The sequence below is a fragment of the Peromyscus maniculatus genome, chromosome 5 (assembly GCF_049852395.1).
Source record: "Peromyscus maniculatus bairdii isolate BWxNUB_F1_BW_parent chromosome 5, HU_Pman_BW_mat_3.1, whole genome shotgun sequence".
In the NCBI taxonomy this organism is placed as follows: domain Eukaryota; kingdom Metazoa; phylum Chordata; class Mammalia; order Rodentia; family Cricetidae; genus Peromyscus; species Peromyscus maniculatus.
The window spans coordinates 20,382,821-20,671,178 of NC_134856.1; the positions used below are offsets into that span (position 1 = coordinate 20,382,821).

Sequence of the window (288,358 nt, forward strand, 5' to 3'; positions counted from 1 at the left end):
AGCATTTGGCCTGGTTAAGTATTTGGCTGGTTAAGCATTCAGGCTTTTGAACAGCAGTTCAGCTGGGACCCATTCTGGATGAGGACTCAGAGGCCTCCAGTCTGAGGAAACAAGACCAGCTGAGGATCTGGCGAGGTGAGGTAGCTGTGGCTTGTTCTGGTTCTCTGATTTTCCACTGTTCACCCCAATACCTGGCTCAGGTTTGATTTTATTAACAAGAACTTTTGAGATTCATGATACAATGTTTTAATCTACCTTCTTTAGGGTTAAAAGTAAACTCTGACCCTGGTAGCCCAGAGAAACAATAAGTGGCCAATATTCACTTGTTACATAAGGCTTAAGTTTCTCAACCTGTGACCAGAGAGATTCATTTTAAGATCCATGATCTTTGATCTCACAACTCTCTAAAGCCCAAACCTGGCATTCATATACCTGCATGTATTCACACGTATTAGAGATAGTAACAATTAATGGGTTATCTGATGGATTCTGGCCCTCCCTTCCAGGAAAATATTATCAACTTTCAGAAGCTGGATTTGTGAGCTCTGACTTACAGTGCAGGGATGCAGCAAACAAAAATGACAAAACTTATCCTTTCACGTGTCTTTCAATCTCTAAGTCCCCGGCCCCTGTCTATGCGACTGCATATGGAGTCGAATTGTGCCTGCTCAGTTCCACGGCACATAAGTCTTTCTTACGATGGCCCACTGGCTATCTTGCGCCATTCATCAGTCCTCGCTGACTCTCGGACACTGGAAGTCAGATTCGTCTCGTTTCACTTGCTGGTACCATGTGTCTTTTGGGCTCAGAGCCCTTTGGCCCCATCCCTATGCCACGGCATATGGAGACGGCCTGTGCCCTCTAATTCCATGGCTCATATCCTTGTGACAAAGGTCCCTTGGCTATCTTCTGCTGTTTTCCTTGGCCCTCGCTGACCCTCTGGAATGCTGTAGGTCAGTCTGCTGGGCCTTATACTTCATTGTGAAAAAATGTGCCTATGGCTCCCCACCCCCACCACTGCCACTGACCAATGGCTGGGTTGGTTCCTCTGCTGCTGCTCCCATGATGCCACAGCCCAGGGAGGTTCCTCTCTCCCACCTGGCTCCACTGCTACTTCTCTCTCTTTCTTTCACAAAGTCTATTTCCTCTGTGTGACTGGAAATGTATGATTGATATGGCCATCTATATTTCTTTTCAACTGACTTTTTAAACATTTTTTTTGAGACAGGGTTTCTCTGTGTAGCTTTGAGCCTTTCCTGGAACTCACCTGGTAGCCCAGGCTGGCCTCGAACTCAGAGAGATCTGCCTGGCTCTGCTTCCAGAGTACTGGAATTAAAGGTGTACCCCACCACCGCCCGTCTCAACTGACTTTTAAATGCTTCAATTTATCTGATTTTTAGCTATTTTGTTTATTTTAGGAAAAAAAAACACACATCAACATGTTGTTAGGTGCCATATTTGGTGGGGGCAACCTTGTGATCAGGCAGTGCCATCTTAAATAAGGGCAACCCTGTGATCAAGCCACCATCTTAAATAAAAGCAACCATGTGGTCTAGGTGCCATCTTGGCTAAGGTCAAACAGGCAGGTCATATGACCTTACGACCATCATTATTAAGGGGAGTGTGGGCATGCCACCTGGTACTCAGGCAGTCTGTATGGAGGATGCTTAGGGAATAGCCTCCCACCATGCTGCTTCACCATTGTTTTACGGGCCAAGTAAAAGTCCTCTGGCCTTGGCCTGGTTTTTTGCAGCCACCTCTCTCTGGCTCAACCTGTCTGGGAGGTCCAGTTGTGGCCTGCCGTTTGTTCTTCTACAGTCAGCCACTCAGACATATCTGCTCCCCTTTGGGGCATCAGTGGAATCACATGCAGGCAGTCATTATATTAAGATTTTAAATTTCAGATTTCAACATTAATTACAATTCTGATACACTTTGGGTAACAAGTTCAGGAGTTTAAATTTTCCTTGGCTACTAATTACTTGCTTTTCCATGATTTTGATTTCAGTACTGATGGATAATACTAATTTATCTTAAACTTTCATTATTTCCTCACTTGTCTATTTTTAAGGATGGTATTATTTTTCTCTTCTGGTCTTGGGATACATGCTCTTCCCAATTACTAAGACCATGGACCAAAAGGCTCCAAATGAATTTGTACACTTTAACTCTTGTTTCTAGTCCTTATTTCAGCAGGCTGGCAGAAATATTGAAGCAGCATTTGTGGACCACAGCCTGCAGCTCTTCCCCTGCTATGGATTCCATCAGAGAATCCATATGATGTGCACCAGTCCAGCCAAACATAATTGTTCCCTGCCTCTATAGCCAGGTCAGATAACCACATGCTTCTGACAAATTCCCCATTGCCCAACCTTTGACTCACCTTTCAGCCATTTTGGGGGGCCCTGACACAATGCACTAAAGAGAATATGTTGTACCATAGTCCCTGTCCAGAATAAGCTGAAATGTTGGATCAAAAGGAAACCCCCGGCATAGAGGACTGATTGGCTATCTAATGCCCATTGATGTATGTTAATTAAAATGGTTCTGCAATAAGATAAGACACTTAACCTTCTTTATGCAGAACCAGGGATGTATTATACAAACTTAAGAAATTATTATTTTGCCAGACAGTGGTGGTGCACACCTTTAATCCCAACACTTGGGAGGCAGAGCCAGGTAGATCTCTGTGAGTTCGAGGTCAGCCTGGGATACAGAGTGAGTTCCAGGAAAGGTGCAAAGCTACACAGAGAAACCTGTCTAGAAAAAAAACCAAAAAAATATTTCTATAAATATCAATCAGGATGGAGCTTCTGGTACACCAAGAGGGTCCTTTTCTTCTTCTCAGAAGGTCTTTTTCTCAGAGTTGGGCTTCACCCGGACTCACAAGCCCCTTTTCTCCTGTTCTAACTTGGCCTTGGGATCTTTCTCCTGTCACTCTTCTTTGCCTTCTCAGGAGACAGCTTAAGAAATAATTATTTCTATATAAGTCATTCAGGATTATAATCTGGCTGTACTCAGAACTACAGCTACAGGGCCTTAAAAATGGTAGTAGATTCAGATATCCCACTGTCAATGACTTTAAAAAATGTCTCTCCTTAATCAAGGTCTATTCAGGCTTAAGAATGTGAATCTCCCTGTCCTCACTAAATTCATTAAGCTGTAACTAACTGGGAAACCTGTATATTCATATTTAAGTCATACATATGCTCTCAAAGTTATAAATACATCTAACAGATTTTGCTCCCACAGTCCTCAAACACGTGTAGAGATCTGAGAATAAGGCATTTAATATAAAAGCTTTTTTATGAGAAAGAGACATGTCAGCTCCTGGCAGCATCCTGTATCTCCTCCAAGAAGATATATAGCCACAGAAGAATTTCCACCTGGAAGACTGGCAAGGCTGGCCATGCAGCAAAAAGTTGAGATCCTGTCCAGACTGAATAAGTGAAACAATGGAGGACTGATTGCCTTATACTGCAAACTCAAGGTGGATCAGTCTCCCCAAATCTCTACTCCACTGGAAAAATCTGTCAGATATGGGCCTATCAGCTGAACAAGTGCTGCCTTTTGGGGCTTCTGCACTACTCCAACAACAATGGAGAGACGAGATTGCTGCCTAGGTATTTGGAAAGCTATCTAACTTCTTAAGTTTATCCTTCTCAGATCTGATGATGTTTGATGACTAGGGTATCAGTTTAACAGTCCCAATCCCAAGACACACACACACACACACACACACACACACACACACACACACTTCAAGTACAGACAGGTATGCCTTGTTCACAGACTTCATGGTACAGGATGGACCCATTTCAGATATAACTCCAGAGTTCAAAGTTTTAATACTGATAAATGCAGCTTTGATAAACTGATAGAACATTGACAACAAAGAGTTCTTAAGAGTCCTTAAATGGGTTTTTAACCCCTTTGCCATCATGTAAATCCATTCCAGCTGTCTTACAGGTAACTACAGGCTCCTGGGAAAAGTTTTGATACTGTATCAAGAAATCTGGACTGATGAAAACTAACAATCTCCAGAGCCCATTTCTAAGCCCACCTATATTTCGAGCACATTTTGCAGATTCATTGCTCTCACCTGACCTCCAGAGAAAGAGCAGAAGCCATGGTTTCTATACTCCTGATTTTCCATTGCCCACCTAGCTCCTGGAACACCACTGCTGCAGCCTGCCTCCTCTGCTCCCTCAAGGACTATTCCTGAGATCTTCCACCATGTGTGACCCCCAGTTCTCCCCCCTTCACCCCATGTCAGCTTGAAGTAGCCTCCAGAATTCAGTGCCCTTATTCCCCCACTTGCTCCCATAACTCACCTCTTTTTATAATAATCAAAATGGAGGAATGTTAATATTCTAATATAGCCATTGAAATCCTACCCTTTGGTGCTGCCCTGCATCCTGACATAAAAGCCTCATTATAAGGAAATCTCCATCCCTTCCCACCTCTCTCTCTCTCTTCTGCTTTTCCTCCCAAATGTGTGAACCCTTGACTTCCCCCTCTCTCTTTATGTCTTTCCTATCTCTCTCTCCATCTCTCTATTATAATAAACTCTCCACATAAATGCAGCCTCTGGGTTGTGAATTACTGGCCACCACCATGCCCGCATGGCCTGATTCACCACAGCCTACCTCTACATCTGCCCAGCATGTATCTTCATGCATGGGATACACTTGGGGGCCCCCAACCTATAAAATAATTCATAAAACAAGGGGCTATAGAGATGGCTCCATGATTTAAAGCATTGCCTGCTCTTCTAGATGACTTGGATTTAATTCACAGCACCTGCATGGCGACTCACAATTGTCTGTAACTCCAGTCCCTGGGAATCCTACTTCCTCTTATTGTGGGTCTGACTCAAGTTTTGATTTTAGAAAATTAGAGGCTTTTTATTAAAAAAGACTGACCAGGACAGACGCAAAGCAAGTTCTCAAAAATCAAAGACAAATGAACAAAAATAACCCCAGCTATGCTTGCTTAAATAGTCACAGCTGTGATTACAAAATATCAATATTTGTGTTGTTTTGAATAAGAATGGCCCTCAAGGGTTCATATGATTGAATATGTGGTCTCTAGTTAGTTGAATTGTTTGGGAAAGATTAGGAGGTGTGGCCTTGTTGGAGAAGGTGTGTCCTTGGGGGTGGGTTTTAAAGTTTAAAAGCTTGCACAATTCCCAGTTAGTTCTCTCTCTATCTCTCTCTCTCTCTCTCTCTCTCTCTCTCTCTCTCTCTCTCTCTCTCTGCCTCTTCTTTGCGGACAAAAATATGTGCTCTCAGCTACTGGCTTCAGCACCATGCCTGCCTGCTTGCTGCCATGATTTCCATCATGATGGTCACGAATTCACCCTCTGAACTGTAAGTTCCAATAAAATCTTTTTTAATGTAAATTGCTTGAGTGATAGTATCTTATCTCAGCCAAAAATAACTAAGACAGAAATTGGGTACCAGGAGTGGGGTATTGCTGTGACAGATCTGATCATGCTGTTGTTTGGAGGAATTTGTTGAAGGCTTTGTGACTTTGGACTAGGAAACAGGCTGAACACTGTAAGTGGGTGTTAACTGGCAATCCTAGTTGGAGCTTAGTCCTGAAATAATTAATAAGACATAGTCCTGAGAGGATTGTGGACTACAAAGACCAAGTTCAAAAAGTTTCAGAGGGGAACAATTAGCAACTGGTCTGGAGCCCATTCTTGCGATATTTCACAAAGAATGTGTCTGCTATTTGCCCTTGTCCTAAGAATCTGCCTGAGGCTAAATTTAAAAGTTTTGGACTAATTTCATTGGCAAAGAAGATTTCAAAACAGCCTAATAGTGACTGTGTCACATGATTATTAGTTACCAGGTTCATAGAGATCTACAATGAAAAATAGCAAGCAGGGAAGAAAGAAAGAAATACAAAATATACTTTGAGGAGAAAAAGAGCACCAGGAAATTTAAGGTTGGAGTCATGGCTTCTGCTGGAAGAGAAAAGGAGAGGTTAAGATGTGAAATGGAATTCAGGGAGTGGTGCTCACAGGGTGTGAACCCTCCCACTCAGGAAATTCTGGAAAAGAGAAGGCATAAGGAATTATCTGTTATTAAAGAGCAACAGGGAATCAAAGCTCATGAAAACATAATTTCAGAAGGAGGCTAGGTTTCATCCCCAGTGGGCAGCTGAACTTAGCACCAGCCATGTGGTCCTCCCTTTAGAGTCATGAAGGACACGTGGGATCGGTAAGATGCTCCGATCTCTATGACTTGCACCCCTGTATTTGACTCTGTGTTTCCTATTTAATAAGACTGTTAAGAAATTTGTCTACAATTGGTACCCACGTGGCAAGAATTCTTTAAAAAACCATTGGTGGCCTTATGGGCTAGAGCTTACAAGCCCCCAGGCCCAGACAGAGCCACAAGTGATCCAGGCTACACGCAGCCAGAGCTGCACTTGACTTTGGCTACAGGTAGTCTGGTTACACGCAACTGGAGCTACTTTCGGCCAAACCTTCAACTCACATGGCCAGAGTTTAAAGGGGCCCAGCCTAAAGGGGCCAGAGCTGCAAGCAGCTAGACTGTTTGTGGATTTACAGACCCCTGGCTCAGGTCCAAAATGGCTCAGGCCAGAGCACTTGGCTGGACTTTAGCTTTTAGCTTTTTTTCTTCTCCTGGTAGGAGGTAGGTGCTCTCTCTCTCTCTCTCTCTCTCTCTCCATCTTGGATTACAACCACGCTAGGTAGCTGATTTGAAATTCCCTCAGACTTCTACTGTTCTACGCAGACTAGGTAAGTCAATTAAGATATCAGATACCTTAAAGGGAAAAACTACTTAAAAGAGAAAAATTTTCCCACATTAAAAAATATCTTTACAATGGAAGGAAATTGATCTTTGTTTGATAACACATTAGGCATTCTGAAAATGGAACAATTACTTGAAAGGATAATTAATGTTGATGGGATGTATGTAACATCAATTATACATATTTGTTTAATTATCCTTATTTTACTATTAAAAAGTTTATTAATTTAAGTGCTAAGATAAAAGCTTTAGAAAAATCTGCTAAAATGAATTATAGATACTTTGAGACCCAGACAGAAGAATTTAAAGGTGAAATTATTTCAGGATTGAATTATAAGGTTACAGAGAGACAGCCTGTTTTCAAACAATCAAACTTAATTTATCCTGTAGCCATACAGGAACTACTTGCTCAAGGGGGTGTATAAGCTAATAGGACTCCAGTTGAAATGTTAGATTTGAGGAGATTTAAGGAGGCATTCTCCATTTGTAAAGCAAATGTTAATCTCGTTATCAACTTGTAATAGGATTATTCCTCAGGACTGGAAAGAATTAGTAACCACTGTCCTGGAACCTGGGGCACAATTGCAATGATGTACTTGGTTTAGAGATGAGGCTAAGACAATAGAAAATCAATGTAGAGCTAGAGGTGTGGAAATTTCTCAGGATCAGCTTCTTGGCAAAGGCCAATATGCTGAAATACAAAGACAATGTTTATATGATAATCAAACCTTAATTCTATGCTGCATGGCAGCCATGAATGCATGGGACAGAATTGAGGAAGCATGAAAGAAAATAGAATCATTCACAAAAGTTATATAGGGCCCAAAAGAATCCTTCACAGATTTCTTAAAATGCTGCCTTCAACAGTAATAGAATAGAATAATAGAATGATACCAGATTCAGAAACTAGACAGATAATAATTGAATCTTTAGCTTTTGAGAATGCAAATTCAGCATGTAAAAGAATAATCAGGCAATTAAAGGCAAGATCTGCACCCTTAGAGGATTGGATCAGGGACACAATTAATGTTGAGTCTCCTGATGATGATGATAGGTGGATAGGAGAATCAATTTCAAAAGGTTTGAGCAATGTCAGATGTTTTGAATGTGGAAAACAAAGTCATTTGAAAAAGGAGTGTAAAGAGGGTGTCCTAGAAGGAATGTTTATTCAAGGAACAATGGCAACAGAATGCCCCTCCCTTCTGGAGTATGCAGAAGGTGTGGTAAGGGTAAACATTAGACCAATGAATGTAGATCAACAAGGGACAGACAAGGAAATCCTTTGCCTCTGTTTTCAGGAAACTCCCAGAGAGGCCTCAGGCAGGCCACCACAGCAAATTCAGTTCAGACCTTTCCTTTCATCATAGAATTAACCCCTACTCAGAGCAATTACATAACCAAATGCCTATTGGAATAAACCAGGCTGTTCATGGTGATAGAACAGCTGAGGTAGAGAGAACAGAAATTTCAGGAGAAACAATAAAGTGAATTTTTTTTTGAAAAACTTACATAAATGAACAAAGACCAAAATTAAAAGTATGAATAAATGACAATTTCTTGAACGGTTTAGCAGACACAGGTGCAGATGTGACAAAAATTGCACCAGAATTTTGCCATTCAAATCGGTCTCTTCAGGAGGTAAATGTTCAGCTCTTAGGGATTGGAACATTATCTCAAGTGAAACAGAGTGCAAGATGGCTCAAATGTATAGGTCCAGACTCACAGAGAGGAAAATTGAAGCCATGTGTGGCTAATATAGCTATGAACCTGTGGGGTCAAGACCTGTTACAACAATGGAATACTCAGATTAACATTTCTCCAATGTCAGAAACAAATCATAACCTAACACATGTTTCTGAGAGAAATATTAGAAGGTATTATTCTAATGAGTGGTCACCAGCCATGCAGATTGTACAAGAACAGGGCACAACAACTGCTGATCTTCCAAAAACACCAACAGCTCTACCTTTAAAATGGTTAACACACAAGCCTGTATGGGTTCAGAAATGGCCTTTAACAACAGAGAAACTCCAGGCTTTAGAAGAGCTGGTAGAAGAGCAGTTAAATGCTCAGCATATTGAAGAATCAACCAGCCCTTGGAATTCTCCTGTATTTGTTATTAAAAAGAAATATGGTAAATGGAGAATGGTAACAGACCTTAGAGCAATTAACAAAGTAATTCAGCCAATGGGCTCTCTACAATCTGGAATTCCTTTGCCTACTCTGTTACCAAAATGATGGCCTCTCATACTTACTGATTTAAAAGACTGTTTCTTTTCAATATCCTTACAAGAAAAAAGACAGAGAAAGATTTGATTTCTCGGTGCCTATATATAATAATTCTCAACCAGTTAAGAGATATCAATGGAGGGTCCTCCCATTGGGAATGTTGAATAGCCCAACCCTGTGCCAATATTTTGTACAACAGCCACTGGAAGTGATACATACAAAATTTCCTAAATCTATAATTTATCATTACATGGATGATATTTTACTAAATGACTCAATGCAGATACATTAGAAAGAATGTTTGAAGAAGTAAAGAAAATTTTGCCTTGTTGGGGATTACAAATTGCTCCTGAAAAGATACAAAGAGGGGACTCTATTAATTATTTAGGATATAAAATAGGTCTACATAAAAAAAATCAGACCCCAAAATGAGCAAATTAGGAGAGATCAATTATGGACTCTTAATGACTTTCAAAGGTTATTTGGAGATTTCTCATCTATGAACTATTGTTGGGATAAAAAATGATGAAGTGAATAATTTGTTCAAAACCTTAGAAGGTGACAATGACTTAAATAGTCCAAGATGATTATCACCTGAAGCTGAGAAAGAATTGGCCTTGGTAGAAAAGAAAGTATAGGAAGGACATGTGGACTGTGCGAATCCAAAGCTCGATTACATTTTGGTTATTTTACCCTCTAGGCATTCTCCTAGAGGAATTTTAATGCAGAGGAAAGATATTATATTGGAATGGATATTTCTACCAAATACACCGAATAAAAAATTAAAAACTTATGTGGAAAAAATCCCTGTCTTGATTTTGAAAGGAAAATTGAGACTTTATCAATTAGCAGGAATAGACCCAGCAGAAATTGTCATACCTTTAACTAAGGAGAACATTGAAAAATTATGGGCAGAAAGTGAAATTGGAAAAGAGCTTGCAGTAATTTTTTGGAAGAAATTAACTTCAAATATCCCCAAAGCAATAGAATTGAACATATAAAGAGAGCTGATTGGATTTTGCTTCACATTGTATGGAAAACACTCATATCTGGAGCTCATACATTTTATACAGATGCAAACAAATATGGAAAGGCAGGTTACAAATCAGAATATTTAAGTAAAGTGTTTCAAAGTCCTTATAATTTAGTTCAAAAATCAGAATTGTATACTATTCTGTTGGTATTAATGGATTTTTCAGAACTTCTCAACATAGTTACTGACTCTCAGTATGCCTAAAGAGTGGTATCACATATTGGGACTGGAGAATTTATCCCTTGTGAGTCAGAATTAGCTTCACTATTTATTTAGTTACAAGATATAATTAGGAATAAGACGCATCCCATATATATAACTCATATCCGATCCCATACGGGTCTCCCAGGCCCTCTGGCACAAGGTAATGATAAGATTGATAAATTATTGATAGGAAATTGTTGGAGGCCTCAGAATTTTATATAAACATCATGAATAGTAAAGGTTTAAAAAAGGATTTTTCCATAACCTGGCAATAAGCCAAGGAAATTGTAAGGAAATGTCCTACTTGTTCCTTTTACAATCAGACTCCATTACCAGCAGTATGTAACCCAAAGGGTACATAGAGGAGTGAAATCTTGCACATGGATGTATTTCACTTTGCAGAATTTGGAAAATTGAAATACATACACCATGCCATTGATACTTATTCAGGATTTCGATGGGCAACTGCTTTGAGTTCTGAAAAAGCTGATTCTGTCATCGCTCATTTGCTTGAAGTTATGGCCATCATGGGTATACCTGCACAAATTAAAACTGACAATGAAACAGTTTTTTTTGTTTTTTGTTTTGCTTTTTACAATATAAAGCATATTACAGCTATACCATATAATCCTACAGGCCAAGCAGTTATAGAAAGATCAAACAGAACTCTAAAGGATATGCTAAATGAACAGAAAGGGGTAACAAAACCCCCCCAGAAATAGACTTCATAATGCTCTATTAACTTTGAATTTTATCAATGCTAATGAGAAAGGACCAACAGAAGCAGAGAGACATTGGATAATAGAAAAAAACTACAGAATTAAATCAGCCTATATACCTTAAGGATGTGCTGACCTCAGAATGGAAACCAGGATATGTGTTACATTGAGGATGAGGTTTTGCTTTTGTTTCTACAGGAGAAGATAAGCTGTGGATACCATCAAAATTGATAAAGGTTTGATTTGAACAAGAGAGACCTCTTAATTAGAAGATGTGACATTTCATCAACCAGCATGACCGTCCAATTTAAACTAACTTATACCACTAACAAATGCCTTTTCATTTAATCAGATATAACTTGCCAAAAGGAAACCTTCCAGAGTTAGTCTTGGGGAAAGGTTTTTGTTTTTGTCTTTCAGGAGAATGAATGCTAAGGAATCTGATGAACCCTGAACAAAGAGACATCTGAAGAAAAGGACAAATCATCTAGCAAAAATGTCCCAAGAAAAAGAGTACATTGGCCTATTGGTATATCACTTATAAAATTTCATGAGTCTTCCTAAAAGTTTGTTTCTGCTATTCTCTACAGACATTTAATACAGATAATCTTTTTGTAGTCCCAGTTCAATTCAAAATGAAAGCTAGCTTTGGAGTTGGACAATGGCTCTCTCCTTCTTTAAATCCAAGCATGTTGTTAAAAGGAAAATGCAAAATCTCTGTATCATCAGAAGAAAGGGCCAACTTCTGATATGGGAGGGAAGAAAATGAAAAAAACCAAGGGACTATTCTATTGCTTCTAATTTCAATTCTTTGGTTCTATTTTGATTCTTTAAACTTTTCTTAAAGTATTAATTTTATATCAAAATTTATAAGATTATTATATATTAAACTTTTGTTATGATATTAATGGTCATAGAGAATAATAATTAATTCTAGAAAAAAATACCTCAATTAGCTGCCTATACATGTTTTTGTGTTTGAGTCTCTATCAGTTTTCTGCAAGGAATCATGACCAGGCCTAATACTGAATTTGATGTCTCCTGTAGCAAGAATCTTAAAAGTTCTTATTAGATACAGGCCCGGTGGCGGCCCACAGAGGTAGACGGGGCCGGTGGCAACGGCCAACAGGGACATACAGACCAGGCGGCAGCCAGCAGAGACATACAGGCTCGGCTGCAGCCTGCAGGGGTAGACGGGCCCGGCAGCAGTGACAAGCAGAGGTAGGTAGGCCCGCCGCCGCAGCCGGCAGAGACATACAGGCCCAGCATTGGCCTGCAGAGGCAGACAGGCCCGGTGGCATCCAACAGGGACACACAGACAAGGTGGCGGCCCACAGAGGTAGACAGGCCCGGTGATGGAGACAAGCAGACACAGGTAGGTCCGCGGCAGCGGCCGGCAGAGGTAGACTGGCCCAAAGTGGAGGCAGGCAGGCACAGCAGGCAGTCGGCGGAAACACAGTTGTAATAAAGACCAGAAACAGAGCTATTACCCACTGAAGAGTAAGTGAAAACAAACTCTTTACCAAAAAGCTTGGAACAGGGACGCGTCTAACCCCAACACCCGGGGAAGAAGGTATCTCCGTGGGACAGAACCAGAACGAATCTGAACACTCCATCTGAGGACAACCCAGGGCCCAGCTGCTGATCCTGCAAAACCCACCAACTTGGAGGTGTTGGTGAGACAACCCCACTCAGCTGAAATCCATCTGGGAGAGGATTCAGATGCCTACAGTTTGAAGTCTGAAGAAACAAGATCAGCTGAGGAGTTGACGAATGAACAAAACGAGACCTGGGAACACAGAAGAAGGCGCTGCCCAGCCACCAAACCAGATCACCAGAATCATAAGTATATACTTCACCGACTGAGATCAGCTGCCCCTGAAGAAACAGACCAATAGCACCTATTTAACCAAGAACTCCTACTAAACAAAGACTAAAAATTAGAACAAGAGAGGATGGACATTACATATTTATCACAGAAAAAAATCTACCAAGATGAAGTCTCGATTCTAAACATTTATGCTCCAATACAAAAGCACCCACATTCATAAAAGAAACACTACTAAAATTTAAAATGCACATCAAACCCCACACATTAGTAGTGGGAGATTTCACCACATCATTCTCACCAAAAGACAGATCTACCAGACAGAAACTCAACAAAGAAATAAAGGACCTAACGGATGTTATGACTCAAATGGACTTAATAGATATCTACAGAACATTCCATTATAACACAAAAGAATATACCTTCTTCTCAGCATCCCATGGAACCTTCTCAAAAACTGACCACATGCTTGGTCATGAAACAAATCTCAACAGATACAAAAAAAAAAAAAACTGGAATAACCTCCTGTATCTTATCGGACCACCATGCCTTAAAGTTAGACCTCAACAACAACAAAAATTATAGAAAACCCACAAACTCATGAAAACTGAATAATGCCAACCTGAAACATCAATGGGTCAAGGAAGAAATAAAGAAAGAAATTAAAGATTTCCTAGAATTCAATGAAAATGAAAGTACAACATACCCAAACTTATGGGACACTATGAAAGCAGTGCTAAGAGGAAAATTCATAGCTCTAATGCACACATAAAGAAGATGGAGCAATCCCATACCAATGAATTAACAGCATAACTGAAAGCTCTAGAACAAAAAGAAACAAACTCACCCAGGAGAAATAGACACCAGGAAATAATCAAATTGAGGGCTGAAATCAAGAAAATAGAAACCAAGAGAACAATACAAAAAATCAATGAAACAATGAGTTGGTTCTTTGAATCATCAAATCATACTTCAAAAATCTCTACTCCACAAAAATGGAAAATCTGGAAGAAATGGACAATTTTCTGGATAAATACCACATACCAAAATTAAATCAAGACCAGATAAACCATTTAAATAGACCAATAACCCCTAAAGAAATAGAAACAGTCATCAAAAGTCTCCCAACCAAAAAAAAAAACCCAGGACCAGATGGTTTCAGTGCAGAATTCTACCAGACTTTCAAAGAAGAACTAATACCAATCCTCTTCAAAGTGTTCCACACAATAGAAACAGAAGGAACACTACCAAACTCGTTTTATGAGGCTACAATTACCCTGATACCCAAACCACACAAAAATGCAACAAAAAGAGAATTACAGACCAATCTCCCTCATGAACATTGATGCAAAAATACTCAACAAAATATTGGCAAACTGAATTCAAGAATACATCAAAACAATTATCCATGACCACCAAGTAGGATTCATCCCAGGAATGCAAAGATGGTTCAACATACGAAAATCAGTCAATGCAATACACCATATAAACAAACTGAAAGAAAAAAACCACATGATCATCTCCTTAGATGCTGAAAAAGCCTTTGACAAAATCCAAAACCCCTTCATGACAAAGGTCTTAGAAATATCAGGAATACAAGGAACATTTCTAAACATAATAAAAGCAATTTATAGCAAGCCAATAGCAAACATCAAATTAAATGGAGAGAAACTCAAAGCGATACCACTAAATTCAGGAACAGGACAAGCTGCCCACTCTCCCAATATTTATTCAATATAGTACTAGAAGTTCTAGCTAGAGCAATAAGACAACAAAAGGAGATCAAAGGGATACAAATTGGATACAAATTGGCAAGGAAGAAGTCAAACTTTCACTATTTGAAGATGATATGATAGTATACATAAGTGACCCCAAAAACTCTACCAGGGAACTCCTACAGCTGATAAACTCCTTCAGTAAAGTGGCAGGATACAAGGTCAACTCAAAAAAAAAATCAGTAGCCCTCCTATACACAAATGATAAAAGGGCTGAGAAAGAAGTCAGAGAAACATCACCCTTTACAATAGCCACAAATAATATAAAATACCTTGTGATAACACTAACTAAACAAGTGAAGGACCTTTTTGATAAGAACTTTAAATCTCTAAAGAAAGAAATTGAAGAAGATATCAGAAAATGGAAGGATCTCCCATGCTCATGGATAGGTAGGATTAACATAGTAAAAATGGCAATTTTACCAAAAGCATTCTACAGATTCAAAACAATCCCCATCAATATCCCAACTCAATTCTTCACAGACTTGGAAAGAAAAATACTCAACTTCATATGGAAAAACAAAAGACCCAGGATACCTAAAATAATCCAATACGATAAAGAAACCTTTGGAGGTATCACGATCCCTGACCTCAAACTCTACAAAGATTACAAATAGATCCATATCTGTCACCATGCACAAAACTCAAGTCCAAGTGGATCAAAGACCTGAACATAAATCCAGTTACACTAAACTTAATAGAAAAGAAAGTAGGAAGCTCTCTTGAACGCATTGGTACCAGAGACCATTTCCTAAATAAAACACCAACAGCACAGACCAGGAGCACAACAATTAATAAATGGGACCTCTCAAAATTGAGAAGCTTTTGCAGGGCAAAAGACACAGTCAATAAGACAAAAAGACAGCCAACAGAATGGGAAAAGATCTTCACCAACCCCACATCTGACAGATGATTGATCTCTACAGTATATAAAGAACTCAAGAAACTAGACATCAAAATACTGAACAGCCCAGTTAAAAAATGGGCTAAAGAGCTAAACAGAGAATTCACAAAACAAGAATCACAAATGGCTGAAAGACATTTAAAGAAATGCCCAACATCCTTAATCATCAGAGAAATGCAAATCAAAACGACTCTGAGATACCACCTTACACCTGTCAGAATGGCTATGATCAAAAACACTAATGACAGTCAATGTTGGAGAGGATGCAGAGCAAAGGGAACATTCCTCCACTGTTGGTGGGAATGCAAACTTGTACAACCACTGTAGAAATCAGTTATGGTGGTTTCTCAGAAAATTAGGAATCGGACTACCTCAAGAGCCAGCCATACCACTCTTGGGCATATACCCAAGGAATGCTGATTCATACCATAAAGATACATGCTCAGCTATGTTCATAGCAGCACTATTTGTAATAGCCAGAACCTGGAAACAACCTAGATGCCCTTTACCTGAAGAATGGATAAAGAAAATGTGGCACATATACACAATGGAGTACTACTCAGCAGAGAAAAACAATGACATCCTGAAATTTGCAGGCAAATGGATGGAACTAGAAAAAATCATTCTGAGTGAGGTAACCCAAACCTAGAAAGACAGTCATGTTATGTACTCACTCATAAGTGGATTCTAGATATAAAATAAAGAATAATCAGACCACAACCCATAGAACCATGAAGGCTATATATATGGCATGGAGGTCCCTAGGACGACTGTGGCTTATAATAAATTTTGGTTTTACTCAATTATTGAAAAAAAATAGCCAAATGAATGGAAACACATGAACTATGAACCGAAGGCTGAGGGGCCCCCAGCTGGATCAGGACCTCTGAATAGGTGAGACAGTTGATTGGCTTGATCAGTTTGGGAGGTAACTAGGCAGTGGGACCAAGTCCTGTGCTCATTGCATGAGTTGGCTGTTTGAAACCTGAAGCTTATGCAGGGACACTTGGCTCAGTCTGGGAGGAAGGGACTGGACCTGCCTGGACTGAGTCTACCATGTTGATCACAGTCCTGGGGGAGGATTTGCCCTGGAGGAGGTGGGATTGGGGGAGGGGCTGGGGGTAAGGGGAGCGGGTAGGAGGGGGGAGAATAGGGGAACCCGTGGCTTATATGTAGAACTGAATGGAATTGTAAAATAAAATTAAAAAAAAAAAAACCAAAAAACAGATATCAAGGCCCAGCTGCTGATCCCGTGAAACCAAACAACTTGGAGGTGTTGGTGACACTACCCTGCTCAGCTGAAATCCATCTGGGAGAGCATTCAGAATCCTACAGTTTGAAGTCTGAGGAAACAAAATCAGCTGAGGAGTTGATGAATGAGCAAAACGTGACCTGAGAACACAAAAGAAGGTGCTGCCCAGCCACCGAATCAGATCACTAGAATCACCCTACCCATCGGAGTCCCAGCGACCAGACAGCTAACTTTCCCTGCTCCCTCACCAACCCCCCCCCCAACAAAAAAAAACCTATAAGCACACCCTATACCAACTGGGAACAACTGCTCCCACAGACAGAACCCACTAACACTGATTTGACTAAGCTGCTCCTGAAGACACAGAGCCCAACAGCACCAGTTTAACCAAGAACTCCTAATGAACCAAGACTGACAATTAGAACAAGAGAGGAACTTTCAGACACAGACACTGCCTGCACCAAGCAGAGGAAGAGATGAGTAGACGCCAGTGCAAAAATACAGGCAACAACATAAAGACCTATATGACAATATCAGAACCTAGTGATTCTACACCCACAAGACCTGAACATACCAAGGCAGAAGAAACAGAAGAAATCAATCCTAAAAATGACTTTAAGACAATGATAGAGGCTCTTAAAGAAGAAATTAAAAAAAAAATTTCCTTAAAGAGGAAATAAAAAATTCCTTTAAAGGGGAAATGAAAAACTCCATTAAAGCGGAAATGAAAAACTCCCTTCAGGAGGAAATAAAGAAATTCCCTTAAAGAAATGGAAGAAAAAACAAACAAAAAATTGGAAGAAATCAAAGAAAGCCAAGAAAAAGCAATTAAACAGATGAAAGAATCATTCCAAGATCTGAAATATGAAATTGAGACAATAAAGAAAACACAAGCTGAGGGAATGCTGGAAATACTCACTAAACAAACAGAAACTATAGAAACAAGCATAACCAACCGATTGCAAGAGATGATACAATAGAGAAAATAGATGTGTTAGTCAAAGAAAACACTAAAGACAAAAAAGTTGTAACACAAAACATCCAAGAAATTTGGGACACTATGAAAATACCAAACCTAAGAATAATAGGGATAGAGGAAGGAGAAGAATACCAACTCAAAGGCACAGAAAATATACTCAACAAAATCATAGAAGAAAACTTTCCTAACCTAAAGAAATAAATACCTATGAAGATACAAGAAGCTTACAGAACACCAAATAGGCTGGATCAAAAAAAAAAAAGTCCCCTCACCACATAATAATCAAAACACTAAACATACAGAACAAAGAAATAATATTAAGAGCCGCAAAGGAAAAAGACCAAGTAACATATAAAGGCAAACCCATCAGAATAACACCAGACTTCTCAATAGAGACTATGAAAGCTAGAAGGTCATGGACAAATCTTATGCAGACACTAAGAGACCACGGATGCCAACCCAGACTATTATACCCAGCAAAACTCTCAATCACCACAGGCGGAGTAAACAAAATATTCCAAAATAAAACCAGATTTAATCAATACCTGTCCACAAACCCAGCCCTACAGAAAGCACTAGAAGGAAAAATCCAACCCAAAGAAGCTAAACACACCCATGAAAACTCAGGCAATAGATAATCCCACACCAACAAACACCAAAGAAGGACAAAACACGACCACAAAAAATAACAGGAATTAACAATCACTGGTCATTAATATCCATCACTATCAATGGTCTCAATTCACCTATAAAAAGACACAGACTAACAGAATAGATAAGAAAACAGGATCCATCCATCTGCTGCGTACAATAAACACACCTTAACTTCAAAGACAGGCACTACCTCCTAGTAAAGGGCTGGGAAAAGGCTTTCCAAGCAAATGGACCTAAGAAACAAGTTGGTGTAGCTATCCTAATATCTAATAAAATAGACTTCAAACTAAAATCAATCAAAAGAGATCAGGATGGACATTACATATTAATCACAGGAAAAATCCACCAAGGTGAAGCTTCAATTCTGAACATTCATGCCCCAAATACAAAGGCACCCACATTCATAAAAAAAACATTACTAAAGCTTAAAATGCACATCAAACCTCACACATTAGTAGTGGGAGATTTCACCACACCACTCTCACCAAAAGATAGATCTACCAGATTAAAACTTAACAAAGAAATAAGGGACCTAACAGATGTTATGATTCAACTGGACTTAACAGATATCTATAGAACATTCCATTCTAACATGAATATACCTTCTTCTCAGCACCCCATGGAACATTCTCAAAAATTGACCACATGATTGGTCACAAAACAAATTTTAACAGATACAAAAAAATTTAGAATAACCTCATAACCTCCTGTATCTTATCGGACCACCATGCCTTAAAGTTAGACCTCAACAACAACAAAAATTATAGAAAGCCTACAATCTCATGGAAATTGAATAATGCCCACTTGAAACATCAATGGGTCAAGGAAGAAATAAAGAAAGAAATTAAAGATTTCCTAGAATTCAATGAAAATGAAAGTACAACATACCCAAACTTATGGGACACTATGAGAGCAGTGGCTTTCATATGGCTCTAAATGTACACATAAAGAAGATGGAGAAATCCCATACCAATGAATTAACAGTACAACTGAGAGCTCTAGAACAAAAAGAAACAAATTCACCCAGGAGAAATAGATGCCAGGAAATAATCAAATTGAGGGCTGAAATCAAGAAAATAGAAACCAAGAGAACAATACAAAAAAATCAATGAAACAACGAGTTGGTTCTTTGAAAAAATCAACATGATAGACAAACCCTTAGCCAAATTAACCAAAAGGCAAAGAGAGAGCACCCAAATTAACAAAATCAGAAATGAAAAGGGAGACATAACAACAGACAACGAGGAAATCCAGAGAATCATCAGGTCATACTTCAAAAACCTCTACTCCACAAAAATGGAAAATCTGGAAGAAATGGACAATTTTCTGGATAAATACCACATACCAATATTAAATTCAGACCAGATAAACCATTTAAATAGACCAATAACCCCTAAAGAAATAGAAACAGTCATCAAAAGTCTCCCAACCAAAAAAAGCCCAGGACCAGATGGTTTCAGTGCAGAATTCTACCAGACTTTCAAAGAAGAACTAATACCAATACTCTTCAAATTGTTCCATACAATAGAAACAGAAGGAACACTACCAAATTCTTTTTATGAGGCTACAATTACCCTGATACCCAAACCACACAAAGATGCAACAAAGAAAGAGAATTAAAGACCAGTCTCCTTCATGAACATTGATGAAAATACTCAACAAGGCTACAATTACACTGATACCCAAACCACACAAAGATGCAACAAAGAAAGAGAATTACAGACCAGTCTCCTTCATGAACATTGATGAAAAATACTCAACAAGGCTACAATTACACTGATACCCAAACCACACAAAAATGCAACAAAGAAAGAGAATTACAGACCAATCTCCCTCATGAACATTGATGCAAAAATACTCAACAAAATATTGGCAAACAGAATCCAAGAATACATAAAAAAATTATCCATCACGACCAAGTAGGTTTCATCCCAGGAATGCAAAGATGGTTCAACATATGAAAATCTGTCAATGTAATACACCATATAAACAAACTGAAAGAAAAAAAACCACATGATCATCTCCTTAGATGCTGAAAAAGCCTTTGACAAAATCCAACACCCCTTCATGATAAAGGTCTTAGAGAGACCAGGAATACAAGTAACATTCCTAAACATAATAAAGGAAATTACAGCAAGCCAACAGCCAACATAGGATTAAATGGAGAGAAACTCAAAGCAATACCACTAAAATCAGGAACAAGATAAGGCTGTCCACTCTCCCCATATTTATTCAATATAGTACTAGAAGTTCTAGCTAGAGCAATAAGACAACAAAAGGAGATCAAAGGGATACAAATTGGAAAAGGAAGAAGTCAAACTTTCACTATTTGAAGATGATATGATAGTATACATAAGTGACCCCAAAACCTCTACCAGGGAACTCCTACAGCTGATAAACTCCTTCAGTAGAGTGGCAGGATATAAGATCAACTAAAAAAAATCAGTAGCCCTCCTATACACAAATGATAAAAGGGCTGAGAAAGAAGTCAGAGAAACATCACTGTGGTGGTATTGTGTTCCCCAAAATATTGTGTACTCTAATAAATTTATCTGGGGTCAGAGAACAGACAGCCACTAGATACAAAGGCTAGAAAATGGTGGCACTCACACCTTTAATCCTAGCATTCCAGAGATAGAAATCCCTCTGGATATCTGTGAGTTCAAGGCCACATTGGAAATAGCCAAGCATGGTGACACACACCTTTAATCCCAGAAAGCCAGCCTTTAATCCCAGGGAGTGGTGGTAGAAAGCAAAAAGATATATAAGGCGTGAGGACCAGAAACTAGAAGATTTTGGCTGGTTAAGCATTCAGGCTTTTGAGCAGTAATTCAGCTGAGACCCATTCCGGATGAGGACTCAGAGGCCTCTAGTCTGAGGAGACAAGACCAGCTGAGGATCTGGCGAGGTGAGATAGCTGTGGCTTGTTCTGTCTCTCTGATCTACCAGCATGGACCCCAATAACTCGCCTCAGGTTTGATTTTATTAATAAGAACTTTTAAGATTCATGCTACACATCACCCTTTACAATAGCCACAAATAATATAAAATACCTTGGGATAACACTAACTAAACAAGTGAAGGACCTTTTTGATAAGAACTTTAAATCTCTAAAGAAAGAAATTGAAGAAGATATCAGAAAATGAAAGGATCTCCCATGCTCATGGATAGGTAGGATTAACATAGTAAAAATGGCAATCTTACCAAAAGCAATCTACAGATTCAATGCAATCCCTATCAAAATACCAACACAATTCTTCACAGACCTGGAAAGACTAATACTCAACTTCATATGGAAAACCAAAAAACCCAGGATAGCCAAAAGAATCCTGTACAATAAAACAACCTCTGGAGGCATCACGATCCCTGACCTCAAACTCTACTATAGAGCTATAGTAATAAAAACAGCTTGGTACTGGTATAAAAACCGACATGTGAACCAATGGAATCAAATTGAAGACCCTGACATTAATCCATGCACATATGAACACCTGATTTTTGACAAAGGAGCCCAAACCATACAATGGAAAAAAGAAAGTATCTTCAACAAATGGTGTTGGCATAACTGGATGTCAATATGTAAAAGATTATAAATAGATCCATATCTGTCACCATGCACAAAACTCAAGTCCAATTGGATCAAAGACCTGAACATAAATCCAGTTACACAAAACTTAATAGAACAGAAAGTACTCTTGAACTCATTGGCACCCGAGACCAATTCCTAAATATAACACCAACAGCACAGACACTGAGCACAATAATTAATAAATGGGACCTCTTGAAACTGAGAAGCTTTTGTAGGGCAAAAGACACTGTCAATAAGACAAAAAGACAGCCTACACAATGGGAAAAGATTTTCACCAACTCCACATCTGACAAAGGATTGATCTCCAAAGTATATAAAGAACTCAAGAAACTAGACATCAAAATACTGAACAGCCCAGTTAAAAAATGGGCTAAAGAGCTAAACAGAGAATTCACAAAACAAGAATCACAAATGGCTGAAAGACATTTAAAGAAATGCTCAACATCCTTAATCATCAGAGAAATGCAAATCAAAATGACTCTGAGATACCACCTTACACCTGTCAGAATGGCTATGATCAAAAACACTAATGACAGTCAATGTTGGAGAGGATGCGGAGCAAAGGGAACATTCCTCCACTGTTGGTGGGAATGCAAACTTGTACAACCACTGTAGAAATCAGTTATGGTGGTTTCTCAGAAAATTAGGAATCGGACTACCTCAAGAGCCAGCCATACCACTCTTGGGCATATACCCAAGGAATGCTGATTCATACCATAAAGATACATGCTCAGCTATGTTCATAGCAGCACTATTTGTAATAGCCAGAACCTGGAAACAACCTAGATGCCCTTTACCTGAAGAATGGATAAAGAAAATGTGGCACATATACACAATGGAGTACTACTCAGCAGAGAAAAACAATGACATCATGAAATTTGCAGGCAAATGGATGGAAGAAAAGATCATCCTGAGTAAGGTAACCCAAACCCAGAAGGACAAACATCTTATGTACTCACTCATAAGTGGATTCTAGATATAAAGCAAAGAAAAACCAGACTGCAACCCACAGAACCATGGAGGCTATTTATATAGCATGGGGGACCCTAGGATGACTGTGGCTTATAATAAGTTTTGGTTTTACTCAATTACTGAACAAGCCTCAATGAAACATTTCACTATTAAGATAAGAATTTATACTGTATCAAGCTGATAATAGAAAAGTTAATTAATTCATTAATTAAAAAAATAAAAAATAAAAATAAAAAAATTTGAACTATTAAAAAAACATATTTTGTTAAAGTAAAAAGGGGGAATTAGGGACTCATCATTCCTCTCCACATTCTATTCTTTCCCTTGTTTCATATATTTTAAATTTTTTATCAGTGGATTCTGTTGGAGTATCCGCTGCAGATAAGCACTGGAGGTCTCCTGTTGCAAATCACCCTCTGGAGCGATGGAAGGATCTTTCTACTGGCACTTGGAGGAGACCCGATCTGGTGTTGGTGTGGGCCCGGGGTTCTGTTTATGTCTTTCCTCAGGACAATGAGGTTCCTCTTTGGATTCCTGAGCACTGTGTGCACCCTGTGGATACTGCTGAAACCCAATATGGCAGAGACCTATTGGGCCTTTGTGAAAAACTCTCCCCTTCTGATGCCAATGGGGATTGAGAGCCCAATATGGCCAGCTTTGGCAAGCATTAACGTAAGCCAAGGAACTGTAGCCATGTGGTTGGATTCTCCAGAAGGTAATGTATGGTAACTGCTTTTTCAAGTATGTTTGAGAATGTGTCACCCAGATACCTTGGAGATTAAGGATAACCCTGAAGGTCACTGACCTCCATTTGTTAACAGTAGCATGCCAGCTAAGCCTTTTCATTTTCACAATCCTCTTCAAGCTAGTGTAGTACCTACTTTTCAGGAGTGGCTCTGTGCAACATTTAATGGCCTCCTGAAATTCATTTAGCCCCCTTTGAAGATACCTTAAAATTTATGAGCCTGAATGTAGCCATTATGAGACCATTAGTTCTGCTCCTTGTGAGCTGTCTGTTTTTTTCTTTATGGTTCCTAGTTGTTCTTTTGCAGAGCTGCCAGCTTAAGTCATGCTGGGATCAAGAAAAATGGGCCTTGGCAGTTGGTGTTCCTGGAGTTGTATCCACCAGTGGATGCCCACATGCTCCTGAAGAGAATTTGACATTACTGCTGCCATTGTTGCTGTTATAGCAGTGGCAGCCACCGCTGCTACTGTTTCTGGGATTACCATTTCATACTTGGTTACTACAGCTAGCACAGTGGAGACCCTGGCAGCAAAAGTAGCTACCACAGTTAGTCTTTCATTCTATTGGGCATGATAAATTTAATTCAATAGTTATATACATTTCGATTGGCTTTGAAAATTATAAATTCATAAACTCAAGTTCCATTTGCTTTTGGGATACCATCTTATAAGGACTCCAATTTGCAGCAAGGCTCATTAAGGAAGGGGAATGGCTCAGTTGCCTTTAGCCTATGGGTAGGTTAGGATTTCTGTTGGTCTGCTCTGTGTTGAACACACAGATTGCAAGCCCAGTGCCACTTTGAGATCTTTGGCAGCAGTTAACTCTGCAGCTCACACATGATTGAGCCTATATGATAATGAGTATTCAGAGATGGGTAATGCCTGGGGGGCACTCACCAACCTAAGACAGAGTTCCTGTGTGGCCTGGGCAGGTGTCTCCATGACGGGTAAGGTGACCTGCTGATGTCCCATGCAACCTGAGTCAGAAGCTCATTTTTTTAGTAAAAGCGGGACCTGTAGGGCCCTGCCCCTTCCCCCTCCCCCCCCCCCTGCCCCGTTTTGGGTAACTGTTGCCTGCTTGCTGACCTTGACCTTGATATCTTCCCTATGCTACTTCCCTGCCGGGTTCCACCCTCCTGAAGGCTTAAGGGAAGTTCCTTGTCTGTGTATCCTGCATATTGGGTGTTAACAGCTTAGATGCAAGATTGTAAAACATCAGTAGCAAACTTCTGCCCTCCGGGGTTCTCCCATTGTGCTGTAAGCCTGTATTTAAGACCTCCTCCCTCCTTCAATAAACAGCATTCAGCATTTAAGAGAGAGAGAGAGAGAGAGAGAGAGAGAGAGAGAGAGAGAGAGAGAGAGAGAGAGAAAACAGATCTGACAAACTAAAATCAAAGAAAAAACATTCAGGCCTTGTGTCCTTGTTTGGCTATATTGCTGCAAGACAAAATATACTGTGAAGGTAGACATCCGTATAAATATCATTTGCTCTCATAGAAAGATGTTTCATACACAGTAATCTTAGTATAGGAAGTAACAATTAGCCTGCAAATATTAAAAGGGATGGAAACTTTCATGAGGTGAGGTGAATGATACATGTTTTGAATTTATCTTACCATGACAAATTAAAAAAAAAGTTTTGTTGCTTTTTGGTATGGTTATTATGGTTCTTTAAACCACATGTAATTAAAATTATAATCAAACTTATCAGGCTTGGAGGCAAGTGTCCTTGTAACAGGCCTCCAATCCTTAGTTCAGCTGATGCCCTTATGGAAGGACCATTCAGACCTTGAAAGCCAGAGCATAAGCAGCAACACCTGCCAAAATGATAACAGAGACCCCATCTGTCAAATCCATAGTTCTAGGAAAGTCCCTAGATGCACCAACCTTGTGCTTTTAGAGTTCTGCTTCTGGCTAAATGTTCTTGCTAACTGATGTGTCAACCCAGGGTATGGTGTGTGTGTGTGTGTGTGTGTGTGTGTGTGTGTGTGTGTGTGTGTGTGTGTGTGTGTCTGTCTGTCTGTCTGTCTGTCTGTCTGTCTGTCTGAAAACCTAGCCAGAGAAAGACTCAAGGCCGCACTGGTGTCACGAACACCCAGTCAACCGCCAATAAAGACTTCCTATTGGCTTGAACTAGTGTCTGAGTAGTCCTCGAAGCTGTGTACTTCACAACGCCCCTTCTCACTGTGTCGACTTGCCTGCCCCTGTGTACACTTGGAATATGAACGCTAAGGGCTTGTCTTAAGGAAGAAATGCAACCAACCAGAGAGATGTAGAAGGGACAGGCAGGGGGCAGAAAGAAGAGAGACTGAATGAGGACAAAGAAGGACAAGCACATGGGAGTGTCAAATGAAGCACGTCATTTTGTATACTGCTCTAAAATTTAATTTGAAAACTTTATTATAACTTGGTGCTTTAGGAAACTGTTTCTCATTTCAAAGCTCAAGGTGTCCCCTCAAAAGAGTAGAATTTGGCAATTTTACAGAAATTTTATTAAATTTTTCCGCCTATTGTTGGATAAGATTATTTCTATCTGTTATCTATCTATCATCTATCTATCTATCTATCTATCTATCTATCTATCTATCTATCTATCTATCTATCTATCATCTATCTATCTATCTATCAACATATATCATAAGCTAATAGATCTAGCCTTGTATACAAAGTTAAATATAACTGTTAAGTGGGGCTAGATTCTGCGCTAGAATCCCGGTCACAAAAATCCAAGTGAACCTGTTGTTGTTCATTTAATAACCGGTTGGGTCCATCCGCTGTCACTCAAGCTCTGGACATGAGGCTCTGTCCAATCAGAGGAATTAGTGTGAGGATTGTCCAATCAGTAGCAAAGACACCTTCTGCTGGGCACATTATTGTCTCAGACCAGCCATCTTGGGACCTGTCGCCCGGTACCATCCCCTCTTCCTGGATACTTTGTGCTGGTCTCTGTGGCCTGGTGCATCTGTGGTGTGGTAAGAGCCATAGTGAGGACTCGTGATGCCCAGGAAGCTGGAGATGGTGAGTGAGGTGCATGCAGAGCGGGAGGGCAGCTGTGCACTCCGTCGCCTGCTGTTGTGGGGTTGGGGCTGGAGGCTGGACAGCGGGCAGCCTATCAGGTTCCTGCTCCCGGACTTGAGCCCTGCTGCAGCCTTCTCTGCGAGCTCTGCCTGGAGTGTGTGGCGGCTGAGCCGGGAGGGCAGCTGTAACTGGTCGGAAAGCGCCACTGTCCTGGCTAGGACCGCGGTGGGACGGCGGGCCAGTGGAGCCGCCACGCGGGAGTCTGGGGCCACTGTCCCACAGGACTCAGAGCGCTCTCGAGCTGCAAGCGCGGACTGCTGTGTCTGCACTGGATACCCAGGTCAGAGCCCCTAGTCCCTAATCAACCTTCGCAGCATCAGGCGGCGGATTCCTCCCCCTGCAGCTCTCTGAACCTAAGGGACTGTTGTCATCTGTAGCAGTGACAGCCACCCGGCTCTCCACCTCCTAGAACTCCACTCATATTCAGGTAGTTTCCCGGACTCTCACTACCGCCGGGTCCCACCCGCAGCTGTAGCTCGGGCTCTGCCTGGGTTTGTGTCTCCCTGATTGTTCCTCTGAATCTCCGAGATCTCTCATCTTTGAGCTGCTGTGACTGCCGCTCTGACAGATTTGAATCTAGTCCTGTATATCACATACCTCTTTGGCTTGTTCTTTGTCTGGCCCATCTTTCTCTGGGTCTCTCAACACCTCTTCTGCAGGATGTGTTTTCTTTAAAAAACTGTGTCACTAGTACAAGAGTTCAAATCCAGGTGACAATGTTCTTACTGCTTGATGCTGATCACCCCCTCTATCAGCTACCGTGTTTGTGTGTGTGTGTGTGTGTGTGTGTGTGTGTGTGTGTGTGTGTGTGTGTTACTGAGGCTCAACCAAGGGATTGCTAGGAAAGTGTTTTGCCAAGAGTCACTTTCCCAGTGTCGTTTGTTTTATTTGTTGTTGTTGTCTGTTTTGTTTGGTGTTTTTTTTTTTTTGTTGTTGTTGTCTTTTTTTTTTTTTTTTGAGAGAGAATCTTACAGGGAGCCCAGAGTGGCCTTGAGCTTGGACCCCCTGCATTGTTCTTCAGAGGAGTTGAGATCAAAGGTTGGAGCCCTCAGGACTCTGTCATTTTTTGTGCAGGTAAACAGTGGAGCCCAGGTCAGGAACTGTCATTTTTCAGGCCTCCAGGTACTAACTGCCCTTCCCTCCACAGCCCCCAATTGCACACGGGCCTCCTGCACATATGTCCAGGGGCAGACCTGAGGCCAGTTGGAGACAGACAAAAGTCATGAATGGGTCTGCCCTTCAGGATCCCTAGAGCTTGCCAAGAGCCCTCTGCATACAAGGTGATGCCTAAGGAATCCCAGATGCAGTAGCAAAAGATATGTGTAGACAAGTGTGGAGATGGCAATCCCCCCAAAAATGCAAAGAACACTGATAGATCAGTTGGCTACTATTAGAGCCCCAGAACCGAGCACTGGGGGGTGAGGGTGGGATTCTTCAGTTCTACTTCTCACACGTGGGAGGTCACGACCGCAGTGAGCAGGCACTGTTGGTGGGGAATATGACTCAGAAGCACAGGAACTGTGGCGTCTAGAACAGGCACATTCCTCCAGTCTGAAAATGGCCACTGCTGAGGTCCTGGCGTGCCAGTCAAAGGAGGTGGAGGGGAGAGATAAAAGAGGCTAGCTAAGAAAAACAGAGGAACTGCACTCAAAACCCAGCCAGGGGACACACGGCCTCTCCGTCTCGGTCTCCTGTATGTCTGCAAATGCGTTCCCACAGCCCTTTCCCCCTACCCTTTTGACTGTACTCTTCAAACAGGCTCTCACTCTGTAGACAAGCAGGGTCTGGAACTCTCTGTAGCTCAGGCTGGCCTCAAGCTAGAAGCAATGCTCTTCCATCTTCCAAGCACAGGGATTCATACACATGTACCAGCAGCCCATGGGTCCCTGTTCCTCTCCGTCTCTCCATCTCTGTGTGTGTCTGTCTCCTTGGGTAACTTATCTCTGAGTGAGTGAGGAGCCCTTGTCAGGGACTGCACATGGACCAAGTGGTTACCCACAGTGGATGCAGGATGTCAGGAGCTCTGTGCAGAGCCCTGATCCTCCTTCTTTGTCTAGCTGTGCCCACTCAGTACAGTCTTGATGAAACAAAGGAGGGACCTATATGTGGGTTTCAAACCTGCTTCCAAGCCAGGAGCGGTTGTGCAGGTTGCAATTCTTGATACCTGGGAGGGTGAAGCAGGCGGAACTAGCAGAAGTTCCAGACCATTGTGGGCTACAGTTCGAGTTGGAGGTGAACCTGGACAACTTAGGCATTATGTCAAAAAGCAAAAGTATATGGGAGTACAGTTCAGTGGTAGAGTACTCGCCTGGCATGTGCAGGACTCCGCCTTCTCTTCCCAATTACCTTGATTCTGTAGAACCTCAGAGAAGCCAGTTTCCTTCTGGAGAATCAGAGTGTTCCTCTGGACAGTGGGGCACTGTCACCCCTGGGTGGCACTGTGCTGGGACCGCAGCCAGGGAAGAATGAAACTGCCTCTGAGTGGTGAGCAGTGCATCACATCTCACCAGACCTCTAATGTGGGCCCTGGAAGCAGGAGGTGGTGTGGGGTTGGGAGAACTGTCCACTGCACAATGGAAAGCCAAAGCTGGGATCAGGGCCAGATGTGGGTCTCCCCTCCACTGTCTGCCACACTGGCCTGGGGAAGGTGTCTCTGCTGTAGGCTCAAGGAAGCTTCAGGTGGCTGTGATGGTTCTGATGGACCTGTCAATGAAGATAGGCGAGGAACAAAAGGGTCCGAGAGGGGAGTAGTTGTGGGATGAAGACTAGTGAGAAGTGCAGGGAAGACTGGCCCATCATGTGCTGTAGGACCTCAGGATTATCGTGTATGAGAAGGACAGTGTCAAAGTGTGGGCATGTGTGGTGGTCTGAATGAGAACGGCTCCCATAGTCTCATAATATTTGAATGCTTGGCTCCCGCTTGAGGGACTGTTTAGCAAGGATGAGTAGGTGTGGCCTTGTTGGAGGAGGTGTGGCCCTGGAGAAGATGTGTCCTTCTGTGTGGCCTTTGGGGTTTCAAAAGCCCACACCAGGCCCCATCTGGATCTCTCTGCCTCCACCTGTGGGTCAGATGTGAGCTCTCACCTACTGCTTCAGAGAGACATGGCTGCCTGCCTGCCACCATGATGGCTGTGGACTCACCCTCTGAAACTGTATGTAAGCCCTCAACCGAAGGTCTTCTTTTGTAAGTTGCCTTAGTCATGGTGTCTCTTCACAGCAATAGAACAGTGATTAAGACAGCATGGCAGTGCACCCCTGAAATCCCAGCACTTGGGAGGCAGGAGGATTGTGGGTATTTAGGGCCAGCCTGAGCTACAGAGTAAGACCACATCTCCAAAGAAGTACACAATTGTTTGGACCTGAACTCCAGTGTAACACTTGCCAGCTGTGCAGTCCAGGTCAGTGGTTTATTCCCTTGGAACTGGTTTTCCTCTCCCATAAAATGGAGCCGAATCCATGTTTCACGGGGTGCTGTAAGGGTCAGGGTTAGTCCCACCCTGTCAGCATGGGCCTGGCAGAGCACAATCTCTCAGAATAAAATGGGCCTCTGTGGCACACTCCTGTAATCCTGCCCCCTTGAGAGGCACAGGCAGGAGGAACAGATGTTTGAAACTTGTTAAAAGTACATAGGAAACCTTGTCTGAGAGACAGAGGGAGAGAGATGGAGGGGAGGGGAAGGTTGTTGTTCAGAGGCAGAATCCTTGCTTAGCATCTGCAAGACCATCATGGACTCTACTCCAATCACACAAACAAATAACCGTTCTCAAAAATCCCAAACACCCTGACCCTGTCCGATAAAAAAAGAAAAGAAGGATTTTCAGGCTGTGGAAGGTATTCTTTTAAATGAGTAATCCTTACAATAGAGTTCAGGTATACCTACCACAGAGGGGACTGCTCCCATTCTCCTTCAAGGAAGGGTTTGTGGTCCAGTTGCCAGGGGTGTAGATCAATGACAATGCCCAATAGTTGCTCTTTCGAAGTCCCTTGGACTGGAAGCTGAGGAGCTGTCAGGCTATGGCTGTCAGGGGAGTCTGTCTGTCTGTCTGTGCCACGCTCAACGGACTCCTTGAGAGGAGGCTTCTGTCATAGCTGACTGTCCTTCCGTCTGTTTCTGCCTCCTGTCTTTCCTTAGACGGTGCACTCACCAGCCTTTTGTCCCCTCGGGCCACATTCATGTTGGATTTGAGAGAAGCCAAACTGCCACCCGGGCTGCAGAGGCTTGGCTGTCTTGCACCTGATTTTTCAGGGCCTTGGGTCCCCTGTGATTATCTGCATAGTGACCGTATTAAAATAGGACAGCTGGGAATTTAGATTGGCAGGTCAGCCTCTGTCACAGCCACCTGGGAGAGTATTAGCCTCCACGCAGCTCTTCATCCTCCTGGGTAAAGAACCAGGGCTCAGGTACCTGCTCTGTTCACTCTGGCAAGGGAGCCTGTACAGTGCCCCAGCCTGCCTTAGAGCTTTCCTGGAAGGTGGGTTTGCTTCCTGAGAAGGTCATGGCAAGGTCCCGCAGAACAAGTCCTGGAGGGGCCTGCCAGTCTTCCTCACTGAGACAGTGAAAAGCCAGCTGGTGTCACGGCACCATTGCAGTGATAAGTGAGCAGCATCTGTGTGACCAGCACATAGGCCCGAGGGAGGCTGACCAAAGGAAGGTGCTTGGGCTGAGAGACATATTGCATTCCCTTAGAAGGTCATTGCTTTTAGGATTTATCGTATGTGTGAGGAAGGGTAGCCCACAGACCTTGCTATTCCAGTCAGCCACAGAGAAAAGAGAAAGCACAAAAAAAGAGGGTCCTAGTCCCCATCCAACCATCCTCATGTCCCCATGCACTTGTCATCCTAGCACTGAGGAGGTGGATTCTGGAGTACTGTTTTGAGTTGGAGGGCAACATGGGCTACCTAGAAAGACCCTGTCTTCTACCCTCACACACAGAAATACAGATATGGATAGGGCACACTTTTTTTCCTTTTTCTTTTTCTTCCTTCCTTCCTTCCTTCCTTCCTTCCTTCCTTCCTTCCTTCCTTTCTTTCTTTCTTTCTTTCTTTCTTTTTTTTTGGTTTTTCGAGACAAAGTTTCTCTGTGTAGTTTTGGAGCCTGTCCTGGAACTCACTCTGTAGCCCAGGCTGGCCTCGAGCTCACAGAGATCCACCTGGCTCCGCCTCCCGAGTGCTGGGATTAAAAGCATGCACCACTACTGCCCAGCTTGGCACATTTTTAATTCTACCTCTTGGGAGCTGAGGCAGGTTGATTATGACTTTGATGCCAGCCTGGGCTCCACTTGAAACTTTGTGGATGGAGGGAGGCCAGAGAAACAGGTAGGCAGGTAGACACAGGATGATACATGCCCATTGTCCCAGCACTTGAGAGATGGCAGCAGGAAGAACGGCCGCTGTGAGCTCTCTAGTCCTGTGAGGAAAGGCATGCTCGCTGCAGCATTCGGTCGGTTCCTACTGGGAGAAATCAGCAAAGGGAAAGGTCAGAAGAGGTGCCTTGCTTGGCTTGAGCGCTGAAAGACAGACTGCGTTCTCAGTGGACACCACATCTGAATGTCGCTTGCTTTCTCAGAAAGACAATTCCAGCACAGTAATTTAATTCTGTACATGTAGGGCATCAAAAACAATGCATACCAAAGGGAATGGTGTGAGGTTCTCTGCAAGCGCTACAGCCAACAGAGGAACCATCTGTGAGTGCCAGGAAGGAAATCTGGTTCCGCACAACTTTATTAGCCAGACTGCTTCAAGCTTCTCGAGTCTGACCCAAGCTGTTTTGACAATAACAAGCACAGTACAGTTTTGGAAAACAGGTATACATTCCCTTCCATTGAGGAGAAAAGCCTGCATTTCTAACTGTCCAGTTTCTCTAATGCTATCTGTGCTCTTCTACATCTCCCTCTTTCTGTTTTCAAAGAAAAATAGTGGCTGTTATAGATCCCATGTGGAAGCATTGTGTCTATGACTAGTCTAATTAATATAGGCAAGCATAAGAGAATTATAAGAATAGGTAGCAGAGGACCAAGAGAAAACCACCTTAACCATGATGGCCATTCAAAGGTCACTTGAGAGATTTTGTCTATCTCTTTATGCAAATCATTAATTTGACCATCTATAAGAAAAATCATTTATAAGAAAAATAAAAATCATTTATAAGAAAAATCTAAAACATTAAAGCAACATATGCCAGGGAATTGTTGACAAATAAGATTTTGCCTGAGCAACAAATAATCTATAGTAGCTCTATTTTGTAAAACTATGGTCCTCAATTCACCATCTCTTGATTAATTTCTGCTAATATGTTTGCTGTGATATTATTAGTTTTACTAATCACGCATACCATCTTTGAGACCTCTCTTTGTATTCTAGTAACTATTCCTAGGATAGGCAATAACAAAGCCATTGAGGCTGCAACCATTACAACAGGTTCCAATACGTGCAAAGAATCATCACAATTCTCAGGGTGAGTTCCCTCTCTCTCTGGTTTTTCTAGACAAGGTTTCTCTGTGTAGCCTTAACTGTCCTTAATTCTATTGATTACAAAGATTTACTGAGCAAAATGGGTATAACATGGCCTAGCCTACATAAACCTTTATAACTTTCAGGAAGGGCAGTGTAAGTAGCATTTTCAGCGCCCCCTCTCCCCGTTGGGGTCCACAGAGGTTTCCTAGTGATATCTAAGTTTACTTTACACAGCAGGACTGCATAAGGGGATGGATTGACCACATGCATTGTTACCAGGTGTTTGGAAGGGTCTGCACTTGGCTGTGCAAGGGGGAGGACTTTTGCTCACCCCTTGGCATATCTATAAAAAGCCCTTTAGCAGAGACAGAAGGGGCTGGTGGGTTTTTACCCAGGCCCTCCCAAGGCTATCCTATATTCCTATCTGTCTCTCCTCTATATTTCTATCTAAATATTTCTCACTTCTCAAGAGTACCCTGGGGGAAAAGTAAGAGCAGGTCTCCCACTTTCCCCATGCAAAAACGTCCATCCCAAATGCAGTTGTTTACCAGAGAGTATGGTATGATTAGAGGTAAAATTGCAATAAAAAGAGATGTAAGTACATTTAAAGCATAAACAAAGTGATAGAAAATACCATAGATAGGAATGTCAGAGGAAGCCTTGTGTATATGGGTGTGAATGGATTCTATTTTGTCCCCCATGATTTGTGTATAGTGCATATAGTGACTCCTATGCCATATAAACTTATTTTTAAGAGCCAAGGAATAGATGGGTCTCCTCTGACACAAAAGGATTGTGTCTGTTGACTGCCATGTGCCAAATGAAGCCAGAGGTTATTGTCTAAACCATTGGCAATAGATAGAACTATTCTAGGTACAATAATACCAACTTTGGTAAGAAATACACCAGATATTCCTTTTTTCATCTTCATACAACTATAGTTTCCACCATCACGGCTTTCTTAGGAGTACTTAATTATGCTAAAATCCATATTATTGCATTTGGACTGATCCCACTAGATTAGTCCAACCAAAATGTCCCCCATTCATGGGACTAAATATTTTTATACCATCTTTTATCCAGGCAATTGGTCCTAAAAGATAAAAATAATCCTTAGCATGGCAAAACAATCATACTGTCTTCTATTACATTTTATATATACATTTTATTCCCCCCTGAAAAAAGACATTTGGATTCTGCATTGACGAGCTGAGAATTAGCATGTAATACACTCTGTTAATATAACAGTAATATTTTTGGGTCAGTAGTATTGCATCCCTGCTGTTTCCCTAAAGTCTCAGCTTGATGAGTCTTGATGTCTCCCCAAGTTATCAACTCCCTCATCCTCTTGGAGTGTCTCCTCTTGATGAGTTTACCATGTATCCTCAGATGCTTCTTTTGTCTGGAGGTCTCCAGAATGCTGTCCTGGTTGGATTCATCAAAGCACGAACCATCTGGGACTTCATTCATTTTCTGGAAAAACATAAGGATACCCATTTCCTGATGTTAGAAGAACATCAGTTGCTTTTCATTGATTAGTCTCTAGATCTCCCCATTTAACACATACTCTAGGCTGTGCTTCCTTTAGGGCATCAGAAGAAGCATTATCCTTTACAGTGAAGAATTTTAAATTTAACATAGCTAAATGTAGCAGAGTATATGGGGATTTAGGTGGGTGTATATACCCTTTTCTTTTAAAAATTTGACATTTAAGTATTTGATGGTACCATTCTACTATAGATTGTAAGGGACTCTAGTAACATGATTAATATTCCATAAACTGCAAAATTCTCAAAAATGTGGTCACCCCTGAAAACTTATACAAACAAGAGATATTACATAGACTGAGCAGGTTGTGTTTATATATTTAGGAACACATATTTATATACACACACACATATATATACAACAATTAAAGAAAAAGAGGCCATGAAAGAGAGCAAAGAGGGGTACATGGGAGAATTTGAATGGAGGAAAGGAAAGGGAGAAATGATGTAATTATAGTATAATCTCAAAAAAATGTTTAAGAAAAGAAAAAGCAAAATGATTGACATTTATTTTTTATCTTTTTTTTACTTTTTTATTAAGAAAATATTTTCATTCATTTTACACACTAAAGATACCCCTCTTCCCTCCTCCTGCCCCCCAACCTCCCCCTCCCAACCCACCCTCTACTCCCCCATAAGAAGGAAAGGCCTCCCATGGGGAGGCACATCCAGTAGAGGCAAATCCAAGCCCTTCCCCCTGCCTCAAGGCTGCACCAGGTGTCCCATCATAGGTAGTGGGCTCCAAAAAGCCCACTCCTGTACCAGGGATGAATTCCGATCCTATCACCAGGGGACCCCCAAGCAAATCAAGCTACACAGTTGTCTCGCCATACAGAGGGTCTAGTCCAGTCCCATGGAGACTCCACTGCAATGGATCCAACATTCATGAGTTCCCACTAGTTTGGTTTGGTCATCTCTGCAGGTTTCCCCACCATGGTCTTGATGCATTTACTCATAGAATCCCCCTTCTCTCTTTCTGACTGGACTCCTGGATCTCTGCCTGGTGTTTGGCTGTGGATCTCTGCATCTGCTTCCATCAGTCACTGGAGAAAAGCTCTGTGATGACAGTTAGGGTATTCACTGATCTGATCACTGGGGTAAGCCAGTTTAGTTCAGGCACCCTCTCCACTATTTCTAGTAGTCCAAGCTGGGGTGATACTTGGGGATTCCTGGGAACTTCCCTAGCACTGGGTTTCTCTCTATCCCCATGATGTCCCCCTCTATCATGGTATCTCTTTCATAGTTTTCCCACTCCATCCCTGTTCCAGCTCAAATTCCCATTCCCTTATGTTCTCATCCCCTATCTCCTACCCTCCATTACCCATCCAGCCTACAAAATGGGAAAAGATCTTCACCAACCCCACATCTGACAGAGGGATGATCTCCAAAATATATAAAGAACTCAAGAAACTAGACATCAAAATAATGAACAATCCAATTAAAAAATGGGCTATAGAGCTTAACAGAATTCTCAAAGGAAGAATTTAAAATGGCCAAAAGACATTTTAGTCATCAGGGAAATACAAATCAAAATGACTCTGAGACACCTTCTTACATCTGTCAGAATGGCTAAGATCAAAAGCACTGCAGACAGCTTATGTTAGAGAGGATGTGGAGCAAGGGGAACTCTCCTCCACTGCTGGTGGGAATGCAAACTTGTACACTTTGGAAATCAGTGTGGCGGTTTCTCAGAAAATTGGGAATCAATCTTCCTCAAGACCCAGCTATGCCACTCTTGGGTATATGCCCAAGGAATGCTCAATCATACCACAGGGACACATGCTCAACTATGTTCATAGCAGCACTATTTGTAATATCCAGAACATGGAAACAACCTAGACGCCCCTTACCTGAAGAATGGATAAAGAAAATGTGGCACATATACACAATGGAGTACTACTCAGCAGAGAAAAACAATGACATCAGGAAATTTGCAGGCAAATGAATGGAACTAGAAAATATCATTCTGAGTGAGGTAACCCAGACTCAGAAGGACAAACATGGTATGTACCCACTCATAAGTGGATACTAGATGTAAAACAAAGGATAACCAGACAACAACCCACAACTCCAAAGAAGCTTGCTAACAAGGAAGACCCAAAGAGGGACGCATGGATCGTCCAGGAAAAAGAAAATAGATGATATCTCCATGAGTAAACTGGGGATGATTGACATTTATTATTAAATTACATGTAGGTGTGTCTCTGAGTTAGCATGTGCACATGAGTGCAGTACCAGTGGAGGCCAGAAGAGGCACCGGCTCTCCTGGAGCTGGCATCACAGGCTGCTGTGGTCTGCCCTATGTGGGTATTGGGAATTGGACTCAGGTCCTATGCAAGAGCAGGAAGCACTCCTAACCACTGGGCATATCTCCAGTCCTGTGTTTTTCAGTAATAAAAGTCACATTTCAGGGTTGGAGAGATGGCTCAGTGGCTAAGTGCACTGGCTGCTCTTCCAGAGGACCTGAGTTCAATTCCCAACACCCACATGGTGGCTCACAACTGTCTGTGACTCCAGTTCCAGGGGATTCAACACACTCACACAGATGTACATGCAGGTCAAGCCAATACACATAAAAGAAAAATAAATCATTAAAAAAGTCACATTTCTACTCAAAACCCACATGTGAATAAATAAGTAAATAAATAAATAAATAAGAAGAAAATAATTCTTTTTAAGGCCAGAGAGGTGGCTCATCAGATAAAGGTGCTTTCTGCCAGGCCTGATGACCTGAGTTCAATCCCTGGTATCCACATGTAAAGAAAGAACCAACTCAACTCTCAAGTTGTTCTCTGATCTACACACACACACACACACACACACACACACACACACACACACACACACTGTGGCATGTGCACACAGCCCCTATCCCTGCCACATATAATTAAACATCATTTATGTATTTCTTAAAAAGAACTTTTAAAACACACCCATGTGTCTAGTAGCTGCTTATAGGACTACACAGGTAAGGTGCATTATTTTGGAACATTCTCTTGGACAGCAAGCTCCCCCCTGGAGCAAGCCTTTTTACTGCATAGGAAATGCAGCAAAGCCCCAGATGGCAAGGGCTCCTTCAGACTGCCTCTATGTGTAAATGCCATAGAGAGGCCCCTGCCGACTCTGAAGGACGTGTTGGGATGTGTTGGGTAAGTGAGAAGACAGCTTCCATAGCGTCAAACCCACAGAAACTTCAAGGCTGTCACACAGGCTTCATGTGCAGTGTGTCCACTGAAAACCTCAGACCTTCCTACAGCATCTGCTGTGATTTGGACAGCAGAGTCCAAGTTTGGTCTCTGAGATCAGTATGTAGGGGGTGATGGGAAAGCAAAGCTTAGCTGGGGTTCTTTGGGGGTCACTGTCCTTGAAAAGAACTAAGGTAGAGCTCGTGGGACCCTGGTGAGGTCTTACCAGTATAGACTGTAAAAGAATAAGCCTGATGGATGGAGAGATGGCTCAGTGCTTAAAAGCACTGGCTGCTTTTGGAGAAAACCTGAATTCAGTTCCCAGCACCCACTCTGGGTGGCTCATAACCACATAAAAACTCTAGCTCCAGGGAATCTGATGCCTTCTGGTTTCCACCAGCACTGAGCCCATATGGACCTAGAATGTTGAACCTAGAAGTCTGGCTTAGTCCCCAGGGGGCACTATTGGGAAGTATGGGAGCCTCCAGAGGTGAGGCCAGGAGGAAATTGGATGTTGGGATGGTCCTCCTCCAGGGTTCAAAGCACTGGAGATGCTTGATTGCTGCATGGACCTTCCAAAGCCCGAGACACAGGAAACTTTGGCTTATCTCATGTATTATATCAACCTGGGCTGGCAAACATACCTGCCTCAGGAGTTTTGTTATGTGTGGAAAACTAAGTCCACATCTATATATAAATAGCTGCCTTTACCTTGGCTCCTGTACATTTCCAATTTTCAACATCTCTGGGTTTTTGTTTAGGGAACCAAGGATTAAATTTTACAGTTGCTTGTACAAAATTACAGAGTCTTGAGCACTCTGAATATTTTGCTCCATAAGATTTTAACAAATATTTGAATAATTGTGTAAAATGCTTTGTCTCAGAGAACTGGGAAGAATCCATATTAATTCCACTCTCTCACTTATTGCTGTGAACCCTTACTAAGAGGACCAAATTCCTGCCCCTAATTTCTATTTAAAGAAAAATTTTCTTACTTAGTCACTGTTCTATTGCTGTGAAGAGACGCCGTGACCATGGCACTTCTTATAAAGGAAAGCATTTAATTGGGGTCTTTCTTACAGTTCAGAGGTTTAGTTCATTACGGTCATGGCAGAGAGCATGGCAGCACACAGGCAGACATGGTGCTGGATTGGAGAATTAGCTAAGAGTTCTACATCTGGATCCACAGGCAGCAGGAAGAGAAACTCTGGGCTTGGAATGGCTTTTGAAACCCAAAGCCCACCCCCAGTGACACTTCCTCCAACAAGGCCACACCTTCTAACCCTTTCAAGTGGTCCACTCCCTGCTGACCAAGCAGTCAAAGCTATGGGCCTATGGGGGCCATTCTCACTCAAGCTACCACACTTACCTTCTCCAAGGGTTGAGCCCCTCACATTGGACACTAGTTGTGGGGGCTCCTGCAGATGCTTCAGCCACACCAGTAGAGGAACTATCTGCAAGAGCTAAGAAGAAAATCTGGTTCATATGAATTAGTTAGGTAGCCAGACTGGTTCAAACTTCTGACCCCAAGCAGTTTATTTGTAACATATTTAAACATAGTACAATTTCAGAAAAGTTTCCTCACAACATTTATCACAACAAAGTTTAAGGCATGACTACATCCAAACTTCTTTGCAAAGTACATGGGACCTTTCATGAGAATGGGCTCTATTGACTGAGAAACATTTCTCAGGAGTCTGGGGAATTTGGGTGAAACCTGGTTCTACATAGTAGCAAAGATCACCAGGCTATAAACAACATCCACTCCCAACCTTCTCGGTGGGAAAAGGGTGTAAATACCTTCGGTTGAAGAGAAAAGCCTGCATGTACAACATTCCTGGTTTCTCTAGTGCTATGTGGGCACCAGGACCTTGTGCCTTTCTACAAAATGGAATTAATTTGTATGCAGCTCTTAAGGCCTCTAGATGACCCCAGGACTTAAAAGCACATACTGCTAACCTGTGGTGGCAGGGTATGCCTTTAATCCTAGCACTTGGGAGGCAGAGACAGGTGGATCTCTGTGAGTTCCAGGCCAATCTGAAACTATACAAAGAAACATGGTCTCAAACAGAGAAAGCATGTACTGCTTTTACAGAGGGCTTGAGCTCCATTCCCGGCATCCATGTTGGGAGGCTCACAACTGCCTGTACCTTGCAGCTCCAAGAGATTCAAACCCTCTCCTGACAGCTCTTCTGGCAGCAATGGGCTACTGCACTCACATACACAAGCACAAAATTAAAAATAAAATAAATCTTTAAAACACATACACAAAATCACAGCTGTTACTTCAGCAAGGACAAGAATTTATTTTGAAAGAAACATGAGTGATCATGATTTTGGAACACTGTTTTACTAATTACCCCAAATTCCATGTTTCAATATGGTAACAATTTCATGAAGCTTTTGTACTAAAAAAATTAAAGCAGTGGGTGGAAGCACTTGAAATACATTGCTGGAAACATCAGGTAGGCAGTCCTCAAGCAAGAGGGGAAGACCTCAAGTATGGGTCTCAGGCATCATCTGATAAATTCTTAGCCTTTGGTTACTAGAAGCTCATGCTGTGGTACATTAATGTATTACCAAGGTGTCATTTGGTAGTCATAAGGCTCTCAGGTCAGACGCAGAGACTGGCAATGACTGGATATTAGGGGAAGGAATAATACCCAAGGTTATTTGTAATTGGACTGTGGAACTGCACCATTCCAACCTTTCCACAATCCAAATTAAAGTTCTAATTAGCCAATCAGTTTTCATAGAGGGCAAGGTGTAGCCTGGGAGTGGTGGCTAATGTCTTTAATCCCAGCACTTAGGAGGCAGAGGCAAGTCAATCATATGTACACACTGTTAGTATTTAGGTGTCTTTACTGGCCTGCCCTTAGGGTCCTAACAGGACATATCCTCAGCTGCAGCCACTAGGAGCACACCCTGTGCACATTCCCTATGTTTCCTTATAAAAGGCCAGCTCTGTACACCTGCCCTCTCTCTTTCTCTTCCTTCACTCTTATCCCAAAGGACTGGTGCCTGCCCCCTTCTCTCCCCTCCTCTCAATAAACCTCCTACATGGGCCCTGTTGTATGGTGTAACTCCTTCCTGCCTTTTAAAAATACAACACATGCACCACATTCATGTCATGCCTGGTGCCTGGGGAGGTCAGAATAGGGTGTTGGATCACCTGGACCAGATGCTACAGGTGGCTGTGGGCCACTGTGTGATTGCTGAAACCAAACCAGGGTCTTCTGAAAGCCAAAGAAGTGCCCTTAACTGCTGAGCCTTCTCTTCAGCCCCAAGGATCCATATTTCAAGAGCATTATCTAGTCTGCAATAGATGCTAGGAACAGATCTCACAGCAGTGCAACTCTGGGCATAGATTCTATTATAATGCTGTGCCACCAGCCTGAGTATTTGTATTTTCATCAAGGTTTATGCTTTCACAGATTTGATATTATTTTTATATGGCTGGGCTTATGAATGTCTTCCCCTTGAACTTAATAACACAAACCTTACACACATGAATATTATTCCTTGGATTTTGTTTCCATTTGAACTGCATGGAAAGGTCTACAGTCCTATTTTCTTGAATCACTGCATAAACACAGAATATATTTGTATTGATTTTTTTCTTTCCCAAAAATACAGACTGTGTTTTCTATTTGTGTGTGTGTGTGTGCAACTTGACACAAGCTATAGTCATCAAGGAGAGGGAACCTCAATTAGGAAAATGCCTCCATCAGGTTGTCCTGTGACAAGTCTGTGGGGCCTTTTTCTTGACTGAGGATTGGTGTGGGAAGGTCCAGCCCATTGTGGGTGGAGCCACTCCAGGGCAGGTGGTCTTGGGTTGCATAAAAAAAGCACACCGACCATACCATAGAGAGGCCAATAACCAGAGCTCTCTGCTTCAGTTCCGGCCATGGTTCCAGCCTTGGCTTCCCTTGATGGTGGACTGTCACCTCTAAGGCAAACAAACCCTTTCCTCCCCAGGTTGTTTTGGCCAGTTTGTTGTTTGGTTTTGTTTTCCTACAGTACTAGAGAAGCTAACGAAGCCAGAATACAAACTGAGCTGCACCTTCTGTAAGATGCTGTTTAAGTGCACGTCACAGTGAAGGCTGAGGTGCCACTTTCTGTTCCCAAGACTTCATGGTGCTTGGGTTGAAGAGACATCTGTCATTACAGGGATCAGTGTCCTTTGAGGATGTAGCTGTGGACTTCACCCGGCAGGAGTGGCAGGACCTGGATGCTGCTCAGAGGACCCTCTACAGGGATGTGATGCTGGAGAACTACAGCAGCCTGGTGTTCGTGGGTGAGTCTGACCCCTCTGTAAATCTACTAGCAACTCCTTTCTGCTTGGTTGAGAACGAAGAGAATATGGCTAACTGTTGGTAGTAGCTCAATAGACACTTTAGGAGAGGAAACCCCCATGCGTTTTTATGTAGGACAGTGTGTCTTTGCAATACACTTACTGAGGTGCAATGATTATCTGATAGTAGTTGGTGAGGCTGTGAGCTCAGGTATTCTTTGTATGTGGATCATTTCAAACTTCTCTGACAGCTATTAGGAAATACTCAGGTAATTTACCAACTATAAGTTCACTGCTGTGCTACTGAACATTACAGGTTTTTCATTCCTTCCAAAGGCACCCAGTGGCTCTACATATCTTTTTCTGTGACTTTGTCCTTTATCTTTTCCACACTCTAGCAACCAGTACTTTACAGCTTTGAGTTAAATTATAGCTTGTAAGCGTGATGGGAACATGCCAGGTTTTGTTTCTGTGCCTGTCACGTTTTACTTATGTCTTCGGACATTGCTGGGGAGAGAGAATAAAGGTTCCATGCATTTTCATCTGTCCTGATGAATGAATGAGTTTCCTACAATAGAGAGCAAAGATGAATCTCAAGCAGCTCTCACTGAAAATTGCACCCTAAGGCAGTGTTTACATCTTTATGCCACAGGAGGATAAGCAGACACATTTCCTCATTGGAATCTGTTGAGTGATTGTGTGAGTCCTGTGAGGGAATGTTGCCAGCCCCTTCACCTTCCTGGGAGACCTAGATAGCTGCTCTCTAGTTCTCTTTACCTCATTACCATGACTGCTGGCTAAGACCTCCCACAGCTCAGCATCACAGCTGCAGCTCATCTCAAACTATTCTATGGTTTAAAAAATCCCTCCAGCTCTATCCATGCCACTGTTCATGCAGTTGTGTGTACATGCCACATTCTCTTTACCATTTCTTCTGTTGATTATCACCCACTTGATTTTATATCCTGGGTTTTATGGACAGTCCTACAGCAATGACGGCAGTGCAAATTTCTCTGCAAATGTTTCTATAATCTAAATGTATATACTTATACACACACATACTCAAAAGTGGGAGACTATTGCTCTGTAGTATTTCTATATTTTGTTTTGTTTGTTTGAGTTAGGTCTCATATATGCCACACTGAGTTTGGATTTCGTATGTAGGAGAGTTTGAAATTCTTGTCTCACAACCCAGTATCTGAGACCACTGCTGGCTTATTTGGTTCTTGAGATTGAAACCAGGGCTACTTGAATACTAGGCAAGTGCCCCACCAATGAGCTACATCTCTAGTCCCTGGATCTACTTTTTAAAGAAACATAAACTACATTTCTTCTTTCTCTTTTGGGTAGGTATTGGCGATGTTCAAGACAGGTTTGTTTTTTTTTTCTGTGTAGTCTTGGCTGTCTTGGAACTTGCTTTGTAGACCATTCTGGCCTTGAGCTCACAGAGATCCACCTGCCTCTGCCTCCCATGCATTTCTTTTTTTGTTTTTTTTGTTTTTCGAGACAGGGTTTCTCTGTGTAGCTTTGTGCTTTTCCTGGTCTCACTCTGCAGACAAGGCTGACCTCGAACTCACAAAGATCTGCCTGGCTCTGCCTCCCGAGTGCTGGGATTAAAGGCATGCACCACCACTGCCCAGCCTCCCATGCATTTCTTATTATCAATACTAATTTATATTTATGCCATCAGTTTTCTAAATTTCCAATTGATTTTTTTGTTTTGTTGGGAACTTGTGAACCTTTGCTCACTGGGGACTCTGCAGCTCAGCATTATCATTGTCTGGGTCAACTTTTGCAGTCATTCTAGTAGCCATGTGCAAGGTCATAGTTGAGAACTCCAGGGAAATTTATGGCTGGTTCTTTTTAAGGCCACTTTCCTTGTCTAGGATGTCCTAAGTAGCATTTAGTTGGGTTTTTTGTTTGTTTGTTTTTACTCTTTTGTTAACCACTCACCCAGCTCCCAAATAATCACATGAGACTTATTCTTACTTATGAATGCCCAGCCTTAGCTTGACTTACTTCTACCTAGCTTTTCTTAACTTAAATTATCCTTACTACCTTTTGCCTTTATTTATTCTATATTCCTTTCTTTCCTTCTTACTCCTTGGCTGGTTGTGTGGCTGGGTAGTGGTCCCTGGCATCCTCCTCTTCTTCTCCTGCTCTCACTCTTCTCTCTTCTGTCTTTCTCAGCCTACATTTTTTCCTCCTATTTATTCCCTCTGCATACCAGCCCCACCTATACTTTTTACTGCCTAGCTATTGACTGTTCAGCTCTTTATTAGATCAATCAGATGTTTTAGGTAAGCAAAGTAACACAGCTTCACAGAGTTAAACAAATGCAACATAAAAGAATGCAACACATCTTTGCATCATTAAACAAATATTCTACTGCATAAACAAATATAACATATGTTAAATAATGTTCAACAACAACGTTGTCTTTCCAATTTCTTCTCTTTGTCTCTTCCTGTCATCTGCTTATTGAAATTTTAAAAATTACGCTGTGTAATTTATTGTGCCACTTGAGTGTAATATTCCAAAAGGTGAAGAATATTCCAAAGAGTGTAATTAACAAATTTGAATGCACCCACCATAGCCCAAATGAACAATGGGATTGTCTTTCTTCAGTGGACTTGACATCACTTAATGATGAAACGTAATCATTTCTCTATGATTCCCCATTTACAGGGCACTGCACAACCAAACCTGAGTTGATCTTCAAGTTGGAGCATGGATTTGGGCTTTGGAGTAAAGCAGAAGCCTCAGTCTGGAACTTTCCAGGTCTGTGAATGTATACTGAGCAAAGGAGATGAACCAGAAGAGAGGTCACTGGGTGTTGGTCATAGTGTGCTATTTGCACCAGTCCTGAAGACAGCTGGTAATATGAACCAGATACACAGCATTTGTGGTCCTTAGAGAGTTCAACCCACTTTGCTGATTCTGTTTTTGTTTTTATTTTTGTTTGATGGTTTGGTTTGTTGGTTGGTTTTTCAGGAAAGGATTTCATTGTGTAACAACTCTATCTGTCCTGGATCTCATTCTGTAGACCAGGCTGACCTTGAACTCACAGAGATCTGCATGCCTCTGCCTCCTGAGTGCTAGGTTTAAAGGCATGCACCACCAATGCCAAGTGAAATATATGTATATACATATATTTTTTTACTTGACAAAAATCCCATCCCTGAATATATCTTAGGCAATTTTGTTACTTTAAGCAATTCTCCCTTCTTAATAATATAAATCTCAAATGGAGGTACAGATCTTAACTCTTTGCAGCTCTGAATCAGGTTATCATTAAGAGCCTTCAAATAGCTAGAATAATTATAACAATACCCTTGCTCCTTATGGCTACTATGCCTCCTAGTAAAGGAATAGAGGATAATAAAGATGGAATGGCGTTTTTGAAATGGTATAAGATGTCTATAGCAGTCTTAGCTACAGCAAGCCCTTTTTTAAAAATCAATAAACTCTGGATGCAGCCTCATCAAATAAATCTATAAACTCCTGATGCAACTGCAGCAAAACTAAAGACTCCTTAGCATCACCAAACCATCATTCATCAATATCAACATCTTAACAAAATTCTGGCATAAACATTCCTATACACAATTATAAGTCTCACAAACGTACATCCAAAAGCAAACTCTAAATAGAGCTATTTTCACTTTACAAACTTTACCAAACATCCAAAAGCAATTTTTATAGAACTATACAAAACATAGGGTACATTAGCATAAGTTAACATTAATCTACTCAAGTGTCAAGAAAATACATTTTTTTCAAAATTAAAGAGACTGAGGAATATTAACTCCCCATTTTCTCTATAATTTTTTAAACTGCATCTTGAGCCTGGTTAGAAAAAACCCAAACTTCTCAATTTCTGCACAAAACCAGTTCCATTTTTTACACAAACAGTTCCATTTCTACACAGTCAGTTCATGAATCATCATAGTTAATAAAGCATGTATGAATAAACAAAATAGTTTATAAGCCATAAGTTGATTGAATCTATATGCATATGTAAAGTCAAAATTGATCCATTGCAATTGAATCACTCCTGTCCACCTCATTTCTTAAGTCTAAAAAGTTCAAAAAGACACTTCTGGTACCAGTCTTAAAGTTCCACTGAAAGCTCTCTGATACCAGTCTTAAAGTTCCAAGCATGAAGAAACCCACAACCAAAATGTTTTGCAGTTCCCCTGAATGCAGCAATTCAGTTCAAACCAGCATCTCTGTAACTTTCACTCTCAGCTACATCTGTACTTTGCAGTCCATAGCCTTCCCTTAGGAAATTTTGATCCAAGGCTGTACCTGTTTGCTCCACAATAGCTGGCTGGTGCAGAGTGCTCTCAGAAGAGACCTTCTTATAGCCAGCAAACAGAAACTGCACAGCTTTGGCTGCTGGCTCAAATAGCAGCAAAGCCTTTGTCCCAATCTGCTTTTTATTTTATTTTATTTTTTACTCACAGTCCTGGTCCTAGGGCTGAGGGCTCTCAACTGCCTCTTGCCCCTGAGGCTCAAGGTTCCTCCAGATGCTATGAGTTACCACTCTCATTCAGCAACCCAGTCCAGGAGGAAACCCAGCCATGGCTAGTCACAGCCGATGCACCCAGCTGTGTTACCTGCCTTGCCAGGGGTCTTGCTCTGTGCAATGCTTACACACTGCTGCTAGGGTCTCAATCCCTGTACATTTCATTGTGGGGAGGATTTCAATACCTCTGCTGCTTTCTCCATGCCAGGGCTCATTCCACCCTGGCATTCTGTCAGCCAGCCTCTTCCCTTGGGTCCCGCACCAGCTTCTGCCACAGTTCTACCCTTAGGGATGCTGCCTAGCCTCTGCAGGGACCCTGCTGTCCCTGGAACACTCTCAAACTTGAAGGTGACTGCTCCCTGGCCCTCCTGGTACATGCCTTGCATCTTTCTCTCGAGGCTTTGTCTCTCACACAGCTGCCACAGCACCCTGTGCTCTCATTCTCTAGCTACCCATGTGGCTCTGCTCTAGTCCCTGGGGCTAGAAGTCTCTGCTTCACTCTACAAGCCACAGCCACTGCCTGCCATTGGCCTCTCCCACCAAGTCTCTGCTGGACTTGTCAAGGTCGCACATAACATTAGGCCATGTCTCTCCGGCTGGCTCATGGTGCTCTCCTCCATGGCTCTTTTTTGGTGGAAAGTGTGCAGAACCCTGCTGCTTGCATTGACTTACTTATAATTTCTGCCACCCATGAAGCTACAAACCCCGTGGGCCTCAGTTGCCAATGTCTACCTTGGGCAGCTGCAGTTCCCAGGGCTGCTGCTTGCAGCTTGCAATGGGGGCTTCTGAAGCCACCCAGACTGCTAAGTCCACTGTGGCTGCTAGTTCTTGGATGCTGCTTTCTGCACCCCAGGTCTTGTCCATACTCAGGGAGGGGGAACTACTCCCTTAATATAAGTTACTTTATATTAAACCTTCACCATATTTCTAGACCTAACGCCTATATTACCCTAATATACCTAAGCCTACATTTCTCAAACTAAACTTGTGAGTTACTTTATTAGAGAGAAAGACACGGAAACAGAGACAGAGAGAGATACTTATTGCAGCCTAACTTTAAATACTTGCTTCAGCTTAATTTGAACTACTCTGCTCTATATTTAGAATTTTACTCCTGTGGAATAGAATACCACCGACTCAAATTAATTCATTAATTCATTACCAGGCATGCCCCCACCCCCGCTCTCGCAGTTCCCTCTTCTCTCTTATCTTTTGTACCTAAGTCCATGTTGAGCCACCACCTGTGGGGATCCTTGGGAGTTCAGCTCCCACTTCCCCCACCTATTCTAGGGTTCTTAGGAGGAGGAGGAAAGGATAAAAAAATTTTAGGTAGAAAGAGAGACCTAGCCGACGAGAAGAAAGACAGGAACACAGGATAGCTTGGGGAGGGCCTGGATCAATACCCAATAGCCTCAAAGGTTTATTCATAAGGCTGTTTATAACATGCCAAGGGGGCAGCAAAAGACCTCCCCCTTGCAAGATCAAAGCACACCATACAGCCAAGTGTAGACCCTTCCAAACACCTGTTAAACATGCTTGTAGTCAAATCATCTCTTAATGCAGCCCTGCTGGGTAATGCAAGCTCACATTCTCTGACCCTTAGTAATTTGGGCCTCCACAAATACTTGGTTTCAATTTTAGAAGACACAAAGTGAACTTACCAAGTGCTCATTCATTTATTTTAATTGAACTTTGAAGTGACCATTTTCAAATCATACATAGGTAGTTATAATAAAGTCCTGGTAATGACCATGATTGGAATTAAGACACAAATCAGAAAATTCCTAGGCTCAGGTGTATTTAGTATATTTATTATTATTTTCCAAATTTAATATCTAATATATATGTGGATATAAATTAAAAATGAGCTGCCAAAATGGTTCAGCTGCTCTCCAAGAAGCCCAGTGACTTGAATTTGATCCATAGGACCCATAAGGTGGAAGGAAAGAACTGATTACCACAGTTGTCCTCTGGCACCCACCCATGTTCTATGATGAGGGAAACCAGCTCCCTCTTATTTCTCCAAGGTACTCTTGAGCAGGGAGAAATGTGGAATTTGTAGATAGAAGTATATATAGAGAGACAGACAGAAAACACAGGATAGCCTCAGGAGGGCCTGGGTCTGAACCCACCAACCCCTTCTGTCTCTACTAAAGAGCTCTTTAAAGGAATGCCAAGGAGTGGAGCAAAAGACCTCCTCCCAATACAGCCAAGTGCAGACCATTCCAGACACCTGGTGACCATGCACATGGTCCAGCCATCTCCTAATGCAGCCCTGCTTTGTAAAGCAAGCTCAGATGTCACTAGGGTCCTTTGTGGGCTCCCACGGGTCCCTCCTCTTAATTTTTTAAAAGAGTCCCTTGGACCCCTCAGTTAAGCTGAGGTCTGTCTTAGGTTGTCCTTTTCAGACAGACAACCCTTACCCGTATTGGAGGTACACTTTCCATTAAGTGCCGTCTGGCTTAGGTCGGGAAGCTGGCAAGAGAAATTTAGTGCTGTGGGACAGTCTGTATGTCAAATTGCTCTGATTGGTCAATAAATAAAACACTGATTGGCCAGTGGCCAGGCAGGAAGTAGGTGGGACAAGGAGAGAGGAGAATTCTGGGAAGCGGAAGGCTGAGGCGGAGAGACACTGCAGCCGCCGCCATGACCAGCAGCATGTGAAGACACCGGTAAGCCACCAGACACGTGGCAAGGTATAGATTTATAAAAATGGGTTAATTTAAGATAAAAGAACAGTTAGCAAGAAGCCTGCCACGGCCATACAGTTTGTAAGCAATATAAGTCTCTGTGTTTACTTGGTTGGGTCTGAGCAGCTGTGGGACTGGCGGGTGACAAAGATTTGTCCTGACTGTGGGCAAAGCAGGAAAACTCTAGCTACAAATGGCGCCCAACGTGGGGCGCCAGATGTAGCAGGAATCTTAAACGTTTTTATTAATAAAATCAAACCTGAGGCCAGTTATTGGGGTCAATGCTGGTAGATCAGAGAGACAGAACAAGCTACAGCTATCTCACCTTGCCAATTCCTCAGCTGGTCCTGTTTCCTCAGACTGGAAGCTTCTGTGTCCTCATCCCAATGGCTCTCAGCTTGCCCATCCTTGACTCTCAGCCTCGGGTAGGAGAGGGTACTGAGCTCAACTTAGCTCTGGCCCAGGTTCCTATTGAGCTTACAACCACCACAGTGTTCTCCATAGCTGCCTCACTTCCCAAGTATAGGAGTAGAGGATGATAGAGATAGCATATCTTTTTTGGAGTGGGTCTTAAGATGTCTATAACAGCCTTAGCTGTACCAAGCCCTTTCTTAAATCAAAAACTCTTGATGCAATCCACATCAGATAAACTACATCAAACTTAAAGATTCCCTTAGCTTTTTACCAAACTCTGGCTCATTAATACTAGTATAAACATTATATATTTATAACTAGCATGACTATTTACCACATGTATTTATACTTCTTACAAACTTACATCACTATTCATATTTAAACTTAAATTTTATAGGACAACTTTATAAACCTTAGCAAGTAGCTAGAAGTGTATTCCTAGCATCAACTATCACTATACATGTTTACCCTTTTTACAAGCTTAATTCAAAGGGAAACTATAGGACCGCCTATAACAAACTTTATCACTCATCTAGAAATGATTTTTGACAGACCTATTTACATTATCTTTCAACAAGCCAGAGTTCATGAATCAAGAATCACCACAGTTAAAATTGCAGGATAACTCAAAACTGCTTCATTTTTGAAGTTCACAGTCAGTCTTGAGATAACCTCCTTAAAATTCCCCTGATAATTGGAAACCAGAGCCCAATTCGCTAGTGGCTCTTTCAGTCTTAGGATTTAATGAGTATCATTGCTATGGAATTGTAACATTTGTTGCTAGGGGGCTGTAATACTCGGGACAGTGCCACTCCCCCAAAGTCACCTTTATTGCCAGGCTCTCTCAACCATTCCGGAACCAACAGAGATGCACTAGGTGGCAGACAGTTTTTAACTAGGGGTTGTTCATTTACCCAACTTATTGCAGCTTTCCTAAGCTACAATTCAGACAAACATTTCTGTTACAGTATAACTTTTGGTTTGCACTATGGAAAAGCCTCCCTTCAGGATGAGGGTGAAATTACTGTATTGAGCTGCCTTAAAGCTCTTAGCAAAATCTTCTTGTGCAGCTATTAGATAGTATCTCAAAAGAGCCTGCACTGATTCCAGGCTAGTCAGCCAAAAGCAGAATGGCTCCGAGTTCCTTCCTTCCTTCCTTCCTTCCTTCCTTCCTTCCTTCCTTCCTTCCTTCCTTCCTTCCTTCCTTCCTCCCTCCCTCCCTCCCTCCCTCTCTTCTTTCTTTCTTTCTTTCTTTCTTTCTTTCTTTCTTTCTTTCTTTCTTTCTTTCTTTCTTTCTTTCTTTCTTTCTTTCTTTCTTTCTTTCTTAACTAGTAACAAAACCTCTGTCCCAACCTTCTCAGCAATCCTTCTCAGCAAAACTGCAGGAAGGAACCTCAATATCAGGAAAATTGGTTTAGCTGCTTTTTACTCCAGTTCTTCTAGAGGAATGTCATTGGAGCTGACATTCCTCTGCTCCACACTCCTCACCAAACACTTAGGTAGCCATTGAACTTCATTTTCATCTTGTGAAAAGACATAAACATGTCCTTGACCCCATATTAAAACTGGGTTGGGACCCTTCCATATTCCTAAGCCGGGATCTTTCCATTTCACCTGAGCAAAAGTTGCTTGGGTGCCATCATGCCAAAATCTATCTGTGGCAGATTGCTCACAGGTATCCATATTCAAAAAAATCAGAACGAAAAGAGCATGATTCAATGCTCTATGTGGTTATTGAGGGTAAATTTCCCTCTTCTTTATATTTTGAAGTTGTGTCTTAAGACTACCATGAGCTCCCTGTATGATTCCTTGTCCTTCAAGATTATAAGGAATGCCTGTTTTCTGCTCAGTTTGCCATTGGACACAAAATTGCTGAAATTTTTTAAATTCTGATATATCTACTATATCCAGAACCATCATCAGTTTTAATAATTTTTGGTATTCCCATACAGGAAAAACATTTTAAATAATACATGATTACATGTTTGGTAGCTTCCCCAGATTGTGCACTAGCCATTAAAAATCCAGAATAAGTGTAATGGTAACGTGTATATATTTTAACTTGCCAAATTCTGAAATGTGAGTGACATCCATTTGCCATAGATGATTAGGAAGAAGACCTTGAGGGTTTACCCCTAAGTGAGGGACAGGAAAATATTTTGGACATACTCTGCATTGTTTGACTGTTTGTCCAGCACCTTCTCTGGTAAGATTGAATTGTTTTCTTAGACTTTTGCTGTTTTGATGGTATAAAGCATGTGACTGTTGAGCCAATTCTACTTGGGATAAGGTGACCATCCGAGTTAATTTGTCAGCTGTTGCCTTACCCTCAGCTAAAGGACCAGGTAGATTAGAATGAGCTCTAATATGACCCACAAAGCATCGTAACTTTCTTTGGTGAATAGCGTCTTGAATTTGTTGAAACAGCATTTTTTTAACTTTACTGTTGCTAGTCCCAATACATAGAACAGTTTCTATAACTTGAAGAGCTCTATAAATATATTGACTATCAGCATATAAATTGAATGAACTGTCTGTAAGAAACTGAAAAAACCATGTTTGCTACCCATAATTCCACTATCTGTGCAGGAGCTGGGGTTGTTTGCTCTATGTAACTTTTTCCATTGATAACATAAGCAGCTCTTCCATTAGAAGAACCATTAGTAAAAATTATCACAACTTTTATGGGATCTTTCATAACAATCTTAGGAAGTACAAATAAATGCAACTGATTGAATTGTAACAATTTATCAGCTGGAAACTGATTATCAGTGTGACCTAAAAACTGAGAAAAGGCAATTGCCCAAGAATCACTATTTTGAAGAAGCCAATCAACTTGCTGTTTTGTGAAAGGAACATTGATTACATTTGGTTCTTTACCAACATAATGTCTAGATTTGACTCTGCTTTTCTGTACCAAACAAGCTACAGATTCATAGTAAGAATTTAATGCCTTGGCTGGTGAAACAGAAAGATGTAACCATAAAAGAGGATTGTTTTATCATAATATTGCTATAGGAGTATGTCTAGTGGGTAAAATATATGCATGCCAAGGTAGGGTCTAGTTAATATAACGTACTTGCTGATTATGAATAGCCTTTTCAACTTGCAAAAGAATTTGTCTACCTTTTTCAATTGACTGTCTGGACAAATTAGGATCACTATCTCCTTTTAAAATATCACTTAAAGGTTCCAAATCACCAGTAAAAAATTTTAAATAAGGTCGAAACTATTGAATGTTCCCTAATAATTTTTGAATTATTTAAAGTTTTTAACCTATCCTTTTGTATTTTCTTTTTTGAGGCTTTATTTCCTTAGAGTATAATACATGCCCTAGATACTGAATAGGTGTCTGTCTTTGAACTTTCTCTGAAGCGATAACCCTGCGTAAGTAAGATAGTGCTGAAGCCGTCCAAAGGCATCAAGCAAAACTTCCTCATCTTTATGTGCAAACAAAATATCATCCATATGATGAATAATATAAACCTGCTGAAATTGCTCTCTAACTTTTTGGATAGCTTGAACCACAAATTTCTGACACAATGTCGGGCTATTGACTATTCCCTGGGGCAAAATCTTCCAATGGAATTTTTCATGGGCTCTTTAAAGTTAACTGAGGGAACACTAAATGCAAATCCTTGACAGTCTTGAGGGGCTAAAGGAATGGTATAAAAACAATCCTTCAAATCCAAAATAATTTTATAAGTACTTTTTGGTATAGCAGCAGGGATAGGCAATTCAGGCTGCAAAGCTCCCATTGGTTGTATGGTTTTATTAATACTCTTTAAATTCTGTAATAATCCCCATTTTCCTGACTCATTTTTAATCAGGAAAATAGAATTCCAAGGATAATTAGAAGTTTCGATATGACCACCATCTAACTGCTCCTGTCTAACTGCTGGACAGCTTGTATTTTTTCTTGTGTTAGGGGCCATCGATCTATCCACACAGGCCGATCGGGATTTCCAAGTTATAGGATCTGCATGGAGTACAGGCTGCTCAATGACCCTTCCTTCAAATGTTCTGACACATCCCTATTAGCCTTTTCTTCAGGGGGTCAGGATGACCTTTCTATTAACTCTTGATCAGGAACTTCTTGTTTAGAGACAGCTGCACTGGGACTATATAAGCATACTCCCATACAGCTCTTAACATCTCAGCCCCACAAATTTACAGGCAAGTGAGGGAAAATGTATGGCCGAAAAGTTCCTTCATGACCTTCCTCGTCTCTCCAAGAGAGTTCATTGCTGCTCTGCTCAGGACACTGAGTTTGACCAATCCCTTGCAGCTGTGTGATAGCTTCCATTTTTTCCACACAGAAGCCCCTGACTAGAGGTTATAACAGATGAATCTGCACCTGTATCTATAGGGCCCAAGAAAAATTTTCCATTTTAATTGAACTGAGTTCTGGATGTTGTAGACCTATGGCTTGTAGCCAATAGGCATCTGCGGAACTGAATCCAGCTTCTCCTCTCTTATCTCTTTTGACTGATTTTTTGTTTGTATCTGAGGAAGTAAAATTAACTATGCAAGTCTCTGACCTGTCTTTATTACTGAAATTCCCTTAGATGAGTCACTGTTATTTCTCTCACATAATCAGCATCAATTACTCCAGGAGCAACAAAGATTCTCTGAATGGTACTACTTCTTCTTCCCAGTATCAACCCTACAGAGCCCTGTGGCAAAGGTCCATAAATACCTGTAGGGAGTGCCTGCATCCCCATTTCAGGGTCAAAACTGCATAAATGGAAGAGCTGAGATCTAATTCAGCACTATCTGGGGTTGATTTAGAGGTCATGAATGTATTCTTTGCTGGAATATTGACAGCAGTTACCCCAAAGGTCTATTTTGTCAGGGCCTGGGGAGAGCCCCTTCACACATTTCCCTGAAATGAATTCTCCTGGGTATCCATCCTTGGTAGACCTTTATTTCTTCCTTTACATCTCAGGCATATCCCAGATTCTCTATCCACTCTTACACTGTTTCTCTTGCCAGAACATCTCCTAACATGGTGTCCCATCTGACCACACCCAAAACAACTTCCTGGGGACCCAGCAACTCTCTTTTGCCTGGAATCAGAATGTCTTTGCTGGTACAGAACATCCTTGATTGCTTTTCCTTGTAATGCTGCAGTCAGGACTATCCCTTGATTGTACGATGGCCCTCTGTCTGAACAAAGTTGGATATAGTCAGAAATAGTTCCCTCCTTTCTAAAAGGGTGCAGCTGTTGCAGTTCCACCTTCACCCTCTATTTTCTAATCTTTCCTCAAGTGACTCTTTGAAGACTTGCTTACCATTTTTATGCCCATTTTAACACTAAGGAAATCCTATTCTTATTCAAAATTTTTCTCACACTGTATTTCTAGATTCTACCTTCCTTAATTTTTAGAGATAGAAGTTAAGAGAGAGAAAGAAAGTAACCTTAATAGAGAAGTATTTCTATGCTGCAGCCTTACCCGGGCACCTTTCAGCCTCTAGTTTTTCCTCCCAAGAATAAAATCCCCCACCTTCACTTTTACTACAAAACCAGACAGGTCCAACTGGTTCCCGTGGGGCTTTCTCCCCAAGCTTTCACCAAGTCCCTGTTCCCTGATTCTGGCACATTTGAGGGAGATCAGCTCCCTCTTGCTCCCCCAGGGTATTCCTGAGCAGGGAGAAATGAGGAATTTATAGATAGAAGTATAGAGAGAGACAGAAAACACTAGATAGTTTCATGAGGGCCTGGGTCTGAACCCATCAGCCCCTTCTGTGTCTACTAAGGGGCTTTTTAAAAGAATGTCAATGAGTGGAGCAAAAGACCTCCCCCAGCACAGCCAAGTGCAGACCATCCCAAACATCTGGTGACCATGCACATGGTCTAGCCATCCCCTAATGCAGCCCTGCTGTGTAAAGCAAGCTCAGGTCTCACTAGGAAACCTTTATGGGCTCCCACACTAGGACATGCATGTGCCCACACTCTCCTAAGATAAATAAAGTTATTTAAAAAACTAAAAGTAAGTTATAAACACTTGATAGTAATTGTGATGAGACTTGTGGTACTATTTGGAAATTGTCAGTTAAAAAGACTTGATCATAGTTATAAGAAAATGAAGAGAGAGAGGAACAGAGTCTCAAGAATAAGATGAAAAATCTGAAGATTAGCCATGCTATGAGTCAATGATAAGAGTCAGAGTAAAGGAGAAGAGATGTATTCACAGGAAAGGAGGAGCACAAGGGATCATAAAACAGGTGACAGGACAGGGAAATGGGATGCAGAAATGGCTGGTGGTTCAGAGCATGTACTCCTCTTCTAGGGAGCCTGAATTCGATTCCCAGCACCCACATCAGGTGGCTCATAACCACCTGTAATGCCATGTTTGGGGTCAGATGTCTTCTGACCTCTTTTGACTCCTCCATGCGACAGAGAGAGAGAGAGAGAGAGAGAGAGAGAGAGAGAGAGAGAGAGAGACAGAGACAGAGACAGAGACAGAGAGAGAGAGAGAGAGAGAGAGAGAGAGAGAGAGAGGGAAACTAAAAATAAGATTGAACAACAACAATAATAACAACAACAAAATCAAAAAAGAAAACCTGGAAAGGCTAGTTTCATTGGTGAGCTCTCCTTTTGAAGGTAGGAGAACCAAAGTTACTATAGATAGACCTAAAATTTGCAGAGACTAGCATTTCTCAGCACAGGCGATAACAGTGGTTCTGACCACTGAATCAAGCAGCATGCTTTTCTCTATAATAGCAGACTGGCCTTGGAGAAGAAATTGGTTGCATATAACCACATCTCTTAAATTCTAAAAGCAGATATCTCCTACTCTAGGAACCTAAAAATGAATCATCACACGTTAGGAGGCCATGGACACTGACAGTTCCTATGCAGAGGGTTGTTGTTCGTTTTTCTTTTTCACGTGAACAGGTATGGAAACAGAAAGTGCAGAAGCACTGAGGAAAATACTTGAGGCACTGGAGGTGTGTAGGGTTCGACAAGTCTCGCTGTGGAGGCCTGAGTTTGATACCCAGAATATCCTTAATTGCTCTTCCAATTTATCCATGAAAGACTCTTGCCAGCTCCGCTTGGGTTCTCTTGTCTCTGCTTTCTGAGCCAAGAGTTGCCAACATGTAATCCAGCCCACCTGGATTATGGAATCTGAACTCCAGCTCTCATGCATACATGACCAGCACTTTATTAAGCCACTGAGCCATCTCCCCAGCCAGTTACACTAATTAATTTAAGAATAAATTGTCAGCCAGGTGGTGGTGGCGCACACCTTTAAGCCCAGCACTTGAGATGCAGAGGCAGTCAGATCTCTGTGAGTTCCAGGAGTTCCACGACAGTCAGGGCTACACAGAAAGACCCTGTCTCAAAACAGATAAATGGAAGAATAAATTGTCCTAGCCAATGTTGCCATAAAATTTACTTGAGGAAACTAAGGCTCTGTATGTTTACATTAATAAACAATATGGTTATTTGTGGATGATATTTTTCATGTTATTTTAGATGTTCAAAAAGTGTGTGTCCCAGTTGAGACCATCCAAGAAAACAAAGAGAGACAGTGGTGTGAAATGAAAACCACAAGCAGCAATATATCAAATAAAAAGATGGCTGAGGTAAGTACAATTTTTTTTTTGAGACAGGGTTTCTCTGTGTAGCTTTGCACCTTTCCTGGAACTCACTTGGTAGCCCAGGTTGGCCTCGAACTTAGAGAGATCTGCCTGGCTCTGCCTCCCAAGTGCTGGGATTAAAGGCGTACACCACCACAGCCCGGCTGTAAGTACAATTTTTTTTTTTTTTGGTTTTTTGAGACAGGGTTTCTCTGTGTAGCTTTGCGCCTCTCCTGGGACTCACTTGGTAGTCCAGGCTGGCCTCGAACTCACAGAGATCCTCCTGGCTCTGCCTCCCGAGTGCTGGGATTAAAGGCGTGCGCCACCACCGCCCGGCTGTAAGTACAATTTTTAATGTGGACTCAGACAGCTTTTCATCTGAACAAGAAGAGTGGAACTGTTTGGGAGGTTTCCTTTTAGTTTCTCTCAGGTCAGAATGCACTGCTTCTCTATACTGAGCCCTATACCATTCAGGCTGGAGAAGAACCCGATGATGTAACTGAGAAACTCCTCCCATATTCGATATATCTTAGTCTCTATAACAAGAGTAAAAGAGCATCCTGCTGTGTTCAGAATCTTCCACTAGGAATATCTTTCTGTACAAAGGTAATATTCAATAAAGGAATGTCATATTAAAGAGACCTCTAGTTATCTCAGGGAAAATTTCATATCCTTTGTTAAATAGCACTTATTGCCCAAGACACAGTTCATTTAGGATGAAACACATCAGATGAAAAGTCAGCAAATAAAAATCTTTAACTATACTGTTCATGAGCTTTCATGTGAAAAAAATCACACATCCCAAAACACTAGGAAGCCATGTTAGGACAATGTGTACAATGAATAAAAAAATTTATTCTTTCTTAAGGCACAACTAAAGGTTCAACGGAAAACACAGCAAGGGGAAAAAACAGATTCATGTGTCAAAACACACTGCCACAGGCCACAGCACAAGAGGAATCACGCACGTGGGAAACACTATGAATGTGGGGACTGTTGTGATGTTTCCCACGATAAGTCAGTGCTCACAGAACAGCGGAGAACTCAAACTCAAGAGAAGCCCTATGAGTGCAAAGAATGCAGGAAGGGTTTCTACCACAAGTCACACCTCTTTCGACACCAGAAAACCCACACGGGAGAGAAGCCCTACGGATGTGAAGAGTGCCCGAAAGCATTCCACCACAAGTGCCATCTCATCCAACACCAGAGAATCCACACAGGAGAGAAGCCCTATGGATGTGAAGAATGTAAGAAAGCCTTCCGCCGCAAGTGGCTTCTAACTTTACACCAGAGAACTCATACAGGAGAGAAGCCCTATGGATGTAAAGAATGCAGGAAAGCCTTCTTCTACAAGTCCCACCTCACTCGACATCAGAGAACCCATTCAGGTGAGAAGCCCTATGAATGTGGCGAATGCAAGAAAGCTTTTTGGCAGAAATCAAACCTTACTGCACACCAGAGAATTCATACCGGTGAGAAGCCCTATGAATGTAAAGTGTGCAAGAATGCTTTCTACAACAAGTCAAATCTCACTTTACATCAGCGAACTCACACGGGTGAGAAGCCTTATGAATGTAAAGAGTGCTGGAAAGCCTTCTACAGCAAGTCAAAACTCAGTCGACATCAGGCAACTCATACAGGTAAGGATCCTTATTAATGTAAACAATGTAGAAAAGTTTCTCCATGGGAGTCACTTCTCTCTCAAAATCAGATTTCATTCAAGTGAGAACCCCTAAGAGTATAAGTATCATAGGGAAAGTTTGTAGTTTAAATCAGTCCCCTGAGCACCACACTGAACTCAGGTAGACAAACTCTGGGAACATAAAGAATGTATGAAACATTTGTTTTCTCTCTCTCTGACCTCTCTCTACATGAGTGACTCATATGGGAAACTCCAGGTAATGCATGAAACCTGCTATATATTGCTAGTCTTCACTTGAAATTAGAGAATATGCTGGTGAGACTGATGGACGTCAAGAATGTTTGAAAATGTTCTTCCACAAGTCAGGTCTTAACTCTAGGGACCACATACCAGTGCAACATACCAGGGCTGTACAAATATAGGAAGGATTTATACCCAAGTAGCTCCTTTCTGCATAAGCAACTCATACATGTGAAATGTCATATGAATTTAAGGTTGTAAGAAAGGTTGTATAATTAGTGAAGCCTCAGTTCACTTCAAGATATACAAAGAGGCTAGTAATCCTATGAATTTAATGACTGTGAGGAGGTTTTCTATCATGAAACATTGTCACAGTCATTAAAAACTCATACAGATGGGGGATTCACTAAATAAAAACCAGAAAACACCCAGAAGAAGAATTCAGACCTCAAACTATGAGATTATACACAGAGTATATACAGATGTGAGAGTAAATGTACCACATAAAATTTACCCTGTTCATACAGAGCTGCATGCTTTCTATCTTACCCTGTTTGAGTGCTGGTGCACAAATTCAATGCAGTGTAGGGCTCTAAAGTTAGTCTGAGCATCAGAGCAGAGGACTGTGACTCAGAATTCTATGCTAAGTGGTTATGAGGAGCCTCTGATTATCAGGTGGTAGTGGTGGTGATGGTAGGGGTCTTGCATTCCAGGACATGGATGTGTGAATTTAGAACTTGGTGAGATGAGAGGCCCTTTTAGTAAATGTTTATGCACCATACTGGTTGTATCACTGATAGTTTCCATAGCTTGGAGACCATAGCCTGGGTCCTGTATGTAGAATCAGCTATGAGAATGGAGAAAAATACAGCTGTATATGGGAATGACCGATGCAGTGTCTGGTCTGGGTTCTAACAAATGTGTCTAATCTGTTACTTGTCTGTCAGCACAAAACAACAAAAGTGATAGAGTGCAGGTTTATGATGTAGAAAAATATGCTTCATATGTACATGAATGTATCAGGATTCATATTTGTTATTCTATAAATATAAAGATTTTAGAATAGGCATTTAGCTATACTTATATATTGGCAAACATCAAATCACTTAAAGAAACAGGGCCATTGAGTTAACTCATCAGGTAAGGTGCTTGCTGTGAAGATTGACCACATAAGTTAATTCCCTGGATCCATGTGACAGAAGATAAGCAAATCACAAAAGCTGCGTTTTAATCTATACATGCATACATGCATGCTGTCACACCTGTGGACACATTACATAAATCAAAATGAAAAATAAAGAAAATGCATGTGAAGTGATAGCATTTATGTAGCTGGGCATGTACTCAGTTAAAGTTTACTTACAAAGTTTGTGTTGCTTGTCTCTAGGCCAGTGATGCCCAATGGGGTTAAGGCATTTGCTACCAAGGCAGACCACCTGAGTTCAATCCTCAGGACCCATGTGGTATAAGGAGAGAACTACCCCTCCACATGTACATCATAGTATGGGCATGATATAACACACACTGGCAAACACACACACTACATATATTTTTTAAGTTTCCTACATGACATTTTTTTGTTTTCATTGAACATTTATGCATGGTATTCAATTATTTGTAGATATAAGCAGCCATGCAAGAAATTGCACCAAATTTAGAATGTGTCATTGGGCAATTTCAGCCCCCTACCCAAAAAATAATTCCACCAGTGGTGGTGATGCATGCCTTTAATTCCAGCACTCAGGAGGCAGAAACAGGTGGATTGCTGAGTTCCAGGCCAGCCTGGTCAACAAATGAGTACCAGGACACACAGGGATATATAGAGAAACCCTGTCTCAGAAAAAAAAAAAATTCTTAGTGGTTATTTTTAATGAAGGTATCTATCTAAAGCCCCACTGTTTTGATATTTATATTGTAGTCGAAGCTATTCTAATATTCATGTTCCTCCTCTGTTGAGACCTGCAAGTGCCCAGTGCCCATGCAATTCAAGATTAAACAGAACCAGGAAAGTCAAAGTTTCCTGGTTCTGCTCAACAGTCCCTTTGCTGACATTCTGTGATGCTTTTATTCTAGATAGCTCGGAGTTCAAAGCAGGGACAGAGAAGCAAGGAAAAACACAGATAGTATTTCCCATCACTGTTACCAGATGTGCTCAGTCTCTTGGCCAAATGAGGGCTGTTTGCTTAATGCCCTTGAATGCTCTAAGCTGCATTGCTAATGGGGGTGAGGGAATCCTGCCTAAGGCAGGCAGGCACCTTCATCCCAGGGGAGCAAACAAGCAGAAAAGTCTTATTATATTCAGTCTACATGTTACCCTTTTCCTGTGAACTCATTAAGAACAATATAAAGTTTATATTGATGAGTGAGATAATATGTGGAGTTCATGAAGCATTGAAAACACAGGTTAGATTAAACCAAAGCTATAATAGCTGCTCGTGATCCCTGAGGCCAGCTCCACCAAGAGAAGGTCATTATTTTATTGATCTCTCAAAAGTTGATCCAACTGTTGTGGGACCAAGTGAGAATCACCTGCAATATTGAAGAACACATGCCAGGAGACTGTATCTTTTAGCAGTAAATATTTAATGGCAGCTCAGGTTTTGTAAAAGCTGTTCAAAGTTCCTTCATTTTTGCATTGAATTCTCCAAAGACAGTAGCCATGGCACTGGCAGTTTTGCTGAAGATACAAACTAGTTGGGAGATGTCGCGCTGAAGGCCGTGTCAGTCCCGGTGCTGGAAGCAGAACAGAGGCTGTGCCTGAGGTTTGCCTCATCCTTAGTAACTGCATTTGTTATGGCCCATCAATCGCAAACTTCCAGCAGCTCTGGGTGTGTTATCCAGAAATGGCAAGGGTGCAGGAATTCTGCTTGTAGAACAATATCCCAAGACTGGCTAACAGTGCCCGAAAGTCTGGTCGATAAAATAAACAGGCCCATCCAGAAGGCAAAGCTTTATCTGAAAGTAAAGATATATTTCTTTCTGCAGTTTAGTTAGGGGTACGTAGTTAGTACATACAGTACATAAGCAATGAGGAGCCCACACCAAAACCAAATGGGTAAGGCTGGGTTAAATATCATAACTAAATCACCCTGTGTAGTGACATTGTCATATATGCCTGGAAATGAAAGAGCTGTCACACTGAAAACCATATTCCTCATGATGTTAGCTGTCACTCATGTTCACACTGTACAAGGGAGTTGTCAACCATCTGTCTCTATTATGGGTTCAGCTGTCATTTACCTGGTGACATTAACATAGTCATCATAGTTTGCTGACAATCCAACCAGGTGTTTTAAAGTAGGTGATGGACAGATTGTCCCTCCTGAACACAAAAGGTTTTGTTCATGCTATCTATAGCCAGTTTAACCCAAAAATGTTGTTGATTGGGAATAAGTGGGTCCAAGTATGTCTGCTTTTAAAGTCACATTAGCATAAGAAGTATTCAGATTGCTCTCCTTAAGCTTTGCGCAAGTATAATTCCCTGTATATAAGATAGATATGATAAATTGTTGAGCCAGAAAAAATATCAAAGAGTTAGGGCTGTTTTCACTTTGCCTAATAATAGCCGTTTCTAAAAGTGGTAACAAAACTGTAACATGTTAGGAATCAGTCACAGGATTAAGTGGGGTGAATCATACTTTAGCAATATCTGTAGAGCATACAGCTCACTTTGTTGTGTTGACAAAAAGGCACTTGTGAAATCTCTATGGATGGTCCAGCCCTGGCGGCCCTTCTGTGAGTGGTACCCATGAACGAAGTAGGTAAAAGCTCACACCCTCAAGGGACGAAGTGTGAAAGACTTTGGGAACTATCCACATAGTGGATTTAAAAAGGACAAGAGTTTATTTTAAGCATAACTGTGAAAACATATACAGGAGACTATATAGAGGGAGATAGAAATTGGTCTCTTCCTCCAATCTTGTCTCTGTAATTGAATTACATTTGTATTTAACACAACTATAAACAATTCTGGGCCCATTAAAGACATTTGATGATTTATGAAATGATCATTAACTTTTATATTTTAATTATCTTTGTTTTACAATGAATTAGTAACTCTTGTAAGACTAGGATTTTATAAATTAAGGTAGTTTATCCTTGTTAAGATGTTGAGCCTTAAAAATTATTGTAGTCGAACTTTTTCATCAGATGGTCGGTTCCCCAATAATAACTTGGAGACTTACTATTAATTATAAAAACTTGGCCAATAGCTTAGGCTTGTTTCTAACTGGCTCTTGTAACTTAAATTGACCAATTTCTATTAATTTGCATGCTGCCATGTAGCTCATGGCTTGTTACATCATCTCCTACATGTCATGCTTCCTTCACTGGCAACTCCCCCTTCTTTTTCCCTTGAAAATCCTGCCTAGCTATTGGCCATTTAGTTTTTATTAAACACAGTCACAATGACACATCTTCACACAGTGTAAATGAGTATTCCATAACAAATTACCATTTTTGAGTTGAAGCTCTTTTAGTAACAAATAAACATTAAACCATAAATACAGTTCATAGTAACTGGGAACAACCTCTCTTAATCTTTCTATACTGTATTTTTTCACAAGATCTAAGTTAATTTAATCAATGTTTTATATTAGGTAGCTTATTTTATCACAAAACATATACTTACAAGTGAGACCTGCAAGATTAGTTTTCATGAGGAGACATTTATAATAATAAAAAGGTGTGCAACTAATCTTTACCATAACTTTTGTTATGACTTGGGTTTTTTTTTTATGGGTAAAGCTTAACAAAGTTAGCAAAGACATAGTGATTAGCTTGATTTGACATACATTTTAAAATCGGTTTTTGTTACTGTGGCTGGATCATCATAACATTAAGAAACTACAGGTCTTAATCCTCAAATGTATATCATCTGTGAGATCCATCTGCTGTAACCTTTGGGAACTTACTCAGTCCTGCTGTTTGGCTTTAAGCTTCTTGGGTTTTGTTTTCCTCTGTTAGCATTCTTTTTTAGGACAAAATTGTTTTACCACACCAAATCCATCTCTATCCCAAATTCTCTTTTTTTCAAAAACTTACCTCAAGCCAGTGAGGTGGCACTTGCCTTTACTCCCAGCATTTGGGAGGCAGAGGCAGGTGGATCTGGGAGTTTGAGGTCAGCCTGGTCTACAACATGAGTTGCAAGATAGGCACAGTGACAGAATAAAGAGAGCTTTTCTCAAAAAAAAAAAAAAAAAAAAAGCTAAGTATGGTGGTACATACCTTTAATCCTAGCACCTGGGAGTCAGAGGCAGATGGATCTCTGTGAGTCTATATAGGTATGAGAGAATTTTATATATATATATATATATATATATATATATATATATATATATATATATATATATATATATATATGTATATATATAATTATATATGTATATATATAATTATATATATGTATGTATGTATATATACACAAATTTATTATTTATTTTTGTTAATTTTGCTAAATAACATTTTTGTTGAGGTTTTAAACAAACTTTCTCTGCTTGGAATCTTACAGCTTTTTAACCTCCTCTCCTTCTCAGGGTCTTACAGATCCTGAGAGGGGAGAATGCTCACATTTCAGCAAGAGCTTAAGAGATAATGATGACCTTCAATGGGATAACATTTTTGTAAACAAAAACCAAAAGTAGGGGAATACTCAGAGAGCTAAACATCTGTAATTATATCTAGCCATCTTGACCTTTAGATACAAATTTCTCTTTATTAAAAATAATGCATCCATGTGGTTGTTGCATACCTTTAATCCAGCACTTGGGAGGCAGAGGCAGGTAGATCTCTGTGAGTTCAAGGCTAAAGCACTTGGTCTGATCTACAGAGTGAGTTCCAGGACAACCAGAGCTACACAGAGAAACCTTGTCTTCAAAACAAACAACAACTACAAAAAAAGTAAATATCATATCATGAGATATAACAGCAATAAGAACATTAACAAATCTACCATTTATTGTGAAATATTTGTTGTAAAACAATAAGGAGGTGTTAAACACTATCTTTTTGGGTGGGGGAGGTTTTACCCAGTATATATAGCAGCTTCTTTATAACACACACACACCCCTTCCTGTTCTAAGGTAAAAACCTTGTATCCCCTAGTTTCTCTAGAATATCTTGAGGTCACATGAATTAGAGCCTAATTGCATGTAAGTAGCTGGGAAGAGTGACTGGACACTCAGGTGAAGTTCCAATGGCCTTCTCTATCTCCCCTTTTATTGAAGGAGTATTAACGTGATTGCATTTCTATTACTGTAAAGAGACTTTTAGAAGTAGCTTATTGAGACTTACAGTTCCAGAGGGTGAGTTCATGACCATCATGGCAGGGAACATGGCAGCAGCCAGGCAGGCATGGTGCTGGCACAGTAGCTTAGAGCTCATCTTGAAACAACCACAGACAAAGAGTTAACTGAGAATGCTGTGGGCTTTTGAAACTACAAAACCAGTTGCCAGTGACACATCTCCTCCAGCAAGGCTACACCTCATAATCCTTCCCAAACAGTTCCACCAACTTCTCAAGTATTCAGATATATGAGCCCATGGGGACCATTCTGATTCAAACCACCACATTCCACTCCCCACCCCCTATAGGCATGTGGATGTCATAATGCAAGATGTATTTAGTCCAACTTCAAAAATCCCCATGGTCTTTCAGCCACCAAAGTGTCTTCTGAGACTCCAGGCAATCTCTTTAGTAATCCCCTATAAAATCACAAAGCAAATCATACTTCCAACATAAAATGGCACAGAATACACATTGCCATTCCAAAAGAGAGGAAAGCAGGACCAAAACCCAGCAGGGAAAACTCCAAATACTGTAACTGATGGCAAAGGGGTCCAACGACTCCACCCTTCCAGCTTTGTTAACTGCAGGACACTCCTCTCTCTTGGGTTGGTTCCACTCCCTGTATGCAGCGCTCCTTGGCAGGTATCCATGTTTGGGCACAACATCTTAGGGTCTCACACACATTCCAGGCTTCACTTTCACAGCTTCACTCTATGTCCTCTCTAGACCTTCTTGCAGGGACTCCCCTGCCACATGCCTGGCCTCAAGCATGGCCTTGTTTTTCTTTTTTTTTTTTTTCCCATCACAGGCAATTTATTTTGTTCTATTCATTCACAGTTAATACAGAAAATAATTGGAAACATTTCCATATAATGTTTGACACAGAAATCATCAAATAGAAGTATACAATGTTGACAGGAGGCAGTACATTTATAATTTATAACCCCAAATGTATTTATAAATTAGAAATGGAAAGATCTACAAATGAAATTATGAAGGTTCACCAAAGTCATTTAATCTGTTAGTTTCTCGTTCATTTTTATGTCTTAATAATATTCTATTGTATGAATAAGCCACATTTTATTTCTCTCCAGTATTTGATAGCTATTTGAGTTGTTTTAACTTTTTTACTATTAGCAACACACTGCTGTAAACCTTCATGTACATGTTTCATAGGTGCACATTTTCAGTAGTTTGAGGTTATATTCCTAAGGGTAGAATTGTTGAGTAACAGAGTAACAATGTTTTGCATTTTGACCAACCACCAGACTGTTTTGCCAAAGTGGCACACCATTTTACAATCTCACCAAATCCTTGTTTTTAAGGTTCTGATTTTTGTACCAAAGCATTCAATCATTCTGTCAGACCAAACCAGGAAAAGTAAGCTATAGTTCAGAGCTGTTCTATTCAATTTACTATGCAAAGCCAATCTTGGCGTTTGCAACTCTCAGCCCTTTTGAGTATTCTTGCAGTGTTCACCTTTTCCTCCACCACTTTTTTTTCTTCTTTTTTTCTGGTTTATTTCTATCTATTACAAATGTATAAGAAATCCTCCATCAACGCTGCTGATAGCAGCAGAACCTTGAGAAATATACCTTTGGTTTGCCTCAGAAAAGGAACACATATTGTACTGTAAAGTTTATAAAATTGGTGCAAAACATTGTAATAATGTTACAATAACAGTTTTAAGAGTTCAGTGACTAATGGGGAGCCGATGGGATACATGCAGAACTGTGAAAGCGATCTCACTTAGCCAGCTGTACACGTAGACTGTAAATATACATTCAGATCATTTCTGAACTAAGACTATCATCTCAGTTTATCTGTTGAGGTCAACCAGGAAACCCTAGAATATACCTTGATTTTTGCAAAAAAACAAAATAGGGGGAGGGGTTTCTTCAGCATTTCAGTCCATGAGTAACAGTATCCTAACAGGCAAAGTGTTCTCTCACTGTCAACATAGAATGAACTGCTGCTGGAAGTCAACTTGGGCTTTAATTTGCATTAGCACTTACATGCATAGTAGTCCAAGTTGTTGACCTCATGACTTTAAAAAGTTACTCTAAAAAAGTAAAATGGCCCTTCTTGGAAGACTAAAGAAAGACATCCAGCCACAGTTGTAAAAAGTCTCATCAAAACAATATACCTTTTTATGAATTACCCTTTATGAAATACCCTTTTATGAATTACGCCTCAATTAAAAAAAAAAAGTAGCCCCAAATAAGAAGCAGCTCTGAAAAAGAAAATATAACTTAAGATATTTGAAAAAAAAAAAAAAAAAAACAAGGTGAATACAGGTTCAAAAGTAATTAAGATATATTTTCTTAAGGCTATCTAGAATTAGGCTTTAAAGAATTCTACCATTTCAAGTTTACCACTAGTTACTAGATACCTATTTACAAACAAGATGTTCACCTTTTTTGATTCTTTATCAAGAGAAAAATCTACCTTCAGACTATGAGGGTGGTGATGGGGAGGGACTAGAAAACAAGATTCAAACAATCCCATGCAAATATCACATTTTTCAAATGGAAGAACTCCAAACTGCACTAGAAGATCCAATCACTAAGACACTTTCCATTGAAATGATTTAAGTACAACTACATGGCATCAAGGTTTAGGCCTAATATAGGCCTGACAACCAAGTCCTTGTTTTCTGGAAGAAAGGCCTCAAAAGTCCCACTCAATTCCATATAACAATACTTCAAAGATCAATTAGGTTTTCCTTTCCTTAATATTTTTGTTTTTGACTTCTAATCCTAAAGACTAGATTAAAACTTAACTCATTTCCCAGAAGGCATTGCTTCCCTTTGCTCTATGAAAGAGTCCACCAAGACCTCTTCCTCAAAACCATCTAGCCCCCAGCCTCCAGCCTTTGCTTGTGATGCATCTTTCTCAACATCCTGAAAAAATAATGTAGGTAAAATATGCTCATAAACATTAAAACTAGTTGTTAGAAAGACGTAACTAGCTTTATAATTTAAGTTTTAAAGCATAAATACTTGCAGCTTAATCTGCACTGACAATGATTGTCGAAGCCTAGAATTCAACATTTACAAATTCTCATTCACACACACACAACACACTATTATCACACAACTTGTGTCTTGAGAGAATCTTCTGCTTTTTAAATCTTTGGCCTCACAGTCAATCCCAAGTTCAACCAACTTTTCCGAGTTCTGGTAGTTACCTGGACCACTGAGGCATTGCCACAAGACTTCTTCTCTTTTGAAACATCCTTTTTCTCTAGATATTAGGATAGCTACACCAGCTTGTTTCTTCTGTGGTGTATGTTGGTGTGGGATTATCTATTGCTTGATTTTTCATGGATGTGTTTAGCTTCTTTGGGTTGAATTTTCCCTTCTAGTGCTTTCTGTAGGGCTGGGTTTGTAGACAGGTATTGATTAAATCTGGTTTTATCCTGGAATATTTTGTTTACTCCGCCTATGGTGATTAAGAGTTTTGCTGGGTATAATAGTCTGGGTTGGCATCCGTGGTCTCTTAGTGTCTGCATGAGATTTGTCCATGATCTTCTAGCTTTCATAGTCTCTATTGAGTAGTCTGGTGTTATTCTGATGGGTTTACCTTTATATGTTACTTGGTCTTTTGCCTTTGTGGCTCTTAATATTTTTTCTTTGTTCTGTGTGTTTAGTGTTTTGATTATTATGTGGCGAGGGGACTTTTTTTTTGGATCCAGCCTATTCGGTGTTCTGTAAGCTTCTTGTATCTTCATATGTATTTCTTTCTTTAGGTTAGGAAAGTTTTCTTCTATGATTTTGTTGAATATATTTTCTGTGCCTTTGAGTTGGTATTCTTCTCCTTCTTCTATCCCTATTATTCTTAGGTTTGGTCTTTTCATGGTGTCCCAAATTTCCTGGACGTTTTGTGTTATGACTTTTTTGTCTTTAGTGTTTTCTTTGACTGACGAATCTATTTTCTCTATCATGTCTTCAGTGTCAGAGATTCTCTGTTCCATCTCTTGCAATCGGTTCGTTATGCTCGTTTCTGTAGTTCCTGTTCGTTTTGTCAGGATTTCTATTTCCAGCATTCCCTCAGCATATGTTTTCTTTATTGTCTCAAATTCATTTTTCAGATCTTGGAATGTTTCTTTCATCTGTTTAATTGCTTTTTCTTGGGTTGATTTGATTTCTTCCCATTTTTTGTTCGTTTTTTCTTCCATTTCTTTAAGGGAGTTTTTAATTTCCTCTCTAATGGAGTTTTTCATTTCCTCTTTAAGGGAAGTTTTTATTTCCTCTTTAAGAGTGTTTTTCATTTCCTCTTTAAGGAAAAGTTTTTATTTCCTCTTTAAGGTAGTTTTTCATTTCCTCTTTAAGGAAAGTTTTTATTTCCTCATTGAGGGAATGTTTTATTTCTTCTTTAAGGGCCTCTATCATCTTCTTAAAGTCATTTTTAGGGTTGATCTCTTCTGTTTCTTCTATCATGGTATGTTTAGGTCTTGCAGGTGTAGAATCACTAGGTTCTGATGTTGCCATATAGGTCTTTATGTCGTTGCCTGTAATTTTGCACTGGCGTCTACTCATCTTTTCCTCTGTGCGGTGCAGGTGGTGTCTGTGTCTGAGAGTGCCTCTCTTGTTCTAATTTTTAGTCTTGGTTTAGTAGGGGTTCTTGGTTAAATTGGTGCTATTGGGCTGTTTCTTCAGGGACAGCTGATTTCAGTCGGTGAATTATATACTTATGATTCTCGTGATCTGGTTTGGTGACTGGGTAGCGCCTTCTTCTGTGTTCCCAGGTCACGTTTTGTTCATTTGTCAACTCCTCAGCTGATCTTGTTTCTTCAGACTTCAAACTGTAGGCATCTGAATCCTCTCCCAGATGGGTTTCAGCTGAGCAGGGTAGTCTCACCAACACCTCCAAGTTGTTGGGTTTCACAGGATCAGCAGTTGGGCCCTGGGTTGTCCCCAGACGGAGTGTCCAGACTCGCCCTGGTTCCGACCCACGGAGATAGCCTCTTCCCCAGGTGTTGGGGCTAGGGGCATCCCCGTTCCAAGCTGTGTCCGCCCCTCTCTGTCCCCGGGCCTGTCCACCCCTGTGGCCCGCCGCCACAGGCCCACCTGCGTCCACTTGTCTCCACTGCTGGGCCTATATGTCCCTGTCAGCTGCCGCTGGGTCTGTCTGCCTCTGCGGGCGGCCAATGGGCCTGTATGTCTCTGCCGGCTGCCGCCGCGGGCCTACCTACCTCTGCTCATCACTGCTGCCGGGCCCATCCACCTCTGTGAACTGCCACGGGGCCTGTATGTCTCTGCCGGTTGCCGCTGGGCCTGTACGTCCCTGTCGGCCACTGCCACCGGCCCTTCCACCTCCGCAAGTCGCCGACCTGCGTCCGCCTGTCTCTGCCGCGTGGCCTGTCCACCTCTGTGGACCACCGCCAGGCCTGAATGTCTCTGTCTGCCACTGCTGCCGGTCCTGTCCACCTCCGTCTGCTTATCTCTGCTGCAGGGCCTGTCCACCTCTGTGGGCCGCCACTGGGCCTGAATGGCCTTGTTTTTCTTAAAGCAGCTTTCTTTAACCACCAAGGAAGATCCCATGATACCTTTATCTTACCGATAACATATGTCCTCCATGACTCTAAAGAGAGGACCACATGGCTGATGTTGCTAAGTTCAGCTGACAGTAATTTTTCATATTGAATCCAGACAGCTAGCGAACGTAGGAAGTAGTACCATCTGTGTCTTTATAAATGAAAGAAGGAACAAGAGCAAATGTATCCAGGCTTGATAGGGCAGAAACAGAGTGTGGCAAGCTTTCTCATTGACTTTCTTTAGACCACCAGCCCCCCAAAAATGACACAAAGACTTATTATTAATATGAATGGCCTTAGCTTAGGCTTGTTCAGAACTAGTTCTTTTAACCTAAATTAACCTCTTTCTATTGATCTACTTTTTGCCATGTGGCTCTTTACCTCTCCTCCATTCCATATGTTCTACTCCCTCCCTGTCTCACTGATGAAAATCACATGCTGAGATTCATCCCCTCATTTTCTCTCTCTGCCTGGAAGTCCCACCTAACCTCTCCTGCCTAGCTATTGGCTATTCAGATTTTTTATTAAACCAATCACAATGACATGGCATGTCTTCCAACAGTGTACAAATATCCTGCAGCACAAGGGCAGACCACAGGCATAACGCAATGAGTCCCAAGAATGCAAACATCCTCTCTCAGTTAGTGGAAGCAGCTTAGAGACCCAGAGTCACTGCAGGCTCCATGTTATCTTCCCAGGTGCCTTTTGCTGTTTAAACTGAGTGTAGAGCCTGTTGACATTCTCTGCAAGCATTGTCAAAGGACAGCATTTCTATTAACATCTCTCCGAGGTCAGATGGAGACACAGTCTCTTCATGCCACCAAGTCCTATTGCTGTGAGGAGATACTATAATTATGACAACTCTTATAAAGGAAAACATTTAATTGAGGTGGAGGCTTACAATTTAGAGGTCCAGCCCATTATCATCATGGCTTGGAACATGCAACTTGCAGGCAGACATGGTGCTAGCTACATATCTATCAGAAGACAACAGGAAGTGGACTGAGACACTAGGTGGTATCCTGAGCATAAGAAACCTCAAAGACCATCCCCACAGTGACACACTCCCTCCAACAAGGCCATACCCACTCCAACAAAGCCACACCTCGTAATAGTGCCACTCCCTATGAGATTATGGAACTCATTACAATCAAACTGCTGCACCTGGCCAGCTTGCCACAGTCCTGGGGATCAGTTCCTCTGTTTCAACTATCCCTCTCAACAATCCCATCATACATGGATACATAAGTCTGTAAGACAAGATGGCTTGTTTAAAATCCCTAAGTATCTTGTAGGGAATAGGCTCGTATTCTACATGTATTCTTCCTGATGAAAATTATCAACTCTTGGTCTAACGTGTTAGAAATCACCAAGGCTACAGGAAATGAGGTTAGATTGCCTCCAAAACCCCTTTACTTTTAAGCTGTACAAATCCCTGGGCTAATGCAGAAACTTAGGAATGCAGGGGAGCACCTAGCAGAGAACTTTTCATCTTCGAATCATCAAAAGAATCAGAAGACTGGAAAGGAGGAAGGGCCAAGAGCTTAAGGCAGGGGTCATGTACATCTTCTCTCTTCATATCCAAAAGAGTTAGCTGTCCTGTGGTGTCTCCTTACACAGGAGTCATTTGCAATGGCTGAATACTGAGGTCCAAAGATTACAAGGAGACCAGACATTTACTGGCTTACTTCTCCCTGCTGATGAGCCTGCTCAAAACAGCACAAATACCTTTTTAATGCTTTCAGGATGCTGTTCCCTGTGCTGGCAGCCAACAACAGTATTTTCTATACGGTGAAGGTCACAGAATTCTTCTTATTTTTGTACTTTTGATGAAAAAGAAACTTTCCTGGCAGTCATGGCACAGACTTTAATCCCAGCACTCAGGAGGCTGATGCAGGCAGATCTCTGAGTTCTGAGTTCTTCAAGGCTGGCCTGGTTTACAGTGAGTTCTAGGAAAAATAGGGCGACACAGAGAGAAACCCTGTCTTAAAACACTAGAAAGAAAGAAAGAAAGAAAGAAAGAAAGAAAGAAAGAAAGAAAGAAAGAAAGAAAGAAAGAAAGGAAGAAAGAAAGAAAGAAAAAGGAAGGAAGGAAGGAAGGAAGGAAGGAAGGAAGGAAGGAAGGAAGGAAGGAAGGAAGGAAGAAACTCAAAGTAATTAAACTTATGGTAGAAAGAACATACTAACAGACATGCTTAGGAGACAATAAGTCATACAAGCAGAATTTAGCTAAGGGAAAACTGCCCGGCACAATACACCAAAGATTAGTGTGCTAAATAGACCTGTTAGGAGTAAGGGAAATTTAGGATGCTAGGACATGAATGTCCATGTAGCAGAGTTGACAGCCGTTAGACCCTGATGATCATTCCCAAAGACATACATCTAAAGAGCAGCACTGGGGGGCAAAATGGGGTCACAACAGTCATTAAGTCTCCTATCCTCTTATCAGAACACCATAATTCTTCCAGGTAGACAAGATGACACTTGGTAACAACTATTCCAAAAAAGAAAAGTTTTTTTGAAGAACAACACTGGTATGCTTAAAATAATTCTAGCAATATATAAGATCCATGCTGTGTACATCTCCTGTCTGCCTAGGTGGCCAGACTTGCAGTCTCCTATCTCTGTTTAGATTGAAGTATGATCTAGGACCAGGAACCAAAACAGATTTAAGGAAGACAGTGCTTGTAGAAGATATAATCCTAAAGTATATGTACGCTAGGAAATTCTTTTGTTCATGTCCAACTCTTCTTGGGCTTTAGCCCAGCCAGACAAACACTATTAAAGAGCTTTTCCTTAGTTAATCTCTAATGTAAAGTGGTTCCTCCTCACTACAGAGGCGTATCATTTCTGTAACACGTTAATCCCTGATGCTTTTATCATCTTGTGCAATAAGTGCATAAGCTCTCCTCTTTTGCTTTGGGTTTGACACATGAGTACTCAGGCATACTGGAGTAGGCTCCTTGTAAAATTAAAAAACCTCATTCCTCTCTGGTGTTCCTCAATAGATTGCATATGCTTCAGAAATAGCTCTGTTACAAGCACCACATATTAATATCCATCAGTGACCAGTGCCAGACAACTGTTGTATTTGAGATTCAACTGAACCAAGGGGCCTCAAGGTTATGTTGCTCAAGAGTGCCTTAACTGTGGCACTCTTGTGATGTTTTTACTCTGGATAGCTCAGAATCAAAGCAGGGACAGGTAAACAATGATGAACATATACACAGTATTTCTCATCACTATTACCAGATGTGCCCAGGAGCCAGAAGGTCTCATGACCAGATGGAGGCTGTTTGCATATTGCCCTCAAAAGCAGTGAGCACTGCATTGCTCAGGAGGGGAGGAAACACCTTGCCCACAGCAACCATCAAGTACTTAGGAAATGTATAGATTATTCTCCCAGCTTGAAGTCCTTCAACAACCTGTACAGCCAAATAGTGCCTGGGGAATCATACTGACTTAATGAGTTAAATGAAGTAATTGCTGGCATCCATGCTGCTATACCCATCGTGGCTCTTCTGATGGAACAACTGATGAAATCAATGAGGTCTTTTCATTACTGTTGACTGTGAAAGACTTTTAGAGTATCACCTTGATTGCCTGAGCTCAAATGCATTTGTTTGGAATGGATGATGGTAAGTCTTTAGGGATCCAGTCTACACTGTTAAAAGATTTCTTTATATAGTGCTCACCATTGAAATTCTTAACAAATATTTAAAAGAACCCAGAAGTACAACTAACATAAAAATTAAGGCATTCAAATTAAAAGGCACACCTTTTAAGAGTTAACATGCTGGATAAATGTGCAGCACCTGAGCTATGGTCAGGGAGGTCCCAGAGGCCCCCAAACAATAGAGACTGTTGTCACTGCTGTGATGTCCACACCAGAACTAGATGGCAAAACCCAACTTGTAGATGTAACCAACAGTCTTATTAAATAAGAAACATAGAACCAATGTAAAAGAGAAAGCCGAGAGGTCAGAGCTCAGAGCTAAAATCTCACCCTTCCTCCTGCCATGTCCCAGCTTCGCGAAAGAGAGCTACTTCCTGTCTGTACGCCTTTTTTATAGTATTATTGTTCTGCCTTCTCATTGGTTGTAAACCCAAACACGTGACTGCCTCGTCACTGTCTGAATGTACAGCCCCCTAGGTCTTAAAGGCATATGTCTCCAATGCTGGCTGTATCCCTGAACACACAGAGATCTATGGGATTAAAGGCGTGTGCCACCACCGCCACACTCTGTCTATGGCTCTAATAGCTCTGACCCCCGGGCAACTTTATTTATTAACATACAATCAAAATCACATTTCAGTACAATTAGAATACCACCACACCCAACTGCTGAAGATGACACATGCTTTGCTTGCAGGACACAAAGAAGTAAAACTGTGATGAGGCTGAATAGTGCCCAGAGACTCCATGCTGGCTGCTTGGCTCTGGGCCAGGCAAGATACCGGCTAGTGCCATGGTGGCATGACACTGTGACTACAACCAACAACTTTATGATTGGATTTTAGGCCTACTTCACAGGAAGGAATTTGTGTCTGCTGCTGTAAGCCAGGGGAAAGCCTGTGGGTGAGGAGTCCCAGGCCTCAGTGGGCAAACACTGCTATTGTTTTGTTGAGTGGCTGTGACCTTATCAAACTGTCTCCTGCATGTTTGTGCTTATGCCCATAGGTCACTGCTTCTGTCAACTACAATCCGCCATGGGAGGAAACTTCCTCTTTACAGTGGTGGACCACAAAGCCTCATAACCACCTGAACTCCTGAGACTAAGTGACCATTGTGACATTCTGATCCAATACTCAATCACAGATGGAGGAAATAATCAGACATCTATGTCATCCATCTAAACCTCAGGGAATGTTCTGGAAGAGGTGGCTTGAAAGAATGTAAGAGCTGTAGGAAGGTTGGAGTATTTCATATCAATATCCTCTGAACTGAAACATTTCTATCCTGGAGGGAGGCTCATTAGTACTCAGGAAGTAAACTCACAAGTGTCAGAGAGTCCCTGAAACTTACAAGATTTACCAGGTCCCTTTCTCTCTGAGGTAATATAGGCAGTATCAAACACTAAGGAGAAGAGTCTGAGTAGTTGAGATGTCTGGAAGACACTGATCTGATGAACTGGTTGCAGGTTATTCAAAGAAATCTGGGGCTGTAGCTTTTGTGAGGCTTCCCCCATGCTGGTGTGGGCTTGCCAGTGGCACATCTGCCTTTCAGTTGTCCATGCTCATGTAAGTCTCTCATTACTCAGGCATCTTTAAGTAATCCTAGTAATCTCATTTGTTCATCAAGTTGGACTTTAGTCCATTGTTGATGCCCTGCCTAACATGAATGGATGTTTATTTTGTGTTTTCCCAGGGAAAGTCAGAAACAGCATGTGAAGATGAGCCTGCTTACCCTGAACCTGAAATGCATCAGAATCTGTCCAGAGTCTGGAGATGGTGTGAACCCCTACTGATCACATCCATTGATAGAGATGTGTGGGCATTTGTCTTAGTTAGGGTTTCTACTGCTGTGAATAGACATGACCATGATAACTCTTATAAAGGGAAACATTTAATGGAGTGCCTTGCAGTTTCAGAGGTTTAGTCCATCATCATCATAGGGAGACATGGTACTGGAGCTGAGAGTCCTACATCTTGATTGGCAGGTGACAGGAAGTGAACTGAGACACTGGATGTGGCTTGAACATATATGAGACCTCAAAGCCCACCCACACAGTGACACACTTCCACCAACAATGCCATAAGAATTCCAGCAAAACCAAACCTCCTAATAGTGCCACTCCCAGTGAGCTCATGGGAGCCAATTCCTACCACAGTGTATAACCTCTATTCTCCCCAAATCAGTTTAATAAACAGTCCATGTCCATAGGATGTTTAGCAGTGAATAATTAATTAGTGGCAGCTCATGTTTTGCTTGGGTTCTTTCATTTTTGTTTGTAATTCTCCTAACACAGTAGCCATGTTTTAATGTATGAGCTCTTCTCATTAGCAGTTTTTATATTTGCCTGTCATTTTGTCTCACTTCCTGTCACAGGGTGAGACAGTCAGCCAGAGTAGTGGAGCTTTGAAAGAAACTTTGAGACAAACATGTGTGGGTCTGAAGTAAGCAGGTCCAGGGCCAGTGCAGAAACACCAACTGTAGGGTGCAGAGGAATGAGTGGTTAGCAGAGGACTTTTCATCTTCTGAATCATCAATGGAGTCAGAAGACTGCGATCAAGGGAGCCAAAGGTGGAAGGCACAGCTCCAGTACATCATCTCATTTCCTTCTGAAAGAGCTGTCTGTCCTGTGCTGTCTCCTTGTACCAATAGGGCATGAGTCATTTGCAATGGCCAAATACTAAGGTGAAAAAACTACAGAGACCAGACGTTTATGTCATCACCTCCACCTGCTGAGGAGCCTGTCTGAAAGAACATAAACATCTTCCCATTGCTTCCTGGGCAATGCTCCAGTGCTGGCAGCCAGTGACAGTGTTTGTCTATATATACTGACAGCCTAGAGAAATCTTGTTTTTGTACTTTCTCCCAGGATGCTTTTGGCATTGTTTACAATCTGCACATGTGGCCTGTCCTTTGCCCTGGCATCCAGGAGTGGGTCCCTTGCATGATTTATAATTTTGTTTATACTTCCTTCTTGCATTATGAAAAAAGTTCTTTAAAGAAAAAAAATTCTCAATTCTTAGTTTTGTCCCTTTAAACAAAAATTCAAACTTTTTAAACTACTGCCGTTTGACGGATTGCTTTACCATGATTTCCTATTTTAAAACTATTAAGACTTTGAGTAAAAAATCAGATCTAAACCTATAAGAATAACACAATATACTTATGGGAGGCTACAGTTTCAAAACTTAAGTTCATATTATTTGCAAATGAGTTAAAATTCTGGAGCTTGGGTATGTCCTGAACAATGCCCATAAGTCAAAATAATTGTTTCTCATAAAACATCACTGGATGCTTATTTTATATTTGAAATCATGGTGTGTATTAAAGAATTGAGAGCTGTAATAGAGCCTAGGGAGTTCCTCAGTTCACAGAGACTGACCTAACATGTAAGAGGTCTTGGGTGTCATCCCCATGGCTACACACACACACACCCAGCAGGGGTGAGGTTGGGGCAAACCTTTAACCAGTAGTTCAGAGGTTGAAGCAGGAGGACACAGTGATGTTTTAATTCTCTCCTCAGCCTTTCTGGAAGCTACAGCTCCAAACACAAAAATAAAGTTACATGTTTGCTCTTCTAGCATATTTATTTGTTTCTTTGCTTGTTTTGCTTTGCTTTGTTTGAGATATGATCTCCCTCTATAGCTCCTGGAATTCACTCTGTGGACCAGGCTGTCCTCAAAAGCACAGAGAGCAGCCTGCCTTTGCCTCCACAGGGCTGGGGATAAAGGTGTGACCACCATGCCAGGCACTTCTCGCTTTTTCTTTGTCCTTCAATTTCTCTTTTTAATTTTATTTTTCATTTTTTATGAGTATGATTTTTTTTTGTCTGCACGTACATCTATACACTATGTGCCTGCCTGGGTCCCTTCAAGGGCAAGCAAAGTGTGATGATGAACGTTATGTTTAGAGGATAATTTACTGTGCTAGACTTCTAAAAACAAAATTGCTTTTAGCTTGTATAAGCCATGAGGAAATTGCTTCTACACTGACTACACCCTGTCAGGTAGCCTAAGATGGACAACTTCCTGGTATAGTTGGGCTATTCTTAAAAACTTCTGATTGTTGGAAAATATTTCATTGCCTCAGCTATTCTTACAAGGCTCAGTTCACAAAATTAAACAGTCTAAATGCTAATTTCCACTTTTGTATGAAACGCTTGCCTGCTTGATGGGCTGAGGCAGGTGCTGGATGTCTGTTACAAAACCCAGCCTTTGTCTCTGACTCTTTTCTTGCCACTGGGTTGCCTTGTCCAGTCCTAACATGAGATGTGCTTAGTCTTATTAGAACTTGGTGTGCCATGTTCGGTTGATATCCCTGGGATGCCTTCCCCGTTCTGAAGGGAAACAGAGGAGGAGTGGATCTCGTCGGGAGGGGAAGTGAGAGGGACTGGGAGGAGAGAAGGGAGAGGAAACTGCTGTCAAGATATAATGTATGAGAGAAGAATAAATTAAAATTAAAGCTTTTTAAAAATAAGATAAAAAAACAAAATCAAGCCTTGCCCACACCCAGACTGAAAGAGTTAATTTGGGACCCCAAAATTACAGCTTTGTAGGTTTTGCCTTTAAAATCCGAGGCTTTGCCTCGAGAACTTGCTCTGGTTCTGTCCTGGTCAGTCTTTTGTAATAAAAGCTTCTAATTTTCTAAAATCAAAACTTGAGTCAGACCCACAATAAGAGGAAGTACAATTCCCTGGGAAGTAGTAATTCCCTGGAGTTACAGACAATTGTGAGTTGCCATGCAGGTACTGAGAATTAAATCCAAGTCATCTAGAAGAGCAGGCAATGCTCTAAACCACTGAGCCATCTCTATAGCCCATTGTGTTATGAATTATTGTGTAGGTGGGGGGACCCCAAGGTGTGGTGGTATTGTGTATTCTAATAAATTTATCTGGGGTCAGAGAACAGACAGCCACTAGATACAAAGGCTAGAAAATGGTGGCACTCACACCTTTAATCCTAGCATTCCAGAGATAGAAATCCCTCTGGATCTCTGTGAGTTCAAGGCCACATTGGAAACAGCCAAGCATGGTGACACGCCTTTAATCCCAGAAAGCCAGCTTTTAATCCCAGGGAGTGGTGGTAGAAAGTAGAAAGATATATAAGGCGTGAGGACCAGAAACTGGAGGCATTTGGCTGGTTAAGCATTTGGCTGGTTAAGCATTTGGCCTGGTTAAGCTTTCAGGCTATGGAGCAACACAGTACAGCTGAGATTCATTCTGGATGAGGACACAGAAGCTTCCAGTCTGAGGAAACAGGACCAGCTGAGGAAGTGGCGAGGTGAGATAGCTGTGGCTTGCTCTGTCTCTCTGATCTACCAGCATGGACCCCAATTACTGGCCTCAGGTTTGATTTTATTAATAAAAACTTTTAAGATTCCTGCTACATCTGGCGCCCAACGTTCGTGTTACGAATTCATGAAAAAGCTGTTTGCCTGTGGCCTTGTGAGCCCCAGCTCAGGCCCAAGCTACACTCAGCCGGTTGTGGTGGCGCACGCCGATAGGATTTGCTGAAGGAGACAGAGGCAGGAAGATCCCGAGTTTGAGGCCGGCCTAGGAGGCTTGGGAGAAGCTTCGGCCCGGACTGAGCCACAAACAGTGGTGGGACCATGGAAGCAGTGGCTACTGCTCCACGTTGCCAGCTCCTTCTCATCATGTTGGTGACTGCGGTGATGCTGCTACCAGGGACGAAGGGTTTACTGCTGCTGGTTCAGAGAAGAATTGCCAGGACCATCGTGTTACAAGAAAGCATCGGCAAAGGTCAGTTTGGAAAAGCTTGGCAAGACAAATGGTGGGGAGAAATTGTTGTGAAGATTTTCTGTTCTAGGGAAGAATGTTCATGGTTCCGAGAGACAGACATTTATCAGACTGTGATTGCTCCAAACCACAGAGGAGGCACAAAAAAAAAAAAAAAAAAAAAAAAAGTCTGCAGGAAACCATGACCATGCCTAACAGTGACTTTGAAATCTTCAAAAAGATGACAGGATCCTACAATGATGATTCCACATGGACTATGATAAAGCCATTAAGCCGATTAACACCATGGAAAAATCGACTTTGGACTACAAACTGGTCAGAACAATTTCGAGAGGACTAGCTGAAATGATCCAGCCTGACAGACTACTTGAACAAGGACTTGAAACAAGCCCTGAACTTTCCTATTATGCAGAGACTGGACAAATGATACAGGACTTGATTAACCCAAAAATTTTCTTTTCAAGATTCCCTAAAGATGTCTTCACCCCTAGAAAGCAAAAAGAAAAAGAGAATATAGATATGAGATAGATCATCGAATCTACTCTGAGAAAAAAGATAAAGAAATAATAGGATAAATAGGTAGATCACTGAATCTACACTGAAGAAAAGGGGAAGATATAAAAAATGACAAAAGGTAGACTAATGAATCTATTATGAAAAGAAAAAAGAGAAAGTATGGATATGATAAGATAAAAAGGGAGATTATGGAATCTACTTTTAAAAAGGAACTACTTGTTTTAAATAAGTAATGAAAATTTTTTGGTCTGAGTTTATCAGATGTTACTGGACTGGACATTGTTAATATATATAATGGAGTTTTCATCTGAATCTGTCAAATGTTAATGGACTAGACATCATTAATGTAATTTTTGTCTGTATATATTGTATATACTTATTAGATAGTTTTTCTTGTATTAGTTATAAGCTTTCTTTAATTTTAGACAAAAAGAGAGGAAATGTGGTGGTATTGTGTATTCTAATAAATTTATCTGGGGTCAGAGAACAGACAGCCACTAGATACAAAGGCTAGAAAATGGTGGCACTCACACCTTTAATCCTAGCATTCCAGAGATAGAAATCCCTCTGGATCTCTGTGAGTTCAAGGCCACATTGGAAACAGCCAAGCATGGTGACACGCCTTTAATCCCAGAAAGCCAGCTTTTAATCCCAGGGAGTGGTGGTAGAAAGTAGAAAGATATATAAGGCGTGAGGACCAGAAACTGGAGGCATTTGGCTGGTTAAGCATTTGGCCTGGTTAAGCTTTCAGGCTATGGAGCAACACAGTACAGCTGAGATTCATTCTGGATGAGGACACAGAAGCTTCCAGTCTGAGGAAACAGGACCAGCTGAGGAAGTGGCGAGGTGAGATAGCTGTGGCTTGCTCTGTCTCTCTGATCTACCAGCATGGACCCCAATTACTGGCCTCAGGTTTGATTTTATTAATAAGAACTTTTAAGATTCCTGCTACACCAAGGGTATCCCATATGTGGTGCAGGGAAACATGCTGGGCAGATGCAGTGGTGGGCTGTGGTGAATCAGGCCATGTGGGCATGGTGGAGGCCAGTAATTCACAACTGAGAGGCTGCATTCAGGTTGAGAGTATATTATAACAGAGAGATGAAGAGAAAGATAGAAAAGAGAAAGACAGAAAGGGAGAGAAGTTGTAGGTGCACACCTCATGGGAGGAAAAGCAGAAGAGAAAGAGAAGGGAAGGGAAAGAGATTTCCTTAGAATGATACTTTTATGTCAGGACACAGGGCGGCACCAAGGGGTGGGATTTCAAGGGCCAGATTAGAATATTAAAATTCCTCCATTTTGATTATTATAAGAGGTGATTTATGGGAGCAAGTGGGGGAACAAGGGTGCTGTATTCTCGATGCTTCTTCAAGCTGACAAGGGGTGAAGTGGGAAGGGGGAACCGGGAGTCACACATGGTGGAAGAAATCAAGAACATTCCTCAAGGGAGCTGAGGAGGCAGGTTGCAGCAGTGGTGTTCCAGGAGCTTGGTGGAAAATGGCATGCCAAATCAGGAGTATAAAAGCATGTCATCTGCTGTTTCTCTGAAGGTCAGGTGGGAACAACACATCTGCAAAATATGCTCAGAAAATAGCTGGGGTCTTGAGATTGTTAGTTTCATCAGACCAGATTTCTTGATGCAGTATCAAAACTTTTCCCAGGATCCTGTAGTTATCTGTAAGACAGCTGGAATGGATTTACGTCATGGCAAAGGAGTTAAAAATCTATTTAAGGACTCTTAAGAACTCTTTGTAGTCAATGTTCTATCAGTTTATCAAAGCTGCATTTATCAGTATTAAAACTTTGAACCTCTGAAGTTATATCTGAAATGGGTCTGTCCTGTATCATGAAGTCTGTGAATGAGGCATATATATCTGTAATTTGAGAGCATATATATATTCTTGGGATTGGGGCTGTTAAACTGATACCCTAGTCATCAAACACCGTCCGATCTGAAATGGATAAGTTTAAGAAGAAGTGAGGAAGCTTTCCAGCTACCGAGGCAGCGATCCCAAGTCTTCCCAAGGTCACTGGGAGGACAAAAGCCCCAAAGCCAGCACTTGTTCAGCTGATCTAGAAGATCTGGTAGGTTTTTTTCAATCTAGTAAAGATTTGGGGAGACTGACCCACCTTGACTTTGCAGTATGGGGCAATCGGTCCTCAGTATTCCACTTATTCACAGTCTGGACAGGATCTCAGCATTTCACTTCATGGCCAGCCTTTCCATAAGCTTCCAGGTGGAAGTTCTTTCATGGCCATCTATCTTATTGGAGAAGGTACAGGATGCTGCCAGGAGCTGACATGTCTATTGATCATAAAAAGACTTTTATATTAAATGCCTTATTCTCAGATCTCTACAGGTGTTTGAGGACTGTGGGAACAAAATCTGTTAGATGTATTTATAACTTTGAGAGCATATGTATGACTTAAATATGAATATACAGGTTTCCCAGTTAGTTACAGCTCAGTGAAGTTAGCAAAGACAAGGAGGTTCACATTCTTAAGCCTGAATAGACCTTGAGTAAAGAGAGACATTCTTTAAGCTGTTGGCCGTGATATCTGAATCTCTTACCTTTTGGGGGGGTTCGAGACAGGGTTCCGCTGTGTAGCTTTGTGCCTTTCCTGGAACTCACTTGGTAGCCCAGGCTGGCCTCGAACTCACAGATATCCACCTGCCTCTGCCTCCTGAGTGCTGGGATTAAAGGCGTAAGCCACCACCGTCCAGCCCTCTATTACCACTTTTAAGGCCCTGTAACTGTAGTTCTGATCTTGGAGTACAGCTAGATTATAATCCTGAAAAATTTATATAGAAATAATTATTTCTTAAGCTGTCTCCTGAGAAGGTAAAGAAGAGTAACAAGGGAGAGATACCAAGGCCGAATGAGAACAGGAGAATGGGGGCTTATGAGTCAGGGTGCAGCCCAACTCTGAGAAAAGGACCTTCTGAGAAGAGGAAAAAGACCCTCTTGGTGGACCAGAAGCTCCATCCTGATTGATTTTTATAGAAATAACAATTTCTTAAGATTATAGAATACCTCCCTAGTTCTGCATAAAGAAGGTCAAGTATCTTATCTTATTGCAGAACCATTTTAATTAACAAACATCAATGAATATTAGATAGTCAATCAGTCCTCGATGCCAGGGGGGTTCCGTTTGGCCCAGCATTTCAGCCTATTCTGGACAAGGTAGATTAAGACATCATTCCACTTTGCATTTGGGCAGATAAGTAGCTTCAACAGTGTTCTGGTTGGCTTTATGTCAAGTTGACACAAGCTAGAGTCATAAGAGAGAAAGGAGCCTCAGCTGAGGAAATGCCTCAGTGAGATCCAGTGTTAAGGCATTATCTCAATTAGTGATCAGTGGGGGAGGGCCCAGCACATGGTAGGTGGTTCCATCCCTAGGCTGGTTGACCTGGGTTGTATAAGAAAGCAGTCTGAGCAAGCCAGGGTAAGCCAGCCAGTAAGAAGCTCCCATCTAAAGCCTCTGCAGAGAGTCAGCTCCTGCCTCCAGGATCCTGCCCTGTTTGAATTTCTGTCCCAACTTCCTTCACTGATGAACTGCAATGTGGAAGTGTAGGCTGAATAAACCCTTTCCTTGCCAACTTGCTTTCTGGCCATGGTCTTTCCTCACAGAAATAGAAAAATCTAACTAATGACACCAGTCTGTGTTGGAAATAATAGTATGTCCATTAATACTCAAAGGAATGAAAGAATTTGCATATATGAGGTGTGAATTGTGTTTTCAGTGTTTTCTACCTTGAGTAATGAGAACATGTCAAGTGTTCTGAATACGGTTCCTACAATCCATTGCACCTGTTCTGATATTTTATATCTATTATAAAAGTTTAATTTGGACTTGGGGTAGCTGCCACATGAAAGTTAGGAGTAGAACATTACCAGGAGGAAGGACCCAGCAAGAATGAACCAGAGGGCACAGGTGAAGGGCAGTGGTGGTGGGGGGTGAAGTAGGTCAAAGTGTAATAACACGTTGTGCTGGCAAAATGGCTCAGTAGTAAAGGTGTTTTCTGTCCAAGGATGCAAGCCTGACAGCTTGAGTTCAATCGCCAGAACCCAAATAAAGGTAAAAGAAAAAAAATCAGTTCCACAGAGTTTCCACAGAGTTACCTTCAACCTCCATACAGACCATGACATGAATACCTACACACACATCATTTACAGTAATAATAGATATGAAAGTGTGAGAGATCTAGTGGTCACACAAAGTTAGAACATTAGTAATCACCTCCAATTACTAAAATGCATTCTATGAAGATGAGAGTTAATGTGTCCCTTTTTATTTAATTTATTTATCCATTATTTAGCTGCTCATTTCAGAGAAGTTTCTTCTTGCAGTAGATGGTAATGAACACAGAGGCCCACAAATGGACCACATGCAGAGAGTGAGTGACTTGGAGCACTCAGCCCTATTAGGATGTCTTTATCAAAGCCCTTCCTGCAAGGCCCAGGTTCTGTGTGAAAGGAGTGAGAAAGTTGTAAGATCTGAAGTAATGGATGACCAAGGACACAGAATCTTCCAGACACCACAGGGCTGATGCACGTATCAACTGACAGAGACCATGACAGCATGCACAAGACCTGCACAGTTTCAAACCAGACAAGATCCCAGCACAGAGAAGACGGAGTGGGCACAAACCCCACACCTAACCAAAAGCTCTCTGCAACTGATAGCTACTTAATCCCCCCCACACACACACAATCCCTCCTTCCCTTCCTCCCTCTGTCCTCTGCACCTTCAGTTCCAGACCCCAAGCCCTTGTGTTCCTTTCTACATGCAAACTAACTACAAGCTTTTGCACTACCTTGCCAAAAGCATGGAGCACACATACAGCCCATTGTATATTTCTCCAAACAGCTAGACGCAGTCATCAGAGGCTGGCCATCCTGCCTCCAGACCCTAGCTGTGGTGGTACTGCTTGTCCAGGAGACAAAAATCTTGCTTCACAGCCCCCTACACATCCTCACTACACACACTCACTCAAGGACCTTATCAGCCACCTCGTTTTTTCTAATACTCCCCCATCCAGGGCACGGCTTCTCTATGCTTGCTTGTTAGATCTCAACCTCGTATTTGAGCCATGTCCACTCCTCAGCCACACAACTCTACTTCCCAATAACCCTTTAGCTTTCTTGTTTCAGAAATATGTATTTGACATCCTCAAACATGGAGAGCTGAAATGAGGAAAAGGTGACAGGAAAACTTTTGGGTTCTCTCTCTCTCTCTCTCTCTCTCTCTCTCTCTCTCTCTCTCTCTCTCTCTTTCTCTGCATGTGCATTCATTCTGTGTGGATCCCAGCATGGTCAACATATCTAGTAAGTACCACTATCCTTATTCTCACCTAGAGCTTTCTATTTTTGTTTTAATGATCCACAAAGTCCCTTATGTCTATGATACCAGTCACTTTCCCTTTCCATTTGATATACTTAGTAAATAGCAAGTAAATTATTATTTTTCTTCAGTATTTCTATAACCTACACTTTCATATTGTTATAGAGGTGATAAGATTTCCTACTGATTAGCAGTGCATTTAAATACCCCCATCCTAATTATTCTTCCTATCTTGGAAGTAAATTTGAAGCCAAACCAGTTTGCCTGTATTAGTCAGGGTTCTCTAGAGCAACAGAACTTGTAGAATGAATCTCTATATACAGAGAGAGAGAAAGGGATTTTCTTAGAATGGCTTACATGTTGTCGTCCAGCTAATTGAATAGTGCTACCTGTGTATGGAAGGTCCAGGAACCCAGTGTTGTTCATCCATGAGGGTACATGTCTCAGCTGATCTTCAGTAGTTGCCAGAATCCTGAGGAAGCAGGCAGAGAGAACAAGTGTCCTTCCATGTCCTTTATATAAGCTTCCAGCAAAAGATGTAGTCTAGATCAGAGGTGGCTCTTCCAACCTCAGAGATCTAGAAGTAGGTTTGCCCACTTCAAATGATTTTTATTAAGAAAAAAAATCCCTCACAGGTGTGCTAAGCCATTTTGGTTTTAGTTGATTACAGGTATACTCAAGTTGACAACCAAAAATAGCAAGCACATTGCCCATGCCTATAATCCTAGCAATCGGGAGGCTGAAGCAGGACAATTGCCATAAGGTCAGTGCAAGCCAGAACTACATAGGTGTTCCAAGCCAAGCCAACCTGAGCTACAGTGTGAGATTCTGTCTGAAATATATGAGAGAGAAAAAAGCCTTAACCTTCGAGGCATAAAGTCTTGGCATAATTCAAGTAGCTCACATTAAAAGTGGGCTCTCTCAGTTTTTGAAGATCATGTGCATTCTCTCATAGTGTCAAAACTTTCTCTATTGTTTCAGACAGAGAAAAAACCTCCACCCAGCCTGGGGTTGTCGATTTAAAATGTCAGGCCACAGTAGGGGATGACTTTTCCAAACTTGGATCTTTGAGGATAGGGGAACCATGAGGCAAACCCTGATCATATATAACAGGGACACTTTCTGGTTTGTTTGCTGGTATGATGTGGCTTCACAGTAGGTAAGCACTGAACTACACTCATGTTCACTTTGTGTAGAGAGTCTCATGCAGCCCAGGCTGGCCTTGAACTAATTTCAAGGGCTTGACCTCCTGATTCTCCTGCTTCAGCCTCCCAAGTTCTAGGATGACAGAGTCCACCACTGTGCCCAGCTTCAGGGTTACTTTTAAGAGTGTCCACAATCAGTGAAGATTAGGAATAACCTCCTAGCATTAAACCAAACCATCCCTGGAGGACGTGAGGTCCTCTTGAAAACACTATGAAGTATTCTGGATGACACTAGATGTTGCACCATCTGGAAGGTGGGCATATTTGTTTCCCTTAGTTAGAAGCTGCTGTGGGAAGACACCAAGCAGAGCATCTCCAGGTCACCTTAATAGCAGAAGTCCCCACATATCCCCTCTGCCTCCTAGTCAATGAAGAAAGGCAAATCTTCCAAGGTGTCTGGCAGGGAAGCAGGAGTGGCCACATTGTGCACATGCGAGTGACATCATACAGGAGCTTATGCATGAGCCACTGGGACTGGATCCCTTTCCCTGAGGGAGAGAGGCAAAGCCTTGATGCCCCAACACCTGCACTGGAGAGTGCAGCTGCCTCCAGGAGAGGGGGGAGGGGAGGCCTGCTGGTCTTTTCAGCTCAGGGACCAGCCCAGCAGGAGTGCTCATTAGGCAGCATGGCTCTGGGCTGTGCAGGTCCCTGACAGGATTTGCACACCTGAAGAGCTAAGCATGTGTGGCCTGCACCTCAGCTCTCCTCAGGGACACTGGTGCCCTGCAGTCCTCTGAGGGTGCTGAAAACAACCCCAAGTTAGAGACCTTGGCCTCTAATCTAGCTCTTTCTAGGGCTAGAAGTAAATCTCTAAATTTCCACAAATATTTCACCATCTTCAATTACCTGTATGATCTTGTCAAAGACAGTCCACTGCCCCTGTTCTGTTAGACTGGTGGCACACTCTGACTCCATTTTCACCTGGAAGCCTGATCTGGCCCAGGCAGGATGGGGATCTCTCAGCAGACTTCCTGCACAACCTGCCCCCCCCCCATTCCATCTCACACTACATACACCTTACTGAATCTCAACTTCCAAGCTATGATGTGGACTCTCTGATGTCTGGACATTTGCCTCTAGAGAACTAAGACTTGTGTGATCTTTTCCCATGAAAAATGTCATGGTGACTGAAGGGTGGGTTCCCTTCATCCCTCGGAAGCTCTCATGAGCAGGTCAGTGACCCCTCTGAGTCCTGCACACCCTGATTGCCTTCACTGGGGAGATGAGCACCTTAGCTGCCCCAGGTCACATATGTGGGACAACAGTAGGTGGCAGTCAGCAATGGAATTGTCGTGAGGAGAGAGACAGAAGCATGGTGAGTGGCACTTGGATTGTTTCCAGGCCATATTCATAAACACAGGAGGAAATGTAAATAAGACCTTGACATTGTTACTCATAGACTGTCCCAACATTGAAGAAAAGCCAAGGATTACTTCAAGAAAATCTGCATGGTTTAAACATTGTCCATAGCATCCAACACCCCTGAAATCTATGGCCACTCCTCTCTTCACATTGTCTTTAATATGGGAAATAGTGTGTGCCTAGCCTTGTGCACATGGGAAGCAGGGACCTGGTGACATTGCAATTTGTCCTCATCAGACCCTGAAATAGTGCTGCCACCCAGCTACAGGAGCCTGAAACTAAAGCAGAAACCCTTTGAAGGACACCTGGTCAGCCTGACCTCTAAGCACATGACCTAGCTCTTAGGACCCCAGCAAACGGCAGCCAGCCACAACTATCTGTAGTTCTAGCACCTCTCTCAGGCATTCACCTGGTCTCTGTCAAGGCAGTGGCTTTGCCTCCCTTTCTCCAGGACAGTCTGTCTCTATGTAGCCCCTCATGGAACCAGTGTGGTCTGCTTAGGGAAACTGCTAGGCCCTGTACAAGCATGAGGAGGGGACATCACAACCACAACTTAGACAATGAAAAACAAACGAACAATTTATTAAAAACCAATGCTTAAACTAATACAATATCGAAAATAACTAGAACAATAAAAACAGTTACTCGGGATGGGGAGGCTGGCTGTGGGGCTGAGAAGGCTGGGGGTTCAAATCCGGGAGGGATTCTGTGGGGAACACAGAACTGGTGCTGTCTGCAGAGCAGGTGCTGATGGTTCAGCAGAAGGGAAACGGGTGGCAGGGCCGTTCCCTGGGGAGGTAGGCACTGCAGCAAAGTCAGATGTGCAAAAGCTGCAGCATCTGCTGACATGCTGACACTCAGTATCCACAGCTGCTAGCCGGCGTGGTGACCCAACTGCTGCTGCCACATCTCACAGGAGTCACAGAAACTTCTGATGGGTGTTGTGGTCTCCAGCTCTGGTGTAGCTGTCTTCGTTGTTGGTTAACAGACCTCAAGCTCCAGATCTGTGCATGTTCGGCTCCCCAGATCTAAGGATGTGCTGCTGATGAAGGCATCTATAGAAGGGAAAGAGGCAGTGGAGTGGAGGAGGAGACATAATGCCCAGGATGAGACCTCCTTCTCAGCCTTTCCAAATACAGAAGAGACCATGTTGGCCTGGAATCCCAGACCGTATTCTATAAAAGGACATGTGCCCAGGCTAGAGTCCAGTAACAGCTCCTGCAAGAGGAGCCTCTCAAGGATCCCCCCAGCTCTCCAGGTACTGAACTTCCTGACAGGGTGTCAAGCACCTACCTGAGGCTTCCTCAGTGCTGGCCTCTGAGTCACTGGCCACTTCTGTCTGCAGCTGGGTCAGGAGTTCATTGACATGCATGAGAACATCTGAATGGGGAATGTTGACAATCAAGTAGTTCTTCACTTGTTTCAGAATGGACAGGACTGATGCCTGGCAAAAATCCTCAGGGAACATCTCAATCCGTATATCCAGGAAGGTGGAGATGGTGCTGGGTTAGGAGACAGACAGCACAGTCAGTGGCCTGGACTCTCCTTTGCCGCCCCTCTCAAGGCTCCCATGCATGTGAGACTGCAAGGAAGAAGATCTCCAGCCCTTATGCAAATGAGCACAGTGAGCAGGGCTGTGAGGTCCTTGTGAGCAGGAAGCTCCACACATCCCTTTCTTAGGCTGTAACTGAGCACAGCTGACCAGGCCTGGATGACATGGGTTGAGATCAGGGTAGAGTCTCACTGGGGCACCAGAGGCCACAGGTTCCTCCATATTCCCACTAGCAAGGACCCTGCCCCTGCAATTCTTCTCACTCTCCAGGAAATACTCTGACATCAATATGGTAGAAAGCAGGAGTGTGAGACCCAAGCATCAGTCATCCCTGACCCTTAGAACCCAAATGACCTGACTCTGGAAGCCAAGGCCTTTCTCTTGCTGCAAAGCCCACTTACTCCATAACTTCTTCATCCTCTTCACAATCAGGGTAGAAGTATGCATACCTAGAGGAGACCAGGAAGGATGTCACCTGTAGAGTCCCAGGTCCCCATCCAAAAGACCTCTAGGGAGACACTGATACCTGGAGAGGAATTCAAGTCCAGAAGTCCTGTCTGCTCTCAGAATTATGAATTCACCCTCATACAGTAAGTAGGTGCTTCAAATATGTTTGTACAGTGAGTGATCACAAACATCTCTATCCAGACATCTCAGTGCACACCAGGTCCCTTGGACAATCCTCCATGGGTCTCCACTCTGGACACATGTCTATTCCGTACTCCAATAGGAATTCTAGAACCTCCTTTACAATAGGAGAAGTGCTTTGATCAAGGCTCAGAAAAATTGGGCCAAGGATAGAGAGCTTCTTGAAGGTGCAGGGAACATCCACACTCATTAGAGTCTCAGCTCTGGACACACCAGTCCCTAAGGCCGAGCCTTAAGGAAGCACTTTCTGGCTTCATGCTGTTGGGTCCTGACAATACTCTAGAAAATAAGGAGGCTCAGAGGAAGGCAGAGAGCTTCCCCTAACCAGGAGAGGATCTGAGGCCTCTGAGCTTGGAGGTGGGCACTCACTGCTTGAACAGCAGGCCCGACACCTGCTGCATGGTGACAAACCTTTGATGTATGCAAATGAACGTGAGAACAACCGAGGGGTCCCCAATCTGCAGGGAAATCACCAGATGAATCACCACTTCTTCCAAAGTACTGAAGCGGGCCTTTCTACAGGACTCCTTCAGGTCCTTTGGGGCAGACTCCTTTGCAACCTGAGGAGAGATCAAGGTGGATGGTTCCAACAAGCACAGGACTACAACGTTCTGATTGGCTATTATCATTCCAAGTTTTCCTGAATCTTTACACTGCCAAACTCCCAAAGTGAAATTTGGGGAAACTCTGGGATTTCAGAGTGATTACCTGGTTTGTGTGATCCTGGCCCTGGCTGCCCTGGGTCGAGTTTCTTTCTCTCCGGCCAAATGGCCAGAGGCGTTGGAACCAGGAGTGAACCCGGGATCTCCAGGTACCACCATGGCCTCCACCATGGCCTCCTCTTTTCTCTTTCTTAGGTTCTGAGCCTCGAGTCATTCCAAGACAACAAGAAAACATCCTGCTCTGACTAGAGTATCAGGACAAATGAGCCTGCTAGGCTGTCTCTAAGCAGTTGGCTGCCTGGTTGCAGGGTTCTGCATTGTTGGGTCATTGTTAAGGAAGTGAGGTCACGCCTGGGGACCCCTGCCTGAGTCCCCTCCTCACAGAGGGCCATTCCAAAAGTCTCCTAGGTCCCCTCCCACCTCCTGGGTGCCTACCTGACACAGTTAAACAGGCACTTCCCACCCCACTGCTCCCAGGGATGTCTGGGTACAGAAAGCACCTCAGCTCTGCCATCTGAGTCCCCACTGTTGACCTGCACCTGATATGCTAATCCTAAACAACCCTAATTGCCCTGGACCACCACAAGCCCTAGACATGTCTCTCTTCTAGACTACTTTGTGTGAAATATGAGCACAAATCATCTGGGTGTGTCAGGACTCCACAAGGAACTAGAGAGTGGGGCTTTTTTTCCCCATTTTTTCATACTTTTGTTTTTTGTTTGTTTGTTTGTTTGTTTCTTTGAGACAGGGTTTCTCTGTACAGCTCTAGCCGTCCTGGATCTCACTCTCTAGACTAGGCTGACCTTGAACTCACAGATATTCACCTGCTTCTGCCTCCGGAGTATTGGGATTAAAGGCATGTACCACCAGTGGGGCCCAGAGTGGAACTTTTTCATAGTAATTAAAATAATGTACTTTGCTGAAAAAAAGTGCAACTGTGTTAATTCTTCCATTACTCCTCTTTGCTGATTTCTTGTTTTGTTTTTTTTTTTTCTTACAAACTCCTTCAGCTCTATGCACCTAGGCATCGCTGATGTCACCTCCTTTATTCTGAAAGTTTGCCAGCAAGAGAAGCAGTGCAGGGAAAGACATTGGAGACCCAGACCCTAGGCTGGATCTCTAGCAGCTCCTCCCACTTCCCATCTTGCCCACTGGCTGCTGAGCCTCACCACTGCCCCCATGTGGAGGAAAAGGACACAGCAGATGAGAATCCCAGTAGAAAAATCACCTTGGGTGCAGTGTCATTATTTACTATAAACTTTCCTTTTAGGGCTGCCTTGGCTGTGTCTCAGACATCAGATAGGTTCTGTTTTTATTATTGTTTCTGGAAATCTTAAAATGTCCTGTCTGATTTCTTGAATGATCCCCAACTGTTCATTCAACAATAAATCTTCAGCCTCCAAGTATTTTTTGTGGTTTGGGTCATTTCTCTCATTGTTGATTTCTAGTTTTATTTCATTGTGGTCTGATAAGATGTAAGGAATTATCTTAGTTTTATTGTTTGTTCTCTGCTTTGTTGAGGCTTGATTACTTTGGGAGAAGATTATGTGTGCTGCTGAGAAAAATGTGTATTTCTTATCTGTTGGGGGAATATTCTGTATGTCTAAGTTCAGCTCATTAATTTTGCTACAAAGTTTACTTTTCCTTATAGAAAGATAGCAACATCTGCTTCTTTATATTTTTCATTTGCTTGGTATATTAGGGTTCTCTAAAGGAACAGACTGATAGAATGAATGAGTGTGTGAGTGTGTGAGTGTGTGTGTGTGTGTGTGTGTGTGTGTGTGTGTGTGTGTGTATGTATGTAAATTATTAGAGTGGCTTCAATGCTGTGGTTCAAGTAGTTCCAAAACAATCAATCCACAGACTGGATGTCTCGTCAATTCCAGTTGCAGATGGAATCCCCAGGAAGCCCTAGAGAGCTGCTAGTCTTCAGTCTGTGTTGGAATTCTGAAGAAGTAATACTAGCAAAGGAAAGCCTCAACAACAGGATAGATGAGCTTGCCAGCAAGAGTGAGGGCAAGCAGGCAAAAAGTAAGAACTTCCAACTTCCACTTCCTATTCTATGGGCTGCCACCAGAAGATGTGGCCCAGATTTAGGGTAGTCCTTCAGACCTCAAAAGATCCAGATTTAGGACAGGTGTTCCCACCTCAAATGATCTATTCAGAGAAACGCCTTGCGTGTATGCCCAGCTTCTTGGGTTTTAGTTGATTCCAGTTGTAGTTAAGTTGACAACCAAGATTCACCATCACACTTGGTAGTTTGTTTTCTGTCCTTTGACATTGTGGATTTGGTTTCTTTGGGGGTAAGTGAGTTTCTTGGAGATAATGTATAGTTGGTTCTTGCTTTTTAATCCAGTCCATCAGTCTGTATCTTTTTAGTGGTAAACTAGCTGAGGAATAATCCTCTACACTGTGAAAATGTGCTGCTCTCATTGTTAATAAAAAGCTCATTGGCTGATAGCTAGGCATAAAGAGATTGGGTGAGACAGCCTGAGACAGGGAGAATGCTGGGGGTGGGAGTGGGAAGAAGGGCAGAGTCAGAGTCACTGGTGACACAGAGAAGCAAGACAGACATGCTGGACTGAGAAAAGGTACCCGGCCATGTGGCAAGGCATAATTAAGAAAGACAGGTTAATTTAAGTGTAAGAGTTAGCTAGTAACAAGCCTGAGATATCAGCTGAGCATTTATAATTCATACCCAATATCTAAGTCTGCTATTTAGAAGCTGACAGGCAGGAAAGAAATGACCACATACAATTTACATTTAAGATTATTATAGGAAGGGGCTTGCTATTTCCTCTACTGTTTTGCTGCATTATTGGTATTTCTTTTTCTTCTCCTATATTAGTTTTGAGGGTTTGCTGAGTTGCTGTGTTGAAGGGGGTTGTTTCTTTCTCAAGTCTAGCTTATCTATTGTTTTCATAAAGTGTATGCTCATGCTTCACATGAAGACAACTGTCTTCCATTCTCCCTGTGAGATATTCCACTATAAACCTTCTGCAGTGTCTGGCTTGGTTGTTGTGAATGGCCTTAATTTGTGTTTGTCTTGAAATACGTTTATTTCTCCATCAATGTTGAAAGAGATCTTTGCAGAATACAGAATTCTTGGGTCGCAGTTTGCTTTCAAAACTTGAAGTAACTCATTTCATGTACTTCTGACCTTTGTGAAGGCAGATGAAAAATCTGGGACGATTCTGATCTTTTTGTCTTTGCCTGTGAGTTGTCATCTTTTTCAAGCTGCTTTTACAATTATTTTTTCACTTGTATTTTTGACATCCTGACTGCTGTATGTTGTGGAGAGTTTCTTCTCTGTTTGTCTATATGGAGTTCTATACACCAATTTCTTTCTCTAATTTGAGGCCTCTCTCTCTCTCTCTCTCTCTCTCTCTCTCTCTCTCTCTCTCTCTTCTGTAATTTCCTTAGGTTTTTTTTTGGCACAAATCTTTTTTATTTAACTTCTTTGTTGACTCTTCGGCACTTTCACATCATGCACCCCAATTCTGCTCACCTCCCAGTCCCCCCATATCCTCCCCTCATCCCTGCCACATCCCACCACAAAAGAAAACAGAACACAGTAATCAAGAACACAAAATAAACATAAAATTCTCTTTGCTTCTCCTTCTTTCCTCCCTCTCCATCACCTCTTCACTCGTCCTGGTGGCATTGGAGGCCTTGGTGTGCCATAGAGTATGCCACTTTGTCCCATCAGCTTGACTGGCAAATGCTTACTGCAGTGAGTCACTAGTCTGGTTTAAGGCCTCTGGTTTCTGGTACACCATCCTCACCAGATCCTTAACAGAACTCCTTAACAGCACAGACCCCAGCCTCAGTAGGACCATGGACCCAACATGGTTCTCAACAACAGCTGAGTTTGAATCTCACCACTGCCCTAGCAGCAGTATGGCTCTGAGACACCAACATGGCCCTGGATCTCAAGTGTCTTCATGGCCTTCTATGGTAACAGGAACATCGGACATCAGCACAGACCCTTGCTGCAGTAGGGCCACAGACCCTGACATGACCCTCAGCTACATCTCTGGCCTGGATGTCACCATGATGTTGAATAGCTGCTCAAGCCACTCATATCTGGATGCATCCTGGCCTTTGGACACCATCCTAAACTCAGATGGCTAATCTGACCCTGGGCATCCTCATGGTACTTGGTGGCAACAGGAACCACATATATCAACCTGAACCCTGGTCACTATAGGGCCACCAACCCAGGCATGGTCCTCAGCAGCAGCCTGGACCCAGATAACATCATGGCCCTGGGTGGCAGCACAGGCCACCCTCATCTGTGTGACCCAAGCTGTAGTGTGGCCCCCAGACTCCAACCAAGCCACAGCCTAAGGCCCAGATCTTAGGCCTCTGTATGGGCCCTAGTGGCAACCTGGGCCACAGACTTCAACACAGACCCCAGCTGCTGCTGGGCCCCAGGCAGCAGGTTGGCCTGGTCGACATCCAAGCTCCAAGTGGTAGCCCCAGCCAATCAGATCAGGATGGCTCTGGCAACAGCATGGCCCCTGGACACCAATAAGGCCCCAGGCTTCAGTTCAGACCCCAGGCTTCGTGTGGCCTTTGGTGGAAACATGGGACATGGGCATCAGCATAGACATCGGCAGCCACAGTAGGTTCATGGACCCAGACATAGTCTTTGGGAGCAGCCTAGGCCTGGCTGTCTCCAAGGCCCCAGTTGGCAACAAAGCCTGCCCAGATCCCTATGGCTCCAGCAGCAGTGTGACTCATGGAGCCAAAGATGGCCCCAGGCAGCGGCCCAACTCACTGGAATCAACATGGCACTCATTGGCAACAGGAGCGGTGGACATCAACCAGACCCTGGCTACTGTAGGACCAGGGGCCCAGAGATGGCTCTTGGAAGCTGCCCAGCTGGGACATCAACATGGCTCCTCAGTCTACTCCTCACTGCCTTAACCATGGCCTGAGGAACGGGGCAGGCAGGCCTCCAACATCTGCCCATTCCTCACATCTTCATTTCTTCCTTACTGAGTCTTCCCACAGCTCGTGGTCCATTCTGCTTCTCTCTCTCCCATTCTCCACCACATATTTCCTTATCATAGTAAGGTCCACATGCCCATGGCTCTCTTCACCAACTGGGGCCTTGAGGACCCCGGCTGACTAGCCCCCATCTGAGCAGAACTGTATGGGGAGGTAGCTTTCTTCCCACCCTCATTAGTTTTCTATGCCATTCAATTTTATGTCTGTTCCCCCTTCTACACCATTACTTTCAACTTTATCTTCTTGAATATTCCAGACCATTTGAAAATATCATTTAAGTGCCTTAGGCCCCCCCCATTATATAATGAGTCAGCTTCAGTGAGACAGCTCACTTATTTCAGGGTGAGGTGAATATGTAGGATGGGGACAGCAGCTGGGGAACCTTCCTGGTAGGGGTGGAGGGAATCCTGCCTGATGGCCAGAACCTGGGGTCAAGTTGGGCAGTTCTTCCCCAGAATGGCTGGTGCCCAGGGATGGGATCTAGGGGCAGGCCTCTCTGGGTCTGAACCCAGGCACACACCTCTTGTCCAGATGGGACATGTACACAATTCATGGAGATGCATGGTAAATGGGGAGAATCATCACTGTTATTACACAAGAAGTTTGCAAGAAGAGACAGCCAATTCAATCAAAAGGCCTTGTGTGATGGTTTACTCTAACAGAACCCTTGGTTGTGATAGGTTGACCTTCTGAACACTAGTAGTCACCAGCCCCCAGCTCCCTTCCTGCCCCGGACCTCCCATCTGGACAATAGAGAGAGGCTTCCTGAATCTGTCAGCTCTGTCTGTACCAAGAGCACTGATAAGACCAAGAATGAATCCACAAGGACAAGGGCAGATGTTAAGGCAGAAGTACATACAACAAAATGAAGAGCAATACAGCATCACCAGAACCTAGCCCCCCTCCAACAGCTATTTTGAACATTTTGAACATCACAGAATGGAAGAAGCAGAAGAAAGCAACCTTAAGAATATCATCAGGAAGAGGGTAGAGGCTTATATAGAAGAAATCACAATGAAATTGAGGAAAAGAAAAACAAAAAATGGGAAGAACACTATAAAAAACTAGAGGAAAGGACAAATAAAGCAGAACAATAAATCCCTGAAAGAAAATCATGAAAAAGCAATGAAACAGATGAAGGAAACAGTCCAAGACCTGAAAAGGGAAATAGAAAAAATGAAAAAGATACAAACAGAGGGAATGCTGGAAATAGAAAATCTGAGGAAAAGAACGGGAACTTCAGATGCAAGTATAACCAACAGAATGCAAGAGATGGAAGAGAGGATCTCTGGCATTGAAGATACAGTAGAAGAAATAGATTCATCAGTCAAAGAAAACACCAAAGCCAACAAAGTCATGACCCAAAATGTCCAGGAAATTTGGGACACCATGAAAAGACCAAACCTACGAATAATAGGGATACAGGAAGGAGAAGAATACCAACTCAAAGGCACAGAAAATATATTCAACAAGATCATAGAAGAGAACTTTCCCAACTTAAAGAAGGAAATGCCTATGAAGATACAAGAAGCATATAGAACACTAAACAGACTAGACCCCCCCAAAAAAGTCCCCTTGCCACATAATAATTAAACAACTAAACATACAGAATAAAGAAAAAATATTAAACGCAGCAAAGGAAAAAGGCCAAGTTACTTATAAAGGCAAACCCATTAGAATAACACCTGATTTCTCAATGGAGACTTTGAAAGACAGAAGGACCTGGACAGATGTAATGCAGACACTATGAGACCATGGATGCCAGCCTAGACTAATATACCCAGCAAAACTTTCAATCATCATAGATGGAGTGAACAAGACATTCCAAGACTAAGCCAGATTTAAACAATACTTATCCACAAACCCAGCCCTACAGAAAGCACTAGAAGGAAAATTCCAACCTAAGGAAGTTAGATACACTCTCAAAAACACATGCAACAGATAACGCCACAGCAGTAAACCCCAAAGAAGAGAATTACACACACACTACCACCAAAAAATAACAGGAATGAACAATCACTGGTCATTAATATCCCTTAATATCAATGGACTTAATTCACCTATAAAAAGACACAGGCTAACAGAATGGATACAAAAGCAGGACCCATCTTTCTGCTGCATACAAGAAATACACCTCAAATTCAAGGATAGACACTACCTAAAAATAAAAGACAGGGAAAAGACTTTCCAATCAAATGATCTTAAGAAGCAAGCAGGTGTAGCCATCCTAATATCCAGCAAAATAGACTTCAAACTATAATCAATCAAAAGAGATCAAGAAGGGTATTACATACTCATCACAGGAAAGATCCACCAAGATGAAGTTTCAATTCTGAACATTTATGCCCCAAACACAAGGGCACCCACATATGTAAAAGAAACATTACTAAAGCTTAAACCACATATAAAACCCCACACATTAATAGTGGGAGACTTCAACACCCCACTTTCACCACTGGAAAGATCAGCCAAATTGAAACTTAAAAGAGAAATAAAGGACTTAACTGATGTTATGACTCAAATGGACTTAATTGATATCTACAGAACATTCCATCCTAACAAAAAAGAATATACCTTTTTCTCAGCACCCCATGGAACCTACCCTAAAATCAACCACATACTTAGCCACAAAGCAAATCTCAACAGATATAAAACAATTGGAATAACCTCCTGCGTTCTATCAGACCACCATGGCTTAAAGTTAGATTTCAACAACAACAAAAACTACAGAAAGCCTACAATCTCATGGAAACTGAATAATGCTCAACTGAATCACCAATGGGTTAAGGAAGAAATAAAGAAAGAAATTAAAGACTTCCTAGAGATCAACGAAAATGAAGACACCACATACCTAAACTTATGGGACACTTTGAAAGCAGTGCTAAGAGGGAAATTCATAGCACTAAATGACCACATAAAGAAGTTGGGGAAATCTCACACTAGTGACTTAGCACACCTGAACAAGCTCTAGAACAAGGAGAAACAAAGTCTCCCAGGAAGAATAGACACCAGGAAATTATCAAACTGAAAGCTGAAATCAATAAAATAGAAACAAAGAGAACAATACAAAAAATTAATGAAACAAAGAGTTGATTCTTTGAGAAAATCAACAAGATAGACAAGTCCTTATCCAAACTAACCAAAAGACAGAGAGAGAGAGAGAGCATCCAAATTAACAAAATCGGAAATGAAAAGGGAGACATAACAAGAGACAATGAGGAAATCCAGAGAATCATCAGGTCATACTTCAAAAACCTCTACTCCACAAAACTGGAAAATCTAAAAAAAAAAAAAAAAATGGATAATTTTCTGGACAGGTACCACATACCTAAGTTAAATCAAGACCAGATAAACTATTTAAATAGTCCAATAGCCCCTAAAGAAATAGAATCAGTCATTAAAAGTCTCCCAACCAAAGGAGCACAGGACCAGATGGTTTAGGCACAGAATTCTACCAGATCTTCAAAGAAGAGTTAATACCAATACTCTTTAAATTGTTCCACACAATAGAAACAGAAGGAACATTACCAAACTCCTTCTATGAGGCTACAATTACCCTGATTCCTAAACTAAACAAGGATAAAACAAAGAAAAAGAACTACAGACCGATCTCCCTCATGAACATTGATGCAAAAATACTCAATAAAATACTGGCAAACAGGCTCCAAGAACACATCAAAACAATTATCCACCATGATCAAGTAGGCTTCATCCCAGGGATGCAAGGGAGGTTCAACATATGAAAGTCCATCAATGTAATACACCATATAAACAAACTCAAAGAGAAAAACCACATGATCATCTCACTAGATGCAGAAAAGGCATTTGACAAAATCCAACATCCCTTCATGATAAAGGTGTAGGAGTGGTCAGGAATACAGGGAACATACCTAAATATAATAAAGGCAATTTACAGCAAGCCAACAGCCAACATCAAATTAAATGGAGAGAAACTCAAAGCAATTCCACTAAAATCAGGAAAGAGGCAAAGCTGTCTGCTCTCCCCATACTTATTCAATATAGTACTTCAAGTTCTAGCCAGAGCAATAAGACAACATAAGGAGATTAAGGGGATACAAATTGGAAAGGAAGAAGTCAAGCTTTCCCTATTTGCAGATGACATGATAGTATACTGAGTGACCCCAAAGATTCAACCAAGGAACTGATACACCTTATAAACACCTTCCACAACATAGCAGGATACAAGATCAACTCAAAAAAAAAAATCAGTAGCCCTCCTATGTACAATTGACAAACAGGCTGAGAAGGAAATCAGAGATACATCACCCTTTACAATAGCCACAAATGATATAAAATACCTTGGGGTAACTTTAACTAAGCAAGTGAAGGACCTGTATGACAAGAATTTTAAGTCCCTGAAAAAAGAAATTGAAGAAGATGACAGAAAATGGAAAGATCTCCCATGCTCATGGATAGGCAGGATTAACATAGTAAAAATGGCAATCTTACCAAAAGCAATTTACAGATTCAATGCAATCCCCATCAAAATACCAACACAATTCTTCACAGACCTGGAAAGAATAATACTCAACTTCATATGGAAAAACAAAAAATCCAGGATAGCCAAAAGAATCCTGTACAATAAAACAACCTCTTGAGGCATCATAATCCCTGACCTCAAGCTCTACTATAGAGCTACAGTAATAAAAACAGCTTGGTACTGGCATCAAAACCAACATGTGGACCAATGGAATCAAATTGAAGAAGCTGACATTAATCTGCACCCCTATGAACATATAATTTTTGACAAAGAAGCCAAAACTATACAATGGAAAAAAGAAAGCATCTTCAACAAATGGTGCTGGCATAACTGGACATCAACATGTAGAAAATAAAACTCAAGTCCAAGTGGGTCAAACACCTCAACATAAATCCAGCTACTCTGAACCTGATAGAAGAGAAAGTAGGAAGTAGTCTTGAACGCATTGGCATAGGATATCACTTCCTAACAATAACACCAGTAGCACAGACACTGAGAGAAACAATCAATCAATGGGACCTCTTAAAACTGAGAAGCTTTTGTAGAGCAAAGGATACAGTCAAAAAGGCAAAGCGACAGCCTACAGAATGGGAAAAGGTCATTACCAACCCCACATCTGACAGAGGACTGATATCCAGAATATATAAGGAACTCAAGAAATTAGACATCAAAATGCCCAACAGTCCAATTAAGAAATGAGCTATAGAACTAAACAGAATTCTCAACAGAGGAAACTCAAATGGCTGAAAGACATTTAAGGAATTGCTCAACATCCCTAATCATCAGGGAAATGCAAATCAAAACAGCTCTGAGATACCACCTTATACCTGTCAGAATGGCTAAGATCAAAAACACTGAAGACAGCTTATGCTGGAGAGGATGTGGAGCAAGGGGAACTCTCCTCCACTTTTGGTGGGAATGCAAGCTTGTACAACCACTTTGGAAATCAATATGGTGCTTTCTTAGAAAATTGGGAATCATTCTCCCCCAAGATCCAGCTATACAACTCTTGGGCATATACCCAAGGAATGCTCAATCATACCACAAGGGCACTTGCTCAGCTATGTTCATATTAGCATTATTTGTAATAGCCAGAACCTGGAAACAAACTAGATGCCCTTCAACAGAAGAATGGATAAATAAAATGTGGTACATATACACAATGGAATACTACTCAGCAAAGAAAAACAATGACATCATGAGGTTTGCAGGCAAATGCATGGATCTAGAAAAAAATCATCCTGAGTGAGGTAACCCAGACTCAGAAAGACAAACATGGTATGTACTCTCTCATAGGATACTAGATGTAAAACAAAGATGACTAGACTGCTACTCACAACTAAAGGGAGGCTATCTAGAAAACAGGACCCCAAGAAAGAAACAGAGATTGCCCAATGACAGAGAAATGGATGAGATCTACATGAACAACCTGGATGTGGTGGTAATGAAGGGCAAGGGCAGGGGAAAGAGAGCTTAGGGGAGCAGGAGATCCCAGCTGGATCAAGAACAGAGAGGTCAAACAAGGAATAAGAGACCATGATAAATGAAGACCACATGAGAATAGGAAGAAGCAAAGTGCTACACAGAAATCCACAAAGATACCTCCACAATAGACGACTGGCAATGGTCAAGAGAAAGCCCAAACTGACCTACTCTGGTAATAGGATGTCCAAACACCCTAATTGTTGTGCTAGAAACCTCATCCAATGACTGAAGGAACCGGATGCAGAGATCCACAGCCAGGCCCCAGGTAGAGCTCTGGGAGTCCAATTGGCGAGAAAGAGGAGGGTTTGTATGAGCGAGAATTGTTAAGACCAAGGTTGGAAAAAGCACAGGGACAAATAGCCAAGCGAATGGAAACACATGAACTATGAACCAATGGCTGAGGGGCCCCCAACTGGATCAGGCCCTCTGGATAAGTGAGACAGTTGATTAGCTTGATCTGTTTGGGAGGCATCCAGGCAGTGGGACCGGGACCTGTCCTCAGTGCATGTGCTGGCTGTTTGGAACCTAGGGCTTATACAGGGATGCTTCACTCAGCCTGGGAGGAGGGGACTGGACCTGCCTGGACGGAATCTACCAGGTTGAACTCAATCCTCAGGGGAGTCTTTGCCCTGGAGGAGATGGGAATGGGGGGAAGGTGTGGAGGGGGGAGAACAAGGGAATCTGTGGTTGATATGTAAAATTAAATTAAGTTATAAAATTCAAAAAAAAAGAAATAACAATAAAATAATTTTATAGTTGGGATCACAACATGAGGAACTGCATTAAAGTGCTGCAACATTAAAAAAGTTGAGAACCACTGCTTTTTTCTGCTGATTTTGTTTTTCAAGACAAGGTTTTCCCTCATGCTGGAATTACAGGTGAGCCACAACACCAAGTTGTTATTTTTATTTATATATTTGTTTGCTTGAGAAAGAAAGGGTCTCACTAACCGTGACCTAGAACTAGAAGCTCCTGCTTCAGTCTCCTAGGTACGGATCACACACCAGCTACAATATCTCTGTGCTAGTCCTCTGCATATATGTTATGGTGTTAGCTTGGTGTTTTGTGGGGCCCCTAACAGTGGGAGTGGGGTGTCTCTCACTCTTTCACCTGCCCTTGGGACCCTTTTCTCCTACTGGGTTGCCTCACCCAGCCTTGATATGAAGGTTTGTGACTAGTCTTCTTGTAACTTGTCATGCCATGTGGATCTGCCTGGGAGGCCTGCTCTTTTCTGAAGGAAAATGGAGGAATGGATCTGGAGGAGAAGGGATGGGGATGGCATTAATAGCAGGAGTAGAAGGAGGGGAAACTGTGGTTGGGATATATGGAAAATTTTTAATTAAAAAAGAAAATTCCTTTAAAAATTTTCTTCCCATTTCATGAGTGGGTGTGTGCACATGAGTAGGAGTGGAGATGACCATGGACAGCGAAGGCCAGAGGCACTGGGTCCCTCTACAGCTGGTGTTACGGTTGGTGAGCCACCTGATGTGGGTGCTGGAAGCTGACCTCAAATCCTCTGGAAGAACAGTCTGTGCTTTTAATCAGGGCCATTTCTCCAGCCCCAACATCTACTTAACAGACAGCAGAACACACTAAAATCCCAGAGAGCAAGACTCTCATGGGGGAGGAGTGATGGCTGCCCTACCAGTGAGGAGCCTAAGACTGGCACCTGCTTCTGTCCCACCTCCTCCTCCAGAACCTTCCAGATCCCTGCCTAGATGTGACCCAAAGGCCAGATTAGAAGGACCCAGGGTACAGCTGGTTTTCTGATGCTGTGTCCTGCACACGTCTATCCTCAGTGCTTGTTGAGACAGCTATGTGGGGGCCTGTGTGGACAAAGGATCGAGTGGGAGGAGAGGGAAAAAATGATGAGTGAGATGGGGAGAGAACATGCTGGTGTGGCGATTCCAATGGGGAGGGCCTGGGGTCAGGGCTGAGCGGGAGTCAGCTGACCTTCCTAGATCTGACACTCTATATCCCTCCTCAAAAATAATGCACAGTCACTGGGTGACCTGAGTCTTAGTAGAAGCCTTTTAATGGTGTTTGTGAGTGGTCACAGCAAGAGAAGAGGAGAGATCTGCCCCTCTTCCTGGCAGGCTTAGTGAGTTTTGGACCCTGGCCATTGAACCCTGGCCACGAAGGTACGTATTTCCATAGGCTGCAGTGTGACTGAGGTAGGATCCAACTTGGAGGGAACAGGGTAGGAGGTGGGACCTGTGATCAGCAGAAGAGAACTCAGGCCTGGACACAGCCATACACACCCACCTCTCACCTCTGCCCCAGGGCCTCACATCCAGACCTTTAAACCACTTCCCTATGCCTGAACCTCAAGATTCCCCAAATCCTCCAACTCCATAGTGTTCATATCCCAAAGGTGACAGACACCATCCTAGAATTAGACACTGATGGAGCTCAACACATCCTGGGGTTAAAATTCCATGCTCCAAACTCCAGGCATATTGCTGGTTTACTGAACTGCTCACTCTTAAGGCCCTGTCCTCAAGCTCTACATTGGTTCCTAGCCAACAACCCTCACACTCCACCCTCAGCTGCCAGCCCCAGGCAGGAATCCTGCCAGGTCTTCACCAGTATTTGTTATCCACTTCAGCCTGGAAGCCCTGGACAGGGGCTGGTTGGCTGCCAATGTGGTCTCCATCAGGTGGGTGATAATGAAGGCCTGGAACAGGTTCTGCAGGGAATAGATGGGCCCAGATGAGCCCCAAAACCCAGTTTTTGCCACGTCTCTCTCTCATACCATCTCCTCAGTTCAACCCTCCTCACCTGCAAGTTCAAGGTTACAGGGGAGCTCAGGTTGCCCCGTGAATCTTCTGTCACAGCGAACTGGTGCTCCAAGCGCAGCAGCACCATCTTTGGCCCCCAGCGGGCCAGTGTAAGCAGATGTACCTGGGGAGGTAGGTCCTGGCGAAGTCCAGAGAACTGCAGAAAGAAGGGCTAAGGCTGAGGGCATTGGTCGGAGCCTGGCTGGCAATCAGCACTGATGTGCAGGAAACGAAGCTGAATGGGAAGGGGCATTGATGAGGCCGAACTCAATACTGAAGCACATTGCTCACAACAGGGAGGAGCTCACTCCTAAGGGGACAGACTTAAACTGAGGGTGAACTCAGTCCTGAAAAGAGGGGCTTAGAAGGCGTCATTCAGGATCTGCCTTTCTGCTCTTCTCGCTGTCCCTCACCTGCATCCTTGGCGCTGCCTGGGAGTAATAGGGAATGCCATCACCCTGAGCCAGCACCACCTGAGGGGCCAGGACCTCTTTCTCCACCAGCAGTCGGTGCCTTTCAGCTGCATCACTAACAGAACTCAAAAGCACAAGGTGGCGCCCTCTCACAATTTTCCCGGTCTCTGAGTTCATGAGGGGCTCTGCAAGTCCGCGCTCATCATCTGCCAAAAGCCTTCTATGCACCTGTGAGGAGTGGCCAGGAAAGAGTGAGGAAAGAGCAAGTGATCCCAATCAGAAACTGGGTACAGGCTTGCAGGAGTTCTAACAGAAACGAAAGACCAAGATCGGAGTCTGCTGGTAGGGGACCCCAGAAGAAGTGAGGCCCAACTAACAAGAGTCCAGGACAAAGAATGTAAGTGCTTAACAAGAGGATCATCACAGGACAAGTCAAGGCCTGAGCAGGAACTGGGTAAGAGGAGGGAAAGTGGAACTTAGAAATACAATTCCAAAGTCAGGCATGGTGATGCAGGCCTGTAATCCCAGCACAAGAAAGGGAGGAGAGGGAAGAGGATGGAACCAAGGCCACAGGCAGGACATGGGTACCAACAACAGCCTCCAAGCTTGGCTGGGTCTGGGTGGGCCTTATGGAGGAAACCCAGCTTGGATGGGGCTCCCCTCTCACCATGAGCTCCAGTGAGCCATCCTTCAGACTGCTGCCCCCCTGGGAGCGGTCGGTCACCACGGTCAGCTGCATGTGCCCATCCTAGGTGTAAGGGTGACTGAACGTGTGGGTCGCTGGTGGGAGCCCACCCTGCCCCAGGTATCTGGGAGGTGCTTCCTAGTCTGAGGCAGTGGCAGGAAAGGTACCGAGATGTAGATTCGAGTGTTGACAGGATAGTAATTTCCAGCCACCGGTTCAGTTCGACTTAATCTCCAAGTGGGTCGATGATTACGCCTAGGAAAGGTGTGATATGGTCAGATTTGGAGTCCTGCTTCCTCTTCATCATCCCACCCTCATATCATCACCAAATCCCCATGGCCCTGAAATCCAGCACACCACAGACTACCCCACCTCCCCCTTCCCCACCTCCTCTTCAGGATTTCCCTGCCATTGCTGTCCGTGTAGAACTGTCCATTCGTTTTCATCGGGGTGTTAAAGCGGCTGATGACCTCCTTCCCCGAGTTATCTCTGTGCTCAATGGAAAAGGACCCTTGTGAGTCTCCTACACACCACTGTGTCTGCTCCCCACTCCAGAAAATATGCCACTTACCTCACTGGGATTGGTCCCACCGTCCACTCCAGCTCCAAGTGGCGTTGTCCTGGGTACAGGCGAAGCACTTGAGAACACCAGGCTGAAAAATTCTGGTGTACCTCCTGCACCAAGGCTGTCTACAGGCACATTGGAGGGCTGGTGTGAGCCACGTTCAAATCACTAAGAATCCCCAAAAGGGATATCCCACTAACATCCATCTCACAGACTAGCTCAGTATGATGTTCTCACTGCTTCTTTGGTTTTATTGTGTGGAAGATACATGAGGAGATCAAAGCATAACTTAAAGGAACTGGTTCTCCCTTTCCACCATGTGGGTTTCAGGGATTGAACACAGGTAGGCTTGGTGGAAAGCACCTTTACCCTCTGAACCTTCTCACCAGCTCCACCCTCCCACCCCCACTCCCCCACCTCTACCCCTTGCTGATGGAATCCAGAGCCTGACCATGGCCACCTCACCTCTTTTTTTTTTTCATTCTGACATAGTCTCAAGTACTTCAGGCTAACCTCAAACTCTGCAGGAGTCAAAACTGAAAACTGGCCCTGAACCCGATCCTGCTGCCTCTATCTCCCCAGTGCTGGAATTACAGATGTGTTACCATGCCCAACAGGCCACACGGCCCTTGACTGAATCCACATATACTTGCTATCCACTATTGCCCTATCTTCCCTCCTTAGAACAGGATTCCAGCTTTGCATGTCTAGTCGTCTTTGTGCTATCAGGACCTGTGTGGCCACAATCTGCCCCATGGAAAATGTTGATCAAGGTAGTACGAACAGTGAATGACCCTTTCCCTCTCTCTGGCTCAAATACAGACGTGTTGGCAGGAGCCTGAGTGTCTGTTTGGACCATGAGGGGAAGTTGAACATTAAAGAGGGACAAGAACCAGACAGAAGAAATGTTGGCAAATGTGAGACCTCCACCTCCCTGGATGTCCAGCCAGACATTCTGTTAGAAGAATGTTTCTATCGTTGTTGTTGTTGTTTTGAGATAGGGCCTCACTATGCATACCAGGCTGACCTCAAACTCACAGAGATCCACCTACCTCTGCCTCTCAGTGCTGGGATCAAACGCATGTACCACCATGCATGGCCCAGAAGGAAAGAATCTTTTTTGTTTGTTTGTTTTTGAGACAGGGTTTCTCTGTGTATCCCTTGATATCCTTGGGCTCACTCTAGGGACCAGGCTGTCCTCAGATTTGGAGACCTGCCCGCCTCTGCCTCCCGAGCGCTGGAATTAAAGGTATGCGCCACCACCACCTGGCCTCTAAACCATATTTTAATATAGGTATGTAGACATTTGCTTAAAGGGGAATCACATCAAATATGAGCCTAAGAAGCCTGCATCTACTCCTTTCCCACGCCAGGAGGAAACATCAGAAAATCATTAGGGGCCACTTGAGACTCTCAAGAAAAATTAAGGGTGAATTATCAAATATATACCTACATACAAATGCTTTTGTTGCAAGCATGTTTTTGTTGCAAGTGTGTGTGTGTGTGTGTGTGTGTGTGTGTGTCTGTGTGTGTGTGTGTGTGTGTGTGTAGAGAGAGAGAAAGTCCCATTACATAGCCTAGCCTGGCCTTGAACCTGAGACCCTCCTGACTCAGCCACACTTGTGCTCTTATCACAGCCCCTCCCTGTCATGGTGGTATGGAGCTAGAACTCAGGCCTTTACTCATATGCACGTAATCTAAACTAAATTCCAAGACATAAACTCACTTTATAGACCTTGGTGAACTCTAAGCAATTATATGTTGCCACCCCCTTCACCTCCAATTTCCAAAGTGAGGGATGGACGTGAACATGTTGACAGAGATCTTTATAGATGCAGGTTTTCTCCATCAGCAGTGAAGCCTGGGCCACTACTCCATATGTAAAGAAGTAAAGCCAGGCATCGTGACACACTTCTGCAATCCTAGCATGCCAGAGGCTGAGGCAAGATCAAGAGCTTTGAGGCCAGGCTGGGCTACACAGGAAAACCTTCCTTGGGGAGCAGAGAGATGGTTCAGCAGGTACAGATGCTTGCTTCCAAGCCAATGAACCACATTCTATTCTAGGGACCCATGTAGTAAACTCCCAGAAATTGTCCTCTAACCTCCAAACATGTGCACACAGAAACACACACACACACACACACACACACACACACACACACACACACACACAAATATTTAAAAAAAAATAAGATGAAATAGTTCCCACAACACCCTACATGTGGCACATCCTGTTCCCAGATTCCACATTCCCACCCCTACCCCCAAACCCACTCATAGTTTCTGGCTACAGACCTTCACCTGATGGATCCGAGCCCAGCGGCTTACAGGCAGTGGCTCAAGATGGCTGGGTCTGAAGATGTAGGCACCAGAGGCCTGAGCGCTCTTCTCATCACCAGTGCTGGCTTTGTACCTGGGACCAGAGAAAATGAGCATCAAGGAGGGGCCTCAGCTCTCACCCGCCCCAGCTCTGTGCACCAACCAGCCCTGACATAGCAGCCCTTCCTCACCAAAAGAAGCCTTGGCTCACAGGGAGTGAGATATTCTGTTCAATGTTTTCAATCTTCATCAACAACCCCGTTTCAGAGTCAAATGTAGCCCGGATGTACTGGGTGGGGAAATGGAGCACACATGTGAACAAGGTTCTCCTCGGCAGTGAAAGCTCCAGCCCTCCCTGGAATCACTTCCTTCATCTTGCCCACTGTTGTGCCTGATCCAATAAGCAAACACTATTGTAGCCACTGCTCCCATCAACTTTAACCTCTGGCCACTTCTCTACACACCATGGTCCTCTAGGACTAACTCAGCCCTTTGCAGAGACCCTCAATTCTATACTGATCCAGTCTGTACATCCCACAGCAGCAGAGCCAACTATTGTATTCGAAATTGACCCCAGTCCTCACCTCCAGAGCTTGACCAGTATATCATCTGACCCATGAGCCCAATGCCAGAACCCATAAGGCTTTCTTTCAGTGGCTCACAGAAATATTTTTATATTGTAATAGTGATCATAGCTCAGTTGGCAGAGTGCTTGCCCTGGGCACCATATAAATGACAGTGCTACATGCCTATAATCCAGCACTCAGGAAGTGGAGGCGGAAGATTAGGAGTACAATGTTATTTTCAGCTATGTATCAAGTTCAAGGCCCGTCTGGGCTCTATGAAACCCTGTCCCCAAAAATTGAAGAATGTTTCCATTTCCTTTAAAATCTAAAGAAAAGTTGATAGTAACAATGAACATGTCATGAGACTTGCATGGACATTACTTATCTTCACAGAAGCATCATCATGACTTTTTGTGTGCTATGTCTGCCTGTGTACATGTTTGTGTGTATACATTCATGTGATGCATATGATGCATTCATATGAAGGCAAGGGGCTGAAGCTGGCTGGGTGTCAATGGTTCTCTACCATAATTTTTATTTTTTTAATCTTTTTCAATGATCTATTTATTTTTATTTTATATGCACTGTTGTGGGGGTGTCAGATCCCCTGGAACTGGAATTACAGACAGTTGTGAGCTGTCAGGTGGGTGCTGAGAACTGAACCCAGGACCTCTGGAAGAGCAGCTGGTGCTCTCAACCACTGAGCCATCTCTCCAGCCCCTTTTATTTTTGTTTGAACGAGGTTTTTCACTATGTGCCTCTGGCTAGCCTCAACTCACTACGTAGACTAGGCTGTTCACTTTGTTTTTTGAGACAGAGCTTCTCACTAAATCTGGAGTTCACAAACTCAACAACACTGGCTGGCCAGCAAGCCCCACCAATCCTAACTGTGCCCACAAAGTATCAGGACTACAGACACACAGAACCACATCAAGGTCCACACCATCCTGATACAACTTTTAGTATATTTTATGAAAGAAGGAGCCCACAAAGCAAATATGCCAGGTCTAGGGACAATCTGCTTTTCTTTATTCCACTTACCTGTGTTTTAGGTTTTTGGGGTTTGGGGGGGTTGGGTTGGGTTTTTTCTTTTGTTTGTTTGGTTGGTTTTGGTTTGGGGACAGGGTCTCACTATGTGGCTCTGGCTGTCCTGTAACTCACTCTGTAGACCAGATTGACCTTGAACTCACAGAGATCCACTGTGGATCCTGAGGATCCTGCCTCTGCCTCTCAAGTGCTAAGATTAAAGGCATTAACCACTACACCTGCCCAGGACATTTTTTTAAAGATTAATTATTATTATTTTAATTATGTATATAGGTGGATATATGGACACGATTGCAGGTGCCTGCAAGGCCAGAGGAATTGTGTCCCCCTAGACCTGGGGTTACAGTAATTATTGTTATGATTATTATTTTCAATTATGTGTATAGGTGGGTATATGAACATGATTGCAGGTGCCTGCAAGGCCAGAGGCATTGTGTCCCCCTAGACCTGAAGTTACAGTAATTATGATTATTTTTTTAATTATGTGTATAGATGGGTGTGTGGACATGGTTGCAGGTGCCTACAAGGCCAGAGGCACTGTGTCCCCCTAGACCTGAAGTTACAGTAATTATGATTATTTTATTTAATTATGTGTATAGGTGGGTGTGTGGACATGGTTGCAGGTGCCTACAAGGCCAGAGGCACTGTGTCCCCCTAGACCTGAAGTTACAGTAATTATGATTATTTTTTTAATTATGTGTATAGATGGGTGTGTGGACATGACAGCAGGTGCCTACAAGGCCAGAGGCACTGTGTCCCCCTAGACCTGGACTTCCAGGCAGTTGGTTATGAGCTGCTAGACTTGGGTGCTGGGGACAACTTGGGTTCTCCGCAAGAACAGTGCACGCTCTTACCCTGGTGAGCCATTGCTCCAGCTGTGCTGGGCAGTTTTATGTCACCCTGACACCAAGCTTGGGTCATCTGAGAAGGGGGAACCTCAACTGAGAAAATAACTCTATAAGATATAACAGCAAGCCTGTAGAACATTTTCTAAATTAGTGAATGATGGGACTAGGCCCAGCCCATTGGAGGTGGAGACACTTCTGGGCTTGCGGTCCTGGATGCTATAATAAAGCAAGCTGAGCAAGCCATGAGGAGCAAGCCAGTAAGCAGCACTCCTCCATGGTGTCTGCATCAGCTCCTGCCTCCAGGGTTCCTGTCCTGACTTCCTTCACTGATGGACTGTTACCTGGAAGTGTAAGCAAAATAAACCCTTTCCTCCCAACTGGTTTTGGGCATGGTATTTCATCTCAGCAGTAAAGACTCTAAGATACTAGCTCTTCATTTATAACTGTTTCTGAGGTGCTGGGGATGGAGCCAGGGCTTCACAGATGCTAGGCAAGTGTCTGTCACTGAGGTACAGTCTGAGCCTTCAGCTGTCTCCTTATCAAAGAAGCCTTCCTGAAGCACGATCCTAATTAGTCTTATAATAAAAACCTGGAGTCACATATTGAGGGTGAAAGCTGAAATATCAGAGAAGCAGAGCAGCAGCCATTCCCACAAACTTCTTACCTCTGCAAATCCTCAGACTGAATGGGGGCAAGATCCTGTCTCCACCCACCTTATATTCCTGTCTCCACCCCTCTAGTGCTGGGATTAAAAACTTGCACCACCGCTGCCTGGCTCTGTTTCTCTTTAGACTGATTCAACCTTGTGTAGCCCAGGGTGCCCTTGAACTCCTGATCTTCCTGCTTCCTCCTCCAGAGTGCTGGGATAAGTGTGTGCCATCACTGCCTGGCCCCTATGGTTAACTAGTGGCTAGCTCTGCCCTCTGATCTCCAGGCAAGCTTTATTTGTCAGAACACAAACAAAATATCACACATCACCTTCCATGTCCCCTGAACACCTACCTGCCATGGGCCCTGACATAGCTCTATTAATCTCATGGTTACACTAGGTTTGCACAACTGCTCCAGAAAGGAAAGTGAGGCCCAAAGGTCACTTTCCTCACTAAAGAACACACAATCAGGAGAGACTAGTGTAAACCAAGACTGACCCAGAACCCAAGGACCCAGAATCCAAGCAGTTTTTATAACTCTTGAAATTTGTCACAGAGGCAAGGAAGGAGATTCAAATAGAGTCTCACCTCATTTTCAATGGCCAAGACATAGGACCTGGGTTTCCTGGGGCTGGCCTGAAAGCTCTGGGCCTGGGGGTTATGGACAGTCACCTTGACCACAGAGTAGATGCTGAAGCCCAGGGCAGGCACTGAGGCTGAGAACACCAGCTCCCATCGGTACTTCTTAATGTAGGAGCTGGGAAGCATCACCACCTTGAGTGAGAGAGGATGCTAGTCAAGAGTCAAGAAGACACTTCTAAAGCCAGTCATGGGTGCAAGCATCAACCTCAGAGGGTAAGGAATAGACAGAAGAAGAAGCCTAGGCGTGACAGGGAGAGGAAGAAGAGCATTTGCCTAGCACATTCTATACCTAGTTCACTGCAGAAGAATAGGAAGGAAAGGGAGAAGAGGAAGGAGGGAAGAGAGAAGGGGAGGAGGGTGGAGGTATATACAAAGAGAGACTAGGAGTCTGGGAGGAAATAGGAAGCAGAGAGAGACAGGAAGGGGCTGAGAGGTTCAGGAAAGGAGACCTCCTGGAGTGAAGAGGCTGTCCATAAACAGAAAATCTGCTGGGCAAACAGTGAGGTGACTCAAACCCTCAATCCTAACATCTAAGAGGTTAAGGCAGGAAGATCACAAGTTGGAGGCTAGCCTGGGCTATACAGTGAAAGCCTGTTGGAAGGAAGAAAGAGGAGGGGGTCAGAAAGGGAGGGCAAATTCCAAGGGGGATTTTTAGAAGGGCTGTCACTTGTGGGAGGGAGATGTTCCTCATATATTAAGACAGAGGTGAGAGACACAGAAGAGGAAGAAACTCACGGAGATATTACAAGATCTGGGGGAAATGCATTAGGAAGAGGGAGCGGGTTCATTGTGCAAGCTCACATTACTGGGCACAGTCTTTCCATTAGGGTCCTTCACAAAGAACATGCCTTCACTGACTGGCAGTCGGACCATCTGATGCACCTTCCGGCCCAGGGGGTTGTAAACAGTTACCTGGAACTATGGCAGGAAGGGCAGAGTCACAACAGGCCTCCGAACCCATCTAGCGGAGTATCTTCCCACACAGTCCTGGCCTTCCAGGACAAGCCATGCCCCTTGTGATGAACTATCCTGTCCCAGTTTCCCTGTCTCCAAAATGGCCGTCCAAACATAACTTATGCAACCGCTCCATCCCCTTCACTGCAGGCTTCACCTTCTGGAGCTCCCTGTGTCCCACCTGCCTCCCAGCCCTACTCACTTGCTCCGAGTTCTGGCTGACTGGGCAGATGCTGATGTTGAGCTCGCGGCAGAATGAGAAGTTCTGTTTGTAGTAGCTGAGCCGCGCCAGAGCATTGCTCACCAAAACCTGGTGAGGATCACCAAAAGACCTGCACCCAAGGTCTGCACCCCAGGAAGCCTGGTCGTGCCCTTACCAAGACCCAGTCTTTCCTGCCTAGCCCCAGCCCCATTTCCTGTAAGCTCCACCCCTTCTCCCCCAAGCACAGCCCCCTCCTCCTCCCAAAACCCCGCCTCTAAGAGTACTCTGGGGCCAGCCCATCACCCAGGTTCCTTCAAGGTCCTGCCCCTCACACCTCGCAGGGTCTCCAGCCTGCTGCCAGCTGCCGTGCATAGTCATTTACAACGTTCTGCCGTGCAGTACCAGTGACCGCATCGTGGTGCTGGAGCACAGCCATCGCCTCCTCTGCCAACAGAACATCAGTCACATGCCATCTCCCACAGAAGTCAGCCCCACCACCAAGTACGCACACACAAAAGGTCGGGTGCAGGTGTACAGGGTTCTTAGGAGATTTAAGAATGGTCTGGAAGGCTGGAGCCATCGATGGCCCGCTGGCTAAGAGCACTGGCTGACCTTTCAAAGGACCGGGGTTTGACTCCCAATATCATATGTGTCTATATGTCTATAGAAGCTGTCTATGACTTCAGCTCTAGGGAATGTGACACTCCTTCTGGCCTCCAAGTCACCAGATATGCATGTGGTACACTAATACACATGCAGGAGAAACACATAAAAATAAATTTAAAAGAAAGAATCTCAAAGTCTAGAGATGTAGCTCAGCGCTCGGTGAAACAGTGCTGTCTGGCGTTCAAGAGGTCCAGGGTTCGATCCCCAGCACCACCAAATGTAAAGTGCCCTAGGGATGGTTTTGGTTTCTAGCTTCAACCCTTCTCTCTCACCCCATTCAATTCCATGGTCCACAGATGACACTCACTAAGGGGTGCACTGTCTCCTGTGCCATAGGGTCCCACGTTGGCTGCGGGACCGGCCAGTGCCTCCAGCTGGTTGCACACCTGAGGAGAAAGGGCTATATTAGGCAGCAGCTTCTCTGGGCCTCCTGGATCCCCACATGCTCACTCACCTGCAGGAAGTTGTAGCTGAGGCGCTCATAGCGTTTGAGGGCCGGTCTGCTAGAAAAATAGCCCGTCCAGAACATGTGGGGGCCGTCAGCATAAGGAAAGAAGTCATCCTCCTTCACAGACCTGCACAAGGGCATTGAGAGCAGTCACAGCCCATGGAGCATGCCAACCCCACCCCAAGCTCCCCAGTCCCCTGCCCCAAATACCAGGTTAGATTGGCCTTGTTCAGCTCCCAGAGGTAACACGTAGGGGTGGAGTAGAGAACATGGACCTTGCTTCCCTCTGCCTGCTGCTGGGGAAAGGCGTGTGTGAGCCTCAGGATCTGTACCTTCCCGGGGGCCCACAGGCATCTAATAGGTTGAGTTCTCTACATTTTTTGTTGTTGTTGTTTGCGGGGCCTTTACCCACCAACCCCATAGCTCCCCAGAGTCTTCTTGAGTGAGAGCAGCGGGAAATATTAGATAGAAGGATTTAGATTGTGGAGATAAACAGGTAGAAAATAAAGGATAGACTTGAGAGGGCCTGGAACCTATTCCAATGGGCCCTGACTGTCTCTGCCCCAGGGTATTTATAGAGACACCAAGGGGTGGAGCAAAAGACACCCGCCCCCAGCACAGCCAAGTGCAGACCATCTCAGACACCTGCACTCAGGCCCGTGGTCCTAAACATCCTCTATGCAGTCCTGCTGGGTAAAGCCACCAGGAACCTGAAAATGAGCTCCCACAGTTGTTGTTCTTTTTATTTCTTTATTTAATGTTTATATGTTGTGACTGCATGTGTGTTCAGATGACACCTGCATGCCTGGTGCCCTTGAAAGTCTGAAGTTCCTGTGACTGGAATTGCAGATGGCTGTGAGCCACCATATGGGTCCTCTGGAAGGGCAGCCAATGCTCTTAGCCTCTGAGCCATCTCTCCAGCCCCTAAACACCTTTCTGAGTACAAAACAGTAGTCAAATGTGGGCTTATGTCTTGGCCAAGACCAAACACTGTCCATCACTCTTAAAAGATTTCAGGGATAATCCTATAATTTTACACAATTTTTCTCTTTTTCATTTGTTTTGTTTGAGGCAATCTCCCCATGTTATCCAGCTGCCCTGGCTGACCTTGAATTTTTTAGTTCAAGTGACCCTCCTGCCTCAGCCTCCCTGATAGCTGGGACAACAACCATGGACAGCTGCACCTAGCTGGTTTACAAAACTTTTTAAATAATTCCAACAGGAAGAGGCTGGGCATGTGTAGCTCAGTTGGTACGGTGCTTGTCTAGCTCCTACAAAGGCAAGTTTAACACCCAGGACACCTGTAACCCTAACCCTCCAGAGGGACAGGCCTAGCAAAAGTTCAAAGTCATTCTCAGCTACACAGCAAGGAGGCCAGCCTGGGCTGCAGGAGATCCTGTCTCAAAAACAATTAATTAATTAACTAATTAATTATGGAAAAATTAAGTATGCCACTATATAGTAAAAATTATTTTTTTAGCATTGTCAGACTACCAAAAGACAGATCCACTTGTCTCTGCTCCCAAGTGCTAAGAAGAAAAGCATATGCCACCATGCCTGACTATAAAATGATATATATATTTTTTAATTTTAAGGAAATTGGAATTTCTGTCATCTGAGCTTAAACTAGAGATTACCTGGGACACCCAGAATAATCACAAGGGTCTTTAAAACTGGAAGAGGGAGATGGAGTGTGAAGCCCTTGCCAAGCATATATGAAACTCATACATGAATCCAACAGAACAAGAGGAGGACGAATAGGATGAAGAGGACGAAGAGGAAGAGGAGGAAGAGGAGGAGGAGGAGGAGGAGGAGGTGGAGGAGGAGGAGGTGGTGGTGGTGGTGGGACTTTAACTCCAGCACTCAAGGGTACAGGCAGGTGGATCTCTGTGACTTCAAGACCAACCAGGGATATACAGTGAGACTTTTTTTCTGTCTCTTGACAGAGAAGAAGAAGTGGCTCAGTGGTTAAGGCCACCAGCTGCTGTTCCAGAGAACCCAAATCCAATTCCCAACAGCACACGGCAGCTTACAATTATCTGGAACTCCAGTTCAGGGAATCCAATGGCCTCTTCTGGCCTCTGTACCAGACATGTACAAGGGACACAGATACATATGCACACAACATACCATACACATAAAATAACTAAACTTTCTTAAAAGAAGAAACAGGAGGAACGGGAAAAGGACCATGTAGAAGAGAAGTGGGCTGGGGTGGACAGGAAGAGGAGAAAAGAAAAACTAGGAACAGAGAAGCAGAAATAACGAGACTGATCATGGTGGCGTGCACCTTTAATCCCAGCACTTGGCAGGTAGAGGCAGGAAGATTAGTTCAAGGTTATCCTCAGCTATACAATTAGTTTGAGGCCCAACCAAATCTACAGGAAAGTTTGTCTCAAAAAACCTAAAGTGGCTGGGAAATGACTCCGCAGGTAAGAACGCCTGCATATAAGTGTGATGGCCCGAGTTCAATCTGCAGACCTCACAGACAAAACTAGGAAGAGCCACCTATGAGCCTGTACTCCAGCACTAGAGGGGCCAGATACAAGTACAGTGCAGGTTGGCTGACTGCCAGCCTGGCTCCAGGTTCAATTCCCAGGGGATGAGACAGAGACCAATAAAGCAGGACACTAAACATCTTCCCCTGGCTTCCAAGAACAAACATGGTCATGTGCACCTGCACACAATTTTAGAAAACTAAAACTAGGGAGCTGGAGAGATTGCCCAGTGGTTAAGAGCACTTCCAGAGGACTTGGGTTCAATTCCCAGCACCCACATGGCAGCTCACAACTATCTGTAACTCAAGTTCCAGTGGATCAGACTCCCTCACAAAGACATGCAGGTCAAAAATCAATGCATGTACATTTTTTAAAAATTTTAAAAAAAGAAGAAAACTAAAACTATGTTGGGCGTGGTAGTGCACGCCTTTAGTCCCAGCACTCAAGAGCCAGATGCAGGCAGATAACTATGAGTTTGAGGCCGGCCTGGTCTACAGAGTGAGTTCCAGTACAGCCAGGGCTACGCTGAAAAACTTGTCTCAAAGAAAAAGAAAAAGGAAAACTAAAACTAAAATAACTTTTTCTATTTTAGTTTTGTGTATGATTTTGTTTCTGAAACAGGGTCTCGTGTGTGTGTGTGTGTGTGTGTGTGTGTGTGTGTGTGTGTGTGTATGTGTGTGTGTGTGTGTATATGTGTGTGTGTATGTGTGTGTATGTGTGTGTGTGTATGTATGTGTGTGTGTGTGTATGTGTGTGTGTGTGTGTGTGTGTATGTATGTGTGTGTGTGTGTGTGTATGTATGTGTGTGTGTGTATGTGTGTGTGTGTATGTATGTGTGTGTGTGTGTGTGTGTGTGTGTGTGTGTGTGTCCCAGGCTGGCCTCCAACTCAAAGCAATCCTCAGCGGTTCTAGTACTGGAGTGTACCCCTATGCCTGGCTCTTTTTCCTTTATCACTTGACTATTTCAGGCATTTGATTGCAGTGAAAGAAAGCTGGTTAACACACACACACAGAGGCAAACTGACCTGCTCATTGACCAGGCGGATAAGCTTGTCCATGTTCTTGAACCACATGTTGGCATCCTCATAATGGAAGTCTGAACCCATGGTCATCACAGTGTGGTTGGTTCGGTAATACTGTTGCTATAGATGAGAAAGCAATCCTCAGGCCTGAGTGTCCTGGACTGTCCCTATACCTAAGTGTGCAAAAGAAAACCTGGGGGTCCCAGGGGTGTAGTTCAGTTTGAAAGTACTAGAACAGCATGCTCAAGACCCCAGGTTGGATCCCCAGTACCAAAACAAAACAAAACCCACACTCCAGAATACATGGGGACTGTGGCATGTAGAAGCAGAGGGAAACACAAAAATAACCAGTGAGGGGCTGGGGATGTGGCTCAGTCTGTAGAGTGTTTGACTAGAGTGTTTAATCTCCAGCACTGCAGAAATCAGACATGGTGGTGCACATCTATGTTCTCAGCACTCAGGAAATGTGGCAGGAGGATCAGAAGCTCAAAGCCATCCTCACCTACACAGCAAGTTCAAGACCAGCTTGGGCTACAGGAGACTGTATCTGAAAATAACAACAAAAACAGCCAGTAGTTGCTGAGGGACTCTAGGGTCCACTACTCAGATGAGGCTACAGGGCACTGAGCCATACTCTCTCATGCATCCTCCTCCTTCTCCTTCTTCTTCATATATTGAGAGCTGCTGGTAGCAAAAGACCATGGGAGTATACAGCAGGTGACAAGTAGTGTTCAGAAGGTCAACCTATCACAACCAAGGGTTCTGTTGGAGGAAATCATCACACACTGTGTTATGGAATTACTGCCTTTTGAATGAATTGGCTGTTTCTTGTTGTAAACTTCTTGTACAATAACATCTATGATATCTCCCATTTACCATGCATCTCCATGTAATGTGTACATGTAATCTCATGATTGCATCTCAATCTTATGAGCACACATAATTGTGGATAGTCTAGAAAATGGTTTCTTATTTAACTGTACAATTTTTATGATTAGGGACATACTAAATATGCTTCATAACTAGGTCTATTGTTCCATGTGGACTGTAGACACTTAAAGGTCTTGTTCTCCATGCTTAGCCATTGACAATGCAAAGTTGGCCAGACAAAGTGTCCTCGTAGAACTTTCACAGGGTGGAATTGCAAGTGCCTGACCTTGTTAGATCAAAACCCTTCAGAAGAATTGTAGTCAACCAGAAGTGATAGTGCAGGTGTCTGGCCTTGGTATATCTTAGTCCTTCAAGAGATCAATAGCACCTGTGTTACCCTAAGCTTCCTCCACCGGCACCTCCCCACTCTGATTCAAAAAACAATTAACACTTTGTATTTATTTCTACACCAGTTTTTAATGCAAGATTTTAGGTTCAGTGAACTAATTATGTATAGGTCCTGAGATTCAGGTGACTAACAAAAAAAGGCTGTTAACGTACTAGTCATGTCCAGATATTATTAATCACATATTCTTTGCCTTTTCCTTAAATCTATTGTTGGTTTAATTTCTTCCCTGGTAACCCTTGTGGCTCTCCCTTTAAGAGATAGCCAGAACTTTACAACCCACAGCTGCTGTCAGTCACCAATTAAGCTGACCAAGTCTTTGCCAAGTGTGACTCTTATCAGAATACTTGTCCCTGAGAGTTTGCATTGTAGTTTTTACTAACAAGTTGTTAATAAATGGGTATGTATGTATGTATGTATGCATGCATGCATGCTTGGGGAAGAACAAAGGAAGAAGAACTAAGATAGAACAATGAGAGAACAGCAGAAGAAGGGACAGAGAGGAGCTAAGTATGAGAACAGCAAAGAGACAGAATTGATTTACAGTAATAAAGTAAATGGACTAAAGTAAATAGACTAAAGAGCTCCGTGTGCTTAGATTCATTTGAGATCCCACAGATTAGCATCCTAGCTGCTTGTAGCGTCTGTTATGGACCCTGGTAGAAATCTCCTCAAGAAAAGCACCTGCAGAGAATTCGTTATTTATGTTTATTAAGGAGGGAGGGGACACATGCAATGGTGTGCATGTTACAGCACCAGCTTGGAGACTGAAGGACAATGGACAGGAGTCACTTCCACCAAGTGGATTCTGGAAATGAACTCAGGGTGTCAAGCTTGGCAGCAAGCACCTTTATCCACTGAGCCATCTCACTGGTCCACTTCTTTGGTTCATTTACTTGTTTTGTTTGGAGACAGGGTCTCCCCGTGTAGTCCTAGGCTTCGAGCTCACAGAGATCTGACTGCCTCTGCCTACCCCCAGTACTGGGATTAAGGTGTGCACCATCACAGCTGGCCCACAGCTGGTTTTCTTTTTTAAATAAGGTGTGTGTGTGTGTGTGTGTGTGTGTTTACACATGTTTGTGAGGGATGCATTTGCCTCCACCCACCTGCACAAATCAGAAGAGAGTGTCAGATGTCCCCCTACCATTCTCCACCTACTCCTTTGAGGCAGAGTCTCTCCCTGAACCTGGAACTTGCATTTTCTTTGCTAGGCTGAAATTCAGAAGCCCCAGTGATCCTTCTGTCTCTACACCCCTTGGAGCTGGGGCTCCAAACAACTCCCATACAGGAATTTGCAGTCAGGATGACTGGCTTATAATGTGGGTGCTGGGATCTGAACTCTGGTCCTCATAATTGAGCAGCAAGTGCTCTTAAGTACTGAGCTATCTCGCCAGCTCCTTGTGTATCCTTCTAATGAAGAATAAATCCCAAAGGGAACTCCCTTGAAGGCATTCTCCTGACTTTGGGAAAGGTTAGGTGCCTGTGCCTGCATGCTATGACCCATGGTCTAGATATCTGTGTTACCTGTAAAGAGGCCAGCTGCAGGAAGTAACTGACCCACGTATCTGCATTGTACTGAGGACTTCGGGGATCCTCCATTATGGGAGAGTTGCCACATAGCATATCCCAGCACAGGTTCTCCGGAGGATCGTAAGTATTGGGGAGCACACCTGTAAACCAAATTGGACTCAGCACCCAGACCTGCCCTGGGGTCAGAGCCTGCCATGTCCCACCCAGAATAGAGTTCTGAATTAGAAATGGCTAGTACAAAAAGAACACACAGAGCCCAGCTCAAAAAAAAATCAATAAAAATTCTAGGGTAATCACAGCTTATCACAAAATCACACCTGGACCCTTCTAGCTTGAGGTCTTGTGTGACTCCCCTACCCTCCCACCTCCTCACCAGTAAAGAGGTCAGCAATTGGGGGCTTCAAGCTGGCACTGGCCCTCCACACCTCCTCCATCTTCAGTTCCTTCTTCCGAAGAAGTTTATCTTGATAGTCAATGCGCCCAAGGAAGAAGCCATCGAAACCCATCTGGAGTGCAGAAGAAGGGATGGAGTGAATGAGTGCAGTCCTTCTTGCCCTGTTGGGAAAGAGCACAGAGGAAGTGTTCAACTAAAACTAGGTTTTGCCAGGGCTGGAAAGATGACTCAGTGGTTAAGAGTTCTATCTGCTCTTCCAGAAGACCAGGGTTCAATACCCAGCATCTATATGGCAGCTCACAACCATCCATTACTCCAGTTCCAGGAGATCCTACAACCCTACAACCCTCCTCTGTAGACACTGCACATGCATGGTGCACAGACATACATGCAGGCAAAACACTCGTGTGTGTGTGTGTGTGTGTGTGTGTGTGTGTGTATGTGTGTGTGTGTATAAAATTATACATGGCATGTCAAAACACCCATATATATTAAATAATAAAACTAATTATTTAAATTAATAAAGCTAGATTTTCTTTGAGACAGGGTCTCAGTCTGAGGCCATGCTGACCTCAAGCTCACTGTCCTCCTGTACCAGCCCCCAAGTGCTGATATTACGGGCATGGGTCCCACAAAGCTTGGATGTGTACTTCTAAGCTTGAGAAGGGTCAGCAAAGAAGAGGCAGCTTTAAAGACAACCCCCCTCCCACCTCCCTGGTTATGTCAAAGCAAAAAGGAGGCTTTTCCATTCTGCAGTCTGAGGTGGGGATAGGTCAGCACAGACATGAAGCTGGTTTTAAAGCAGGGTAGCGACACTGGCCATGTTCAGTGGTAGCCTCAACCCTAGCAGGCTGGTGGAGTCCAAATTCTAATACAGCCGGGTCAAGGGAAGGGACCAAACCAGCTGGAGAGAGAGAGGCAAAGCAGTTTAAACCTGTGGTGCCCTAGGACACAGACCAGGGCTTGAACTCAACTCACAGGAGTCAAATTCACCCAAGAGGTGGGGTCTCTGCAAGCCAGGTGGGGTCTAGTTCCCAAAATTGCTAGAGAAGGGCAGGGTTTGAGCAGCTAAACGAACAGTTGGAGTTAAGCTAAGGGGCAGGTCCAAAAGAAAATAGGGTGTCTGGCACCTGGGCAAACAGAGAGGCCTGTTCTCGAGAGTGGCCGAAAGGGTCAATATGCCAGGCTACACGTGGACGGCCATTGCTACCGAACGTGTCTTGCAGGAAGCGTAGCCCAAGTGTCATCTGGTCCACAATAGCACCATAGTGGGTGGCTCCCTCATCATTCATCACCCAGCCACCGTTGACAAACTCCAGACGCCCTGTGCAAGGAATGCAAGGGGAAAGAGTATCTGTTAGGAACAGGGCCATCATGGGCAAGGCTAGGAAAACAGACCAAACTGTTACTGAAGCTGGAGAGGAGGGGAGTTTCCAAGCCAGTATGCTTAGATCTGCATGACTGGCTTCCTGGGAAGCCACTGTAGATGGGGCCTTGTGAGACACAGGTCTCCACATGAAGAGAGATTCTAAGCAGGTAGATCTATAGGTACAGTGTGAACACACTGTGATATGACAAAAATCCCAGAGATGCCTGGTTGCCCAGGCCTTTCATTCCAGCATTAGGGAGGCAGGAGAATTTCTACAAGTTCAAGGCCAGCCTCATGGTCACATCAAGTTGCAGGCCAGGAAGGGCTATGTAATAAGACACTGTCCCAATAAATAATAGTAATATATAAATAAATGAATAATCTCAGGGATCAAGCTGGACTGAGCATCCTCCTTTCACTTCTTGGGGTATGCTCACCCTGGCGCACCAGATTCTGTACGATATCCCGTTTTGCATTTGTCTGCTGCTTCCACCAACGGGAAAAGAAAGCCATCTCCATGTAGATGAAGCGTCGGGTGGGATCCTCCCGTAGAGAGGAGATTACCGAGTCTAGAATGTTCTGAACAGACGCATGCTGAATATCATTTAGGACTGTGGACATGAAGGTCAGGCAGTGAGGGACCACTAGGAGACATACCTTGATACAAGAGTCCAGATGACTCATTATTCTCATGCCAATGTCCAGGTCCCTGCAAAACTTAGAAGGGCCCCCCACTCTCTACTCACTGCCATAATAGTACTGGTCCACTGTCTTCAGCCAGCCCACATCATCATGTGTATGAGGCAACAGGTGCACGTTGAGCATGCCTGGCTTCACCGTGGGACATGTCTGCACAGAAACCCCAGAACATACACATTCCCTGTCAGTACCGAGAGTTGAGAAGCCAGCAGGTTGGGGGCTCTGGGGTAGACTCGTTGCCTAGCATGTTCAAGACCGTAGGCTTGTCGGCCACCGTTACAAAGCAGGCAGGGAGGTGGTACAAGCACGAGTCTTGAGTCTGGAGTGACAGAGAGGTCAAAGAATATAATCTGTCCCAGGCTGCCTCGGGGAGGACACACAGAGTATTGTGCTCATAGACACAGTTCTCACTTTGCACAAACCCCATAGAGCAGACTTCATAAAGTAACAACTTTAGTAGTAGCTGGGGAGAGTAAGCATTCCAGACATCAGGCAACCAGCCTGAGATGTGGGGCAATATTAGCTCCAGTTGACAGACTGGGACACCACACCGAGGCATGGTGCAGAGAGGTGACTTGAACCCAGAGCCAGGAAGCTGAGAGGCCAAACTGGGACCCCAGGCAACCTGAAGGGAGATGAAGCTGGGGATGAGCGGCCCAGCTCACATAACTCAGAATTTGCAAGGCAGGCTTTCCAGCAGAGCTGCCCCAAGCAGGGCTTTGGGGAATGCACTGTCGCCAAAAAGCGAGTCCATGCAAGTGGAACCATAGCAAGCACAACCTGTGCAAAGCTTAGAGCCCTGTCTCAAGTGACTGCTCATCCGTCACCGATTAACCACATTTAAGTGCATGCAAAGTCCTAGCACGCCAGCTGGAGTCACAGGAAGTGGATACAATCACACACAGCCCTGTTCTCAGACGCACGCCAGGCCTTTCCCGAGACCCAATGCACGCACTTAGACCACACCATCAGATCAGCAGCAATCACCTATAGATCAGTGCCACCCACACCTCTGCTTCAACTCTAGCCCAAGTACATTTCCGCTCTCAGGCCCCAGCTCACCTCGTAGCCTGCGGCCCAAGCGCCAGGTGTGACCAATAACAACCAAAAGAGAAAGGAAATAGGCAGGACAGGCGAACTGAGGGTGCAGGAGCCCATCCAGAGCCACCCAGCACTCCCACCACCAGCATAGACACCAGAGGCAAATAGTAGGATGCCCATAGTTCAGGTAACTGCTTCTGCAGAGGTTTCCCCAGCCTAAGTACCCTCAAACGCCCCGCCCCCAGAACATGAGCCAGCCAATCAGTGCGGAAGGGGGCGGGGCCTCGGCCATCTACAAACTGAGGCTGTGGAGTTTTGTACTGAGGAATTGGAGCCCAGGGAAGGCCTGGGTCTGTCCCACCCCTATTCCACTCAGGGCTCTTTTGGCTGAGGACTTTAGCTGTAAGGCTTCGCTAATGAGTGTGAGCAAAGGATTCAACTTTTCCAGTAGACAGCAGTGATTCCTAAGGAGTGGAAAGCGTAGATGGGATTCTAGGATATCACACACTCTTTAGGGCTGGGTCCTGTAAGGGCCTAGCTTGGCTGGAAGCTGGAGTGGAAAACAGTTCTGGTCGGCCTTGTGGGGATTGGGACTTGAACAAACTGCCAGAGATGAGGCACCCAGCCTGGTCTGGACAGAAGCTGATCATCTTTTGAGTTGAAAAGGTGTTGTAGGGGAGGAAGAACCCTGAGTCTTCCATACCCTTACCAACCCCAACCAGTCTATTCACTAATTTGTTGCTCTAATAAGAAAACCCAGGGCCAGAGTTTGGTGGGTGGGTGTATAGGTGTAATCTCAGCATGCTGAAGGCTGGGGCACGAATATTGCCATCCTAGGATATATGATTAATTACCAGGCCTGCCAGAGCTTTATAGGAATACACAAATAAATAAAACCTAGAAATATAGCTGTACAGTATTGCACCTGTGTAAAACATATAAAGCCCTGAATTTCATACCCAGCACCTCAAAATAAACAAGTAGATTAATAAATAAATAAACAAACATACAAACAAAAAAGAAAACCAAAGCCAAGATTAGTTAGGTTGGCAGGGACATCAGTCACCCTAATGTGGAAAAAACTCTCTTGCCCCTGATGCCCAACACAAGACATGAGCCTTAAGAAATATGAACATTAACTCATTAAAAAAAGCTCAAGTGGGGAGGGGCACACAGGCCGGTCGTCACTGGGCAGAGCACCCCATGAGCAAAAGAGAAGTAAGTAATCCATGACATCCAGAGTGGAAAATTTTTTATCAACTGGTTTCAACAAGAAAACAAGCGAATACTTAGAAACATGAACAGTGTTTCTCATAACAGTAGCCAGGGGAGGGAGATAAAAGGGAAGTCTGCAGGTTTACCCTGTAGGGAGCCACCATTCAAAGATGGCACTGGCTTCCTGGTAGCCTAGCTGTAAACAACTCCATATTTGGCTATGCTCTCGGGACTACGTGTCCTGTGACCTGCCCATGCACGGGTATGGTAATAGACCTTATGTCCTCAGCCTATCCTGTGGCTCCCCGTGCTTGCATTCTGGCGGGACCCAATCACAGTACGGCATGTTTGGCTGATTCCCTATATAAGCAGCTGCATTTCAGTCCTCGGGGCCCCTCACCTTCAGCTCTCCCTTAATCAAGAGGTGCTCCAATAAAGTGTGATCTGAGAAGAATCCTCGAGTGGTGGTCGTTCTTCCTCGCTGGCCGAGGAGCGCGCCGCATTACCCCATAAGCAGGACCCCAAGGAAAGGGCCATCTTCCCTCATTCAGCTGGGAGACCAGAGACAACACTCAGGCGAGTTTACAGACAGCAGTTAAGGGCAGGTTGGAGGCAGTCAAAGGCTAAGCCAGAGAGAAGGTGGACAGGAGTCCAGGATCCAACCTTCTAGTAGACATCACCACAGGGGCATCATGGGCTGAGGATTCTGCAGATAGGACATCACCATGGCAGAGATTGAGAGCCTGAGACAGAAAAGAGGTGTCAGTCCTAGATAGCAGGCACGGGACCCCATCCCCTTGCTCAGGATCCTCACATGAAGCTACTCATCATCTGCCTCGTGTCCTCCTGCCAGAGAGGGCATATGTGTCCCGAGGGCAGACTTTATGGCATATGTGTGTCATGTTCTCACCCATCCAACTGTCACTGGTTCTTGTAATCCTCCTCCTCTATTTGCTCTTTATGATTTTCTTTCTGTCTCCTGCGGTGGTTTCCATGAAATTAGAAATGATTCTGAGACTGTGACAATGGCAGGAGTTAGAGCTGTTCTGCAGGTCATGGGGAAAACCAGAAGGCCGGTGACAGAAAACTGTAGATGGAGTGACACATAGATGGGACAGAAGACAAGGGTGCCCAGAACTAGTTAGAAGACAACTTGGTGAATTACAGAGAGATGAAGAAGGACTTAAGCTGAGAGGAAGCTGGCAGTCTGGCACCTTAAACCATTGCTTGTATCTCTGTGCTTTCTGAGAAACGGCAGTAGATGGCCTCTGGGGTGCTAACCTCAGATGTTCTGATAATTATTAACCTGTGAAAGGATAAGCTTGCATGCTTTGGCTTTCTACCTAGGAACTTCTATGTGCAATCAAGGGGTGCAGGGTACACTTTGTTGATTTCCAAAAAGAACTTTTGAAACTATTGTGAAGAATCCAACCACCTGTTGAATTTTCTCATCCCCTATTTCCTTGTATTATTACAATAAAAGCCTGGGGTTGAGTCAGATCGGGAGAAGACGCACATCGCCCCATCTGACAAGACTCATCAGCTTGCACCAACTCATGTGTCCGAGTCTTTTCTTGTGCCTGACAGACATTCCAGCCCTTTGAGACCCTCGAAACTGCTGAGGCACCGGGCGGTGGTGACGCACGCCTTTAAACCCAGCACCTGAGAGGCAGAGGCAGGCGGATCTCTGTGAGTTCAAGACCAGCCTGGGCTACCAAGTGAGTTCCAGGAAAGGCACAAAGCTACCTGGAGAAATCCTGTCTTGAAGGAAAAAAAAGGAAGGAAGGAAGGAAGGAAGGAAGGAAGGAAGGAAGGAAGGAAGGAAGGAAAGAGGGAAGGAAGGAAGGAAGGAAGGAAAGAAAGGAAGAAAGGAAGAAAGGAAAACTGCTGAGGCTGGTCCCTGGCATCCTCCGAGCTCCGGGAATTGGCAAGGCTGATAAAGGAACAGTAGACAGCAACCCAAGCACACCACTTCAGCTGAAGAAAGGTGGGTGGGAAGACTGGATCAGTGAGAAGTATGTATGCCAGGAAGCCCCACAACCCAGATCCTCAGATGTCAGGTTCGACCTGCAGCTTGGACCTTGGCCCAGGAAGTACCAACCCTTCAGGACCAAGCCTACTCCAAGCTTCTGATCCCGATGTGTGTGTACCCTGTATCTCTGACCCCACCACTTTCCCACATACTAAGGACCCTGCCCTTTTCCAAGAGTCATCTGTAAATTGCTTCAAAGTCAGGCCCCACCCTCAGACATGCTCAGTTATGTGCTCATCAACTGTAATCCCAACTTCCCCTATGTTGGAAACCTCACCATGGCTCCGCTCCCCACTGACCTCAACCCCCTCGCCCACCTCCAGCACTGCCTGAGGACTCACCTCTTTCTGAACCCGCCCCCAGGCCTCATTCTCAGGAGGAGCCACAGACACCCAGGAAAATTTAACCCTGCCCACCTTAAGCATGAGGCCACACATGCTGAAGATCATGCTGAGATCCACCTGCCTTTGCCTCCTGAGTGCTGAGATTAAAGGCCTGTGCCATCGTCACCCTGCTGACCATGGCAAATCTTATAAAGGAAAATATTTAATTGCAGCTGGCTTACAGTTTCAGAGGTTTAGTCCATTATTATCACAGTGGGATGCAGAAAGACATGGTACTGGAGAAGGAGCTGAGAATTCTACATCTTGATCTGCAGGCTGCAGAAGCAGCTGTGTACTAGGACTAGCTTGAGCACATATGAGACCAGAAAGCTCACCTCCACAGTGACTCACTTTCTCCAACAAGGTTACACTTCCTAGAAGTGTCACTCCCTATAAGACAAGCATTCAAACGCAGGAGTCTATGGCAGCCATACCTATTCCACAGCACAGGGAGGGAAGGATTTCTTTCACCTTACAATTCCTGATAGTCCAGAACTGAGGGAAGTCAAAGCAGGAACTGAGGCAGGGACTGGAGGAGAAGCCATGGAGAATGTTGCTTAGAGGCTTGCTCTCCATGACTGTTCAGCCTGCTTTATTATACATCCGAGAACCACCACTCACAGTGGACGGGCCCTCCTACATCAATTTTGTCTACAGGCTAATCAGATGGAGGCATTTTCTCAATTGAGGTTTCTCTTTATCAAGACTCACTAGTGACTAGAGCCAAGGAAGTGAAGAAGAATTTGAGGTTTGACAGAATCAGGTGATTACTGCTCCACAGCCCCTTACTGGGATTCTCTGACGCTTTTATTCCAAGATAGCTCAAGGTTCAAAGCAGGGAGAGAGAAGCACTGATAAACATACAGAGTAGTTCCCATCACTATCCCCAGATGTGCTCACAAGTGCACCGCCGACATGTGGAGGCCCTGAGCCATGGAAAAGTGCAGTTTAAATTAAGAATCATTTTTCTTAACAGTTAGTTACCCATAGTCCCAGAAAATGAAGAAGCCAAGGATACCTATGAAGCCAGCTCCATCAACAGATGATCATTATTTTATTGCTCTCTTCATAATTGATCCAACTGATTTGGGACAAGAGGAGAGTTTCCTGTAATATTGAAGAACACATACTAGAAAGCTATTCACAACCCAAACAATGTTTTAGCATTAAATAATTAATTAGTGGCAGCTCAGGATTTGTTTGAGGTTCCTTCATTTTTGTTTTCAATTCTCCTAACACAGTAGCCATGTTTTAAAGTAGGAATTCTTTTCATTAATGGTTTTTATGCTGGCATCTCTCTCTCCCTCTGTCTCTTTCTGTCTCTGTGTGTGTCTCTGTCTCTGTCTCTCTCTCTCTGTCTCTGTCTCTCTCTCTTTCTCCCTCCCTCCCCTCTTCCCTGCCTGTCACAGAGTCAGAGGGATAGCCTTAGTCTCAGAGTTTGAAAGAAACTTTGAGACAAACATGCTTGGGTCTGAAGTAGGAGGGTCAAATCCCATCTCAAAGCCAGCTTTTCAGTGAGCTGAAACATCACATGACAACTTATGTTTTAATATTATCCATACCCAAAGCACTTTTGAACCAGACATCTAAGGAACTCAGAAAGCAGTGGGATCTGTGTCTTTACAACCTAAAAGTAGATACAAAAGCAAGAGTATCCAGGCTTGGTAAGGCAGAAACAAAAGCAGACCAGAGGCATAAGGCAAGGAGTCCCAAGAGCACGGAGACTCTCCTGTGTAGGAGGAAGCAGCTTGGAGACCCAGAGTCACTGCAGGCTCCATGTTATCTTCCCAGGTGTCTTTTGCTGTTTGAACTGAGTGTAGAGCCCGTTGACATTCTCTGTGAGGGTTGTCAAAGGACAGCATTTCTAATAACATCTCTCCGAGGTCAGATGGAGACACAGTCTCTTCATGCCACCACGTCCTGACATGAAGGGATTCATCAGCAGGTTCTAACAAGTCCTGGAACGGTCCTGGGGGATCAGATGCTGTCTCAGCTGTCCCTCTCAGCAATCCCATCATACATGGAGATGTAGGTCTGTAAGAGGAGATGGCTTGTCTAAAATCCCTAAGTAGCTTGTAGGGAATAGCATCATATTCTGCTCGAAGAAAAATTATCATCAACTCTGGGTCTAAGGGTTAGAAATATATTGATACTTCAAAGAGGCAGAGATAGGTAATGCCTCAAGATCCTCTTACTTTTGAGCTAATAGAATCTGCAGGAGCAGTGCAGAAACACCAACTGTAGGGTGCAGAGGAATGAGTGGTTAGCAGAGGACTTTTCATCTTCTGAATCATCAATGGAGTCAGAAGACTGTGATCAAGGGAGCCAAAGGTGGAAGGCAAAGCTCCAGTACATCATCTTATTTCCTTCTGAAAGAGCTGTCTGTCCTGTGCTGTCTCCTTGTACCAATAGGGTAGTACAAAGAGACCAGATATTTATGGGATCACCTCCACCTGCTGAGGAGCCTGTCTGAAAGAACATAAACATCTTCCCATTGCTTCTGGGCAATACTCTCAGCCAGTAACAGTGTTTGTCTATATATACTGACAGCTCAGAGAAATCCCGCTTTTGTACTTTCTCCCAGGATGCTTTTGGCATTGTTTACAATCTGCACATGTGGCCTGCCCTTTGCCCTGGCATCCAGGAGTGGGTCCCTTGCATGATTTATAATTTTGTTTTTACTTCCTTGTTGCATTATTTAAAAAGTTCTTTAAAAAGTTCCTATTTTATAGTTTCATCCCTTTAAACAAAAAACTCAAACTCTTATACTATTACATCTACTATTTGCTAGTTGTTTTACTATAAATTTTCCATTATAAAATTATTAAGAATTTGAGTAAAAAATCAGATCTAAACCTATAAGAATAAGACAATATACTTACGGGAAGCTACAGTTTCAAAACTTAAATTCAAATTATATGCAAATGAGTTAAAATTCTGGAGCTTGGATATGTCATAAACAATGCCCATGAGTCAATATAATTGTTTCTCATAAAACATCACTGGATGCTTATCTCATATTTGAAGTCATTGTGTGTATTAAAGAATTTAGAGCTGAGAGATTTGCTGAGTTCACAGAGACTGACCTAGCATGCAAGAAGTCTTGAGTCTCATCCCTGTGGCTACACATACCCAGCAGGGATGAGGTTGGGGCAAACCTTTAACCAGTAGTTCAGAGGCTGAAGCAGGAGGACACAGAGATGTTGTTTTAACCCTCCCCTCAGCCTTCCTGGAAACTACAGCTCCAAACACAAAAGTAAAGTTTCATGTTTGCTCTTCTTGTGTGTTTGCTTGTTTGGCTTTTGTTTTGTTTGAGGTATTGTCTCTCTGCCTGGCTCCTGGGATTCACTCTGTGGACCAGGCTGGCCTCAAACTCACAGAGATCAACCTGCCTCTGCCTCCTCAGGGCTGGGAATAACGATGTGGGCCACTATGCCTGGCACTTAGAGTTTTGCGAGTGTGACCTTCAATTTCTTTTTAAATTTTACTTTTTATTTTTTTATGTGTCTGAGTTTTTGTCTGCATGCGCTTCTGTGCACTGTGTGCCTGCCTGGTGCCTTCAACGGCACAAAGAGTGTGATGATGAATGTTATGTTTAGAGAAAAATTTACTGTGCTAGGCTTGTAAAAGCAAAATTGCTTTTAGCTTCAATAGCCATAAGGAAGTTGTGCCTACCTTAAATATACCCTTCCTGCTAGCCTGAGATGGACAACTTCATGATGTAGTTGGACTGTTCTTAACAACTGCTGATTGTTGCGAAATATTTCATTGCCACAGCTATTCTTTTTGTTTGTTTGTTTGTTTGTTTTTCGAGACAGGGTTTCTCTGTGTAGCTTTGCGCCTTTCCTGGGACTCACTTGGTAGTCCAGGCTGGCCTCGAACTCACAGAGATCCACCTGGCTCTGCCTCCCGAGTGCTGGGTTTAAAGGCGTGCACCACGACCGCCCGGCTCACAGCTATTCTTATAAGGGTCGATTCACAAGAATAAACAGTCTAAATCCTAAGTTCCATTTTTGTATTAAATGCTTGCTTGCTTGGATGCTGGATGTCTGTTACAAAATCAAGCCTTCCCGCACCCAGACAGAATGAGATAATTTGGGTCCCCAAAATTATAGCTTTGTAAATTTTTTTTGCCTTTATAATCATGGACTAACAATAGCCAAAACCTTACCTAGTGAATATTCTCTGGTTCTGTCCTGGTCAGTTTTTTCTAATAAAAAGCCTCTAATTTACTAAAATCAAAACATGAATCAGACTAGAGAATCTCAGAATGACCCTTACCACAATAAGAAGTTGAATTCCCTGGGCCTGGAGTTACAGACCATTGTGAGTCACCATGCAGGTGCTGAGAATTAAATCCAAGTCACCTAGAAAAGCAGGCAATGCTCCTAACCACTGAGCCATCTCTACAACCCTTGTCCTTAAAGGATGATAGGATTTGTCATATTTGTTTTCTGCATCCTCTGAACTGTATGACACAGCTCACAAATCCAGTTTCTGAAAGTTGATAATATTGTCCTGGAAGGGAGGTAGTCAGAGTCCATCAGAATTTCTGTTAATACCTCCAATACTTGATCCCTGCCTGTGACCAGAGAGATTCAGTTTAAGATTCCTGGACTTTTGATCCCATGTCTCTCTAAAGCCCAAAACCTGGTATTCACATAACCACATGTACCCAATGTACTCACATGTATTGGATGTAGTAACGATTAATGGGTTTTCTGATTAAAGGGTTGTGCGAGGATGCAAGCCTGACAACTTGATTTAATCACCAGAACCCAAATAAAGGGAAAAGAAAAAGTCAGTTCCACAGAGTTACCTTCAACCTCCATACAGACCATGACATGAATACCTACACACACATCATTTACAGTAATAATAGATATGAAAGTGTGACAGATCTAGTGGTCACACAAAGTTAGAACATTAGTAATCACCTCCAATTATTAAAATACATCCTATGAAGATGAGAGTTAATGTGTCCCTTTTTATTTAATTTATTTATCCATTATTTAGCTGCTCATTTCAGAGAAGCTTCTTCTTGCAGTATATGGTAATGAACACAGAGGCCCACAAGTGGACCACATGCAGAGAGTGAGCAACTTGGAGCACTCAGCCCTATTAGGATGTCTTTATCAAAGCCCTCCCTGCAAGGCTCAGGTTCTGTGTGAAAGGAGTGAGAAAGTTGTAAGATCTGAAGTAATGGATGACCAAGGACACAGAATCTTCCAGACACCACAGGGCTGATGCACGTATCAACTGACAGGGACCATGACAGCATGCACAAGACCTGCACAGTTTCAAACCAGACAAGATCCCAGCACAGAGAAGACGGAGTGGGCACAAACCCACACCTAACCAAAAGCTCTCTGCAACTGAGAGCTACTTAATCCCCCCCACACACACAATCCCTCCCTCCCTTCCTCCCTCTGTCCTCTGCACCTTCAGTTCCAGACCCCAAGCCCTTGTGTTCCTTTCTACATGCAAACCAACTACAAGCTTGGAGCACACATACAGCCCATTGTATATTTCTCCAAACAGCTAGACGCAGTCATCAGAGGCTGGCCATCCTGCCTCCAGACCCTAGCTGTGGTGGCACTGCTTGTCCAGGAGACAAAAATCTTGCTTCACAGCCCCCTACACATCCTCACTACACACACTCACTCAAGGACCTTATCAGCCACCTCGTTTTTCTAATACTCCCCCATCCAGGGCACAGCTTCTCTATGCTTGCTTGTTAGATCTCCACCTCGTATTTGAGCCATGTCCACTCCTCACCCACACAACTCTACTTCCCAATAACCCTTTAGCTTTCTTGTTTTAGAAATATGTATTTGACATCCTCAAACATGGAGAGCTGAAAGGAGGAAAAGGTGACAGGAAATTTTTTGGGTTCTCTCTCTCTCTCTCTCTCTCTCTCTCTCTCTCTCTCTCTCTCTCTCTCTCTCTCTCTCTGCATGTGTGTGCGTTCTATGTGGATCCCAGCATTGTCAACATATCTAGTAAGTACCACTATCCTTATTCTCACCCAGAGCTTTCTATTTTTGTTTTAATGATCCACAAATCCCTTATGTCTATGATACCAGTCACTTTCCCTTTCCATTTGATATACTTAGTAAATAGCAAGTAAATTATTATTTTTCTTCAGTATTTCTATAACCTACACTTTCATATTGCTATAGAGGTGATAAGATTTCCTACTGATTAGAAGTGCATTTAAATACCCCCATCCTAATTATTCTTCCTATCTTGGAAGTAAATTTGAAGCCAAACCAGTTTGCCTGTATTAGTCAGGGTTCTCTAGAGCAACAGAACTTGTAGAATGAATCTCTATATATAGAAAGAGAGAAAGGGATTTTCTTAGAATGGCTTACATGCTGTCGTCCAGCTAATTGAATAGTGCTACCTGTGTATGGAAGGTCCAGGAACCCAGTGTTGTTCATCCATGAGGGTACATGTCTCAGCTGATCTTCAGTAGTTGCCAGAATCCTGAGGAAGCAGGCAGAGAGAACAAGTGTCCTTCCATGTCCTTTATATAAGCTGACAGTAGAAGGTGTGGTCTAGATGAGAGATGGCTCTTCCAACCTCAGAGATCTAGAAGTAGGTTTGCCCACTTCAAATTATTTTTATTAAAAAAAAATCCCTCACAGGTGTGCCAAGCCATTTTGGTTTTAGTTGATTACAGGTGTACTCAAGTTGACAGCCAAGAATAGCAACCACATTGTCCATGCCTATAATCCCAGCAATCAGGAGGCTGAAGCAGGACAATTGCCATAAGGTCAATGCCAGCCAGAACTACATAGGCGTTCCAAGCCAAGCCAACCTGAGCTACAGTGTGAGATTCTGTCTGAAATATATGAGAGAGAAAAAAGTCTTAACCTTCGAGGCATAGAGTCTTGGCATAATTCAAGTAGCTCACATTAAAAGTGGGCTCTCTCAGTTTTTGAAGATCATGTGCATTCTCTCATAGTGTCAAAACTTTCTCTATTGTTTCAGACAGAGAAAAAACCTCCACCCAGCCTGGGGTTGTCGATTTAAAATGTCAGGCCACAGTAGGGGATGACTTTTCCAAACTTGGATCTTTGAGGATAGGGGAACCATGAGGCAAACCCTGATCATATATAACAGGGACACTTTCTGGTTTGTTTGCTGGTATGATGTGGCTTCACAATGGGTAAGCACTGAACTACACTCATGTTCACTTTATTGGTATGGAGAGTCTCACCCAGCCCAGGCTGGCCTTGAACCAATTTCAAGGGCTTGACCTCCTGATTCTCCTGCTTCAGCCTCCCAAGTTCTAGGATGACAGAGTCCACCACTGTGCCCAGCTTCAGGGTTACTTTTTTTTTTTTTTCCATCACAGGCAATTTATTTTGTTCTATTCATTCACAGTTAATACAGAAAATACTTGAAAACTTTTCCATATAATGTTTGACACAGAAATCATCAAATAGAAGTATACAATGTTGACAGGAGGCAGTACATTTATAATTTATAACCCCAAATGTATTTATAAATTAGAAATGGAAAGATCTACAAATGAAATTATGAAGGTTCACCAAAGTCATTTAATCTGTCAGTTTCTCATTCATTTTTATGTCTTAATAATATTCTATTGTATGAATAAGCCACATTTTATTTCTCTCTAATATTTGATAGCTATTTGAGTTGTTTTAACTTTTTTACTATTAGCAACACACTGCTGTAAACCTTCATGTATATGTTTCATAGGTGTACATTTTCAGTAGTTTGAGGATATATTCCTAAGGGTAGAATTGTTGAGTAACAGAGTAACAATGTTTTGCATTTTGACCAACCACCAAACTGTTTTGCCAAAGTGGCACACCATTTTACAATCTCACCAAATCCTTGTTTTTAAGGCTCTGATTTTTGTACAAAAGCATTCAATCATTCTGTCAGACCAAACCAGGAAAAGTAAGCTATAGTTCAGAGCTGTTCTATTCCATTTACTATGCAAAGCCATTCTTGGCGTTTGCAGCTCTCAGCCCTTTTGAGTATTCTTGCAGTGTTCACCTTTTCCTCCACCACTTTTTTTTCTTCTTTTTTTCTGGTTTATTTCTATCTATTACAAATGTATAAAAAATCCTCCATCAATGCTGCTGATAGCAGCAGAACCTTGAGAAATATACCTTTGGTTTGCCTCAGAAAAGGAACACATATTGCACTGTAAAGTTTATAAAATTGGCGCAAAACATTGTGATAAGGTTACAATACCAGTTTTAAGAGTTCAGTGACTAATGGGGAGCCGACGGGATACATGCAGAACTGTGAAAGCGATCTCACTTAGCCAGCTGTATACGTAGACTGTAAATCTACATTCAGATCATTTCTGAACTAAGACTATCATCTCAGTTTATCTATTGAGGTCAACCAGGAAACCCTAGAATATACCTTGATTTTTGCAAAAAAACAAAATAGGGGGAGGGGTTTCTTCAGCATTTCAGTCCACGAGTAACAGTATCCTAACAGGCAAAGTGTTCTCTCACTGTCAACATAGAATGAACTGCTACTGGAGGTCAACTTGGGCTTTAATTTGCATTAGCACTTACATGCATAGTAGTCCAAGTTGTTGACCTCATGACTTTTAAAAGTAACTCTAAAAAAGTAAAATGGCCCTTCTTGGAAGACTAAAGAAAGACATTCAGCCACAGTTGTAAAAAGTCTCATCAAAACAATATACCCTTTTATGAATTACGCCTCAATTAAAAAAAAAAAGTAGCCCCAAATAAGAAGCAGCTCTGAAAAAGAAAATATAACTTAAGATATTTGAAAAAATTAAGGTGAATACAGGTTCAAAAGTAATTAAGATACATTTTCTTAAGGCTATCTAGAATTAGGCTTTAAAGAATTCTACCATTTCAAGTTTACCACTAGTTACTAGATACCTATTTACAAACAAGATGTTCACCTTTTTTGTTCCTTTATCAAGAGAAAAATCTACCTTCAGACTATGAGGGTGGTGATGGGGAGGGACTAGAAAACAAGATTCAAACAATCCCATGCAAATATCACATTTTTCAAATGGAAGAACTCCAAACTGCACTAGAAGTTCCAATCACTAAGACACTTTCCATTGAAATGATTTAAGTACAACTACATGGCACCAAGGTTTAGGCCTAATATAGGCCTGACAACCAAGTCCTTGTTTTCTGGAAGAAAGGCCTCAAAAGTCTCCCACTCAAATCCACATAACAATACTTCAAAGATCAATTAGGTTTTCCTTTCCTTAATATTTTTGTTTTTGACTTCTAATCTTAAAGACTAGATTAAAACTTAGCTCATTTCCCAGAAGGCATTGCTTCCCTTTGTTCTATGAAAGAGTCCACCAAGACCTCTTCCTCAAAACCATCTAGCCCCCAGCCTCCAGCCTGTGCTTGTGATGCATCTTTCTCAACATCCTGAAAAGGTAGTGTAGGTAAAATATGCTCATAAACATTAAAACTAGTTGTTAGAAAGACGTAACTAGCTTTATAATTTAAGTTTTAAAGCATACATACTTGCAGCTTAGTCTGCACTGACAATGATTGTCGAAGCCTAGAATTTAACATTTACAAATTCTCATTCACACACACAAAACACACTATTATCACACAACTTGTGTCTTGAGAGAATCTTCTGCTTTTTAAATCTTTGGCCTCCCAGTCAATCCCAAGTTCAACCAACTTTTCCGAGTTCTGGTAGTTACCTGGACCACTGAGGCATTGCCACAAGACTTCTTCTCTTTTGAAACATCCTTTTTCTCTAGATATTAGGATAGCTAAACCAGCTTGTTTCTTCTGTAGTGTATGTTGGTGTGGGATTATCTATTGCTTGATTTTTCATGGATGTGTTTAGCTTCTTTGGGTTGAATTTTCCCTTCTAGTGCTTTCTGTAGGGCTGGGTTTGTAGACAGGTATTGATTAAATCTGGTTTTATCCTGGAATATTTTGTTTACTCCACCTATGGTGATTAAGAGTTTTGCTGGGTATAATAGTCTGGGTTGGCATCCGTGGTCTCTTAGTGTCTGCATGAGATTTGTCCATGATCTTCTAGCTTTCATAGTCTCTATTGAGTAGTCTGGTGTTATTCTGATGGGTTTACCTTTATATGTTACTTGGTCTTTTTCCTTTGCGGCTCTTAATATTTTTTCTTTGTTCTGTGTGTTTAGTGTTTTGATTATTATGTGGCGAGGGGACTTTTTTTTTGGATCCAGCCTATTCGGTGTTCTGTAAGCTTCTTGTATCTTCATATGTATTTCTTTCTTTAGGTTAGGAAAGTTTTCTTTTATGATTTTGTTGAATATATTTTCTGTGCCTTTGAGTTGGTATTCTTCTCCTTCTTCTATCCCTATTATTCTTAGGTTTGGTCTTTTCATGGTGTCCCAAATTTCCTGGACGTTTTTTGTTACGACTTTTTTGTCTTTAATGTTTTCTTTGACTGACGAATCTATTTTCTCTATCGTGTCTTCAGTGTCAGAGATTCTCTGTTCCATCTCTTGCAATCAGTTGGTTATGCTTGTTTCTGTAGTTCCTGTTCGTTTTGTCAGGATTTCTATTTCCAGCATTCCCTCAGCATGTGTTTTCTTTATTGTCTCAAATTCATTTTTCAGAACTTGGAATGTTTCTTTCATCTGTTTAATTGCTTTTTCTTGGCTTGATTTGATTTCTTCCCATTTTTTGTTCGTTTTTTCTTCCATTTCTTTAAGAGAGTTTTTTATTTCCTTTTTAATGGAGTTTTTCATTTCCTCTTTAAGGGAAGTTTTTATTTCCTCTTTAAGAGAGTTTTTCATTTCCTCTTTAAGGAAAGTTTTTATTTCCTCATTGAGGAATGTTTTATTTCTTCTTTAAGGGCCTCTATCATCTTCTTAAAGTCATTTTTAGGGTTGATCTCTTCTGTTTCTTCTGTCATGGTATGTTTAGGTCTTGCAGGTATAGAATCACTAGGTTCTGATGTTGCCATATAAGTCTTTATATTGTTGCCTGTATTTTTGCACTGGCGTCTACTCATCTTTTCCTCTGTGCGGTGCAGGTGGTGTCTGTCTCTGAGAGTGCCTCTCTTGTTCTAATTTTTAGTCTTGGTTTAGTAGGGGTTCTTGGTTAAATTGGTGCTATTGGGCTGTTTCTTCAGGGACAGCTGATTTCAGTCGGTGAATTATATACTTATGATTCTGGTGATCTAGTTTAGTGACTGGGTAGCGCCTTCTTCTGTGTTCCCAGGTCACGTTTTGTTCATTTGTCAACTCCTCAGCTGATCTTGTTTCTTCAGACTTCAAACTGTAGGCATCTGAATCCTCTCCCAGATGGGTTTCAGCTGAGCAGGGTAGTCTCACCAACACCTCCAAGTTGTTGGGTTTCACAGGATCAGCAGTTGGGCCCTGGGTTGTCCCCAGACTGAGTGTCCAGACTCGCCCTGGTTCCGACCCACAGAGACAGCCTCCTCCCCAGGTGTTGGGGCCAGGGGCGTCCCCGCTCCAAGCTGCGTCCGCCCCTCTCCGTCCCCGGGCCTGTCCACCCCTGTGGCCTGCCGCTGCAGGCCCACCTGCGTCCACCTGTCTCCGCTGCTGGGCCTGTACGTCCCCGTCAGCTGCCGCTGGGTCCGTCCACCTCTGCGGGTGGCCAACGGGCCTGTACGTCTCTGCCGGCTGCCACCGCGGGCCTACCCACCTCCGCCCGTCACCGCTGCCGGGCCCATCCACCTCTGCCGCTTCAGGGTTACTTTTAAAAGTGTCCACAATCAATGAAGATTAGGAATAACCTCCTAGCATTAAACCAAGCCTCCATCCCTGGAGGACGTGAGGTCCTCTTGAAAACACTATGAAGTATTCTGGATGACACTAGATGTTGTACCATCTGGAAGGTGGGCATATTTGTTTCCCTTAGTTAGAAGCTGCTGTGGGAAGACACCAAGCAGAGCATCTCCAGGTCACCTTAATAGCAGAAGTCCCCACATATCCCCTCTGCCTCCTAGTCAATGAAGAAAGGCAAATCTTCCAAGGTGTCTGGCAGGGAAGCAGGAGTGGCCACGTTGTGCACATGCGAGTGACATCATACAGGAGCTTATGCATGAGCCACTGGGACTGGATCCCTTTCCCTGAGGGAGAGAGGCAAAGCCTTGATGCCCCAACACCTGCACTGGAGAGTGCTGCCACCTCCAGGAGAGGGGGAGGGGAGGGCTGCTGGTCTTTTCAGCTCAGGGACCAGCCCAGCAGGAGTGCTCATTAGGCAGCATGGCTCTGGGCTGTGCATGGCCCTGACAGGATTTGCACACCTGAAGAGCTAAGCATGTGTGGCCTGCACCTCAGCTCTCCTCAGGGACACTGGTGCCCTGCAGTCCTCTGAGGGTGCTGAAAACAACCCCAAATTAGAGACCTTGGCCTCTAATCTAGCTCTTTCTAGGGCTAGAAGTAAATCTCTAAATTTCCACAAATAATTCACCATCTTCAATTACCTGTACGATCTTGTGAAAGACAGTCCACTGCCCCTGCTCTGTTGGACTGGCACACTCTGACTCCACGTTCACCAGGAAGTCTGATCTGGCCCAGGCAGGATGGAGATCTCTCAGCAGACTTCCTGCACAACCTGCCCGCCCCCATACACACATTCCATCTCACACTACATACACCTCGCTGAATCTCAACTCCCAAGCTATGATGTGGACTCTCTGATGTCTGGACATTTGCCTCTAGAGAACGGAGACTTGTGTGATCTTTTCCCATGAAAAATGTCATGGTGACTGATGGGTGGGTTCCCTCCATCCCTCAGAAGCTCTCATGAGCAGGTCAGTGACCCCTATAAGTGCTGCACACCCTGATTGCCTTCACTGGGGAGATGAGCACCTTAGCTGCCCCAGGTCACAAATGTGGGACAACAGTTGGTGGGAGTCAGCAATGGAATTGTCGTGAGGAGAGAGACAGAAGCATGGTGAGTGGCACTTGTCCTAGGAATTCCAACCACGCCCCCCCCCCACGGTCTCATGCCCGGTGGGACATTTAGTCATTTCTGCCTTGTCATTTCCGGGTCATATGTCCTACATAACCCATGCCCCGTGGCTGCATGGTCATGTAATCACACGGCGTGACCACGTGATCTATGCAAATGCGTGGAATAGCCATGTAGGCCTGTGTGCTCCAGTGCGAGCTGGCCATTAAAAGACAGGCCTCATGTTCCCCCTTCCGCAGGCCTGATCACATCTATCCCTTTCTCCTTTTCTTAATAAAACTCCTGTTAGTGGATTCTGTCACGTCTCATGACTTTTCCTAGCAGGGTAAAAACGCCGCTAAAAACCATCATTGCTGCCTTCTGGGCGCTTTGCTCCTGGGAACCTGTACCCGGGGAGTCTGCTCCATCCACGACAACCCACTGTCCATTTTTCTAGCCACGGGATCCTACACACACCACTAGCTACTTCGATTGGTGAGTCCCCCACATTTCAACCAGTGTAAACCGTCTTCTGGATCCATGGGGATGACCATATATCATCCAGCACCCCACTGGTGTCCTTGAGACTGGGGATACCCCCAACCACGGTCTTCACTGGCTACAATCAATCCCTATTACAGGCTAAAATTTCTAGCCATCTCCCACGTCTGCAGTTTGAGATATAATTCTCGTGGTCAGACACCCGTCCACGGGTGCATCTTCGGACTGTGTAAGGCCAACACATTTTTCTGGCTTGGTGAAGCAGTAAATGCTGTCGGACTTCCAGGGAGTCCTTGCCTTCACACGCCTTAGGCCCCCACCTTCCATCTGACATGACATCTGGTGGTTTGTGCATGGTACAGATCCATCCTTGGCCTTAGGAATGCCTGGAGCCTTGGCTTGGGGTCACATTTGTTTTTTCATTTTATTTTTCTCTCTGCTGCAGACATGGGAAATAAAGCTTCCAATCCCATCAGTCCCACCTCTCCCCTAGGATGCCTTCTAGAAGTTTTAAAACCTCTCAATTTAATGCCTTCCTTAAAGATTCCTAAGCTTTTCTGTCTCTGTACTGAGAGATGGCCCAAATATGCCTTAGAATGATGGCCGGTGAGCAGTTCCTTAGACCCTGATATTTTACAGGAATTATCTAACTTCTACCAGCAAACAGGCAAATGAAAAGAGTTGCTATATATTATAGTTTTTTTTTTTCTATTTAAGTTCTAAACCTTCTCTTCTAGATCCCTTTTCTCTTGCCCATATGGCTTAGCTATGCCTGAACCAGACGAATCTCTGACTCCAGAACCTATGGTGGTATTTTATTTGTACTGAAATGTGATTTTCATTCTATGTTAATAAATAAAGTTGCCCGGGGGTCAGAGTTATTAGAGCCATAGCAAGAGCGTGGTGGTGGTGGTGGTGCATGCCTTTAATCCCAGCACTTGGTAGAAGAGCTAGGTAGATCTCTGTGTTTTCAGGGATACAGCCAGCATTGGAGACACACGCCTTTAAGACCTGGAGGGTGGTACTATGAGGCAGTCATGTGTTTGGGTTTACAACCAATGAGAAGGCAGAACAGAAAGACTATTTAAAGACAGACACACAGGAAGTAGCTCTCTTTTGGGGAGGTAGGAGCACTGCAGGAGGTAAGATTTTAGCTCTTAGCTCTGACCTCTCAGCTTTCTCTTTTACATTGGCTCTGTGTTTCTTATTTTAATGAGACGATTGGTTACATCTACATCTGGTGCCCAACGTGGGGAGAATCCATTAAAAACCACTTGGGGTCGGCTCCCTAGTCCGAGCGGCCGGCACCCTAGCCCCGACCCAGTTCTGCTTGGCCTCAAGCTGGACTAACCGTGAGCTGCTTGCTTAAAGCCGGTGCTACAAACAACTCAGAACTCAGGCCTGCCCTGCCGAATAGGGCCCCTACCTGTAAAGCCAACGCACATGGTGGGAGCTTAAGGTAGCCAGAGCCAAGCCTTGACTCAGCTCAAGAGAGAACACGTGGCTGGATTTAAGCTTTAGCCGGCTACACTTTCTCGCTTTCTATCTCTCTCTCTCTCTCTCTCTCTCTCTCTCTCTCTCTCTCTCTCTCTCTCTTCACACCTAGGACACTAGGTGGCTGTTTTGAAATTTCCTTGGATTTCTACATTTCTATGCAGATTTGGTAAGTCATAACATATCAGATATTTTAAAGGAAACTATTTAAAAAAAATTTTTTTTCCACATTAAAAAAATGGGTTTTATGTGTACATTGGAAGATAATTGGGTTTTGTTTGAAATTTTAGGCAGTCTGACAATGGAACAACTATATGAGAAGATTAGTATTGTTGGAATTATGCAGATTATCACTATGCTTATCCTCATTTGACAATTTAAAATGATAGTCAATTTAAGTGCCAGGATGACAGCTTTAGAAAAACTTGTTAAACCTGTAAAACTTCAGACAGAAGAAATTAACAGTGAAGTTGTTTCAAGTTTGGATCATAAGGTTACAGAAAGAAAGCCTGTTTTCACACAGTCACCCTTAATTTATCCTGTAACCATACGGCAGTTGCCTGATCAAATGACTACACAAAATATTTGGGCTCCAATTGAAATGTTGGATTTAAAAAAGGTTTAAGGAGGCAATAGTATCTTATGGCATGCATTCCCCATATGTAAAGCAAATGTTAAACTCTTGGCCAACATATAATAGAATTGTACCACAGGACTGGTGGGAGCTGGCACAAACTGTTCTGGAACCCAACCAGAGGCTTCAATTTCTAACTTGGTTTAAGGATGAAGCTAAAAACATAGAAAAACAATGGAGGGATAAAGGAATACAAGTTTGCCAGGATCAGCTTATTGGAGAAGGCCAATATGCTTCAGTACAAGCACAATGTTTATATGATGTCCAAACCCTAATTTTATGTCGAATGGCAGCCTTGAATGCATGGGACAGAGTTGAGGAACCAGGAAAAAACCTGAGTCATTTACAAAGGTTATGCAAGGCCCAAAAGAATCTTTCACAGATTTTTTACAAAGACTGGCTTCAGCAGTAAAGAGAATGGTCTCGGATTCAGAAGCTAGTAAGATAATCTGAATGCCAATGAGAAAGGAACAACAGCTGCAGAGAGACACTGGATAATAGAAAAAACTACATAATTAAATCAGCCTATATACTTTAAGGATGTGCTGACCTCAGAATGGAAACCAGGGTATGTATTACGTTGGGAACGAGGTTTTGCTTTTGTTTCTACAGGAGAAGATAAGCTGTGGGTACCATCAAAATTGATAAAGGTTCGATTTGAACAAGAGAGACCTCTTAATTAGAGGAGGTGATAGTTCATCAACCAGCATGAACATCCAATTTAAACTAACTTGTACCAGTAACACATGCCTTTTCATTTAATCAGATAATAACTTGCCAAAAAGGAACATCCCCAAAATTAGTCTTGGGGAAAGGTTTTTGTTTTTGTCTTTTAGGAGAATGAAGGTTAAGGAATCTGAAGAACACTGGACAAATGAAACAACTGAAGAAAAGGGACAAATCATCTATCCCGGGAAACAGAGTGAAACAGCATATGGGTATATATTATCTAAAAAATTTTATGTCTTCCTAAGTGTTTGTTTCTGCATTTCTCTAAAGACATTTAGCACTATTGGTCTTCTAATAGTCCCAGTTCAATTAAAATTTAAAGCTGACTTTGGAGTTGGAGAATGGCTCTCTCCTTCTTTAAACTCAAGCATGTTGTTAAAAGGAAAATGCAAACTCCCTGTATCATGCCAGAATAAAAGAGCCATCTTCTGCTATGGAACAGGACAAAAGCCAAATTAATTAAGGGACTATTCTATTACTAATCTCAACTCTTTGATTCTATTCTGATTCTTTAAACTTTTCTTAAAGTATGAATTTTATATCAAAATTTACAAGATTAATATATATATATATATATACATTTTAAACTTTGTTAAGATATGAATGGTCATATAGAGTACTAACTAATTCTAGAAAAAAGGCTTCAATTAGCTGCATATATATGTCTTTGTGTTTGAGTCTCTTATCAGTTTTCTGCAGTAAATCACGGCCAGGCCTAACATCAACTGAAGTCTCCAGAAAGAAGATGGGGCCCCACAACAACAACAATTCCACGTGGACAATAATAATATCACTAAGCTGACAAACATCATCTACAGATCAGCTTTGAACTACAAGGTGCTCAGAGCAATTTTGAGATGACTAGCTGAGATGATCCAGTCTCAAAGACTACTTGAATAAGGACTTGAGATAAACCCTGAACTTTGGCATTATACACAGACTGGATAATGAAGGATATAGTTACCTTTCCTAGAATTTGACAACTAACCTAAAATTTTCTTTCAGGATAAAGATAACTTCACCCATACCCAGCAGGAAGCAATTTTAAGAATACGACGCCCACATTCCCAAAGAGGTGGTGTGGGGCGGGTGGTTTTTTTGTTCTTTTTAATGGGTTTTGGGTCTAGGATAATTTTCATTGTTTATGGGGCTTGGTTACAAGTTGTTGTCAAGGGTTAGGAAAAAGGCTAAGCAAAGGAGATTAGATTTAAGGTTCTTGTTTAGAAAGAAGGAAAGGAAGGAAGGAAGGGAGGGAGGGAGGGAGGGAGGGAGGGAGGGAGGGAGGGAGAGAAAGAAAGAAAGAGAAAGAAAGAAAGAGAAAGAAAGAAAGAAAGAAAGAAAGAAAGAAAGAAAGAAAGAAAGAAAGAAAGAAAGAAAGAAAGATAGAAAGATAGAAAGAAAAAGACAATTACTAGTTTTAAATACTTTACATTGTTGGATTGGATTGTTTTATATTGTATACAAATTTGAAATTGATATTTTTAGAAAATGTTATATGTATATTTCTAAATGTATTTATACCATTAATTTAACAATGTAATACAATTTTCTGATCCTTGAATGTTATTATTTCCAACTATTAGGATATAAAGAAATGAAAGTTAGTAGTTAGACATTACAATAGAACTTGTAGTCATATTAGATATGTTTTAAAAATTGAGCAGATATATTTTAGACAGGTCATCTCCAAACCCTTCAGAGATCTACAGAATATGGCATTTAAAATGTTTTAATAACTTAGAAATTTTTCTTTTTTGAGACATGTCGGCTCCTGGCAGTACCAATCTACTTCAGAGAAAATATGGGCATTGAAGAAACTGCATATGGAGTTAACTTTCTTTGTGGCAAAAGTTAGCCACTGGACAACAAAGTATCCTCAAATCAACAGGACAAAATGGATAGACAGGACACAAAACTAAGGACTACTGATTGTTGCCAAAACAAGTGTGGTTATGGCTTTATCAAAAGGCATCTTCTGAGGCCAGGACAATATGCACCATCCCTGAAGTGGCCTTTGCAATCCAGAAAAGGTACAGTGCCCTCTTCTTCAAAGGCAGATGAACAGGCAATGGGCCGATGGCTTCTGTTGTGCAATGGAACAGCAGCTGAAAGCTCATGCCTCTCAATAGTAGACTGGCATTTAATAGAGGGATGTGGAGAAGAACGGTATGCTGAGATGAAGCCATATATACACAGCCAAGAAGAATGGACATCTGAATTCAAAAACTGTCAACAATTTCCAGAATTTAAAATCCTGAATCATGACATGACACTAGTGGAATTCAGCTGTTTCTGGTACATGGACTGCTCTCACCCAATGTGAAGTCGAACTGTTGACCTTGTGTACATCCTACTTCACAAATGAGTCTGCCAGATACACTAAGTCTATAGGCTGAAGATGATGCCCCAACACTGTGGAGAAACCTCAGGTGACTGTCCAGGCAGCTGGCTGTTTCTGTCAACTCACAAATTTTTTGGAAGTTGCTTGCATGCACTTCCTGTTTTTATTTTTGTTAGCTAATATTATTTCCTTCTTGGGTCTCTGAGGGAGTTGAAGATTAGTTAGTTATAGTTGAAGGTTAGTTAGTTATATTTGATGATTAACTATGATAGAAAGTGAATTAGATACATTTTGGACTTACCAAAATAGGATAGATAATGGAATTATTTTCTCTGATTTGTCAAATACAAATGGACTAGACATTGTTTAGTTATAACCTTTTGTTAGTTATAACCTTTTGCTTTTTTTCTTTTTATTAAAATAGAAAAGGGGAAATATGGTGGTATTCTATTTGTACTGAAATGTGATTTTAATTGTATGTTAATAAATAAAGTTGCCTGGGGGTCAGAGCTATTAGAGCCATAGAAAGAGCATGGCAGTGGTGGTGCACGCCTTTAATCCCATAGATCTCAGTGTGTTCAGGGATACAGCCAGCATTGGAGACATACGCCTTTAAGACCTAGAGAGCTGTACTTACAGGCAGTGACGAGGCAGTCATGTGTTTGGGTTTACAACCAATAAGAAGGCAGAACCGAAAGACTATGTAAAGACATACACACAGGAAGTAGCTCTCTTTCGGAGAGGTAGGACCACCGCAGGAAGAAGGGTGAGATTTTAGCTCTGAGCTCTGACATCTTGGCTTTCTCTTTTACATTGGTTCTGTGTTTCTTATTTAATAAGACAGTTGGTTACATCTATATTCTAGATATAAAATAAAGAACAATCAGACTACAACCCACAGAACCATGGAGGCTATATATATAGCATGGAGGTCCCTAGGACGACTATGGCTTATAATAAATTTCAGTTTTACTCAATTACTGAGCAAGCCTCAATGAAACATCTCACAATTAAGATAAGAATACATACTCTATCAAGATGATAATAGAAAAATTAATTAATTAATTAATTTTAAACAATAAAAAATAGAAAATTTTGAAATATTAAACAAACAAACATTTTATTAAAGTTAAAAAAAGGGAGAACTAGGGACTCATCATTCCTCTCCACATTCTATTCTTTCCCTTGTTTTATATATTTTAAATTTTTTTATTGGTGGATTCTGCTGGAATTTATTGGTGGATTCTGCTGGAGGATCCAATGCAGATAAGCACTGGAGGGCTCCTGTTGCAAATCACCCTGGAGTGATGGAAGGATCTTTCTACTAGCACGTGGAGGAGACCCGATCTAGTGTTGTGTGGCCCCAGAGTTTGGTTTATGTCTTTCCTCAGGACAATGAGGTTCCTCTTTGGATTCCTGAGCACTGAACGTGCCCTGTGGCTGCTGCTGAACCCCAACATGACAGAGACCCAATGGGTCATCATGAAAAAATCTACCCTTCTGATGCCAATGGAGATTGAGAGCCCAATATAGCCAGCTTTGGCAAGCATTAATGTAAGCCTAGGAACTGTAACCATGAGATTGGATTCTCCAGAAGAGCTGCCAGCCAAAGTCATGCTGGGATCAAGAAAAACAGGCCTTGATGGTTCATGTTCCTGGAGTTGAATCCATGCCAGTGGATGTCCACACAACCCAGAAGAGAATTTGACATTGCTGCTGCTGCTGTTGCTGGTATAACAATGGCGGCTACTGCTGTTACTGTTTCTGGGATTACCATTTCATAATTGCTTACTACAGCTAGCACAGTGGAGACCCTGGCAACAAAAGTAGCTACCACAGTTAGTTAATCTTTCATTCTATTGGGCATGATAAATTTAATTCAGTAGTTATATACATCTCGATTGGCTTTGAAAATTATAAATTTATAAACTCAAGTTCCAGTTGCTTTTGGGATACTATCTTACAAGGACTCCAACGTACAGTATGGCTCGATAAGGAAGGGAATGGCTCAGTTGCCTTTAGCCTACTGGCTATGGGTGAGATAGGACCTCTGTTGGTCTTTTCTGTATCGAACACACAGATTGCAAGCCCAGTGCCACTTTGAGATCTTTGGCAGCAATTAACCATGCAGCTCACACATGATTGAGCCGGTATGATAATGAGTATTCAGAGACAGGTAATTCCTGGGGGGCACTCACCAACCTAAGACAGAGCACCTGTGTGGCCTGGGCAGGCGTCTCCATGACGGGTAAGGTGACCTGCTGATGTCCCACACAACCCAAGTCAGAAGCTCATTTTTTAATAAAAGTCGGACCTGCAGAGCCCTGGCCCCCGTTTTGGGTAACTGTTGCCTTCTTGCGGACCTTGACCTTGATATCCTCCCAATGCTAATTCCCTGCCAGGTTCCACCCTCCTGAATGCTTAAGGGAAGTTCCTTGTCTGTGTATCCTGAATAATGGGTGTTAACAGCTTAGATGCAAGATTGTAAAACATCAGTAGCGAACTTCTGCCCTCCGGGGTCCTCTCATTGTGCTGTAAGCCTGTATTTAAGACCTCCTACCCCTTTCAAGAAATGACATTCGACATTTAAAATTATATATATATATGAATACCGCAAATGTGATTAATATCATGAGTGTAATTTAATAAATAAATTTAAAAAAAAAACCTTTACTGCACCAAATTGAAAAATCTATAAGAAATGGGTAATTTTTTCAATATATACCAGTTACCAAAGTTAAATCAAGATAGATACGCAATTTAAACAGATCAATAACCCCTATGAAATAGAAGCAATAATTTAAAAATCTCCTAACCAAAAAAAGCCCATCCCAGATAATTTTAACTCAGAATTCTACGAGACTTTCAAAGAGTTAATTCCAATATTCCTCAAATTATTCCACAAAATAGGAAGAACATTGCCCAATTTGTTTAATGAGGCCACAGTTATCCTGATACCCAAATCATATCACATGAAGGCCAAACAAACAAAATTACAGACCAATTTCCCTTATGAACATAGATGCAAAAATTCTCAATAAAAAACTTGCTTATCATATCTAAGAACACATCAAAAAGACCATCCACCATGATCAAAGAGGTTTCATCCCAAAGATGTAGGGATGCTTCAACATATAAAAGTTTATTAATTAAATGCAGCATATAAACAGACTGAAAGAAAAAACACGCAATCTTCTCATTAGATACAGAAAAGGATTTTGACAAAATCCAACCCCCATTCATGATAAAAGTCCTAGAGAGATAAGGGATACTACAGACATACATTAACAAAAACATAATAAAGGCAGTTTACAGCAAGCCCATAGCCAATATCAACTTTAAAACTGGTAATAAAAAAATGGAGAAAAACTCTAAGCAATTCTACTAAAATCAGAAACAAGACAAGGTTGTCCACTCTGTCCATAGCTATTCAATATAGTAGTTGAAATTCTAGCTAGAACAGTAAGACAACAAAAGGAGATCAAGAAGATGCAAATTGAAAAGAAGTCAAAGATTTTTTGGTTTTTTGTTTTTTTTGGGGGGGTGCAAATGATATGATAGTATACTTAAGTGACCCCAAAAATTGCACTGGAAAATTCCTGTAGCTGATAAACTTTCAGCAAAGTGGCTGGATGAAAAATTAATTCACAAAATGCCTATATACAAATGGCAAATAGACTGAAAAAGAAATTAGGGAAACAACACCCTTTAAAATAGCCTCAAATATTATAAAATATCTTGAGGTAACTCTAACCAAAAAAGTGAAAGATTTGTGAGATAAAACTTCAAGTCCTTGAAGAAAGAAATTAAAGAAAATATCAGAAGATGGAAAGATCACTCACCCTCATTGATAAGTAGTCTTGATATGGTAAAATGAGCATGCTACCAAAAGCAATCTTCAGATTCAATGCAATCTCCATCAAAATTCCAACACAACTATTCACAGATCTTGAAAGGATAAAATTTTCAGCTTCAAAATGAAAACACAATAGACCAAGAATAGCTAAAACAATCCTGAATAATAAGAGAATTGCTATAGGTATCACCGTTCCTGACCTTGAAATGTACTACAGAGCTATAGTAATAAAAACAGCATGGTATTGACATAATAACAGACACATTGATCAATGAAAATCAAACTGTAGACCAAGACATAAATCCACATACCTATGGACACCTGATTTTTTTTTTTTTATAAAGAAACAAGAAATACACAGTGGAAAAAAGATAGCATCTTCAACACATGGTGCTGGTCAAACTGGATGGTTGCATGTAGAAGAATCCAAATAGATCCATGTAGGGGTAGTTGTCTGTGCTTCACCTCTGAAGCACTTCCCCTAGTAGGCAGCAGGTAACTGCTAGGTACCTGGCCCCAACCAGGGCATGGCCAAGACAAGGACCCCTTAAGTCCTGAGATGCATATGTGCTCCTTCTCTTGACTACCTCGTGATCCTGGATACTGGATGCTTGTTTGCAGACCAAGTCAGAGTTCTCCAGAGAACCACATTGGACTGCACCTCAACTCTCCTGGATCCCGTAGCCGACCCCTTTGCTTGCTGTAAGTCCCCCCCAAAATAAATCTCTTTGACTATAAGATAAACTACGTGGAATTGCCTCCTTAATTGCCATTATATCTGTCACCCACATGAGGCAAGCTCCAAACACCCGGGTAGCCTCTGCCTTTATGGTAATTCCCACCCTACCTGGGAACACAAGTGCACGGGTACTGCCCCCTACAACCCCACCCCACACCCCACACCCCACACCCCACACCCACACCCACACCCACACCCCACACCCCCACACCCCCCACATCCCCACACCTCACACCCTACCCCACCCCACCCCCCACACACACATCCCCACCCCACACCCTCCACCCCACCCCACACCCACACCCCCACACCCCCCACCCTACCCCACCCCACTCCACACACATCCCTACCCACACCCTCCACCCCACGCCCCACCCCACCCCCCACACCCCCACCCCCCACACCCTACCCCACCCCATCCCACCCCACACACATCCCCACCTCACACCCTCCACCCCACCCCACCCCCACACCCCACACCCCCACACCCCCCACCCTACCCCACCCCACCCCACACACATCCCCACCCCACACCCACACCCCACCCCACACCCACACCCCACACCCCCACCCCACCCCACCCCAGCAGCTCACCGGCACCAGTTTACAGCATTGCCACTAGGTTCACCTAATGAGTGCCAGCGTGAGTAGACCTGCCCCATCTCCAGCCTGCTGCCCACAAGGCCCGACCACCCCCATCCCGGGCCATCCCGCCTGCCTCCGCCCTGAGCCTGCCAGCCCTCAGGCCGCCCCCGTGACTGCCCCCAACTGCTCACAGCCCACCCATCCCACCCCAGACACTTTCACCACCACCCCTCCCAGCCCGTGCCACGCTTCAGGCCTCGATAGGCTGCTTGCTTTGTTGCAGGAGCTGTGCCACACTGGTGCCAAAGAGCACCTCTGGGGCAAGTCCAGTTCCATTTGCAGCGCAAGGGAGCTGCTGTGTCCAGTCCCAGGGCAAGTTTAGCCTTCACACCAGCGGTTCTTCTCGCATAGTGAGCCACTGAGCTCAGCTCTTGGCCACAGCTCTCAATCTTCCCTGCTTCACCGTGGATGCCTGCCTGGGTCACAGCGTGGTCTCTAATGCCACACCATCGGTGCCTGCAGGCGAACACAACTGGCCCCATTATTAAACTTGCTTTGTAGTCTGTTTAAGCTAAAACAAGCCAGTCTTCAGTGGCTTTAGCACTACACTGGTGACACCTGCTGGCCGAACAGTGCTACTACACCCAAAAACACCATTACAAGAACTGAAAAACTAGCAAGTAAAGATTTCATTCCAGGTAAGAGTACTCAATACTTTTACACCTTAAAACTGGTTAATAAATAAATTAATAAAATTTTATTTACAAATATTTAATATTTCTCAAAGCATGGTAAAAAATATTACCTCACATGAATTTAAAAACTCTTTTGCTTGTATGATGAATGGAGTTTTACAGGAAATATGACCTTCCTGGGGCATATTTGGTATGCACCATTTTGACATTTACCATAATAATTCACATACCATTGAAAAATTAGTTTAATAACAACAAAGATGAGTCATTATTGGGACTTATATAGGCTTTACAAGGTAGCAATGAAGACTTACATGAAAAGATTCCTTCTCTGGAATCTGCTACCCAAGACTTACAAGTTATCAATAAAGACCTAAATAATAGGCTTCTTAGTTTGTAATCTGCTAACTTACTACAAAAACTTCAATCTGCTAATAATAAATATACAACCAGGTTTGATTTTATTGATAATAAATATGAATAGTTAATGGATAGAACAATAACTCTTCAGGGTGCAGTTACCTCTACTCAGATACTTTATAAGGAAGAAAGATTATCATTAACTGATAAAATAAGGTCTATGGAATCATGTTTTTCAGAAGAACATAAAAGGTTGCATAATTCCATGAGAAATCTGGAATCCCTTACAACAGAGGAGGTTCAATCACTGGGACAGACCCTAGGTGCTCATTTACAAGCCCTGGAAGAAACTCTCAGTAAAGATGACAATGGACCTAATAAGCAGAGTGGCAAGACCATACAGGTCATAACATCTCCAGATGGCTCTCATACAATGGCTTATCCTGTCATCATCTGTGAGAAGCCAGCAGATGATAGACACTCTGAGCTATATGTGGAATATATATTACATCTTATTCCTATGAGAGATTTTTTAAATATTAAGGAAACAGTGGTCACATATGGCATACATTCAGCATTTGTAAGACAGATGTTAAATTTGTGTTATATCTCAAATAGAATCATACCAGATGACTGGAGTCAGTTGATGTTAGCTGTTCTAGAATATAGCCAGCAGTTGCAATGGGAAAGTTGGTTGACAGAGGAGGCTAGAAACCTGGAACAGGTTAAGATCAGAGGTTTTGAGATCTCCCAAGAGTAAATTCTTGGTGAGGGATGTTTTGCTGATAGGAATGTACAAGCCACTTAAGATGAGCATATAATATCCCTATGCTGTACAGCAGCACTAATTGCTTGAGAAAAAATTCCAGACCTAGGAAAAGCAACTGAGTTATACACAAAGATATTCCAAGAACCTTTTACTGATCTTTTACAAAGATTGACCACAGCTATAACAAAAGCTGTGTCAGATAAAGATTATAAGATAAGTATTAGCCAGGCAGTGGTGGTGCATACCTTTAATCCCAGCACTCGGGAGGCAGAGCCAGGTGGATCTCTGTGAGTTCGAGGTCAGCCTGGACTACAGAGTGAGTTCCAGGAAAGGCCCTAAGCTACAAAGAGAAACCCTGTCTCAAAAAAAAAAAAGTTAAGTATTAACTGAATCCTTGGCATTTAACAATGCTAATACAGAATACAAAAGAATACTTATGCCATTAAAGGTCAGATCATCTCCTTTGGAAGAATAGATTCAGTATCTAACAGTGTTGAGTCTCTTAACTGTAGTAATGAGGCTTGGATAGGAGAAGCAATTTCCAGAGGTGGAATAAGACCTCAGGGTACCAAATGTTTTAACTGTGGTACACCAGGTCATATAACTAAAAACTGTACACAGGGTGCTCCTAGAAGCAATACTCCTTCTAGAAATAACCCAAACAGGAGACCCCAACCTTCTGGATTATGGAGAAGATGCAGCAAAGGCTGGCATTGAACCAATGAGTACAGATCAACAATAGATATACAAAGTAACCCTTTACTGGCAGGAAACACCTCAGGGGGCCTCTTGCAGGTTCCCAAATCAAGTGTGGTCCAATCCAAACATTTCCAGCCACTGTAGAGGAAATTCCTCTCCAGGATGATTAAGTAAGCCAGTGTCTAAAGTAAAGAATAACACTGCACTGAATTGTAGCAGGAATCTTAGAGAGTCTTATTAATAAAATCAAACCCGGGGCCAGGTATTGAGGTGAAATGCTGGATAGTCAGAGAGACATAACAAGCCACAGCTAACCTCACCTGGCCAACTTCTCAGCTGGTCTTGTTTCCTCAGACTGGAAGCTTCTGTGTCCTCATATCCAAATGGTTCTCAGCTGAACTGTGCTGGAAGCCTGAAAGCTTAACCAGCAAAATGCTTAACCAGTCAAATGCTTAACCACCCAAATGCTTAACCAGCCAAATGCTTCTAGTCCCTGGTCTTCACGCCTTATAAACCTTTCTGCTATCTGCCATCACTCCCTGGGATTAAAGGCTTACTTTCTGGGATTAAAGGCGTGTGTCACCATGCTTGGCCATTTCCAATGTGGCCTTGAACTCACAGAGATCCAGAGGGATTTCTACCTCTGGAGTGCTAGGATTAAAGGTGTGAGTGCCACCATTTTCTAGCCTTTGTATCTAGTGGCTGTTCTGTCTCTGACCTCAGATAAGTTTATTAGGGTGTACAATATTTTGGGGAACACAATACCACCACACTGGATGATAGAACAGCTCGGATAGATGAATCAAAAGTTCCAAAGAACACAATAAAATGAATATTTTGGCAGACTTCCATAAATGAACAAAGACCAAAGCTTAGAAGTTGAATTAATGGCATTTTTCTGGAAGGCCTGGTAGACACGGGTGTAGATGTCACTATAATTACACCAAAATCATGGCATCCAAATTGGCCACTTTAAGAGGTAGATGTCAGCCGGGCAATGGTAGTGCATGCCTTTAATCCCAGCACACCAGAGGTAGAGCCAGGCCAGACGGATCTCTGTGAGTTCGAGGCCAGCCTGGTCTACAGAGCAAGATCCAGGACAGGCACCAAAACTGCACAGAGAAACCCTGTCTCAAAAAAGAGGAAGATAGCCGGGCGGTGGTGGCGCACGCCTTTAATCCCAGCACTCGGGAGGCAGAGCCAGGCGGATCTCTGTGAGTTCGAGGCCAGCCTGGGCTACCAAGTGAGCTCCAGGAAAGGCGCAAAGCTATGCAGAGAAACCCTGTCTCGAAAAACCAAAAAAAAAAAAAAAAAAAAAAAGAGGAAGATGTCCAATTTCTAGGGATTGGAACCCTATCTCAAGTAAAACAGAGCTTGAGATGGGTTGAATGCATAGGGCCAGAAGGACAGAGAGGAAGGCTGAAGCCGTATGTGGCAAATGTAGCAGTGAATCTTTGAGGCTGAGATCTGTTACAACAGTGGAATACCCAGATTAAAATTCCTACAATATCAGAAAGGGAATACAGCCCAATGCATGTTTCTAGGAATAATACTATAACATACGGGCCGGGCAGTGGTGGTGCACGCCTTTAATCCCAGCACTTGGGAGGCAGAGCCAGGCGGATCTCTGTGAGTTCGAGGCCAGTCTGGGCTACCAAGTGAGTCCCAGGAAAGGCGCAAAGCTACACAGAGAAACCCTGTCTCGAAAAACCAAAAAAAAAAAAAAATACTATAACATACTATAAAAAGCAATCACCAACCGTTCAGTCTATACATAAACAGAGGACAACTGCTATTGAATTCTCAGAAGTACCAACAGCCTACCTTTAAAATGGCTAACTAATAAACCTGTCTGGGTTGTACAATGGCCTTTGACAGTAGAGAAGCTACAAGCTTTAGAACAGCTGATTCAAGAGTAGTTAAATGCTCAACACATTGAAGAATCTACGAGCCCTTAGAATTCTCCTGTATTTGTTATTAGAAAAAAAGTCCAGTAATTGGAGAATACTGACATATCTGAGAGCTATTAATAAAGTAACAAAGCCCATTGACTCCATACAGACTGGGATGCCCTTGCCCTCTCTGCTACCCAAAGAATGGCCTATAAGAGTTATTGACTTAAAAGACTGTTTCTTTACCATTTTACATTTACAAGAAAATGATAGAAAAACAAATTGACTTCACAGTACCTAATTATAACAATTCCCAGCCAGTCAAGAGATATCAATGGAAGGTCCTCTGACAGGGAATGTTAAACAGCCCTACCCTGTGCCAATATTTTGTGAAAAAACCATTGGAGATAATTTGTGTGAAATTTCCACAATCCATAATTTATCATTATATGCATATCTTATTAGCTGATCCAAAGTTTGGTGCCCTTAGAAAGCATGTTTGAAGAAGTAAAGAAAGTCTTGCCTCACTGGGGACTACAAATTGCTCCTGAAAAAAAATACAAAGAGGAGATTCTATTTATTACTTAGTATACAAAATAGACCTACAAAAAAATAATTAGTCCTCAAAAGGTACAACTCAGGAGAGATTGATTGCAGACTCTTACTGATTTTCAAAAATTGTTAGGAAGTACTTCCAACTAAAGATGGACTACAAAATTTGGCTAATACTCTAGAAGGGGACAAGGACTTAAATAGTCCAAGAGAATTATTAGCCAAAACTGAGAAGGGATTGGCTCTAGTAAAAAAGACAATACTAGAAGCGCATGTGGACCATGTGAATCCAGAACTTAAAGACATTCTGGTCATACTCCCCTCCAGACATTCCCCCACAGGGATTTTGATGCAGAGGGAAGGTATATTGGAGTGAATATTTCTACCACATAAACCAAGTAAGAAGTTAAAGACATGTAGAAAAGCTCTCTGATTTGATTCAAAAAGGTAAATTAGGACTTCATCAGTTGACAATAATGGACCCAGCAGAAACTGTAGTACCTTTAACTAATGAGGAAATTTCCTCACTGTGGAAAGATGATGAATACTGGCAGAGAGCCTGCAGTGACTTTTTGGGAGAGATTAACAACTGTTATCCCAAAAGCAAGAGAATAGAATTCATAAAGAAGACTTAATGGGTCCTTCCTCACATTGTATGACTCACATTGTATTTCTGGAGTTCCCTCATTCTATACTGATGCAAATAAATCAGGGAAAACAGGATACAAATCAGAAGAATTAAATAAAGTGGTACAAAGTCCATACAACTCTGTACAAAAGGCAGAACTGTATGCCATTCTTATGGTACTGATGGACTTCACAGAAGCCCTCAATATAGTCACTGACTTTCAATATGCAGAGAGAGTGTTTTACATATTAAAACTGCTGAATTTATTCCTGATAATACAGAATTAACTTCATTATTCATATAATTGCAGGAAATCCTCAGAAATAGGGAACATCCTATATATATAACACATATCAAATCCCATACGGGTCAGCCAGGACCTTTAGCACAAGGTAATAATGAGATTGATCAGTTACTAATAGGTAATGTGCTAGAAGCCTCAATATTTCATAAGAAACACCATGTAAATAGCAAAGGTTTGAAGAAGGATTTGTCCATCACTTGGCAACATGCCAAGGATATTGTAAAAAAGAAAAATGTTCTACTTGTTCCCTCTATAACCAAACTCCATTACCCACAGAGGGCAATCCAAAAGGTATACAAAGAAATAAAATTTGGCAGATGGATGTGTTTCATTTCACAGAATTTGGAAAATTAAAGTATGTACACCATACCATTGACACCTATTCAGGATTTCGGTGGGCAACTCCTAAGAGTTCTGAAAATACTGATTGTGTGATTAAACACCTATTAGAAGTTATGACCATCGTGGGAATACCTATACAAATTAAGACTGACAATGCCCCAGCATCTATCTCAAATAAAATGAGACAGTTTTTTGCTTATTACAATATAAAGCATGTTACCACACAATCCCATAGGCCAAGCAGTCATAGAAAGATCCAACTGAATTTTAAAGGATATGCTAAATAAACAGCAACAGGTAACAATGACTCCTAGAAATAGATTGCATAATGCTTTATTAACCTTGAATTTTCTCAGTGCCGATGAGAAAGGAACAACAGCTGCAGAGAGACATTGGATAACAGAAAAAGCTTCTAAGCTAAACCAACCAGTTTCTTTCAAAGATATGTTGATCTCAGAATGGAAACCAGAATATGTCCTACATTGGGGAAGAGGTTTTGCTTTTGTTTCTGCAGGAGAAGAAAAGTTATGGTGGATACCAACAAAACAAATAAAAATTCTATTCAAACAGGAGACACCCCTTGATGAGGAGAAGTAAAAACTCATCCACTGATGTGACATCTCTAGAAGTTGTAAGAACAATTTAACAAACAAGTGTTGGTGCAGGGTTCTGTTTTCTGTCTTTACAGGATACTGGAAACATCCATCTTCCAGAAATCATAAGGCCTTAGATACCCAGACATATACAACAAAAGGAAATAACCTATTGGTACCAATATACTCTACAGGGTAATATCTCATTGACTAACATCAATATCTCTTTAACTCTAGAGTAGTTGTGGTTCTGATTCAATTATAAACCACGCTTGCTTCGGAGTTGAAATGTGGCTGTCTCCTTCACTAGACCCAAGCTTATTGCTAAAAAGAAAAAGGTTAAAAGATTCTGTCTGATATCAGAATACCCATGTGGTGTGGGACAGAAGAAAACCAATATTTTAAGGACCATTGTCATCTAGACTCTATTTCTTTCTATGCTTTTCCTTACCTTTGAAGAATTCCTTCTCTATCCAGTATGAATTCAAAACTTTCCATCTTGATATTGAAAATGTTCAAGTTTTTCCACAGTAAAAAATAAGTCTTTTCCTTTAGCAATCTCTGAAGTCTTCAGAAGGAAGATGAGGTGTTGCTAGAGTTTTCCTGCCTTGCCCACAGTCAGGACAAATCTCTGTCACCCGCCAGTCCCACAGCCGCTCAGACCCAACCAAGTAAACACAGAGACTTATATTGCTTACAAACTGTATGGCCGTGGCAGGCTTCTTGCTAACTGTGCTTATAGCTTAAATTAGTCCATTTCCATAAATCTATACCTTGCCACGTGGCTGGTGGCCCACCAGCATCTTCACATGCTGCTGGTCATGGCGGCGGCTGCAGTGTCTCTGGTCATGGCGGCAGCTGCAGCCTCTCCTTCTGCCTTTCTGTCCTTTTATTTCTCCTCTCTGTTAGTCCCGCCTATCTTTCCTGCCTAGCCACGACCGATCAGGTTTTATTTATTAACCAATCAGAGCAACTTGACATACAGACCATCCCCCAGCACAGCCAAGTGCAGACCATCTCAAACACCTGCACTCAGGCCCATGGTCCTAATCATCCTCTATATGGACCTGCTGGGTAATGCCACAAAGAACCCAAGAAGGGCTCCCACAGGACAAACATTAACATCCCACAGCAATTCCCCTTTTCTATTTTTAAAAAAAGAAGGTTTTAACTTTTACACATCTCCAAAGCCAGCTTGGTATATTTGGGAATTTGGGCGTAGCTTCTCTTACTACTTCCTGCTGGAGGGGGGCGCTGTATCTTATGGGGACACAAAGAATATTTAAGGATCATGGAGTAGTCCGTGAGGCTGTATCGTCTGAGCCAGTTGCCTTGAAACAATTCTGGATGTTGAATCATCTGGGCCATGGTGTCATCAGAGACCTTTCAGGTGGTCTTGGCTGGTCAAACCTGATGTATCTTAATCTGGAACAAATCCATAGCCTCTGGCTTTCTGTAGAGACAAAAGCAGAGTCTCCTTTCCAAAGTAACACATCCTTATATCCAAATTTTAAAGTCAAGATATCTTTAATATATACATATTGGTTTAACTCAACATCTTTTACGATCAAAGGTTTTTCTGCAGTTAAAAATCCCAAAGACAATATAATCCAAACTCTTGGTGTGATATCCATCTTTACATGGCTTATTTTTTATATTACTTTTACTTTCTCTTTAAAGACTTTATTTTTTTTTAAACTTTCTATTTCTTTATATAACTGTCTATGTTCCTTTTCCTCTCTCTTCCAAGCCTTTGTACATTTTTACACACATTGTAAAGCATTTAAAGTCTTGTTCCATCTGAATCTGTCTTATTGTGAATCTATTGCTTTAAACTGCAGCATTTGTAAGACTGAAACAGCACTATGGCTGCTGGCTCCTCCCACCTCAGCTTCCCAACATGGCGGTGGTACGTTTACCGCTAGCTCTGGGAGCTATCATGAGTCTATGCTTTTATCCAAGCAGCGTGTAGCCCAGAAACCTTTTTTGTTTTGTAACTAGCAAAGGCTAAATCCACCACGCAGCTTAATGTGCCACTTGCAGAGGCCTCATTCCCGCCATACTGCAGATCGAGCACACACACCAGGAACCCGCCAGTAACTCAAACCGGCAGCTGCTGCTCATTTGAGAGAGACAATTAGGAAGCTCTTTTTAGCTCCGTTTTAGAATCTTTTCTCAGGTTTTAGGTGGAAACTCTTGCCCTCTCGTTGGGCGCCATTTGTTGCTAGAGTTTTCCTGCCTTGCCCACAGGACAAATCTCTGTCACCCGCCAGTCCCACAGCTGTTCAGAACCAACCAAGTAAACACAGAGACTTATATTGCTTACAAACTGTATGGCCGTGGCAGGCTTCTTGCTAACTGTGCTTATAGCTTAAATTAGTCCATTTCCATAAATCTATACCTTGCCACGTGGCTGGTGGCCCACCGGCATCTTCACATGCTGCTGGTCATGGCGGCGGCTGCAGTGTCTCTGGTCATGGTGGCAGCTGCAGCCTCTCCTTCTGCCTTTCTGTCCTTTTATTTCTCCTCTCTGTTAGTCCCGTCTATCTTTCCTGCCTAGCCACGGCCGATCAGGTTTTATTTATTAACCAATCAGAGCAACTTGACATACAGACCATCCCCCAGCACAGCCAAGTGCAGACCATCTCAAACACCTGCACTCAGGCCCATGGTCCTAATCATCCTCTATATGGACCTGCTGGGTAACGCCACAAAGAACCCAAGAAGGGCTCCCACAGGACAAACATTAACATCCCACAGCAATGAGGCCCCATAACAATGACCCTACCCAGTCTAGAACAATGCCATGGTATTCATAAACAGTACTCGATGATCAACCTTGGACTGAAAACTCTCCAAGATAGTTCCATAATAAGATGGTCTATCATATTACACTTCTAGCCAGAATCTCAGACAACCTTACCCATTACTCTGAGACTGGCTGCAGAATCTAGTTAGTCCAACTGACACCTAAATATCTGAGCTTTCTTACAGGATCCCACATAGACACCATTGCCCCCTAAACAGCAGGAAGCAATTCTAAGAAAACAACACCCCTTTTTTCCCAAAGGTTTCATGTTTCTCAGGGTTATGGATAATGGTTATAGGGTTGGGGGTGGAATAAAATATTGGACTCAGTATTTTCTTTAGGAAAATAAAAAGGAAAATGAATAGGTATAGGATATTAAGGTAGATTATTGTATATACTAGAGAACTAATTTAGTAAAATATCAGCTTTAGATAAATTGTACTGTTATGGATTCTTGCATATTGATACAAATGTAAATTATTTTTATATTCTTATTTAAGATAATTTGTATATTGATATAAATACAGAACTATATTTGTTGTAATGTACATATATTTCTATTCTTATTTGAAATGTTTATATACTGATACAAATATAAAATTATAATTGTCATACTGTATGTATATTCTACCTCTGTTGAGGATATTTGGTATACTGATACATATTTAGGATTACTGTCATATTGCACATTCCACTACACATTCCTACCTCTGCTTTAGCTACTTTTTGTACTGTCACAATTTTGAGGTCATTTTCCTTTTACTGTACATTTGCTTACAGACCGTTTACCTTGTTTACATGAAGCTTTAGTCCTTAGGTTATTTAGGTAGATAGGACTTAAAGATTTATAGTCACCTATGCTTGTCATCTCTATAGTTACGTTAGTTAGGTTTCCAGATTTACAGATTTACAGCTACTAGGGGGAAGAGGCCAGAAAACAGGGATGGTCCCAATAGTTGCCCACAAGGTGAGGCCTTGAGGGTGTGGCAGGCTCCAGGAGCCAGTGAAAGGACATTTACCAGGTAGGTGAGGAGAGATGGATGGTTAGAGCAGGTGGAGGAAAAAGCAGGTGAAGAATTTGGAACCCAATATGATGGGTAGCAAAAGCCAGCAGAAACAAGTGGTCTGCACATATCTTAAGGGTCACATCAGCAACTTGAATCATTTTGAAATGTTAAGACATGGGCTGAAGGGAAACTACTGCTGAGTTGGTAAGTCAGAGATCCTGAACCAAGCGATAGGTTCCACTGGTTTTCATAATTGCGAGGATGGGGTATTAAAGGGAGAATTGGGGAGCAGAAGATTCTTTCTTAGGTCAGAGATGAGAGGTTTAAGTCCTTGAGACTTTGGAAAGAAAATAGATATTGAGCCTGAGTTAAATATTTGGTGGGGTTTTGTAGTTGAATGATAAGGGGTGCGATGTTTGGCTATAGAGAAGTTTTACGTGCCCCATACCTAGGGATCTACCTGAAAGGTTGGAAGGGAAGAGGTGTGTCAGATCGTGTGGTTTGGAGGAGACAGGGAATGGCTGCTGAACCTGGAGTCAAGCAGATTTGGGGAGCAAAAGAAATAGAGGCTCCCACTTTGGCTAGGGGTCCTTTCCCATCAAGAAGATGGAACAGGTTGGCACCATTAGGAAGAATACTGTGTAACTACCTGAGGCTCCCTCTTGGAAGTGATGGTGGTCAGGCCAAGGGATCTCGGGGGACTCCCTCAGTCATTATTCATGGCCAGAATAAGGAGGCCAGATGAAGGGCGATCTGAGCTTTATGTCTTCATGCCATAAGAGACATGGGGGCAATCAACACTCCAATGTCCTTCTTGATGGCACCTTGGACATGGTCTGGGTGGTTTACGAGGGGTCACAGGCCCGGACCCAGTGACCCTCCTGACCACATTTGAAGTGAGTACACAGAGATCCTCGGGCTTTAGGAGACCAGGGAGCCTGGGCTTTTGCTTTGGTCAGCTGAGAAGCCTTATCCATGATCAGGTATTTTTGTTCTGAGGCTTTTTCCTCTCTCCCATGGTTCACCTTGAAGGTCACAGCAAAGACTTCTGCCTGTTGAGTCAGGGGTCCTCTCCCTACATGTTTGAGTTTGGCCCTAATATCGGGGAAATCCTGGGAGAAGCAGGTCATAAGGAGTCGTTTCCCATCTGGGGTCTCAGGATCCAGACTGGGATATTGCAAGAGGGCCTTTGTAAGGCAGTGTAGGAATTGAGATGAGTTTTCATGCTTTTCCTGAATGACCCTTTGGACTTCTTCATAATTTACCGCCTTAAAGGTAGCTTTGTGGATACTGGCCAGGAGGCAAGTTATAAATCGATTCCTAGCTAGAACGCCTCCTGGGGTATTGTAATCCCACTCAGGGTCTTCGTCAGAGAATGCCATAGCCTGGTCCCAGACTTGCCTATGCTCTTCTGGGAGAAGATTTTTGGTGAAAATCATAAACATCATGGAAGGTGAGGTTGTAACACTGGGTAATATATTGGATATACAATCCATTTTCATAGAGCAAGGTCTCATGTGATAGTGGAGTAGTCTGCTTTAATGCTCCATACTCAACCCTGACTGGGTGGGCAGCCTGTTGCTAAGGAGGGAGAAAGGGAAACTATAAAAAAAGAGAAGGGACTACTGGGTGAGGCTGATAAGGGAAGGTTCACTAATGTGCATTGGTGTTTTTTGCCATGGGTGTCAGGTCCCCTGGAACTGGAGTTACAGACAGTTGTGAGCTGTCATGTGGGTGCTGGGAATTGAACCCAGGTCCTCTGGAAGAGCAGGCAGTGCTCTTAACCACTGAGCCATCTCTCCAGCCCCGGAAGGTTCACTAATGTGATAGAAAATAGTGGAGGAATTATTTGGTTTGGGCTTCATAACTAGGAGTTGTTTCCACCTTGGTTGGTTTATTTTAAAATGGCATCATATGCTGTGGGATGGTCTGTATGTCAAATGTGTGCTCTGACTGGTCAATAAATAAAACACTGATTGGCCAGTGGCCAGGCAGGAAGTATAGGCGGGACTAACAGGAAAAAAAAATTCTGGGAAGTAGAAGGCTGAGGAAGGGAGACACTGCCAGCAGCCGCCAGGACAAGCAGCATGTGAAGATGCCAGTAAGCCACGAGCCATGTGGCAAGGTATAGATTTATCAAAATGGATTAATTTAAGCTATAAGAACAGTTAACAAGAAGCCTGCCACGGCCTACAGTTTGTAAACAACATAAGCCTCTGTGTTTACTTGGTTGGGTCTAAGCGGCTGTGGGACTGGTGGGTGACAAAGATTTGTCCTGACTGTGGGCAAGGCAGGAAAACTCTAGTTACAATCATACCACATGGTTTCTTTAAGATTGCCTAAGTATAGATTTTTAACTATGAACCCAATGTTACAGATTTTTCAGACTTGTAACCTTATCCAATATGCTTCCAGATCTTTTAGGCAAGATTTATGACTTAACAAAAGTTTTAGAGAACAAAACCAAAGTGTATGAGATGAGTAGCAAGAGTCCCCACTGGGAAGAGTCTGTCCCTTTGTCTTGTGTGACTCCCTTTCTGTCACACAGCAGGTGGCTGGCATGATATGGGACAGAGCTCTTGGAGGAAACCTTTTGAACAAGCATGCTTGGGTCTAGAGGAGGGAGAGCCATACCCCAACTCCAGAGCCTGCTTTTAATTGAAGTGGGACAACATAAAAGTGGTCCAATGCCACTCGTACCTAAAAGACACCTGAATCCCAGTAAAACTGAATCCAGTAAACTAACAAAGAAGGCTTAAGACAGGAATTTTTGAACCCTGGACACAGTAGACACTACAAGAGTTGAGAGATGCACCAGCCAGGGAGGAGTATGAGCCAGGTGTGTGCACGCTGCAGCTGGCCAGCCTGTGTGCACGCTGCAGCTGGCCAACCTTTGCTTTCTCCCAGTCCTGCTAGGTCTCGCTCCTAGTTCCCACTTTGCAACAAACTTACAGATCCATCTATGGTAACTTGAAAGACAGGACATTTACACAGTGTATGGGGGTGGAGAGACTAGACAAAAACAAACAGGGCCTGGAGCAGAGAAATAGGGAATGGGGAATCTTTCCATTTCCCCAATCACTCACAGTATTTGTAAAGGTCCAAAGTAATAATTGGATCTAAGGTGCCATTAGGTAGCCCTTTGGAATGATTATCTAAGGGGTACTGAAGACAAATTTGATTGCAAAAGCAAGTAAATTTAGTGTCCTTTAGGTCAGGTGTTAGGTGGAGAGGCTGGAGGTTTTCTAAGAGGCATCCCAAGGGGGTATAGGAGGGTATGAAGTGCTGAGTTCCCATGAATAAGAGAGGTGAGGGGAAAGGTCACTGAAGCCTGTAGTCACCAGCATCCCCTGGACTCAGGGAGGACCAAACAAATGAGGACCAAGCCATTCAGAGGGTCATCACACAACTCAACTGGGGTCAAGTGTAGCAAGCTTAGCCTGGCTAAGCCTGTAGAGACTCCAGTGCCTGGTACCAGGGCTTCCACAGAGGCAAGAAGGCGAGAGAAAACCGAGCTCTAGGAGGCAGGTCTCTTCCAGAGAAAAGGACTGGAAAAAGGAGGTTTTGGCGGCTCATTTTTGTGGGGAAGATTGGGGAAAGCACAGGAAGGGATGCTATAAGCCAGCTGGGCCTGAGGAAACTGCCTGGTGGCAGCTGCAAGGGTCAGGGAGTGTGGTCAGATGAAGAGGGCCAGCTGTAGCCTTAAAAAACGTTGCTGGGTGTAACCTCTCCGCTTCCAAGAGTACTAGAGGGGTACCAGACACTCAACAGTCACTTCCTCAGACTCAGGGAAACGTTTACACCAACCAAAGGGAAAACTTACCTAATTGATTCTGGTGGATGGGGTGCTGAGCGATTGATGAGTCAGAAGGTGAGTTTGTTGCGAGTAGACTGGAGATGAGGGATGGGGTCCCAGTGCAGCTTAGGCCATGAGGGGAAATGCAGGCACTAGGAGAGCCCATCCAAGCCACATCACCAAATGTAAGCATTGCAACTCAGATGGAAAGGTACCCTGGCAGCTGGTAGCCAAGGAATACCACAAAGTTACACCGCACAACAAACCTCACACAAGAGATTTATTGGGAGGGAAAAAACCAGAATGATGGCTGCCTCTGCTTGAGCAAGCTACAGCAGCAAACTGAACAGGATAGGGGCCTTATGTAGAACTTCTTGGGAAGGGGGTGGAACTTTTCAGGGTGGACACTGGTGGAATTTCAAGTCCAGAGATTGGACTTTTTGCTCTGCAGGATGGAGGCAGAGTCCAGCAGTTAGGGCAGTTAGAGTATCCTGTGGGGTATCCTAGCAGTTAGAGGTCCTCAGCGGAGGGGCCTGGCCACTTGAGTGGCTTGAGGGGCTTACAATAGTTAAACTTCTTTTCTGTTCCATTCAGTTGCAGCTCCTCCCTAGGAGTTACTCTTAGAGAGGCCTTCTAAGGTTCTTGTTTCCTTTATTTTGATTTTTACAAGTCACATTGAAAGACCCCCAGCTGAGATCTTCCTCCGGGAGAGACCCCAAACCCAAGGAACACACCGAAACCACAGATCAGATGCAAAAGCAAGAGGGTTTATTTAGACCAGGTACCTGGGGCGAAGTCTCTTGGAGGACTTGCGCGCTTTCCTAGGGCAAGGGGGACTTTTTATGGGATCCCAGGGGCAGAGGCGCAGTTACAGAAGCAAGAAGCGTAGTTACAGGGTCCCTATTGGTTGTTTCAAAGAAGGCCAGGGTGAACTTGGGGTCGTATGTGTGTGGCTAATTTGGCCTTGCCCAGGCCAGCTGCTTATTCCTCAAGGCCAGGGGGCCAGCCATAAAATATCCTGATTCGACTCAACTGTTTTTCTCCCAAGGCCGCCGACCACAGTTATCTCTCTCAAGGCTGGATGGCTGGCCATAGTTACTTCTGTCAAGCCCGGGTGGCTGGCTACGGCTGTGAACTCCTGTTTTTCTGATTCCTTCAGAATGGCGTTTCTTAGGCTAAGTTATTGGGGGGGGGGGAGCATTACATCGGCCCAACGCCCCATGTCCTCATAATGGAGTAGGGGTCTTTCAACATCACCCACTGGGATAGGTCAGGGTCTTCCTGAAAATGTTGCTCCCTGGAAGCATAGAGGACACTTTTCTCTAATGGCTCTCCTCTTTGTAGGATGTGTACAAGTTCGAACCCAAACTTCGGGGTTTCTGTGGCCTCAGCAATCAAGAGGACAGATGAGGGGGCTAGAGAGATGACTCAGCAGTTAAGAACACTTGTTGCTCTTTCAGAGGTCTTGAATCCAGTTCCCAGAAACCACATGGTGGTTCACAGCCATCCATAACTCCAGTTCCAGGAGATCTAATGCCCTCTTTTGACCTCCTTGGGCACCAGGCACACACATCGTACACAGACATACCTGCAGAAAAAATACTCATACACATAAATAAAATAATCTATGGGCAGGGCCGTGGGTCCCTGCAGCTGCCTGGCTCTTGAAAGGAGGCCTTCTGTCTCCTGAGTCATGGCTGACCCACAGTGGACATCACTGAGTCATGGCTGACCTACAGTGGACATCACTGAGTCATGGATGACCCACAGTGGACGTCACTGAGTCATGGCTGACCCACAGTGGACGTCACTGAGTCATGGCTGACCCACAGTGGACGTCACTGAGTCATGGCTGACCCACAGTGGACGTCACTGAGTCATGGCTGACCCACAGTGGACGTCACTGAGTCATGGCTGACCCACAGTGAACGTCACTGAGTCATGGCTGACCTACAGTGGACGTCACTGAGTCATGGCTGACCCACAGTGGACGTCACTGAGTCATGGCTGACCCACAGTGGACGTCACTGAGTCATGGCTGACCCACAGTGGACATCACTGAGTCATGGATGACCCACAGTGGACGTCACTGAGTCATGGATGACCCACAGTGAACATCACTGAGTCATAGCTGACCCACAGTGGACGTCACTGAGTCATGGCTGACCTACAGTGGACGTCACTGAGTCATGGCTGACCCCCAGTGGACGTCACTGAGTCATGGATGACCCACAGTGAACGGCACTGCTTCACCGTCTTGTCTCTTCTGTCTCGCTGGCTTAAGCCTCCAAGCTTGTATTGCTGAACAACTAGAAGGACATTTTTATCAGTCTCGAAGAAGAAATAATGGGTTTTAGTTTTAACTTTTGTATAATAATTAGACAAAGCTTAGACAAGAACAAACAGATTTTTTAATAAATCCTAATTTTCTTAAGACTCAACTTTTTGAGTAGTTAAAAGTTTGGCAAAGAGCCCAAAACACAATTATCTTAGTAAAACACAGAACCTTTGTTTTTTAAGCCAGTTTTTGTGATTGTTACCAAGAGTAGATCAATATGGAAAGGGATCCTCACTGTTTTAAACAGAAAACCAGATTTGAGTTTTGTACAAATGTACTGAAAATTGACCCAGGCATTTGACTAGCATTTTTAAAAATTAATTTCCGCCTTTAATGTCATCAGCACAACATAACAAACAAATTGTTCAGCCCATTAAGAGAATTGCATCTAAATTACATTCAGGACACAGTGTCACAAAGATTTACTACTTACATGTTGTTCAACTCTATGGTTCCTGTTTGTTACCCACCTAAGGCAGCCTTTATTGTCACCTGGATTTCTAAAGCGCTCCGTGTGTGTGTGTGTGTGTGTGTGTGTGTGTGTGTGTGTGTGTGTGTGTTCTCAAGTCTCAGAGTTATAGAATGCTACATTCCAACAAGAGCTGGTCAAGATTCTTAGAAAAGCATTTTAATACCATTGGCTCTTAAAACAGAGAGATAATACAAAGCCAATCAAAAATCCTCATATGTTATCCCCATGATTGTAGTTCAGAGGCAAATGGCATCTGCTTCCTGAAGAACTAAGAGTTAGCAAAAGGTTACTTTTTACAGGAGAGCCAAGTGAAGAGGAGGAGAAAACTGAGCAGTAGTGCATGCTGTAGGATTTACTGTCGGGTCCAGGAAGGGAAGGCTGGACCCAGAGTACTTACAAAGGTTACAACTCAGCAGGTCAAGCTGTAGAACAGAGATACAGCTCAGCAAGTTCTGAAGGGGCCAGAACCCCAGACCAGGAGTGTGTATGGAGCCTGGCATTGTAAGAGAAGGAAAGCTGTGAAGTGCTGTGGGATGGTCTCTATGTCAAATTCTCTGATTGGTCAATAAATAAAACACTGATTGGCCAGTGGCCAGGCAGGAAGTATAGGCGGGACTAACAGAGAGGAGAATGGAGAGACAGGAAGGTAGAAGAGAATCACTGGCCAGGCACTGCCATGACAAGCAGCATGTGAAGATGCCGGTAAACCACGAGCCACATGGCAAGGTATAGATTTATGGAAATGGATTAATTTAAGCTATAAGAACAGTTAGCAAGAAGCCTACCACGGCCATACAGTTTGTAACCAATATAAATCTCTGTGTTTACTTGGTTGGGTCTGAGCGGCTGTGGGACTGGTGGGTGACAAAGATTTGTCCTGACTGTGGGCAAGGCAGGAAAACTCTAGCTACAGTGAAGAGGGGTATTATTTGATGGTGGTGGTGGAGGTGGTGGTAGTGTACATGTTTGAAGTTGTGAAGACCTGATTTAAACCAGTTTTTGAGACTACATCTTGGGGTAAGTCAAGTTGGACAGAACAAAGCACACAAGACCCATTGTGGATCCTACTGAGGTGAAATTTCAAGGTGTCTCCAGTGGGTGACAGAACTCTCATTTGTCCACAAAGGGCCCAAGGCCTCACTCTAGCTAGGCCATTCCCTGAGCACAGAGGGCTTTGCCTTGCAAAGGTGAGACACGGGGAGATGAGCAGGAATGGAGAGTCCTCACAAGGAGGTACTAGAGAGAATAATGGCCAGGGATGAGTGGAGAGGTCCCCATGTGCACCTCAGAAAGGTCCTCAGTCAGCAAACAGGGACGAGGAGAAAGGAAGCCCCACTCTGAGCTGCAGTGCAGCGGCACCAGCACGTTGCTAACCACTGTCATGCCCTGACCTCCCAGCAGCCGCCACCTATAGCAGCTGTGGGTGTTCTCCCAAGCACGTGTGCCAGGGCATTGACTCCATCCCTGCTGCTGGGCATGGAGATGCTGCCTCCTCCATCCCGGCTACCCTATGTGTTCAGACCTACCATTTTCAATTCCAAGAGAGGTGCAGAGGAAAGGGCCGTTCCTTACCATGACCCTAGCCCCTGCAGATGCTGTTAATGGGCTCCTGGGGTGGAAGCCCACAGAAGAAGCAGGGGAAGTGGGAAAGTGCCCTTGCATGCACCTGTGCCCTTACAGATGGGAGCACAGGGAGGAAAGGGGCATCATAGAAGGGACAATATCCTACCGCCTCATACGCAGGCAGCATGAGCTGAGACCAGACAGGACAGTGGACCTCGTTGTGTTAATAAGCCAGCCAAGTCTCTCAGAAGCCAGTTTGCCAAAAACAGTAGACCCTGCATTGAAAGTCTTAGCCATCCTGTATTACTTCCACTAAAATTAGGAAAGCGCCCATTGGAACCTCTGGGATCACACACCTGTCCTGACAACTAGCAGCTGTGGCACAGCTCACTTGGTCCAAGGCAGGGTTAGGGGCCTCTGTTTTGGTTAGACATGTTTGGCAGAATTCACCATGGCTGCAGAAGTGTTAGGAAAGAGATCTAGACAGACTCCATTCTGACCCCCAGTGCCAGCTCGCACAGCTGCTCAGCAGACTCTGGTCCCTTGGAATGTTTTTCTTCCAGGCCCCCTTGTTTGAGCTGGGGTCTCTTGCTGGTGTGATGAAAACTGAGAATGAAGGGAAGGAGAGCTAGTCCTAGGCTGAGGGAAGGAAGAGCGAACTAGACTGCTTGCTCCATTTCCATCTCCTCCCCAGGAGAACGGAGCAAGAACATGAGAAAGAGAGGGTGGATGGGTGTGCATTCCATGTCCACCCTAATCCCCTGTGGCAGAGGCCTGGGAAAAGGAAAAAGAAGAATGAATGGAGACTGAGTGAGCACTTTTTACAGTGTGCAGGGTGGCGTCTATGGTTCCATCTGTAAAAAACAGCCAGAAACAGAGGTTAGGGAAAGGCCCAAGTGAGAGAAAGGGAGTGGACCCTGAACCATACAATCTCCTGTTTTGTTCCCCAGAGAACTCCTTTAATCTCCGCATACTGGCACTAAAATGTCATACAGTATGTAGTGCAGAAGGCCAATGATGTAGCAATAAAAAGATTTGACCCAGGGCACAAAGTCAGAAAATTTACTGAAGTAAACTACAATAAAGCAGTGGGTAAGTGTCCAAATAAGGGATTGTATCAGTAAGAGGAGTGGGTGCTGTTTTTGTAATAGTGAAGGTTATATCATTTCATATCCCGGGCCATTTGTGCAGGGCCAATATTTGGATAGAGAGGTAAGCATCTCGGTGTCTTATTAAATCATATATTTCACAGTCTGCGAGGTCTGTCTTGAGACTGGCCTCTGGAGTACTTATCTGCTGTGGCCGACAGAACATAGCAGAGATGGTACTGCATGAGTCCTGAGCCTGGATCTTGATTGGTTCTCCAGCAAATCTGACCCAGTATAAAGGAGTTGGTGGTACATTACTGGAGGATGAGGACAGTGGCTCATCACCACCCCAGTGCCCTGCCAATAGCCAGCTAACCTCCAGACAGAGCCACATGGGGCAGGGGGCAACAGCTGACCACAGCCCTGTGAACTGGACCAACAAAACCAGGAAAAATTAACACCAAGAGGATACCAGGCCTGTGCCGGGGATAGAATCATAAACCATGGTTTCAGTTATAAGCTGTGGGCTAGCCTGCCACATAGCAGAGCCTGGCAATAGTACTCCCACTTGCTATGGATGACCCGTGTCTGCTGGCCATCAGGGGGGCTTCCCACTGAGGAGAACAAGAGATAGAAACTAGACAGGAAGTTTGACAGCCATTCTAGAATCATCCTTGTGCCTTCATCAGAAGGTGTTCTGGCTCCTGGTTCCATGTCATCCCATCATTGAAGCCCCTGTCTGAAGCAGAAAGGAGGCACCCCAACACCTCACATGTGGACAAATGACCTGACACCTCCCCGTACCTCACCCCAGTCTCTGCTGTAAGTCCTACAAAAAGCTGCAAGATGAGGAGTTCAGTGGTGCCCTAACCTGGGGCAGGTCACTGCTGCTGAGGAGTGCTGCCTTCTGCCTAACGCTCCCTAGAATAAAGCTTCTAAAACTCACACTCTATGGCCCATGAATTTCATTCTTTCAGTTTTCAAGACTAGAACCTGGAATCACTGATGTGACTCAGTAGAGGTTCTGTGTGACCGTGAACTTCCTGAGTTAGAGCCCACTGCGGGGGGGGGGGGGGGGGGGGGCGGGGGGGCGGGGGGGGGGACGGGGGGGGGGGGGAGAATCCTCCCTCCGTGGAATCCAAGGCCCTGTCTCCCCATCTCACTACCACCCGTGGCTGTCGTGTGCTCACGGGCCCCCTGGGGAATAGACAGGAAGTCCCTGAAACTGACCAGATTCACTGGGCTCCTCCTTCCCAAGAGTATAGAAGCAATAGAAGCTACTGAGAGTCAATCTCAGACAAGCCACACGTCAAAGAAGACTCTCAGGCCAACCTAACTGCCTGGAAGGAGCAAAGACTGGCGTAGAAACCTGGATAGAAGACGTGAGCCAAACAGCCCAGAAGACACAGACCAGCTGAGTTCTTGGGCTGGAAGAAGCTCAGACCACTTCAGCTGCCTGACAGAGAGCATCTACAACCTATCAAGCTGCCTAGCTTCCAGAGTTCTGACTTTCATGAGCTGTCACTCATGCTAGGGTGGGCTTTGGTGATGCAGACCTTTGAGTCATTTATAAATAACCCCTTCTCATATTCCTGTAAGTAATGCCAATAAATTCATTGTTTCACCAAGTTGGACTTTGGTGCTATCTGTACTTTGGTCAGTTCTCAGTTCCCTATCTGGATGGGTAGACACTTAGAGACATTCATGTCTCCCAGGAATAGTGTTGCATAACAGTATGAGAAAGGGAAAGACTCACTTCCAAACATAAGCTAACTCTAGGTTCAGTAGTCAGTAAAGCAGCTTTGCCACAGAGGAGACTATTGGGACTGCTAGCTTTCATGGGGTATGGTATGGTGGGTCCTCACAGAAGCAGACCCCATCCTCACTCGCACACAGAAGGGCTTGCAAGCTAAGATTTTTCTGGTATTGACTCTGAGCCTCCCCAATGAAAAGAACTGAGGTAAAGCCTAGGCACAGAAATTGAGTCCACCTCATTCTATTACCAACAAATCTGGTGCAAATAAAAAGCCTAGGATTCATTCCTTCCAGTTGGGTGATGGAAAAGCTGTGACATTAACTTGTAAACTATATAACAAAGCCAAGACAAAGTTAAAAAGCAACAGACCAGGAGATGCTACAAGACACGTCACACCAAAAGAGTAGCATCCACAATATATGTCTACAAGCCAGTAACAAGACAACACAGAACAATGATGGATAAACACAATCAAGGGACAATTCATAGGTGTTCACTTCAACAGTCTATACATGTGTGATAAGAAATTCAGGCTTACCAAGTGCCTGGGAAAGGTGAATGATGGTCGATAATAAGATTCTGACTCATACCGTCCCCAGAAGCAAAATCACAAAAGGAGGGAACACACACAGATCAGAAGTATACTAACACCTAGTAACTTTGGAGGTGAGCACACCCAAGACTGAGCACCCACAAGTAAGACCTAAAAAGTTCTCTTCCATGTGTGCATGCAATTCATGCCCCACTGTGTTCACACAGCATTGTTTTCAACTGCCAAGAATTGGAAACAGCTTATTATGTACCCATTTAGAAGGGAAAGAATAAGTAAATTATGGTGTATTCATACAATGAAATTTTCTGCCAATCCTAAAATGAATAGATTAAAGTTGCATGGATCATCATGAATAAAATATAACATTGATATGAAAAGCAAATTGGGAAAGTTTGGTACTCAGCTTATATGAAACATTAAAATCCCAGGAGAATTCTGTATTATATAAAAGCACAAAACCACGGACTGGGAACCGTTCACCAAAGTCACCTTGGGGCCTCTTTTTGGGAGGTGAAAAGGGATGGAGAACAGACGGGCAGTAAACAAAAGGGCCTCCAACACCATTAAAGTGTGTTGTTGTTTCTTTCTTTTTTGTTTTTGATTTTGTTTTTTGAGACAGGGTTTCTCTGTGTAACCGCTCTGGCTGTCCTAGAACTTACTCTGTAGACCAGGCTGGCCTCAAAATCACAGAGATCTGCCTGTCTCTGCCTCCCAAGTGCTGAGATTAAAGGCAGGTACCACTGTCACCCTGTAAAGTGTGTTGTTTCTGTGAAAAAGAAGACAACAAGCAAAGAGAAATAAAGCAAAATGCTAATTTTGTTAAACTTGATAGTTGGTAATTTCACTCTTGGTTTGTATTTATTTTTTTTATATGTGTGTGCCTTGTCTGTACATGCACAACGTGCATGCAGTACCTGCAGAAGCATGGGAACCCTTGGAACTAGAGTTATAGGTGTTTTTGAGCAGCCATGTGGGTGCTGGGATCTGAACTGGGGTCCTCGGCAAGAACTGCCAGGGCCCTTTACTGTTGAACCATTCTCAAGTACCTAGCAATTTTATTCTTTGTAGTCGAAAGTTTTCTCTGGTCCAGCCCAGCACCACAGTTCTGCAGCCCTGCAACCTGTTTATAAATCACTCAGAAGCTTATATTAATTATGACTGCTCCACCATTAGCTCAGGCTTATTACTGACTAGCTCTTACTCTTAAATTAACCCATAATTCTCATTCATGTTTAGCCACATGGCTGGGTACCTTTTCTCAGTTCTGACTTGTCATCTCACTTCCTCTGTGTCTCGCTAGCACCTCCTGACTCCTTTCTTCCTCTTCTCAGCATTCTCCTAGTCTGCTTCCCCTGCCTAAACTTCCTGCCTGGCTACTGGCCAATCAGCATTTTATTAAACCAGTATACAAGAGCATTATCCCATAGCATTTCCTCTTTTCTGTCTAATCAAAAAGGAAGGTTTTAACTTTAACATAGTAAAATTACATATAATAGAACAGTTATCAAACAAGAATTACAGTTACAATATCTAGACTATTTGTATTTGGCAAAATTAAAGAAAATATTCTATAGTCTTTCCTATATTTGCGAGTCTAAAGTTTCATATCTAATATATCTTTTATCATAACCAAGGAAAATTATAATTATAACTATTTAGCCTTCAACTACATCAAAGACCCCAGAAGGGTATAATATTACCTAAGTAAACAGGAAATGCATTGTAAGCAACTTTCAAAACTGAAAATGACAGAGACAGCTGCCTACCTGGACATCATCCAAAGTTCCTCTGTAACATTGGGGCATCCATCATCAGCCAATGGGCCTAGAGTTTTTTAGTCACTTCTTCCTGTGTCCTGTAGAATATTTGGCAGTCTCCTCTGCAAAGCAGGAACCTGAAGAACCATTTCGCCTTGTAAAGTTCAGTGGTCACCTTCCTATGAGTCCTGCATGTCCAGTTTATATAACATACTATCAGTAGTTCAAGCAAGAGCAGTTTCTTGCCCAAATGGCTATTTTTGCCAAGAAGAAGATAAACTTCATATGGAGTGTCTTCAATGCCCATCTTTCTCTTTGAAGTAAATTGGTGCTGCCAGGAGCAGATGTGTCTCACTGTACAGAAAGTCTAAGTTTTTAAAATATTTTAAGTGCCATATTCTGTAGGTCTTTGAAGTGCTTGAAGATTACCTACACAATTCAATATCTGTGTATACCTAGAAAACTTAACTAACAAGACTATAAGTTTGACTATCATAGAAAACTAATTATGAATCTGTATTTCTTAATTATGTATTACAATTTTAAATGAGCTGCAAAACATAATACCTTAAATGAGAGTATATATATATATATATATATATATATATATATATATATATATATACAGTATAACAAAATTAACTTTAAATTTGTATCAATAAACTAAAATCCATAGCAATGTAAAACATTTTAAGCAAGTTGTTGCTCTTTAAAAGTAGATTCAATAATCTACCCTTTTATCCTATCATATCTATATCATATCCCCCTTTTTTCTTTAGAAAGAGGTTGCATTTATAATTAACCCCCTTTAAATAAAAATAAACATAAACAATATTTTGGGAATTTGGGCATAGCTTCTCATACTACTTCCTGCTGGTTGGGGGTGCTAGCAATCTTATGGGGAGCCTAAGAAAATTAAGAATTATAGTTAAATCTTTGCTGTAGTCTGTGAAAATGGATTTGCTTTGAAACTGATCTGGATGTTGGAGCATCTGGAGATCTCTCATGGGGTCTTGGTTGATCAAACCATATTAGACTGGAAGCAATCCACAGGTTCTCATCTTCTGTAGAAACAAAAGCAGAACCTCTTTTCCAAAGCAACGTATCCTTAGACACAAATTTTGAAGTCAAGATACCATATATATATATATATATATATATATATATATATATATATATATATATATATATTGGTTTAACTGAGCAGCCTTTACAATCAAATGTCTTTCTGCAGTTAAAAATCCCAAAGACAATAAAATCCAGACTCTGTGAGATTTCCATCTTCACGTGGCTTATTTTTTATATTACTTTTACTGTCTCTGTAGAGATTTTATTTTTTAAAACTATCATATCTTTATATAACTGTCTATATGCATTTCCTCTCTCTTCCAAGCCTACATACATTTTTACACACACTGTAAACAGTTTAGAGTTTTATTCCATCTGAATCTGTCTTACTGTGAATCTATGATCCTTCTCTGACCAGGAGAGATTTTAAACTGCTAAACTGAGCGGTTAGGACTGAAGCAGCAGCCTTGGCTGCTGACTCCGCCCATTTTGGCTTTTCAACATGGCCGAGGTAATTCACCTCCAGCTCTAGGAGCATGCTCTCTGCTGACTCTGGGAGGCAGTGGGTCTATGCCTCCATCCAGCAGCGTGGAGCCCAGAAACTTTTTTTTTTTTTTTTTCCTAGCAAAAGCTAAATCCACCACGCAGTGTACTGTGCGGCTTGGAGACAGCTCTATGTACAGTGGTGGGAATCTGCCATGCTGCTTATCTCAAGCCTGCATGCCGAGAACCCGCAATAGTAGGAGATCAGCAGCTCATTCCCCCCCCCTCTGTCTACTAGATGTCAGTAATACTCCTCCAGTAACTGTGACAATTAAGGGGGCAAAAATGTATGCCGGGGCTGTAGAGACCTCTTAGCAGTTAAGTTTACTGACTGCTTTTCTGAAGACCCAGGTTCAGTTTCCAGGACCCACATGGCAGCTAAGACTACTTTGTAACTCCAGTTCCAAAGGGATCTGATGCCCTCTTCTGGCCTCCATGGGCGCTGCACACATGGTACACAGGCATGCGTGCAAGTAAAAGATTCATGCACATAAAGTAAAGACAAGCTCCAGGAGTCCAATTTGTGAGAAAGAAGAGGGATTGTATGATCAAGAGTTGTTGAGACCAAGATTGGAAAAAGCACAGGGACAAGTAGCCAAACTAGTGGAAACACATGAACTATGAACCAATAGCTGAGGAGCCCCCAACTGGATCGGGCCCTCTGGATAAATGAGACAGTTGATTAGCTTGAACTGTTTGGGAGGCCCCACAGCAATGGGACCAGGACCTGTCCTTAGTGCATGAGCCTGAGTGCATGAGTGTTTGGAGCCTGGGGCCTATGCAGGGACACTTTGCTCAGCCTTGGTGAAGGGAGGAGGGGACTGGACCTGCCTCGACTGAATCTACCAGGCTGAGCTGAATCCCCAGGGGAGTCCTTGCCCTAGAGAAGATGGGAATGGGGGTTGAGTTGGGGGGAGAGTGAGGAGGGGTGGGGGGAGGGAAGACAGGGGAATCCGTGACTGATATGTAAAATTAAAATAAATTATAAAATTTTTAAAAAGATAAGTAAACCTAAAAAAAAAAAAAAGCATGCAGATACCATCAAATATCCTCTAGACAGCCAGAGTTGAGAACACTGCTTGAATGCTTCTGAGACATGATGGGACACTACAATGGACAGCACCATAAAACATCCATCTCTCCAGGGAGCTTCTAGCCAAGCGATGCAGAGGGGCTCCTTCATCTAATCCACATCCTAACCACAGTCACTGCTGATGGCAATCTGACGCTAAGGATGTATGCTTAGCTTTCGTTTTTGTTGCTGTAACAACTAAGGGTAATAATAATGTACACAATAAATTTAAGAAAGAAAATTATCTTTAAATGAAATGCTCAAAAGATGATAATGTGCACCTAAACCTATGCCAAATTTCAATAAGACTTAAAAGGGAGGAAAAGCAGGCAGTGGCCACAAGCTGACCTGAGACAACAGGAAGAAAGCAGCATGGTGGACTACTTAAATAAATTCACGAAATAAGACCCCACTGACCCTAGCAAAGACAGCAGCAATAGAAAGATTAGAGACACACGCTGTACGACACCATGAGGGTATAAAAGGCCATAGAAAATGTACAGAACTATCTAAAAAATAACTCAGGCTCATCAACAAACACCATCACTGGTTGGGGACAGGGAGGGTTGTACACATTAGATCTGACCTAAGCACACTGTGAAACATCAGTGTCATTTAAATCCTGTGAGAAGAGGCTGAGGAATACTGACTGGTACTGATTCTGCATGCAGTAATAATTATATTCTGATTACCCTTTTAAAGGGTCTTTCTGTTTTAAATATATATTCATTTAAGTGTTTATTAGTACAGCAATATTTTTGCGAAGATCTTTTTAGTATCAAGAGAAAGGGTGGCAGGGCGAAGACCGCAGGAAGAAGACAGATCCCGCCGCCGCCGCCGCCTCGAGCAGCACAGTGAGTCACGAGGACCCATCACACCCCCTCTGGGTCTCATAGTTAGAAATGTCCCAATTTAAAAAATACAAAGTAAAGCATAATTAGATTCTCGTGTGCTCACGGAAGCCAATGTAATTTTACATGAAAACCACCCTACAATGGTCTCAGCACCCTACGTTTGCCCTGCTCTGCGCAAGCGCGGCCACCTCTCGCCCTTTGTGCCAGAGAAACATCAAACCTCACAGAGCCGCCCGCGGCAGAGACGCCCACCCGTAACTGTTACTCCCTATTGCTGCTCTTCAGGAAGCCACACGCTTCTCAGTCAGTAAGTTCCTTTACTAAAGAAATGAATCAACACTTCAAAGTGTGGACGCTTTTCTTTTCTTTTCTTTTCTTTTTCTTAAGACAGTTTCTCTGCGTAGCTCTGGCCATCCTGGAACTCTCTCTGTAGAATAAAATGAACTTAAATTTTCTTTAAAAACCTCAACGAGTAAACTTTTTAAATACTTTCATGTCTTATATATTGTTCTGTTCAGAGTAGTTAAATTAAAGCAGCCTTCATTTTAGCTTAAAACATAAATAAAAGATTCTCTGTTGCTACACAGTGTATAGTGGGAGCGTTCTACATCTACTCGGGATGCAAGCTCCTCTGCTGCACTTTACTTAACTATGGTGCTTGCAGTGGTTTGAATGACAATGGCCCCATAGACTCATATATGTGAATGTTTGGCCCCCAGTGTTTCTTGTAAGGCAAGCTAGGGTTCAATTCCCCTTCCTAAACGGAGTTGAATCACATGCAGTTTCTCGTTCTACCAAAGAAACAGGGCAGCTCATGGAACTGTTTGGAAGGGTTAAGGGGCGTGGCCTTATTGGCGAAGGTATGTCACTATAGATGGGCTCTAAGGGTTCAAAAATGATGTCAGACCTAGTCCCCCACCTTCCATGTGTGTGTGTGTGTGTGTGAGTCTGTCTGTCTGTCTGTCTCTGCAACTTATGGGTTAGATATGAGCTCTCGGCTACAGCTTCAGTGCCTGCCTGACTGCCTGCCTGCCTGCCTGCCTGCCTGCCTGCCTGCCGCCATGCTTCCCACTATGACTCTCTGAAACTGTAAGCAAGCCCCCAATTAAATGCCATCCTTTCTAAGTTTCAGTGGCCATGGTGACTGAACAACAACAGAACAGGAACTAAGACAGTGCTCACCACTACCGGCTTTATTTCTGGAATATTATCGGGTACCTCATAGACTTTCCCTGTCAGCAAGTGTCAACACAACTACCGCCATTTCTGCAGAGCAAATGCCTGGTCTGTGACAGCAGCTCACCTCAGACACTGTTTCAAGGCACTTGTAACTGTCTTCACTTCCCAGTCTAAGGAATTCTTCAGGTCCAGCTCATTGCTGCTTTTGTATCTGGCGAACAAGCAAAAGTGAAAATTAGTTAAAAATCTGACCATCCCAAGTCCTGACTAGCTCACGAAACTTCCAATTTTAAGTGGTTAAAGCAACAGGTAATTAATCCTGGAGTTTCTCAAGAAAAACATTCTATGCAATCATTTAATAATAACATAAGCTACCCTGTATTATTAGACATTTCTAGTATAGGAGAGACCAAAGCAAAAGGATCTAAACTAAATATAGACTAGAGGTGCAGAAGCAAGAAACGGGGCAGCTCATGGGAAGCAATGTCACATCAATTAAAGGTGCCAGTCAGCAGCCACAGCTTGGAGCATGTGGTGCTATCAGCAGCATGGATATGGCTTATCTCCATTGGCACTGAGTTACCACATGAGAAACTCTGTCACCATGAAGGTAAACTGATGATTAAAATGGCAGCATGTCAGTGGGAGACAGAGTAATTAGTCTGGTCTCACATCCAGTGTCTGTATTCCTTACAGTTGTTTTCTGAAGGTTAACAGATGATCAACCCAAACAGAAACATGACAACAGAGGCTCAAATGCTATTAATTTAATATCCTACAATGTAAACATGTCGATACACCATGTTACTACATTAGCATGTACAATTTTTATTTCTTTGTATTAGTAAAAAAAAAGCTGCAATTAAGATATACAGTAAAAAACAAACTCCACTTAAGTGAAAGGATGTCTGTGAGTAATCCTTCACTCCAACATTGCAATCTATTTACCATCCAGAACACTAGATGCCTCTGGGCAGCACCTCTGGTGTTCACTCTCAATTAAACTAGTTTTATTTGTCCTAAAAGTGTGTTGCTGATATTTTGTTTCCAAATGCTCTTTTTTAGAAATAGTTAGTGTTCTAAAGAAAAAGTGTGCAAGTCCAAACAGAGATAGATAGATAGATAGATAGATAGATAGATAGATAGATAGATAGATAGATAGATAGATAGATGGGGGATGGGGAGGGAGGGAAAGAGGGAAGCAGGAGTTTACTGTGTTAATTCAGGTTGAAATAAAATGACAGGGCAATGGGAAAGGCAAACATTCTGAAGATGGTACCATTCTTGTCCATCTGGGTCAGCATACCTGGGTCTTCCCATAAAACCTGAGCTTTAATGAGTAAGCCACCCCAGTTGAGGAAGTCCCAAATCCAACTGAGTTTCAGATCCTCATCTGCACCAAGGAGATCTAAGCATAGTGAACTCTCCTATAAACTAGTGTGAGCATGCTAACAAATGTGAACACTCCTATAAACTAGTGTGAGCATGCTAACAAATGTGAACACTCCTATAAACTAGTGTGAGCATGCTAACAAATGTGAACACTCCTATAAACTAGTGTGAGCATGCTAACAAATGTGAACACTCCTATAAACTAGTGTGAGCATGCTAACAAAGTAAGGACATGGGCAGACTTTCATGAATTATCAAAAGCAGCAGATCGGGCGGCGGGTCAGGCTGTGGTGTGGGTGTGGCCGGGGCCGGGGCATTTGCATGTGTCTCTTAGGCTGGCTGGCGGCGGCAGCGGAGGCGGCCGGGCTGTGCGCCAGCCTGGGTTTGTGAGATGGCTGCTGACATTTCTGAATCCAGCGGGGTTGACTGTAAAGGCGACACGAGGAACAGTGCCAAGTTGGATTCGGACTACCCCCTTCGAGTCCTGTATTGTGGAGTACTGTGAATATATGCCTGATGTTGCTAAATGTAGACAATGGCTAGAGAAGAATTTTCCAAATGAGTTTCAAAACTGACTGTAGAAAATTCACCGAAACCAGAAGCTGGAATTAGTGAAGGTCAAGGAACAGTAGGGGAAGAGGAGGAGAAGAAAAAACAAAAGAGAGGTGGAAGAGGTCAGATAAAACAGAAGAAGACTGTACCACAGAAGGTCACAATAGCCAAAATTCCCAGAGCAAAGAAGAAATATGTGACGAGAGTGTGTGGCCTTGCAACTTTTGAAATTGATCTCAAAGAAGCACAAAGATTTTTTGCTCAAAAATTCTCCTGTGGTGCCTCAGTAACAGGAGAGGATGAGATCATCATTCAGGGAGACTTCACGGATGACATAATCGATGTCATTCAGGAAAAGTGGCCAGAGGTGGATGATGACAGCATCGAAGACCTTGGAGAAGTGAAGAAGTGATTTTGGAGTCCTGTGTTTCTGAGCTGACCCGAGAGTTGACGGGGCCAACAGAGGAGAGGCCTTTCAGAAATATATACATATGTATATATGTGTGTGTATATATATATCCTACAGTAAAGCTGTGGACTTCTCATCCTTGGCATTCTCACTGTTCTGTAAAAAAAAAAAAAAAAAAGCAGCAGGATCACTGCACAGTCAATTAAAAGCAAGGACATTCCATGGCGGTTCTCTCCGCAAAGGAAGGAGGCAGAGAACAGGTTATAAAGAAGGGTATCAAGCACCACTAGAAATCTACCTGGCTTTCCACAAAGCAACAGCAGCTGACACTGATCACATTCTGATCAGTCCCTTCAATTCAGAACTCATTTGTTATTGAGCCTGTCAGACAAGCCACAGACCGAGAAATCAAATTAAGCACCCTGATTAAAGATGCAATCCTTTATAACTGGGACTAAATAATTCTGTTCTAACAGCTTTGCCAACCAATTACTTCTGTAACTGAATATTCCTTCTCTCATTAAATCAATTATTTAAATCTCATTTTAATATACAAGTCAGATAACATTTTCAATGAACTTGTTACAAGCAAATCACCATTTTAAAATCCAAGAGGCTTCTAAAGGAAGTCTTTTATTTTCTACTTTCTACCAAATTATCAGTCTGTATTTTGAGATTCAAATTCTTTCTATGGAAAACTAAGCCATCCTTCTAAACTCACAGAACAAAAACAGCTGTCACCAACCCTGCATGTTCTCTTTCAAATGCAGACCCTGGCTTCACATGTTTAGATTTGTATGCTCAACATGGAGAGCCTGAAGAGGCCAGGAAGGTAGAAAGGGGTGCTTGGGGGTGGGAGGGGAGACCTTAAAGGCAGGCAGCTAGAGGAGCACGCAATTTTAAAGTAGAGAGAGAGGATACTAGCAGTGCAAATATTTAGGTGGGGATGGGGGTGGCTGGATGGGGAACTAAGGCAATGAGGAAGAGGAATGTATGAAAAAGACGTATGTAAACCTATTTTTAAAGTTCCTTTAAAATATAATGGAGGATTGATTAAAAAAAAAAAAAAACCAACTGTCACATCAGAAGTTAGTGACTGTATGTCTATGTAATTAATCATCTATTAACTGTTTGCTGTTTTCAAATAACTCAATCATACCTGGCAGTCCTTTGCAATCAGTGAGCTATGTGTTAATTTATTTAGGATTCACACCTAAAATATGTTTAGAGTGTTCATTTAGAATATATGTTCTACCACAAATGAGGGGGACTTGTACTTCCTTCCCGACCAAAGAACAACATAACTCATTAGTTAAAAATCTAAACTAACAAGCACAGAACTGAAGAGCTGGCATTTTTGTTATGATATGAATATTTCCTTATTACATAAGCACTGGTCATTTCTTTGAAGCTGGAAGTATGCACCCCACGCTCACTGCAAAGCATCACTTATGCGGGAGTAGCACCCTAGCCAACTAGGACTTGGGCCAATTCTTTTTTTTTCCTTTGAATACTTGAAGAAGCAAAGAGTTCATGTGTCTTATAAATACACTTTATCACCAAAAATCATGTTTCCAGCCGCATTGCTCACTTTGTCCGATCTATGTATGTATGAAAATTATCCAACAAAGTAAACAAAAAAATATTTTAAATTAATATCCTGGGTTTTTGTTTTCTATGGTTCTGTGTCTAAAAAGAAATAAACCCACCCAATCTTTTGTAAACCAGACCATATATGCATAAGTACATTTTCCCAGAATCCCCTGCTCTGCTCCTGCTTCATTCTAATGTGGGAAGAAGAAAGACAACCAGGAGGCACCGACCAGTCCTACTCTGCCCTAACTGTTGTAACTTATCTGTACATCCCTGTCTCACTAGGAACTGGCACTGACTCCCCAAGACGCTTCCTCTGCTACTTTTCCTCGCCTTCCTCATCAGCTTCATGTTTCTAATACTAAAACCAGAAAGAAAAGAAAAGAAAACCACTTCCTCCCGGATTGTTACTTGTCCTGACCTACAGACAGCGAAGGGGCAGGGAAGGAGGGAAGTGGCTTCCTCAGAGGAGCAGTCACCATGCATGCTCCAGGTAAGGTGGAGAGGGCCAGAACCTCAGCAGACACCACCTGCTGATTCCCAGGGAAAGGATCCCCAGAAGGGAAGAGTAGCCTCCTCCTGTGCCTGGCCTGGAGGAAGAGAGAATGTCTGGGGAAGTAACATCTCCTGTTGGCAGGAGAGGCAGATGAGAGAGCATGAGGAAGAGGAATGGGAAGAAGCAGACGTTGGGGAGGGAGTAGGGAAAAGGGAGGAAGTAAGGGAAATGGGGAGAAAGTTTTATCTATTTCTTCTTAAACAGGAAAGGGAAAATCACACAGGAAGGGAATAAGAGAGGATATCATGCAAGAGAAGAAGCACATTCAAGCCTTGGGAATCACCACAAACATTTACATCTCAGTGTTTTTAAGTTTGTGAACTTCAGATCTAGATATTGTCACCCATTTGCTCTTTCCAGAGACACACAGCCCTGATTTCAGGACACCTGTCACATTGTATCACACTTTTCTAAAATGCCAGTGCCAGTGCAGCTGGAAATTCAAATGGAATGAAGTTGAATGGATCAGCACCCGTCCATTGATTTTATTAACTGGTTATTGAGGCCGACATTTCCATGCAAGGTGACCCACTATGCAAAGCTGAGCCATGTTACATGATACATGGAGGCAAGGTCCTCTTATCTTTGTCTATGGCCATTCCGTTCAATGAAGCCTTTAGTGATGAGAAGCAAGTGTGAAGATGGCTGAAATAGTTGGGTCAAGTCTGCATCAGATTGGTTCAGTAGTCACATGCAAATGAGGGCATATTAAAAAATTGTAGATCCATATCTGCCACCATGCACAAAACTCAAGTCCAAGTGGATCAAAGACCTCAACATAAATTACACTAAACTTAATAGAAGAGAAAGTAGGAAGTACTCTTGAATGCATTGGCACAGGAGATCACTTCCTAAATATAACACCAGCAGCACAGACACTGAGCACAACAATTAATAAATGGGACCTCTTGAAACTGAGAAGCTTTTGTAGGGCAAAAGATATGGTCAATAAGACAAAAAGACAGTCTACAGAATGGGAAAAGACCTTCACCAACCCCACAGCTGACAGAGGATTGATCTCCAAAGAATAGAAAGAACTCAGGAAACTAGACATCAAAATACTGAATAGTCCAATTAAAAAAGTGGGCTAAAGAGCTAAACAGAGAATTCTCAAAAGAAGAATCACAAATGGCTGAAAGACATTTAAAGAAATGCTCAACATCCTTAATCATCAGAGAAATGCAAATCAAAACAACTCTGAGATACCACCTTACACCTGTCAGAATGGCTAAGATCAAAAACACTAATGTTGGAGAAGATGCAGAGCAAAAGGAACACTCCTCCACTGTGAGTGGGAATGCTAGCTTGTACAACCACTGTGGAAATCAGTATGGTGGTTTCTCAGAAAATTGGGAATCGATCTACCTCAAGACCCAGCCATATCACTCTTGGGCATATACCCAAGGAATGCTCAATCATACCACAAAGATACATGCTCAACTATGTTCATAGCAGCACTATTTGTAATAACCAGAACCTGGAAACAACCTAGATGCCCTTCAACTGAATAATGGATTAAGGAAATGTGGTACATATACATAATGGAGTACTACTCAGCAGAGAAAAACAATGACAGCATGAGGTTTGCAGGCCAATGGATGGAACTAGAAAATATCCTGAATGAGGTAAGCCAAACCCAGAAGGACAAACATGGTATGTACTCACTCACAAAGTGGATTCTAGATATAAAGCAAAGAACAATCAGACTGCAACCCACAGAACCAGAGATGCTATATAGCAGGGGGGACCCTAGGATGACTGTGTCTTATAGTAAGTTTTGGTTTTACTCAATTACTGGGCAAGCCTCAATCAAACATTTCACTATTAGGATAAGAATTTATATCGTATCAAGTTGATAATCGAAAAATAAATAAATAAATAAATAAATAAATAAATAAATAAATAAATAAATAAAAACTTAAAAAACTGTAGTAGATCATATTCTCTCTGGATAAAATGGGAATGAGGATGGTAGTGCATCAACCAATTTCAGGAGACACTAGCAAGTAAAATGTAAAACATTAATATTTATACAGGTGTGGAATAAAAGTAAATAATACTGTATAGTATAAATGTAGGCAGAATTCTGTCCCAAACACCTGACTTCTAGTTCATTCCTCCCCATAATAGTAGATTTAAAGAAGTTAGCCAGTAATGGAAGTGGTGGGGAGTCAGAATATTGGAGGTTAAGGATTCCTTCTAATACTCCTGGCTTTGCTGTGCTGGGCTGAGTTCCTACCGTTTGACATGCCAAACCCACTCTTCTCTCCCATGCTCCAGGCCCATCAGCAGGTTCCCTTGTCCTCTGGATTCTACTAGATCTCACCAGCAGAGAGCTAGAATGGGTGGAAAAGACCAGAGAATGACCTGTTTCCACTCCACTGGTGGGTGTGTCTGGGAACAGGTCAACACTCTCTGTTCAGATGGCCTTGCACACAGCCTGTCTCCGGTTGGCCTTGCACACAGCCTGTCTTCAGATGGCCTTGCACACAGCCTGTCTTCAGATCACCTTGCACACTGCCTGACTTCAGATGGCCTTGCACACAGCCTGTCTTCAGATGGCCTTGCACACTGCCTGTCTTCAGATGGCCTTGCACACACAGCCTCTCGTCAGATGGCCTTGCACACTGCCTGTCTCCAGATGGCCTTGCACACAGCCTGTCTCCAGATGGCCTTGCACACAGCCTAACTTCAGATGGCCTTGCACACTGCCTGTCTTCAGATGGCCTTGCACACAGCCTGTCTTCAGATGGCCTTGCACACAGCCTCTCTTCAGATGGCCTTGCACACAGCCTGTCTTCAGATGGCCTTGCACACTGCCTGTCTTCAGATGGCCTTGCACACAGCCTGTCTTCAGATGGCCTTGCACACTGCCTGTCTTCAGATGGCCTTGCACACTGCCTGTCTTCAGATGGCCTTGCACACAGCCTCTCTTCAGATGGCCTTGCACACAGCCTGTCTTCAGATGGCCTTGCACACAGCCTGTCTTCAGATGGCCTTGCACACAGCCTGTCTTCAGATGGCCTTGCACACAGCATTCTTCAGATGGCCTTGCACACAGCCTCTCTTCAGATGGCCTTGCACACTGCCTGTCTTCAGATGGCCTTGCACACTGCCTGTCTAACTCCACATTCTAGTGACACATTGCACAACTGTCCCAAATGGCTTTTGTGTTCCTTGCTGACACCTTTTGTAAATACTCCCTCCACGGAACTCTCCTCTATTCAGTTGATCTAATTTATCATGTGTTTTTAGCTGGAATCCTAAATGAAATAGTCAGAAATCATGTTTCAGGTTGTGGGGCAATTAGTGTCCATTCAAAAGCAGTTGTTGGGGCTGGAGAGATGGCTCAGAGGTTAAGAGCACTGACTGCTCTTCTAGAAGTCCTGAGTTCAATTCCCAGCAATTACATGATGGCTCACAACCATCTGTAATGACATCTGGTGCCCTCTTCTATGTACATAATAAATAAATAAATCTTGGGCTGGAGAGATGGCTCAGAGGTTAAGAGCACTGACTGCTCTTCCAGAGATCCTGAGTTCAATTCCCAGAAACCACATGGTAGCTCACAACCATCTGTAATGACATCTGGTGCCCTCTTCTGACCTGCAGTCATACATGCTGCATACATAATAAATAAATAAATCTTTAAAAAAAAAACAGTTGTTGGACAGTAACAAGAAGTGTGACTATTTCTCTTTACTCTGTTAATGGTTTCCTTGACAAGCCTAAGGGGTACAGACTTTGATGCTATCTCTCAACTCTTCTTTAAAGTTATACGGCCTCACTTTTATTAAAATGACTCTTGGTTTATGCGCTGTCTTGAGGAATAGGGAACAAACAAGTAACTTTGCCAGATTGACTTGAGTTGGTCTTCTATCCACCCACTGTAGTGTGTGTGTGTGTGTGTGTGTGTGTGTGTGTGTGTGTGTGTGTGTGAGAGAGAGAGAGAGAGGGGGGGGGGGGGAAGAGAGAGAAGAAGCAAGTAAGTCTGGTTTTTTAGTTTAATTCTTTTTTTAATTTGTTTCTTTAGTATTAGTGCTAGGATTTTAGTTATGGTGAGTTTTAGACTTAGAGTAAACTTAGAGCTGGTGTTAGAAATAGGGTTAGATACAAACTTAAAATGGAGCCATGTGAACATTAAATTTAAAGTTGATATGGTTAGAGTTAGGGACACATATTGGTGTAACACTGGGATAGGGGTATAATTACTGTTGAAAATGATTTACAGTTAGTTTTAGTCCTAGTTTTACTACTTGGGTTATATGTCCAGTTAGGCTAGTTTAATTCTTATTGGGAGGCAATTCCCAGGACAATGTTACCTGGGTTCTATCAGCTTTTATTCTAGAGTATTTTTTCAGGGGTGTTTATAGACAGCCTCGGGCAGGGAGCACAGATTTTCCTAACCTGTAAGAGAAGACAATGTCTCCCTCCAGGACATGGTTGGTCAGGTTAGCTCGTGGTTCACCAGAGAAGACTGGAAGTTCTAAGCTTGGAGTTTCTCAGCTATGCCCACTGTACCTGAAGCATACAAGTGGCCTCTTCACATGGCCTTTGGGACTTGAAAGACATGGGGAGCTAATGCAAGCCGCTCCTGTTCATTCTGACTGCTGTCTTATGAGTAAACGTGGCCTGTGTTTCATGTCTTCTGCTAACACCTATGGATTGTAGGAGGCTAAACTGCTAAGTTAAGTGTCGGTCAGCCTCCTGTCACTATAACAAATCCCCAGATAACTAACTAATAAGAAGAAAGAGCATATCTTAGCTCACAAATGACAAGGCTGATGGAGTGGACCCGTAGATTCCACTACATAACAGAGGCCTCTGACACTGCTGATAAAACCACAGCAGGATGCACAGGGCACAGAAAACAGTTGATCCCATGGCCAAGGAGCAAACGATAACAGGAAGGGGCCCATTTGAGAGCAGGCCCCCCGGGTCCTCAGGACCTACCACCACTGCCCCGTAGCACCATCCTAGAGACCAAGCCTTTCAACATAGGGGCCTTTGGGAGACATTCATCACTCAAACTACAGCAGCTTGCACACCGAGTCTTATCTCATGCCCTTCACAGCCCTTGCCAGCCAATGGCATCCTTTGATTAGTTTCCATCCTGAAGTTGGGTCATTTTGTATCAGGCCTGCTGCCCTATACAACTGTAACCACTTTCCCTCTAGATACTCTGGGCCATGAAGTGTCTCTCGTTGGTTTTTTCTGTGTCTGTCCTCCGGCCTTCATTGATTAGAGAGCCTATACTCGTTACATTGCTCTCCATGATTAGAGAGCCTATAGTCATTACACTGCTCTCCAGTAGCAGCCACGTCACAGGAAATGACCTCTAAAGCAGTGTGAAGGCCACAGCACTTCTTTTACCAATGCTTTTCTCAGACTCCATTTGCAGAAATAAGGTCAGAACTTGACGCCTAGGTTAGTAACACATGAAAAATTCACTCCCGTGTCTCTCTCTTCCTAGTCTTTAAGTTCTTTCCTCCAGGGCTGGGGAGATGGAGTTAACACTGACTGCTCTTCCAGAAGACCTGGGTTTGCTCCCAGTAATGACATGGCAGCTCACATCCATTCCTAACTCCAGATTCATGGAATCCAGTGCCCTCTTCTGTCCTCCATGGACAGCAGGCACAGACATTCCTGCAGACAACGTACCAACGCACATAAAAAATAAAATAAATTCTTTCCTCTATATTATGTGAAGTTGATGTCAGGGCTTGGCTGCTTTCAGTGCGGAACCAGCTGTTTAGTTAGCATGGCTTCCTGGAGTGCGGGAAGAGAGTGCCGGGTGGATCTTCAGGGTTTCACATTGCTGTGACCACAAAGCCTGAAGGAATTGACACCAGGGAGGAAAGGCTTGGTTCATGGTTCTGAGTGTTTCCATCCATCGGGGGCACAGAAGGCATGTTAGAACAGCTTAGCTGATGGCATCAGAAGTATGTGGTGGAGACACAGGGTGCAGGGCAGAGACCAGCAGCAGGTATAACCTCCAAAGGTCCTCGCTTATGACCTGTTTCTACTAGAGAGGCTCTATTTCCTACAGGCTCCACAGGTTCCCAATCAACAGCACCACCAGTGAGGGGCAAACATTCCAAACTGGCATTTCCAATTCAAACCCTGACAGAGGTTTGAATACATACACCAGCGAGGAAATACTTTAGCCTGGAAGTAGCACCTGTCATTCACCTCAGATCCCATGGCCTGAAGCACAGGGCAGTCCCCACTGCAAAGGGCACGTGAAAGTGCAATCTTTCAAGGGAAGAGCAGGATGTTTGGGGACACTGCAGCCATGTGACCTGGAGCTGCACAGGGATGGAGAGTAACCGTATCACAAATGACCATGCATCCTCTGGGGGTTCCAAGTTCCTGAAGCAGTCAACCTGGAGGGTTGGAACAGCTATGGTGCATGTTCCTCAGCTATTGCTTTTTTCTCTTCCAACTTGTACGTAAAAAGCCTGTAGTGACTGATATTTTAAGCTGGAGTATTTCTGAATCTGTATCAATTCCCAACAAGCCCCGAGTCTACATACTTGCTTGTGTGTTTAAGAGTACGTTCTGGTGCTCACTTCAGCCCTACATATACTACAACTGGGATGATACAGAGAAGATTAGCATGGCCCCTGCACAAGGATAACACACAAACTCATGGAGCGTTCCATATTAAAATAAAAAGAATGCTTCTGGTCCTGCCGGGTTGTCTAATTGCTGCTGTTTTATGATGGAGTGTTGGCAAGTGTGCCCAGTGTTACGGTTTAGTGACAGTAGCTGGTTTATGGTGGTTCAGGCTGCCTAGTCACTTACTGTCCCCAGGTGGGACGCTTCACTTCTATCAGGACCCAGCAGTGAGCTGAGAGCAGCTTTTCAAAGGACGAATAGCAACAGTGTGGGCTTCTTCCACAACCAAAAGTGCTTTCTCCGCAGCTTGGCCGTCTCCAAGCAACGCCTTTGCTGCTTATGCCCATCCAGTGATAGTGGACGGGCTGGCCCAGATGCCGCGGTTTGTCCTCGTCCATTGGTTCACTTAAAGCAGGGGTATTACGGGTTGTCATAGCTTGGTGCAATGTGCCCAAATGTGGCCTATGTTCTCATCGGAACCCAAGGAGGCTTGTTATGCCTGTATCATGAGACACCCCTGTAGCAGGAATCTTAAAAGTTCTTATTAATAAAATCAAACCCGAGGCCAGTTATTGGGGTCCATGCTGGTAGATCAGAGAGACAGAACAAGCCACAGCTATCTCACCTCGCCGGATCCTCAGCTGGTCTTGTCTCCTCAGACTGGAGGCCTCTGAGTCCTCATCCGGAATGGGTCTCAGCTGAATTACTGCTCAAAAGCCTGAAGCTTAACCAGGCCAAATGCTTAACCAGCCAAATGCTTAACCAGCCAAAATCTCCTAGTTTCTGGTCCTCACGCCTTATATATCTTTCTGCTTTCTACCACCACTCCCTGGGATTAAAGGCTGGCTTTCTGGGATTAAAGGTGTGAGTCACCATGCTTGGCTATTTCTAATGTGGCCTTGAACTCACAGAGATCCAGAGGGATTTCTATCTCTGGAATACTAGGATTAAAGGTGTGAGTGCCACCATTTTCTAGCCTTTGTATTTAGTGGCTGTCTGTTCTCTGACCCCAGATAAATTTATTAGAGTACACAATATTTTGGGGAACACAATACCACCACACACACACACCCCAAGGACCACCAGGAGTCTGAGGTCATATACAAAAGCAAAGAGCCTTTATTGCAAGCTCAAGCTTGGGTTTGTAGATGAACAGTCTTATTAAATAAGAAACACAGAGCCAAATGCAGAGTTAAAAGCCCAAGAGGTCAGAGCAGCAGCTGAGAGCTGAGACTTAAAAAAACGCCTTCTTACCCTTCCTGCCGCTGCTGTCCTTCCCCTCAACAAGAGAGCTACTTCCTGTGTGTCTGTCTTTTTATTGACTTTCTGTTCTGCTTTCTTATTGGTTGTAAACCCAACCACATGACCTCCTCATTACTACCTGTCTATACAGACCTCCAGGTCTTCTATGGTTGGTATTGAGATTAAAGGTGTTGTGTCTCCATGCTGGCTGTATCCTTGAACACACAGAAATCTGTCTGTCATGTGATCTGGATTAAAGGTGTGCACCCCAGGCAACTTTATTTATTAACATACAAATAAAATCACATTTCAGTACAAATAAAATATCACCATATGTCCCCTTTTCTATTTTAATAAAAGGAAAAAAGTTATAACTAATATAAGAAAAACTATATACAAAAGTACAATAACTATATACCACATATATATATAAGCAATAAATACCTAAACAATGTCTAGTCCATTTGCATTTGACAAATTCAGAGAAAATAATTCCGTTATCTATCCTATTTTGGTAAGTCCAAAATGTATGTGATTCACTTTCTATCCTAACTTATATTACTAACAGAACTATCTTATAATGTCTTTCAAATTTATACACTTAACTCTTGAGTGAGTTTCTTTTCTAAAATTCTTAACAAGGAAAGCTATAACTATCTAAATTTAACTATAACTATCTAATCTTCCACTCTAACTAACTAATCTTCAACTCCCTCAGAGACCCAAGAAGAAAATAATATTACCTAATAAAAAATAAAAACAGGAAGTGCAACCATCAGTCATTGGATGAGAGTTTTAGCACAACAGTTAGGGTGTTTGGCCATCCTATCACCAGAGTAGGTCAGTTTGGGCTTTCTCTCAACCATTGCCAGTAGTCTATTGTGGCGGTATCTTTGTGGATTTCTGGGGACCTCTCCAGGACTCTGCTTCTTCCTATTCCCCTGGGGTCTTCATTCATCATGGTCTCTTATTCCATGTTCTCCCTCTCTGTTCTTAATCCAGCTGGGATCTCCCACTCCCCTAAGCTCTCTTTCCCTTGACCTTTGCCCTTCATTACCCCCACTCATGTCCAGGTTGTTCATGTAGATCTCATCCATTTCTCTGTCATTGGGCTATCCCTGTGTCTTTCTTAGGGTCCTGTTTTCTAGGTAGCCTCCCTGGATTTGTGAGTAGGAGTCTAGTCATCCTTTGTTTTACATCTAGTATCTTCCTATGAGTGAGTACATACCATGTTTGTCTTTCTGAGTCTGAGTTACCTTACTCAGGATGACTTTTTCTAGATCCATCCATTTGCCTGCAAACCTCATGATGTCATTGTTTTTCTCTGCTGAGTAGTACTCCATTGTGTATATGTACCACATTTTCTTTATCCATTCTTCAGTTGAAGGGCATCTAGGTTGTTTCCAGGTTGTGGTTATTACAAACAATGCTGCTATGAACATAGCTGGGCATGTGCCCTTATGGTATGATTGAACATTCCTTGGGTATATGCCCAAGAGTGGTACAGCTGGGTCTTGGGGGAGATTGATTTCCAATTTTCTAAGAAAGTGCCATGTTGATTTCCAAAGTGGCTGTACAAGCTTGCATTCCCACCAACAGTGGAGGTGAGTTCCCCCTTGCTCCACATCCTCTCCAGCATAAGCTGTCTTCAGTGTTTTTTATCTTAGCCATTCTGACAGGTGTAAGATGGTATCTCAGAGCCATTTTGATTTTCATTTCCCTGATGATTAGGGATGTGGAGCAATTCCTTAAATGTCATTCAGCCATTTGAGCTTCCTCTGTTGAGAATTCTTTGCTTAACTCTATAGCCCATTTCTTAATTGGACTGTTAGGCATTTTGATGTCTAATTTCTTGAGTTCTTTATATATTCTGGATATCCACGGCCAGGCCCCAGGTGGAGCTCCAGGAATCCAATCAGCGAGAAAGAGGAGGGATTGTATGAGTGAGAATTGTTAAGACCAAGATTGGAAAAAGCACAGGGACAAATAGCCAAACTAGTGGAAACACATGAACTATGAACCAATAGCTGAGGAGCCCCCAACTGGATCAGGCCCTCTGGATAAGTGAGACAGTTGATTAACTGGAACTGTTTGGGAGGCCCCCAGGCAGTGGGACTGGGACCTGTCCTTAGTGCATGAGCTGGCTGTTTGGAACCTGGGGCCTATGCAGGGAGGACTTTGCTCAGCCTGGGAGGAGGGGACTGGACCTGCCTGGACTGGATCTACTAGGTTGAGCTGAATCCCCAGGGGAGTCCTTGCCCTGGAGGAGATAGGAATGGGGGGTGGCTGGGGGAAAGGTGGGGGGGCAGGAGGAGGGAGGACAGGGGAATCCGTGGCTGATATATAAAATTAAATCAAATTATAAAATAAAAAATTAAAACAGTAAGTGCACGCAAACAGCTTCCCCCAAAAAATGTGAGTTGACAGAAACAGCCAGCTGCCTAGGTAGTCACCTGAGGTTTCTCCACAGTGTTGGGGCATCATCTTCAGCCTATAGACTTAGCATATCTGACAGACTCATTTGTGAAGTAGGATGTACACAAGGTCAACAGTTCGACCTCACATTGAGTGAGAGCAGTCCATGTACCAGAAACACCTGAATTCCACTAGTGTCATGTCATGATTCAGGATTTTAAATTCTGGAAATTGTTGATGTTTTTTTGAATTCAGCTGTCCATTCTTCTTGGCTGTGTATATATGGCTTCATCTCAGCATCCCCTTCTTCTCCACATCCCTCTATTAAATGCCAATCTACTATTGAGAGGCGTGAGCTTAGTTACACTTCAAGAATAACTGTTTCAGCTGCTGTCCCATTGCACATCAGAAGCCATCAGCCCACTGCCTGTTCAGCTGCCTTCGAAGAAAAGGACACTGTGCCTTTTCCGGATTGCGAAGGCCACTTCAGGGATGGTGCCGTAGTGTCCTGGCCTCAGAAGATGCTTTTTGTTAAAGCCACAACCACACTTGTTTTGGCAAGAATCAGTAGTCCTTTGTTTCTTGTCCTGTCTGTCCATTTTGTCCTGTTTGTCAGGGGTTGATTAGAGGATAGTTTTTTGTCCAGTGGCTAACTTTTGCCACAGTGAAAGTTAACTCCATATGCAGTTTCTTCAATGCCCATATTTTCGCTGAAGTAGATTGGTACTGCCAGGAGCCAACATGTCTCATAGTCATAACAAAAAAGAAAATTTTTCTAAGTTATTAAAACATTTTAAATGCCATATTCTATAGATCTCTGAAGGGTTTTAAGATGACCTGTCTATCTAAAATATATCTGCTCAATCTTGAAAACACACCTAATATAACTAAAAGTTCTATTGTAATGTCTAACTACTAACTTTCTTTTCTTTTTATCCTAATACTTGATAATAATAACATTCAAGGATCAGCAAATTGCATTACATTGTTAAATGAACGGTACAAGTACAATATCTTGAACAAGATTAGAAATATATGTATAGCATTTTCTAACAATATCAATATCAATATATATAATTTGTATACAATATAAAACAATCCAGTCCAATGTAAAGTATTTAAAACTAGTAATTGTCTTTTTTTCTTTTCTTTTTTTTAAACAAGAACCTTAAATCTAATCTCCTTTGCTTAACCCTTTTCCTAACCCTTAACAACAACTCGTAACCAACCCCCCTAAACAATGAAAATTATCCCAGACCCAAAAATCCATTAAAAGACCAAAAAACCACCCGCCCCATATCACCTCTTTGGGAATGTGGGCATAGTATTCTTAAAATTGCTTTCTGCTGGGTATGGGCAATGGTATCTTTATTCTGAAAAGAAAAATTTTGGGTTAATTGTCAAATTCTAAGAAAGGTAGCTATATCCTTTGTTGTCCAGTTTGAGCATAATGCCAACGTTCAGGGCTTATCTCAAGTCCTTATTCAAGTAGTCTTTGAAACTGGATCATCTCATCTAGTCCTCTCAAAATTGCTCTGAGCACTTTATAGTCCAAAGCTGATCTGTAGATGATATTTGTCAGCTTAGTGATATTATTATTGTCCATGTGGAATTATTGTTGTTGTGGGGCCATATCTTCTTCCTGGAGACTTCAGTTAATGTTAGGCCTGACCGTGATTTCCTGCAGAAAACCGATAAGAGACTAGAACACAAAGACATGTATAAGCAGCTAATTGAAGCCTTTTTTCTAGAAATAGTTAGTACTCTATATGACAATTAATATCTTAACAAAGTTAATATATATATATAAATCTTGTAAATTTTGTTATAAAATTCATACTTTAAGAAAAGTTTAAAGAATCAGAATAGAATTAAAGAATTGAGATTAGTAGTAATAGAATAGTCCCTTAATTAATTTGGTTTTTCTTCTGTCCCATGTCAGAAGATGGCTCTTTCTTCTGGCATGATACAGGGAGTTTGCATTTTCCTTTTAACAACATGCTTGAGTTTAAAGGAGAGAGCCATTCTCCAACTCCAAAGTCAGCTTTAGATCTTAATTGAACTGGGACTACAAGAAGACCAATAGTGTTAAATGTCTTTAGAGAAGAACAGAAACAAACATTTAGGAAAACATATGAAATTTTATAGATGATATACCAATAGGCCATTTTACTCTTTTTCTTGGGACAGATGATTTTTCTTCAGTTATCTCATTTGTCCAGTGTTCTTCAGATTCCTTAACCTTCATTCTCTTAAAAGACAAAAACAAAAACCTTTCCCCAAGACTAATTTTGGGGAGGTTCCCTTTTGGTAAGTTATTATCTGATTAAATGAAAAGGCATGTGTTACTGGTATAAATTAGTTTAAATTGGATGGTCATGCTGGTTGATGAACTATCAACTCCTCTAATTAATTAAGAGGTCTCTCTTGTTCAAATCGAAACTTTATCAATTTTGATGGTACCCACAGCTTATCTTCTCCTGTAGAAACAAAAGCAAAACATCGTCCCCAACATACACATATCCTGGTTTCCATTCTGAGGTCAGCACATCCTTAAAGTATATAGGCTGGTTTAATTCTGTAGTTTTTTCTATTATCCAATGTCTCTCTGCAGCTGTTGTTCCTTTCTCATTAGCATTGAGAAAATTCAAAGTTAATAGAGCATTATGCAGTCTATTTCTGGGGGGTTTTGTTACCCCTTTCTGTTTATTTAGCATATCCTTTAGAGTTCTGATTAATCTTTCAATAACTGCTTGACCTGTAGGATTATGTGGTATACCTGTAATATGCTTTATATTGTAATAAGCAAAAAAAGTTTAACAGAGCATTGTCAGTTTTAATTTGTGCAGGTATACCCATGATGGCGATAACTTCTAGCAAATAAGTGATGACAGAATCACCTTTTTCAGAACTCAAAGCACTTGCCCATTGAAATCCTGAATAAGTATCAATGGTATGGTGTACATATTTCAATTTTCCAAATTCTGAAAAGTGAAACACATCGATCTGCCAGATTTCATTACTCTGAGTACCCTTTGGGTTACATCCTGCTGGTAATGGTGTCTGATTCTAAAAGGAACAAGTAGGACCTTTCCTTACAATTTCCTTGGCTTGTTGCCAGGTTATGGAAAAATCCTTTTTTAAACCTTTACTATTGACATGATGTTTTTTAAGAAATTCTGAGGCCTCCAGCACATTTCCTATCAATAATTTATCAATTTCATCATTACCTTGTGCTAGAGGGCCTGGCTGACCAATATGGGATTGGATGTGAGTTATATATAAAGGATGACTCCTTTTCCTGATTGTATCTTGTAATTGAATAAATAGTGAAGTTAATTCTGAAGCATCAGGGATAAATTCTGCAGTCTCAATATGTAATACCACTCTTTCAGCATACTGAGAGTCAGTAACTATGTTGAGAGGTTCTGAAAAATCCATTAATAAGAACAGAATAGCATACAATTCTGATTTTTGAACTGAATTATAAGTACTTTGAACCACTTTACTTAAATTTTCTGATTTGTAACCTGCCTTTCCTTGTTTGTTTGCATCTGTATAAAATTAAAAACTCCAGATATGGGTTTTTCCCATACAATTCAAGGCAAAATCCAACCAGCTCTCTTTATAAGACCAATTCTATCGCTTTTGGGATATTTGTTGTTAATTTCTTCCAAAACATTGCTGCAAGCTCGTTGCCAAAGTTCACTTACTGTCCATAATTTTTCAATATTCTCCTTAGTTAAAAGTACAACAATTTCTGCTGGGTCTATTGCTGCTAATTGACGAAGTCTCAATTTTCCTTTCCAAATCAAGTCAGAGATTTTTTTTTCCACATAAGTTTTTAATTTTTTATTTGGTTTATTTGGTAAAAAAAATATCCATTCCAATATAATACCTTTCCTCTGCATTAATATTCCTGTAGGAGAATGCCTAGAAGGTAAAATAACCAAAATGCAATCTAGTTTTGGATCAATATGATCCATATGTCCTTCATGTACTTTCTTTTCTACCAAGGCCAATTCTTCCTCAGCTTCAGATGATAATTATCTTAGACTATTTAACTACTTGTCACCTTCTAAGGTTTTGAACAAATTATTCAATTCATTATTTTTTACCCCAATAATAGTTCATAGATGAAAAATGTCTCCAAATAATCTTTGAAAGTCATTAAGAGTCTGTAGTCAATCTCTCCTAATTTGCACCTTTTGGGGTCTAATTTTTTGTAGACCTATTTTATATCCTAAATAATTAATAGAATCTCCTGTTTGTAACTTTTCAGGAGCAATTTGTAACCCCCAGCAAAGCAAAATTTTCTTTCTTCTTCAAAAATTCTAAAGTATCTGCATTTGAGTCAGCTAGTAAAATATCATCCATATAATGATAAATTATAGATTCAGGAAATTTTTTATGTATCACTTCCAATGGCTGTTGTACAAAATATTGGCACAGGGTTTGGCTATTCAACATTCCCTGTGGGAGGACCCGCCATTGAAATCTCTTAACCGGTTGAGAATTATTTTAAGTAGGTACCATGAAGGCAAATCTTTCTGTCTTTTTCTTGTAAAGGTATTGAAAAGTCACCGGGCAGTGGTGGTGCACGCCTTTAATCCCAGCACTCGGGAGGCAGAGGCAGGCGGATCTTTGTGAGTTCGAGGCCAGCTTGGGCTACCAAGTGAGTTCCAGGAAAGGCACAAAGCTACAGAGAAACTCTGTCTCGAAAAACCAAAAAAAAAAAAAAAAAAAAAAAAAAAAGGTATTGAAAAGAATTATTAGTCTTTTAAATTAATAACTATGAGAGGCCATCCTTTTGTTAACAGTGTAGGCAAAGGAATTCCAGATCATAGAGAGCCCATTGGCTGAATTACTTTGTTAATTGCTCTAAGGTCTGTTACCATTCTCCATTTACCAGATTTCTTTTTAATAACAAATACAGGAGAATTCCAAGGGCTGGTTGATTCTTCAATATGCTGAGCATTTAACTGTTCTTCTACCAGCTCTTCTAAAGCCTGGAGTTTCTCTGTTGTTAAAGGCTATTGATGAACCCATACAGGCTTGTCTATTGACCATTTTAAAGGCAGAGCTGTTGGTGTCTTTGGAAGATCATCAGTTATTGTGTCCTGTTCTTGTATAATATGGATGGCTGGTGACACTCATTAGAAAAATATCTTCTAATATTTCTTTCAGAAACATGTGCTAGTTTATGATTTGTTTCTGAGGTCAGAGGGATGTTAATCTGAGTATTCCATTGTTGCAACAGGTCTTGACTCCACAGGTTCATAGCTATGTTAGCCACATATGGTTTTAATTTTTCTCTCTGTCTTTCTGGACCTATACATTCAAGCCATCTTGCACTGTTTCACCTGAGATAATGTCCCAATTCCTAGCAGATGAACATTTACCTCCTGAAGAGGCCAAGTTGGTTGTCAAAATTCTGGTGCAATTATGGTCACGTCAGCACCTGTGTCTGCCAGTCCTGACAACAAAACACCATTTATTTTTATTGTTAATTTTGGTCTTTGTTCATTTATAGAAATTTGCCAAAAAATTTTCTTTATGTTTTCTCCTGAATTTTCTATTCTCTCTGTTTCATCATCCCAAGCAACATGATTTATTCCAATAGGCATTTGGTTATTTAATTGCTCTGAGTAGGGGTTTCCTCTATGACTGCAGGAAAGGTCTGAACTCGATTCACTGTGGGGGCCTGCCTGAGGCCCCTCTGGGCGTTTCCCAAAGACTGAGGCAAAGTATTACCTTGTCTGTCCCTTGTTGATCTACATTCGTTGGTCCAGTTTTTCCCTTACCACACCTTCTGCATACTACAGAAGAAAGGGGAATTCTGTTGCCATTGTTCCTTGAAGAAACATTATTTCTAGGAATGCCCTGTTTACAGTCCCTTTTCAAATGTCCTTGCTTTCCACATCCAAAACATCTGACACTCCTCAAATCTCTTGAAATTGCTTCCCCTATCCACATATCATCATAGTCATGAGCCTCAACATTAAATGTGTCTCTAATCCAATCTTCCAAGGTTGCAGATCTTACCTTTAATAGTCTGATTGTTCTCTTGCATGCTGCATTCATGTTCTCAAAAGCCAAAGATTCTATTATTATCTGGCTAGCTTCTGAATTCAGGACCATTCTCTTTACTGCTGAAGTCAGTCTTTGTAAGAAATCTGTGAAAGATTCTTTTGGGTCCTGTATAACCTTTGCAAATGACTCAGTTTTCTTTCCTGGTACTTCAACTCTGTCCCATACATTCAAGGCTGCCATTCAACATAGAATTAGGGTTTGGAATCATATAAATATTGTGTTTGTATTGCAGCATATTGGCCTTCTCCAACAAGCTGATCCTGGAAGATTTGTATACCTTTAGCCCTCCACTGATTTTCTATGTTTTTGGCTTCCTCTTTGAACCACATTTGACACTACAGCTGTGCCTCAGGTTCTAGAACAGCATTTTCCAGCTCTTGGCCGTCCTGTGGTATAATCTTATTACAAGTTGACCAGGACTTTAACATTTGCTTTACAAATGGGGAATGCATGCCATAAGATACTATTGTCTCCTTAAACCTTCATAAATCTAACATTTCAATTGGAGTCCAAATATTTTGTGCATTCACTTGACAGGTAGCTGCTGTACTGTTACCAGATAAATTAAGGGTGATTGTGTGAAAACAGGCTTTCTTTCTGAAACCTTATAAACCAATCCTGAAACAATTTCACTGTTAATTGCTTCTGTCTGAATCTGAATTTCTCTATAATTCATTTTAACAGGTTTTTCTAAAGCTTTTATCCTGGCACTTTAATTGACTATCTTTTTAAATAGTAAAGTAAGGATAAGGAAAGTAAAAATGTGCATAATCCCATCAACATTAATCTTCTCATATAGTTGTTCCATTTTCAGACTGCCTAAAATGTTATCAAACAAAGCCCAATTTTCTTCCAATGTACACATAAAACCCATTTTATTTAATGTGGAAAAAATTTTCTCTTTTAAATAGTTTTTTTCCTTTAAAATATCTGATACCTTAATTGACTTACAAAGTCTGTGTAGAAGAGTAGAAATCTGAGGGAATTTCAAAACAGCTACCTAGTGTCCAAGGTGTGAATCCAGAAAGAGAGAGAGAGAGAGAGAGAGAGAGAGAGAGAGAGAGAGAGAGAGAGAGAGAACATGAAAGCAAGCAAGAAAGCTTAGCCAAGAGTTCTGGCTAAAAGCTTAAATCTAGCCACGTGTTCCCACTTGAGCCAAGTTGAGCCTGGGCTCTGGCTTCCTTAAGCTCCGACCGTGTGTGTTGACATTTCAGCCAAAAGCAGCTCTTTCTGCAGTTGCATGTATTAGCAGTAGCTCCGGCAGGCCTGAGTTTTTCATAGCACTAGTGTAGCTACGGTTGGTCAGGCCTGGGTCCTAGGCCAAGCTGGCCCGAGCTGGGGAGCCGGGGAGCTGGAGGGTCACCAAGCCACCACAACCGGCTATGTGTAACTCAGGTCTGAGTGGGGGGGTCCCTAAAGGCCACAGGCAAGTGACTTTGTCTTGAATTTGTACCACGAACATTGGGCACCAGATGTAAATGAACAGTCTTATTAAATAAGAAACACAGAGCCAAATGCAGAGTTAAAAGCACAAGACGTCAGAGCAGTAGCTGAGAGCTGAGACTTAAAAAACCGCCTTCTTACCCTTCCTGCCGCTGCTGTCCTTCCCCTCAGCAAGAGACCTACTTCCTGTGTGTCTGTCTTTTTATTGACTTTCTGTTCTGCCTTCTCATTGGTTGTAAACCCAACCACATGACCTCCTCATCACTGCCTGTCTATACAGACCTCCAGGTCTTCTATGGTTGGTATTGAGATTAAAGACATGTGTCTCCATGCTGGCTGTATCTTTGAACACACAGAGATCTGTCTGTCATGTGCTCTGGATTAAAGGTGTGCACCACCACAGCCCGGCTTCTGCTATGGCTTGCTATTAGCTCTGACCCTCAGGCAACTTTATTTATTAACATACAAATAAAATCACATTTCAGTACAAATAAAATATCACCATATGGGTTCTCTGTTCTGACAAAGCAGTTGGATCAGGGAGAGCCCTGAGCTCAGTTATGGCAGAGTTTTTAAGGAGTAAAGAATTGGGGGGTAGGGGAATTCCAGATTCAGATGGGGGTTGAACTCCCAATTGGGCAGGAGTGGGGCTCAGAAGTCTTGTCAAACAGGGATTGGTACTGGCATTGCTGCAAGGAAATTAGCAACAATGTTAATAATAAAGGAAATGATATACAAGTGGTGTGAGCTCTCCTTAATGTTCTGGAGCATCTAGTACTTGTTTATCTCCATTCTGATTGGTCCCCTGTTGGGTACAGTTTGTGGCTTTTCCTGGTTATTGTAATGGTGAGGCCGAGTCCCAGTATTGTTAGTCTGCAGCCTGTCATAGCTGCACTAACGTTAAGTTAGACCTCTTCACAAGGAGTGTGTGCATTCTCTGAAAACTTTGAACTGTCTGCAGCTGCTGTCCAGAAAGGAAGGAACAGGGTTCTAACAATGACTCCAGTTAACAAGAAGAGGAATTCTCCCCTAGAGCATCCAGAAAATGACACAATGCTGTCAACCTCTTGTTTTCAGTCCTCTAAGACACATTGCCCCAGATTTCTGACTTCTGCAACAATGAAATAAAATGAACAAACACTTAAGCCACTAAGTCAATAGTTTTTATTATGACAGCAAAAAAAAAAATTACAAGCAAGCAAGATACCATGTCCTGTAGCTAGAGTTTTCCTGCCTTGCCCACAGTCAGGACAAATCTCTGTCACTCGCCAGTCTCACAGCTGCTCAGACCCAACCAAGTAAACACAGAGACTTATATTGTATACAAACTGTATGGCCGTGGCAGGCTTCTTGCTAACTGTTCTTATAGCTTAAATTAATCCATTTCCATAAATCTATACCTTGCCACGTGGCTTGTAGCTTACCAGCATCTTCACATGCTGCTTGTCCTGGCGGCAGCTGGCAGTGACTCTGACTCAGCCTTCTAATTCCCAGAATTCTTCTCCTCCTTGTCCCACCTATACTTCCTCCTGCCTGACTACTGGCCAATCAGTGTTTTATTTACTAACCAATCAGAGCAACACATTTGCCATACAGAACATCCCACAGCAGTGTCCCTCAAGTCTTTCTTCCTGGGGACAACTCTGAGAATGTGGGAGCATTGAAAGCTCTGCCTGATTCTTATCCTGACCTAGAGATGGTTCCAGGAAACGACCAAGTTGGAAAGGAAAACACAAGCCAGTGTTCCCCTCTTTTCCTTTTTTTCCAGGAGAGGAACATGGAAAGTACACAGCAGAATGTATACTGTACAAGATATTCTTTCTTCATGACTGCAACAAAATCCTGATGCAGAAAGACTTACCATGAAGAAAGCTTTTGGCTCACAGTTTCTGAGGGTTCCATGGCTGCTGGACTCCATGAACTCGGGAAGAACATCAAGAAGCAGAGGGAGGAGACACAGACTGGGAAGAAGTGTAACCCTCAAGGCATGCCCCAAGCACCCTACTTCCGCCAGCCAGGTTCCACTTCCGAAAGGTCCACAGCTTCCCACAGCAGCACTGCCAGTCGGGGAGCGCCTATTCACTCACATTTCCTACAGAAACAAGACAAGTAGACTCAGAGAGAAAGCCTGTCTCAAAAACCGAGGAGGAGGAGGAGGGGGGGAGAAAGAGGAGGAAGAAGAGGAGGAGTCAAATTCAACCCTTATCTACAAAGGGAAGATGTTGCATAAACAGGTACTGTTTGCACTAGCTAAGCCTGGTGGACTCCATTCACAGCATGGAACGCACAGAGCACTCACTTCCAAATGCAGGACACATATGCACACACTCATGTCATGTAAATGAGACCATTCAGGATGTATGCTTATGTGTTTACTTACACAAGGGCACTCAACAACCCAACATATGTGAGAAAAGTAAAGGCGAAACTTCCGCCTCCAAAGAGCCTTCTCCTCATAGTTGAAGACAAAATTCATTCTTCACATTAGCACAAAACCCTCCCTCTAATCTTTTGTGGAAGCCAAAGTTACATTCTTGTTTTTGCTTTGTTTTTTTGGGATTTTGTTTTTGTTTTTGTTTTTTTTGTTTTTTGTTTTTTGTTTGCTTTTTTTTTTTTTTTTTTTTTTTTGTGCCTGTCCTGGATCTCACTCTGTAGACCAGGCTGCCCTTGAACTCACAAAGATCTGCCTGGCCCTGCCTCCCGAGTACTGGGATTAAAGGCCTGTGCCACCACCGTCCAGCTCAAAGTTATGTTTTAAGTTTTAATTACTCTGCCTAAGAGACTCATAAAACAAAAACGCCTCCCATCTGCAAGCCTCTTGCCCAAGGACAGATGGTTCCTGAAATGCTGGAGGCTATTGTTTATGGAGGTAACAAACCACGTTTTCATCCCCTAAACAAGTTTGGTTGACCCAACTGCACTGGATGTGCTTGATCATGTGGGCGAGAGGCATGCAGACAGGAAGTGCATCAGGATGTATGCTTGCCCTGGTTGGATGTAGGCAAGAGGTACACAGGCAGGAAGTAGTATGTCAAGCTATATGATTGCCCCTGATTGGACCTCATGGGAAATACTGTGGCCTTATGGGTTTGTCTTTTTAAGCCTCTGCAAAATGTGACTCATGGCCATTTTCTGGAAATCCAGGAATGGACTTGGCCAGAGTCCATTGTCCTAGTCAGTGTCTAATTAAAGCTTGCTTCAAATTTGGCTCAAAATTGTAGTAGTGGTCTTATTCTCATCTGGCAGGATTAACATCTCCCTTTGCTTGTACAAGTCAAAGATTTCTTTGGGGATCACCATGTAATGCACAAATAACATTTCATTTTTATTCAAAATCATAAAAATTTTCAGTATAACTTTTTTATTCTCATGTTTTTTTTATTTTTTATAATATAAGGAATCATCATCCTTGCCACAAAAACTTTTCCTCTCAACTTTTCTAGGTAACACAATTTCTGTTAAGTTACTAGGATTTTTCCCAAATCAGATGTGATGGTTCAAATCTGCAATTCCAGCCCTCAGGAGGCTGAGGCAGGATAATTACAAAGCTTGGGGCCAGCCAGAGATGCAGAATGAGACCCTATCTCAAGACACACACACACAGGGGGTCAGGGGTTTCATTTTCACTTCTTTTAGCCTGCACCTTGATGCTCGACAAGTGTCACTTAAATCGGTCTGAAAACAAAACGCTGGTGGAAATAAGTAAAGACTGGGCTGTAGGAAGTGCTCCGTCGGTAAAGCAGTTGTCCAGCACACATGAAGCACCAGGTGCAATCCCAGCACTGCATGAACTGCCCTTGGTGCTGCAGCCCCGTAACCCCAGGACTTGGGAGATAGAGAAGGATCAGAAGTTCAAGGATCTTGGATATGTAGCAAGTTTGAGGTCAGCCTGGGATACAAGAGAGCCAGAAAGAGGGAGAGAGGAGGGAAGGGGAAGGGGAGGGGGAGGACAGGAGCAGAAAGGAAGGGAAGGAAGGAAGAAGGCTGGAAAGCTCATCTAGAGAGTACTAATTTTTACACGAGGTGATTTGTTACTACAATAGGTTGTTTACACCTTCACAGTACTCCATCCTCAGCTAATCACCTTCATTACAGAAATCTACTGGGCAGGAGAAGGCACTTTGTCAGTTTTCTTGTGAAGAAACTAGAGAAGCTGATAGTCATGGATCCAGTATCTCTAGTAGCACACCTTGAGGATAAGGGCAAGGGAAATTCAAATATTCATTTAAATATTTATCTCAGTGGTTTAACCAAGGAACAAACAAAACCCAGGGTAAAAGTTTGTGTGCTGGGGAAGTGAACCAGAGTAAAAACTGGAAAAGTAAAGCTTGTAAAGCATAGGAAGCCATCAGAAACTATTCAGATAAGTACTGCGAATGTGGGGATGGTGTCTGAAATGAAGAAATCAAGGCCAAGGAGAAACGTAAATCCAGGTCAGAAACACAGGCGACTGACCTAGGATTACAGCTCCCAGTGTGTGTGCCAACAGAACACAGGCTGCTGGAGCTCACAGAAGTGTCTGAGATATTTTAATTTGTATCTTAAATTTTTGAAAACAGATACAGCTGTCACAGAATACACAAATGTCTACAATTAAACTGTGTGGGCATGCATACCTAAGAAATAGAATAGTTAGATATCTTTGCTATCACTGCTGGGCCTCCAGTCTCTACGTACCGAGTGACACATCTGAGGCCTTTATTCTCAGCCCTGGCTTTACAGGCCCTTGTTCACTCTCTGAATTCATCGCAGAGCCCTGTAAAAACAGCAGATCTTGCTTTAAAATCAGTGACTATCAACTGTGGGGCATGGTGGCACACACTTTTAATCCTAGCCCTGAGGAAGCAGAAACAGGTGGATGTCTGTGAGTTCCGGGCCAGTCTGGACTACACAGAGAGACTGTCAAGAATTAAAGGGAGAAATTTAAAAAAGGAAGGAAGGGAGAGAAGAAGGAAGAAAGGAAGGAAGGGAGGGAGGGAGGGAGGGAAGAAGGGAGGACGGAGGAAGGAGGAAGGAAGGAAAGAAGGAAGGAAGGAAGGAAGGAAGGAAGGAAGGAAGGAAGGAAGGAAGGAAGGAAGGAAGGAAGGAAGGACATCTTCAAAATAAAGCAGAGCCTTTATGAGTGAGAAAATTCAAATGAAAAACTCACTATCTCTGATTTCTCTGTTGCTGTCTAGAAGTTTCACCAAAAATGAATTCCAGCTCAAAAACAAATGCAGTCACATCTGTATCTGACACCTTTGTCTCTTCATTGCCTTTGTTTTTAATAATGGCTCTTAATGGTTCAAGAATTTTAGCTTTTTGAGAAACTCACAGTCTAAGGAAAACAGACAAACTTTTAATGGCTGTAACAAAACATGAAGTATGGTGCTAGAGCATTTGAGACAGATTTCAGAAATTATGTTAAAAAGGTTTCCATGAGAAAGAATGGGGAAGATGACTGTAGGCAGCAATGGGTGTGTGGCTGAACATACAGAAACAGCCCTGTTAGACTGTCATTTCCAGAAGTAAACAGTAAAGACATTTGGTTATAGAACTTTAACAATACACAAGGTATTCACTAATGATTAGGCATTCCCCCTAACCAGCTATTTTAGTTTCAACCAAACAAAATTTGTAGTGCCCCTTTAAGGAAAGTTGCGAAATAGAGATCATGGAGGAATAGGGGAGAGATTGTGGAAGTCAGTCTCCAGGCTCTGGGTCACAGTGTGACAAGGATACGCTATTCCATCTGTATCTCTGGGAGACTCGGGACCACAGCATTTTGCCCACATGGCCAAAAAGCAGAATTTCCCTGGTTGCAGATGATGACAAACCAAATATTTAAACATCAAGCAGACTCCAAGGTCAGAGAAAACAGCTAATGTTTGGGCAAATCAATCACTTGAAACTTCTCATCTGTGAAACAGAAAACTGCCTGTCTCTCGGTCCTTTTGTGCAGATCAGCTTATAGTGTTGCTACATGACCACACATGTTCAGCAGCCAAGCAAGAGGCTTAGTCACCCCTTATGTCCTACATAATCCCTGCGCTGCATGGCGGTGTAATTTACACAGTGTGATCACGCAGTCCATGTGCATGCATGGCACAGCTCCTAAGCCCATATGTGCACGTGCGGGGGCATCCATAAAAAGCAGGTCACAGACTCCTCCCCCCTTCTCCTTCTTCCTCTCTCTCCATACACAACCTCCCATAGGCCTAAAGCACATCCCCCTCTGTTCCTTCTCCTAATAAACTCCTACGGTGGGTTTTGTCATACCTCCTGGCTTTTCTCTCGTAGTAAACAGTGCTGCTTAATGAATAACACAGCACCACATAAAACTAACCCTTGTAGGTAAAGAACGTAGGACGGTGTTTGATTTCAGAAAATGATAGAGGCCATATATATTCACGTGTCTAATTGAGATACAGATGTTTGCTTGCTCCCTTGATTTAGAGAGACCTTATGATCCCATTTGCCATTTGTTTGCTCTGCAAACCTATACAGCTAAAAGCTTTGAGTGCACAGAATATGGTGTCAGAATGCCAACCTTTTCAATTCTAAATGAGTAGGACTTTTTAACACAAGTTCCAAATGTGAACATTTCATATTGGCAATTACTTCCAAATAAGCAATGTTTTAGAATGATTCTTCTACTCGGTTCAGAATTATGCAGTGAAACCCCTCCTGAGGGCTCTAAACTTTAACAAATGACTGAAATCTAAGCAAAGGTTTCCTATTCTGTGTTTTTCCAGCCAGTTTCTAATTCCATCCTTAAAGACAACCAGGGAGCCTTTTCAGAAAAAAAGCCTGTCTCAAGTTCTGCTCTGTCCCTCACTAAGGCTTTCCTTTAGATGGAACAAAGTCTCAAGAATGCAGCATGTGTTTCTGAACCGTCCCCAGTCCCTACAACTTCCGGAATCCTCCTCATGATCCACTAAGACCAGCCAAATTAGGGAAGCCAACAATCCTCCACTACCCTCCTCTGCATCCCTCCCACCACGCCCTTCAGTAACCTTGGTTACAGTCACGCCCTCCTCCGTAGCTGCCCAATCATAAAGGTCTGACGTCTGACTTCACAGAAAACAGCTAAAGAAGAGAAAGTGTCAAAATCTTAATTTGGTTCATTTTCTTGGCTGTTTAGTGATTTTTCACTGAAGAAAATGGCCTGTGCGTCCTATAGGAAAAACTGGAGGCGATGGATCCAACCCCTGGTCATACTCATTTATATAATTGGCATCCTTATATTGGTTACCTTGTGTACTTTGAAATTTCACAGAATGAAGGTAAGAGGGTCCAGCACCTTTACCCTTTCTTAGTCTGTTTGGCAGGATCCCTTTGTCAGCCTTTAATGCTTGGGGGTTCAGAAAAACATTTCATCTCTGAACATTAAACAGACCCGTCTGATTTCACTTTGCCGCTACAAGTGGAGGTGGAACCTGGTGGAGAAAAACAGTTAATGTTGCTGCTTAGAATGCTTCGCCGGTACCCATCAGTTCCCAGAAAACTATTCTTGAAATCACATCTGCTGTGCAGATACTGGGCTTGACCAGATCAGATAAACTACCTTGAAAGCTACGTTCTGGGTTTTATAAGCTTTTAGCCTGCTTCCTGGAACGAAAGGATTCCCGTTAGTTGGACTTTGCTAATTGTTTTTATGTTGGAAGTTCCATCTTTTGTTTCTTTCTTTAATGAGATAAAGTCTCATGTAAACCAGGCTGTTTTGGAACTTGCTTTGTAGCCTAGGATGGTTCTCCAACCTCCACATTCTCAGGGCTTCTGTTTATTCAACACTGAGGATGGAACCCAGGGTTTTGAGCACTTGAGGCAAGCAAGCATTCTACGAACTGAGCTACATTCGCCCCTTGAAGTTACTCCTCAGCCCCTTGAAGTTACTCCTCAGCCCCTTGAAGTTTCTCCTCAGTCAAAACAAAAGTTCCTCATGTATTTGTTTCTTTTTTTTTATGTATTTGGTGTTGGTGTATTCGTGGGATAGCCCACTTGTGGAGGTCAGAGCACGGGCCAGTTGGGGGAGTTGTTCTTTCCTTCCATCATGAGTGCTGAGTGAAGACTGAGCTCAAGAGATCAGTGCAGTGTTGGAGGCAAGCCCCTTACCTGAGTCATCTCTCCAGCTGCCTTTTGTTACTTGTTGATGTCAAACATGACGTCATGTTGTGACATTACTAAAGTATTACAAGCTGGATACCTAACATATCCGTAATATATGTATAAAATGAACTTAGAATTATTAATAATAATAACCGGAAAGTACTTTATTATTTTAGAAGAGTTATGACATACCATGTACATGACCCCCCCTTTTGAGTGTGGAAAATATTTTAGTTAAACAATATGTCCAAACGTGTCTGGAGGGTCATTTTGTTCACTAAACTTTTGTTGGCTTTTCTTATTATAGTCCACATAGTTATTTAAGACTCATAATATAACATTAAGTATTTCTCATTTGTTAAGTTTTTTGTCATTTAAAATATGTCCACCCAAATTTAGGTATAGCAATCTTAATATAAATATAATTTCCTCACTTAGTATATTCCTTGGAGCACTTAATTCACTTAGTATTCTCTTAGTTGTCAGCTTCAAGCGTAGTTTGAAAGTGCCATGAACCTTTAAGACCAATTCTAATCTGCAGTGTAAACTGCTAACACCCCAAGTTGAGTCCCTCAAGTTCTGACAGGGATGTTTAATGGAGGATGTGCGGGTGAGCCTGTCAAAAAATGCACTTGGATATGCAAGTCTGGACCTCAGAACAGTTTCAACTGCAGGTACACGTCTTGTTTAATCTACTCTCTGCCATAATAAAGGGCCGTGGAGACGGCTCAGCAGGTGGAGCAATAACCAGGAAACCCGACCACTTGAGTTCCCTCTCTGTGACCCACCTGACTGGCATCTATGGCAAGATGGGAGGTGGACACGGAATTGCCTGGAAGCTCGCCAGCCAGCTGCCTCCACTCTGCAGCACAGAGGCAGAAACAAGAGACGCCCTGGTTCCTAAGCTGGAAGGAGAGCTGACTCCCCAGAGCTGACCTCTGACCTCCACACATGCACACCTGCACTCACAAACACAGAAGCACATGTGTATACCATGAACTGAGTGCCTTCAACAGGAATTTGTGTTTTCAGTCTTGAAAACTATTTTGGAGTCAGATACCATGGGGACCAGAGGGTTGCTGTCTAGGGAAGGTACTCTCAGGTTGCAGATGGCCATGCCCTTGCTGAATCCTCAGGTGGTTGAACGATCTCATTTTGAGATCGCCAGCCCTATGAGACTATGACCTCATTTCACCTAAGTCTCTTCCCATCAGCCTTATCTCCAAATATGGCCGTTTGCAATAGGGGTTAAGTCCCGACCTCTAAAGGGGAGCACACCTAGGTACTAATGGTCAGACTTTAGACAGTGTCCGCAGTTAAAGAATGCTTGAGATCAAGGACACAGAGAAGGAGCAGCAAGGGACCTGGCACCAGCATTTCCCAGGAATTCACAAGGAACCAATGAAGTGAATGCCCGGGAGGAGGGTCTCGAGGGGACATTCTGAATAGTGTGCACTGTTGCCAACCTGCCTGTCACTCTTCACAAGTAGAAAGGTCAGTGGGAGCTTAGTGATCACTGAAGCTGGGAGGACCAAACGCAGAACAGAATTGTTGAAGTACGAATGTGTGGTGAAAACTTAGAATCCGGAGAATATATGAGTTTTGAAGATTTTGACTCCGAAGGAGCCGAGAAATGATGGCACAATAGGTGGAGGAAACTGAGAAGATCAAAGAAAGGTTTTGTTTTTGTGTTCAAGGTTAGAGGCTTAACTGGAGCATTTCCTCAAAATAGCTCATAAACAGCAAACAAGAATCAGATACGGAAAGCAAATAACACACTAGGAATGGGCAGAGATACTATGCAAATATTCTTTTTGTTTGTCTTTGAGGAGAAGGATGAGGAGGAGGGTTCTTTTGTCAGGCTGTCCTGGAGCTCACAGAGACCCTTCTGCCTCTCAAGTTACTGGGACTAAAGGTGTGTGCTACCACACTCTGTAACACCAGCCCCAAGGAATCTAGCACCCTCTTCTGACCTCAGCAGGTACCCACACTCACACATGCACATATTCACACACAGACACACACATACATAGAATTTTTTAAAAAGTAAATCTGTTTTTAATTGCTACTAATTATTTGGGAAATACCAAGCAGTATCTGTAATCTAATGAAAATTTAAGACAAAAATATTGATCTTTATAGTTTTAATATCAGAATCTAAACCAATGTGTTCTTTTGTTTTTCAAGGTTGGAATACATACTAAAGCATGGTTTATTGCTGGTATCTTTATGCTGTTGACGGTACATGTGTCCTTCTGGGGGATTCTGCAACACTTGATGCATTACACACAACCCGAACTTCAAAAACCTATTATGAGGTCAAATCTTAATGTATTTGCTATTACTACTATTGACTGACTTAAATCATAAAGATGATATTAAGTGTTTTTTATGTTTTACTTTCTGTAGGATTCTTTGGATGGTCCCAATATACAGTTTAGATAGTGTAAGTATATTTTATTGTATTTCGTTAAGAATTCTTTGGCTGGAGAGATGGCTCAGTGGTAAGGAGTACTTTTCTCTTCTAGAGGACCCAGGTTCAATTTCCAGCACCCACATGGCAGCTCACAACTATAACTCCAGTCCCAGGGAACCCAATTTCTGATCTCTGTAGGCACCAGGCATTAACATAGCACATATGCATACAAGTAGACAAAATACTCATGCACATAAAATAATAAAGTAAGTAAGTCTTTTTAGAAAAGGAATTCTTTTATGACACTTTTTTTCTGGTTTTTTGAAACAGGTTTTTTTTGTGTAGCCCTGGCTGTCCTGGAACTCATACTGTAGACCAGGCTGGCTTCATACTCAGAGACCCACCTACCTCTGTCTCCCCAGTGAGTGCTGGGATTAAAGGCGTGTGCCACCACCACCTTGCTTCTTTTCTGACACAACTATGCTTACTAGAGAACGCTTAATAAAGTAATGAACACACAATTTTGACTTTTAAAGGAGATTAATAGTGAAATTTTTTTCTTTTTTCTTTTTTTTCTTTTCTTTTCTTTCTTTTTTTTTTGAGAGAGAGGATTTCTCTGTGTAGCCCTGGCTATCCTGGAACTCACTCTGTAGACCAGGCTGGCCTCAAACTCAGAGATCCACCTGCCTCTGCTGCCTGATTGCTGGGATCAAAGGTATTCACCACCACAACCCAGCTTTTTCTTTCTTTCTATTTTTACTTATTTATTTACTTTTTTATTTTTGAGACAGGGTCTCACTATGTAGTTCTGGCTGTCCTGGAACTCACTATGTAGAGCAGGTTGGTCCTGAACTCACAGAGAGCCCCCTGCCTCTGACTCTTTCCAAGTTCACTTGTTGTTAGTGTTGGTAAGGAAGATAATATAATGAAAAATGCAGATATTTCAAATATTTTTAATGTGTAGCTGTTTTTTGTTCAGTTGATTAAATTTAAGATTAATGGCTCTTAATCTTTTAAAGAATGAAATATTGTAATTACCCTTCTCAATACATAGCCACAAGGGAATACTTTCCCACCCCAGGAATCAAAATGTGCTGATGCTCAGTTCCCTTATATAAAATGGTTAGCATCAGCATATGGACTAGTGTGTCTCCCCTGTCCTTATGGTCATTTCTAGATGGCTTATGACACCTGATAGAATATCAGTGTCATATGCAGGTAAGGGGACCTCTGTGAGTTCCAGGCCAGCCTTGTCTGTATAATGAGTTCCAGAAAGTAGACCTGGGGTCAGAGGATGTTACAAATATTTCTGCTCCAGGGTTGGCTGAACCCATAGATGCAGATTCTCATAAGGATGCTGATAGTTTGCTATCATGCTTTTTAGTTATTGTCTTTTATTTGTACACCACCCCACCCCAAAAAAGAAAATAAAAGGAAAAAACATTTTCCACAGTAGACACAACTAAAGAAAATGGCTTTAGCCAGGTGTGGTGTTACATCCCTTTAATCCCATCACTCAGGTGGAACTCTTAAGTTGGAGGCCAGCCTGTCTACATAGTGAGCTCCAGAACATCCAGGTTACATAGATCCTATCCCCCATCCAAAAAAAAGAAAACAAAAAAAAAAAAAAAAGAAAAATAATGTCTTCGGTAACATTTTCTGAGTCCGTAATATTTCTTTTTAACATCTGTGCTTTTCCATAGTGGTTGGCCTTGAAATTCCCAAAAATCGCAATATATATTGATACCTGGAGAGACTGTTATGAAGCTTACGTGATCTATAACTTTATGATCTTCTTTAACAACTACTTAACAATACGGTTGCCAAACGTGATATTACACCTGGAATCTAAAGATCAGCAACAGCATCTCTTTCCGTTCTGCTGCTGTCTGCCGTGGGCGATGGGAGAGTAAGTGTGTTTGGTTTTGATGGACCTCTGTGTGGGTCTGAAATATCAGTCAGCTCTCTGCAAGGGGCGGGGACAGTAAGCAGAGCTCTTACCCTACGTAGCACGTAGTACAGTTTGAAAGATAATAAAATACATTATTACAATGTACATGTTGAGAGTTTTTTTTTTAACATTGCTTATCCCAATAGGAAAGTTCATCAATGTATTGAGGGAGAAAACCTTAGAAAATGTTTAATCAGCATCTTTTTTACAGTTGGGAATTGGAGCCTAAAAGATTGTGCATGTGGTCACGCAGCTAATTGTCTTGTACTTGTCTCCCTGCTGAGACAAAGTCACTGACAAAAGCAACTTAGGAACACAGTTGAGCGTGCAGTCCCTTATGGTGGGAAAGGCACGTGGCAGGTGCATGATGTCATACTGCATCTGCTGTCAGGAAGCAGAGAGGAAAGCCGGAAATCAGCTCACTGCCTTGTGTTCAGTCCAGGGCCCCAGCCTGTGGATCGCCACCCACCCTCAGGGTGGTTTGCCTGTCCCAGGAAATCTTTCTGTAAACACATTCACCAGGAAGCTGCATCCTAAATATCAATGCTTTATACACGTGCATGTGCACAAGCTCACAGTTCATTTTTGCCTCTGTTTTTCTCCTGTGTTAGTTAGAGCCATCACTATCAGTTCTAACAGCAAAGCTCCTGAGATAATCGGTTTTATTTGACTCACAGACTCAGTTCATTTGGTCCTGTTGATTTGCAGTGTATCATGGCAAGAGTGGGAAACAGGAAAAGACCAAGGTCCCAGCACCTTCTTCTGTTCCTTCTGTTCTGTGTTGCACTATAGTGGAGCTGAAGGGAGGCTTTAGGAGATAAAGTTACTAAATAATTTCAAAGTGGTCTTCAGATTTCCGTGTTGCCACCACATTCTTACCCTACTATCATTTAGGAGAACAAAATTGGCAGGATTCAATATAATTAGTGTCGTTTGTCAAAGTGATTTTTAATTTGGAGGCTTTGCGATGTTCTGATGCCACTGAATAGTTGAGATGTTATGTTCTCTTTCTTCTGCAGAATGCTGCTCTTTAGAACCAAACTGGGAGTGCTGCAGTACATGGTGATCAGAGTGATTACCACTCTTACAGCACTGTAAGTATGGCCTTCCCTTAGCTTTTTTTTTTTTAATCTTCATGATACAAGGCTGGGAATATAGCTCAGTTGATAAGAGTGTTTGCCTTGTATGCACAAAGCCCTTTAATTCTTAGCACAACAGAAACCAAGTGTAGTGATTCATGGCAAATAATCCTTGCACTTGAAGGTCGAGGTAGGAGAATCGAGAGTTTAAGGCCAGACTGGGCCCTGTCTTAAAAAACAATCTATGTTCTTCAATGGAAAAAACAAGTAAAAGAACAATGTTGATTAATAGTGTAAATACAAGGGTTGGGGATTTAGCTCAGTGGTAGAGTGCTTTCCTAGCAAGCACAAGGTCCTGGGTTCGGTCCTCCGCTCCGGCTGGGGGTGGGGGGGGGAGATAAATATGAAAATGTAGTCATAAATTTTAGCCAGACGGTAGTGGCACACACCTTTAATCTCATCACTCAGAAGGCAGAGGCAGGCAGATCTCTGTGAGTTCGAGCCCAGCCTGGGCTACATAGTGAGTTCCAGGAAAGGCACAAAGCTACACAGAGAAACCCTGTCTTGAAAAAAAATAGTGTAAATACATATATAAAAGCTGGATTCCATTACAATGAACAATGCAAAGGATCACCATGAGATTCACATTCTTTTGAGAGCAGACTGAACAGCACATCAGAAAAACCAAAACTCCTTTAGTTGGGTTAAACTAAATAACCACAGATTTATTTTCTACCTTGTTAGGAGTTTATTAGGAACACTGTCTTTAACTGGTGCCACCTTTAATCCCAGCACTGAGGAGGCAGAGAGAAGCAGATCTCTGTGAGTTTGAGGCCAGCCTGGTCTACATAGAGAGACAGAGTCTCAAAATAAACACACACAAAAACGATTTGATGTCAAAATATGAAACATAATCAGACTCCCTGGGAAACTGTTCCCTAAAAAATCCAAAATGTCAATTTATGATTTATCTATTAGATCTTAATGTTCTGCAGCTCACAAAATAAAAGAAAGCCGTATTTTTATTTATTTATTTATTTATTTATTTATTTATTTATTTATTTATTTATTTATTTATTTATTTGGTTTTTCGAGACAGGGTTTCTCTGTGTAGCTTTGCGCCTTTCCTGGGACTCACTTGGTAGCCCAGGCTGGCCTCGAACTCACAGAGATCCGCCTGGCTCTGCCTCCCGAGTGCTGGGATTAAAGGCATGCGCCACCACCGCCCGGCGAAAGCTGTATTTTTTAAAAAAACAGTTCAACTCTTTGAGCTAGAATTATTTATAAAATTTCGCTTTATTTCCTTGCTGCTTAGAAACTGGGTAAGCATATAACTTAATACTTATGGTAAAATTTATATGCAGGGTGGGAGTGTCTGTAACTAGAGTTTTCCTGCTTTGCCCACAGTCAGGACAAATCTTTGTCACCCGCCAGTCCCACAGCCGCTCAGACCCAACCAAGTAAACACAGAGACTTATATTGCTTACAAACTGTATGGCCATGGCAGGCTTCTTGCTAACTGTTCTTATAGCTTAAACTGATCCATTCCCATAAATCTATACCTTGCCACGTGGCTGGTGGCTTGCCGGTGTCTTCACATGCTGCTGGTCATGGCGACGGCTGGCAGTGTCTCTCTGCCTCAGCCTTCCGCTTCCCAGAATTCTCCTCTCTCCTTGTCCCACCTACTTCCTGCCTGGCCACTGGCCAATCAGTGTTTTATTTATTGACCAAACAGAGCAATTTGACATACAGACCATCCCACAGCAAGTGTCTGGGTCTTCAGATACTTACCTGCAATTTACAGGAAAAGGTGACCTGTAGTTAATGATTATCAGTCAAGTTTTCCAAAATTAGGCCTTGTTTTTTGAAGTTAATGATTATTCTCTAGCTTAATGGTTCTCAGTTTATAATTTCTTTAAGTTAAAAGGAATAATCATATCATACATATCTAGAAAAATGTTTCTCTGTCAGTGACCAAAGTCTAGTAATTTTCCATAGGTTTACTGAAGTAAACGGACCCTAAATTTTAAGTGTTGCTACCACTACACCTTAAGAACGTGTTCAGGACAGGAGAGCACTCAGTGGAGCACTCAGTGTTAAGAGCACTTGGTACTCATGCAGAGGTTTAGTGAAATCTAGTTCCAGAGTATCCAGTGCCTTCTTCTGGTCACTAAGGGCATTGCATGCACATTGTGCACAGGTATACATGCAGGTAAAATATTCATATACATTAAATAAGTCTCTAAAGGGTACATATAAAGATATGGTTTTGCGTGGTTAGTCATAAAGTTGATTTTTGCCATTTTTAAGGGTATTCGAGCTTGTTGGTGTCTATGGCGAAGGGAACTTAAGTTTCTCCAATGCTTGGACTTACTTGGTTGTAATCAATTATTTGTCACAACTGGTAAGTAAATCATCATTCTTCTTAATTGTACTAAATTAGTTTCTGTTGCTAAATATTATCAGGCATGATTTCTTGAGAAAAAATACCTTTTAATTTGTACATGGAACTTGAAACAGCTTTAATGTATACCTTTACACAATGTAGAAGTACAGTAATATGTTCATGAATGGTTTGGTGACTTACATGCAGAGCTGTTTGCTCTTGTGACCCCACAGCCTTGTGGGGATAAGCATGGTGTACCCTCTAAATAAACAAACCATAATGCAATCAATCTATTTAGTGAAAGGGAAAAGTCTAATTGGCATGAGAAGATAGAGTTTAAATAAAAATGGAAGAGTTTGCCAGGCAGTGGTGGTGCATGCCTTTAGTACCAGCACTCAGGAGGCAGAGGTAAGCAGATCTCTGTGATTTGAGGCCAGCCTGGTCTACTGAGTGAGTTCCAGGACAGCCAGGGCAACACAGAGAAACCCTGTCTCAAAAAAACAACCAACCGGGGTTGGGGATTTAGCTTAGTGGTAGAGCGCTTGCCTAGCAAGCGCAAGTACCTGGGTTTGGTCCTCAGCTCCAGAAAGAAAAAAAACAAACAAACAAAAAGCAAGAATTCAAATCTCTGATCTATATTTAGAATTAAAGGAAAATAAAAACTGATTTTTAAAAAAAAAAATATGAGTGCTGTTCTAGGAACTGAAAGACTCTCTTAAGCTGATGTGTATTTCATCTAAAGTCTTTGGATAGTGCTTTTTACAGTATAGTAAACACTTCTAACACATAAATTACTATAAGGTTATGATGCAGCAGAGCATGGCATTGCATGCCTTTAATCCTAGAATTTGGGAAGCAGAGGCAGGCAGATCTCTGAGTTTGAGGCCAGCCTGATCTACAAAGTGAGTTCCAGGACAGCCAGGGCTACACAGAGAAATCCTAGGCTACACAAAGAAATCTTGTCTCAAAGCACCAAAAAAAAAGGAGGGAGGGAGGGAGGGAGGGAGGGAGGGAGGGAGGAAGGAAGGAAGGAAGGAAGGAAGGAAGGAAGGAAGGAAGGAAGGAAGGAAGTTTATAATGGAAATAAATGGGGTCTGTCTCCAGAGCTTTCTCTCATGTTCATCTCTATGACCAGCAGTCTTTTTTCTGGGAATGTACTCCAAAAAAAAATGATAGAAGTGTTGTAGCCTTCTGGGATGTAATGCCCATTATAAGAAAGGACTGGAAACACTCTAAACCCGGTGGGCACAGTTTGGTCTTCCCATTGGCATTTAGACAGATACTAAAAGTAAACCTTATGAAACATACACAAAAGTAAGCTACTTTCAGTTGAAAAAGATATTGGGGAACAAAATTTCATTTTAGTTCATGACAGATGTTAGAAAATTGGGTTATGTCTGTGGAATACACCTGGAGTGTTTGCCTATCACACAGCCCTGGGTCAGATCCCAGCATGAGGGTCACAGTTCCTATGTACAGAGAAACGGCTCAGTGCTAAGAGTCTGTTTGTTTTTAGTGGTACTAGAGCTAGAACCCAGGGCCCGGGAGTGTGTGACAAGCACCCTGGGTGGCCCTGTTCCAGTGCAAGGTCTGAACTTGGTTCTTCCTTTACTGCTTTCATATCCTGAAGTATTTTAAATGAGCATAAAGTATCTCCTGGTTTTAATGGGCAAAGTAAGCTTCCAGAAATGCTTCTTGCTGTTGAAATGCTGGTTGGTTATTATAATTGACTCTAAAGACGTGGGCACTTATTTTAAGAAGTAAGGCCAGCTAGACTTACACACTGCTCTCAAGGAAATGGTTTGTGTGATGCATATTTCATGATCAGAGTTATATTGAAACTGTGCTTATTTAATGTGTTGCCTTATAAACTGTGTGTGTGTAAATGTTACACAAGAGACTAGCTAATAATAATAATCAAGTTTTTATAAAAGTGGTGGTAATTTGTTGTAGATGTTACCAACTGTCTTATTAAATAAACACAGAACCAATGTAAAAGAGAAAACCAAGAGGTCAGAGCTCAGAGCTAAAATCTTACCCTTCCTCCTGCAGTGCTCCTAGCTTCCCGAAAGAGAGCTAATTCCTGTGTGTGAGTCATTAAACAGTCTTTCAGTTCTGCCTTCTCATTGGTTGTAAACCCAAACACATGACTGCCTTGTCACTGCCTGTAAGTACAGCCCTCCAGGTCTTAAAGGCGTATGTCTCCAATACTGGCTGTATCCCTGAACACACAGAGATCTATGGGATTAAAGGCATGCGCCACCACCGCCACACTCTTTCTATGGCTCTAATAGCTCTGACCCCCGGGCAACTTTATTTATTAACATACAATTAAAATCACATTTCAGTACAAATAAAATACCATCATATTTCCCCTTTTCTATTTTAATAAAAAGAAAACAAGCAAAAGGTTATAACTAACATAAGAAAACTATATACAAAAGTACAATAACCATATACAATATATACAAGTAATAAATACCTAAACAATGTCTAGTCCATTTGTATTTGACAAATCAGAGAAAATAATTCCATTATCTATCCTATTTTGGTAAGTCCAAAATGTATCTAATTCACTTTCTATCCTAATTAATCTTCAACTATAACTAACTAATCTTCAACTATAACTAACTAATCTTCAACTCCCTCAGAGATCCAAGAAGGAAATAATATTAACTAACAAAAATAAAAACAGAAAGTGCATGGAAACAACTTCCAAAAAATTTGTGAGTTGAAAGAAACAGCCAACTGCCTGGACAGTCACCTGAGGTTTCTCCACAGTGTTGGGGCATCATCTTCAGCCTATAGGCTTAGCATATCTGACAGACTCACTTGTGAAATAGGATGTACACAAGGTCAACAGTTCAACCTCACATTGAGTGAGAGCAGTCCATGTACCAGAAACACCTGAATTCCACTAGTGTCATGTCATGATTCAGGATTTTAAATTCTGGAAATTGTTGACAGTTTTTGAATTCAGATGTCCATTCTTCTTGGCTGTGTATATATGGCTTCATCTCAGCATCCCCTTCTTCTCCACATCCCTCTACTAAATGCCAGTCTACTATTGAGAGGCATGAGCTTAGTTACTCTTCAAGAATAACTGTTTCAGCTGCTGTTCCATTGCACAATAGAAGCTATCGTCCCACTGCCTGTTAAGCTGCCTTCGAAGAAAAGGACACTGTACCTTTTCCGGATAGCGAAGGCCACTTCAGGGATGGGGCCATATTGTCCTGGCCTCAGAAGATGCCTTTTGATAAAGCCATAACCACACTTGTTTTGTGTTCTGTCTGTCCATTTTGTCCTGTTGATTTGAGGATACTTTGTTGTCCAGTGGCTAACTTTTGCCACAATGAAAGTTGACTCCATATGCAGTTTCTTCAATGCCCATATTTTCTCTGAAGTAGATTGATACTGCCAGGAGCCGACATGTCTCAAAAAAGAAAAATTTCTAAGTTATTAAAACATTTTAAATGCCATATTCTGTAGTTCTCTGAAGGGTTTGAAGATGACCTGTCTAAAATATCTCTGCTCAATTTTTAAAACATATCTAATATTACTACAAGTTCTATTGTAATGTCTAACTACTAACTTTCATTTCTTTATATCCTAATACTTGATAATAATAACATTCAAGGATCAGAAAATTGCATTACATTGTTAAATGAATGGTATAAATACAATTAGAAATATACATATATCATTTTCTAACAATATCAATTTCAAATTTGTATATAATATAAAACAATACAATCCAATGTAAGTATTTAAAACTAGTAATTGTCTTTTCTTTCTTTCTCCCTTTCTTTCTTTTTTTTTTTTTTTTGGTTTTTTCGAGACAGGGTTTCTCTGTGTAGCTTTGCGCCTTTCCTGGAGCTCACTTGGTAGCCCAGGCTGGCCTCGAACTCACAAAGATCCGCCTGCCTCTGCCTCCCGAGTGCTGGGATTAAAGGCGTGCGCCACCACGCCCGGCTCTTTCTTTTTTTTTTAAACAAGAACCTTAAATCTAATCTCCTTTGCTTAGCCTTTTTCCTTTTTTTTTTTTTTTTTGGTTTGGTTTTTTTTTAATTACTTTTTTATTTATTTTTTTAATTATATTTTACAATAGTATTCAGTTCTACATAATAGCCACAGATTCCCTTGTTCTCCCCCTTCCTGCCCCCTCCCCTTCTCCCCAGCCCACCCCCCATTCCCATCTCCTCCAGATCAAGGTCTCCCCCGAGGACTGGGATTGACCTGATAGACTCAGTCCAGGCAGGTCCAGTCCCCTCCTCCCAGATTGAGCCAAGCGTCCCTGCATAAGTCCCAGGTTTCAAACAGCTAACTCATGCAACGAGCCCGGGGCCTGGTACCACTGCATAGATGCCTCCCAAACAGATCAAGCCAATCAACTGATTCACCTATTCAGAAGGCCTGATCCAGTTGGGGGCCCCTCAGCCTTTGGGTCATAGTTCATGTGTTTCCGTTCGTTTGGTTACTTGTCCCTGTGCTTTATCCAACCTTGGTTTCAACAATTCTCGCTCATATAAACCCTCCTCTTTCTCGATAGTTAGACTCCTGGTGCTCCACCCAGGGCCTAGCCGTGGATGTCTGCATCCAGATTCCTCAGTCCTTGGATGGGGTTTCTGGCCCAACTATTAGGGTGTTTGGCCATCCCATCACCAGAGTAGGTCAGTCCCGGCTGTCTCTCGACCATTGCCAGCAGTCTTTTGTGGGGGTATCTTTGTGGATTTCTGAGGGCCTCTTTAGCTCTTTGTTTCTTCCTTTTCTCATGTGGTCTTCATTTACCATGGTCTCCTATTCCTTGTTCTCCCGCTCTGTTCTTGATCCAGCTAGGATCTCCCGCTCTCTTTCCCTCGACCCTCACCGTTCATTGCTCCCACTCATGTCCAGGCTGTTCATGTAGATCTCATCCATTTTTCCGTGTCTTTCTCGGGGTCCTGTTTTCCAGGTAGCCTCACTGGTGATGTGAGTAGCAGTCCAGTCATCCTTTTTCCACATCTAGCATCCTCCTATGAGTGAGAAAACAACTCTGAGATACCACCTTACACTTGTCAGAATGGCTAAGATCAAAAGCACTGAAGACACTTTATGCTATAGAGGATGTGGAACTAGGGGAACTCTCCTCCACTGCTGGTGGGAATGCAAGCTTGTACAACCACTTTGGAAATCAATATGGCGCTTTTTTAGAAAATTGGGAATCAATCTCCCCCAAGATCCAGCTATACCACTCTTGGGCATATACCCAAGAAATGCTCAATCATACCACAAGAGCACTTGCTCAGCTATGTTCATATCAGCATTGTTTGTAATAGACAAAACCTGGAAACAACCTAGATGCCCTTCAACTGAAGAATGGATAAATAAATTGTGGCACATATACACAATGGAATACTACTCAGCAGAGAAAAACAATAACATCATGAGGTTTGCAGGCAAATGGATGGATCTAGAAAAAATCATCCTGAGTGAGGTAACCCAGACTCAGGAAGCTTAGCCTTTTTCCTAACCCTTGACAACAACTTGTAACCAACCCCCTAAACAATGAAAATTATCCCAGACCCAAAACCCATTAAAAAGACCAAAAAAACACCCGCCCCACACCACCTCTTTGGGAATGTGGGCGTCGTATTCTTAAAATTGCTTCCTGCTGGGTATGGGCGAAGTTATCTTTATCCTGAAAGAAAATTTAAGGTTAGTTGTCAAATTCTAGGAAAGATAACTATATTCTTCATTATCCAGTCTGTGTATAATGCCGAAGTTCAGGGTTTATCTCAAGTCCTTATTCAAGTAGTCTTTGAGACTGGATCATCTCAGCTAGTCATCTCAAAATTGCTCTGAGCACCTTGTAGTTCAGAGCTGATCTGTGGATGATGTTTGTCAGCTTAATGATATTATTATTGTCCACATGGAATTGTTGTTGTTGTGGGGCCCCATCCTCTTCCTGGAGACTTCAGTTGATGTTAGACCTGGCCGTGATTTCCTGCAGAAAACTGATAAGAGATTCGAACACAAAGACATGTATAAGCAGCTAATTGAAGCCTTTTTTCTAGAATTAGTTACTACTCTATATGACCACTCATATCTTAACAAAGTTTAAAATGTGTGTGTGTGTATCTTGTAAATTTTTATATAAAATTCATATATATTTATAATTTATATAAAATTCACTTTAAGAAAAGTTTAAAGAATCAGAATAGAATCAAAGAATTGAGATTAGTAATAGAATAGTCCTTTAATTAATTTGGCTTTTGTCCTGTCCCATAGCAGAAGATGGCTCTTTTATTCTGGCATGATACAGGGGGTTTGCATTTTCCTTTTAACAACATGCTTGAGTTTAAAGAAGGAGAGAGCCATTCTCCAACTGCAAAGTCAGCTTTAAATTTTAATTGAACTGGGACTATTAGAAGACCAATAGTGTTAAATCTTCAGAGAAAAGCAGAAACAAACATTTAGGAAGACATAAAATTTTTTAGGTAATATATACCCATACGCCGTTTCACTCTGTTTCCTGGGATAGATGATTTGTCCCTTCAGTTGTCTCATTTGTCCTGTGTTCTTCAGATTCCTTAACCCTCATTTTCCTAAAAGACAAAAACACAAAACCTTTCCCAAGACTAATTTTGGGGATGTTCCTTTTGGCAAGTTATTATCTGGTTAAATGAAAAGGCATGTGTTATTGATACAAGTTAGTTTAAATTGGATGTTCATGCTGGTTGATGAACTATCACCTCCTCTAATTAAGAGGTTTCTCTTGTTCAAATCGAACCCTTATCAATTTTGATGGTACCCACAGCTTATCTTCTCCTGTAGAAACAAAAGCAAAACCTCGTCCCCAACGTAACACTTACCCTGGTTTCCATTCTGAGGTCAGCACATCCTTAAAGTATATAGGCTGATTTAATTCTGTAGTTTTTTCTATTATCCAATGTCTCTCTGCAGCTGTTGTTCCTTTCTCATTGGCATTAAGAAAATTCAAAGTTAATAGAGCATTATGCAGTCTATTTCTGGGGGGTTTTGTTACCCCTTTCTGTTTATTTAGCATATCCTTTAGAGTTCTGTTTGATTTTTCTATAACTGCTTGACCTGTAGGATTATGTGGTATACCTGTAATATGCTTTATATTATAATAAGCAAAAAACTGTTTCATTTTAACAGAGACATATGATGGAGCATTGTCAGTTTTAATTTGTGCAGGTATACCCATGATGGCCATAACTTCTAGCAAATAAGTGATTACAGAATCAGCTTTTTCAGAACTCAAAGCAGTTGCCCATTGAAATCCTGAATAAGTATCCATGGTATGGTGTACATATTTCAATTTTCCAAATTCTGCAAAGTGAAACATGCCCATCTGCCAGATTTCATTCCTCTGAGTACCCTTTGGGTTACATCCTGCTGGTAATGGCATTTGATTGTAGAAGAAACAAGTAGGACATTTCTTTACTATTTCTTTGGCTTGTTGCTAGGTTATGGAAAATCCTTTTTTAAACCTTTACTATTGACATGATGTTTTTTATGAAATTCTGAGGCCTCCAGCACATTTCCTATCAATAATTTATCAATCTCATCATTGCCTTGTGCTAAAGGGCCTGGCAGACCAGTACGGGATCGAATGTGAGTTATATATAAAGGATGACTCCTTTTCCTGATTGTATCTTGTAATTGAATAAATAGTGAAGTTAATTCTGAAGCATCAGGGATAAATTCTGCAGTCTCAATATGTAATACCACTCTTTCAGCATACTGAGAGTCAGTAACTATGTTGAGAGGTTCTGAAAAATCCATTAATACCAACAGAATAGCATACAATTCTGATTTTTGAACTGAATTATAAGTACTTTGAACCACTTTACTTAAATTTTCTGATTTGTAACCTGCCTTTCCTTGTTTGTTAGTATCTGTATAAAATGTACGAACTCCAGATATGGGTTTTTGCCATACAATTCGAGGCAAGATCCAATCAGCTCTTTTTATAAGATTAATTCTATTGCTTTTGGGATATTTGCTGTTAATTTCTCCCAAAAAATTACTGCAAGCTCTTTGCCAAGGTTCACTTTCTATCCATAATTTTTCAATGTCCTCCTTAGTTAAAGGTACAACAATTTCTTCTGGATCTATTCTTGCTAATTGACGAAGTCTCAATTTTCCTTTCCAAATCAAATCAGATTTTTCCACATAAGTTTTTAATTTTTATTTGGTTTATTTGGTAAAAATACCCATTCCAATATAATATCCTCCCTCTGCATTAATATTCCAGTAGGAGAATGCCTACAAGGTAAAATAACCAAAATGCAATCCAGCTTTGAATCAATATGATACCACATGCCCTTCATGTACTTTCTTTTCTACCAAGGCCAATTCTTTCTCAGCTTCAGGTGATAATTCTCTTGGACTATTTAAGTCCTGGTCACCTTGTCTAAGGTTTTGAACAAATTAGTCAGTTCATCATTTTTTACCCCAAAAATTGTTCATAGATGAGAAATATCTCCAAATAATCTTTGAAAGTCATTAAGAATCTGTAGTCTATCTCTCCTAATTTGCACCTTTTGGGGTCTAATTTTTTGTAGCTCTATTTTTTACCCTAAATAATTAATAGAATCTCCTCTTTGTATCTTTTCAGGAGCAATTTGTAATCCCCAGCAAGACAAATTTTTCTTTACTTCTTCAAACATTCTAAAGTATCTGCATTTGAGTCAGCTAGTAAAATATCATCCATATAATGATAAATTATAGATTTAGGAAATTTTTTACGTACCACTTCTAATGACTGTTGTACAACATATTGGCACAGAGTTGGGCTATTCAACATTCCCTGTGGGAGGACCCTCCATTGAAATCTTTTAACCGGTTGACAATTATTATAAGTAGGCACTGTAAAAGCAAATCTTTCTCTGTCTTTTTCTTGTAAGGGTATTGAAAAGAAACAGTCTTTTAAATCAATAACTGTGAGAGGTCATCCTTTTGGTAACAGAGTAGGCAAAGGCATCCCAGATTGTAGAGAGCCCATTGGCTGAATTACTTTGTTAATTGCTCTAAGGTCTGTTACCATTCTCCATTTACCAGATTTCTTTTTAATAACAAATACAGGAGAATTCCAAGGGCTGGTTGATTCTTCAATATGCTGAGCATTTAACTGTTCTTCTACCAGCTCTTCTAAAGTCTGGAGTTTCTCAGTTGTTAAGGGACATTGCTGAACCCATACAGGCTTGTCTGTTAACCATTTTAAAGGTAGAGCTTTTGGTATATTTGGAAGATCATCAGTTGTTGTGTCCTGTTGTGGTGGTATTGTGTTCCCCAAAATATTGTGTACTCTAATAAATTTATCTGGGGTCAGAGAACAGACAGCCACTAGATACAAAAGCTAGAAAATGGTGGCACTCACACCTTTAATCCTAGCATTCCAGAGATAGAAATCCCTCTGGATTTCTGTGAGTTCAAGGCCACATTGGAAATAGCCAAGCTTGGTGACACACGCCTTTAATCCCAGAAAGCCAGCCTTTAATCCCAGGGAGTGGTGGTAGAAAGCAGAAAGATATATAAGGCGTGAGGACCAGAAACTAGAAGATTTTGGCTGGTTGAGATTTTGGCTGGTTAAGCATTCAGGCTTTTGAGCAGTAATTCAGCTGAGACCCATTCCGGATGAGGACTCACAGGCTTCCAGTCTGAGGAATCAAGACCAGCTGAGGAATTGGCAAGGTGAGATAGCTGTGGCTTGTTTTGTCTCTCTGATCTACCAGCATGGACCCCAATAACTGGCCTCGGGTTTGATTTTATTAATAAGTACTTTTAAGATTCCTGCTACACCCTGTTTTTGTATAATATGGATGGCTGGTGACCACTCATTAGAATAATGCCTTCTAATATTTCTCTCAGAAACATGTGCTAGTTTATGATTTGTTTCTGAGATTGGAGGGATGTTAATCTGAGTATTGTTGCAACGAGTCTCGACCCCACAGGTTCATAGCTATGTTAGCCACATATGGTTTTAATTTTCCTCTCTGTCCTTCTGGACCTATACATTCGAGCCATCTTGCACTCTGTTTCACCTGAGATAATGTCCCAATTCCTAACAGTTGAACGTTTACCTCCTGAAGAGGCCAAGTTGGATGCCAAAATTCTGGTGCAATTATGGTAACGTCCGCACCTGTGTCTACCAGACCAGACAACAAAACACCATTTATTTTTATTGTTAATTTTGGTCTTTGTTCATTAATAGAAGTTTGCCAAAAAATTTTCTTTATGTTTTCTCCTGAATTTTCTATTCTCTCTGTTTCATCATCCTGACCAGCATGATTTATTCTAATAGGCATTTGGTTATTTAATTGCTCTGAGTAGGGGTTTCCTTTATGGCTGCAGGAAAGGTTTGAACTGGATTTGCTATGGGGGCCTGCATGAGGCCCCTCTGGGAGTTTCCTGAAGACTGAGACAAAGGATTACCCTGTCTGTCCTTTGTTGATCTACATTTGTTGGTCCAGTGTTTTCCTTTACCACACCTTCTGCATACTCCAGAAGGAAGGGGCATTCTGTTGCCATTGTTCCTTGAAGAAACATTGTTTCTAGGAATGACCTGTTTACAGTCCCTTTTCAAATGTCCTTGCTTCCCACACCCAAAACATCTAACACTCCTCAAACCTTTTGAAATTGCTTCTCCTACCCACATATCATCCTCCTCATGAGCCTCAACATTAACCATGTCTATAATTTAGTCTTCCAAAGGTGCAGATCTTGCCTTTAATGGCCTGATTATTCTTTTGTATGCTGCATTCGCATTCTCAAAGGCCAAAGATTCAATTATTATCTTACTAGCTTCTGAATCCGGGACCATTCTCTTTACTGTTGAAGCCAGTCTTTGTAAAAAAAAAAAAAAAAAAAAAAAAAAAAAAAAGATTCTTTTGGGCCTTGCCTAACCTTTGTAAATGACTCAGTTTTTTTTCCTGGTTCTCAACTCTGTCCCATGCATTCAAGGCTGCCGTTCGACATAAAATTAGGGTTTGGACATCATATAAACATTGTGTTTGTACTGAAGCATATTGGCCTTCTCCAATAAGCTGATCCTGGCAGACTTGTATACTTGTATGCCTTTATCCCTCCATTGTTTTTCTATGTTTTTAGCCTCATCCTTGAACCAAGTTAGCCACTGAAGCCTTTGGGAGGGTTCCAGAACAGCTTATGCCAGCTTCCACCAGTCCTGTGGTACAATCCTATTATATGTTGACCAAGAGTTTAACATTTGCTTTACATATGGGGAATGCATGCCATAAGACACTATTGCCGCCGGGCGGTGGTGGCGCACGCCTTTAATCCCAGCACTCGGGAGGCAGAGCCAGGCGAATCTCTGTGAGTTCCAGGCCAGCCTGGGCTACCAAGTGAGCTCCAGGAAAGGCGCAAAGCTATGAAGAGGAACCTTGTCTCAAAAAACCAAAAAAAAAAAAAAAAGACACTATTGCCTCCTTAAACCTTCGTAAACTGAACATTTCAATTGGAGCCCAAATATTTTGTGTAATCATTTGATTAGGCAACTGCTGTACCGTTACAGGATAAATTAAGGGTGACTGTGTGAAAATAGGCTTTCTTTCTGTAACCTTATGATCCAAACTTGAAACAACTTCACTGTTAATTTCTTCTGTCTGAATTTTTACAGGTTTAACAAGTTTTTCTAAAGCTGTCATCCCGGCACTTAAATTGACTATCTTTTTAAATAGTAAAATGAGGATGGGCGGTGGTGGCGCATGCCTTTAATCCCAGCACTCGGGAGGCAGAGGCAGGCAGATCTCTGTGAGTTCGAGGCCAACCTGGGCTACCAAGTGAGTTCCAGGAAAGGTGCAAAGCTACACAGAGAAACCCTGTCTTGAAAAAACCAAAAAAAAAAAAAAATGCTAATAAACTGCATAATTCCAACAATACTAATCTTCTCATATAGTTCTTCCATTGTCAGACTGCCTAAAATTCCAAACAAAACCCAATTTTCTTCCAATGTGCACATTAAATCCATCTTTAATGTGGAAAAAATTCCTCTTTTAAATAGTTTTATTTAAAATATCTGATATGTTGTGACTTACCAAATCTGCATGAAACAGTAGAAATCCGAGGGAATTTCAAAACAGCCACCTAGTGTCCAAGGTGTGAAGAGAGAGAGAGAGACAGAGAGAGAGAGAGAGAGAGAGAGAGAGAGAGAGAGAGAGAGAGAGAGAGAGAGAGAGAGAGAGAGAGAGAACACAAGAAAGCGTAGCCGGTTAAAGCTTAAATCCAGCCACGTGTTCCCTCTTGAGCCGAGTCAAGGCTTGGCTCTGGCTTCCTTAAACTCCCACCACATGTGTTGGCTTTACAGGCAGGGGCCCTGTTCGGCAGGGCAGGCTGAGTTGTTTGTAGCACTGGCTTTAAGCAAGTAGCTCCAGCTGCAGTACCTGCTCGTAGCTACGGTCAGTTGGGCCTAAGCCAAGCTAGGCCTGAGCTAGGGAGCCGGACCCACCCAGGTGGGAAACTGGTCCTGCTGCCAAGCCAAGTGGTTTTTAATGAATTTTTGCCACGTGGGCGCCAACTGTAGATGAACAGTCTTATTAAATGAGAAACACAGAGCCAAATGCAGAGTTAATAGCCCAAGAGGTCAGAGCAATACTAAGAGCTAAAAACCTTACCCTTCACTGCCACTGTTGTCCTTCCTCTCAGCAAGAGGCCTAATTCCTGTCTGTCTGTCCTTTTATTGACTTTCTGTTCTGCCTTCTCGTTGGTTGTAAACCCAACCACATGATCTCCTTGTCACTGCCTGTCTGTACAGACCTCCAATTCTTCTATAGTTGGTATTGAGATTAAATGTGTGTGTCTCCATGCTGGCTGTATCCTTAAACACACAGAGATCCGCCTGGCTCTGCCTCCCAAGTACTGGGATTAAAGGCATGCACCACCACTGGCCAGCTTCTGCTATGGCTTGCTATTAGCTCTTACCACCAGGCAACTTTATTTATTAACAAACAAATAAAATCACATTTCAGTACAAATAAAATATCACCATAACATATGGCTTTAATTTTCCTCTCTGTCCTTCTGGACCTATATATTCGAGCCATCTTGCACTCTGTTTCACTTGAGGTAATGTTCTAATTCCTAACAGTTGAACGTTTACCTCCTGAAGAGGCCAAGTTGGATGCCAAAATTCTGGTGCAATTATGGCCACATCAGCACCTGTGTCTACCAGACCAGAGAGCAAAACACCATTTATTATTATTGTAAATTTTGGTCTTTGTTCATTTATACAAGTTTGCCAAAAATTTTTCTTCATGGTTTCTCACGAATTTTCTGTTCTCTCTGTCTCAGCTGTTCCATCACCCTGAGCAGCCTGGTTTATTCCAATAAGCATTTGGTTATTTAATTGCTCTGAGTAGGGGTTTCCTCTATGACTGCAGGAAAGGTCTGAACTGGATTTGCTGTGCCAGACTGCCTGAGGCTCTTCTGGGATTTTCCCAACTGAGGCAAAGGATTTCCTTGTCTGTCCCTTGTTGATTTACATTCGTTGGTTCAATGTTTACCCTGAGTTGGCGATTCAGCCGCAAGGAGCTGTAGCTACAGTCGAGTGCAGCTGGACAGGAAGCTCTGGCCAGGCTGAGGCCAAGTCGACCTGTGCTCGGGCTAGGGAGCCGCCCACCTGGGCTAGGGAGCCGGCCACCCTTGCAGGGAAACCAGACCTGCTGCCAAGCCAAGCAGTTTTTAATGGATTCTTGTCATGTTGGGTGCCAAATGTAGATGTAAACAACCATCTTATTAAATAAGAAACACAGTTCGAGGCCAGCCTGGTCTGCCAAGTGAGTTCCAGGAAAGGCACAAAGCTACACAAGAGAAACCCTGTCTTGGAAAACCAAAGAAAGAAAGAAAGAAAGAAACACAGAACCAATGTAAAAGAGAAAGCCAAGAGGTCAGAGCTCAGAGCTAAAACCTTACCTTCCTCCTGCTGTGGTCCTACCTCTCCAAAAGAGAGCTACTTCCTGTGTGTTTGTCTTTAGATCGTCTTTCTGTTCTGCCTTCTCATTGGTTGTAAACCAAACACATGACTGCCTCGTCACTGCCTGTAAGTACAGCCCTCCAGGTCTTTTTTTTTTTTTTTTTTGGTTTTGGTTTTTCGAGACAGGGTTTCTCTGTGTAGCTTTGCGCCTCTCCTGGGACTCACTTGGTAGTCCAGGCTGGCCTCGAACTCACAGAGATCCACCTGGCTCTGCCTCCTGAGTGCTGGGTTAAAGGTGTGCGCCACCACCGCCCAGCTCAGCCCTCCAGGTCTTAAAGGCGTGTGTCTTCAATGCTGGCTGTATCCCTGAACACACAGAGACTTACTTAGCTCTGCCTACCAAGTGCTGGGATTAAAGGCATGCGCCACCACCACCACCACCACGCTCTTGCTATGGCTCTAATAGCTCTGACCCCCGGGCAACTTTATTTATTAACATGCAATTAAAATCACATTTCAGTACAAATAAAATACCACCATAATTTGTGTTGCCTTTTTCTTTGACTGAAGGAAACCTTCCATTCATGTCATTTGTTTATTGCTTTGAGTTCCAGTATGTGAACACTTAGAAACATATTCAGGAAAAATGTTACATACCTCTCTTGAGAAATCTCACATATATGCATGTTCAGCAACATATTAAAAGCACTAAAACATCGGCTGATTAGCCCTAAACTCCACCAGGAACATTACTGTAGACTCTGGTTTCAGCTTTAAGGAAAGGTTCTGTCACTGTCTTCCTGCTGCAGAATGTTGAATGTTGCTTTTGTTTCTAGTTCGCCATGTACTGCCTCCTGCTGTTTTACGAAGTACTAAAGGAAGAGCTCAGCCCTATACAACCTGTTGGCAAATTTCTTTGTGTCAAACTGGTAGTCTTTGCCTCATTCTTGTAAGTATTGCTTGCTCTTAAATATTCTCATTTTATAAATGCCAATAAAGCTGTTGGTTAAGGGAGTTTTTTAAATAATGTGAATACAATGCCAGGCTCAGTGGTGCCTGTCTGTAATCCCAGCTCTTGGGAGACTGAGGCAGGACTACCACTCAAGGCCAGCCTGAACTAGGAAGATGCCTTTGGGGCTGGAGAAGAGGCTCAGCAGTTCAAAGAGTGTGCCGCGTATCCAGAGGACCACAGTTTGGTCCCCAGCACCCATGTGCCAGGTTTACAGATGTGCACCACCATGCCAGCCTTCCCTGGCTTCTGTGACTCTAACTCAGGTCCTCACACTTGTGCAGCAAGTGCTTTACACACCGAGTGCCCTCCCGAGCCCCTAATTGCATAGACAGTTGGCATTTCATGATCTAGATTTCACATTTACCTTTTCTTGACATACAGGCAAGCAGGCCTTATAGCACTGTTGGTAAAGGTTGGTATTATTTCCAACAAGCATACCTGGGAATGGCAGAGCGCAGAAGCTGTGGCAACAGGCCTGCAGGTAAGTAGTGCTGTCAGTGAATCAAGGGGTTTTACTGTTTAAGCTGTTTGACACAGTGTTGACCCAAATGTACAAACAGTAAGCAAGGCTGATAGCTTTCTCCGTGGTGATGAGCTGAGGAGTGGGAGCCCTAGAGAAATGGCCCATAGGTACTGATTGGTAGTGGTTTTATTCCTGGTCCACTTTTATCTGCACATTTCCTTTCAGTCCTTGAGTGATGGATTAAGAAATACTTGATTGAGGAAAAGCAAAAGAGATGTAAATCCTGGCTTGTCATGTTTTGTGTGGGGAAAAAAATGTTGAAAATGAATATAATCTGGGTTATATTTTAAAAAGTTATTGACACCCTAAGTAACTTTGAAAATGTTATCAGTTGGAAAAACTAGATTTAAAGCCAAAGATGTTTGATATTTTTGTGGCTGTTGTAGGATTTCATGATGTGCATTGAGTTGTTCTTTGTGGCCATTGCCCACCTTTATTCATTCTCTGCTAAACCCTATGCAAAAGAGGCAGAGGAAGGCTCGTGCTTTGACTGTTTCCTAGGGATGTGGGATGTGTCAGACGTCAGAGATGATATTTCTCAACAAGTAAGACGCATGAGTAAGTAACAGCTGTTTAACTTTTGTTAGTTTGAGTGTGTGTGTAGCGGGTGGGGTGTGTGTGTGTGTGTGCACATAGAGACAAAGATGAACTTCAGGTGTGGTCCCTCAGGAGCTGTTCAGCTTGGGGTTTGGAACAGGGCCTCTCACTGTCCTAGGGCTCACAGATTGAGCTAGGATTGCTGTCCAGAGGCCCCAGGATCCAACTCTGTCGCTAGCACAGGGACTGCAAGCTGCCCAGCTTGGGACCTGTGCTGAGAACTGAACTCAGGTCCTCGTTCTTGTGTGGCAAGCACTTTGCAGACTGCGGTATCACCCCAACCCAAATACATAAGATTTACTCTAGTAATTTAAGAAATAAGAACATACTTAAAGCAGTACCATGATACAGGCTCTTCAAATTTGGGGAGGACAAAGAGGGAAACTATTTTTAGAATGGTAAAAATAACTTTTGGCTAATTTATATTGTCTTAAAGGAAGAACAATACGTGGTTATCAAAAAAAAAACTTTTTCCTGAAGACCCGGAGCACACTGAACACACAGGTCTGCTTTCCTCATCCTCACAAGATGCACTATCTTCAGGTTCAAAGCCATCCTCACCTCTAGGCCAATATCAGGCCTTTGGACACACGATTACATCACAGAATGCAGCTGCTGCATCCAAGTTATGTGAAGACATTGTGATTGATATCCCAGAAGAGCAGGAACCTTCTGATACAGCCCAATATCAAGACTTGGAAGACACAGTTGCTTCATAGGATACACTTTCTGAGGACAAGCTTTGTGAAGATATCATGACAGATATCCCAGAAGAGGAGAAGGAGCCCCCAACCCATCAATAGATTCTTAAAGGTTCCGCAATCTTCTTTGTGTGTAGGCTCAAAATCTGGACAGTTCAAAATGTTGGAAAAATTCAAAGACAGACAAAAACCAGATATAACTACTATACATAATATACACACACGTATAATACTAATACACACATGTTAGTATATATATATTTGTATGCTTTGTATATCACAGATAACATTTACATTTCCTACGCTTTGGCTTTTTTAAACTGTTAGGGTATCATATATTCAAACAGTAGGTAACAACTTCAGCTGAACACTTGCATTTCTCAGGAGGATGGACATTTGAAAAAAAATCAGTGCTTCTTACCACTGCATGAATGTAATGCTCTGGACTGAAAATGTAAACATAAAATTACCATTAATTTAATTTAATCATAATCATGTGCCATTTAATTTTACATAATTATACTTCAATTACATGTCTTTCAATAAATGCAATACCATTTTCTGAAACTCTTATATGTCTTACTCTTTTACTCTTTCTTTTTTTAGACAGGGTTTCTTTGTATATCCCTGGCTGTCCTGGAACTCCCTCTGTAGACCAGGCTGCCCTTGACTCACAAAGACCAGCCTGCCTGTGCCATCTGAGTGCTGGGACTAAACGCATGCACCACCACCAACCTGGCTGTGTCTTACTCTTTAAACATAAATTCTTAATGCTTTAACAAAAATTGCTTGATTAGAAGTTGACATTTTTTAAATTTTTGAGCTAGACTTAACAGTGTACACATTTAAACCCAGCACTCAGGAAGCAGAGGCAGGTGGAATTTGGGGAGTTCCTGGCCAGTCTGATCTAGGCCAAAAACAAAAACAAAACACTGGTCAAAGAAACAGAAGATGAAGCTAAATGGAAGGACACCCTGTGACTCAGAATAAATCTTATCAGAATGTCCACACTGCCAACAGGAACATAATAGATCAATGTAACTGCCGTCAGAATCCTAGTGGCATGATTCAGGCAAAGAACAGTCCTAAAATTCATATAGAAATATTTTCAAAAGGCCAGACCACTTCTGAGGAAAATTGGACACATGGCATTTCCTGATTTGAAATACAAGCTGGGTGCCATGGTTCATGGTCGGTCATCCTAGCATAGGCGGCTGAAAAGGGTCACTTGAACCCAGTGTTTGAGCTTAGCCTGAGCAACAGAGTGAGAAACACACACACCCACCTCAAGAAAGAACTGTTACAGAGCCTCAGTGGTCAACAGGGTGGTGGGCTGGAGAGTTTGCTCAGTGGTCAAGAACACCGGCTGCTCTCCCAGAGGACCCAGGATTGACTTCCAGCACCAACATGGTAACTCGAAACCATCTGTAACTGTAGTTCGGGAAACGTAGTGCCCTCTTCTGACCAGCTCAGGCACCAGGCATGCACACTGGTGCACAGGCTTGTATACAGGCCAAACACCCAAACACATAAATAAAAATGTTTAAAGGAAAAAAAGTGCGATGCTAACAAAAACCAGACAAGTAGAACAAAATGGAAAGTCAGAATAATTGCTGACAAGAGCACCAAGTGGGCGCACTAAGAAAAAATAGCTTCCACCCAGGGATTGTCCCAAGAAGTCTAGATTCCAATACCAAAGAATGAAACCGGACCTTTATTTTACACCAGACACCAAATCAACTCACTGTGCAAGGCACGCAAATGTGAGACCTGTAACTAAACTAAGAGAAGCCCTGAACCATTGGCTTTGCCAGCGACTTTCAGAACACCACACCAGAAGGTACCATGAAAGCTTCCAAAGTCCTACACAGCTATGGCAGAACCATGTCGACAACCCGCATGCCATGACGACCCTAAGGCGCAACAGCAGCATGCGCACCTTGGCGGTAACCAACAGCTCTAACGACTGATGATCTGCTCGACAAGAGGAAACCTGCCTGGGACTGGAAACCTGGCTAACTCCTTAGTGCTAGTGATTACTGGAGGAGAATCTACAACCACTAATTTACTAAACCAGCATAATCCCTAACAACAATCCATAAACGTCTGTCCTTATACTCACAGATAAGTGTAGATTTTACCCCTCATCAAGGAAACTGCTTGGCCTGTAGGATTATGTGGTATACCTGTAATATGCTTTATATTGTAATAAACAAAAAAATATTTCATTTTACCAGAGACATATGCTGGAGCATTGTCAGTTTTGATTTGTGCAGGTATACCCATGATGGCCATAACTTCTATCAAATGTGTGATTACAGAATCAGCTTTTTCAGAACTCAGAGAAATTGCCCATTGGAATCCTGAATAAGTATCAATGATGTAGTGTACATATTTCAATTTTCCAAATTTTGTATAATATTAGAGAGAGCAGCTTTAATATTATACATCCCAGGGGCTCAGGAGAGAGAACTACTAACGGCAAGGACTATTTTCGGGAAATAGAATCTCAGCACACCGAGCTCTTTAGTCCACTTGCTTTAATTCCTCTGGCATAACATCCACATATACACAGCTTCAGTTCTGTTCTTGTGCCTAGCTCCTTTCTTGTCTGATTTCTCTCTTTATCTATCTACTGCTCCCTGTAAGTTTTATCTTAATTCTCTCGTCTTAATTCTGCCTCATCAAGGTCCTTTTCACCTTGTTCTTACCCAGTTAGGACTTCCCCATCTGACTCTTCCTCATCTATCTTGTCCACACGTACTCTCTGGTCAAAATCCTCCTTGTCCCTCTCCATTCTTCATCTTACCATTCCCCCTCAGTCTCTCCTGAGTCCAATTATAAACCCAAGTAATAGCAATCCCCTGGTCAAGCAAGGTCACGAGGCTTGAACTCCCGTGTGGTCCTAAAGGCAGGTAAGAGTTTCCTCAGGCAGTGATTGTCAGGCTTCCAGGGTCAGGTTTGGATTGGGGATTTAGCTCAGTGGTAGAGTGCTTTCCTATCAAGTGCAAGGCCCTGGGTTCGGTCCTCAGCTCCAGGGAAAAAAAAAAACGGAGGGGTGATAAGAATCACATAGAGGGGCAGTAATTGTTATCATTTGCAACCCAAAGGGGAAGTGACTAATGAATTAAAGGCTAATTTGGGGTAATATCTAAGAAGAGGGATCTTATGTGCTCCACTATAGTCTTTATCGTGACTGGTAGAAAATGTTAAGAATCTATAAGTTGCTAGGTCAATGGGAGAAAATAAAACCGTCTTCGTTTTTCCTGTGGCTCCTATCTGTCCAAGCTCTCTGCCATTTTCTGCAGGGTGGGGGAAAGTGTGCTCAATCACTAGGCAACCTGTGTACAGTTGGATGCCTCTGGTGATTGTTAAAGGGAGGTCTGGAACTAGAGGTAAGATTTGGGAAAGGAGGAAGTTAAGCTTAATTGACACATCTGCCAAGCATTCTCAAACGGGTAGCCTGGATGCTTAAGTCTGTTCTTAGAGAGTACAGAGGTATCTCTGATAAGGTATTTTCCTCTGTCTGGGGATGGACCTGGCTGGATGCTGCCAGTGATGATAATTACAGGGAGGCTTGAACTGGGGTTCGGGCTGAGCATAGCTGTTAGAGCAGAAGGTTATCTAAATATTCCTAGAAGTGGTTAGGTAAAGAGTTAAAGGTCTATAAAGTTAGTAAGGCTGTAAGAAATGAGGGTCCAAGCTAAATTCCGTAAAGCTATTACTTAATGTCCACTTGACTTAGGCGGTGTCTCCTCGTGGAATTCACCTTAAATCGGGAGACTTGCATGTGGACTGTTATTACTGTTAGTCCTTGAAAGTGGCTAAGGGAGATATCTGATTCCAGATGAAGCCTTTCCGGAGGCTGTTCTCCAAATACCTTAAATGTGTATGTCCAGAGAGTGATCAGCCCACACTGTTAGCCCTTCTTAGGGAAAAATCAATTGGGAAAACTATGAAGGCACACATGATTTTCATAACAGAATACAGCTGATATATAACAAGCCAAGTAACACCAAAAGCTCTTTGGAATTTGGCTTCCTCTGAAGGAAATCCTTGACCCCTCCCAGTAATAACTTTGCCATAACCATCTGAGTTCTTATGATATATTCCTGCGGCCCACAGCATCCAAATTCTGCAAAGTGAAACACATCCATCTGCCAGAATTCATTCCTCTGAGTACTCTTTGAGTTACATCCTGCTGTTAGTGGAGTCTGATTGTAAAAAGAACAAGTAGGACAATTCCTTATAATTTCCTTGGCTTGTTACCAGGTTATGGAAAAAAATCCTTTTTTAAACCTTTTCTATTGACATGATTTTTTTCTAATGAAATTCTGAGGCTTCCAGCACGTTTCCTATCAAGAGTTTATCAATTTTATCATTACCTTGTTCTAGAGGGCCTGGGAGACCTGTATGGTATTGGATGTGAGTTATACATAAGGGATACTTCCTATTCCTGATTATTTCTTGTAACTGTCATATGATACTATAGCTTCTTTAAATCTAACATTTTCACTGGAGTCCAGTTAGCTTGTACACACGCTTGAGCATTTGGCAGTTCCTGTAAGATTACTGAGTAGATCAATGTTTGCTGTGTGGTAACCTGAGGCTGTCTCTCTGTAATGGCATAATTCAATCCTGAGATAGGTTCACCTTTAAATTCTTCTGTCTGGGTCTGAATTTCCCTATAAATCATTTTAACAGGTTTTTCTAAAGTTAATCCTGGGATAGATTCACCTTTAAATTCTTCTGTCTGGATCTGAATTTCTCTATAATTCATTTTAACAGGTTTTTGTAAATCTTTTATCTTAGCACTCAAATTGACCAACCTTTTTAATGCTAAAATAAAAATGATCAAACAAATTATATTCATAATTGATGTTATGTACATCCCATCAACATTAATTATCATCTCATTTAATTGTTCCACTTTCAGATTGCTTAACATGTTATCAAATAGAGACTAAATTCCTTCCATTGTAAAAATGTTTCACATTTTTTAATGTGGGAAAAAATTCTCTTTTAACTAATTTCTCCCTTTAAGATATCTTGATTGACTTACCAAGTCTGTTGACTATGTAGAACAGTAGAAGTCTGAGGGAATTTCAAAGCAGCTACCTAGTATGGTAGTAGTTCAAAATGGGAATCCAGAGAGAGCCCACTATCCACCAGGAGAAAAAAAAGCCAGAGACTCTGGCAGCATGCAGCTCTGGGCTGAGCCAGGGGCTTTTTAGTGAATTCTTGCCACAAAGCATTGGGTGCTTTGACTGCATGCAACTGTAAATGAAATTTGATAATGTAGCCATTTTCACAATATTAGTTCTGTCAACCTCGGAAGGGCTTTTCATCATATAGTATCTTCTATGATTCCCTTTTCAATGTCTTAAAATTTTCATTTTAGAGACTTTCTCTTCTTTGGTTAGATATATTCCTAAATAAATTTTTGTACTTAACTTGAATGGGATATTTTTCTCAACTTCTTTATCTCAGAGTATATTCTTGGTATATATGAAGTCTGCTTTTTTCTTTAATACTGACTTTGGATTCTGCAATTATAATGTGTTTATTAGATCCAAGGGTTTTCTAGTAGATTGTATAGGGTCTTTTAAGCAAAGAATACTGTCACTTGCAAATAGGGATGGTTTGGCATCTTCCTGTCCTGTTTCTATCCCTTTTGCGCCTTTCTCATGTCTAATTGCTGTAGCTATGACTTCAACCGCTATAGTGACTCAGAGAGGAAACAGTGGACATCCTTGCTTCATTCCTGATTTTAGAGGAAATGCTGTTTGTTTCCATTTAATATATTGTTGGCTATGGTTTCTTATATATAGCCTTCATTATTTTGAGATATGTTCTGTGGTATTGTATTCCCCCAAATATTGTGCATGCTAATAAACTTATCTGGGGTCAGAGACAGAACAGCCACAATATTAAACATAAAGGATAGGCATTGGTAGCACACGCCTTTAAACCTAGCATTCCAGAGGCAGAAATCCATGAGTTCGAGGATACAGCCAAGCATGGTGACTCATGCCTTTAATCCCAGAAAGCGAGCCTTTAATCCCAGGGAGTGATGGTAGAAAGCAGAAATGTATATAAGGCATGAGGACCAGAAACTAGAGGCATTTGGCCTGGTTAAGCATTCAGGCTTTTGAGCAGCAATTCAGCTGAGACCCATTCTGGATGTGGACTCAGAAGCCTCCAGTCTGAGGAAACAAGACCAGCTGAGGATCCGATGAGGTGAAGTAGCTGTGGCTTGTTCTGGCTCTCTGATTTTCCAGTGTTCACCCCAATACCTGGCTCGTTTGATTTTATTAATAAGAACTTTTTTTTGGTTGGTTTTTTCGAGACAGGGTTTCTCTGTGTAGCTTTGCGCCTTTCCTGGAGCTCACTTGGTAGCCCAGGCTGGCCTCAAACTCACAGAGATCCGCCTGGCTCTGCCTCCTGAGTGCTGGGATTAAAGGCGTGCACCACCAACGCCCGGCTTAATAAGAACTTTTAAGGTTCGTGCTACAATGTTCCATCTATTACTAAAGTTGCCAGGACTTTAAGAAGGCATATTAAGCTTTATCAAATGTCTTTTCAACAATCTATTGAATGGTGTGATTCCTGTCCTTAGGTTTATTTAAATGGAGTCTTATCTTTCCTTTTTCTTTTTCTCTTTCTTTCCTTTTCCCTTCCTTTGTAGATGTAATTCTAAACAGTCTCCTTAAATAAGAAATAGAGCCAAATAAAGAGTTAAAAACTCAGAGATCAGCAGTAGCCAAGAGCTAAAATCACCTTATCTTACCACTCGCTACCATCCTTCCCCTTGAGAGAGAGAGACCTTATTCCTGTGTCCTGTCTTTTTATTGCCTTTCTGTTCTGCCTTCTCATTGGCTGTAAACCCAACCACATGACTTCCTCATCACTGCCTGTCTATACAGACCTCCAGGTCTCTATGGTTGGTACTGAGATTAAAGGTTCGGGTCACCTTTGGCTGTGTCCTTGAACACACAGAGACTCTGCCTGACATGTGATCGGATTAAGGGCATGTGCTACCACTACCAGACTTTCCGCTTAATGGCTTGCTCTTAGCTCTGATCCCCAGGCAACTTTATTAACATACAAATAAAGTCACATTTCAGCACAATTACCGTATTCCTTCCTTCCCGCCTCTATATCTTTATTTGTTTTCTTTTGAGATAATGTTTATCTACATAGCCCTGGCTGCTTTGGAACTCACTATATAGTCCAAGCTGCAGAGAACTCACAGAGATCTACCTGCCTGTACCTCCCAAGTGCTGAGATTAAAGGAGTATAGTACCACTCCTGGCTGGTTTGGTTTTTGAGATTTTAATTTTATGTATGTATGTATGTTTTGAGATTTTAATTTTATGTATGTAAAATTTTAATTTTATGTCTGTATGTATGCAGACAAAATATATGCATATTTTGTCTGCATATATGTCTGTGTACTATGTGTATACTTGGTGCTGGGGGAGGCCAGAAGAGGGCACCACATCCCCTAGAAATGGAATTACAGACAGTTGTGAGCCACCATGTGGGTGCTGGGAATCAAACCCAGATCCTCTGGAAGAGTTCCAGCACCCTTCTCCACTGAGCCATCCCTCCAGACATTAAACTTCTTGACTTACATATGTAAACCAACCTTGCCTTTCTGGGATGAAACCCTCTTGGTTGTGGTTTGAATGAGATGTCTTTCATGTTCTCTTCAGTTCAAACCCCTGTTTGGGGAGGTTTATAAGTGTGGCCTTGCTGAAGGAAGTGTGTACTCCAACAAGGGTTGGGTTTGGGGAGCTCAAAGAGATGGAGCCGTTTGGGGTTTGCTCTCTCTGCTTCCTGCTTATGGTTCAGATGTGAACTCTCAGCTCTTCCTGCCACCATGTCTAGTGCTTGCTACACATCCCCACTGGGATGGTGATTATCCCTCTGAAACTGTAAGCCCCAAAGAAATCTTTCATTCTGAAAGTTGGCTTGTTTGTGGTGTTCCATCACAGCAACAGAAAAGTAACTGAGATATTTGTCAAGTATAATCATCTTAATGTGCTCCTGATTTTAGTTTGAAGGTATTTTGTTGAAAGTTTTTACATCAATGGTCATAACGAAATTGTTCTGTAGTTTTCTTTTTTGTTGTGTAGGGTCCCAAGAAAGGGCTGAAGGAAGACTCTAGACTCAATAGTATGCAAGAGCAAGGAGCATTCATTTACCAGCACAGTCGGGGTCGTTCATCCATACAAAATGGTGACGAGGGGCTGGAGAGATGGCTCAGCAGTTAAGAGCAGTGGCTGTTCTTCCAGAGGTCCTGAGTTCAATTCCCAGCAACCACATGGTGGCTCACAACCATCCATAATGAGATCTGGTGCCCTCTTCTGGCCTGCAAGCATGCATGTAGGCAGAATACTGTATACATAATAAATAAATGTTAAAAAAAAAATGGTGACGACCCTGAGCAGAACATGCAGGCCCTTTAAGCACAGCTAGGGGAATTTCAGGAACAGTTAGGTCATCTAAAACATGATTGGTTAAATAAGCAGCAGTTACATTAATATATTTTTGATTGACTGAGGTTTTAGTTTTTCCATCTTTGGGCATACTGGGGCAAGTCTGGGCCTGTTTCAGGGGAATACAGGAACTGTCCTTTTTTAGTCACTGTCTTGTGATACTGTGGGGGCTGGCTCAGGCCCCATAGCTGCTGTTCTCCTCTTCTCTGCTGTCAGGGACAGTGTTGGCTCTTGGCCCTTTGTTGGAAAAAAACTTATTTGCTCTTAAAATACTGAAACCTGGATCTGGTTGTGAAGTGGCGGAAATTTAGACCTTTCACTCCCCCTTGAGTTTGGGTCCATCTCAAATCCTTGCTATGGACTAAGGGACTTATTTTGGAATCTAATAACCATCAGCTTAATAGTAGCCAGAGAGGAGTCACTATTCAGTTAAGACACCAATGATGTAAGTGTAATATGATACCTCGAGCAAGAAGTCTTGGCGGGTTGGGCCAAGGTGCCCCGTGGAGTGAAGGAGACACACCATGTAGACACAGTGGTGGTCAGCATGGCACAGTAGAAAGTCACTCATACCCAAGGCATGGCATCCACATGGAAATTTATTATAAGAGAGAGAGAGAGGGGAGAGAGACAGAGACAGAGACAGAGACAGAGAGAGAGAGAGAGAGAGAGAGAGAGAGAGAGAGAGAGAGAGGAGAGAGATTGAGAAAGGGAGGGAAAGAGGGAAAGCAGAGGTGTGTACACTCGTGGGAAGGGTTGGAGGAAGAAGGAAGGAGGTTTCCTCAAAGGAGGCTTTACGTCAGGACACAGGGTGGGTCCCCAAGGGGTGAGCCAGAATGCCACCATTCCTCCATTTTGATTATTATAGTAAAGTGAGTTATGGATAGCAAGTGGGTGAACAAGGACGCTGAGTTCTCGAGACTGCTTCCTGCTGATTTTAGGGTGAAGTGGGAGAGGGAAGCTGGGAGTCAGGTCATGCATGGTGGGAGGTGTGAGTGAAGAAGCATTCTGTTGGCTGTCATTGTGGAGATCTCAGGCGTGGCGATCTCAGGTGTCTGTTTCTTGAGGCAGCTGAGAAGGCAGGTTGCTAGGCGAAAAATAGATTGTTATCCTTGGCTTCATGAGCAGGGCTAGCCATGGGAAAAGTGATAACTGCCAGAAAGAATGGGACAGAGAGGTTGTACAGAAGAGGCAAGGGTGAATGAGTGAGACATGAGAGCCAATATGTCCTTTATTGGGACATCTTGGAAAACCAGGTTCTGGTTGCTGGGTAGGTACCCACTTGAGCCTGGAGAGGTGGTACCAGCAGTGAATTGAGGGATGATGTGTTCTTCAGGAGTACCTGAGCCATCACATCTGCTGTTTATCAGAAGATGGGGGTATATTCACCCAGCTGGTGTCTTCAGTGCTGGTGCAGGGGCTGACATATCTGGAGGACACTCTGTAGACTGGCCTTGGCCCAAGCAGGAGGAGTAAAACTGTAAAATATGCTCAAAAGTCAGTGGGTCAGAATGGGCTCTGGAGACTTAGTTTTCATCAGACCAGATTTCTTGATATAGTATTAGAACTTTTCCAGGAGCCTGCAGGTATCTATCAGACTGCTGGAACAGATTTATATCTTAGTGTCATAGCAAAAGGGTTAAAAATTCATAGAAATTTAAGGACTCTTAAGAACTGTTTGTAGTCAATGCTGTATTAGTTTATCAAAACTGCATTTATCAATATTAAAACTTTGAACCTCTGGAGTTATATCTGAAACTAGTCTATCCTATATCATAAAGTCTGTGAATGAGGCATACCTGTTTGTATCATTAACAGGAAACATATCAATGAGCTATCAAGGTGCTTATTGTCTTGGAATTGGGGCTGTTAAACTGATACCCTAGTCATCAAACACCAGCAGATCTGGGAAGGATAAATTTAAGAAGAAGTGAGACAGCTTTCCAGCCACCCAGGACAGCTATCCCAGGTTTCTCTGTAGTTGTTGTGTGCGGCGGGGGGGGGGGGGGGGGGGGGGGGGCCGGCACGGAGCAGAAGCCCCAAAGGCAGCATTTGTTCAGCTGCTAAGCCCAGAACATCTGACAGATTTTGTGTGTGTATGGAGTAGGAATTTGGGGAGACTGACTCACCTTGACTTTGCAGCATGGAGCAATTGATCCTCTGTTGTTCCACTTATTCACAGTCTGGACAGGATCTCAGCTTTTTGCTGTGTGACCAGACTTGCCATAAGCTTTCAAGTGGAAGTTTTCTGTGGCTATCCATCTTCTGGGAGAAAATACAGAATGCTGCCAGGAGCTGACATGTCTCTATCATAAAAAGCCTTTATATTAAATGCCATATTCTCAGATCTCTAAAGTTGCTTGAGGACCAAGGGAGCCAAATCTATTAGGTATATCTAAATTAACTCCAAGAACATGTATAAGTCAAATCTGGACATACACAACTCCCAATCAGTTACAGCTTACTAATGGTAGCAAAGATAAGGAGGCTAGACATATATTCTTGTACTGTTATTTTTTTAAGGCCCTGTAGTTCTGATCTTTGAGTACAGCCAGATTATAATCCTGAATGATTTATATAGAAATAATAATTTCTTAAGGTCATATAATACCTCTTTTGTTTTGAATAAAGAATATCAAGGTTTGTTGTTGTTGTTGTTGTTGTTGTTTGGTTTTTCAAGACAGAGTTTCCCTATGTAGTTTTGCTGCCTGTCCTGGATCTCGCTCTGTAGACCAGGCTGGCCTCGAACTCATAGAGATCCACCTGGCTCTGCCTCGTGTGCCACCACCACCTGGCTGAAGGTCAAGTATCTTATTGCAAAACCATTTTAGTTAATAAATCTATTAATTGACAACTCTGGGCCCAATTCTTTAGGATATCAATGGGCATTATAGGTAGAAATTTTCTTCCCTACATCAGAGAGTTTTCTTTGACTTAACCCTTTAACCTGTTTCTGGGGGGCAGAGATGATGCTCTTCTGTGGCTGCTTAGAATACAAATGGTCAGAGCCCAGGAGGCTGAAAGGCCAGTCACAGGTAAGGAGGGAACCCAGGCAATGAGAAGCGTGTGGTCATCTGACCCAGCTGTAGAGACAAGGAACAATTATGTTTGGTTGGACTAGTCCACATCATATCAACCTTCAGCAAGCCTAGAGCTCATGGTCGTTTAGAACAGATTGCAGTTAGCAATTGATGCTTGGATGTGTCTGCCAGCCAAGTGGAAACCTGCTGAGGCAGATAGACTAGAGACAAAAGTTAATATTTATGAACTTGGGCAGCCTGGAGAGATGGCTCAGAGGTTACGACCACTGGCTGTTCTTCCAGAGGACCTGAGTTCAAGCAAGAATTACAGTTACAATATCTAGTCTATTTATAATATCTAGTCTATTTGTATTTGGCAAAATTAAAAAGATATCCTATCTATTCTATATTTGTTAGTCTAAGGTTTCTTATCTAATTTTTTCTCATAACTAAGGAAAATTATAACTATCTAGTCTTCAACTACATCAAAGACCTCAGAAAGATATAATATTACCTGAGAAATGAGAGAAGGATGAAAGCAACTTTTAGGAGTCTTGCAAGAGTAGACAGAGACACCTGGCAGCCTGGACAGTCATCTAAAGTTCTTCTGTAAAATTGGGGCATCTGTCTTCAGCCCATAGGTTTAGAGTCTCTCAGCCACTTCTCGCTGTGTCCTATAGAATGTCTGGCAGTTTTCTCTGAGAAGCAGGAACCTGAAGGACCATTTTGCCAAGCAAGTTCAGTGGTCACCTATGGGTCCTGCATGTCCAGCCGATCAAATAGTCCAGGCAAGAACAGTTCCTTTCCCAATTTTAGGATAATGGAGTAGTCTGTGGCTATATTATCTGGGCCAGTTGCCTTGAAACCATTCTGGATGTTGGATCATCTGGGCCATGGTGTTATCGGAGACCTTTCAGGGGGTCTTGACTGGTCAAACTTGATGTATCTTAATCTGGAACAAATCCATAGCCTCTTGCTTTCTGTGGAAACGAAAGCAGAGCCTCCTTTCCAAAGCAACATATCTTTAGATCCAAATTTTGAAGTCAAGATACCTTTAAAATATACATATTGGTTTAATTCAACTGCCTTTACAATCAAATGTCTCTCTACAGTTAAAAGTATCAAAAGCAGCATGATCCAGATTCTCTGTGTGAAATCCATCTTTATGTGACTTATTTTTATATTACTTTTACTTTCTCTTTAAAGACTTTATTTTTTTAAACTTTGTGTTTGTTTAATATAACTGTCTATATTCCTTTTCTCTTGCAAGCCTACGTACATTTTTACACACATTGTAAACCATTTAAAGTCTTGTTCCATCTGAATCTGTCTTATTGTGTAACTTGCTTTAAACTGCAGCAGATTAAGGGCGTGTGCTACCACCACCGGACTTCTGTTTATGGCTGGCTATGACCTCTGATCCCCAGGCAAACTTTATTTATTAACATACAAATAAAGTATCACACCAGCACACATAAAGTATCCCCACAGCTCCACGGGTCTCAGCCACAGACGCCTGGCCGGAGCAGCAGCCCATGCTCTGCTGCTGCTTTCTGAAGCTGATTCTTGCAGTTGTTGGCTGCTTCTCGAACTGCCATGTTTGCAGTCTGCTATGGATGCTGTTTCTGCATCCCAGGTTGGGAAAAACCTACTGTACTGTAAATTAGTTTTTTTATTAAACCTCCACCACATAATCCTCTATTTAACCCTCACCATGTCCCTAGACCTAAAGCCTATATCCTACCTTATTATACCTAAGTCTTTCTTAAGCCTACACAATATCTTTATGCCTAAAGCTTATTCCACCTTAATATGTAAATCTACATTTCTATGATTTACTTTATTTACACGTCTTATTTAAACTTACATTTACAACTAGCATGGCCTTTTACTACATGTATTCACAGTAAGCATTTAGACTCACATCCAACATTTACACTTTTCATAAACTCACATTCAACATATACTTACTTATACTTCTTACAAGTTTATATTCTTAAGGAAACTCTATAGGACTACCTTAGCAAAGATACTTTTTACTCTTAACAGAACTAGCTTACACTAGGAAGAATCTCTTAGCAAACTCTCTACAGGGCTACCATTAGCAAATATCTAACTTAGCAAACAACTAAAAGAGCTTTCTTGACACCTAGAAGAGATTTAACATCTTCCAACAAGACAGAGAATAATTTTCTACAAACTTCATTTAGAAAATAGAAATAAGAATAAACTTATCAAACCCAAAAAGGAAGAAAAGAGAATGAGAAGAAAAACCTTTTAAAGGGCATAATATATTTCTATGTGACTCCACTGCCCTTATAAGTAGCTTTGTCATCCAGCTACCGTAAAAAACATTCTGTGAAGCTATTAGGCAATATCAGGCACTTTCTCAAAGGAGCCTGTACAGCCAAAAGCATCACAGCTGAAAGTTCCATATCCTTTCAGTTTTTCACTGGAGCTGACACTCAGCAAACTCTCACTTTTCCTCCTTCTTAATTTTTTAAAAGCTGTTTTTTAAGTTTACCTTGAGCAGTTTTTAATGATATCAATGTTACTCATGAATCTTAAACACAACTCAATCCCATAAGTATTTTTTTGTTTTAATTCTCTCCTGTGAGGCAAGCTGTTTGTTTGCTCTCAGCTTTCTTGGGAAGTAAATCTAAGCTTTCTAGCAATGCTTAGGAAAGGAAATTCATTTTGAGCTGAAAAAACAGTTTCTGGGCAATATTGCCATTTTTAGCTGCAAATCTACATTTCCCAGAAAGCCTTTCTCTGTATTGGCCTGCTGTGATGAGATACCATTTAGACTCCATTTCCCATAATTCCTTTTGCATCTGAGAGCCAACTTCTGGCTCCTTTTACTGGATTTGCTTTTGTATTGAAAATCAAGAGCAAAAAAGCTTTTTTCTTTACTTCAGGAGATTTATTGAGTCAAAAGATTTCTGTTCTCCCCGAGCTGGCCTTAATAGGTGTTTTTCTTTCATCTGGTACCAGCTCCAGATCAGAGTCATGAGCACACAGTGAGGCAGGCACTCCTGATACCAAAATTCCCTAGATGCTTGCTCATCTGCCCCAGCCTGTCAGTGAAAAGGAATGAAAGCACTCAAAGCTTTCCTACAGCTCCTTCAGAGAGACTTTCCCTCATAGATCTTTATCTCAACCTGCTTGTTCCTTCCTCCTTAGATGCAGAGCTTCAGATGTCTTAGACTGCAGCTCTGTTCCTCCGCTCACTGCTTCTGGAGGTAGGGGCTTCTCTCCCTGAATCTGCCTCAGACTCTAGCAACTTTCCCCAGGTCCTACACCTCTCCAGGAGGAATCTGTCCCTTCTCCGTCCTGTCCTGGCTTGGATCTTCCCTCAGACAGAGTTCCTGACACTGCATCACAGTTGCAGGCGCAGCTGGGCTTTACTGCTTCCTCTGCCTGACTTTCCTGTGTCTATGGCTAGGCTCTAGCTGTAGAGGGATTTCTGGCTAAGGTCCAAAGTAACTGCTGTTTTCCCGGCTTGAAAGAAAGACAGAACTTAGCAGAGAAGTTTTGCCCTGTTCCAAGAGGATTGTTGTTTTTTCCTATAGCGAATCACAGGTGATTTCCCATACTAATATCTCCAGGTGATTCTTATTTTTACCTTTACAGAAAGAGAATCTGAGAGAGAAAGTTCTGAAAGGGTTTTACTTTTTTTAGAGAGAGATTAAGTTTTTCCCAAGAAAGCTTTCAGTTTGAGAGAGAACACCACCAAGTTTTCCCCAAACTTCTAAACTTTGAATTATTATTACACCCACATTGCCTCGGGGAAAATTACTTTGTCCTGATGCTTGGGACCAAAAGCTTCCCACAGGAGTCTTTTTCTCTCTGTTTCTTCTTCTAATTTTTCCCAGTTTGTGTTCATAGCCCCACAGTTAGAAAATTAAGGACATAGTTTCTCTGTCTAGTTGCTTATCATATTCTACTTTATTCCCAAATTTTTCTTTACACTATATTCCTACATCCTACTTTTCTAAGTTTTTTCAACACTCTATTACTACAGTCTACCTTCCTTATTTTTCATAGATAGAAATTAAGAGAGAAACAGAAAGAGAGAAACCTTGATAGAGAAGATTCTATGCTGCAGCCTTACAATTGGACATCCTTTCAGTCCCTTTTTCCCTTTTCTCTTGAGGATAAAACTCCCTGACTCATTTTACTTCTCTTTCTCACTACTAAACTGGACCAGTCCCATGTGGTAGTATTTTAATTGTACTGAAATGTGATTTTGATTGTATGTTAATAAATAAAGTTGCCCGGGGGTCAGAGCTATTAGAGCCATAGACAGAGTGTGGCGGTGGTGGCACACGCCTTTAATCCCATAGATCTCTGTGTGTTCAGGGATACAGCCAGCATTGGAGACATATGCCTTTAAGACCTAGGGGGCTGTACATTCAGACAGTGATGAGGCAGTCACGTGTTTGGGTTTACAACCAATGAGAAGGCAGAATGACTGGAAAAGTGACTTACAGACAGGAAATAGCTCTCTTTTCGGGAAGCTGGGACAGGAGGAGGAAGGGTGAGATTTTAGCTCTGAGCTCTGACCTCTTGGCTTTCTCTTTTACATTGTTTCTGTGTTTCTTATTTAATAAGACAGTTCGTTACATCTACAGTCCCACTGATTTCTGGCAGGACCTAACTTCTACTTTCACCAAGTACTCTGGACTTTTTTGTCTTTTTTGTCTTTGCCCCTGTTCACTGGCACCATCTGTGGGGGGTCATCCCACCCCCACTTTTCCCTAGGGTACTCTTGAATAGGAACAGCAGGAAATATTAGATAGAAGTAAAGAGGGGAGAGAAACAGATCGAAAATACAGAATAGCCTTAGGAGGGCCTGGATCCTAACTCATTGGGTTCTGACAGTCTCTGTCAAAGGGCTTTTAAAGGAATGCCAAGGGCTGGAGCAAAAGACCTCCCCCCCCCAGCACAGCCAAGTGCAGACCATCTCAGACACCTGGTCCTCAGGCCTGTGGTCCAATCATCCTCTCTGTGCAGGCCTGCTGGGTAAAGCCACGAGGAACCTAAATGGGCTCCCACAGGCAGAGAAGTAGCTTCACCAGTATACTGGATTGTTCCATGTCAACTTGACACAAGCTAGAGTTATCAGAAAGGAGCCTCACTTGAGGAAAAGCCATGATGAGATCCAGCTTTAAACTGTTGTATCAATTAGTGATTGATGGGGGAGGGCCTAGCCCATGGTGGTTGGTTCCATCTCTAGGCTGGTGGTCCTGGGTTCTATAAGAAAGCAGGCTGAGAGACAGACAGGCCCGCGGCAGCCAGCAGAGGCAGACAAGCAGAGGCAGGCAGGCCCAGTGCGGAGGCAGGCAAGCAGAGCAGGCAGCAGCCAAAACACAGTTGCAATAAAGACCAGAAACTGAGCGATTTCCCGCTGAATAGCTAGTGAAAACAAGCTCGTAATCAACAGCTTGGAACAGGGATGCCTTTAACCCCAACACCTGGGGAAGAAGCTATCTCTGTGGAACGGAACCAGAACGAAACTGAACACTCTGTCTGAGGCCAACCCAGGGCCCAGCTGCTGATCCTGCAAAACCCAACAACTTGGAGGTGTTGGTTAGACTACCCCGCTCAGCTGAAATCCATCCGGGAGAGGATTCAGATCCCTACAGTTTGAAGTCTGAAGAAACAAGATCAGCTGAGGAGTTGACAAATGAACAAAACGTGACCTGGGAACACAGAAGAAGGCACTGCCCAACCACCAAACCAAATCACCAGAAACATAAGTATATACTTCACCAACTGAGATCAACTGCTCCTGAAGAAACAGCCCAATAGCACCAGTTTAGCCAAGAACTCCTAGTGAAACAAGACTAAAAATTAGAACAAGAGAGGCACTCTCAGACACAGACACCACCTGCACCGCACAGAGGAAAAGATGAGTAGATGCCAGCGCAAAAATACAGGCAACAACATAAAGACCTATATGGCAATATCAGAACCTAGTGATTCTATACCTGCAAGACCTAAACATACCAAGACAGAAGAAACAGAAGAAATCAATCGTAAAAATGACTTTAAGAAGATGATAGAGGCCCTTAAAGAAGAAATAAAGCATTCCCTTAAAGAGGAAATAAAAAATTCCCTTAAAGAGGAAATGAAAAACTCCATTAAAGAGGAAATAAAAACTTCCCTTAAAGAGGAAATGAAAAACTCCCTTAAAGAGGAAATAAAAAACTCCCTTAAAGAAATGGAAGAAAAAAACGAACAAAAAATGGGAAGAAATCAAAGAAAGCCAAGAAAAAGCAATAAAACAGATGAAAGAAACATTCCAAGATCTGAAAAATGAATTTGAGACAATAAAGAAAACACATGCTGAGGGAATGCTGGAAACAGACATCCTTACTAAGCGAACAGGAACTGCAGAAACAAGCATAACCAACCGAATGCAAGAGATGGAACAGAGAATCTCTGACACCGACGACACAATAGAGAAAATAGATTCGTCAGTCAAAGAAAACACTAAAGACAAAAAAGTTGTAACACAAAACATCCAAAAAATTTGGGACACCATGAAAAGACCAAACCTAAGAATAATAGGGATAGAAGAAGGAGAAGAATACCAACTCAAAGGCACAGAAAATATATTCAACAAAATCATAGAAGAAAACTTTCCTAACCTAAAGAAAGAAATACCTATGAAATTACAAGAAGTTTAAAGAACACCGAATAGGCTGGATCCAAAAAAAGTAGTCCCCTCGCCACATAATAATCAAAACACTAAACATACAGAACAAAGAAAAAATATTAAGAGCCACAAAGGAAAAAGACCAAGTAACATATAAAGACAAACCCATCAGAATAACACCCGACTTCTCAATAGAGACTATGAAAGCTAGATGATCATGGACAAATCTTATGCAGACACTAAGAGACCACGGATGCCAACCCAGACTATTATAGCCAGCAAAACTCTCAATCACCATAGGCGGAGTAAACAAAATATTCCAGGATAAAACCAGATTTAATCAATACCTGTCCACAAACCCAGCCCTACAGAAAGCACTAGAAGGGAAAATCCAACCCAAAGAAGCTAAACACGTCCATGAAAAATCAAGCAATAGATAATCCCACACCAACATACACCAAAGAAGGACAACACAACACAACCACAAAAAATAACAGGAATTAACAATCATTGGTCATTAATATCCATCAATATCAATGGTCTCAAATCACCTATAAAAAGACACAGGCTAACGGAATGGATAAGAAAACAGGACCCATCCATCTGTTGCATACAAGAAACACACCTTAACTTCAAAGACAGGCATTACCTCAGAGTAAAGGGCTGGGAAAAGGCTTTCCAAGCAAATGGACCTAAGATACAAGCTGGCGTAGCTATCCTAATATCTAATAAAATAGACTTCACACTAAAATCAATCAAAAGAGATCAGGATGGACATTACATATTTATCACAGGAAAAATCCACCAAGAGGAAGTCTCGATTCTAAACATTTATGCTCCAAATACAAAAGTACCCACATTCATAAAAGAAACACTACTAAAGTTTAAAATGCACATCAAACCCCACACATTAGTAGTGGAAGATTTTAACACACCACTCTCATCAAAAGACAGATCTACCAGACTGAAACTTAACAAAGAAATAAAGGACCTAACAGATGTTATGACTCAAATGGACTTAATAGATATATACAGAACATTCCATCCTAACACAAAAGAATATACCTTCCTCTCAGCACCCCATGGAACCTTCTCAAAAATTGACCACATGCTTGGACACAAAACAAATCTCAACAGATACAAAAAAATTGGAATAACCTCCTGTGTCTTTTTTTTTTTTGGGGGGGGTTTTCGAGACAGGGTTTCTCTGTGTAGCTGTGCGCCTTTCCTGGAACTCACTTGGTAGCCCAGGCTGGCCTCGAACTCACAAAGATCCTCCTGGCTCTGCCTCCCGATGCTGGGATTAAAGGCGTGTGCCACCACCACCCGGCACCTCCTGTATCTTATCAGACCACCATGCCTTAAAGTTAGACCTCAACAACAACAAAAATTACAGAAAACCCACAAACTCATGGAAACTGAATAATGCCCACCTGAAACATCAATGGGTCAAGGAATAAAGAAAGAAATTAAAGATTTCCTAGAATTCAATGAAAATGAAAGTACAACATACCCAAACTTATGGGATACTATGAAAGCAGTGCTAAGAGGAAAATTCATGGCTCTAAATGTACACATAAAGAAGATGGAGCAATCCCATACCAATGAATTAACAGCACAACTGAAAGCTCTAGAACAAAAAGAAACAAACTCACCCAGGAGAAATAGACACCAGGAAATAATCAAATTGAGGGCTGAAATCAACGAAATAGAAAACAAGAGAACAATACAAAAAATCAATGAAACAAAGAGTTGGTTCTTTGAAAAAATCAACAAGATAAACAAACCCCTAGCCAAATTAACCAAAAGGCAAAGAGAGAGCACCCAAATTCACAAAATCAGAAATGAAAAGGGAGACATAACAACAGACAACAAGGAAATCCAGAGAATCATCAGATCATACTTCAAAAACCTGTACTCCACAAAAATGGAAAACCAGGAAGAAATGGACAATTTTCTGGATAAATACCACATACCAAAATTAAATCAAGACCAGATAAACCATTTAAATGGACCAATAACCCCTAAAGAAATAGAAACAGTCATCAAAAGTCTCCCAACCAAAAAAAGCCCAGGACCAGATGGTTTCAGTGCAGAATTCTACCAAACTTTCAAAGAAGAACTAATACTAATCCTCTTCAAAGTGTTCCACACAATAGAAACAGAAGGAACACAACTAAACTCTTTTTATGAGGCTACAATTATCCTAATACCCAAACCACACAAAGATGCATCAAAGAAAGAGAACTACAGACCAATCTCCCTCATGAACATTGATGCAAAAATACTAAACAAAATATTGGCAAACCGCATCCAAGAATACATGAAAACAATTATCCATCACGACCAAGTAGGATTCATTCCAGGGATGCAAGGATGGTTCAACATACGAAAATCAGTCAATGTAATACACCATATAAACAAACTGAAAGAAAAAAACCACATGATCATCTCATTAGATGCTGAAAAAGCCTTTGACAAAATCCAACACCCCTTCATGATAAAGGTCTTAGAAAGATCAGGAATACAAGGAACATTTCTAAACATAATAAAGGCAATTTATAGCAAGCCAACAGCAAACATCAAATTAAACAGAGAGAAACTCAAAGCGATACCACTACTAGATTCAGGAACAAAACAAGGCTGTCCACTCTCCCCATATTTATTCAATATAGTACTAGAAGTTCTAGCTAGAGCAATAAGACAACAAAAGGAGATCAAATGGATACAAATTGGAAAGGAAGAAGTCAAACTTTCACTATTTGCAGATGATATGATAGTATACATAAGTGACCCCAAAAACTCTACCAGGGAACTCCTACAGCTGATAAACTCCTTCAGTAAAGTGGCAGGATACAAGATCAACTCAAAAAAAATCAGTAGCTCTCCTATACACAAATGATAAAAGGGCTGAGAAAGAAGTCAGAGAAACATCACCCATTACAATAGCCACAAATAATATAAAATACCTTGAGGTAACACTAACTAAACAAGTGAAGGACCTTTTTGATAAGAACTTTAAATCTCTAAAGAAAGAAATTGAAGAAGATATCAGAAAATGGAAGGATCTCCCATGCTCATGGATAGGTAGGATTAACATAGTAAAAATGGCAATCTTACCAAAAGCAATCTACAGATTCAATGCAATCCCCATCAAAATCCCAACACCTTTCTTCACAGACTTGGAAAGAAAAATACTCAACTTCATATGGAAAAACAAAAGACCCAGGATAGCTAAAAGAATCCTATACGATAAAGCAATCTTTGGAGGCATCACCATTCCTGACCTCAAACTCTACTATAGAGCTATAGTAATAAAAACAGCTTGGTACTGGTATAAAAACCAACATACGGACCAATGGAATCAAATTGAAGACCCTGACATTAATCCATGCACATATGAACACCTGGTTTTTGACAAAGGAGCCAAACTATACAATGGAACAAAGAAAGTATCTTCAACAAATGGTGCTGGCATAACTGGATCTCAATATGTAAAAGACTACAAATGGATCCATATCTGTCACCATGCACAAAACTCAAGTCCAAGTGGATCAAAGACCTGAACATAAATCCAATTACACTAAACTTAATAGAAAAGAAAGTTGGAAACACTCTTGAACGCATTGCCACCAGAGACCATTTCCTAAATATAACACCAACAGCACAGACCCTGAGCACAACAATTAATAAATGATTAATAAATTAATAAACTGAGAAGCTTTTGCAGGGCAAAAGACACAGTCAATAAGACAAAAAGACAGCCAACAGAATGGGAAAAGATCTTCACCAACCCCACATCTGACAGAGGATTGATCTCCACAGTATGTAAAGAACTCAAGAAACTAGACATCAAAATACTGAACAATCCAATTAAAAATGAGCTAAACAGAGAATTTACAAAACAAGAATACAAATGGCTGAAAGACATTTAAAGAAATGCTCAACATCCTTAATCATCAGAGAAATGCAAATCAAAATGACTCTGAGATACCACCTTACACCTGTCAGAATGGCTACGATCAAAAACACCAATGACAGTCAATGTTGGAGAGGATGTGGAGCAAAGGGAACACTCCTCCACTGTTGGTGGGAATGTAAACTTGTACAACCACTGTGGAAATCAATATGACGGTTTCTCAGAAAATTAGGAATCAAACTACCTCAAGATCCAGCCATCCCACTCTTGGGCATATACCCAAGGAATGCTGATTCATACCATAAAGATACATGCTCAGCTATGTTCATAACAGCGCTATTTGTAATAGCCAGAACCTGGAAACAACATAGATGCCCGTCAATGGAAGAATGGATGGAAAAAATGTGGTACATATACACAGTGGAGTACTACTCAGCAGAAAAAAAACAGTGAAAGCATGAAATTTGCAGGCAAATGGATGGAACTAGAAAAAATCATCCTGAGTGAGGTAACCCAAACCCAGAAAGACAGTCATAGTATGTACTCACTCATAAGTGGATTCTAGATTTAAAATAAAGAACAATCAGACTACAACCCACAGAACCATATATATATATATATATATATATATATATATATATATAGAGAGAGAGAGAGAGAGAGAGAGAGAGAGAGAGAGAGAGGCTATATATATAGCATGGAGGTCCCTAGGATGACTGTGGCTTATAATAAATTTCGGTTTTACTCAATTACTGAGCAAGCCTCAATGAAACATCTCACTATTAAGGTAAGAATACATACTCTATCAAGATGATAATATGAAAATAATTAATTAATTTTAAACAATAGAAATAAATAAAAATAGAAAATTTTGAAATATTAAACAAACAAACATTTTACTAAAGTTAAAAAAAGGGAGAACTAGGGATTCATTATTCCTCCCCACATTCTATTCTTTCCCTTGTTTTATATATTTTAAATTTTTTTATCGGTGGATTATGCTGGAGTTTCTTGGTGGATCTGCTGGATGATCTGATGCAGATAAGCACTGGAGGGCTCCTGTTGCAAATAACCCTCTGGAATGATGGAAGGATCTTTCTACTAACACGTGGAGGAGATCCGATCTAGTGTTGGTGTGGCCCCAGAGTTTGGTTTATGTCTTTCCTCAGGACAATGAGGTTTCTCTTTGGATTCCTGAGCACTGAACGTGCTCTGTGGATGCTGCTGAAGCCCAACATGACAGAGACCTAATGGGTCATCATGAAAAAATCTACCCTTCTGATGCCAATGGAGATTGAGGGCCCAATATGGCCAGCTTTGGCAAGCATTAATGTAAGCCTAGGAACTGTAGCCATGAGATTGGATTCTCCAGAAGAGCTGCCAGCCAAAGTCATTCTTGGATCAAGAAAAACGGGCCTTGGCGGTTCGTGTTCCTAGAGTTGTATCCATGCCAGTGGATGTCCACACACTCCAGAAGAGAATTTGACATTGTTGCTGCCGCTGTTGCTGTTATAACAATGGCACACAGCGCTGCTACTATTTCTGGGATTACCATTTTATAATTGCTTACTACAGCTAGCACAGTAGAGACCCTGGCAACAAAAGTAGCTACCACAGTTAGTTAATCTTTCATTCTATTGGGCATGATAAATTTAATTCAGTAGTTATATACATCTCGATTGGCTTTGAAAATTATAAATTTATAAACTCAAGATCCAGTTGCTTTTGGGATACTATCTTACAAGAACTCCAACGTACAGTATGGCTCGATAAGGAAGGGAATGGCTCAGTTGCCTTTAGCCTACTGGCTATGGGTGAGATAGGACCTCTGTTGGTCTTTTCTGTATCGAACACACAGATTGCAAACCCAGTGCCACTTTGAGATCTTTGGCAGCAATTAACCATGCAGTTCACACACGATTGAGCAGGTATGACAATGAGTATTCAGAGACGGGTAATGCCTGGGGGCACTCACCAACCTAAGACAGAGCGCCTGTGTGGCCTGGGCAGGTGTCTCCATGACGGGTAAGGTGACCTGCTGACGTCCCACGCAACCCAAGTCAGAAGCTCATATTTTAATAAAAGGGGGACCTGCAGGGCGCCCTGGCCCCCATTTTGGGTAACTGTTGCCTTGCTTGCGGACCTTGACCTTGATATCCTCCCAATGCTAATTCCCTGCCAGATTCCACCCTCCTGAATGCCTAAGGGAAGTTCCTTGTCTGTGTATCCTGAATAATGGGTGTTGACAGCTTAGATGCAAGATTGTAAAACATCAGTAACGAACTTCTGCCCTCTGGGCTCCTCCCATTGTGCTGTAAGCCTGTAATTAAGACCTCCTCCCTCCTTCAAGAAATGACATTCGACATTTAAAATTAAATATATATAATTGAATAAATACTGCGAATGTAATCTATGAATACCACAAATGTGATTAATATCATGAGTGTAATTTAAAAAATAAATTAATTAATTTAAAAAAAAAAACCCTCACCCTGAGAGCTCAGGGCTGTTCTCCTCCACCCACTGTGTTGGATGTTGAAAGTGGACCAAGCCTGGGCTTGCTTGTTATCAATAAACCCCTATGTGTTTTGCATTGAAAAAAGAAAAAGAAAAAAGAAAGCAGGCTGAGCAAGTCAGGGGACGCAAAACAACAGAGGAGTCTTCTGAGGGTGCTGAAAACAACCCCAAATTAGAGACCTTGGCCTCTAATCTAGCTCTTTATAGGGCTAGAAGTAAATCTCTAAATTTCCACAAATATTTCACCATCTTCAATTACCTGTACGATCTTGTCAAAGACAGTCCACTGCCCCTGCTCTGTTGGACTGGCACACTCTGACTCCACGTTCACCAGGAAGTCTGATCTGGCCCAGGCAGGATGGAGATCTCTCAACAGACTTCCTGCACAACCTGCCCCCCCCATACACACATTCCATCTCACACTACATACACCTCGCTGAATCTCAACTCCCAAGCTATGATGTGGACTCTCTGATGTCTGGACATTTGCCTCTAGAGAACGGAGACTTGTGTGATCTTTTCCCATGAAAAATGTCATGGTGACTGAAGGGTGGGTTCCCTTCATCCCTCAGAAGCTCTCATGAGCAGGTCTGTGGCCCCTATAAGTGCTGCACACCCTGATTGCCTTCACTGGGGAGATGAGCACCTTAGCTGCCCCAGGTCACATATGTGGGACAACAGTTGGGAGTCATCAATGGAATTGTCGTGAGGAGAGCGACAGAAGCATGGTGAGTGGCACTTGGATTGTTTCCAGGCCATATTCATAAACACAGGAGGAAATGTAAATAAGACCTTGACATTGTTACTCATAGACTGTCCCAAAATTGAAGAAAAGCTAAGAATTACTTCAAGAAAATCTGCATGGTTTAAACATTGTCCATAGCATCCAACACCCCTGAAATCTATGGCCACTCCTCCCTTCACATTGTGTCTTTAATATGGGAAATGGTGTGTGCCTAGCCTTGTGCACATGGGAAGCAGGGACCTGGTGACATTGCAATTTGTCCTCATCGGACCCTGAAATAGTGCTGCTACTCAGCTACAGGAGCCTGAAACTAAAGCAGAAACCCTTTGAAGGACACCTGGTCAGCCTGACCTCTAAGCACATGGCCTAGCTCTTAGGACCCCAGCAAATGGCAGCCAGCCACAACTATCTGTACTTCTAGCACCTCTCTCAGGCATTCACCTGGTCTCTGTCAAGGCAGTGGCTTTGCCTCCCTTTCTCCAGGATGGTCTGTCTCTATGTAGCCCCTCACGGAACCAGTGTGGTCTGCTTAGGGAAACTGCTAGGCCCTGTACAAGCATGCTGAGGGGACATCACAACCACAACTTAGACAATGAAAAACCAACGAACAATTTATTAAAACCAATACTTAAACTAATACAATATCGAAAATAACTAGAACAATAAAAACAGTTACTCGGGTTGGGGAGGCTGGCTGTGGGGCTGAGAAGGCTGGGGGTTCAAATCCAGGAGGGATTCTGTGGGGAACACAGAACTGGTGCTGTCTGCAGAGCAGGTGCTGATGGTTCAGCAGAAGGGAAACGGGTGGCAGGGCCGTTCCCTGGGGAGGTAGACGCACTGCAGCAAAGTCAGATGTGCAAAAGCTGCAGCATCTGCTGACATGCTGACACTCGGTATCCACAGCTGCTAACCCACGTGGTGACCCAACTGCTGCTGCCACATCTCACAGGAGTCACAGAAACTTCTGCTGAGTGTTGTGGTCTCCAGCTCTGGTGTAGCTGTCTTTGTTGTTGGTTAACAGACCTCAAGCTCCAGATCTGTGCATGTGTGGCTCCCCAGATCTAAAGATGTGAGGCTGATGTAGGCATATCTAGAAGGGGAAGAGGAAGTGGAGTGCAGGAGGAGACAACATGCCCAGGATGAGACCTCCTTCTCAGCCTTTCCAAATACAGAAGAGGCCATGTTGGCCTGGAATCCCAGACCGTATTCTATAAAAGGACATGTGCCCAGGCTAGAGTCCAGTAACAGCTCCTGCAAAGAGGAGCCTCTCAAGGATCCCCCCAGCTCTCCAGGTACTGAACCTCCTGACAGGGTGTCAAGCACCTACCTGAGGCTTCCTCAGTGCTGGCCTCTGAGTCACTGGCCACCTCTGTCTGCAGCTGGGTCAGGAGTTCATTGAAACGGTTGAGAACATCTGAATGGGGAATGTTGACAATCAAGTAGTTCTTCACTTGTTTCAGAATGGACAGGTCTGATGCCTGGCAAAAATCCTCAGGGAACTTCTCAATCCGTATATCCAGGAAGATGGAGATGGTGCTGGGTTAGGAGACAGACAGCACAGTCAGTGGCCTGGACTCTTCATTGCTGCCCCTCTCAAGGCTCCGTGCATGTGAGACTGCAAGGTAGAAGATCTCCAGCCCTTATGCAAATGAGCACAGTGAGCAGGGCTGCGAGGTCCATGTGAGCAGGAAGCTCCACACACCCCTTTCTCAGGCTGTAACTGAGCACAGCTGACCAGGCCTGGATGACATGGGTTAAGATCATGGTAGAGTTTCAATGGGGCACCAGAGGTCACAGGATCCTCCATATTCCCACTAGCAAGGACCCTGCCCATGCAATTCTTCTCACTCTCCAGGAAATACTCTGACATCAGTATGGTAGAAAGCAGGAGTCTGAGACCCAAGCATCGGTCATCCCTGACCCTTAGAACCCAAATGACCCGACTCTGGAGAGCCAAGGCCTTTCTCTTGCTGCAAAGCCCACTTACTCCATAACTTCTTCATCCTCTTCACAATCAGGGTAGAAGTATGCATACCTGGAGGAGACCAGGAAGGACGTCACCTGTAGAGTCCCAGGTCCCCATCCAAAAGACCTCTAGGGGGACATTGATACCTGGAGAGGAATCCAAGTCCATCGCCTAGAAGTCCTGTCTGCCCTCAGAATTATGAATTCACCCTCATACAGTAAGTAGGTGCTTCAAATATGTTTGTACAGTGGGTGATCACAAACATCTCTATCCAGACATCCCAGTGCACACGAGGTCCCTTGGATTACCCTCCAGGGGTAATGTCTCCACTCTGGACACATCTCTATTCGGTACTCTAATAGGAATTCTAGAACCTCCTTTACTGTTGAGATCAGAATGGCTCTGACCCCTCTAAGATTGCCCCCACCTCCCATGTTCTGAGTGCGCTGAGGTCAGGCTGTTCTGTGGATGTTTTGCTGTTTGGTACATCTCGTGGTTTGGCAGATGTGGCTTCCTGGGGCATGCTGACCATTCCTTGACCCTGGGTGCCTGGTAAACAATTTTGTTTGTTCCTCCTGAAAGGGTATATAAGATGGGAAAGAAAGAATAAAGAGTCCTGATGCTTGCAACTTGACTGGTGTGTGCTGTGTTCATCCCAACTTCCCTCGCCAGGTTTCAGGCCCAATTGCGGTGCAGACGCGGAAAGTGGAGATCTCACCAAGACCTGGAAAGAGAGGTTTGAAGGACGGGGTCGCTTCTGGGCTAGCAAATGGAGTGAATTGGGGATACGAGTAATTAAGGTAAGGTACGTACCATGGGGAACGCTACAAGTAAATCTCACATGGCCACTGAGATCACTAAGGTTTTAAAACAGCAAGGAACAGAAATTAAGCGAAGTACCGCAGCCACATTTGTCACAATGGTTGCAGAAGTCAGTCCTTGGTTTTTAACTGGAGGGGGATTGAATATCCCTGACTGGGAACAAGTGAAACAGGACTTACAAAGGCCCTTCATGAGAGGGGCCCAGATAACTTACCTATAGCTACGTTTTCCTTATGGAGATTAGTTAAAGATGCCTTGCTAACAGAGAAAGTTAAAGTACAAGAACATTTAGCTGAGGCTACTAGACTTTTTAATGAGGTTCAAGAGGAAGAAACTAAGAAATCTGTAAGTGCTGTTGATGAGAAATCAGATGTGTTATGGGGCACAGACACCGAGTTGTCAGAATCAGAAGGAGAGGACTCGGAGGAGGAGAGATTAGAGCGAGCCAAGAAGTTAAAGAAAAAATTAAAACAATGTAAAGTGACACCAAAAGTCAGTTCAGGCAAAGAGGATGCTGTCGGCACTCAGCTGTCTGCGCCACCTCTACCTCTGGCCTATGAGGAGGAGGATTGGAAATAGCCAAATGTAAAAGAGTGTCCAGGAGTAGCCTTCCAAAGTTCAGGTGCCCATGCATTCCCGGCCATAGAGACAGATGAGAAATGCTGCTTCTGATGTATCAAGTGAAGCCAGAGACGGTGTATTAGAGTCTGGTAAAAAAAAAAATCCCCCAGTTCTGATGCCTGTGGGGATACATAGCCCCATTTTCCTTCTATTTATACTAGTAATTGGACTACGGGCCATACGTTGGCTCGTATACCTATGGATAAAACTTTAATGATTCTACTCCATATCATCCTGACTTTTGAGGAGTCTGTTAACGTTAATTATTCTTCTGGGAAAAATTTTAGCATTTCTTCCTTTCCCTGTTTGTTAGCTCCTTTCCTTTTTGGGGTGTGGAATGATACTGGGGTGGGAGGGGGTGCTTTATTAAAATGGTTCTGATCAGAATTGCAGCCTTAGCAGTTGCTGGCTTGATGAAGACAATGTGTCAGTTATGAAGAATTCCTGCTGATGCCGATGGAAGCATCTTCCCAGTTTCCTGTCCAATTGCATAGAACAAAAAGAGGTTTTGGAATCACTGTGTCCATTGTTACTGTTGCTGTTTCTGCTGTTGCTGCCGCTACTGCAGGAATTGCCCTTTCTCAACAGACCCGGCAAGCTGATGTGGTGAAAAGAGTCTCTAATGCTTTGGACATTCAAAATCAGATAAATGGACATGTACATTCTGGACTGCCAACACTTAATCAACAGATGGTGTTGGTACAAGAACAATTAGATTTGTTATGGACTCAACAACATTCAACCTGCTCTCAGATGTACATATCTATGTGTGTGACCCTGGGGAGGGTTGTTGATGCCTCTCATGAAGTTTGGAGGCTGAGTGGGTATGTACAGGGTCCTTGGGTATGACATTTGTGGATTTTGCTGTGCAGCTTTTTCATGCCATACAGGCCATTGATGATGCCAGAGTTGTTCCAATTTCGGATATTGGATGGTGGGGTTGGGTGGCCCAGGTTGGAGGCTGGTTTCAAAAATGGTCAAGATCACTTGCTATGGCAATCCTAGGATGTCTTAGAATTTGGGCATGCTTCTGGGCCCTCTGCCAACTTAAAACGCAATTCACCACTCATGCAGGGTCACCCGACAGGCCCTGCTAGCTGTCTCAGCACACACTGAATCCACTCAGAAGCTTGATAAACAGTAACCAGAGACGGGGAACTTCCTAGGATAGCATGGGCGCCTAAGACAGGAAGTATGGAGGGCACTTTCCTATGACGGGTAAGTTCATGCTACCTGGTTGACCTAAGACAGGTGCTGCTTAAATAAATAAAAGGGAGGAGATGTTGGGATCAGAATGGCTCTGACCCTCTAAGATTGCCCCCACCTCCCCTGTTCTGAGTGCGCTGAGGTCAGGCTGTTCTGTGGATGTTTTGCTGTTTGGTACATCTCGTGGTTTGGCAGCTGTGGCTTCCTGGGGCATGCTGACCATTCCTTGACCCTGGGTGCTTGGTAAACAATTTTGTTTGTTCCTCCTGAAAGGGTATATAAGATGGGGAAGAAAGAATAAAAGGGTCCTGATGCTTGCGACTTGACTGGTGTGTGCTGTGTTCATCCCGACTTCCCTCCCCAGGTTTCAGGCCCAATTGCGGTGCAGGCGCGGCGCTTTACAATAGAAGTGCTTTGGTCAAGGCTCAGAAAAACTGGGCCAAGGATAGAGAGCTTCTTGAAGGTGCAAAGAACATCCACACTCATTAGAGTCTCAGCTCTAGACACACCAGTCCCTATGGCCAAGCCTGGAGGAAGCACTTTCTGACTTCGTACTGTTGGGTCCTGACAATACTCTAGAAAATAAGGAGGCTCAGAGGAAGGCAGAGAGCTTCCCCTAACCAGGAGAGGATCTGAGGCCTCTGAGCTTGGAGGTGGGCACCACTTGGCACAGTTAAACAGGCACTTCCCACCCCACTGCTCCCAGGGATGTCTGGGTACAGGAAGCACCTCAGCTCTGCCATCTGAGTCCCTGCTGTTGACCTGCATCTGTTATGCTAATCCTAAACAACCCTAATTGCCCTGGACGACCACAAACCTTAGATATATCTCTCTTCTAGACTACTTTGTGTGTGTTCTGTGTGAAACATGAGAACAAATCATCTGGGTGTGTCAGGACTCCACAAGGAACTAGAGAGTGGGACTATTTTTTTTTCAATTTTTCTTTTCTTTCTTTCTTTCTTTTCTTTCTTTCTTTCTTTCTTTCTTTTTTTTTTTTTTTTGACAGGGTTTCTCTGTACAGCCCTGGCTGTCCTGGATCTCACTCTCTAGACCAGGCTGGCCTTGAACTCACAGAGATTCACCTGCTTCTGCCTCCAGAGTCCTGGGATTAAAGGCATGTACCACCACTAGGGTCCAGAGTGGAGCTTTTTCATGTACTTTGTTGAAAAAAAGTGCAACTGTGTTAATTCTTCCTTTACTCCTCTTTGCTGATTTCTTGATTTTTTTCTTACAAACTCCTTCAGCTCTCTGCACCTAGGCATCGCTGATGTCACCTCCTTTATTCTGAAAGTTTGCCAGCAAAAGAAGCAGTGCAGGGAAAGACACTGGAGAGAGACCCAGACCCTAGGCTGGATCTCTAGCAGCTCCTCCCACTTCCCATCTTGCCCACCGGCTGCTGAGCCTCACCACTGCCCCCATGTGGAGGAAAAGGACACAGCAGATGAGAATCCCAGTAGAAAAGTCACCTTGGGTGCAGGGTCATTATTTACTATAAACTTTCCTTTTAGGGCTGCCTTGGCTGTGTCTCAGACATCAGATAGGTTCTGTTTTTATTATTGTTTGTTTCTGGAATTCTTAAAATGTCTTGAATTATCCCCAACTGTTCATTCAACAATGCATCCTTCAGCCTCCAAGTATTTTTGTGGTTTGGGTCATTTCTCTCATTGTTGATTTCTAGTTTTATTTCATTGTGGTCTGATAAGATGTAAGGAATTATCTTAGTTTTGTTGTTTGTTCTCTGCTTTGTTGAGGCTTGATTACTTTGGGAGAAGGTTATGTGTGCTGCTGAGAAAAAAATGTATATTTCTTATCTGTTGGGGGAATATTCTGTATGTCTCCTAAGTTCAGCTCATTAATTTTGCTACAAAGTTTACTTTTCCTTACAAGAAAGATAGCAACATCTGCTTGTTTATATTTTTCATTTGCTTGGTATATTAGTCAGGATTCTCTAAAGGAACAGACTGATAGAATGAATGAGTGTGTGTGTGTGTGTGTGTGTGTGTGTGTGTGTGTGTGTGTGTGTGTGAATTATCAGAGTGGCTTCCACGCTATGGTCTAAGTAGTTACATAAGAACCTGATAGTTCTTCAATCCACAGACTGGATGTCTCAGCAGTCCCAGTTACGGATGGAATCCCCAGGAAGTCCTAGAGAGCTGCTAGTCTTCAGTCTGTGTTGGAATTCTGAAGAATACCAGCAAAGGAAAGCCTCAACAACAAGTTAGATGAGCTTGCCAGCAAGACTGAGGGCAAGCAGGCAAAAAGTAAGAACTTCCAACTTCCACTTCCTATTCTATGGGCCGCCACCAGAAGATATGGCCCAGATTTAGGTAGTCCTTCTGACCTCAAAAGATCCAGATTTAGGGCAGGTGTTCCCAACTCAAATGATCTATTCAGAGAAACGCCTTGCGTGTGTGCCCAGATTTTTGGGTTTTAGTTGATTCCAGATGTAGTTAAGTTGACAACCAAGATTTGCCATCACACTCGGTAGTTTGTTTTCCATCCTTTGACATTGCGGATTTGGTTTCTTTGGGGGTAAGTGTGTTTTTTGGAGAGAATGTACAGTGGGTTCTTGCTTTTTCATCCAGTCCATCAGTCTGTATCTTTTTAGATGGTAAACTGGGGCCATTTATTGCTGTGGAATAATCCTCTACACTGTGAAAATGTGCTGATCTCATTGTTAATAAAAAGCTCATTGGCTGATAGCTAGGCAGAAAGAGATTGTGTGAGACAGCCTGAGACAGGGCGAATGCTTGGGGTGGGAGTGGGAAGAAGGGCAGAGTCAGAGAGTCACAGGTGACACAGAGAAGCAAGACGGACATGCTGGACTGAGAAAAGGTACCTGGCCATGTGGCAAGGCATAGTTAAGAAAGACAGGTTAATTTAAGTGTAAGAGTTAGCTAGTAACAAGCCTGAGATATCAGCTGAGCATTTATAATTCATATCCAATCTCTAAGTCTGTTATTTAGAAACTGACAGGCAGGAAAGAAATGACCATGTACAATTTACATTTAAGGTTACTATAAGAAGGGACTTGGGCTGGAGAGATGGCTCAGTGGTTAAGAGCACTGGCTGTTCTTCCAGAGGTCCTGAGTTCAATTCCCAGCAACCACATGGTGACTCACAACTATCTGTAATGAGATCTGGTGCCCTCTTCTGGCCTGCAGGAATACATGCAGGCAGAACACTGAATACATAATAAAAAAAATTAAAAAAGAAGAGACTTGCTATTTCCTCTAAATTTGTGAGGTGATGTTCTTCTGTTTTGTTGGATTATTGGTATTTCTTTTCTTCTCCCATGTATGCTCATGCATCACATGAAGACAGCTGTCTTCCATTCTCCCTGTGAGATATTCCACTATAAACCTTCTGCAGTGTCTGGCTTGGTTGTTGTGAATGGCCTTAATTTGTGTTTATCTTGAAATACCTTTATTTCTCCATCAATGTTGAAAGAGAGATTTGCAGAATACAGAATTCTTGGGTCGCAGTTTGCTTTCAGAACTTGAAGTAACTCATTTCATGTACTTCTGGCCTTTGTGAAGACAGATGAAAACTCTGGGACGATTCTGATCTTTCTGTCTTTGCCTGTGAGTTGTCATCTTTTTCAAGCTGCTTTTACAATTATTTTTTCACTTATATTTTTGACATCCTAACTGCTTTTTGATGTGGAGATTTTCTTCCCTGTTTATCTTTGGGGAATTCTACACACCAATTTCTTTCTCTAATTTGAGGCCTTTCTTTCTTTCTTCCTTTCTTCCTTTCTTTCTTTTTTTTTTGGGGGGGGGGCTATAATTTCTTTTTTTTTTTTTTTTTTTTTTTTGGTTTTTCAAGACAGGGTTTCTCTTGTGTAGCTTTGTGCCTTTCCTGGAACTCACTTGGTAGCCCAGGCTGGCCTCGAACTCACAGAGATCCGCCTGCCTCTGCCTCCCGAGTGCTGGGATTAAAGGCGTGCGCCACCACCGCCCGGCAAGGGGGGGCTATAATTTCATTAGTTTTTCTTTTTTTTTTTGGCACAAATCTTTTTTATTTAACTTCTTTGTTGACTCTTCGGCACTTTCACATCATGCACCCCAATTCTGCTCACCTCCCAGTCCCCCCATATCCTCCCCTCATCCCTGCCACATCCCACCACAAAAGAAAACAAAACACAGTAATCAAGAACACAAAAAAAACATAAAATTCTCTTTGCTTCTCCTTCTTTCCTCCCTGTCCATCACCTCTTCACTCGTCCTGGTGGCATTGGAGGCCTCGGTGTGCCATAGAGTATGCCACTTTGTCCCATCAGCTTGACTAGCAAATGCTCACTGCAGTGAGTCACTGCTCTGGTTTAAGGCCTCTGGTTTTTGGTACACCATCCTCACTGGATCCTCACCAGAACTCCTCTGGGACGTCCTGTGGCCTCCTGAGGCTTGGAGATCTTGCCAGTATTGTTCTATAGAACCAGTATCTTCACAAGTTCCAGCAGGTCCTAGATGGGGTAGATGCTAGGGTGGGTCAACCCAAAGCCCGGCTGTGTCAGTCTGGGCCACTGGGGCCATCCTTTTCAGATGAGGTGGTGGAGGCAGCTCCCCTACATGCCTGCCCTCAGGGTCAGTTCACCCTCCCTGTGGTGAGGGGAGGGGCCAGCTCTCTTGCTGTAGTGTCCAGCAAGAGGCAAGGCCAGCATTCCCAGAGCAGTGAAGGGTGGGGCCAGTTCAGCATGTCACTCTAATTTTATCTCCAATGGTTCCTAAGGCCTCCTGAGGTGACACAGGCCACAGACATCAACACAGACCCCAGCTGCAGCTGGACCATGACATCCAGACATGGCCATTGGCAGCAGCTTGAGCCCTGATGACATCCTGGCTATGGGTGGAAGGAATAGCCACTCAGGTGGGAATGGTTCTGGTGGACATATGGCCATCAGTTGCACCACCAAGGCCTCAGGTTGCAGCCCCAGCCCTGGGCCTCTATCTGACCTTTGGTGGCGATACATGACCCGGACTTCAGCACAGACCCCAGGCAAGGTAGGACCATGAACCCAACATGGTTCTCAACAACAGCTGCATCTAGATGTCACCACTGCCCCAGTGGCAGTATGGCTCTGAGACACCAACATGGTCCTCGGTCTCAGGTGTCTGCAGGGCTTTCTATGGTAACAGGAGCATCAGACGTCAGCACAGAGCTTGGCTGCAGTAGGGCCACAGACCCTGACATGGCCCTCAGCTGCAGTTTTTCCTCTGTAGTTTGCACTTTCGCCTCCAATTTACAGTAATATGAATTCACTTTGGAGACTGTCTTCTCAAGATCTTGGGTACATTTCCTTAATTCTTACATTTGTCTTTTCTAGATAATCATTGGTTCTTTTCAAAAGCAAAACTCAAAACTGAGTTCTTCCTCAAACATTCAGCTAACTCTGGAGTTTTAGATTCTCTTTTATGGCAGCTGGTTATGGGTGATGGTTGTATCATATTCTTTCTGTTCCCTTGTTGTGTTTTGTTAATCTGTTGGAGTAGGTTTGTTCTAACTTCCCTTTCCCCCAAGCCTATTGGGATATTTTGTTTTCTTTGTCTCTTTCTAGAGGAATACCTGCATGAAGCTCAGCTAGGGGGACTGGTGAAACCAACCCACCTTCCCCAGTGTGGACATTTGTATTCACTGTAGTCATCAACACTGCAGTTGTCTAACTTCTGTCCTGCTAACCAGTATGAAGAGTGATCTGCTTGTCTTTTATTTAATATTTTTCCCACCGTCACAGAAAGGAAAGGGAGATGAAAGGCTCTGGAAAAACGGCCCTTACCTGATTGGGAATCACTTCCTTCTGCAGCCATAGGAAGGGAATCCTTTGTTCTTTTGGAGGAAAGCATTGCTAAATGTTATATTTCATATTGACGGATACATTCACCATCAAACTACTGTGGCCATCAATGAAGTAATACACAAAATGGTACTTTTTTTCTTTAAAGATTTATTAATTTATTATGTATACAGTATTCTGCCTGCATGTGTCCCTGCAGGCCAGAAGAGGGCACCAGATCTCATTACAGGTGGTTATGAGCCACCATGTGGTTGCTGGGAATTGAACTCAGGACTTCTGGAAGAGCAGTCGGTGCACTTAACCACTGAGCCATCTCTCCAGCCCCAAAATGTTACTTTTTACCTACCTAAAGGATAGCTGGATGCAGGTTGCACTATTTGGGTCTGCCAAAACATATTGTTTCCATGTTTTATCCAAATGCATGTTTAAATATGTGTTGTTTGGAAGCAGCTCAGAAGTACAGTGATTCTCTGAAGATCTAAGCTACCCTGCCTTAAGTTCCCAGAAACTTCCCAGCCCTGAGCAATGAACAGAAATGAAAGAGGAAATAGTCTAATGCACAAACAAGTCTAAATTAATGCTTCTCTAAGATACAGTGTTGTGGGGTATCCAGCAGAGAAGACTGCTTGGATATGGGTTTAAGCCAATCAAAAACCTACACTATCAGCCAGTCCGTGACTACACTGAGTGTTTAGGATCCCTTTGTAGCTCCGAGCCTTTCTCAGGTGACCTTTTAAAACCACATCCTGGGTGGACACACTTCAGCTAGCAAGAACAGTTAGCCAGAAGCAGAAGTACAGGAGCCAAAAAGCAAGGTTAGTCCATTTAGAATGTTCCCAGAGCTATGGACTGCGATGGATTAGATGGTGCTGGCTACATTCTGAGTTTGCGGCCTGAATGGTAAGGCCCTGACTCTTCCATCGCAGAGTCAGGTGTGCGGAGGTCTCAGAGCCTGTTACAATTCCTCAGGATGAACTTTGGTGGAATAGAACTTTGATTTGTCATAGAAACCCTATGAAGAAGGAGTGGACATTGTTTATCCCATGTCTCCCCTAGGGATGTCAGGCCTGATCTGATGTTTAAGTACAGGGAGCCCTACTTGGGCCTCCTAGCAGATCTGGCCTATTCCTTCAAGAGACTTAGAAAAATGGAGGCATGTTTTGTGGCATGGCCCACAGCAGAATCCATGGTGCTTCCTTCAGTATTAAACTGCCAATGTCAGTGTTGGAAACATTACAAGGCCAACATGGATCTACCAACCCCTGGCCTTCCTGTCCACCCAGGTCCAGTCCTTGTCATCAGAAAGATAAGGAACAGCCCCTGTGTAGGCCTGTGTCCTGGTGGCCTTCCTAGATTTGGGGATCCTATCCAAAAGGCACACGCAGAAACAGCACCCCACAAGCTCCTCCTCCCTAACCCATTAGATCCCTGTCAAGCCCACTTTTGGTTGGTGACTGCAAATTGCTGGGCTACAGAGGGACTTGGATGCCCCACCCTCCACAAGCCTTTGAGGCAGTGGTTGTCAACCTGTGGGTCATGACCCCTTTGGGGGGCTGAACAACCTTTTCACAGGGGTCACATCAGATATCCTGCATATCCGATATTTATATTACAGTTTGTTGGAGTGCCCTGCATTTAAGGTTGCAGTTTACTGTGTCCGGATAGCTGAGCTCGGTGTAATATGGAGGCCTCCCTTTGCAGCAGGACTCCCTCTCTGCATCATTTGGATAGTGTCTCCAGGCCTGGGCGCCTGACTTAAGTGTGACCTCTCACACAGTTCCCTGCAAATGCTCTCCCCCTGCCCCCCATACGATAACTAGGTGTTGTGCTCCAGCTGTATGGCAGGACCCTGCTGCCAAACACAAATCAGGTGATGTCCCAGCTGCTGTCCCCATCCTACACATTTCCCTCACCCTGAAATAAGTGAGCTGTCTCACTGAAGCTGACTCCGTCATACTCACAAGCCACACAAAGCCCTGCATGACACCTCTGCTCCCTCTGTCCTTGCAGACTGGTGGACAATGGACCATGAGAAAAATAGAGACCCAACAATGGTTCATAATAGTAGCAAAATTACAGTTATGAAATAGCAATGAAAATAATTTTATGGTTGGGATCACAACATGAGGAACTGCATTAAAGGGTTGCAACATTAAAAAAAGTTGAGAACCACTGCTTTTTTTCTGCTGATTTTGTTTTTCAAGACAAGGTTTTTCTGTGTAGCCCTGGCTGACCTGAAACTTGCTCTATAGCCCAGGCTGGCCTAAAACTCAGAGATCACCTACCTCTCCCTCCCAAGTGCTGGGATTAAAGGCATGCATCTTTCCCACCTAACTAAATCATATATATATATATATATATTTTCATTCATTCATTCATTCTGTAATTTCTGTAAGTTCTGTTCCTCCAGAGAACACTGTATTGAGTTATACACCCTAATACAGTGATCCTACTCAACCTCCCTCATGTTGGAATTACAGGTGAGCTACAACACCAAGTCGTTATTTTTATTTATATATTTGTTTGCTTGAGAAAGAGAGGGTCTCACTAACCGTGACCTAGAACTAGAACCTCCTGCTTCAGTCTCCTAGGTACGGATCACACACCAGCTACAACATCTCTGTGCTAGTCCTTTGCATATATGTTGTGGTGTTAGCTTGGTGTTTTGTGGGACCCCTAACAGTGGGAGTGGGGTGTCTCTCACTCTTTCACCTGTCCTTGGGACCCTTTTCTTCCTACTGGGTTGCCTCACCCAGCCTTGATGTGAAGGTTGTGACTAGTCTTCTTGTAACTTGTCATGCCATGTGGATATGCCTGGGAGGCCTGCTCTTTTCTGAAGGAAAATGGAGGAATGGATTGGAGGAGAAGGGATGGGGATGGCATTAATAGCAGGAGTAGAAGGAGGGGAAACTATGGTTGGGATATATGGAAAATTTTTAATTAAAAAAGAAAATGCCTTTAAAAATTTTCTTCCCATTTCATGAGTGGGTGTGTGCACATGAGTAGGAGTGGAGATGACCATGGACAGCGAAGGCCAGAGGCACTGGGTCCCTCTACAGCTGGTGTTACGGTTGGTGAGCCACCTGATGTGGGTGCTGGAAGCTGACCTCAAATCCTCTGGAAGAACAGTCTGTGCTTTTAATCAGGGCCATTTCTCCAGCCCCAACATCTGCTTAACAGACAGCAGAACACACTAAAATCCCAGAGAGCACTAGGCTCTGCCTCAGAAGGATTAGCTAGGGGTTCCACAAGTTGAGAAGAGGAAGACTCTCATGGGGGAGGAGTGATGGCTGCCCTACCAGTGAGAAGCCTAAGACTGGCACCTGCTTCTGTCCCACCTCCTCCTCCAGAACCTTCCAGATTCCCTGCCTAGATCTGACCCAAAGGCCAGATTAGAAAGACCCAGGGTACAGCTGGTTTTCTGATGCTGTGTCCTGCACAGGTCTATCCTCAGTGCTTGTTGAGACAGCTGTGTGGGGGCCTGTGTGGACAAAGGATCGAGTGGGAGGAGAGGGAAAAAATGATGAGTGAGATAGGGAGAGAACATGCTGGTGTGGCGATTCCAATGGGGAGGGCCTGGGGTCAGGGCTGAGCGAGGGTCAGCTGACCTCCCTAGATCTGACACTCTACATCCCTCCTCAAAAATAATGCACAGTCACTGGGTGACCTGAGTCTTAGTAGAAGCCTTTTAATGGTGTTTGTGAGTGGTCACAGCAAGAGAAGGGGAGAGGTCTGCCCCTCCTTTTGGCAGGCCTAGCTGAATTCTTGCCATTGAACCCTGGCCACGAAGGTACGTATTTCCATAGGCTGCAGTGTGACTGAGGTAGGATCCAACTTGGAGGGAGCAGGGTAGGAGGTGGGACCTGTGATCAGCAGAAGAGAACTCAGGCCTGGACACAGCCATACACACCCACCTCTCACCTCTGCCCCAGGGCCTCACATCCGGACCTTTAAACCACTTCCCTATGCCTGAACACCCTCAAGATTCCCCAAATCCTCCAACTCCATAGTGTTCATATCCCAAAGGTGACAGACACCATCCTAGAATTAGACACTGATGGAGCTCAACACATCCTGGGGTTAAAATTCCATGCTCCAAACTCCAGGCGCATTGCTGGTTTGCTGAACTGCTCACTCTTAAGGCCCTGTCCTCAAGCTCTACATTGGCTCCTAGCCAACAACCCTCACACTCCACCCTCAGCTGCCAGCCCCAGGCAGGAATCCTGCCAGGTCTTCACCAGTATCTGTTATCCACTTCAGCCTGGAAGCCCTGGACAGGGGCTGGTTGGCTGCCAATGTGGTCTCCATCAGGTGGGTGATAATGAAGGCCTGGAACAGGTTCTGCAGGGAATAGATGGGCCCAGGTGAGCCCCCAAACCCAGTTTTTGCCCGTCTCTCTCTCATCCCATCTCCTCAGTTCAACCCTCCTCACCTGCAAGTTCAAGGTTACAGGGGAGCTCAGGTTGCCGCGTGAATCTTCTGTCACAGCGAACTGGTGCTCCAAGCGCAGCAGCACCATCTTTGGCCCCCAGCGGGCCAGTGTAAGCACATGTACCTGGGGAGGTAGGTCCTGGCGAAGTCCAGAGAACTGCAGAAAGAGGGGCTAAGGCTGAGGGCATTGGTCGGAGCCTGGCTGGCAATCAGCACTGACGTGCAGGAAACGAAGCTGAATGGGAAGGGGCATTGATGAGGCCGAACTCAATACTGAAGCACATTGCTCACAACAGGGAGGAGTTCACTCCTAAGGGGACAGACTTAAACTGAGGGTGAACTCAGTCCTGAAAAGAGGGGCTTAGAAGGCGTCATTCAGGATCTGCCTTTCTGCTCTTCTCGCTGTCCCTCACCTGCATCCTTGGCGCTGCCTGTGAGTAATAGGGACTGCCATCACCCTGAGCCAGCACCACCTGAGGGGCCAGGACCTCTTTCTCCACCAGCAGTCGGTGCCTTTCAGCTGCATCACTAACAGAACTCAAAAGCACAAGGTGGCGCCCTCTCACAATTTTCCCGGTCTCTGAGTCCATGAGGGGCTCTGCTAGTCCGCGCTCATCATCTGCCAAAAGCCTTCTGTGCACCTGTGAGGAGTGGCCAGGAAAGAGTGAGGAAATAGCAAGTGATCCCAATCAGAAACTGGGTACAGGCTTGCAGGAGTTCCAACAGAAACGAAAGACCAAGATCGGAGTCTGCTGGTAGGGCACCCCAGCAGAAGTGAGGCCCAACTAACAAGAGTCCAGGACAAAGAATGTAAGTGCTTAACAAGAGGATCATCACAGGACAAGTCAAGGCCTGAGCAGGAACTGGGTAAGAGGAGGGAAAGTGGAACTTAGAAATACAATTCCAAAGCCAGGCATGGTGATGCAGGCCTGTAATCCCAGCACAAGAAAGGGAGGAGAGGGAAGAGGATGGAACCAAGGCCACAGGCAGGACATGGGTACCAACAACAGCCTCCAAGCTTGGCTGGGTCTGGGTGGGCCTTATGGAGGAAACCCAGCTTGGATGGGGCTCCCCTCTCACCATGAGCTCCAGTGAGCCATCCTTCAGGCTGCTGCCCCCCTGGGAGCGGTCGGTCACCACGGTCAGCTGCATGTGCCCATCCTAGGTGTAAGGGTGACTGAACGTGTGGGTCGCTGGTGGGAGCCCACCCAGCCCCAGGTATCTGGGAGGTGCTTCCTAGTCTGAGGCAGTGGCAGGAAAGGTACCGAGATGTAGATTCGAGTGTTGACAGGATAGTAATTTCCAGCCACCGGTTCAGTTCGACTTAATCTCCAAGTGGGTCGATGATTACGCCTAGGAAAGGTGTAATATGGTCAGATTTGGAGTCCTGCTTCCTCTTCATCATCCCACCCTCATATCATCACCAAATCCCCATGGCCCTGAAATCCAGCACACCACAGACGCCCCCACCTCCCCCTTCCCCACCTCCTCTTCAGGATTTCCCTGCCGTTGCTGTCCGTGTAGAACTGTCCATTCGTTTTCATCGGGGTGTTAAAGCGGCTGATGACCTCCTTCCCCGAGTTATCTCTGTGCTCAATGGAAAAGGACCCTTGTGAGTCTCCTACACACCACTGTGTCTGCTCCCCACTCCAGAAAATATGCCACTTACCTCACTGGGATTGGTCCCACCGTCCACTCCAGCTCCAAGTGGCGCTGTCCTGGGTACAGGCGAACCACTTGAGAACACCAGGCTGAAAAATTCTGGTGTACCTCCTGCACCAAGGCTGTCTACAGGCACATTGGAGGGCTGGTGTGAGCCACGTTCAAATCACTAAGAATCCCCAAAAGGGATATCCCACTAACATCCATCTCACAGACTAACTCAGTATGATGTTCTCACTGCTTCTTTGGTTTTATTGTGTGGAAGATACATGAGGAGATCAAAGCATAACTTAAAGGAACTGGTTCTCCCTTTCCACCATGTGGGTTTCAGGGATTGAACACAGGTAGGCTTGGTGGAAAGCACCTTTACCCTCTGAACCTTCTCACCAGCTCCACCCTCCCACCCCCACTCCCCCACCTCTACCCCTTGCTGATGGAATCCAGAGCCTGACCATGGCCACCTCACCTCTTTTTTTTTCATTCTGACATAGTCTCAAGTACTTCAGGCTAACCTCAAACTCTGCAGGAGTCAAAACTGAAAACTGGCCCTGAACCCGATCCTGCTGCCTCTATCTCCCCAGTGCTGGAATTACAGATGTGTTACCATGCCCAACAGGCCACACAGCCCTTGACTGAATCCACATATACTTGCTATCCACTATTGCCCCATCTTCCCTCCTTAGAACAGGATTCCAGCTTTGCATGTCTAGTCGTCTTTGTGCTATCAGGACCTGTGTGGCCACAATCTGCCCCATGGAAAATGTTGATCAAGGTAGTACGAACAGTGAATGACCCTTTCCCTCTCTCTGGCTCAAATACAGACGTGTTGGCAGGAGCCTGAGTGTCTGTTTGGACCATGAGGGGAAGTTGAACATTAAAGAGGGACAAGAACCAGACAGAAGAAATGTTGGCAAATGTGAGACCTCCACCTCCCTGGATGTCCAGCCAGACATTCTGTAAGAAGAATGTTTCTATCGTTGTTGTTGTTGTTGTTTTGAGATAGGGCCTCACTATGCATACCAGGCTGACCTCAAACTCACAGAGATCCACCTACCTCTGCCTCTCAGTGCTGGGATCAAACGCATGTACCACCATGCATGGCCCAGAAGGAAAGAATCTTTTTTGTTTGTTTGTTTTTGAGACAGGGTTTCTCTGTGTATCCCTTGATATCATGGGCTCACTTTAGAGACCAGGCTGTCCTCGAATTTGAAGACCTGCCTGCCTCTGCCTCCCCAGCGCTGGGATTAAAGGTATGTGCCACCACCACCTGGCCTCTAAACCATATTTTAATATAGGTATGTAGACATTTGCTTAAAGGGGAATCACATCAAATATGAGCCTAAGAAGTCTGCATCTACTCCTTTCCCACCCCAGAAGGAAACATCAGAAAATCATTAGGGGCCACTTGAGACTCTCAAGAAAAATTAAGGGTGAATTATCAAATATATACCTACATACAAATGCTTTTGTTGCAAGCATGTTTTTGTTGCAAGTGTGTGTGTGTGTGTGTGTGTGTGTGTGTGTGTGTGTGTGTCTGTGTGTGTGTGTGTGTGTGTGTGTGTGTGTAGAGAGAGAGAGAGAAAGTCCCATTACATAGCCTAGCCTGGCCTTGAACCTGAGACCCTCCTGACTCAGCCGCCCTTGTGCTCTTATCACAGCCCCTCCCTGTCCATGGTGGTATGGAGCTAGAACTCAGGCCTTTACTCATATGCATGTAATCTAAACTAAATTCCAAGACATAAACTCACTTTATAGACCTTGGTGAACTCTAAGCAATTATATGTTGCCACCCCCTTCACCTCCAATTTCCAAAGTGAGGGATGGACGTGAACATGTTGACAGAGATCTTTATAGATGCAGGTTTTCTCCATCAGCAGTGAAGCCTGGGCCACTACTCCATATGTAAAGAAGTAAAGCCAGGCATCGTGACACACTTCTGCAATCCTAGCATGCCAGAGGCTGAGGCAAGATCAAGAGCTTTGAGGCCAGGCTGGGCTACACAGGAAAACCTTCCTTGGGGAGCAGAGAGATGGTTCAGCAGGTACAGATGCTTGCTTCCAAGCCAATGAACCACATTCTATTCTAGGGACCCATGTAGTAAACTCCCAGAAATTGTCCTCTAACCTCCAAACATGTGCACACAGAAACACACACACACACACACACACACACACACACACACACACACACACACACACACAAATATTTAAAAAAAATAAGATGAAATAGTTCCCACAACACCCTACATGTGGCACATCCTGTTCCCAGATTCCACATTCCCACCCCTACCCCCAAACCCACTCATAGTTTCTGGCTACAGACCTTCACCTGATGGATCCGAGCCCAGCGGCTTACAGGCAGTGGCTCAAGATGGCTGGGTCTGAAGATGTAGGCACCAGAGGCCTGAGCGCTCTTCTCATCACCAGTGCTGGCTTTGTACCTGGGACCAGAGAAAATGAGCATCAAGGAGGGGCCTCAGCTCTCACCCGCCCCAGCTCTGTGCACCAACCAGCCCTGACATAGCAGGCCTTCCTCACCAAAAGAAGCCTTGGCTCACAGGGAGTGAGATATTCTGTTCCATGTTTTCAATCTTCATCAACAACCCCGTTTCAGAGTCAAATGTAGCCCGGATGTACTGGGTGGGGAAATGGAGCACACATGTGAACAAGGTTCTCCTCGGCAGTGAAAGCTCCAGCCCTCCCTGGAATCACTTCCTTCATCTTGCCCACTGTTGTGCCTGATCCAATAAGCAAGCACTATTGTAGCCACTGCTCCCGTCAACTTTAACCTCTGGCCACTTCTCTACACACCATGGTCCTCTAGGACTAACTCAGCCCTTTGCAGAGACCCTCAATTCTATACTGATCCAGTCTGTACATCCCACAGCAGCAGAGCCAACTATTGTATTCGAAATTGACCCCAGTCCTCACCTCCAGAGCTTGACCAGTATATCATCTGACCCATGAGCCCAATGCCAGAACCCATAAGGCTTTCTTTCAGTGGCTCACAGAAATATTTCTATATTGTAATAGTGATCATAGCTCAGTTGGCAGAGTGCTTGCCCTGGGCACCATATACATGACAGTGCTACATGCCTATAATCCAGCACTCAGGAAGTGGAGGCGGAAGATTAGGAGTACAATGTTATTTTGAGCTATGTATCAAGTTCAAGGCCCGTCTGGGCTCTATGAAACCCTGTCCCCAAAAATTGAAGAATGTTTCCATTTCCTTTAAAATCTAAAGAAAAGTTGATAGTAACAATGAACATGTCATGAGACTTGCATGGACATTACTTATCTTCACAGAAGCATCATCATGACTTTTTGTGTGCTATGTCTGCCTGTGTACATGTTTGTGTGTATACATTCATGTGATGCATATGATGCATTCATATGAAGGCAAGGGGCTGAAGCTGGCTGGGTGTCAATGGTTCTCTACCATAATTTTTATTTTTTTAATCTTTTTCAATGATCTATTTATTTTTATTTTATATGCACTGTTGTGGGGGTGTCAGATCCCCTGGAACTGGAATTACAGACAGTTGTGAGCTGTCAGGTGGGTGCTGAGAACTGAACCCAGGACCTCTGGAAGAGCAGCTGGTGCTCTCAACCACTGAGCCATCTCTCCAGCCCCTTTTATTTTTGTTTGAACGAGGTTTTTCACTATGTGCCTCTGGCTAGCCTCAACTCACTACGTAGACTAGGCTGTTCACTTGGTTTTTTGAGACAGAGCTTCTCACTAAATCTGGAGTTCACAAACTCAACAACACTGGCTGGCCAGCAAGCCCCACCAATCCTAACTGTGCCCACAAAGTATCAGGACTACAGACACACAGAACCACATCAAGGTCCACACCATCCTGATACAACTTTTAGTATATTTTATGAAAGAAGGAGCCCACAAAGCAAATATGCCAGGTCTGGGGACAATCTGCTTTTCTTTATTCCACTTACCTGTGTTTTAGGTTTTTGGGGTTGGGGGGGTTGGGTTGGGTTTTTTTCTTTTGTTTGGTTGGTTGGTTTTGGTTTGGGGACAGGGTCTCACTATGTGGCTCTGGTTGTCCTGTAACTCACTCTGTAGACCAGATTGACCTTGAACTCACAGAGATCCACTGTGGATCCTGAGGATCCTGCCTCTGCCTCTCAAGTGCTAAGATTAAAGGCATTAACCACTACACCTGCCCAGGACATTTTTTTAAAGATTAATTATTATTATTTTAATTATGTATATAGGTGGGTATATGAACATGATTGCAGGTGCCTGCAAGGCCAGAGGAATTGTGTCCCCCTAGACCTGAAGTTACAGTAATTATGATTATTTTTTTAATTATGTGTATAGATGGGTGTGTGGACATGGTTGCAGGTGCCTACAAGGCCAGAGGCACTGTGTCCCCCTAGACCTGAAGTTACAGTAATTATGATTATTTTTTTAATTATGTGTATAGGTGGGTGTGTGGACATGGTTGCAGGTGCCTACAAGGCCAGAGGCACTGTGTCCCCCTAGACCTGAAATTACAGTAATTATGATTATTTTATTTAATTATGTGTATAGGTGGGTGTGTGGACATGGTTGCAGGTGCCTACAAGGCCAGAGGCACTGTGTCCCCCTAGACCTGAAGTTACAGTAATTATGATTATTTTTTTAATTATGTGTATAGATGGGTGTGTGGACATGACAGCAGGTGCCTACAAGGCCAGAGGCACTGTGTCCCCCTAGACCTGGACTTCCAGGCAGTTGGTTATGAGCTGCTAGACTTGGGTGCTGGGGACAACTTGGGTTCTCCGCAAGAACAGTGCACGCTCTTACCCTGGTGAACCATTGCTCCAGCTGTGCTGGGCAGTTTTATGTCACCCTGACAACAAGCTTGGGTCATCTGAGAAGGGGGAACCTCAACTGAGAAAATAACTCTATAAGATATAACAGCAAGCCTGTAGAACATTTTCTAAATTAGTGAATGATGGGACTAGGCCCAGCCCATGGTAGGTGGAGACACTTCTGGGCTTGCGGTCCTAGATGCTATAATAAAGCAAGCTGAGCAAGCCATGAGGAGCAAGCCAGTAAGCACCACTCCTCCATGGTGTCTGCATCAGCTCCTGCCTCCAGGGTTCCTGTCCTGACTTCCTTCACTGATGGACTGTTACCTGGAAGTGTAAGCAAAATAAACCCTTTCCTCCCAACTGGTTTTGAGCATGGTATTTCATCTCAGCAGTAAAGACTCTAAGATACTAGCTCTTCATTTATAACTGTTTCTGAGGTGCTGGGGATGGAGCCAGGGCTTCACAGATGCTAGGCAAGTGTCTGTCACTGAGGTACAGTCTGAGCCTTCAGCTGTCTCCTTATCAAAGAAGCCTTCCTGAAGCACGATCCTAATTAGTCTTATAATAAAAACCTGGAGTCACATATTGAGGGTGAAAGCTGAAATATCAGAGAAGCAGAGCAGCCAACCACCACAAACTTCTTACCTCTGCAAATCCTCAGACTGAATGGGGGCAAGATCCTGTCTCCACCCACCTTATATTCCTGTCTCCACCCCTCTAGTGCTGGGATTAAAAACTTGCACCACCGCTGCCTGGCTCTGTTTCTCTTTAGACTGATTCAACCTTGTGTAGCCCAGGGTGCCCTTGAACTCCTGATCTTCCTGCTTCCTCCTCCAGAGTGCTGGGATAAGTGTGTGCCATCACTGCCTGGCCCCTATGGTTAACTAGTGGCTAGCTCTGCCCTCTGATCTCCAGGCAAGCTTTATTTGTCAGAACACAAACAAAATATCACACATCACCTTCCATGTCCCCTGAACACCTACCTGCCATGGGCCCTGACATAGCTCTATTAATCTCATGGTTACACTAGGTTTGCACAACTGCTCCAGAAAGGAAAGTGAGGCCCAAAGGTCACTTTCCTCACTAAAGAACACACAATCAGGAGAGACTAGTGTAAACCAAGACTGACCCAGAACCCAAGGACCCAGAATCCAAGCAGTTTTTATAACTCTTGAAATTTGTCACAGAGGCAAGGAAGGAGATTCAAATAGAGTCTCACCTCATTTTCAATGGCCAAGACATAGGACCTGGGTTTCCTGGGGCTGGCCTGAAGGCTCTGGGCCTGGGGGTTATGGACAGTCACCTTGACCACAGAGTAGATGCTGAAGCCCAGGGCAGGCACTGAGGCTGAGAACACCAGCTCCCATCGGTACTTCTTAATGTAGGAACTGGGAAGCATCACCACCTTGAGTGAGAGAGGATGCTAGTCAAGAGTCAAGAAGACACTTCTAAAGCCAGTCATGGGTGCAAGCATCAACCTCAGAGGGTAAGGAATAGACAGAAGAAGAAGCCTAGGTGTGACAGGGAGAGGAAGAAGAGCATTTGCCTAGCACATTCTATACCTAGTTCACTGCAGAAGAATAGGAAGGAAAGGGAGAAGAGGAAGGAGGGAAGAGAGAAGGGGAGGAGGGTGGAGGTATATACAAAGAGAGACTAGGAGTCTGGGAGGAAATAGGAAGCAGAGAGAGACAGGAAGGGGCTGAGAGGTTCAGGAAAGGAGACCTCCTGGAGTGAAGAGGCTGTCCATAAACAGAAAATCTGCTGGGGAAACAGTGAGGTGACTCAAACCCTCAATCCTAACATCTAAGAGGTTAAGGCAGGAAGATCACAAGTTGGAGGCTAGCCTGGGCTATACAGTGAAAGCCTGTTGGAAGGAAGAAAGAGGAGGGGGTCAGAAAGGGAGGGCAAATTCCAAGGGGGATTTTTAGAAGGGCTGTCACTTGTGGGAGGGAGATGTTCCTCATATATTAAGACAGAGGTGAGAGACACAGAAGAGGAAGAAACTCACGGAGATATTACAAGATCTGGGGGAAATGCATTAGGAAGAGGGGGGGTTCATTGTGCAGGCTCACATTACTGGGCACAGTCTTTCCATTAGGGTCCTTCACAAAGAACATGCCTTCACTGACTGGCAGTCGGACCATCTGATGCACCTTCCGGCCCAGGGGGTTGTAAACAGTTACCTGGAACTATGGCAGGAAGGGCAGAGTCACAACAGGCCTCCGAACCCATCTAGCGGAGTATCTTCCCACACAGTCCTGGCCTTGCAGGACAAGCCATGCCCCTTGTGATGAACTATCCTGTCCCAGTTTCCCTGTCTCCAAAATGGCCCTCCAAACATAACTTATGCAACCGCTCCATCCCCTTCACTACAGGCTTCACCTTCTGGAGCTCCCTCTGTCCCACCTGCCTCCCAGCCCTACTCACTTGCTCCGAGTTCTGGCTGACTGGGCAGATGCTGATGTTGAGCTCGCGGCAGAATGAGAAGTTCTGTTTGTAGTAGCTGAGCCGCGCCAGAGCATTGCTCACCAAAACCTGGTGAGGATCACCAAAAGACCTGCACCCAAGGTCTGCACCCCAGGAAGCCTGGTCCTGCCCTTACCAAGACCCAGTCTCTCCTGCCTAGCCCCAGCCCCATTTCCTGTAAGCTCCACCCCTTCTCTCCCAAGCACGGCCCCCTCCTCCTCCCAAAACCCCACCTCTAAGAGTACTCTGGGGCCAGCCCATCACCCAGGTTCCTTCAAGGTCCTGCCCCTCACACCTCGCAGGGTCTCCAGCCTGCTGCCAGCTGCCGTGCATAGTCATTTACAACGTTCTGCCGTGCAGTACCAGTGACCGCATCGTGGTGCTGGAGCACAGCCATCGCCTCCTCTGCCAACAGAACATCAGTCAGATGCCATCTCCCACAGAAGTCAGCCCCACCACCAAGTACGCACACACAAAAGGTCGGGTGCAGGTGTACAGGGTTCTTAGGAGATTTAAGAATGGTCTGGAAGGCTGGAGTCATCGATGGCCCGCTGGCTAAGAGCACTGGCTGACCTTTCAAAGGACCGGGGTTTGACTCCCAATATCACATGTGTCTATATGTCTATAGAAGCTGTCTATGACTTCAGCTCTAGGGAATGCGACACTCCTTCTGGCCTCCAAGTCACCAGATATGCATGTGGTACACTAATACACATGCAGGAGAAACACATAAAAATAAATTTAAAAGAAAGAATCTCAAAGTCTAGAGATGTAGCTCAGCGCTCGGTGAAACAGTGCTGTCTGGCGTTCAAGAGGTCCAGGGTTCGATCCCCAGTACCACCAAATGTAAAGTGCCCTAGCGATGGTTTTGGTTTCTAGCTTCAACCCTTCTCTCTCACCCCATTCAATTCCACGGTCCACAGATGACACTCACTAAGGGGTACACTGTCTCCTGTGCCATAGGGTCCCACGTTGGCTGCGGGACCGGCCAGTGCCTCCAGCTGGTTGCACACCTGAGGAGAAAGGGCTATATTAGGCAGCAGCTTCTCTGGGCCTCCTGGATCCCCACATGCTCACTCACCTGCAGGAAGTTGTAGCTGAGGCGCTCATAGCGTTTGAGGGCCGGTCTGCTAGAAAAATAGCCCGTCCAGAACATGTGGGGGCCGTCAGCATAAGGAAAGAAGTCATCCTCCTTCACAGACCTGCACAAGGGCATTGAGAGCAGTCACAGCCCATGGAGCACGCCAACCCCACCCCAAGCTCCCCAGTCCCCTGCCCCAAATACCAGGTTAGATTGGCCTTGTTCAGCTCCCAGAGGTAACACGTAGGGGTGGAGTAGAGAACATGGACCTTGCTCCCCTCTGCCTGCTGCTGGGGGAAAGGCATGTGTGAGCCTCAGGTTCTGTACCTTCCCGGGGCCCACAGGCATCCAATAGGTTGAGTTCTCTACATTTTTTTTGTTGTTGTTGTTTGCGGGGCCTTTACCCACCAACCCCATAGCTCCCCAGAGTCTTCTTGAGTGAGAGCAGAGGGAAATATTAGATAGAAGGATTTAGATTGTGGAGATAAACAGGTAGAAAATAAAGGATAGACTTGAGAGGGCCTGGAACCTATTCCAATGGGCCCTGACTGTCTCTGCCCCAGGGTATTTATAGAGATACCAAGGGGTGGAGCAAAAGACACCCGCCCCCAGCACAGCCAAGTGCAGACCATCTCAGACACCTGCACTCAGGCCCGTGGTCCTAAACATCCTCTATGCGGTCCTGCTGGGTAAAGCCACCAGGAACCTGAAAATGAGCTCCCACAGTTGTTGTTCTTTTTATTTCTTTATTTAATGTTTATATGTTGTGACTGCATGTGTGTTCAGATGCCACCTGCATGCCTGGTGCCCTTGAAAGTCTGAAGTTCCTGTGACTGGAATTGCAGATGGCTGTGAGCCACCATATGGGTCCTCTGGAAGGGCAGCCAATGCTCTTAGCCTCTGAGCCATCTCTCCAGCCCCTAAACACCTTTCTGAGTACAAAACAGTAGTCAAATGTGGGCTTATGTCTTGGCCAAGACCAAACACTGTCCATCATTCTTAAAAGATTTCAGGGATAATCCTATAATTTTACACAATTTTTCTCTTTTTCATTTGTTTTGTTTGAGGCAATCTCCCCATGTTATCCAGCTGCCCTGGCTGACCTTGAATTTTTTAGTTCAAGTGACCCTCCTGCCTCAGCCTCCCTGGTAGCTGGGACAACAACCATGGACAGCTGCACCTAGCTGGTTTACAAAACTTTTTAAATAATTCCAACAGGGAGAGGCTGGGCATGTGTAGCTCAGTTGGTACGGTGCTTGCCTAGCTCCTACAAAGCCAAGTTTAACACCCAGGACACCTGTAACCCTAACCCTCCAGAGGGACAGGCCTAGCAAAAGTTCAAAGTCATTCTCAGCTACACAGCAAGCAGAGGCCAGCCTGGGCTGCAGGAGATCCTGTCTCAAAAACAATTAATTAATTAATTAATTATGGAAAAATTAAGTATGCCATTATAGAGTAAAAATTATTTTTTTAGCATTGTCAGACTACCAAAAGACAGATCCACTTGTCTCT

The 288,358-nt window shown here is 42.9% G+C and overlaps 6 protein-coding genes, 2 long non-coding RNA genes, 1 other non-coding gene and 1 pseudogene across 14 annotated transcripts in view; 5 read left to right on the forward strand and 5 right to left on the reverse strand.

Moving 5' to 3' along the window:
- Positions 1 to 26,557: 26,557 nt before the first annotated feature.
- Positions 26,558 to 82,348, forward strand: LOC102916038 (uncharacterized). 2 transcript variants are annotated; one of them, XM_016006509.3, is made up of 7 exons: positions 26,558 to 26,688; positions 42,104 to 42,230; positions 44,916 to 45,008; positions 57,346 to 57,455; positions 58,318 to 59,089; positions 75,838 to 76,052; positions 76,525 to 82,348. In XM_016006509.3, exons 1-6 carry the CDS (start codon positions 26,668 to 26,670, stop codon positions 75,912 to 75,914), a joined length of 1,200 nt encoding a protein of 399 aa, XP_015861995.1. In that variant the 5' UTR covers positions 26,558 to 26,667; the 3' UTR covers positions 75,915 to 76,052; positions 76,525 to 82,348. The 2 variants fall into 2 exon arrangements, with proteins under 2 accessions (XP_015861995.1, XP_015862007.1); XM_016006521.3 differs by lacking the exon at positions 75,838 to 76,052 and having other exon boundaries at positions 76,525 to 82,347.
- On the reverse strand, positions 82,182 to 88,059 carry LOC121829717 (uncharacterized). Its single transcript, XR_013051190.1, has 4 exons — positions 87,976 to 88,059; positions 86,836 to 86,918; positions 83,231 to 83,405; positions 82,182 to 82,786 (listed from the first exon to the last, which is right to left on the reverse strand). It is a non-coding gene; the product is annotated as an uncharacterized LOC121829717 (long non-coding RNA).
- Positions 88,060 to 89,566: 1,507 nt separating this feature from the next.
- LOC107402577 (ral guanine nucleotide dissociation stimulator-like) lies at positions 89,567 to 92,148 on the reverse strand. Its single transcript, XM_016006537.3, has 5 exons — positions 91,922 to 92,148; positions 91,625 to 91,773; positions 90,967 to 91,014; positions 90,307 to 90,515; positions 89,567 to 90,068 (listed from the first exon to the last, which is right to left on the reverse strand). Exons 1-5 carry the CDS (start codon positions 92,108 to 92,110, stop codon positions 89,995 to 89,997), a joined length of 669 nt encoding a protein of 222 aa, XP_015862023.3. The 5' UTR covers positions 92,111 to 92,148; the 3' UTR covers positions 89,567 to 89,994.
- Positions 92,149 to 104,890: 12,742 nt separating this feature from the next.
- LOC102916362 (lysosomal alpha-mannosidase) lies at positions 104,891 to 127,391 on the reverse strand. 5 transcript variants are annotated; one of them, XM_076571804.1, is made up of 24 exons: positions 127,107 to 127,391; positions 124,498 to 124,600; positions 124,189 to 124,362; positions 123,513 to 123,706; positions 122,362 to 122,494; positions 121,983 to 122,128; positions 119,186 to 119,302; positions 115,873 to 115,958; positions 115,669 to 115,789; positions 115,522 to 115,600; positions 114,883 to 114,992; positions 114,549 to 114,656; positions 114,194 to 114,310; positions 113,339 to 113,524; positions 109,831 to 109,928; positions 109,616 to 109,733; positions 107,327 to 107,445; positions 107,143 to 107,244; positions 106,923 to 107,010; positions 106,738 to 106,818; positions 106,071 to 106,298; positions 105,659 to 105,814; positions 105,464 to 105,566; positions 104,891 to 105,091 (listed from the first exon to the last, which is right to left on the reverse strand). In XM_076571804.1, exons 2-24 carry the CDS (start codon positions 124,574 to 124,576, stop codon positions 104,976 to 104,978), a joined length of 2,859 nt encoding a protein of 952 aa, XP_076427919.1. In that variant the 5' UTR covers positions 124,577 to 124,600; positions 127,107 to 127,391; the 3' UTR covers positions 104,891 to 104,975. The 5 variants fall into 5 exon arrangements, with proteins under 5 accessions (XP_076427919.1, XP_076427918.1, XP_076427917.1 ...); XM_076571803.1 differs by lacking the exon at positions 127,107 to 127,391 and adding an exon at positions 125,513 to 125,725 and having other exon boundaries at positions 115,873 to 115,955; XM_076571802.1 differs by lacking the exon at positions 127,107 to 127,391 and adding an exon at positions 125,513 to 125,725.
- Positions 127,392 to 183,371: 55,980 nt separating this feature from the next.
- LOC143273258 (density-regulated protein pseudogene) lies at positions 183,372 to 184,095 on the forward strand (annotated as a pseudogene).
- An 8,577-nt stretch (positions 184,096 to 192,672) lies between these two features.
- LOC143273661 (U6 spliceosomal RNA) lies at positions 192,673 to 192,779 on the forward strand. Its single transcript, XR_013051843.1, has one exon. It is a non-coding gene; the product is annotated as a U6 spliceosomal RNA (small nuclear RNA).
- An 18,209-nt stretch (positions 192,780 to 210,988) lies between these two features.
- On the forward strand, positions 210,989 to 237,178 carry LOC143273261 (transmembrane protein 184C-like). Its single transcript, XM_076571808.1, has 10 exons — positions 210,989 to 211,187; positions 214,198 to 214,328; positions 214,420 to 214,456; positions 216,130 to 216,335; positions 217,397 to 217,471; positions 219,767 to 219,860; positions 234,615 to 234,727; positions 235,172 to 235,271; positions 235,700 to 235,871; positions 236,347 to 237,178. Exons 1-10 carry the CDS (start codon positions 211,065 to 211,067, stop codon positions 236,475 to 236,477), a joined length of 1,182 nt encoding a protein of 393 aa, XP_076427923.1. The 5' UTR covers positions 210,989 to 211,064; the 3' UTR covers positions 236,478 to 237,178.
- A 25,329-nt stretch (positions 237,179 to 262,507) lies between these two features.
- On the reverse strand, positions 262,508 to 264,317 carry LOC143273266 (ral guanine nucleotide dissociation stimulator-like). The gene is made up of 3 exons (XM_076571831.1): positions 263,968 to 264,317; positions 263,308 to 263,516; positions 262,508 to 263,070 (listed from the first exon to the last, which is right to left on the reverse strand). The coding sequence occupies exons 1-3, from the start codon at positions 263,970 to 263,972 to the stop codon at positions 263,042 to 263,044; spliced, it is 243 nt and encodes an 80-aa protein (XP_076427946.1). The 5' UTR covers positions 263,973 to 264,317; the 3' UTR covers positions 262,508 to 263,041.
- On the forward strand, positions 264,266 to 266,921 carry LOC143273268 (uncharacterized). The gene is made up of 3 exons (XR_013051193.1): positions 264,266 to 264,498; positions 264,619 to 264,746; positions 265,775 to 266,921. It is a non-coding gene; the product is annotated as an uncharacterized LOC143273268 (long non-coding RNA).
- A 9,136-nt stretch (positions 266,922 to 276,057) lies between these two features.
- The window catches only part of LOC143273267 (lysosomal alpha-mannosidase-like), a 20,799-nt gene continuing 8,498 nt past the window's right edge, over positions 276,058 to 288,358 (reverse strand). Inside the window, exons 8-24 of the mRNA XM_076571832.1 lie at positions 287,051 to 287,133; positions 286,847 to 286,967; positions 286,700 to 286,778; positions 286,061 to 286,170; positions 285,727 to 285,834; positions 285,372 to 285,488; positions 284,519 to 284,704; positions 281,020 to 281,117; positions 280,805 to 280,922; positions 278,490 to 278,608; positions 278,306 to 278,407; positions 278,086 to 278,173; positions 277,901 to 277,981; positions 277,234 to 277,461; positions 276,822 to 276,977; positions 276,628 to 276,730; positions 276,058 to 276,252 (exon numbers count right to left, since the gene is read on the reverse strand). Coding sequence (XP_076427947.1) covers positions 276,143 to 276,252; positions 276,628 to 276,730; positions 276,822 to 276,977; positions 277,234 to 277,461; positions 277,901 to 277,981; positions 278,086 to 278,173; positions 278,306 to 278,407; positions 278,490 to 278,608; positions 280,805 to 280,922; positions 281,020 to 281,117; positions 284,519 to 284,704; positions 285,372 to 285,488; positions 285,727 to 285,834; positions 286,061 to 286,170; positions 286,700 to 286,778; positions 286,847 to 286,967; positions 287,051 to 287,133 — 2,007 coding nt within the window. The 3' untranslated portion in view covers positions 276,058 to 276,142. The remainder of the gene's footprint in view (positions 276,253 to 276,627; positions 276,731 to 276,821; positions 276,978 to 277,233; positions 277,462 to 277,900; positions 277,982 to 278,085; positions 278,174 to 278,305; positions 278,408 to 278,489; positions 278,609 to 280,804; positions 280,923 to 281,019; positions 281,118 to 284,518; positions 284,705 to 285,371; positions 285,489 to 285,726; positions 285,835 to 286,060; positions 286,171 to 286,699; positions 286,779 to 286,846; positions 286,968 to 287,050; positions 287,134 to 288,358) is intronic.

What these genes read in the sequence shown, in the direction of transcription:
- LOC102916038 (XM_016006509.3), top strand. Translation starts at nt 26,668, where the DNA reads ATGCCCAGGAAGCTGGAGATG. An exon ending in CTCAGTCTGGAACTTTCCAG is followed by an intron (nt 45,009 to 57,345) that starts GTCTGTGAATGT and finishes ATGTTATTTTAG; the next exon opens with ATGTTCAAAAAGTGTGTGTC. An exon ending in ACATCAGGCAACTCATACAG is followed by an intron (nt 59,090 to 75,837) that starts GTAAGGATCCTT and finishes TTATGCCCATAG; the next exon opens with GTCACTGCTTCTGTCAACTA.
- LOC107402577 (XM_016006537.3), bottom strand. Translation starts at nt 92,110, where the DNA reads ATGTTTTCTTGTTGTCTTGGAATGACTCGAGGCTCAGAACCTAAGAAA. An exon ending in GAGGATGAAGAAGTTATGGA is followed by an intron (nt 90,516 to 90,966) that starts GTAAGTGGGCTT and finishes CTCCTAACCCAG; the next exon opens with CACCATCTCCACCTTCCTGG. An exon ending in CAGCACTGAGGAAGCCTCAG is followed by an intron (nt 90,069 to 90,306) that starts GTAGGTGCTTGA and finishes TCCCTTCTATAG; the next exon opens with ATGCCTTCATCAGCAGCACA.
- LOC143273261 (XM_076571808.1), top strand. Translation starts at nt 211,065, where the DNA reads ATGGCCTGTGCGTCCTATAGGAAAAACTGGAGGCGATGGATCCAACCC. An exon ending in ATTACCACTCTTACAGCACT is followed by an intron (nt 217,472 to 219,766) that starts GTAAGTATGGCC and finishes GCCATTTTTAAG; the next exon opens with GGTATTCGAGCTTGTTGGTG. An exon ending in TCAATTATTTGTCACAACTG is followed by an intron (nt 219,861 to 234,614) that starts GTAAGTAAATCA and finishes TTTTGTTTCTAG; the next exon opens with TTCGCCATGTACTGCCTCCT.
- LOC143273266 (XM_076571831.1), bottom strand. An exon ending in CAGCACTGAGGAAGCCTCAG is followed by an intron (nt 263,071 to 263,307) that starts GTAGGTGCTTGA and finishes TTCCCCTTCTAG; the next exon opens with ATATGCCTACATCAGCCTCA.
- LOC102916362 (XM_076571802.1), bottom strand. Translation starts at nt 125,671, where the DNA reads ATGGGCATCCTACTATTTGCCTCTGGTGTCTATGCTGGTGGTGGGAGT. An exon ending in TCAGCCAGAACTCGGAGCAA is followed by an intron (nt 114,311 to 114,548) that starts GTGAGTAGGGCT and finishes TTCCTGCCATAG; the next exon opens with TTCCAGGTAACTGTTTACAA. An exon ending in ATGGCTCACTGGAGCTCATG is followed by an intron (nt 106,299 to 106,737) that starts GTGAGAGGGGAG and finishes CACTCCTCACAG; the next exon opens with GTGCATAGAAGGCTTTTGGC.